The sequence below is a fragment of the Microcebus murinus genome, chromosome 2 (assembly GCF_040939455.1).
Source record: "Microcebus murinus isolate Inina chromosome 2, M.murinus_Inina_mat1.0, whole genome shotgun sequence".
Taxonomy (NCBI): Eukaryota; Metazoa; Chordata; class Mammalia; order Primates; family Cheirogaleidae; genus Microcebus; species Microcebus murinus.
In genome coordinates this window covers 74,011,937-74,273,435 of record NC_134105.1, presented here as the reverse complement: position 1 = coordinate 74,273,435, position 261,499 = coordinate 74,011,937, and the positions used below count along the sequence as shown (strand labels likewise).

The 261,499-nt window shown below is 38.1% G+C and overlaps 4 protein-coding genes and 1 pseudogene across 5 annotated transcripts; 3 read left to right on the top strand and 2 right to left on the bottom strand.

The window, feature by feature from the left end:
* Nucleotides 1-17,470: 17,470 nt before the first annotated feature.
* Nucleotides 17,471-30,388, top strand: GFI1 (growth factor independent 1 transcriptional repressor). The gene is made up of 7 exons (XM_012790911.3): nucleotides 17,471-17,549; nucleotides 19,955-20,169; nucleotides 20,474-20,656; nucleotides 22,401-22,888; nucleotides 23,009-23,146; nucleotides 24,222-24,387; nucleotides 27,092-30,388. The coding sequence occupies exons 2-7, from the start codon at nucleotides 20,055-20,057 to the stop codon at nucleotides 27,268-27,270; spliced, it is 1,269 nt and encodes a 422-aa protein (XP_012646365.1). The 5' UTR covers nucleotides 17,471-17,549; nucleotides 19,955-20,054; the 3' UTR covers nucleotides 27,271-30,388.
* Nucleotides 30,389-88,669: 58,281 nt separating this feature from the next.
* RPAP2 (RNA polymerase II associated protein 2) lies at nucleotides 88,670-172,257 on the bottom strand. Its single transcript, XM_075999838.1, has 13 exons — nucleotides 172,134-172,257; nucleotides 171,039-171,084; nucleotides 166,178-166,292; nucleotides 164,311-164,409; nucleotides 164,047-164,112; nucleotides 161,718-161,806; nucleotides 149,037-149,072; nucleotides 146,040-146,964; nucleotides 138,431-138,513; nucleotides 135,061-135,141; nucleotides 125,886-125,954; nucleotides 98,963-99,112; nucleotides 88,670-94,748 (listed from the first exon to the last, which is right to left on the bottom strand). Exons 1-12 carry the CDS (start codon nucleotides 172,204-172,206, stop codon nucleotides 98,971-98,973), a joined length of 1,824 nt encoding a protein of 607 aa, XP_075855953.1. The 5' UTR covers nucleotides 172,207-172,257; the 3' UTR covers nucleotides 88,670-94,748; nucleotides 98,963-98,970.
* On the top strand, nucleotides 172,226-216,945 carry GLMN (glomulin, FKBP associated protein). Its single transcript, XM_075999844.1, has 19 exons — nucleotides 172,226-172,363; nucleotides 173,242-173,317; nucleotides 173,720-173,845; nucleotides 177,207-177,326; nucleotides 178,494-178,602; nucleotides 179,974-180,217; nucleotides 181,801-181,903; nucleotides 190,765-190,952; nucleotides 193,131-193,184; nucleotides 196,098-196,128; nucleotides 196,233-196,322; nucleotides 197,037-197,078; nucleotides 197,191-197,264; nucleotides 198,810-198,894; nucleotides 199,727-199,836; nucleotides 200,570-200,633; nucleotides 215,438-215,561; nucleotides 216,336-216,418; nucleotides 216,521-216,945. Exons 2-19 carry the CDS (start codon nucleotides 173,279-173,281, stop codon nucleotides 216,635-216,637), a joined length of 1,803 nt encoding a protein of 600 aa, XP_075855959.1. The 5' UTR covers nucleotides 172,226-172,363; nucleotides 173,242-173,278; the 3' UTR covers nucleotides 216,638-216,945.
* Nucleotides 201,848-201,980, top strand: LOC142869639 (uncharacterized; annotated as a pseudogene).
* A 586-nt stretch (nucleotides 216,946-217,531) lies between the features above and the next one.
* On the bottom strand, nucleotides 217,532-242,684 carry C2H1orf146 (chromosome 2 C1orf146 homolog). Of its 2 annotated transcripts, XM_012790903.2 has the most exons (7): nucleotides 242,540-242,684; nucleotides 242,179-242,263; nucleotides 235,512-235,607; nucleotides 221,568-221,661; nucleotides 219,310-219,478; nucleotides 218,499-218,577; nucleotides 217,532-217,808 (listed from the first exon to the last, which is right to left on the bottom strand). In XM_012790903.2, the coding sequence occupies exons 3-7, from the start codon at nucleotides 235,578-235,580 to the stop codon at nucleotides 217,674-217,676; spliced, it is 546 nt and encodes a 181-aa protein (XP_012646357.1). In that variant the 5' UTR covers nucleotides 235,581-235,607; nucleotides 242,179-242,263; nucleotides 242,540-242,684; the 3' UTR covers nucleotides 217,532-217,673. The 2 variants fall into 2 exon arrangements, with proteins under 2 accessions (XP_012646357.1, XP_012646363.1); XM_012790909.2 differs by lacking the exon at nucleotides 242,179-242,263.
* Nucleotides 242,685-261,499: the final 18,815 nt, after the last annotated feature.

The following is a 261,499-nucleotide window of genomic DNA, read 5'->3' as shown; positions in this document are numbered from 1 at the left end:
TGCCACTGACTTGTACACTTAAAAATGGTTTAAATGGTTAAAAAAAAAAAAAAGGCATGTTAAGTACTTAGAGCCAACTTATAAGTTAAAGATAATTCAAATAAAGATATTTAGAAGGAAACAACCTGCAGAGTTTAAAAATTTACAGTGCCCATGAAATAAAAAAATATTGAAGCATAAAATTCTAGCACTAGACTGAGACTCAAGCGTTGTGTTGATTAATCCTGGACAAATCACAGAAGAACCTTGTGACCTCCTTGCCATGCCATGTGCACACCGGACTGGCCGCAGGGGCTTGCCCCTCCTGGGTTGGCCTCCTGCCAGATACCACAAGGGAAGCTCCCTACCGCCTTCAGGCCTCTGCTCAACTGTCACTCGCACAGGTCTTTTCCGATCCTTCTTTTCAAAAAGCCTCAGCCCAGCTTTACTTTTTCCCATAACACTGATTACTCTCTGACATCTTACACGGTTTGCATCTTCCTTCGTTTATCGTCTGTGTGCCACTAGAACGCCCGCTTTATGAAGGCAGAGACTCTCATCTGTATCCCCAGTACTCACAACGATGCCTCGGCTCCCAATACATGCACATGAACGAATAAGTTTCTTACTATTAAAATGGGATAAACAACATCCAAATGTCAGTGGAAAGCCCGGGATTCTAGGAGCAGCCTAGCTCCAGAGTCCTCTAATTACTGAATACTTCTCAGGCACTGACTAGGCACTGTTGAGGGAGCAAGATGAACCGGTCCGACTCCTGCCCTCAGTCCTAGGATGAGAGACGCAGGGCACAGACGCAACGCCGTGGGAATCCAGAGATTACATCCAGCTTGTGGGAGGGGCCTCTTTTGTGTCCCTTCCTCCCTCCCTGCCCGCAACCCTGCCACAACTCTTATGTACCATTCTCTTCTTTCCTGTGACCTACTCATATAGGTGCTGATGCCACCTGATCATGCCTATGGCTACACCTGTCCTGCACTCTGCCACCAAGAATGCCCAGAAATGAAGCATCTAAAACCAACCAGTGGGGCCTAGGGGGCGTTCAGGCCCAGAGAAACTTTTTAAATCCTCCTGAACTGATTCTCAAAAGATACTGCGACTGCATTCATGGTTAAGATCAGAACGCCGCTGTCTCCTCACCCCCTTGTTGCCCAGGGCTGTCCTCTTGTTCAGAGACTGCGCGAGGCCTTCTCTGGGGCCATCCTCAGTAACGGGAGGGCAGGGTCAAGTGGAAGGAAAGTAGTTGACTTTAAAGATACTGTTTCTCTGATTTTTTTTTTTGTTTAAAGGAAATGTGTATTGTACACATGAGAGACCCCAAGGCTAAGAGATGCGGTGGCAGTTGAGATGCACCTGGGAGCTCCTAACTGTTCCCTGCCTCTGCTTCAGCGGGAGGGACAGGCAGCCATTGCACACGCCTCCCCAGCAGGGCAGGGCAGGGCAGCCCTCAGCTCCCTGTGCCTCGGACCTCAGCTCCTCCACCCACCAAGGGGCTCTTCTCTCCGGCAGAGGCTCTCCTGGTCTGCGGTGTCACCTCTGCCCTCCCACCCCAGGACCAGACCCAGTGCCGTCCTTGATGCTTGCTGTACTTCTGCATCCCAGGCACAACTGTGTGGCTCTGCCTGACCTCTGCAAGCACGGATCTTCCTCGTGGGTAGAAAGATGACATCTTATTCTCTGTCAGCCTGCTTTGTCACTTCTGTTTTGTACGTCTCAAGGTCTAGCTTCTGTCCTTGTGTCTGTCACCGGCGTGTGCAAGATTAGACCAACCACGCTCCATTCACAAAGGGAGAGTTTTAAAACTTCTGGTGCGTGAGTGAATGTCCGCGTCTTTGGACGCGCCTCCCTACCACCAGATAAACTTAAGGTCGGGCTGCTCAGCCTAGAGGAGTCTCTAAGCCACGTCCCTCCCCCCGACCCCTCCGCCCCACTGAACTATTGCCAGAACTGCAGAAGCAAACTGCCAGGTGAGGTGGTGGAAAACCAAAGAGTGGGGAATCGTAAAGTTAAGCATACATTTATAAATACAAACAAAAATTCCATGCATTTCCCGCCAGTTAACTCTTAGTAGATTCAAAGGCCTGGTCCAGCTCTGCCCTTTCTGGCAAACTGCCTTCCGGTTGTGCTTTTTGGAGGGATGTTCCTGGCGGCCAGCTCCCAGGCCAGTGCTGGGATTTGAGTAATCACAGGCCCAAGCGGGGTGCGTGGGAAGGTGTGTTGTTTGGTTTGGCTCACAGCCGCCGACACTCTGGCTATTTTAAACAGATCCCACAACCTTTCATTTGCTTCACTAATTTCTCCAAAATAGAATTGTTTATTTGTGGGTCAAAATTAGAGGAGCCTCTTGTTCATCACCAAACTGCTCTTCAGTGAGACTGGAGACAGTGCATGTACTAGAGCACAGAAGGGCTTGGCACGTAGTAAGTGCTCGATAAATATTAGCTACTATTATTAGCTGAGTTCGTTAAAAAAGATATTGTGTCTCTGAATTCCCCAGAACCAGTACAGGCCATTCAGTAAATATTAATAGTTATTGATTTGAATGCTTCTCTGACTTGACTCCTCATCTGTACTCCAGTTCTATTTTTCCACTGTCCACATGGTCTTTCCATGGATTGTTTGAGCTGATGGAACACAGTCTCTGCTTCCTGATTTCTGCCAGTAGTGGCAATAATAATAGTAGTAGTTATTATTATTATGTTATAATAGCCTGCATTAGTCAGGATAGGCTAAATTTTGCTGTGGTAACAAATACTCTAACATCTCGGTGGCTTACAACATCATTTCTCACTCTTGCTACATGTCCATCAAAAGTTGGCTGCTACTCTGCTCTATATTGTCTTTACTCTAGGACCCAGGCTGATGGAGCTGCTTCTGTTTAGAACATTGAAGGGTGTTGTGAAGACGGATATATATCACTTCCAGGCACATATCTTTGGCTGCGGTAAGTCACATGACCAAGATGCCCCAGGGAGAGCTAGTGAGTATTAACTACTCTAACTCTGTTTTTGAAACAATGGCTTTATTGCAATATAATTCACACACCATGAAATTAAGCTTCCAGCCTAGGCAACATAGCAAGACTCCTATGTCTACAAAAAAATAAGAAAAACTAGCTGGGTGTTGTGGCACACACCTATAGTCCCAGCTACTCAGGAGGCTGAGGTGGGAGGATCCCTTGAGCCCAGGAGTTTGAGGCTGCAGTGAGATGTGATGATTCCACTAGCTGGAACAATAGAGTAAAACCCTGTCTCAAAAAAATAAAATAAAATAAAATTCAGCCTTTTAAAGTGTGCAATTGTGTAGATTTTTTTTTTTTTTTTTTTTGAGACAGAGTCTCACTTTGTTGCCCAGGCTAGAGTGCCATGGCATCAGCCTAGCTCACAGCAACCTCAATCTCCTGGGCTCAGATGATCCTTCTGCCTCAGCCTCCCAAGTAGCTGGAACTACAGTCATGTGCCACCATGCCTGGCTAATTTTTTTTATATATATTTTTAGCTGTCCAATTAACTTCTTTCTATTTTTAGTAGAGACAGGGTCTTGTTCTTGCTCAGGCTGGTCTCAAACTCCTGAGCTCAAACTATCCACCTGCCTCAGCCTCCCAGAGTGCTAGGATTATAGGCGTGAGCCACCACGCCTGGCCCATAGTTTTTAGTATAGCACAGAGTTGTGTAACCATCACCATTATCTAATTTCAAAGTATTTTCATCACCCCATAAAAGAAACCTCATCATACTCTTTAGCAGCCACTCTTGATTCCCTCCTTCCAGCCCCTGGCAATCACTAATGTACTTTCTGTTTCTATAGATTGCCCATTCTGGACATTTCATATAAATGGAATCATACAATCTGTGGCCTTTTGTGTGTGTTTCACTTGGCATAATGTTTTTGAGGCTCACCTATGTTGCAGGATGTATTAATGTTTCATTACTTTTTCCTTTTTTTATTTGCTGAATAATATTCCATTGTATGAGTATACCTCATTTTGTTTATCTATTCATCAGTTAATGAACATTTGGATTACCATTTCTTTGCTATTATAAATGATGCTGCTATGAATATTTATGTATGTATTTTTGTCTGGACATAGATTTTCATTTTTCTCGGGTATATACCTAGGAGCAGAATTGCTGGGTCATATGATAATTCTGTTTAACATTTTGAGAAATTGTCAAACTGTTTTGTCTGTAGTATTTCACAATCCCACTAGCTATGTATGATGAGGGTTCCAATTTCTCCACATCTTCAACACATTCTTTTTTGGTTTTTTCTTTTATTATTATTTAATTTTATTTTTAATTGACAAATAATAATTACATATGTTTATTATACATTGTGATGTTATGATACATGTTTATAATGCGGAATGATTAAATCAGTCTAAACACTTTTTATTGTCTGTCTTTTTTATTTTAACCAGTGGGTGTGAAGTATCTCATTGTGGTTTTGATCTGCATTTTCCTAATGACTAATGATGTTGAGCATCTCTTCATGTGCTTATTGACCCTTAGTATATCTTCTTTGGAAAAATATCTACTTAAATCTTTTGCCCATTTTAAAAATTGGGTTATTTATCATTTTTATTTAATTGTAAGAGTTATTTATATATTCTGCATACAAATCCCTTATCAGATATATGATTTGCAAATTTTGCAAATATTTTCTCCTATTCCTAAATAGTCTAAATAGTCTTTTTACTTTCTTAATGGTGTCCTTTGAAGCACAAGTTTTAATTTTGATGAAGTCATTTTATTTTTTCTTCGGTTATTTGTGTTTTCAGTGTCAAATCAAGAAAACATTGCCTAAATCAAGGTCACAGAGATTCACTCCTACATTTTCTCTAGGAATTTTATAGTGTTAGCACTTACATTTAGGTTGATGAACCATTGTGTATATGGTGAGAGATAGGAGTCAACTACTTTTTTTAAATAAATCTTTTATGTTGGAATAATTTCAGATTTACACAAAAGTTGCAAAGATAGTACAGAGATATGCCCTTCATCCAGCTTCTCCTAATGTCTAACATAACCATGGTACATTTGTCAAAACTAAGAAATTAATAATGGTATGACACTATTAACTAAACTGTGGACTTGTTTGATTCTATCAGCTTTTTCATTAATGTCCTTTTCTTTCTGTTCCAGGCTCTAATCTAGGATACCGCTTTGCATTTAGCTAAGTACTTTTTACATATTCTGAGTATTATTTAGTACTCAGAACAACATAATTATCTTCACTTTACAGATGAAGAAATTGAGGGACAGAGAGCTTAAGTAACTTGCCCAAGTTTACATAGTTGGTATGTGATGGAATTTTTCTCATCTTCATCATAAATTCCAAGTTCTAGGTCCAGTTCATTCAGTTTATCCCTCTTCTGAAATGTGATCAGGATGTATTAGGATATTTTCAGCTTCCAGTAACTGAAAACCCAAACCAACTCAAAAGTTATATAGTAAGAAGTAGAAAAGTATGGAAGATTTAAAATGGGTTATAACTTGGGGGGTTTACAAAACCATCAGGTTGTTTCTATCTCTCTGCTCTACTGATCTCTCCAACAATTACATGACTTATACAAACTTTTCTTGGTGTTACCCATCATTTTAATTTTATTTGTTTACTTTATTTTTCACACCCTCCACTAGTTCTCACTATAATTTTCCAAAGGCAAATCTGTCAGATAATCTTACTTTCGTCTTCCTGCTCCACTCTGTTTTTCCCCTCACCATCACCTCAGTCTTATGTTATATTCCTATTTCCTGAATCACAGGCCTTTTTTTAAATTTGCCCTAATATCTTAATTATAGTACATCTTTCAGTTACCTCCAGAGGAAGGTTCATGGGAGTTAAATGTTGTGAGATGTTGCAAGCCTGAAAACGCTTTTATTCTGCTGATTGATAGTTCAGGCAGCATAGCAGAGGCTGCCTGATGTCCTCCAGTACCGTTAGGGTTCTGAAATTTCACAATGATGTCCCATAATATAGGCACTGTTCTCATTCATTGTGTTGATCCCTCATTGACTCCTTTCCAATATGAAAACTTATGTCCTTTAGTTTTGGAAACATTAAAAAAAAATGTTTTTGAGACAGAGTCTCACTATGTTGCCCCAGCTGGAGTGCAGTGGCATCATCAGAGCTCACAGCAACCTCAAACTCCTGGGCTCAACCTCCTGCCTCAGCCTCCCAAGTAGCTGGGAATACAGGCACATTCCACAGCGCAGGCTAATTTTTCTATTTTTAGTCTCGGTCTTGCTCAAGCTAGTCTCAAACTTCTGAGCTCAAGTGATTGTCCCTCTTTGGCCTCCCAGAGTGCTAGGATTACAGGTGTACACCACTGCACCCAGCCCCAGGGACTGTTTTAAGTGCTTTTCCTTTACCATGGGGTGCATTTTACTATTCTCTCAGTTTAAATTTTTAAGATATGTTTGATATTTTCCACAAAAACAAAACAAGAGCAATAAAATCTCCCTTGCTGTGACCAGAGTCAAGCTATTAGATGTTGCAATGTGCACAGTCTCGAAGGCAAGACAACAGAGTGGCATCCCAGGTGTGAGTTGGCTCTCGGGAGGCTCAGTTTATCTAACTCTGCAAATGATCATCAATGGCCCATATTTTTGAAGCGCCCAAGCCAATTTTTAACTGGAGCTCAGTAACAGTCTCCCACTTAAAGCAACTCCTTAAAAAATGCAAATTCAATAAAGCATCTGGGGTGCTAGACATATTCTAGATCTTGACTTGGGTATATATCTAGAATAACCAAGGAATACTCCTATGTACTCTTACTGTATATATGAAAATTATGCCTTAGTAAAAGTTTACAAAACAGAATAAAGACTTTATTTCTAGAGCTGTTTAAGAACTGCTGTGAATTACAAGCTCTGATCCTTATATATAAGAGGTATTGCTGACATGTTCCCTCTACAGGCACAATCATGTCTGACAGACGCCAGAATAGCATTTGTCTCATCTTCAAAAAAGCCATTTATCCAATGTGCTTGATTACTGGAGCAGGCAGCATAGCCAGAATTAAGAGTATGGGCTCAGCCAGGTACAGTGGCTCACGCCTGCAATCCCAGCACTTTGGGAGGCTGAAGTGGGAGAATTGCTTCGGGCCAGGAGTGTGACACCAGCCTGGGCAATATAGCAAGACCCCATTTCTTAAAAAAAATTTAGCCAGGTGTGGTGGCATGCACCTATAGCCCCAGCTACTTGGGAGGCTGAGGTAGGAAGATTGTTTGAGCCCAGGAGTTCATGGTTCCAGTGAGCTATGATCACACCACGGCACTCTAGCCTGGGTGGCACAGTGAGACCCTGTCTCTAAAGAGAAAAAAAAAATATGGACTTGATTGTCAAATCTACTCAGGTTTGAATCCCATTAAGTGACCATGTTATCTCAGGTAAAGTTACTTCTCTAAGCCCCAGTTTCCTCATCTATAAAATGGGGATAATAACAATACTGCCTCCCTTATAGAATGGTTGTATTCAATGAGGTGATATATGAGAAGAACTTGGTACCATCTACCTCATAGTCAACAACCAATAAAAATGAGTTATTGGCTTGATTGACAAATTTCAAGCTTGGGTTTTTCAGGCTAATATACAAAATGAATAGGCAGACTTTAGATATGACTTGTCTATTTTACACCAACATTTTACTTTTTATTGCTTTGAACTCTCTCAGCCTTTGAGTCTGTTGGCAGGAATTGGTTATGGGACCAACTGCCCAAGTTTAACACAGACACACTCTGTCCTGCTGTTCCCTGTTATCAATGCTCATATTAAACCTTTAAGAAGCTGAGCAATAGACAACTCCTTTCTGTTGTAGAAAACAGAAAGGCAAGCACCATTCTATAAACATAAAAGATAATTCTTATTATCTCAAACCCAGAGCTCCTGATAAAACCCTTTTGGCTAATCATTATCAGAAATATTTGATATTTGCAAAATAAAATATATTTGATGTTTGCAAATTTACATTTGATAGGCATTTGATTGGTATTTTTTTACTCTTTTAACTGATTTATAAGTAACAATGTTATAAAAGTTACTTTGTTCAATTATCTCCCTGTACATCACAGATTCTTTATCCTGGAGAGTATGGCTGGAAATAGCACTACTCCAATGAATGACTTCTGAGGGTGCTTCATTAAGATTTTCTTTTGATGTTAACATCTTAAAATTTTTTAATGTTAAGATTATGTTGCTGTTACATCTATTTGGATTATTCAGAAGTTCATTCAACTTTTCTATAATAAAAATACAAAGTTGGAAAAATAGTTTGGTCCTGTTCTATGGACGTGATCTTTTAGGGTCTCATTTGTGGGCTCTGCAGACTCAAAACAATTTCCTGGGTAAAAGCTTATACTTGACTTTGGTTTTCTCTTGTAGGTGAGAAAGCCTTTTGTACAGCCAGCTGTCCTTAGGTACCTCAGCTTTCATAATAGGTCAAACTTTACCCTTGAATTGTCTATTAAAGCATATGGATCTGAGTCTAGACAACACAGAATAGCTGTATTCCAGGATTTAGCTGAGAGCACAATCTCATCCTGTCATCCAATATTTATTAAAAACTCAGTACGGAGAAGCAATTTTCAGGGAGGATTATTTGAAGCATACATCAGCTTATACACTTTTTCAGACAGTTTAGTCGAAAACATATCCATGGATTAAACCAGATCAGTAGACAGCTGGTACCTTGCTAGGCAGTCATAGTTTCCCAAAGTATAGTCTTTACCAAATTGCACTTTTATGTATGTCAACAAAGTCTGTTGAGTGTTATGAGGAATAGCAACTTTTGTTACATCTATTTTAAAGATGTATGAAAACACCGTTCATTTCTACCACAATAACCACTTTTTAGGATCCTATGAAATATGGATCCTAAAAATATGAAATATGAAATATAAGAAAAATAAGAAATATGTTTGATCTTGGTACCAAGAATAGTTAATAATCATAGTTAATCTCAACTTTGTGATGAGAGAGAGAGAGAGAGAGAAAGGAAGGAAGGGAGGGAGGGTGGGAGGGAGGAAGGGAAAGAGAAAAATAAGCCCATCTACCTTCTGATTTCCTCTTCAAATAATCCTAGCAAACACTGAGAAGTTTTGGTTAGAGAAACATCATGAAATATGCCAAAGTTGAATGCCTTTCTACAATCTAAACTGTTAAATGTTTCACAAACTAGAAGCAAAAATGTCTTTGTGCAAAAAGCAGATCACATTCTTCTGTGTCTCGTAGAATATTTTGATACTCCAAAATCCTAACCCCAGCCTCACATTTAGTGGGTCACAGATTGGCAGCAGGAACTGCAGTGTGCTGACTGGCCAAAAGAAAAGTCCTGTGTCCCAGGCCAGATGGCCACCTCAGAGGCCTGGGACAGGAGGGAAATATTCTTCATTCATTCTCTCCTTGATTCACCTTCCTCACTGCACTCACTTCCCATTGGGTGGAAGGAGAACAGAGGCGCCATACCCCCTCTGTGCCCCACATCTGGCATGGCGCATGACGTTCAACCACTGTTTGGTAAACACTTGTTGAATTCAGCCGAACGGTGCAATTGAGTACACAGACTCCATCCTCCCATAAGGATGTGCCAGCGTCGGGCCTTTCCCTCCTTCGGGCCTCAGTGGCTGCTTTTAGACCAGCCTCTACACTGTCACCCCTGGGTTAGCATCCTGAGCAGAGTCCATTCTGGTGCTGTCCCTGGTGTTTCCTTGTTGCCACCAAGACATTCTCTCTTCCACTCGTGAACACAGGGACTGGGAGGCACGCAAGCAAATCCCTGATTTGCACGGAAGCCCTGTTTATTCTCCAGTGGGTAAGGCTGGGGGTGTGTGTACATGTGTGTACGTGTGTGTGGTGTGTTGATGTGTTTCAATTAAAGCTCAACCGAAAACTCATGGTAACCCTACTGATAAATTGGTCCTTCCCTGGCAACAGGAACAGTTAAGAATATTTTAGGAAAGGCAGCGACCCTCTGGCACTTCCCTATCAGTCTTATATGGGCTGCTTGGTATGATGGGGACACAGACCTTGACAGTTGAAAGTAACCTCAGAAAGACCAGAACCCATGGCCTCCTGTGAGAGATAAGGCCCCTGAGCCCAGGGAGGGAGGCCAAGTCCCTCGGACCCAACTGGGGGTGTCAGAAACTCCTATTCTACTGCTTCCTGGCAAGTCTCCGGTACTGCCGCAGTGCACCCAGCTACTGCTCCCACACCTCGAGGCCCAGGCTCTGCAGCCAGGAGGCCGAGTTTGCATCTGGGCTCTGTCCTTCTCTGGAGGTGCCACCTGGGGAAGGTAAACCCCTCTGAGTCTATTCCCACAGCCTGTCCATTGGGATGGCTAGAGATGGTGTATAATAGGACCTCCAATAATGCCTCCAATAACTAAATTAACAAATGCCTACTCTATGCTTTACATTTATTAACTTGCTGAACCTGTACAAGAATCTGTGAGGTAGTTGCTGTCACTATAATCATGTTTACAGATGTAGAAACCAAGGTACAGAGAGGTTAAGGAACTTGTTTGAAGATGGTAAATGGCAGAGCCAGAATGTCCAGACCACAGAAACCTGGCTCAGGGTCCATGCGCTTCATTCTTATGCTCTGCTGCCTCTGGGCTACTGTGGTATTTATAATTTTTCTTGGCAGAGATAGAATTATTGCACTCATTCAGGAAAATCATTTCTCAGTATGTGTTCATGGACTTTAAAAGGTTCTTAGCTTTTGATCTAATAAGGGAATCACTTCTGTTTATGAATCCTAAAGAAAGAATCCTACATACAGAAAAACCCAAGTGCAGTTTAAAAAAAAAAACACCACAGCATCATTTATAGTAGAGGAAAAAGGGAAATACTGAAACTCTCCAATAACATAATAAATAAAATCACAGCCATCATCTAAATGGACAGTTATACAATATGATCATAGCATGTAAAATATACATCTAGATTCTTTTTTAAGACTGAAAAAAAATACTCCAAAATATTACTAGTGGCTGAACATAGGTAGTTCAAGATAGATATGGAGCGTGTTTTACTTTTTCTTTTATATTCTTTATAAATGTTCTATCATATAGCCATGCTGCTTTCAGATACTTTAATGCTTTTATTTTCTGGCCCTCTGATGAAGCGGCATGCCAGATAAGCCCACACTGCTGGGATGACGGGTTGAGGCCCTGCAGCAGGAGGGAAGGGGATATGTCCCCTCTCTTCCACTCCGTCCTCATCATCTCCCAAGCCCGTGACAGGTACATGGCTTTTGGCTCAAGGCTTTTCCACTCTGTACTGGATGTATTAATAGAATAAGCATTGTGGTTTGGAGGGGAAAAAAAATCAAAGATTTATAATCAACATATTTGGTGGGATTAAAAAAGCTGCTAGTGCTGGGCTCAGTGGCTCACACCTGTAATCTGAGCACTTTAGGATGCCAAGGCAGGAGGATCTCTTGAGGCCAGGAGTTCAGGACCAGCCTGGGCAATAGCAAGACACCTCCCACACATCTCCATGCCATCTCAGCAAAAAATAAAAAAATTAGCTGGGCATGGTGGCCCATGGTTGTAGTCACAGCTACTCGGGGAGGCAGAGGGAGGAGGATCATTTGAGCCCAGGAGTTTGAGGCTGCAGTGAGCTATGATGACACCACTGCACTGTAGCCCAGGCAACAGAGTGAGACCTTGTCTCAAAAAAAAAAAAAAAAAAAAAAAAAGCTGCTAGTTATCAGAGCCTGGGCTTCTTGGGCTTCTTGAACCACTGGTGTCCTTATCCATAAAACAAAAATGACCAGCATGCCTGCCTTGGAGAACTCCCAGTCTTCCCTTCTCTTCCTTGAGGCCCAGGACAGCGGCGGCAGAGCTGGAACACCCACTCGGGCTGCATCTGCTTGCCAACAGTTCAAGCTGTCCTTCTCTCTGGGGAGTGTCTCTTGGGGCAAATCCTGATGGCCTCCGCGTGGGCTGATCTTCCAAGCAGAGCCTGAGCCTGGTGCAGACAGTGGCAGTCTGAGGCTTCCAGAAACCTCAGCTCCCACCTGCTCTCCGGGTACGGGGTCAGACATTTCATCTAGGGCAGTTGTGCTTTGTAATTTTTAAAAGTTACAATATAGAGGTTGTTCTGTTTTAAAGTGAAATGTTTCATCTGGGGTAGGGTGAAATGATCGCCAAACATCCTGGAGGAAATGATGAAAAATTCAAAAGAAAAATAATTTTGCATTTTCTGTCTCATTTTCCATTCACCAAGTAAAATCTACTCCTTTTTCCCCCATACAATTTCATGCTGGTTATGTTTCTATGAAGAGTCATATCTTGCAGCCCACTCATAAGATGACACTTCATTCAGTCAATCTGTTCTTAGGAACAGTGTAAAAATACAAATATGGTGAGGTTAACTATTTTTTTATTTGAACTCTGAACACCAAAGCTGACAGCCCTCACTCTCTTCAGATGTTGAAATTCTTTATATAAAAGCTTAACTTAAATGTTTATACTAATAGATCATATTTTATAATGTGATGAGATTTAAATATATCAGGCCCAAAATGTTTATTAAAATAAAATAATGTTTTTCTTCATGACTGAAAGGTAAAGAATATTAACACAAGACTGAGTCTTACACGAGTCTTAATCTGTTTATCTCCAAACTTCTCCGTTACTTAATTTCCCAATTACCCACTTCCTACAAATGATGGTACCATTAAGTCATATTCTGACTTGCGGTATCATTTGAATTTTATTTTGCTAGCGTGCTACTTGTAACAGTACAAGGGAGACAATTATATTACCCAACATTTAAGTTAAGGCATCACACAATTGTCACTTTGAATTTATTTTCCTTGAATTCATACAGTTTAGAAAAAAATGTAATTCTTATTTCAATCTGGCTACATCCATCAAGACAGCAGATTCAAAGATAAAAATTAAGTTGTTTTTTAATACTGTGAGGACAAAACCATGACAATATGACAGGGTGTGGCCACTGTCTAAAAAGTACTTCTTGTACATGAAATAAAGACCAGTTCTATATCTGGTCTTAATCCAGGTCTAACTTTCCCATAGTTTATTTTTATAGTCTCTTAAATGTTTATTTAGTGATATGAATTCTTTTGGCTTATGCATTACATAAACATGCTATCCAAAACACTTGTTCTGATATGTAGCAAGGGCCATAAAAAAATTCATTGTTGGATACAAAAATTCCATCCCTAAAAACATATCCTAAAAAAATAATTTAAAATGTGGGGATAGCTATATCCAGAAAACTTTTTGTTGCATTACTTGAAATAGTAAAAAATGGAAACAAGCTAAGATGAAGGTGACTGAGTAAATTATAGTGATTGATAGAACATTTTTATAACAATTGAAAATAATGAAAGATTATATTTAAAAAGCAAGATGGTTGTCATGATTTTTATTTAAATAATTTTACTATAAAAACAGTTTATGTTCCATTCAAGAAAATATGAAAAATTAAGAGAATAGAAAGAAGAAATATAATTATAATATTGAGTGAGAAAGCATAATATACAGTTATATCTATGATATTACATTTTTTTAAAACTTTTAAAATTTTTGTTTAAATAATAGACTGGGTCTCACTATGTTGTCCAGGCTGGTCTTGAACTCCTGAACTCAAGCAATCCTCCTGCCTCAACCTCTCAAAGTGCTGGCATTGTAGGCATGGGCCACCACACCTGACCTTATTACAATTTTTTTTAAAGAACAAAGCAAGACTACTGGAAAGTTGTTTTACTGGGCTTTATTCTTTTCTTTCTTTATCAGATTGTATGTAATATAACTTACAATGAAAATATTTATTTTTCAAAACCTAAGACACCTTCACTTGCAGCATTCTTCCATTCTTGTCGCCCAGATGAACCTGTGAAGTGTGGAAATTAAAGGATTGCCCCACAAACCTTACAAGGTAGGTACTAGTATTCTGACTTTACAGGTAAGAAACAGAGGCTAGGAGAGTTTAGCTAATTTGCCCAAGGTCTGAAAGCTAGTACTGGCAGAGCAGAGATTGACAATCATGTCTGCCTGTCTTTAAAATGCCTGAGCTCTTCCTTCCTCCTCCAGATAGTATCACTGGGAGGATCAAACAATGCAAACACTACAGAAATGTGTGCTAGAAATGGGGACATTAGCCCTCTCTGGGGTTTCAGGATCACCCCTATTCCCACCTCCCCCAACAGAACTGAGATCATAACTGTGAAGCTTTGTGGAAAAAATAAACAAGAGACTGGCAATATTCTATTAAATTTTCTTTTTTAAAATGTCTCAAGTCTTTTGTTGTAGGGAAATTCTGATCTATGAGACACTGCTTGAAACAAATGGGCCAGGGGCCAGAGCTTGGAAATATTTGTGATATGAGAAGGTCATTTGTTAGTAACTACAAATACATTATTATTATTTAGAAGCAATTAAGAAATTACTGAAAATTTAGTAAATTTAAAAGTTTTTTTTTGTTTTTTTTTTTGAGACAGAGTCTCACTTGTTGCCCAGGCTAGAGTGAGTGCCGTGGCGTCAGCCTAGCTCACAGCAACCTCAAACTCCTGGGCTCAAGCAATCCTCCTGCCTCAGCCTCCCAAGTAGCTGGGACTACAGGCATGCGCCACCATGCCCGGCTAATTTTTTCTATATATATTAGTTGGCCAATTAATTTCTTTCTATTTATAGTAGAGACGAGGTCTCGCTCTTGCTCAGGCTGGTTTCGAACTCCTGACCTTGAGCAATCCGCCCGTCTCGGCCTCCCAGAGAGCTAGGATTACAGGCGTGAGCCACCACGCCCGGCAATTTAAAAGTTTTTTTAAAGCAAACTCCTGTTAATAGAAAATTATGCCCTAAATATACATTTTGTTTAACATTAGATCTATTTCAGCCCAAAGGAATCTATGGGGTTGGGGGGGTATTCCTTCTAGCTTTTAAAAATGCCCATGGGGTGTCTTATTCTCTTCCCCCTCAGTTTAGTAGTAAACAAGAGGTAGTTTGGAGTAGTGAGAAGAGGTTCTCATTACTTCTAGTCCTGGCTCTTCACTGCTGCTTGGCAAGGTTCTTAATGTCTCTGGGTTCCCCTCTTCTTACCTTTCTCCTATGCTCCCCAAAGTGTGGGAGTCACACTTCAATGCTATACACCTGACCTCACTAATCAGATATTTTAAGGTGTATTTATTTGAATTAGTAATACACCTACCTGGTTCAAAATGTAAAAGACATAAAGGGAGATGCAGTGCCATGTTTCTCCCACCTGTTCCTCTCTGCGTCTCCCTGTGCCAGTTTCCAGGTTTATTTTGCAAACTCAGAAATTTCTAGAGACTATGAAAGGCAAATGGAAAGCAGTATGACTAAATTAAATCTGAATGGAAGAGATTTATCCTATGGCAAGACTGCTCAAGGTGCTTATTTGCCACCTTTATAGGCTCTCCCAAGTTCTCCGAGACTTCAAACAACAACATTCAAGTAAACTACTAAATAGCCATGGCACCTTTTCAGGCAATTTGACTTTGAACTTGATAATGTGCAAAGGAAATGGTTCAGCCATTTCTCTAGAAGTTGGTTGATAAGAAATTTTATTTTTGTCCCATTTATCATTTTCTTTTAAAAATTTGCCTTTTTCTGATGTTGAGTAGGATAGAAAGGAATAAAGGAAAGATTTAGTTTTGGACTACTTCGAGATTTATATACCTTAGGCCAGGACAAAGCACACAAGAAATAAAATTTTAACAAAACGTCCTTAATTTCTCTTCAGCTAATCTAGTATTTGTAATCTTTCTAAGATTGCTTACATCTGCATTTATTTATACAGAGTGTGTTGAGCAAGAGAACAGTGGTGTAAGCAGCACATCCAGGCAGACAAGATGTGTGTCTAGCCTACATTACAGGTACAGGCCGTTGTTGAATGAAACGTCTAATTTATTAAAGCATCCTTGAAGCACTCCTGTGCCCATCAAATATTTTCCTTAAATGTTTAAATTTACAATGCGAAATAAAATTAATTTTAAAAACCACTTTCTAGGGAAAGGGCATTAAAGGATTTTTTTTTCACCCATGACAGCTTTGGAGTAATCTAAAATATGGTAGTTATTTTGCAAGAGCTGGGGAACACCACCCCCTTCTGCTCTTCTGACGCTGGAGGTTTATTGTGCAGGAAGTAGTGATCAAAATCCAACTCAATTCATTTGGAAAAGAAACGTGATTGCCAGGACGTGCACCACCGTCACGACAAAGCATAGGCTTTGCGTATACACAGCAGGCCACACGCACTGTGGCATACAATCTAGCACTGGAGGTTGCTGCCTTTGTTAATTTGTTTATGGACAAGGTTTTAAAGTTCTTTTTTTTCCCTAGTTCTATTAATCGAATTAAGTAACTAATGAATCCCATTCATTTATTCAGTCCTCAGACGTTTGTTAAGAGCCTACCGAGGACATAACGATCAAGGTCCAGTACCTACCCTCATGCAACATACAATCCGAGCGAAGGTTTACTTTTCAGTAGTCACCAGGTTGTGCTTGTATGGCGCTTTACTGCTCCCCCGGGACCGGGTGGCTGGGCCTGACCTGGGGCGGCGGCGCGCGGTCCCGCGGTCTCTGGCCTGCCGGGCAGGGCGGGCTCAGCCCAGCGGCCGGCGTCGCTGCCCCCGCGCTCCCTCCCGCGCCGCCTTCAACTGCGCAGCTCTGACCGCCGGAAATTAGCCGACGGCCGAGCGGACCCAGTGGAGAGCTGGCGAGCCCCGCCGGGCGGGTGCGCCCCCCGGTCCCGCCGGGCGCCCGAGGGACGCGCCGCCAGGGCCCTCTCCGCCGGGGGCTCGGCGCTCGCCCACCTCTTCCAAATTTAACCATTACCTAAATCCGAAGGGAAATGAGCAAACCTCTGGGATTGGGTGTCAAGGTATTTTCAGCCTCGTTGGGCGTATTTATCCCGAAGTGTTTCCACAACAAGCTATTTCGGGGCCGCGGGGCAGGTTTCGCTCTGCGGACGCCGCGGCCACTTGCCGGGCTCCAGGCGGGCGGCTCGCGGCGCGGCCCGGGGGCGGCGCGGCCCAGCAGGCGGCGGGGCTGGGCGCCGCGACGGGGCCCAGGGGCCTCCTCCGAGCCGGGCGCCCCGCCGCTCGCGCTCCCGTCAATCTGTGTCCCGAATCTGTGACTTCTTCTCGCCGCGGAAGTCTCCCAGGAGCCAAGAATAGTTCGCTTTATTTCGAGTCACTTATAGTGCCCGAGTGTCGGGACCTACGGGCTCCCGCATCCCCCGCCGTCCCGCAGGGAAAACGGGGAGGGCGGAGAGGGGCGCCCAGGACCCTGGCTGGAAGGCCAGGCCCCCGCCCGCCTCCTAACCTCCTGCTCGAAAGAGGGGCCCGCCGGGCCGCGGGGGGGGTGTTGGGGAGCAGGTCTAAGAGGCTACGCCAGCTACTCTGTAACGCTCAGGAAGTGAAGCTTGTGGTTTTGGGGGCTGAGCTCGGAAGAAGATTAAAAAAAGAGAGAGAGAGACACAGAGCGGTCTCTCCCGAAAGCAAGATTCCGTTTGAAAACTTTCGGAGCGCGGTGCCCGCGCCCTGACCCCGCAGGTAGGTCGGCCGCGCCAGTTCTGCACCCCCCGCCCTGGCGGGGGGCGGCCGCGGAGACCCGCCAGGCTCCGGCGCTGCGGGGGCGACCGGGGCGCACAGCCGGGCTCCCGCTTGCTGCCGGCCGCCGTGCGTGAGCCGGGAGAGCCCGGGTCGCCGGGCTAGGGCGCGACTCGCGCGGCAGGGCTGGAAATCTGGCGCAGGGGGGCGTGCCGGGCGGCCCGGTGGTTCAGCAGGAGAGCGGAATCCACCCGGGAAGGAAACACCTGGTGGGGAGCCGGCGGCAGCTGCGCTTGGGAGGCCGCCCCCGCAGCGCCTTCAGCTCCCGCCTTCCCGGGTCCAGATCACGAGGAGAGGCCCAGAGGGCCCGCGTGCGCTGAGGGGCTGCCCCGCCTCGAGGCCACCAGCTGCAACGCGGGGTTGCCTTCCCACGCACCGGGCCCTCAGCCCTAACACCCTCTGCCTCCTCCATCACCACCCGCAACCAGGAGAGCGGGCCTGGAGCGAGGGAGGCGTGGATCTGCGGCCCAGGGCGCAGGCCGCCCGGTCCGCCTGGGCTCTTGTGCGTGGTCCCTGCCCGCGCAGACCCAGCGCAGTTGCTGACAGCTACCCCCCTCCGCTCCCAGCCGACGCAGGTCTAAACCTCAGTGACACTCTTGGGATAGCTTCATCCGCTTTCCTTTTCTTCCCAGTGTCATGGTTTTTTTTTTTTTTTAAAGAATTGTTTTTAGCGTTTGTGGCGTCTAATTGTATTGCCAAGGAGTGCAGGAAGCTGCAGAACCCCCGGCCCTGGACGGCAGTCCAGCCAGAGGCGGGCGGCACCCTCTCCCCTAGGAGCATGCTGGCGTTGAGGTCGCGGGAAACGTCGCTGGGGCCCCACGACCACGTCCCAGCCGTCTTTTGTCCCAGGTCAGTCCCCACTCCTCTGGGGAAGGGGACACCACGAGGCTGCGGATCTGGAGGAGGCGGCGTGCAACCTCCACGGACTGAGTCCCGGAAGATTCGTTTTGAGCCAAGAGTGCCAGCGGACGGACTTAGATACTGTGCCCTGCTTCTGGCCCTGGGTGCCCAGCGGCTCCTACCCTGGCAGTCTAAACCGCGCGAAGGCCAAGGACTGGGGGTCTTGACCCGGCCCAGAGTTGCCAGCGCCCTTGTTTCTGAGCCAGCCGAGGCCAGTGAGAGCCGCTGAGTCCGAATAGGCTGCGGCGTGTGAGTGAACTCAGACAGCGTCGCCTTCACCCCCGAGGAAGGCAGATTCGTTTGCCCCAGACTTCTTTGGCCACTGGGTGCCGGCCCGGAGCGGAGCGGGCGGCGCAGCCCCTCCTCCCCGTCAGGCTCGGATTTCAACCCAGGATTAGGTGAACTGATTGGGGTTAATGAGAGCGACGCAGGACAGCTAGCTCCCCGGGGCTCGCGCCGAACCCCGGTTTCTGGCTCCTGCCAGTGCAGCCTGAGCGCCCTGCGTCTTGTGTGTCCTCTATACTGTCGGTGCACCGCGCACTCGCGACACTGCGCATTTCGCAGTCAGCTTGCGCGGGTCGGGTTCCACTTCCCTAGAACAAGATTTTTGGTGACAGAACGGAAAATGCCTTTTCCCGGGACCTGGTTTCCGAGGTTAGGTCTCTGTCGTCTGGGGTGTCTCGACGCGGCTCCGGCCGGTGCTCGCCACCCTCGCGGCTCCGGGGCCAACTGTTTCCCCACGTGGGGCACGAGTGAGGGGCGAGTGGGATCACCGGATGCGAATTTCTCCCAGGGCGGGGGTTGATCCTCAGCCACTCCCCTCACCTTCCTGTCCCTCTGCGCTCCCGCCTCCCTTCTCGGGCCTCCGCTGCCCGCGGTCCCTGCGCTGCGGTCCCCCCAGCCCCGCCCTTCAGTCCTGTCTAGTGCGCGCCGCCCTGACCCCTTTCTCTCCAGGCTGTAGCGGGCTCCTGAAGGTCTTGGCTCTTTGCCCCTTCCGGGTGCTCGACCACTGACGCACCCCGGCCCCTAAACTGATTCGCGCGTCCCCACCCTCCCTTCCCGGCCGTAAAGCAGAGCCCAGCAGGTCGAGTTGGGGTAACCGATCCGTTGGGGACTACCACTGTCCGGAGAGTCTGACTGCGGGAACTGGCTTTACTAGGGAAGGGGAGGGGCTGGGGGGCGTGGGCAGGGCAGAGGAAAGGGGCCTGAGCCAGGGGCCCAGGACAGTTTTTACCGCTGAGCTGTGGCAGCGGCGGCGGCGGCGGCGGCGGGCCCGCGCCACCTGTCAGAGTGCCACCTGGTGAGCGCGGCGCGGCGGGGCCAAGCCCCTCCTCCCGCGTCCCTTCTTTACTTCTCTCTGGCCCACGCTCTCCCTCCGCCTGGGTGCCCAGTCCCCAGCCCGGGAGGGTGCTGAGTCGCGTTTGCACCCGGTTTTCTTCCCCTCTCAGATCTCTGCCGGGCTGGGGCTGAGCAAGCAGTCGGAGTGACCGTGGGCTGACGGCTGCTCCAGGGACCCTTGGAGCGGAGTGGGCAGTGCGCCAAGCCACCATGCCGCGCTCATTCCTCGTCAAGAGCAAGAAGGCTCACAGCTACCACCAGCCGCGCTCCCCAGGACCAGACTATTCCCTCCGTTTGGAGAATGTACCGACGCCCAGCCGAGCAGGTGCGAGGCGCTCGCGGGCCAGGCGGGGCTACCCTCAGGGACTCTTACTCTGCACCCTGCCACACCATTCTCCGGGAACTGGGAGGGCGGCCCCAACGCCCCCTTTGCTGCCGTTTTGTGTTTCCTCTGTCCTGGTTCTTCCTGGGCTTGTCGCTTAGGCGCTACCGCCTCTCTGCGCCTGCCCTCGGATCCGGGAAGGTTCCCGGCCGGGTCTGGGAGGAGAGGGACGCTTGGGCTCCACGGTCTGGAACCGTCAGGCTCAGCAGGGCCCAGCCTGAACCCCTCTCCCGCCTCCTCTCCGCAGACAGCACTTCGAGTGCAGGCGGGGCTAAGGCGGAGGCCCGGGACCGCTTGTCCCCCGAGTCGCAGCTGACCGAGGGCCCCGACAGAGCCTCCGGGTCCCCAGACAGCTGCGAGGGCAGCGTCTGTGATCAGAGCTCGGAGTTTGAGGACTTCTGGAGGCCTCCGTCGCCCTCCGTGTCTCCAGGTAGGGGCCCGCTGGGAGCTCCCAGGGCGGGGACCGCAGGGCCCCGGCGGTGAGGAGGGACTCGGCATGACCGTGGGTGCAGAAACGTTAAATGGGTGGCGGAGAGTCTTTCCAGGAGCGGGGAGCTTGTTCGGGGGGGCAGGAGCCCAGTGGGGAGGCATCGGCTTCTCTGGGCCCCGACAACTTGCACGCCGGACCCATCGCCTTCATCCAAGGCGGCGAGACCCTGACTGCGGGTCCCTTACGCCCGTTTGCGCAGAGCTGGCCGCTGAGAGAAAACAAACCAGCGGGCTCGACTGGCAGCAATGTCGGCATTTCGTTTTCTGACCAGAGCCGATTGTTTAGAAAGTGCTAGCATCCCAGAATCTAGACCTCCAAGCCTCAACCAAACGGAGGCCGGGGCGTTCTGGGCCTGGCAGGGGTAGGCGCCAGGCGGAAGCGGTCCGCGACGAAAATCTCAGCCTGCTGCTTGCTCTTCGCAGGCGCGGATTGGGGGCCTGTTTCATTTTTCGTTTTGCCAGGTTCACGCAGCCTCAGGGGACTAGCCTTGGGTTTCATTCTAGAGAGCAAACCAGCTCCGGGCAAACAGAGTGCACGTTAGGGGGGCCCAGGAGGGGGCGGCGGGGGCGTCTCGGGTCGGGTCGTGGCCGGGGAACGAATGGAGACCAGATCGATTCGGCAAAGGGCCGGTTATGTCCACATTATATTTACTAGTTTTAAAAGACACCTCCACCACCACTACCCATTCCACACTCAGTGAGTTGACGTGGCTAAACCTAACGCTCCGGCGAGTGAGCCCGGGAGCCCGGGGCAGGAGGGTTCTTCCTGGCTGTGCGCCAAATGGCCGGCAAGGGCCGGGTGCCGCTGGAACGCCTCCGACTGAAACTCGGGGTATGGCCTCTCCATGAAGCGGCGAGCCTGGACTGGAGTGTGCGTGTGCGTGTGTGTGTCAGATTCGTTTGGTATCTAGTTTTAGCAAAATTCACATGGGTGGACGTGCAGCAGGCTAAGGATTCAGAAAACTTCCCCTTGCAGGTGGCGGCTAAACTTTATGAATAATTATAAAATTATTCTCTGAGAAATTGAGAAATTCTAGTTTTTCCCTCCATCAGACTATAACAGGAATGGGAATGGGGAATATTTGGTGCGCAGTTCAAGCCCGAAGCTCCTTTCCCACTGCCCCTTTGCTACCTGTTCTGGACACTTAACTTTGAGGAAACTTCCGTTTTTTCCAGATATATACGCTTCCAGTAGTCCGGGGCCGCATTTTATAGACTCTCTCCCTCCTTCCTCATTGATCCCGGAAAGAAAAAGGATTAGGAGCATGTAGGGGCTGGGAGCATGCCGGCGCTGGTGGCTGGACCTCCGCCCACGAGCGCTGACCCTGCCGAACGGCGGCGTCTTCTCCAGGATAGCTCAACTCTGAGCATTTAAGGACGCATCTGTCCCTAGGGGACCTCTAAGTGCCAGGGTTCAGCCAGAAAATACCCTCGTAACGCCCAGCGCTGCCGCTGTCCTCGCACAGATTTTACCTCTCTCCTCACTCGAGGTCATTTACGTTGTCTGTTGCCCTGTCGCCCCCAGCGCCGGCCGCGTTTTGCCCTGGGGCGTGCCCAGCAGCTAGCGCAGCCCCGCTCAAGTTCCGCGTGCCCGGGGTGGGCAAACACGCCGAGCCCGCAGGCGCCCGGGCGGCCTGCGCCCCGCCGTCGAAAGCCTGACCCGACGCCCTCTTGTGCCTCCACAGCCTCGGAGAAGTCGATGTGCCAGTCGCTGGACGAAGCCCAGCCCTTCCCCCTGCCTTTCAAGCCGTACTCGTGGAGCGGCCTGGCGGGTTCCGACCTGCGGCACCTGGTGCAGAGCTACCGGCCGTGCGCGGCCCTGGAGCGTGGTGCGGGCCTGGGCCTCTTCTGCGAGCGCGCCCCGGAGCCGGGCCACCCGGCCGCGCTGTACGGCCCAGAGCGGGCTGCGGGCGGCGCGGGGGCCGGGGCGCCGGGGAGCTGTCGCGCAGGGGGCGGCGGTGCCAGCAGCGCGGGCTTGGGGCTGTACGGCGACTTCGGGCCCGCGGCGGCCGGCCTGTACGAGCGGTCGACAGCAGCGGCGGGCGGCCTGTACTCAGAGCGTGGCCACGGGCTGCACCCGGACAAGGGCGCCGGCGTCAAGGTGGAGTCCGAACTGCTGTGCACCCGTCTGCTGCTGGGCGGCGGCTCCTACAAGTGCATCAAGTGCAGCAAGGTGAGGCTCTGGCACTCCGGGCCTCGCCGGCCACGCGCCCGCATCCCCTGCCCGCGCCCCTCCAGCCCCGCACCCCGCGCCCTCTCTCAGCGGCCTTCTCCCCGGCCCCACCCACCTCAGGTGTTCTCCACTCCGCACGGGCTCGAAGTGCACGTGCGCAGGTCCCACAGCGGCACCAGACCCTTTGCCTGCGAGATGTGCGGCAAGACCTTCGGGCACGCGGTGAGCCTGGAGCAGCACAAAGCCGTGCACTCGCAGGTAAGCGCGGGGCGCACGGCTCGCGCGGCCCTGATAGGTTTTTGCACTCTGGGATCTTCTCCGTGCAGCACCAGCAGCTCTCCGCCTGGCTGTTTCCTCCCAACTGCTTCCAGTCTTTCCCCCAACCCCTCCACACTGTCCCCTTGCTGTGGCGTAGATGTGTGGGGAATGTAGGTGGTGGCCGGCTCTTGGCTTGAGGGCAGCCTAGGGTTTGGTGTCTCATCATTGTGAACCTGGGAAGTATGATTTCACTCATTACTCTGAATTTGAGGAAGGTTTTGCACGGACTCGTGCTGCTGATGTATCAGATTTATTAGCTGCTTTTTTTCGTGGTTTCTTTTCACCAAATGGTTGTCACTTATTCTGCATCTACCCCCGCCCGACTGCAAGTGCAGGATCTCAGTTCATTTAGAGCACCCAGTGGCGTAACTACTCCGCTATTGTTTCGTTCATTCGTTTGTGAATATCTGTTGCCTAACTCCCAGGTGCCATGTACTTGAGAATCCTGTATCACACAAGGTCCTTGACAGGATGCCCGAGTGGAGATTACAGTTTAGCTGAGAGACAGAGGATAGATAAGCAAATAAACACCCTAATAACTAGAATAGGAGAATGCTTACTTACAAAGTTTTATTAAGTGAAAATTTTGTGAGTTTTACCTCTAGGTAAGAAAAAAGAATAAACATAATAATAATAAAAAGAACAAAGTCTTATCAACTAAAAAGAGTATCAGTCCATCTCCCCCAACACCCGCACTGGCTGGGGGAGGGAGCATCTCAAGTGACTGAGGTCTAAGCCTCTAGTTGAGGAGGGTGGAGAAGTGTGTGTACATGGGTGTCAAAAAAGCAGGGTGTGGATATGTTTTTGCCATGGGGTGTGGAGGGTTGTGGGTAAAAAGTGTTTTGGTAGAAAAAGTGTTGAAGGGTGGTGGGTGTCAAAGGATAAGGGTGGGGAGTGTGGAGGCTGGAAATAAATGGGGGAGGGAGGATGGTGGGGCAGGCTATATGGAAGGGGAGTCCTGGCTTTTGGGATTGTAGGTGACAGCAGTAGGAGTGCCACATCTTTCTCTCTGCAGGAACGGAGCTTTGACTGTAAGATCTGTGGCAAGAGCTTCAAGAGGTCATCCACACTGTCCACACACCTGCTCATCCACTCAGACACCCGGCCCTACCCCTGTCAGTACTGTGGCAAGAGGTTCCACCAGAAGTCAGACATGAAGAAACACACCTTCATCCACACGGGTGAGCTGAAGGCCCTTGGCTGGTAGGAAACATTCTGAAACCAATGTATTGCAACTCACCTTCTCTGTGATATTCTGGCCCTAACAAGTGGTGCATGAGGCCTTCCAAATGGAGCTAATCACTGCTGTGTGTTACAGAAAACAAAGAAGTGAGATTCTCTTAGGTTCATTTACAGACATGATGCTCCCCAGAGTGGCCTTGACTTGGGGTTGTGTCTGAAGACCACTCGGCAGGTCAGCTTGCAGGTTTTCTACCCCTGGGAAGAATATTTTCCTCTGCTTTAGCAGCTACTTCCACTGCTGCCTGCTCTGGGTGAAATATGAAGCGTCAGCGTCCTCTCCGTTGCTCTAAATGTTTACCTAGGGATTGAAGACTTTCTCTAGCACCCCCACCCAGCCTTTTAGGGGAGGGACTCCTGAGTGGCCTCTCTGGCTGCATTTTTAGGAGTCTAAAAAGCTTATTCCAATTTAGGAGGGAAAAACAATGGCAAATATTACTAAGCTGTCTGCTAAGCACTTTTAAAATGCATAATCTCATTTTGTGCTCACATCTTTGAGAGGTAGAGACTACTCCTTACCTTCATTTTAGAGATAGGGAAAGTGAGGCACAGAAAGGCTAGGTAACCTGCCCAGGGTCACGCTGCTAGCAAGTGAGAGGGCCAGAGCTCAAATTCAGGTCTGACTTAGCAAATGTCTATGTTCTTTTATTTTTTATTTTTATTTTTCTTTTTAATGTCTATGTTCTTGAACATGGTTTATCACATTCTACTTTCAGAGTCATGGAGGTTGGTAGATACAGAAAGCTGCTATTCACTTATTGCCTTTTTCAAAATATCAGCAAGTTTATGCCATAGTAATGATAACTCCTTACCTATAATGCTTTATAATTTTAAAGGGCTTTCACAGCTATCATTTCATTTGATCCTACTGCCACTCCTTAAAGTAGAAGGAACTTTGGGAATGATAGTGAATCATTGAATGAAAAAAGAAAATAAAAATAAAAATGATGAAGAATTTCTGTAATTTATTTAAAAAAAACATAAAGTAGAAGGAATTGTTCTTACTATCCTGAAACTCAGAGAGACTGAATGATTTGCCAAAAGTCAGAGTGAGTGAATTGTGGAGCCATAGAATGCTCTGGCTTCCAATCCTGGACTCTTTCCCTAACACTTTATGTGCAGATGGGGGTTTTAATGCCTGGAGCATTCTCTTTAGAAGTCAGTAAGACATTTACATGAGACCCAGAATTTCTGACAATTCCTCATAATATATTCCAAATACCCACCACTGATGTTTATAAATATGTTTAGGCAGTATAGATATTCTCATCAGAAAACCCAGAAAAATATCCTACTTTAATCTTTCCCCCTTCCATGAAATTTCCATGTAATTCTCCTTATAAGTAAGGGTATTCAAGGCATTTATCAAAATGTAATTAGGATCTTGACTGAATGAAACATTAAGCCATTATCAAAGACTTTAATTATATTAATAGAATTTGTTTCTTAGATTTGTTTGACCCTAAAGGGATAGGATAGATTTTGATGGGTGATACCTTATCAAGTAAATCTGAAGCCTAAAAGTAGAAAGAAGTACAAGAGGGACAGAGGGTTCCTCAAAAACAAATTTCATCTCTTTTGCATTTTTTCCAGGGCTCAGCCCTGACTATAATGCCATGCTGGGGCTATTTGGAAATTTATGCCGTTTACCCAAATGTTAAACAACATGTGAGATGGGGGAAGAGACAAAACCTCTGCATGTTCTGTCTGTTATTAATTTGTGGCGAAAAATTGGTGGTATATAAAGAATCCTGTGATTAACCTCATAAAAAGAAAGTAAAATCAAGACAGAAAAAGATCAGCTACCTCAAGAAATACTTTTTGTGGCCCAAATGTGAATTTTTAGAATAAGATTTTGAGAAATGTCCATGTTTCATATACATTCTGCTGTCCTTTAAGAAAGAGGCCAGGCATGGTAGCTCATGCCTGAAATCCTAGCACTTTGGAAGGCTGAGGCAGGAGGATCACTTGAGGACAGGAGTTTAAGACCAGCCTGGGCAATAGTGAGGCCTCATCTCTACAAAAATTTTAAAAATTACCCAGGAGGATTGCTTGAGCCCAAGAATTGGAGGCTGCAGTGAGCTAGGCTGACACCATGGCACCCTACACTAGGCAACAGAGTGAGACCCTGCCTCAAAAAAAAGGGGGGGGATAAAGATGACAGGTGCTCACTGGTCCATACAAATTAACACCCACTTGGAAATTCAGATTTGAAAACTTCCTCTGAATTAGAACAGTCACACAGTTTTAGGACAGCTCCTCCCCTCCCCCTCCTGTTGAACATCTGTTCTGGGTGCTCTCTGCTTCTAAAGTCAGAGGAGTCCTCCGGGGTGGATTCAGCTGGGGCGGGGGTGGGGGGGAACATGGCTTTTGCTCTGTTTCCGTTTAGCAGGAAACGGTTTGAGGCCTTTGGCTGGGAACCCCCTCTCAGAAAGTCTCCCTTTCACCTGGTGCACCCATGCCTTCCCAGGACTCGCATTGCAGGCTGGGAGTCAGTTCATGTTGGCAACACATCACCCTCCAAGTTGCTTGGAGGCCTTAGACTGCGGTGCAGCCAGCTGCTGCTGAGAGCATGTGGGTCACAGTGGGTCCCCTCTAGCTTTATCGTAGACTCACACTTCTCCCCTCCCCCGTCCATCCCCGCAGGTGAGAAGCCCCACAAGTGCCAGGTGTGTGGCAAGGCATTCAGCCAGAGCTCCAACCTCATCACCCACAGCCGCAAACACACAGGCTTCAAGCCCTTCGGCTGTGACCTCTGTGGGAAGGGCTTCCAGAGGAAGGTGGACCTCCGGAGGCACCGGGAGACGCAGCACGGGCTCAAGTGAGCACCTGGCTGGTTGCGAGCTGCAGCTACACAACACTACAGAGGGCGTCCTCCCCGCGTGCTGCCACCCCTTTCCAACTTCTCAGGCCCCCCAGGTCCAGTCTGCAGATCCCACCAGGGTGCTCCTTTGCCTTGCTTCCTGGAGCTGCCAGAGGGGATGAGGTAACTTTTCAAAGTTCAGCCCAGAGTGAGAACAAAAGACTTACTGGGCTTTGGACACAAACAAGCTCCTCCACACCTGAATATGCAAAGTCAAGTGGGAATCAGATTTTGAAGTCTTGGGCCCCACAGTCCTTCACATTCCCAACCCTGCTCCACCAACAGGAAGGTCCTTCGGGTTTCTTCCGTCCTCCTGGTCTACCCCAGACACTTGTGTGGAAGATGAGGAATCACCATTTACAACTGGGACACATGCTAATATTTTTATGTAGAAAGAAGAATGAGTGTTATTTTTATTTCTTTCCTTCTGGGGAGTCTGTCGACCCCTTTCTTTTGGGTACTGCCTATAAATCTTGGACGAATCATTTCTCCTCCTCGAAGACTGCTTCAGAAACTGATTTTGAGGAAGGAATTTAATACTTTTGAAATCACAAGATGCACTGTCAAGCCCGTCCCAAGAAGGAGCAGAAGAAAAGTGGACTTGGTGATGAGAGAGCATTAGAGGTCTGCCCTACAGGGGGCAAAAGCCCAGAGCGTTGCCTGTGGGTTGCCCAGGTACCAGGCACCATGCTAGGTACTGGGGAGCAGAGACTAAAGTCACAACCCCTGCTGGCTTGAACCTCCAACTGGCTATATCTGTTTTTTCCCTAATAGGGAGTTCAAGAAGACAACACAGAATCTTGAGCTTTCCCTTTGACTCTTTTGGATTTTATCAAATGTAAACACAAGGTAGCTGACCGGTGACTTCAAAGATTCATATGTATATTCAGTTTTTTATTGTTAAGCTGATATTTTTAAGATGTCTGAGCTAGCAGGCACGTGGGTGAAGGTTCTGTCTACAACTCGGACCCTCCATGTGAACCACAGAGGGAAACAAGTAATATTTTTACTTTGATAAGGTTTGTAAATGTTTGCATTATGTTTGTTAATACATATTTATTAGAGTGATGTTTTAAGTTAATAAAGTGTTCAGACTATTACAGATTGCTTTCATTTAGGCAATGAACTTGGGAGAGACCTTTGTTTTAGTCTGTGGGGGAAATCTGGCACTGAAGGAAGCCACAGTGGAGTATAGGAGTAAAGCAGTCAAGCCAACGTCCAGAACAGTAAAATCTGATTGCTCTGGTTTCCATATGCTTTCTTCTTTTCTTCCACATCTCAGAGACACTTCTTTCTTAACAGAAAAACTATTATAGAAGGGGTACAAAACTAAGCTCCTACCTTGTAAAGTCCCTGATGGTCCCACAGGTACATAAGCTCTTTCCTCTGGGTATTTCAAAGAGTGTTTTGTTTTGTTTTCTGTTTTTTAAACAGGCCAGAAGGCTCCCAGTTGAACAAAGAAATCACTGGCCTTAGGTCCAGAGATTTGAGTCTTAGTCACGGCCCTGTCACCAACACATTGTGTGACTTGGGCAAATCTTTTAACTTCCCTGATACCGGTTTCCTTGACCATAAAATGTGGATATGGTTCTGCCATCCCAGTCCAATCCTGACTACTTTGATTCTGTATAGAATGGAGAGGAGAAAACATACGAGACTGGTTAGCTTGGCTCACCTAAGGCAAGTCACAAATCTAAAGATGCATTAGGATCAGTAAAATGGAGATCTGGTTTATTTTTGACTCATCCCATCGGTGGGAATTTCTTGCATCCCTTAAAAGAATGAAACCAGAATGAGGTCATGGCCTGAATCTCTACCACCAGTGCTTTTAGCACATCACAGCCATTCAGGGTATGCTTGGCCCATGGTGACCACCAGCAGATTGGTGTTGGTGGTCACCATGCACCATTCAAATCAATTTCAGGCACAGTGATTGAGCACCCAGTGTGTGCCTGGCACACACTGTGTGCCAGGGCAGGGGGTGGGGTACAGCAGTGAGGACAATGTCCTATGGAGCTTTATTTATTTGGTCACTGCTGAATCTTCAGGTCCAGAACAGTGTCTGGCACACAATAGGCGATCAAGTATTTGCTGAGATGGCAAGTGAGTAATCAGAGAAAATAAACTCCTGCTTCATCCCATGGGCTGGCTCTGCTCTTTATAGCACAAAGGGAAGAGAAATTACTTGAGTGCCTAGGAAACAAATGGAACACACAGGGCTTTCTCTCTGGGTTGGTGGGAAAGGTGGGGCTTGGGAGCTGCCTTTTTCCAGCCTCTTCAAATCTCAGTCCTTGGCTGTCCTCACTTGATTTCCAACACCATGTCTTTCCATGTCAGTTTACTCTCATTCCAAATTTAAATTTGTTTTTTCTGTAATACAATTTAAGATTGTTTTTCAGAACTGATGGGTGATGAATAGTTACAGCATCCAGGAACCATTTCCTAGTGTCCTGGGAGACAAACCTCCCAAGGAATAAAGATGGCAAAATACCCTTCCCATAAAAGTCACCTTGTATACTGGTTGGTTATTCCAACTTCTTTGAAAAGTAACGAAGTTGCACTGAGGGGTAAGTAGAACTGATTGAAAGCTAGGTGTTTGTCCTATCCTGCACTTCCCTTACAACATTAGGAACATTTGGTCCATTTTCATTATCCTTGTTTGTGGTATAAATGAAGAGTTGTAATTCTGATGTTAACTGTATGTGGGTTTTTTTGGAAAAAATTCATCTTAATATTCCCAGTTCAGAATCAGAACAAATTACTGCGCCTGTTGCTGTGTGAAATTTGAAGATCACAAATATCTCTCTTAATGTTATTACTTGACTCCATTAAAAATAGATTGTGAATATTCCATGTCACATTATTCATGAGGCAGGTTCTATGCCTTTTGTCTGCTGGAGTAATAGTAGAAAGGGTAACAAGAGACACCAGAGCACACCTTTGTTTCTTTCACTAAATTTTTAATAACACCTCCAGCTAGCCAGTTGGTGAAGCTCAGCTCTTGCATAAAAGTGGAAAAGCACAGCTATCTCTGAGAGGACCAACTCTTTCAGCAGCTAATTTGAGTTTGCGTTCATCTACACCAGACATGATTAAATTACCTATCAAGTGTGCTGAGCTATCAGGATTCAGGCCACGTAAAAGGTGAATTTCATCTGATTGATTTGAGACACGAATGGAACAAATGAGTTTTAAAAGCCCCGCCTTAATTAAAGGGTTAGCAAAGTATCACTCTCTGGCGACTTCTTGACTGCCATTGCCCTTGAAAACTGGATGGCGATAGTGATTTGACCCAAGTCATTTTGTTGTGTGCCTGTTTGTTTAACCTGATCATTTAACAGAAGAAATGAACTCAGAGGAAGACCTAAAAAGACTTCACTATTTTTTACTACGCATTTCTAAAGCACTATGTTTAAATCTGTGCTGCTATATTATTTTTACAGTAAAAACTCTTCAGGAAGTATATAATACATTTATTTTAACAACTTTTTTCATTGTCAGATTTAAAAAATAAAAATATTCAAAGAAATTTCACCCCACACTCTTCTAGCTTAAAAGTATGTGTTATTTTTTTAGTGTTCCTTTCCGATCTTTATCCATGTGCGTCTATTTATATTTTATATATATATATTTTTTTGAGACAGAGTCTAGCTTTCTTGCCTAGGCTAGAGTGAGTGCCGTGGCGTCAGCCTAGCTCACAGCAACCTCAAACTCCTGGGCTCAAGCAATCCTCCTGCCTCAGCCTCCCAAGTAGCTGGGACTACAGGCACAAGCCACCATGCCCGGCTGATTTTTTTTAATATATATATATATATTAGTTGGCCAATTAATTTCTTTCTATTTTTATGGTAGAGACGGGGTCTCGCTCAGGCTGGTTTTGAACTCCTGACCTTGAGCAATCCACCCGCCTTGGCCTCCCAGAGTGCTAGGATTACAGGCGTGAGCCACCGCGCCCGGCCTTATATTTTATATTTTTTTACCCTGTAATCAGGGTATTTATAATTTATGTCTAGATGGCTCTTTCACTTATTTATTTATAATATGCACACATAAATATTTCACAATGAGAACTTAGACAATAGTTGCGATTAAATTTTATTGAAATCTTAGTATTTAATTTGGTGTTTTATCAATCATTAAGAAAAAATATTTTCTGGCCGGGCGTGGTGGCTCACGCCTGTAATCCTAGCTCTTTGGGAGGCCGAGGCGGGTGGATTGCTCGAGGTCAGGAGTTCGAAACCAGCCTGAGCAAGAGTGAGACCCCGTCTCTACTCTAAATACAAAGAAATTAATTGGCCAACTAATACATATAGAAAAAATTAGCCGGGCATGGTGGCACATGCCTGTCTTCCCAGCTATTCGGGAGGCTGAGGCAGGAGGATCGCTGGAGCCCAGGAATCTGAGGTTGCTGTGAGCTAGGCTGATGCCACGGCACTCACTCTAGCCTGGGCAACAAAGCAAGACTCTGTCTCAAAAAAAAATAAAAATAAAATAATAAGAAAAAATATTTTCTGAAGTTTAATGTTATTCACTTTTTAAATAAAACACTTTAGGCCGGGCGCGGTGGCTCACGCCTGTAATCCTAGCTCTCTGGGAGGCCGAGGCGGGCGGATTGCTCGAGGTCAGGAGTTCGAAACCAGCCTGAGCAAGAGCGAGACCCCGTCTCTACTATAAATAGAAAGAAACTAATTGGCCAACTAATATATATAGAAAAAAAATTAGCCGGGCATGGTGGCACATGCCTGTAGTCCCAGCTACTTGGGAGGCTGAGACAGAAGGATCGCTTGAGCCCAGGAGTTTGAGGTTGCTGTGAGCTAGGCTGACGCCACGGCACTCACTCTAGCCTGGACAACAAAGCGAGACTCTGTCTCAAAAAAAAAAAAAAAAAAAAAAAAAAAAATAAAACACTTTAAACATACTGGAAATTATAGAGAATAATATAGTAAACATCAATGTACCCACCATTCTGCCATATTTACTTCAGGTATTATTTTTGAAATAAAATGTTACAGATATGATTGAATGATTATCTTCTGGAATACATTCCTCCCTAAACTTGTCCCCTTTCCTTGTTCTTCAGAGGCATCCACTATACTAAATTTGGTATATGTCATTGCCATGAATATGTTTATGCCTTTAATTTATATATATTCCCATAAACAATATATAATACTGTTTAGTGTGCTTTACCCTTTATGTAAACAGTATTATAGTTTATGTATACTTCTGCACCTTCCTCTTTTTTTGCTCAACACTTTGTTTTTGAGATTTATCCATGTTGATACATGCAGTTTAGATCATTTATTTTAACTGCTGCATATAGAATTCTGCTGGATGAATGCTCGGTGATTTATTTATCTGTTCTGCTGTTAGGACAGTTTTGGTCATTTCCAATTTTCCATATTATAAACAATTCTGAAGTGAGCAACCTTTTACATATCTCCTTGTGAAAGAGATTTTTTAGGGTATATTCCTGGGAATGAAAATGCTGGATATTACCAAACTGCTCTCCAAAATGGTTGTTCCAATTTAGTCTCCTCAATAGTGTGGGAGAATTCCTGTTACTACTCATCTTACCAACACTTGGTATTGTCAAACTTTAAAATGTTTATCAATCAGATGAATGTGAAATGTCATAGTAATTTGCATTTCCTGGTTCGTAGTGGGGCCAAGTATCTTTTCATAAGTTTATTAGCCTGACAGATTTCATTTCCTATGAAATGCCTGGTCATGTACTTTGTCCATTTTTCCATTGGGTTGCTTGCTTTTTATCAATTTGTTCTTTAAAGATATTCTAAACACTCACTATTTTGTTAGTTCAATGTGTTGCACATACATCCCAGTCTATAATTTGTCTTCTTTGCACTTTGAAGAGATTTACTTTTTGTGTTAATGTAGTCAAATGTATTGATCTTTTCCTTTATGGCTTATGCTTTTTATATCTTAATTAAGAACTCATTCTCTAACTGGTGGTTATTAGATCATTCTCTATATGTTCTTTTTTTTTTTTTTTTGAGACAAGGTCTTATTCTGTTGCCCAGGCTGGAGTGCAGTGGCATCATCATAGCTCACTGCAATCTCAAACTCCTGAGCTCTAGAGATCCTCATGCCTCAGCCTCCGAGTAGCTGGGACTACAGGTGTATGCCACTATGCTTGACTAATTTTTCATTTTTTTTTTTAGAGATGGGGTCTCATTATGTTGCTCAGGCTGGTCTTGAACTCTTGGCCTCAAGGATCCTCCCACCTGGGCCTCCCAAAGTGCCAGGATTACAGGTGTGAGCCACTGTATCTGGTCCCTATATGTTCTTCTACAAGTGTTTAAAATCTTGCTTGTAACATTAGCTTTTTAATCCATTTGTATGAAATAAGATCTAATTTAAATTTTTTCTCCCACCATTGGTAATGGATAACCAGTTACCCCAGCATTATACATTGCTATTTCCATCCCTTTTCCTCTGATTGTAATGATACCTCTATCATATGTCAAGTTTCTAGTTCTGTACGGTTCTATTTCTGGGCTTGCTGATCATTTCCACTAGTCATTTTGTCTATCTCTAAGCCAAAGCCATAGCGTGTTAAATAATTTAAGTTATAATAAACTCAATATTATAGCTAGCAGGGAAGGTTTCCCTGTGACCTATTTCATTCTCTTCAGGAATATCTTGGCTACCCTTGGCTCTTCATTCTATCATGTGAAAAACTGTTAGAATTTTGTTTTGTATTACATTTATTTTTATTTTTTTATTTTTATTTTAGTGTATTATGGGGGTACAAGTGTTAAGGTTACATATATTGCCCATGCTCCCCTCCCCCCATTGTATTACATTTATTATTTAATTTGGAGAGAATTGAAGTCATTTTGACATTGATTCTTCCCACCCATAAATATGGCATGTTGATAATTTATTTAAGTCTTCTTTTCTGTCTTCCAATAACATTTTGTCATTTTCTGCATAGTTTTATTTATTTATTTTTTGTTCATTGTTCTCATGGTTCTTTTATTTATTTTTATTTATTTAGAGACAGAGTTTCACTTTGTTGCCCAGGCTAGAGTGAGTGCCATGGCGTCAGCCTAGCTCACAGCAACCTCAAACTCCTGGGCTCAAGCGATCCTACTGCCTCAGCCTCCTGAATAGTTGGGACTACAGGCATGTGCTACCATGCCCGGCTAATTTTTTCTATATATATTAGTTGGCCAATTAATTTCTTTCTATTTATAGTAGAGACAGGGTCTTGCTCTTGCTCAGGCTGGTTTCAAACTCCTGACCTTGAGCAATCCGCCCACCTCGTCCTCCCAGAGTGCTAGGATTACAGGCGAGAGCCATCGGGCCGGCCTCTTTTTTTAAACTACATTTTCTAATTGCTGCTGGTGATAGGAACAAAATTAATTTTTTTTGGTATGTTGATCTTATATCCTGCCACTTTGCTGAGCTTTCTTTTTAGTTTGTTGCATATTACTTTAGATTTTCTCTGTAAGATAAGTGTAAGATATTCAAGTGATTATAGCTTTGTTTGATCCTTTCCAGTTTATTCTTCTTGCCATACCACACTGGCCAGGGGATAGATTGACTAGGGGCTGAATAATAGGCATCTTTGTCTTATTCCTAATTTCCAGGGAAATGTTTTAATTTTTCACAACTTAGTGTGATGTTTTTGGTAGTTTTTTGGTAGATAAGTTTATAAATAATCATGTTAAGAATTTCTATTTGGTAAGAGTTTCTTTTTGTGTACATGTATGTTTTTAACCAATAGGTATTTAATTTTATTGTATGATTTTTCTACATCTATTGAGAGAATCATAGATTTTTTTAATCTTTCATCCTCTAATTTGTCAATGTGGCAAATTACAGTTACAAATTTTCTAATGCTAAATTATTCTTGCATCATTGAGGGGAACAAACTCCAGTGTGGGGGGAACAAACTCTAACTTAGTCATTAAAAAACCTACGTTGCTGATTTGGTTTGCTGACCTTTACTTAGGATTTTTGCATTTATGCTTATTAGTGAAATTGGCTTATAGTTTTTCTTTCTTGTACCGTCCAAGGTTTAACTTGTCTCAAAATCAATAGGGCAGCAATTCCTCTTTTTTGTGTTCTGGGTCAGTTTGTGAAAGACCTGGCACTTTTCATTCTTTGAGTGTTTGATAGAACTCATCTGGGCTTTCTTACTGATGAGAGACAGCAAAAGGGAGGGTACATTTGAGGATAGGTTTAGTTATGTTTTGGGTTTTTTCTTAAATCAGCACTGAAATAGATTATATATTTCAGGAAATGTTCTGTTCAAATATTCAAATTAATTGCCACAAACATTTCATAGTATTCTCTGATTTTTTAAAATCTCTATTCTATCTATAATTATGTTCAATTTTTCATTCTAATATTGTTTATTTGTGCTTTTATCTTTTTTCATAATATTGCCAAAGTTCCCTATTTTATTAGTTTTGGCAACATATTTTCATTGTCATTCATTTCTGCATCTTATCTAACAAAATTTATGTATTATTTAGAATGCATTTAAAATTTATAAATGTGTTTTCAGTAGTTTTTTATTAGTGATTTATAATTTAATTACATTTTGATCAGCAAACATGACCCACATGATATTAATTCTCTGATATTTGTAGAGATTTTTTGTGGCTTATCTATGGTCAATTTTTATATGTAATATGTGCTTGAAAAGAATGCATATTTTCTAATTGCTGAGTATAAATTCTACTTATGTCCATTAGATTAAGCTTATAATTATATTCAAATTTTCTATATCCTAAATAATTTTTGTCTGCTTAATGAATCACTGACAGAGATATGTTCAAAATCTCCCATGGTGACTATTAAGTTATAAATTTCTTCTTTGAATTCTATCAGCTCTTTTATTTTTGCCTATTTTGTTATTTAGATACATACAGTTTTGAACTTTTAGGTATTTCTGGTGAATTTTTACTTTTTATTCCTTCTTCATTCAATTGTACTCATTGTTTTTACTGATACTTTTTATGTTAAAGTTTATTTTATCTAATGATAATATAGTTATATCAACTATCTTTTAATTGGTTTTTACATAGCATTTTTTATACCCTTTTATTTGAAATTTTTTTGTGTTCTTATTCTTTAGGTATGTGTCTTTGTAAATAATATCAATTGAATATTGTTTACCTTTAAAAGCCAGTCAGATATCAATAATTTCCAATTGTAACTTCCTTTTTTTTTTTTACTTGTACTTTAATGGATGCAAAGAAACTTTAATTTCTGATACTGTTTGTGTGTATACCTGATCTTTTGATCTCTAAGCAAACTTCATCTAATAGGAATCTTTTTTCTGTTCTCTTATTTCTAATAAACTTTTAATAAAAAAATTACACACACACACACATATTTGAGACAGAAAAGTACTCAGTTACTCTGTCCAAAAGAACAAGATACTACTTTACCCTGCCCATTCATTTTATGGTATTCAAGGAAGGATACTAACTTGCAAAGTTTTTTTAAGCTTGAATTTGTTGTAATTGGAGAAGAGAAGCAAAAGCAGGAAGTTAGATTTGCTTCTTATGCTAGTTTTACAAACTTCATTGAGAATTTTAAAATTTTTGGTAAATTAGGAAGTCTAGTTTCAATTCTGTCTTTTAACATGAATTAGACATTTTCCTAGGTTGCCCTTTCTGAGAAGTAGAACTGATTGGCATGCCTCTGTAAGACTTGCTGCAATAGCATTTCTTCATTTGTTCTTAGGTAAGAAAGTTCTGAGTGGATGTCTCTTAATGAATTTTTGGGAGAGTCCATCCCAAAAATCCTTCCAAAAAGAACCATCCTTTCATTAACTTTTAGTAGACTTGTCTGTATTTCACCTCTTGGACATACCTTACCAGAGATTTCACACAAATTTGACTTCCTCTTTCCTTGTACTGAAACCACTGTTCATGGGACTCTAATAAACAAGAGTAACAAGTTCTTAACTCTGCTAAGGGAGTCCCACCACAGTGTAGTATTTTTGCACGCCATCTTTATGACTTATCTTTGTGTGGTTATTGGTTACATCATGTGGTTAGGCACTATATAAAATAAAAAATTTTAAATAAAGGTAGAATCAGAGGACCTTTAAAACTTTTAATGCAAAGTTTCTCTGATTCTTAAGACCTTCCTTTTCTTTTAAGTTTACAATCTAAACTGATGTGACAACAACAGAAGCATGTTTAAGATGTGTCTAATTAGGTTCTTTCACTCAGAAGAGAGTTAATATCAGTAAGCTATGGAAAAATAAATACAGATTATTTCACTCTGCCAACTGTCCAAGAGTGGAAGCTATGTTGAATAGCTATTCCATCTGTTAATCTGTCTCTCCATCTGTGGTTCAGAGAGGAATGAGCAGCTCTGGTCAGTAGATGCTTATAAATTTATATCAATGAATTGTGCATCTATGTATATACCATATATTGATCATTTGAATTTTTAAAAATCATACTATAGTAAAGTCATACAATACTAAGACTTTGCTTGATTTTTACTTAATGATTCACAATTCATTCTGTCTCAAGCCTCAGGTCATCATCAGGTAGATGGAGGCACGGGTCACGTCAGAATCCTCTGGGCGACAGACTGCTGGGCACTTTTGCTCTTATCAGGCATGTGAAAGGGTAGGCAGTGGACTGGGAGACACTTTGGAGTCCAAATGCTAGCACCAAAGTTTTAATTGACTTTAGGGTACCCACGAAAGTATCCTTTATGCTTCACTAAGGATCCCCTGGGGTCTACATGGAGGTTTATTTCCAACTGGTGAGTTGATCTAAGACTGGGAGGTTCCAGGCATGGGAAGTGGATCTGAAGTTTCCTAGGGAATCTTCTGTCTATTAGCTTGGAGAAGCAGAATTGTTTAGTTAAAAACAGCATTGATTTTGGGAGTCAAGAGATCTGGCTCATAGTCTCTGTATTAGTCAGGGTTCTCCAGGGAAATTATAAAGAATTGGCTCATGTGATTATGGAGGCTGAAAGATCCCAACATCCACAGTTAGCAGGCTAGAGACCCAGTGGTATAGTTCCTGTCCAAGAGCAAGAGAAGACTGATGTTCCAGATCAAGCAGAGTGAGGCAGGCAAAGTTCCTTCTTACTCAGCCTTTTTGTTTTATTCAGTTCTCCAATTGATTGGGTGAGGCCCACCTACATCAGGGAGGACACTCTACTTTACTCAGTCTACTGATTCAAATGTCAATCTTATCCAGAAACACCCTCATAGACATATCAAGAATAATGTTTGACCAACTGTCTGGGCACCCCGTGACTCAGTCAAGTTGACACCAACAAAATGAACCATCATGGTCTCTAAATTGCCAGTATATGTATCAGAGTGAAGAACAATAGTTGCTGTAACAAATAACTCCAAAATCTCAGTGGCTTACACAGTAACATTTATTTCTCATACGTATCACAGTGATTTGGGTGTGTTCAGGTTGCTGCCTGAACTGTCTTTTAACATGAAATAGACATTTTCCTAGGTTGCCCTTTCTGAGAAGTAGAACTAATTGGCATGCCTCTGTAAGACTTGCTGCAATAGCTTTTCTTCAATTCACAGTTGATTGAGAGATCTCAACCTCTTCTGCCTAAATGCAGATAATCCAGTAGAGAGCTCCACAAAATGTTCCTAGGGATTTTGTGGAGCTCTCTACTGGATTGCATTTAGCTGAATGAAGACAGAGAGTGTATAGAGGATCATATGGGACCTTTGTAAAGCCAGGCTGTGCAATGTATAGATCACTTCTGGTCACATTCCATTGATCAGACCCCAACACGAGATCCCAACCCAGCTGCAAAGGAGGCTGGGAAATGTAATCTTCCTTTGTGCCAAGAAAGAGAAAATGGGACTGGGGAGTGTCTAGACAGTCTTGGCCAGAGTCCTAACTAGCTTTTTAAAACTTGGGCTTATCCCCTCTCTGAGCACGTTTCCTTCTTTGTAAAGTGAGGAGGATGGATCAGATGCTCTCTGAGGGACTTTCCAGCTCTGACCATCTAAGTCCTATGATTCTATCAAAACCCTAACTAGGCCCTGGAAACACCCAGCTTGGAGATAGTCTCTTCCAGCCCAAGAGGGAAGAACAATAATCAGAATCCCCCTGAGGACTTTGTAGGCTACACATACCCCCTCTGGGAAGTTCGTTTATTTCCTAACCTTCCCAAGAATGCAGATGTCCTGACCACCTCCCTGCCCAGCACATAGCCTTATCCTGGGTCACAGTGCCAGCCCCTCTTCCTGAGAGTGTGTGTGTGAATACTAATGTGGCCATGACACTTCCCCCTTACTTCCTCTCCTCCTGATTCTCATGCTGTGAAAAGCAATGACTCCTCGGGCTCCTCTTCTAAAATGTTAGAGTACTATCTACATTCTGGCCCCAGATTAGCCTGGGAGAAGAAAAGGTTAGCTTGTGTCAGAGTGATTTGTTCACAAGTTTTCTTCTTCTCTGCATTTTCTGATGATTTTTAATTAATTTATTTTTTTCTAGTTTATTATTTCACTCCCTATTAGCCAGAGATCATATCTGTCTTATTGACTACTGTATCCCCAGGGCCTACAACAGGGTGGCAGAAAGTAAATATTTTTCAATGAATAAATATTACTTAAACTTTTTTCAGTTTCATCTAAGTTCAAGGCAATAGTATTTTTGGAGGGGAGGAAGTATGTTAGAAGTACATACATGGCCAGGCACAGTAGCTCATACCTGTAATCCTAGCACTTTGGGAAGACAAGAAGGGAGAATCACTTGAGGCCAGGAGTTTGAGACCAGCCTGGGCAACATAGCAAGATCCCATCTCTACAAAAAATAGAAAAATTAGCTAGGCATGGTGGCATGTGCCTATAGTCCCAGTGTCTTGGGAGGTTGAGGCAGAAGGATCCCTTGAGCCCAGAAGTCTGAGGTTGCAGTAAGCTATGATGATGCCACTGCACTCTAGCCCAGGCAACATAGTGAGACCCCATTTCAAAAAAAAAAAAAAAAGAAAGAAAAGAAAAGACACGTGTACATATATTTACCTACTCGGTAATGTTTTTGTTTTTGTTTTTTTTTTTTTTGAGACAGAGTCTCGCTTGTTGACCAGGCTAGAGTGAGTGCCGTGGCGTCAGGCTAGCTCACAGCAACCTCAAACTCCTGGGCTCAAGCAATCCTTCTGCCTCAGCCTCCCGAGTAGCTGGGACTACAGGCATGCGCCACCATGCCCGGCTAATTTTATATATATATATTAGTTGGCCAATTAATTTCTTTCTATTTATAGTAGAGACGGGGTCTTGCTCTTGCTCAGGGTGGTTTCGAACTCCCGACCTTGAGCAATCCGCCCGCCTCAGCCTCCCAGAGTGATAGGATTACAGGCGTGAGCCACCGCGCCCGGCCTCGGTAATGTTTTTATCTTATCTAAGGCTACCCTGCTGACACTAGCCATTTCAGAATAATGAGCAAGAGGCCAATATCAGACTATCCTTAATGGTTTATCCTAAGCTAGGGGTCCCAGAAAGGTTAAAACAGTGTGCAATCATTGTTTCTCTGTTGTCAGCATCCAGTTGGGTTGCACTTTCTCTCCATTATCATAATAGAAATGTGCCACATTGTACTTACATGGGACAGTGGTCAGTTTCAGAGTATGAACAGGCATTTCTGGCAAGAGAGTGCAGCTGCCTCTTTTTAGTCCCATGGAGTATAGGAATAAGATTTATCCCTAATGTGTGTATCAAATAAAGAAAATTTGGATGTCCTGAAACTTATCTTGTTCCTGAGAAAAGGGTATAATTGATCTTTCCTTAGCTTATGCTTTTAATTTCATTGTGATTCTTGCCCCTTTGAAAAGTCTGGTTTGCTTTGCTTACCACCCTGCCTTAAAAATTAAACTGAATTTGTAAGATCAATCTGCAGCAAAAAACCCCCCAAAACCCACCCATATCATATATGTCAAGAGTCTGGTGCAAAATAGGCACTTAATAAATGGCACCACCATAATTATTATTTTTATCATTATTAATATATTCTAATGTGACTAACTACTACCACTTATTAAGACTTTACTTTGGCTGGGCATGGTGGGTCACGCCTGTAATCTTAGCACTCTGGGAGGCCAAGGCGGGCGGATTGCTTGAGGTCAGGAATTCAAAACCAGCCTGAGCGAGACCCTGTCTCTACTAAAAATAGAAATTAATTGACCAACTAAAATATATATATACAAAAAATTAGCCGGGCATGGTGGCACATGCCTGTAGTCCCAGCTACTCAGGAGGCTGAGGCAGTAGGATTGCTTGAACCCAGGAGATTGAGGTTACTGTGAGCTAGGCTGATGCCACAGCACTCACTCTAGGCTTGGACTCTGTCTCAAAAAAACCCAAAAAACAAAAACAAACAAACAAACAAACAAAGACTTTACTTTGTGGTAAGAAATGTGCTAAATACTCTGTATGCATTTTCTTATTCAATCCTAACAACATTCCTATGAAACACTGTATCTATCAATATTATCACCATTTTATAGGTGAGTAAACTAAAGCACAGAAAGGTTAAATATTCTCCAAGGTCACTTAGTCACAATGTGACACAGCTGGGATTTGACCCCAGGCAGCCTGGCTCTCAAGGCTGATTTCAGATTATTTGTACACTTCTTTGGGGTCAGCTCATGTGACTGGTTGATTTTCTCAATTAGATCATAACACATTTTTATTCTGGAAACCCCTATAATCTTATTATTAAATCACATACATTAAATTAAGAGCAAACCGTTCCAGTATATTTTTTCTCTAAAACAATTCACAAGGATATTTAAGAAATTAGCCACTCATTGCTAATGGCAGCAATTTATAGACCGCCCCCCTCAGCCCAGGACTATTGCATTGCCTGGTGCCCTTTGATGCCATTGCCCAAGTCGTTTCTATCCGCCTGATGGAGACCAGCCTTCTCTGTGTCCCTGAATAAGCACAGTTATACAAGACCCTTGATCTAGCAATCTACTGATGTCCACAGGCAAAGCTGTAACTCTTTGTTACTCTTTGTTCATTAACTTACTGACTCTAAAATTAGAAATGCAAATTTGTTTTCTAGCAGCATTTGGGAGGTGGGATGTGTAATCTGATTACAGACAGAGCTCCTTGCAGATATTGATTATTCTCATTTTTATTGCTGTGGAACTTGCTGAACACCTATTTCCAGATTCTCTTAAAAATTTTTATTATGTATATGTAATAAAATTGTACATTGTGAGGTTACTAATAAAAATGAACCAGCACATTCGCAGCCTGAGGTTAAAAAGCTAGAATTTTATCGATACAATTGACTCTACCTATATACTACTGCCCTGGCCCATTCCCCTCAGACTCACTTTTTATTACTTCTTTTATTTCTATACTTTTTTGAGTAAGACTGGACAGATCTGAAATGTGTTGTTGACTTAAAAAAAAATCAGTTCTAGTTCTCTCCACAAACTTTAAAATAATAAGCATAATCTCCATGGCAGGCACCCTCCTCCCCAAACCCTTGCTTCCCGTACACTTAAATATAGGCTACAATTATTACTTCTCTATTTAGACTATTGTGGTTTCAGTTTGCATTGTGTCCTTGTGGGTTGTTTATTTTATTTTATTTTTTTTTTTCTGTTTTGGTTGCCATTATAAATATCTCTTTTATTCCCCCATGTGGTCACTTTTTTAAATATCTTGTTTAGCTCTTCCTAAATGGAGTGTGGTTGGATTCCAATATTGGCCAACCTCAGGGATATTCTGATACTTTTGTTCTCTTCCAGTTATAGAAAACATGTAGTGATGATTTAGGCTCTGCGAATTGTGGGAGAGGGGAAAAGAACATACGTTTCTTAAACACCTATTATGTGTCAAGTGTTTTGCCAATATTTCCCAACTCAACATTTCTGTTAGGTAATCATCATTATGTCTGTATGATAGAGGAGAAAACTGAAACTCAGAGAGGTACCAAGTGGTGGAGCCAACATTTGAATTCAGGTGTGATGGGTGGAAAGATAGTTCAGCCTAATGAAAGTCCAGCAGTCTCATTGTTATTGATAGATATCTGGTTCTCCTGTTCTTCTCCTTATCCCCAAGGCCCTGTCTCTGGTGGAAATGGTAATGCCTACACTATTCACTTCAAAGGGGCATTGTGGGACTTGGTGAGGTCACACTTGAAATTTCAGAGGACAGGTAGTATAGTCATCAACGACATTATTTATGTTATTTTCTGATGGTCAGGCAGTCATTAGACATTCAGTTCTGTGTCATTGCTGTTTGTGGAGGCCAGCAAACCTGAATACCTCATCAGAGAGTTCCACGGTATAGCCAGCAAGGAAACAACTTTAAATACAGAATAATGGTCATAACTTTGGAGCATTTCACGAACGAAATCGCTTGTGTATACTAAGCGGTACTCATTGATGCCATTCCTGACTCTATTTCTTTGGTCAAAGGATCTAAATATCTAAAACTGATTATTCTTCTCCAGCTTTTCTCTTTGCCCCTGCTGTTAGGTTGGTTTCCTTCAGCAACCTGCTGATGAGAAACCGTGTGTGTGTGTTAGCATTCTGAGGGGGGTTTGGAGATTTACTCCCACTAAGTAGATAAACTTCCTCCTTCTTAACGGTTTTCTAGACTCCAATCCTAACCATTGCCTTCTTTCCAAATTCTCCGCGGAAGGTTGCCCAGGAAGCAAAAGTAGTTATAAACCACAGAGGTTGGTTCTTACCAACTGTTAGATTCAACCTGTAGAAAACTGGACAAAGCACAGCCAGCCCTTCTAGGAGTCCAGAGCAACTCCAAAGTGAAGAAAGCGAACTCAATTTGTGTTGTGTAAACTATACCCAGAACAGTCTCAGGAAGTATCACAGCTTCCTGATTGCAAACTTAGATAAAGTCTAAGGCCACAGCTGCTAAGGACAAAAGCCACCAACCTCCCAAAAGGAAGAAAATTACATCTAAAGACTGCAGTTGAAAGTCCCCTTAGATATATCAGGGTCTAAAAGAGAATTCAGAGGAAGGAATTGGTTTTGCATCTCAAGCAAATGAAGATCACCTGAAACTTTGGAACTACTAGGGAATGAGGGAGATCTAGGAACTCTGACTACAATGCTATGAAGTCAGTTTGTGTACTATCATTTTATTATAGAGCATTTCCAATCTGATGAAGAAGTGTTTCATGGATGTGGGGTGTGCTGGTGGGAACTCATATGTTGGGAAAGACCTGTAAAATCTTTTCTCTGTGTAACCTGTTTTCAATGCCTCCTTTAAAATATAAAAGCCACTATATACTGTTAATATTAAGTTTTTTAAAATGCTCTATGGCTTGGAAAGGAGATCAGGATTGATTGCAAATAGCAAAATTCAGATTCCTTTACTGAGTAGTTGTGTGACTTTGGACAATTTAATCCTAGTTGCTTTATCTGTCAAATGGGAAGAATAATTTCTACTTGGAAATTTCTATTTAGGATTATTATGAGAATTGGAGATAATACCTGCAAAATGCCAGGTCCAGAGGAGGCAATCAATGTATAATAGTTATTATCCTATTATTCTTAATTAATGCCTTTGAAAGGTAACTGGGCTGGGAACTTCCATTTCTGGCAATATTGTGGATTAGATACCTTGAATAACTCTCTAGATTGAAGTAATTAAAATTCTGGGTAAAATATTTTTACATAATTGTAAATATATCACTGATCTATCACCAAGTAAGGGCTTTGTTGATTTCAGAAACAGTAATGGAAGTAGGAAATCTTGTAGGAAAATAGGTGCCAAACCTGCTGTTACACTGAGGCCTTTTTCAAATTCTGGAGAGTCCTTCCTTCTTTGAGGCTGCATGAAGCAGAAGATGAAGTCAGGAGTTAAAGCCATGGGCTGATCACGGTAGATAATCTATTAAGAAACATACTCCATTATGGCCTCAGTGTAAGGGTAAATAAGAAATCACACTACATAGAAGTAGATAAGGAAGAAATACTTATTTCCACCTTGGGCGCTGGTAGAGGGGATGGAAATCTTTCCTAAAAATTTATGAGCCAAGTTGACCCTCATGTGTGTTTTCTATGAGAATTTACTTTTAATCTAACTATAGTCTCAGGTTGATAGTACCCTGGGAAACTGATAAAAACAAATACAAATTTCTCTGGAAGAATTTAACTTTAATGAAGACTTCAAAGAATTCCTACAGGTTGAGTTCCAAGGACAATAGGCAGCTTATATTTTTAAAAATCACAAAATATGACACAAAAACAAGGCACTATAGCCAGGCATTGTGCCTATAGTCCCAGCTACTCAAGGCTGGGGCAGGAGGATCCTTGAGCCCAGGTGTTTGAGGTCACAGTGAGCTATGATCATGCCACTACACTCCATCCTGGGCAACAGAGTGAACTCTTTCTCAAAAAAATGAAAAAAACATAAAGAAGACACCATGAGTGAGAACCATCAGAAACAAATTTCAACAAGCATAGACCCATAAATATGTCATATGTTGGAAAATAGATATGAACTATGAACTAATAGATATAGAACTATATGTCTAATAAGTTTAAAGAAATAAAACAAATGCTTGAAAATATAAGTGGAGAATAATGACAATAAAGAATGACAAAGCATATTTGAAAGCAAATATAACTTCTGGAAAGAAAAATAGAATAAACCTAGCCAGAGCAATCAGGTGAGAGAAAGAAATAAGAAAGGGCACCCAAATTGAAAAAGAGGAAGTCAAACTATCTCTGTTTGCTGACAATATGGTCTTATACCTAAAAAACCCTAAGGACTTCTCCGAAAGACTCCTAGATTTGATAAATGAATTCAGCAACATCTCAGGCTATAAAATCAATGTATAAAAATGAATAGTATTTCTATACACTTAGAAATACTTAGATATAAATTTAACTAAGGAGGTGAAGGTTCTCTACAAGGAGAACTACAAACATTGATGAAAGAAATCATAAATGACACAAACAAATGGGAAAATATCCCATGCTCATGGGTTAGAAGAATCAATATTGTTAAAATGCCCACACTGCCCAAAGCAATCTACAGGTTCAATGCAATTCCTGTCAAAATGCCAATGCCATTTTTCACAGCATTAGAAAAAACAATTCTAAAATCCATATGAAACCAAAGAAGAGCCCAAATAGACAACTCTAAGGAAAAGGAATAAAACCAGAGGCATCATATTACCTGACTTCAAATTATACTGAAAGGCTATAGTAACCAAAATAGCATGATACTGGCATAAAAGTAGACACACAGATCAGTGGAACAGAATAGAGAACCCAGAAACAAAACCATATACCTACAACCAACTGATCTTTGACACAGCAGACAAAAACATACACTGGGAAAAGAACGTACAATCCAATGAATGGTACCGAGAAAATTGGATGGCTATATGCAGAAGAATAAAACTGGATCCCTATCTCTCACTATATGTAAAAATTATTAATAACTCAAGATGGATTAGACTTAAATGTAAGACCTGAAACAATAAAAATGCTAGAAGAAAACCTAAGAAAAACTCTTCTGGACATTGGCCTAGGCAAAGAATTCATGACTAAGACCCCAAAAGCAAATGCAATAAAAACAAAAGTATACAAATGGGACTTAATGAAACTAAAAAGCTTCTGCACAGTAAATGAAATAATCAAAAGAATAAGTAGACAACCTACAGAAAAAGAAAAAATATTCACAAACCATGTATCTGACAAAGGACTAATATCCAGAATCTGTAAGGAACTCAAATAACTCAGCAAGAAAAAAACCAAACAACCCCATTAAAAAGTGGGCAAATGACATGAACAGGCATTTTGCCAAAGAAGATATACAAATGGCCAAAAAACATGAAAAAAATGCTCAACAACATCACTAATCATCAGGGAAATGCAAATTAAAGCCACAATGAGATACTATCTTACTCTAATTAGAATGGCCATTATTAAAAAGTCAACAAATGATATATGTTGGCACAGATGCAATGAAAAGGCAACACTTACATACTGTTGGTGGGAATGTAAATTAGTACAACCTCTATGGAGATCAGTATGGAGATTTCTTAAATTGGATCTATCATTTTATCCCACAATCCCACTACTGGGTATATACCCAGAGGAAAACAAATCATTATATCAAAAAGATAGCTTCATGTATTCCAAGCACAACTGGAAAAAATAAAACAAACAAACAAAAGATAGCTGTTCTCATATGTTTATTGCAGCACAATTCACAATCACAAAGTTAAGGAATCAACCTAAGAGCCCATAAACTGATGAGTGGATTAAGAAGATGTGACACACACACACACACACCATGGAGTACTAATCAGCCATAAGAAAGAATGAAATAATGTCTTTCGCAGCAACTTGGATGGAACTGGAGGCCATTAGCCTAAGTGGAGTAATTCAGGAACAGAAAAATAAATGCTGCATATTCCCACTTATAAGTGGGAGCTACACTATGGACTATGTAAGGGCATGCAGAACAGTATAATGGACATCAGAAGCTCACAAGGGGGAAGCCTGGGAGAGAGTGAGGGAGGAACAATTACCTATGGGGTATAATAGACACTATATTTGGGTGATAGGTACACCAAATACTACCATATTTTGGCAAGGATGTAGAAAACTGAAACTCTTCATTCACTGCTCGTGGGAATGTAAAATGGTACAACCATTTGGAAAACCTTTTGGCAGTGTCTTAAAACATAGTTAAATATATACCTACCATATAATTTAACCATTTTATTACTAAGTATTTACCCAAGTTAAAAATGAAAGCACATGTCCATAAAAAGATATACATGTCTAAAAAGCAAAGGAAACAATGAACAGTGTAAAGAGACAACCTGTTGAATAGGAGAAAATATTTGTAAATTATTCATCCCAAAAGTAATAATATGCAGAATATATAAGGAATTCAAACAATTTAACAGTAAAAAAATCAAATAATCCCATTAAAAAGTGGGCAAAGGATCTGAATGGACATTTCTCAAAAGAAGACATACAAATGACCAATGGGCATATAAAAAAATGCTCAACATTACTCATCATAAGGGAAATGCAAATCAAAACCATAATGAGATATTATCTCACCCCACTCAAAAAGGCTATTATCAAAAAGACAAAAAAAAAATGTTGGCAAGGATGTGGAGAAAAGAGAACTCTTACATGCTGTTGATGGGAATGTAAATTAATACAGCCATTATGGAAAACATTATGGATCCAGCAAGTCCACTACTGGACAGTTATCCAAAAAAAAGGTAATAAGTATATCAAAGAGACACCTGCACTCTCATGTTTATTTCAGCCCTACTGTCCCCAATAACCAAGCTATAGAATCAACCTAAGTGTCCATCAATGTATAAATGATTAAAGAAATATAATATTCATAATATTTTATGGATGGAATAATATTCAGCCATAAAAAGAATGAAATCCTGTCATTTGCAGCAACATGGATGGACCTGGAGGTTATTATGTTAAAGTGAAATTAGCCAGGCCAGAAAGACAAATATCTATGTTCTCACTTATATGTGGGAACTAAAAAAGTGGATCTCTGGCTGGGCTGGGCAAGGTGGCTCACACTTTGGGAGGCTAAAGTGGAAGGATCACTTGAGGCCAGGAGTTCCAGACAAGCCTGGAGAACATAATGAGATGCTGTCTCTACAAAAAAAAAAAAAAAAAAATTAGCCAGGTGTGGTGGTGCACACCTGTAGGTCTAGCTACTCGGGAAGCTGATGTGGGAGGATCACTTGAGCCCAGCAGCTCCAACTTGTGCGACAGTGCAAGACCTTGTCTCAAAACAAAACAAAAAAAGTGGATCTCCTGGAGGTAGAGAGTAGTATGATAGTTACCAGAGGCTAGGAAGGTAGGGAGGGAGAAATAAAAAGAGGTTGGTTAATGGGTACAAACATACAGCTAGGTAGAAAGAAAAAGTTCTAATGGTCAATAGCATAATAAGGTGACTATAGTTAACAATACTTTATTGTGTATTTCAAAATAGCTAGGAGAGAAGATTTGAAATGTTCCCAACACAAAGAAATGATAAATGTTTTGGGTGGTGGATATCCTAAATACCTGCTTTGAACATCACACATTGTATGAATGTGTCAAAATGTCACATCTACCCCATAAATATGGACAGTTATTATCTATCAATAAAAGATTTAAAAAGGTTCATAGCACTTTATTTGTAATAGCCAAGAACTGGAAATGCCCAAGTGACAAGATAAACTGTGGTATATCTATACAATGGAGTACTACACAGCAATAAAAATAAACTATTGATAGACACAACATGGATGCACTTTAAAATAAGTTTGTTAAGTGAAAAAAAGCCAAACCAAAAAAAAAAAAAAGAGTTGTATAATTTTGTACATACATATAAAATTCTAGAAAATACAAACTAATCTATATTGACAGAAGGCAAATCAATGATTGCTTCGTGGGTGATGACAGTGGGGAAGGACCAAAAAAAGCATTACAAAGGTGCATGTGGAAACTTTTGGTGGTGAAGATTTGTTCATTATCTTGGTTATGGTTTCACAAGTATATTCCCATGTCAAAATTTATCAAAATGTATAATTTAAATATATGCAGTTATTTTATGTTGATTATTCCTCAATAAAGCTGTTTTAAAAAATCTCAATGCATTAAAAAGAAACTATACATAGCTGAAGAAAGAATTAAGAAAACTGGATCTGAAGGTATTATTCACATTTATTAGAGGGAGATAAAAGGAGGGAGTTGTTACAAAGAGATTAAGGCTACAGTGTGAAAAGCTGACAGAGTGGGCACATGTAGTCCCAGCTACTTGGGAGGCTGAGGTGGGAGGATCACTTGAGCCCAGGAGTGGGAGGCCAGCCCGGGCAACATAGCAAAACACCATTGCAAAACAAAGAAACAAAGAAACAAACAAGCCTGACATGAACAGTGAGCAAAGATATTGGTAAAGACGAGGGTATATCTCAGCAAACATTTATATGAAACAAAAAACTGAAATAATGTCCAATTTTTGGAGAGAAAATAGGCTAGAATTATTAAAAAATACTGGGTTTATGGCCGGGCGCTGTGGCTCACGCCTGTAATCCTAGCTCTTGGGAGGCCGAGGCGGGCGGATTGCTCAAGGTCAGGAGTTCAAAACCAGCCTGAGCAAGAGCGAGACCCCGTCTCTACTATAAATAGAAAGAAATTAATTGGCCAACTGATATATATATATATATATATAAAAATTAGCCGGGCATGGTGGCGCATGCCTGTAGTCCCAGCTACCCGGGAGGCTGAGGCAGAAGGATCACTCGAGCCCAGGAGTTTGAGGTTGCTGTGAGCTAGGCTGACGCCACGGCACTCACTCTAGCCTGGGCAACAAAGCGAGACTCTGTCTCAAAAAAAAAAAAAAAAAAAAAAAAAAAAATACTGGGTTTATACTGAAATTAAAATTTTCCAAGGTTCTTGATTATTTGGAAGTAAAGATATTAACTTCAGAATTTATGTTAAGACAGCATGCTAGTATACCTCCTGAAATAATAACCGATACGTATACTTTCCAAACAATTTGAGGGAAATGGAATTAGCAAAAGGAAAAGAAGCTGGGTGTGGTGGCTCATGCCTATAATCCTAGCACTCTGGGAGGCTGAGGTGGGAGGATCACTCAAGGTCAGGAGTTGGAAATCAGCCTGAGCAAGAGCAAGACCCCATCTTTACTAAAAATAGAAAGAAATTAATTGGTCAACTAAAAATATATAGAAAAAATTAGCCAGGCATGGTGGTGCATGCCTGTAGTCCCAGCTACTTGGGACGCTGAGGCAGGAGGATCACTTGAGCCCAGGAGTTTGAGGTTGTTGTGAGCTAGGCTGATGCCACAGCACTCTAGCCCGGCAACAGAGTGAGACTCTGTCTCAAAAAAAAAAAAAAAAAGGAAAAGAATTCAAGAGAAGGCAAAGCAATAAAGAAGAAAAAAAAAGAGTCTAGAACACTTTGACCAGTGCCTGGCATGTTATAATAATAATTATTATTATTATCATTATACTAAAGAATAATATATTATGTGTATAATAATCTATTATTATTATTATTGTTATTTTTGACACAGGGTCTCACTCTGTTCCCTGGGCTAGAGTGCAGTGGCATCATCATAGTTCACTGCAACCTCAAACTCCTGGGCTTAAGGGATCCTCCTGCCTCTGCCTCCCCAGTAGCTGGGACTACAGGCATGAACCACCATGCCTGGCTATTTTTCTATTTTTAGTAGAGATGGGAGTCTTGCTCAGGCTGGTCTCCAACTCCTAACCTCAAGTGATGCTACAGCCTCAGCCTCCCAGAGTGCTAGGATTACAGGTGTGAGCCACCATGGCTGGCCTAATAATCTATTATTATTACTGTTATTTCTATTTTGATAAATCTCTCTCTGTAACATTCAAGACAGGGACCCTTTAACAGGCAAGTCCTACTAGTTCTGGTAGATCCTTGATGTTAACAAGTTGATAATACTAATTTAAAGGCAGTAATCTGGAGGAATTAAAAACCTCTATTACTTATAAAGTGTATAATCTAAGGCTTCACACTTTGGTCTCAGTTTCCTTATCTATAAAAGAAGGGGATTGGAGAAGTTCAAATTGGATAGTTTTGTATTTTAAAATCCTCATTAACCAAAAGAAAGAAGAAATCTGACTCAGGCCAGAAAAAGGGTGGAGCTGTGTGTGTTCAGAAATGGTTTATTTGGGTGAGTGGCCATCATAACACTACAAATATAAGTTCGCCAAGTAGGAAGCAGTGGCTCTTCTCACTCATGCCAGAACCTGACAAGTTTGGAGGCTACCTGAGCACAGACAAACTAAACCCCGCTTCAGGGGAGCTTTGGAAAGGCATCCTTCCCAGCTAGGATGGAAGGAATTCCAGAGGTTTTCAGAGGAGCCTGCAGGCCCAGAGCTCTGCATGGAAGCACTGTGGTTGAGCTGCTAGAAGCATGTGAGGCTATCAGATACACTCTCCTTTCTCCTAATTACACAAAGACTTATCACATGCACGCGTCCTAGCTGAAAGTCTTCTTGAATGTTGAACTTCCGGAATCCCCATACCAGTCATCTTTCTAGTTCACATAAGTGATAGCACACATTGTGATATGATAATGTCCTCCAGATCTATGTGCTGCAGAGGGGACTTGGGCATGGAAGATAACTGGCTCAATTTCCAAAGATAACCTGGTCTGTGTGATGGCTGCTGATGGAGGAGGGCAGAGAGCTGGGGCTTATCCAAGCCTCTAGGGAAGTTCCCTTGAATTTGGGTGTGGTGTGAGTCCTTCCGCTGTTCTCAAGTACAATATATCTAATCTGCCTTGACACTACTCTGCTGACTGGCTGCTTTATCACTGAGAAATCCACTGAACCTCCTCGGTCACAGCTTTTGAAGATGGGGTCTGCCCTGGCTGAAAGCAATGTCATAAACAAAAAGATATAATACACAAAATGTGCACAAGAACATTGTTTAAACAATGTTTAAACAGTGAAATATTGGTAAGAACCCATCAACAGAGGCATGGGCACATCTATATTGCATAATGCTAGGAATTTGACATGTATCAAAGCAAATTGCTATGTGGTATATAAGGTATAATCTTATTCTGGTACAAATAAATGACAACAATAATAATGTTGGTATACATAGGGAAAAAATTGGAAGCACATGTATCAAATGCACCAAAAATGTTAACAATGACCATTTGGGGATGGGGTGAAGTGGAATAGAATTTGGGGAGATGTTGCTATATATATTATATATCTCTGCAATGTTTGAATTTTTGTTTTGTTTTTATTTTTTAGAGACAGAGGTCTCACTATGTTGCCCAGGTTGGCCTTGAACTCTGGGCTCAAGCATTCCTCCCACCTGAACCTCCTGAGTAGGTGGGACTACAGGTGTGTGCTATCATGTCCAGCTAAATTTTATTTTATTTTTTTTATTTTTTTTCTCATATAGACCTTGGAGAATGATCCAGCTAAATTTTATATAACTTCATATTACTTTTGGATCAGAAGGAAGGGAGGAAATAAAGAAGGAAGGAAAGGCAGTGTGAGAAACATTTCTCCATCCTTGGCTTTCTGGTCCTGATGCTGCACCCTCTCACTAGCCAAGGTGAGGATTTGGTGCTGATTTGCATTCATGGTCAAATGCTTTTTCTTCAGACACAGAGACATTTTCTTTCCAGAGCTCAAGTCTTACTCCACAGTGTGCAATAGCAGCTTACTGCATTAATTCATTTGCAATGGCTCTGTTTCCAACTGGACATGTTGTACCTGTAGGCATTTATATATTAAAATACTTGAGGTAATTCGGTATAGTATTTGAGCACTGAATTTGAAATTTATTTCTATACCATTTTCAGTTAAATTGATGAAGGAGTCATAACAGTTTTGAAATTTTAGAGTTTCCTTTTTTTTTTCTTTTCCAGACAGGGTCTTGCCCTGTTGGTGGCTGGAGTGCAATGACGTGACCATAGCTCACTGCAGCCTCAAACTCCTGGGCTCAATCAGTTCTCCCACCTCAGCCTCCTGAGTGGCTGGGACTATAGGTGTGCACCACTACGCCCAGCTCAGTTAACATTCAATATCTATTTATTACCTGCTGTTATTTACTTAAAATGACTTCTTTTATTTGGCACTGGGGAGGATACAAAGATGACTGGATCCCGAAGGTATATAAATACTCCATATATGGCTCTGTGCTCAAAAGAGGGGTCAGGTACTAGGCTATGCAGTTCCTCAGCTGAATAAATGACTTCCTACCAAGGAAATCAAGGAAATTTCATGGGGGAGTTGGCAGTATATTTGAGTCCTTTAAGAAGTGAAGGATTTGGTTATCTAGAGAAGAGGGAGAAAGGGCATTCTAAATAAAGGCAGGAAGTTGGATGTGGGAATGTGCGGGGCATGTGGAGGGACCCAGGTATACTTGGGCTGGAGTATGTGGTACATGAAGGGAAGACACAGGAAAGAAGGCAGAGGAGCAGATGCCAAGAATGTTCCAGTTATAAAGGCCAGTGAATCATTTAACCTAACGCCCTCCTTTTACAGGTGAAGGCGGACAGGGCTTAGGAATATAAGCCTGACCACCTCAATGGGATCTCTTAGAGAGTCTGGCATTTTAAAATCCAAGCCTCCTCTCCAGGTATCACAGGGGCTCTTGCTGTGGAGTTGTGGGGCACACTTCTTCATTGGTGGAGACAGGAAAGGCTGGCATACCAGACTGCTGGGAGGAAGAGGGGGAGGAGGCAGCACTGGGGGTAGTGGGCTTTAGTGCCTGGTTGGTCAGTGATGGGGTGGAAGAAGACTTCCAGCTCTCCTGGATCCCACATTTGAGCTTCCAGTTAGGCTGGGACAGACCAGGGAGTGGCTAGAATGCCAGGCTAGTTATGTGCTTGTCATGGCACAGAGGGAAGCCATGGAAAGTTTTGAGGAGGAAGTGAGTGGCAAAGGTGAGGCAGGAGCTAAGGTAATTTCAAGGTTTCTAGGCTAAGTGATTGGGAAACTGGAAATTATATTTCAGTACCTCTAATTTCATAGGACATGGCTGTGTTAACACACAGAATCAAGTCTAGAAAAATAATGATTCGTTCAATTTAAAACAATTGTTTTCAAAGGAACTATTTGGAATGTAATCTCTTAAACAAAAGTCATGTCTTTAGACTCAGATTAAGAGTTTTAAAAAGTCCTTTAGGATTGGAGAAAATAGATACATTCTGTAATAGGTATCAGTCAGGTGCTCAATGTCTCCTCTGAGTCTTTGTTTTTGCCTTTAGGAAATGAAGGTTCTTATCACTTGAGTCCACGCCCCCCATATACCTTGTATTCTCTTTACATTTGAAAGGAAAGAAATCTAGAATTGACTCCTTTTTTTGAATTCCTTACTAGACGCTTTTGGTAGTTGCATTTGTTTTATTTTTAGTTTTACTCTCCTGATAAGCAGCATGTCCCAGCACTGCATCGACAGTAACAGGGATCAGCGAAAAAGGTTACCTTTGGCTACGGACACAAAGCATCTCAATCAGCAGCATGAGTCCCATTGCCCTCACCTGTAGAGCTGTACGTCAGAGACTCGTCAATCACCTGGGCTCTCACCGGGGCGGCAAAGAGCTGAGAGAGTCAGACTATCTGGTTTCCAATGCCACCTGTGCCACCCTTGAGTTGCGAGATCTTGGGCACGTCATGCTGCATCTCTGACATCTCTGAAGCTGATTCTCAACTGTAAAATAGAGCGAATGATAACTCACCCTGTGTTTGTGCTGGTTTTGAGAATTGCTAGACCAATGTGCCTACTGAGGCGACCACAATGCTAGGCGTGCGTAGTAGGCATCTTGGTCAACATTGAGCTGTATGAATGGGCTCGCCCACACTTCAGGGGCAAACGGCTCTTTCTGAGGGGTGGTGTTGGTTCCCAAGTAATGAGCACCCTTATTTCAGACGAACTTTACAATTAAAGATTACATAACAAAACCCCTTCACAGTTTACTTCTCCAGGGTCAATTGTTTTGAGAGCATCACAGAAAGCTTTTAAGGAAGATATATATTTCCACATCTCTGATTTATGTAAAACTATCCGCCCCAAACCAAAACAGAGCCTTTCTCTCTCGGGTCTGGCCTGCTTCCCAGCTGTTCACATTCCCTCCGGGATTGTTAGAAGCACCACGGGCTTGGCAGGAGCGGGAGTAAAGTAAATAGCTCCGCCAGGCGGGGGCCCCACCCACCATTTTATTTTACTAAATCACTCCTTTAGCTAATAGTTCAGGGATAGACACGCGACGCATCTGGCTCCAACCAAATATTTTCAGTCGCTCGGATCCCAAGGTAAATATTTGCCAGTTCGATTGCAGTGACATTGGTAGCGTGAAACAGGGTGCCATTTATCAGCCTTCAATCAGGACCGGCGCAGCTGCTCGAGGCGCGGCCCCGCCCCTGTCCCGTGAGCCCCCGCGCGGGCCCCGCCCCCCGCTCTCGCCCTTCCGGTCTCTGGCTAGCTGGGCCTGAGCTTTTTTGAGGCGGGTCTAGGCGAGTCTTTGGAAAGAGAGGTTGCGGTTTGCTAGATTACTTACTTTGCTGAGTTGCCTTTGCTCACTACCACAACTTGTTGAAAGGGTGTTGGTTGTGGCCATCTGGAGGTGTCATGACATACCAGGGAAGGGTTAGGATGCCTACAAGGACACATGGTGACAGGTGTGATTTGAGGGGTAAGGCCAGGGAGATGCCTCCCAAGACCTTTGTCCATCACTTTAATTGCTGTCTTAGGAGACTTAACATTGGCCCCAGACTTTGAGCTGCAGTAAACAGTGCTCTGGGCTTTGTGTCCTATAGAGTCATTGCAGTTTAGTGGGAGTGAATATATCGGCCTTTTCCTGAAGGAGGCACTTCTTAGGAAGGGGGATGGGGACATAGGAAAATGGGGGGTAGGTGGAGAGTATACTAAAAGCAAACTTCCTTCCTCATTCTGTGGCAGAGTCTCTTCACCTTTCTGGGGTCCTTTTGAGACTTGGACCAAAACTAAGGAGCATTTACCCAGGAAAAGATGGGTGAACATAATGTTAATATTTGCCTATAATCAGAGTAGCCCATCTACAGACTCCCATGGGCATGGGGGTGGGGCATGAACCCCAGGTTAGGAAATCTTTGAGGTACATCATACCCTGGTTACCTGAGCTTGAGGACCCAGAATTCCTTGTCTTGCCTAGGTATAGGACTAGGGAGAGGAGAGTGAGCCACTTGCCTTGGAAACAACTCCAGAAGTACAGAAATCAAGGTAAGTAATATGTTAATGTAATACGTTAAGCAATCAAATCAGCAAACTATATAGTCTGTGGTCTGTTGCCTTTTTTTTATGAACAAAATTTTTTTGAAACCAGGGCCAGCTCTAGGATGAGATGGATGAGGCAGGATTGGGGAGGCAGCCAAGGGCAGGGTTAGATTCTGTCTTTATTTAAAATTTTAGTATTTTGTATTTTGTCCATCATGGATTTAAACAATTTTTTATTTCAAACAATTAAGGAAGTACAAGTGTTCTTTGTTACAAGGATATCTTGTATAATGCTTAAGTCAGGGCTTTTGGTGTGCCCATCACCCAAATAGAGTTCATTGTACCCAGTCGGTAAGTTTTTATCCTACACACTCACACTCCTGCCCTCCCATCGTGGATTTTTAATTTTTTGTTTTTTTGTAGTGACAGTCTATGTTGTCTAGGCTGGTCTCGAACTCCTGGGCTCAAATGATCCTCCCCTCGGCCTCCCAAAAGGCTGGTATTACAGGTAAGAGTCACCACAACTGCCTGAATTTAAAAAAATGTTTTAAACAGTACATTTCAGGTCGAACATCCCTAATGGGAAAATTCAAAATCCAAATGATCCAAAATCTGGAGCTTTTTGAGTGCTGACATGACCCCACAAGTAGAAAATTCCGTGCCTGGTATTATGTGATAGGTCACAATCAGAAGGCAAGTACTCAACACAATATATTCAGTGTCCCCAAAGGAACGATGGTGATGCCAAACTACTACAGATTGTCTGCATGGTGGCTGAGATAGTCATAGATTTGCTTTCTGATGGTTCAATGTATATAAACTTTGTTTCATGCACTAAATTATTTAAAATATTCTATAAAACTACCTTCAGTCTATGTGTGTAAGGTATACATGAAACATAAATTAATTTTGTGTTTAAATTTGGATTCCATCCCCAAGATATCTCATTATATATATGCAAATATTCCAAAATCCAAAACAATCCTGTGTTCAAAACACTTCTGGTCCCAAGCATTTCAGATAAGGGATATTCAACCTATAAAATATTTGTTTTGAATACTGCGGGGTTTTTTTTGACACTCCTCCCTTAAATTTTGCACTTGACACAAGTGCCTCATTTCCCTCACCCTTGTCCCAGCCCAGCTTGTGTCCAGGCTGCTATTCAAAAAATCAAATGTAACTGATCACTTGCTGTGTGCTTAGCCTTGAGCCCCAAACTTCCAGATAGCAAGAGTAGTGGGAAAAATTCTGATCTGTTAAGAGGCAGAAGGTCTAGTACTGGCTCTACCACTTCCTTGCTAGATGACCTTGGCCAAGGTTATTTGCCCCTTCTGAGTCTCTACCCTTACCTGCAGAATGAGAGGGTAAGACTGGGTACTTTTGAGTTTTGACAACCTATGATTCTGTGACTTTGAAATCTAAGTCATTGTTTTCTAGAGAACAGAGCCCTCAATGAGCACCCAATTCCACATCCCCACCCTCTAGGATTCCCTTGATTTTTCTCCTTGATGGAGGGGCTTTGCATACTACAACCCTTCATTTGTCTCCATCAACTATCTTCTGAAGTTGAGTACTGATTGTTAGAATCAAAGATTTGGGGAACTGATGGGAATAAAGTACATAGAGATGATTTTAATATAAGGAAAATGAGGCACAGGCAGGTGAAGTCACTTGGCCAAGGGGCACAGTGATTTAGAACTAAAACCCCAATCCTGACTCCCATCCAGTATTCTTTCCACCTCATCATGATGAGATATGATGTTTGCCTTCCAACTCCCCTCCTTCCTTCCTTCCCTCCCTCCTAGAAGTACTCTGAATTTTATCTCATGATGGTCTAATTTTGTTTTTTTGCTAGTTCCTTTGTTATGATACTGTTCCTCCCAAAATTCTGGAATTTACCTGGTCCTGAGGGATTGGGAGCCAGATTTCTTGATCAATGTTTTATCCTCAAGGTCTTCCCTCTTCCAGTTTCATCTTGGGTGACTTAACTTTTATGGAGATTTTTTTAAAAAACTGCTATAAGGTATATACTCTTAGAAAGCTAATTTCTTCCTTCTTTCTTTTGAAAGGTATTTTTAAACATGGAGAGAATGTAACAACCCAATGAAGTAGGTGCTGTTATTATTCCTATTTTACTGATGAAACTGAGGGACAAAATTTTAAGTAAGTTGCCCAAGGTTTCCCAGTTAAGTATCAGAACCAGGATTCAAATCCAGGCATCCTGACTCCAGCGTCTGTGCTTTTAATTAGCACACGGTGTGGCCTCTCTTGTAGGCCATTTGGCCCCAGCTTGAACAATTCCAGTGATGGGAAACTCACTCTTTCAAGAGATTCTTGATTCTGTTATTGAGCGACTTTGTCAATTGTCCAAAATGGCTTACTGTTGTCTAAAAGAGAGAGATACAAAGGAGAGTGAAAACCACAAGGAATAAAATCCCTCAATCTGCCCTGGCCCCACCAAACATTCCTGACTCACTTCCGGTTTTGTGGGCTTCCTAAAAAGAAACAAAGTTCCCTTTTTCAGTTTTGTGTCTTTTAAAAGTAAAGTTCTTACTCTATGAGTTTATACCTTGTTCCAGGAAGGATTTAAGGTGGCATACACGGATTATAAAATATAGTTAAGTAGCATAGATTTTAAGTGTATGATGTGGTCCAGCAATTTCATATTTAGATATTTGTCTTTCAGAAATAGGTGCTTACAAGTATAAATATTCAAGGATTTTTATTGTATCATTTTTGTAATTGTACAGTATATGGTAGGCAATTTTTATGTCCATCTGGCCAGGTGCAGTGACTCATGCCTGTAATCCCAATACTTTGTGAGGCCAAGTTGGGAAGATTGCTTGAGGCCAGAAGTTCTAGACCAGCCTGGGCAACATAGCAAGACCTCGTCTCTACAAAAAATTAAAAACTTAGCTGAGTTTGGTGGTATGAGCCTGTAGTCCTAGCTACTTGGGAGGCTGAGGTGTGAAGATTGCTTAAGCCTTGGAGTTTGAGGTTGCTGTGAGCTGTGATTGTGCCATATTATGCCATTGATCGTGTCCTGCACAGGTGACAGGGTAAGACCCTGTGAATAAGAACATGGTTAAAAAATAGTAAAAAATGGAATATCTTCACTTTGAAATACTCTGTAACTGTTAAAACAGCTCTTTATGCACTAATGTGGAAAGGTCCATAACTGTAGTGTGGAATTTAAAAAGTAATTTTTGTAACTATATTTGTAAAAGGAATATTTTTATATGGTATGCATTGAAAAAAGGTTTGGAAGCATATGTTCCAAACTATGAACAATGGTTACCCCTGGAGGTGGAAGTAGTGATAGAAAAGAGTGAGAAAAGAACTTCAATCAGGCAAGATCAGTTCCTTACATTTTAGGTTCAAAGGGCAAGGGTCTTTTGGGCACCAAGGTTTTTGTGTCTGATACATCCTGGATGTTCAACTAATGTTTGTTGAATTGATTAAGAGAGACTGGATCATGTCTTCAGTATGTATTGTGTAATTTAAAGTTTATTGCTGGCATAGTAAACAATCATCTTAAAAGCAATGATTCTAATTCAGTCTTCCCCAAAAAAGTATCAAAATTGCTTCCTCTGCTATTCAGACTACTTTCACTGTTTCAGTGCATAAGATTAATTCTCTGTATTTGCTCTGAAGAAAATCATTATTGGTATTTTAATGACATATTTCCATTGTCATCCCAGTGGCAGTACAGCAGTTTAAAAAATATATACACTTTTTTTCTCATTTCAGAAGTTTATTGAAGAAAATGTAGAAAATAAGAAAAAATGTAAAGAAGAAAATAATGCTACCTGCAACCCCACACCCAAAGATAACCACTATGAAGTTTTAAATGTACTTCTTTCCTGTCTTTTTTCTTTCTGCAGCATTATTTTAGTAGTTTTTTTTATTGTGATAAAATACAGACAATATAAAATTTACCATTTTAGTCATTTGAAGCATACAATTCAGTGGCATTAAGTACGTTCACATTGTGGTGCAACCATCATGACTATCCATCTCCAGAACATTTTCGTTATCTCAGACTGAAACTCTGTGTCCATTAAACAATAACTGTCCATATGTCATAGTGTCATGTTAGTAAAGAAAAAAAAATAACACTCCATTCCCTCCATCAGCCCCTGGTAACCACTATTCTACTTTCTATCTCTATGAATTTGACTTCATGTCTCTAGGTACTTCATATAAGTGGAATCAAACAATATTTGTCCTTTTGTGTTTTGCTTATTTCATTTATGTTTTCAGGGTTCATCTGTGTCGTAGCATGTATCAGAATTTCCTACCTTTTTAAGGCTGAATAATATTCCATTGTATGTATATGCAACATTTTGTTTATTCATTCATCTATTGATAGACATTTGGGTTATTTCCATCTTTTGACTATTGTGAATAATACTGCTATGAACATAGGTTTAGAAATATCTGTTTGAGTCCCTAATTTGAATTATTTTGGAAATACCCAGAGTGGAATTACTGGATCATGTACTAATTTAATGTTAATATTTGAAGGACCACCATACTTTTTCTGTACCAACTTCACCATTTTACATTCCTACCAGTAGTGCACAAGGGTTCCAGTTTCTGCACATCCTCACCAACACTTCTTATTTTCCATTTTTTTTTATAATCACCATGCTAATGGGTATGAAGTGGTATCTCATTGTAGTTTTGATTTGCATTTCCCTAGTGATTAGTGATGTTGAGCATCTTTTCATGTGCATATTAATTCTTTGTATATCTTTTTTGGAGAAATAACTATTCAAGTCCTTTGTTCATTTTTTAATTGGGTTGTTCAGTTTTTTTGTTGTTGAGTTCTTTATATATTCTAGACATTAATCCCTTATCAGATACATGATTTGCAAGTATTTTTTCCCATGCTGTGGGTTGACTTTTCTCTCTTAATAGTGTCCTTTGATACACAGAAGTGTTTAATTTTGATGCAGTCTATTTTTTCTTTGTTGTCTGTGTTTTTTATGTCATAGCTAAGAATTTATAGCCAAATCCAATTTCATGAAGCCTTTCTCCTGTGTTTTCTTTTAAGAGTTTTATAGTTTTAGGTCTCACATTTAGGTCTTTGATACATTTTGTGTTAATGTTTATATATGGCATAAGGTAAGAGTCCAACTTCATTCTTTTGGATGTGTTTATCCAGTTTTCCTGGCACCATTTGTTGAAAAGACTTGCCTTTTCTTTTGTGCAGAACTTTTTTTTTTAATTATTTTTTCTTTAAAATTCTTTTTTCTCATTTATATTTTCTATGTGCAGCACTTTTTTGATGCCAGACTTGTTCTGGCTGGAGCCGAGGCTACTTTTTTGGGCTGTCCTCACTCCCACTTATGTGTGCTCAAGGAATTGTAAAGATATTTGTGAACACAAGGAAGACATAAACTCAAATCTTTCCAACCTCAGGTGATGAAAGAAAAAAACAAAAAGTCAAATCTATTGTAGAAGCATGGTGGCCATGTAGAGCATAGTGAAAGTGATTATTGAAATAATGACTATAGAGAGGTTTAGCCAAGGTTACTGGAACCTTGGCTAAATCAGTTTCATTTGTTGCAAAATGGGGGTAATGATTAGACCTATGTCGTTTTGTCAAACAGCATAAATGCTGGTATTTTATTATGGCTAAGTCATTGTAGTTAATGCTGATGGGAGTGCCAAGTACTATGTGTTAAATGCTTTATAGATGTTATCTCATTTAATACAGAAAACAATTTTATGAGCTAGATACTATTGTTTTCGTAATTTTACCACCTCTGAGCTACTTCTATCATCTGTAAAATGAGGAAAATTTTATCTACCTTGCAGAATGGTTGTGAAGATTAAATATAGGTAGTGAACATAAAGGGCTTAGCAAAGAACATGTACATATTAGGTGCTTAACAGCTCCTTTTCTTCAGTCCAGGAAATGATTCCCATCAGCACAAACTGCATTAAAAGGGGGTTCTATTTGGTTGCTAACAATCCCGAATTTCCTGATAATTCCCATTCAAAGTGAATTATAATAGTTATATTGCTTAGATTGGAAAAATCTGATACCATTTATTTATGGGACTAGAATCTCTTGTAATCACTTACCTGTAAGGCCAGTGCAAGGTAACTTTACCATCAAGTACTAGGAAGACTTCTATAGTCATTCGTCTAGAAGTGAACAAGCACTAGCAGCCCTGGAGACAGCCGAATATGTATTGTGGTCTAACATGTTAGTAATATTTTAATACTTCTTCATTTGGCTGATAAATGCCATTTCCTTAAACTCTTTATCATTTTACTACATTTGTTCACCTCCCCTATTTTTTAAAATAATAATTATAGTAAAGATATACAACTGCTGGAACCAAACTAGAAGAGGCAAGCAGTGCTTAAATTAGTTAATATAGTAGTATACTTCTTGGTGGTTGTAGTTATTCCGGGTCACACTTTATGGATTTTATTTGGACATTCATTGGATGGATCTAGGCCACACAGTTCTTCTTTACCTGCAGCTAATAAATTAACTGGCAGTGGGATCAAGTCCTGTTCCATGTTGGCAGCTGGGCCCTCCCTTAGAGCCTTTCTGCAGTCCCTTCTTTTATTGCTAATTGACTTCCTAATTCCCCATGGCAGCTGTTGTAAATCTTTTCCACCCTCCTTCATCCCCTTAATCTTCTCTCTGCTCGCAACATACCCCGTGGCAGGTGATTGTGCATCCATAATCAGTTCTCTTTCGCACTGCTTTTGGGTCCTCTGCCATCCTCACCTCATCGCCCTGGAGCCCTTGTCCCCATGTTCCCTCTTCCGTCTCCAGGCCACACTCCTTCAGTTACTTCCTGTCATATAGCCTCAGTCTCTCCTCTTCTCTTCCCTTCACCCATAAAAATAAGCTAAAATCTTCCTTAACCTACAGAAGCCCCAACCATATTTCCCTTGAAGTGAATTCCTTCTTTCATTTCTGTCAAGCTCTTAATTTTATTATTACAAAAGTAATATATATTTGTAGTAAAAACAATTGGAAAGTACAAATAATCAAACATATTTCAAAAATCTGTGATCAAATTTTTAGAGGTAACCACCAATGTTAACATTTTGGTTTATATCCTTCCAGTCTTCTTTCTATGCATATATAATCATTTATTTCAACATTGAGAGCATTCTGGATGTTATATTTTATAACCTGACACTTTCCTTGTGTCAGTCAGTCTTTTACTACAACATTATTTTTTAATCACTGCATTAAACTTTCCACTGAATGGATGCATTATAATTTATTTAGCCATTTTAAACCATAACCACAAGGTTATTTCCAATTATTTGCTCTAATTAATAACATACCAGTACAACCATTGTAATACATCTTTGTATCTATTCCTGTTTATTTCTTTAATACAAATTTCTGAAGGGAAATTACTGAGTGCATATTTTAAGTATTTGGAACATATGTTTTTGCAAAGTGTAAATATTTTGAAAAAGTAGTCTACTATCATCAGTTCAACTTTTAATTCACTAAATTCCAAGCAATCTGGGCCCTTCCACCATCACTGGAGCTGTTCTCTTAGAGGTCAAGGCCAATTTCAATTACTAATTACTAGTCTTCTCTGGCCTTATCCTCCCTAATCTCTTTGTAGCAACTGCCATTTTCTATCTTTTCCTTTTAAAAATGTTTTTTAATTCTATTTTACTTGGGTCTTTCCATCTCTGTGGTAACACATTTTCAGGCTCTTTCTCCTAATCTTTTCCTCTCTACATTTTATCCAGATCTTCAACTGTTGAGTTCATATCAGTGTCACATAAATCTCAGCGTAAATCTTAGCATGGCCTGATTTGGGGGTCTACCTGCCTCTCCAGCCTCATATCTTACCACTCTTTCCTGACTGCTTCCTCCTTATTCCTCCATGTGCTTTACACTCCAGTCAGTCTGAACTACTTCCCTTGCCTTGAGTTTTTTATGCTTTTGCTCATGTGGTGCTCTGTGCTTGGAAATCCCCCTTTCCCTTCTACATGTGATAAAACTTATATCCTTCAAGATTCACCTCTTTTGGTATGCTTCATGATAACCCCCCCCCCCACTCTTACGTTATTTCACCCCTTCGGGTGGCTGAGTGGGTTGACTTTCCTCTATGTTCTCATGTTTATGCTTTTCTCCTTGTGTTGTGTTATCACTGTCTTCTCATCTAGGAGCTCCTGTGGCCTCCTGAAGACAAGAATTGTGTCTTTCAGCATTATGTCCTCAGAAATTAGGATGGTGCTTGGCAGCCAGTAGAGACTTGTAGTGAACATCTTCCATCCTTTGGTTAAATCATATCCTGATCTTCTTCTGGGGAACTGTCCACACTGCCATACTCTTGAGCCATAGGTTTGGGTGGAACTGACCGAGTCCCACCTCCAGGGATAGGTCCCTACTGGTTATATTGCCCAGTCACAGTAAGTGAGAAGAAAACATTTTTTGGAAAGAAAGGTTTCCTTTCTGTTCTGTGGCAGCAATTAAAAGAGATATGTTTCTTTTCCCTTATATGATGTCATATAAAGATTTGAAGTCTAGAATTGTTTATCCATTTTGCTAGCATGAGGGGGTACATTGGAGCTGCTTTAGGGCTGTGTGTGGAAGACGAAGCTGTTACCCCAAAAGACAGGCACAGAATGAACCAGCATATACATGTATGTATGTATGTGTTATTTCATATAACAATCACATGTGTTGTGTTTCTTATGTGCCAGGCACTGTTCTAAGTGCTTTATAAATATTAACTCATTTAATCACAATCTTATGAAGTAGGCACTATTATTTTCCCGATTTTATGGTAGAGAAAAGCTATACACAGTAAAGTTAGGTAACTTGCTTGAGGTCACGCAGCTCATAAGTGGGGATTTGAAGCTGGGCTTAACCACCAGTCTTATTCTGTCATTGCTCAGTGGCAACAAAGGTCTTAAAAGGCAGGGCTTTCTCTGAAGTCAGATATCTATTCAGTGTGATAACCTTTCATCATTGTCTTTGAAATCTAAGTGTCTGTAGGTTCTGCATCTGGATGCAGAGTTAGGGAACCCCTCAGACCTTGTGCTTTCTTGCCTGTGGCTAATAAACACATAGCCTGTGATCACTGAGCAAGCTTTTTTATCAGAAAGCCATATTTTTAAATGCTCCTTGCTCAGAAAAAGCTAGGCAAGAGTCTAACCCTCATGTGGTTTATTGGGTCCTGGAATATGAGGGTTGGAAGGGGGGACCCTTAAAGATGATCCCTTCTGACCCTGTTAGTTACTAATGGGAAAACTGAGGCAAATAGAGGAACTGTGGCTCGCTTGGGTCAAAGAGAATTTGGGATGCACAGGACTGGTGCCTTTCTGAGGATGCCCAGGTGTGGTATGCTTGCTGTACCAGTGGTTTTCAGCCCCTTCCATTTGAGACTTTCCAGAACTCAGAATGTACAAGGGCAGGCTGAGAGGTAAGGTGGTGATAAGGTTTGGGTCCTACGGCATTGGGGCTAGAAGGAAAGAGGCAAAGGTCAGCTCAGACAGAGCCATGAGCAGGATGGAGGCTCTAGTGCCTGCCCTTCCTTCCTAGGATCATTCTGAATGAAACTTCCCAGGAAACCTAGAAGTCTCAATGGCATGTCAAGATCATTTTGAGTCCTCATCTTCCTTGACGTCTCAGGAGTATTTGACACTAGTATCCATTTCCTCCTCTAAACCATTTTTCCTCCAAGGCACTATAACCTCTTGGTTTTCTTCCTACTCCTCTGGCTGTTCTTCCTCTGTCACCTTCATGGGCTCTTCTTCTACTTAATTTTAAAGGCTGGTGTCCAGACTCTCTCTTTTTCTCCTTTGCCATATTCTTCTGTGTGATACCATACATCCGCATGGTTTAATGATTTACTTGCTGGTATTTCACAAAATTTACATCTCCTACTTGTCTGTTTCCAAATATCAGACCCATATGTTTAAGTTACCAGCTGGGCAGCTCCACTTGAATATCCCGTGGGCACCTCAGCTCCCACATGGGCAAAATTGCTCTCATTGTTCTCTACCTCTTCTACCTTCCTAACCCAGATCTGTTTTCCCTCATGGTCTCTGTCTCAGAAAAAGTACCACTGCCTGGGCACAGTGGCATGCACCTATAATCCCAACTACTTGAGAGGCTGAGGTGGAAGGATCCCTTGAGCCCAGGAGTTCGAGACCAGCTTAGGCAATATAGTGAGACCCTGTCTAAAAACAAAACAAAACAACAAAAACAAAGTACCACCACTCACATAGCATACAATCTTGAAACTCTTTTCCTTCTCCCCACCCTCATAGCTACTTCTCTGCTTTAAGACTCCTTCATTATCTGCAGTAGCCTTATAACTGGTCTCTCTGCTTTAGACTTACCCCACTCCAACTTGTTCTACACATTGTAGCCAAAATTAACTTTTCATTTTCAAAAATATATATTTTTTTATTTCGGCATATTATGGGGGTACAGATTTTAAGGTTTCAATAAATGCCCATTTCCCTCCCTCCCCCCAAAAGTCTGAGTCTCCATCATGACCATCCCCCAGATGGTGCACATCTCACTCATTATGTATGTATATACCCGCCCCCATCCCCCCTCCCACCTGCCCAATACCCTATTACTGTAGTACCTATGTGTCCACTTAGGTACTACTCAGTTAATACCAGTTTGCTGGAGAATATATCTGGTGCTTGTTTTTCCATTCTTGGGATACTTCACTTAGTAGTATGGGTTCCAGCTCTATTAATTACAAAATTGACACTTATAACAATTTCAAACAACATGCTAGGGTATAAAGTGGAAAATGAAAGATTCCCTGTCCCGTTTCCAACATCAGCATAATGAACAGTTTGATGTATTTTCCATCAGTCTCTTTTCTATACTTATCTAAACAAATGTTAATTGGGCATCTACTATAGGCTATTTGCCACATTATTTTCTAGCAATGCAGAACTTTCTGTGTTTCTTTGTTCATGTCAGGCTCTAGGTCCCCTCCTTGATTTGCTCATGCTTTCCCCTTTGCTATTCCTTCCTCCAGCCAGTATCTGTGCATCCTTTAAGACTCATCTCTTCTGTTTCAATCAGCTGAGGCAGGAAAAAACAACAACATTGATCTCATGTGTTGACTCCTCCCTGAGGCTCCCAGACCCAGTGGGTAGGTAGGTCCTCCTTTGTCAGTAGCACTGCATTACCATGCTGTGGTATTGTGAGCTCTCTTGTACTGGTGTTTCTCCCTAAGGTGGAGCTTCATGAGGAAGAAACTTATGCTCCTTGGTATTTCTTAGAGTTAGTGTAAGACCTAGGATGGAGTGCTCAATTCACATGATTGAATGATTGGTGGCTTTTATTACTGTCCAAGTCTCCTGAAGTGCAAGTACCTTGGGTTGGGAGGAAGTTTTCCAACGGACAGGACTATGAGCTTTCTGACAGTCAGTAAGAATAGGAAACAGGATGGGTGTGAAGAACAAGAGGAGGATCAAAGAGTAAGGAAAGGAGCTTAATGGTATCAAAGGAGGAAAGGAGTTAACATTTAAGAAGGATGTTTATAATTGGCATTTTGCATATACTATCTTATTTAATCCTCTTAACATTGCCATCCCCATTTTACTGGTGAGAAAATTGAGGATCAGGGTGTAAAGTACCTTGCCCAAGGTTACATAGTGAATAGCAGAGCCAAGGCTCAAACCCAGTTCTGTGTGAGTTCTAAATCCAAGCTCTTTTGCACATTGGTGATCAGGTAGGTATGGTATAATCAGTACCTGCCATTTCCCTTATACCGGTTAGGGGCACCTGGAAGAGGTCTGTGTCCAGCAGCTTCTGAACAGACACCTAAAGGCCTTTAGCCTCTGGAGAGATAGTGACAGGTCTGACATCCAGGTCTTTAAATACTGTGAGCCTTTTCACTTCCAAATACCCTGAAAGGGCTGCTAAGGCCCTAGAATTTATGTTAGAGTTAGTCTCCTTGGCTCTGGAGAAGGGCAACAAAGGCCACTTTTGAGACGTCTCACCCAGCCCAGCTTTCTCCTAATCTCCCTCAGGCAGCTGTGGCCCTCTGGGGTCTCCATCTAGTTTCTTCCCAGCTCAGATCAGCCCTGCTTGCTGTGTGATTTTAGGACCTGTCAGCCAGAGCACACCTATGGGGCAGAGTCATCTCTGCAGGCCCATCTATGCTTTGGGTGCTTCTTGGCAGTTGTGAGCACCTTGGGATTGAGGAGGACACTGCAGAACGGGGTAGAATGCGAAGGGCTGTGGCAGTATGGTGCTATGTACAGGGGGAGGCGGGTTCACAGGGAATGCTAAGCTAGTCCTTCAGTCCACAAATGTTTACTGACACCACCTAGGTATTGTTTAGTCCTTGAGGGCAGGGATGATAGCTCTGAGAGGGGTACTGATAATAATAATAATAGCTACTTTTTATCCAGACTGTCTGTATGTTGGAGGCCATATATATGCTCTGTCATGTAATTCTCCAATAACTCTAAAAAAGAGCTGTTAATAGCTGTGTTTTTTTTTTTTTTTCTTTTTTTTAAAGTGGTATCTGCATGGATAAATAGCTGTGTTTTATGGATTATAAAATTAGACAATAAAAAACTGAAGCACAGAGAGGTTGCCCAAAACCACTGAGGGACAGAGTTGGGATTTGAATCCAATCCCAGGTCTGTTTATTGCAAGCCTATGCTAAACTGCCTGGAAGATATAAATTCCATCCCATCATCAAAGAGCTCACAAACCTTGTCTGTTCTCTACCCACCCATTCAGCATTATCTCTTGTCACTCGGTGCTCCAGGCATACTGAAATACTAGCAGTTCTTGCATGCGTTATGTTATCTCTTACTTCCAAGCTCTGCACATGTGTTCCTTCTGCCTGGAATGCCTTCTACCCTCCCCACCCCCCTTTTCCTGTTAACTCCTTTTATTCCTTCAGGTCTCAGCTTGCCTGTGACCTGGCTTTCCAGTCCAGAGGACTTCACACTTCTGCTGAGTAGGGGGCATTTGCTTATTAGCTCCCCACTTCTGTTTTCCTTTTTCTCTTATAGGCAGTTCTTGGACTCCCATTTGGGAAATTCATTCCTCCCCCATAGTTAGCCTCCTAGTATAACTGACTCCTCTTCCCCAGCTCAAGGGATGGGTCTGATTGTTTAAGCCAATCAACATATCCCATTCTGTTTGCCACTGTGATCAGTTCAGGGATGGGGGCATACTCAGAACTAATGAAACAAGGACAAAGTAAAGATTTTGAGAGTTACCAGGAGAGTTGCATTCTTTTCTGTGAGACTGAATGAAGGAGGATGTAGGCATATGGCCTGGCTATGGGCAACCTAGAATTTAATAGAAATGTAATTTAAGGGGTGACAGTCTGATGGTAGGGGACTTAGCGGCTATTTCATTACAAGTAGGATATCTGGGTCCCCATATTTACTCTTTGTTTACTCTCAACTTTTTTAGAACCTTGGGCAAGGAAGAAGTGTGTTATTTCTTCATGGAGGACTTTTTGGAGTCTCAACATAATCTTTGCAGACACACACATATGCACAAGGTTTTGGGGTCATGTTAATATAATCTTTGGATTGTATTTACCTACTTTTTAATAAATAATGAACTTTTTGTTATCTGTATTATGAATATTTTTCCAGATATTTTATTTCTCCATGGCCTTTGTTTACAGTACAAAAGTTGTAAACATTTATATAGTCAAATATGTCTTTCATCTCTTTTAGAGCCTCAGAGTTTCTAGTTGTTTTTAGAAAGTTTCTAGTCCTCTATCCTCAGTTTGTATGTATAGTTTCCAAAACTTTGTTGCAGTATTTTTTTACTGTTTTACTCTTTACTTTTTGTTGTTCATTTGGGATTTATTTTTGTACAAGATTAGAGTCCATTTTTAATTTCTTCAATATGGATAACCAGTTGTGCCAGCATCATTTATTAAATGGTCTATTCTCATACAACATGGTGACTATGTTAATAAAAATTTATTATCTTCTTGAAAATTGCTAAAAGAATAGGTGTTAAGTGTTCTCATCACACAAAAAATGATAGTATATGAGGTAATGGATATGTTAATTAGCTTGATTTAGCCATTCCACAATGTATATACACATATCAAAACATAATATTGTATACCATAAAAGATGTCCATTTTCTTTCCTACCAAATTGGACTTGGAGAGATATATCATGGTAACTTTTTATAACTACTGCTATTGACTATGGATTTTCTATTTTGTTTTAAGGATTTTCTATTTTGTTTTTCTATTTCTCCCTTTTAAAGTTATTACTATTATTTTTGAGGGTTTTATGCTGTTGCCTGGGTTAAAGTGCAGTGGCATCATCATAGCTCACTACACCCTTAAATTCCTGGGTTCAAGCGATCCAGTTTTACTGATCTAGTTCTGTATTTCTGTTTGACTTTATAATATGTTCTGGTAAGGCACAACCCCTTTACTGTTCTTTTTATAATTTTCTTAGCAATTTTCAGTCATTCCTCACATGAATTTTTTAAATTTTCAAATAGACCACTTTGTACTGGATTCACATGAATTTTTATAAAATTCAATAAAAAACATTGTTGGCATTATCTTTTGCCACTCTGTGCTCCAGGCATACTGAAATACTAGCAATTCTTGCATGTGTTATGTTATCTCTAATTGTTGTAATTGGAACTAAATATATATATATTTAGGAAACCGACATTTTAAAGTTAGTAGATCTTCTCCAAGAACAGAGCATAGGTTTCTATTATGTAGATATTATATATTCTGATATATTTTCTTCATTTAAGTGCTATCTTTTTTATTAAATAGATCTCCAAGTGTGTTATAATTTTGGTTGCTTAAATGTAATACTTCCCCATTTCCTTTGCTAGTGCTTGCTGATAGATTAGGGAAAATTTATCAATTCTTAAATGTTTATCTTGTATCCAGCCACCTAACTAAAGACTGTAAGGTCACTTGGTGAGACTGGGGAAGGAGTGGCAGTTGACTTTGTTGGAGTCTGTGGGGCACAGGGATGGCTTGGCCTGGAGTTTGAGTGGGTAAGGAAAGGAAGCAGACCAAGGACAAGCAGAAGAATTGATTGTGTACATAGGGCACTGTGTTAGTAGGAGTAAGTTCCCCTGAGCAGCTGTGAGTAATTGAGACCAACTAACAGTGGATAAAACAGAATGACATTTATTTCTCTCTCATGTAAAAGAAAATCTATTGTAAGCAATCCAGGTTCTACAGTTCTCAGGGACTCAGACTGCTTCTAGCTTTCTGTTCTTTCATCCTTTAGGTATGGCCCTTGTCTTCATGGTTAAGATGAACTATAGCCATCACATCCATGTTCCATACAGAAATATGGAGAAAGGAGAAGAAACAAAGGATATATATCTAAGGTATTATCTGGTATATCTTTTTTTTTTTTTTTTTAAAGAGACAGGGTCTCATTCTGTTGCCCAGGCTGGAGTGCAGTGGCACCATCATAGCTCACGGTAACCTCAAACTCCTGGGCTCGAGCAATCCTCCTGCCTTGACCTCCCCCAAAGCACTGGAATTACAGGTGTGAGCCACCATGCCTGGCCCTAAGTGTATCCTAAAGAAATTTCCTAGAAGCTGCCACACAATAATTTTACTCACATCCTACGGCCAGAACTGAGTTGTGTTGCCACGTCTTGCTCTGAAGGATGCTGGGAAATATTTTTATTCTAGATTAGATTCTAAAAATTATTAAGATTTTTATTGAAAATCAAGATTCTAATATGGTGAGAATAGATATATTAGGATTGACAGCTGGCAGCCTCTGGCAGCCACACATTTGTGGGGAGGTGGCCACATGTGGTTTTCTTCTGTGGTTCTTAGCTGCCAGTGCAGAAGGAATAGGCAAATGGTACATGGTGCGGGGGGGCTGCAGGATTAAGGGGCAGCAGAAGAATATGGATGCCAGCCATGGAGGGTGTGGGTGAGAGAATAGTTTAAACTGGGTTGGAAAGGAGAGAATGCTATTTGGGGGATGATGGACTAGGAGGAAGAGGACAGATCAAGGGACTAGTGATCTCAAAGGGACTGAAAACCAGATGACAGCTAGAGGGCTGGGAGGCTATGTCAAAGAATGGGGTATTTGGCAGTGACAAGGTCAACAGTGTAGCTGATGGATGTGGAAGGGAGACCAAGGTCACTCAGTGTAAGGAAGGTAAGGTATGGCATGGGACAATCCTCTCCCTGCACATTGGATTCCAGGAAAATGGCAGTAGTGAAGGGACAGAGGAATACAGGGAAGGTGGTGTAGCCAGATGGTATGAACCCCAAGGCAGAAACATGGGGGAGGAGAGTAATGGTCTAGAGGGGCACAGGAATGTGAGGACACTGACCCCATCTTCTGGCCTCATCTGCTGACTCATGTAGATACAAAGGTGTGGGAGAATAAAAAGCCATCACTGAAGACAGCTGCAGGAGACGCCTGTGATCAGAGGATGACCAGGTCTCAGGGAGGGCCAAGACAAGGAGAGAGCCTCTTGTGAAAAGGGGAGAGAAGAAGAGGATTGATTTGCCATGGAATGAAGATCCACTTGGCACCAAGGGAAGCTTTGCAGGGAAGAGGAGCAGCTGGCATTTGGGAGAGGAGACAGAGAACAGTGTGGGGATGAGAACGTGAGAAAGAACAAATGAGAAGGCTTATATTTGGGATGGTGACTAAAGACCACAAAATGTAACATCTGGCTATGAGGGGTCCACACAGATCTGTGGGGTCAGGTTGCCTTGGGGAAGATCTAAGCTGTGGCCCTGGAGCAAATCACAGGTTGGGGTAGGGCTGCTGCCTTGTGGGACAACTCAGGGATAGGCCCTTGGTGGTCAGACGCCACACCAGGAATTTTCAAAGGCCTAAATGTGGAGCAGTCACAGGCCACAAAAGATCCTTTCTTCCTTCAAAGCCTTCATTGCCTTGTTCCTAAGGATGAAGTCTGAACCTAAAACAACTGTCACTCATTCTGTCAGCTGCTAGAGACAACCCCAGCTTCTCGACAATGCCAAGAATCATGCTCTTCTAACATCCATTTTGATTTAAAATCTTTTGTGTTTGAGATGGACTTTTCTCTGTTGACAATGGGCCGGGTTTGGCCTACTCATTAGGTGTGGAACTCCTGGCTTGTGGTAAAACCTGATTGGAAAACAATATAAACATATTTCCTGGTAAGTGTATAAATATATATAGATGTTGGTTGTTCCCCTCCCTACCACCAGCACACACCAAAGAAGCAGCAATTTGAAGCAATTCAGACATGCTCAGCATCTGGTCCTCATAAAAGGTCTCGGGTGAGTCATGATTCTGCACCAGCAGAGAGGGCTTGTCTTGCTTGTGGAAAGAATTGTATTTACCTCCCATTGTACCTGTGACCCTTTCTATTGCTTTATGATGATAAGTCTGATTTGTGTGCAAAGAGACTGGTAATACAAGAATTTGGGGGGAGGAGGAGAAGAGGAGGAAGACCCAGACAGCTACATATTCAAGGAAAAATCAGCAGTTTTGAGGAACCAGCTAAAAAGCAGAGTAAAGAGCCTTGGTTTATAAGTTAGGAGATGGCACCCTTCTAGCTATAGGCCACTCAATCTGTTGACATCTCTGTTTGCTCATGTGACAAGTGGAACCAATAATGACTGCCCTATCCAGTTGAGAGGAAAGGAGAGATTGTTTGAGATCACTGTTGGATGCCACTTGTGGAGTGAGCTCCTTACATATGCCATCTTATGTAATGCCCAAGACAACCCTCTGAAGAAAGTGCCATTAAATAACTATTTACCTGAATGAACTGAGACTTGAGAAGCTACAGCCTGTCAGTACTCAAACCCTTATCTATTTGGCTTCAAATCCTGTATTTCCCCTCATATCTTATGCCGAACAAGGATGTCAAAGGATACATTATAATCTCACCCTGGGAAGGGGAAAGGCACAAGGTGGCTTCCCTGTTCTAAGGCGGTGAGTCCCTGTGTCCTTGGCCCCCACAGAAGGCCCAGCCAAGCCTAGTTATGTTTCCTTAGAACCCTGCCTTCTGTGGTGGGAGCAGAGGTTGTTAATCTGATAAACGGCTTCCTGCTAAGATGGGAGGGGGAGCTAACGTGTTGCTGTATTGCCCTCCTGAATGGCAGGTGGAAAATGCCAGTGGCTTTACCCAAAGAAGTACTCTAGGACTATGATCTGAAAGGATGAGGGCTTTGGGGTCAGTTAGGCCTGAGTGGGAGTCTTGGCTCTGTTTCTTGCTAGTAGTGTGACCTTAACTTGTCTGACCTTTCAGTTTCATCACCAGTAAAGTGTGGGTAACAATCATCACCTTAAAGGGTGGATGTGTTGTAAATATTAAATGAGGTAACGTGGGAAATGTGCCTAGCACTGTTATACACAACTGAGTAAAAAGTAGCTGTTGTTTTCATGGAGGAGGTGGGCAGACCTCCAGTGAAGCTATTTGGTCATTTTTGTGTCCCAAACTCCATATCCACATCATGGTGAATTCATTTAAGTAAATTCACTTTAAACACTCACTGTGTAAGCTTCCAGGAACAAGCAGGTATGAGACACTCTGTGTGTCTTTGCCCTTGTAGAGCTCACAGCTGAGCTGGCACCATGTGGCAGGGATGTATCTGTTACAGTCACAGAGTGGACAGGGCTTAGGAATATAAGCCTGACCACCTCAATGGGATCTCTTAGAGAGTCTGGCATTTTAAAATCCAAGCCTCCTCTCCAGGTATCACAGGGGCTCTTGCTGTGGAGTTGTGGGGCACACTCCTTCGTTGGTGGAGACAGGAAAGGCTGGCATACCAGACTGCTGGGAGGAAGAGGGGGAGGAGGCAGCAGTGGCCTGGGGGTAGGTGGTTGAACAGGCAGCCCTGGAGGTACTTCCCATTTGGTGCTGGCAAAAACCCACCACCTTTGGCAGAGACAAGACTGATGGTTCCAGCTCAGAGTTTATGGGATAATATACTTGTTATCTGAGGCATTTATAGAGTATTAGGTGTTGCCATATCTGCCAGGGATGGTAAATGTGGCAAGGACCTGTTCCAGCTCCCGGCCCACTGACACACCAGTCATCTTGACATTGGGAAGGTCGGTGAGCACTCTGGACCTCTCCTGGGAGGCAATAAGTTGAGTGCCTGAGTCCAGGCATAGAATTTGGAGAAAGAGCTCAATGCCAGTCAGCTTGGTAGGAAGCCCAAGGTACAGCTGTCCAGGGGATTAAGTAAAAGGTAGATACAATGTTCACCTTCCTAGGCTTTCCAGATCTTCTATGCTCTAGCCCCTCCTCATCTCACCCTACCCCACTATCCTGCTTGTTCCCCAACAGCCGATACTCACATCAAGCTAGCAGGCAGGTTCCTCAAGAGCCCTTAGACACATGGAAGCTCATTCCTTGATTTTGTTCAAGATCAGATCCCTACTGTTTCACTTTTCCTTAGCCATAGTTAGGCTCACCTCTCAAGGCTAGCTGTCATTCTGCCTCCCCTAGAAAGTCTTCCTTAAGTTCTATAGCACATGGTGACCTTTCTCCTCTTGGATCTCCCCATTTTAGTAACTGTTCATTAATAACCTCATTCATTAATTCATTCAGTACATGGCAAGTCTTACCTGTTCGATATGTAAAACGCTCTCCAAATCTATCCAGTTCTCTCCATCAGCACTGTTTCTACCCTAAGTTACTTCTTGCTTGGATTATTATTTATTTATTTTTAAATTTAAGAATATTATGGGTTACAAATGTTTTGGTTACATGATTTCATTTGTACTGCTTAAACATGAAACCATAGGAATTCTAGAAGAAAATGTTGGAAAAACTTTCTAGATGTCAGCCTAGGCAAAGAATTTATGAAGAAAACCCTGATAACAATCACAGCAACAACAAAACTAAATAAATGGGGCTTGATTAAATTAAAAAGCTTCTGCACAGCCAAGAAAACAATCATAGAGTGAATAATCTACAGAATGGGAGAAAATATTTGCATGTTGTGCAGCCGATAAAGGATTAAGTATCACCAGTATCTACAAAGAACTCAAGCAAACCCGCAAGAAAAAATCAATCCCATTAAAAAGTAGGCAAAAGACATGAACAGAAGTCTTTCAAACGAGGATAGACTAATGGGTAATAAACATGAAAAAATGTTCAATGTCACTAATCATCAGGGAAATGCAAATGAAAACCACAATGAGAAATCACCTAAGCCCAGTGAGAATGACTTTTATCAAAAAGTTGCTTGGGGCCAGGCACAGTGGCTCATGCCTGTAATCCTAACACTCTGGGAGGCCAATGCGGGCGGATTGCTCAAGGTTAGGAGTTCTAAACCAGCCTGAGCAAGAGTGAGACCCGGTCTCTACTATAAATAGAAAGAAATTAATTGGCCGACTAATATATATAGAAAAAATTAGCCGGGCATGGTGGCGCATTCCTGTAGTCCCAGCTACTCAGGAGGCTGAGGCAGCAGGATTGCCTGAGCCCAGGAGTTTGAAGTTGCTGTGAGCTAGGCTGACGTCACCACACTCACTCTAGCCTGGGCAACAAAGTGAGACTCTGTCTCAGAAAAAAAAAAGTTGCTTGGATTATTAAATACCTTTGTAACTAGTTTCTCTGCTTTCACCCTGCATCTTTCCAACCCCTCAATACTCCATGCATCCTCTAGTGATCTTTTATAAAGGTAAATTAACTCCTTAATTTACCTGACGCATGATGACTGCTTGAGTCTAGGAGAGTTTGAGGTTACAGTGAGCTATGATGGTGCCACTGCACTCTAGCCTGGGTGACACAGTGAGACTCTGTCTCAAAAAAGAAAAAAAAGAGACAAGAAACAATGGTGAAAATTTTTCTGAATTTGATGAAAATGCTAAAAGATCCAAGTAGCTTAATGAACTCCATGCAAGATAAACCTACATACACCCAAACTCACACCAAAACACGCAAATTGCTGAAAAACAATTTGAGAAAAATCTTAAAAGGAGGCAGAGAGAAAAAAGACACAGTATGTAAAGATAAACAAAGATAAGAATTACTGTGGACTTGTCATCTAAAGTTATGTAAGCCGGGAGGCAATGGAATGGCATATTTAAAGTGCCAAAAAAAATTTGGAAACAAGTGAAAATATCCTTCAAAAGTGAAGACAAAATAAAAAGCTTTTCATACAAACAAACAATGGAAGGACTTGTTGTCAGTAGACTTGCACTATGACAAATAATGAAAGAAGTTATTCATACAGAAAAAGTATCAGATGGGAACATGGTTCTACAAAAAGGAATGAAGAGTGCTTTAAATGTCATATATGTGGGTAAATATAAGACTTTTCCCCTTAATTTTATAATTTATTTAAAATAGAGGTGACTAAGATGGTGGACGAGAAACACCGACAGAAAGAGTGTCTCTGAAGAAAAGACAGATTCTAGCAGAAATTAGAAAAAAGAAGCAAGAAGGCAAGAATACAGCAGACGAGGGCCAGAAAGAGGGGTACCTGAGACCCCGGGAGACTCAACAGGAGGCTTCGGAGCAGAACTGGAAGCTGAGACCGCCGGAGCAGCCCGGAGACCAGCGGGAAGGGTAGGTGGATAAATCACTTTTCCCCTCCCCTGCATTTGGGACTGCTGGTGGGCTCCCCAGTGGGTGGAGAGACCTGTGGACACCAGCCCAGAGATGGCTGCCGCCAGCTAGCGGTGAGCCTGTAGTGGACGCAGCACCAGACTCCCAAATCCCTCGGGGCACCTCCGTGTGCACAGACCCGAGCCGCTTGGCAGTCACCATATTGCCTCCTCCTCCCCTCTGCCAACCCTACCCGCGGCTGCCCAGAGAGACAATACAGCCACCAGCCGGAGGCACCTCCAGGAAACGGGATCTTCGCTTTTGGGACCCTACAGCTGACTAAGGGGAACTCAGACTGTGAGCTCCCTACCCGCCAGCCCTCCCAGGTGCTACTGGCACGGTGTTCCCAGGAGAACGGTGCCGACTCAGAGGATGAGAGACACAGACAAAGCTTGGACTCCCTGTGGGTGAATTGGGACTGGAACTCCTCTCCCTGGTGGGGATACAGTTTGAACTCTGGGACCCAGAGGTCGGACCTGCAGACCAGATCCCATGCACCGAGGTCTAGCATTGCTGGGGCACAGAAGGGATATTTGTGAACAGCCTGCTGAGGTGTGTGTGCCTCCAGGGACAAATCAGTGTCATAGAGGGCAACCCTCCCACCAAAGGGAGGCTGTGCGCACAGCCCAGGTGGCGTCCCTGCTAACGGGATTGGTGGTGCCTGAGGGCAGGCTTACCCAACCCAGCTCCGCCCAGAACAAGAGCTGATAACAGGACACAAAATCAACAGCATAGCCTGTTCCTCCAAGCAAACGCCACCTACTGACAGGGACAGCATCCTGCACAGCCTTTTCACGGCACCCACTGACTCATTATACAGGGAGTGGTCAAATCTCACCCACAGACACCACCTAACGGCTCAGAAACTAAACAAGGTGTGTGAATACCCAAACAAAAACCTAAAGGAAAGAAACAACAACTGATCGACATGGGTAGATGCCCAGCAATGAGATTGCTGGATCAAATGGTAGATTCACTTGTATCACTTTAAGGTATCTCCATATTGCTTTCCACAGAGGTTGAACTAATTTGCAGTCCCACCAGCAGTGTAGGAGTATAGAATTTTTTTATTTCCATCTTGATTTCTTCATTTATGAAGTAATCATTTAGTAGGAGGTTGTTTAATTTCCACGTTTTTGTGTAGGAATGTGTGTTTCTGTTAGGGTTGATTTCTACTATTATTCCACTGAGATCTGAGAAGGTACATGGTATGATTTCTATTTTTTTAAATTTCTTGAGATTTACTTTGTGTCCTAGGATATGGTCAATCTTAGAGAATGTCCCGTGAGCTGATGAGAAGAACATATATTCAGTGGATTGTGGGTAGAATGTCCTGTAGATGTCAGTCAGACCCAGTTGTTCCAGGGTTTTGTTTAAGTCCATTATTTCTTTATTAATTTTCTGTTTGGAGGATCTGTCTTGTGCTGTCAGTAGGGTGTTGAAATCTCCGGTGATTATGGAGTTGCTATTAATCCTTTTGCTTAGATCCAGTAAGGTTTGCTTTATGAAACTGGGTGCACCTAAGTTGGGTGCATATATATTTAAAATTGTTATCTCTTCTTGTTGAAGTGTGCCCTTCACCATTATATAATGACCCTCTTTGTCTTTCACTACTTTTGTTGGTTTAAAAACTAAATCGTCTGAAATTAGAACTGCCACGCCAGCCTTCTTTTGGCTTCCACTTGCCTGGAATACTGATCTCCACCCTTTTACTTTTAGTCTATATGCATCCTTGCAGGTTAGATGTGTTTCCTGAAGACAGCATAGACTTGGCCTGTATTTTCTTATCCATTCAGCCAGCCTATGTCTCTTGAGTGGAGAGTTTAAGCCATTCACATTTATTGAGAGAACTGATAGGTAAGGTAGATTACTGTTCATTCTGTTGGGTTGGATGTTGTTGCTTTGATTTCTCTCTTGAGCCATTGTATTATCTGGCCTTTAATCTTTGGGTTTTGGTTGTTTTTATATTCGTGAGCTTTTATTATGGTGTTCTGCGCATAACACTGGTTTGAGTACTTCTTGTAGGGCTGGTCTTGTCTTGGTGAATTCTCTGAGACTTTACTTGTCTGAGAATGTCTTTATTTCTCCTTCATATATGAAGCTTAGTTTTGCAGGGAAGAAGATTCTAGGCTGGGCATTGTTTTGTTTCAGAAGAGTGAGAATGGGGCCCCAGTCTCTCCTTGCTTGTAAAGTCTCATTAGAGAAGGCTGGTGTTATTTGAATTGGCTTTCCCTTGTATGTCACTTGCTTCTTTTGTCTTACAGCTCTTAGAAGGGCCTCTTTAGTTGATACTTTGGTCAGTCTGATGACTGCATGTCGTGATGTCTTCCTGTTTGCATTGAATCTCCCAGGGGTCCTCTGAGCTTCTTGAACTTGTATATCGAGATTTTGAGCAAGGCCTGGGAAATTTTCCTCTATTATATCTTCAAATAGCTTGTCCAACCCTTGGGTGTTGTCCTCTTCCCCTTCCGGTAACCCTATGACCCTCACATTAGGTTTCTTCACATAATCCCACATCTCTTGTAGGCTTTGCTCTTTTCTCTTGTTTCTCTGCTCTCTCTCTGTGATGGCTTTATTTAGTTGGAGGGTGTTATCTTCAAGCTCTGAGATTCTTTCTTCTGTTTGATCTACCCTGTTCTTGAGACTTTCCACTGTATTTTGTAGTTCCCTGAATTGATTCTTCATTTCCAGGAGTTCGGTTAAACTTTTCTTCATTGTGTCCATTTCTTTTTCCAGACCCTGGAGGCTTTTTGTGGTTTCTTTGTGTTGGTTATTGAGTTGTTGTTGCAGCTCGGTGAGTGTTCTTATGATCCACAGATGAAATTCCTCTTCTGTCATTTTGGTTGCCTGATTTGGGTTGGTGTCCGTTTCTATGGGGCTGGGGCTCCTCTTTGGGGGTGTGTTTTCCGTTTGGTTCTTCATATTTCCTGAGTTCTTTCACTGATTTCTTCCCATGTCGATCAGTTGTTGTTTCTTTCCTTTAGGTTTTTGTTTGGATATTCACACGCCTTTAGTTTCTGAGCCGTTAGGTGGTGTCTGTGGGTGAGATTCGACCACTCCCTGTATAATGAGTCAGTGGGTGCTGTGATAAGGCTGTGCAGGATGCCGTCCCTGTCAGTAGGTGGTGCTTGCTTGGAGGAACAGGCTATGCTATTGATTTTGTGTCCTGTTATCAGCTCTTGTTCTGGGCGGAGCTGGGTTGGGTAAGCCTGCCCTCAGGCACCACCAATCCCGTTAGCAGGGATCAAAGTTCTGTTCTCTGCTTCCAGGAAAAGCTGCCAGGGCAGGGCTGGAATGGTCCCACTCAGCCAGAAAGTCTGCTTGTGGGGGTGGGGCTGTCTGAGACCCGCAGTCTGGATCGGGCCTCACTTCTTTCCACCCTCCCCAACTCCGCAGCTACTCCTGGGCCTCTGCCAGCAGGCCAGACCACACGCCACCAGGCCTCCCCGGATTGTGATGCCTGCGGGGAGGTTCCCTGGGCAGAAACACTGCCTAGGCTGGGCGCCCGGCCTCCCTTTGGTGGGAGGGTTGTCCTCTAGGATGCTGATCTGCCCCTGGAGGCACACACACCTCCGCAGGCTGTTCACAAATATCCCTTCTGTGCCCCAGGCAATGCTAGACCTCCGTGCACGGGATCTAGTCTGCAGGTCTGACCTCTGGGTCCCAGAGTTCAAACTGTATCCCCACCAGGGAGAGGAGTTCCGGTCCCAATTCACCCACAGGGAGTCCAAGCTGTGTCTGTGTCTCTCATCCTCTGAGTCGGCACCGTTCTCCTGGGAACACCGTGCCAGTAGCACCTGGGAGGGCTGGCGGGTAGGGAGCTCACAGTCTGAGTTCCCCTTAGTCAGCTGTAGGGTCCCAAAAGGGAAGGTCCCGTTTCCTGGAGGTGCCTCCAGCTGGTGGCTGTATTGTCTCTCTGGGCAGCTGCAGGTAGGGTCAGCAGAAGGGAGGAGGCCATATGGCGCCTGCCACGCGGCTCGGGTCTGTGCACACGGAGGTGCCCCGAGGGATTTGGGAGTCTGGTGCTGCGTCCACTACAGGCTCACCGCTAGCTGGCGGCGGCCATCTCTGGGCTGGTGTCTGCAGGTCTCTCCACCTGCTGGGGAGCCCACCAGCAGTCCCAAATGCAGGGGAGGGGAAAGGTGATTTATCCACCTACCCTTCCCGCTGGTCTCCGGGCTGCTCCGGCGGTCTCAGCTTCCAGTTCTGCTCCGAAGCCTCCTCCTGTTGAGTCTCCCGGGGTCTCAGGTACCCCTCCTTCCGGCCCTCGTCTGCTGTATTCTTGCCTTCTTGCTTCTTTTTTCTAATTTCTGCTAGAATCTGTCTTTTCTGCAGAGACACTCTTTCTGGCAGTGTTTCTCGTCTGCCATCTTGATCCTTCTCCCAAGAGGGTTTTGATCAAAAGCGTATTTTGAGCTACCTTTCTCTTCAAAGATCACTAGGCTTTTTTGTTGCTTAGTAGGATGAGCCATAGACAAGCAATTTGAGAATAGGGCTCTACCAATTGCTCTGCTAAAACTGGCTGATCTTATATAAGGTAAATTTCTCTGGATCTTAGTTTGTGCTTTTTTAAAGTGAGGGATTTAGACAATATCAGTGATTTTCAAACTTTTTCCTGTAGCATGACTCTTTGTACAAAGGAAAGCTTACCTGGATGCCCAATATGGAGAAAAGAGGTTAGAGCCTATCTAGTTGACTTTGAAGGTGGACTCTTTCTCCCCACACGGCCATAGTGAATGTGACCATCTAAAATCCTGTGGTTCCTGCTACTGCAAAGATGACTAATGTATAAATGGGACAATGTGAGAAAGAAAAGGAGGTAGAGATGTGGGAGTGGGCAAGGTAACAGATCATAGGCTATGTTTTTCCATGTCAAGAATGATAACAGAAGATATTAGTAAATTGTTTCTCTGAAAAGTCTTATAAATTATAACATGATATTAAGTTATATGTGTGCCAACTTCAAAATAATACAGTACCTGAAGTAGACACTATCCTGGCTGTAGGATCCTGAGTAGGTAGGGGTCAGAGGGGGATCCAGAGGACTGGCTTTTGCTGCTCATCTAAATAATAAAAGCTTTCACTGCTGCAACACTTCATTTTATTTGTATTAACATCTTATTTTTGTCACAGACCCCATAGGGTTGGTTGGGTCTAGGGCCACCCAGAAAAGAACCAGCTTCCACTTTAATTATGCAAACTAGAGCTGGGTGACTGAGAACTTGCTTTTGGTTTGCAAGACATAGGGAGTTTTGCAAGCCCTAAGGGAGTACAGAATTTCCTGAAGATGTTACAAGGTGGTTGGCTTTCTTCTGAAGTCATGCAATATTCTCCTTCACTTTGGTTATGAATGCAGAGGTGCCCTTAGGAAGCAAAATGAAAACTAGCACCTTGGAGTGGGCTTTTCTTCATGGGCCCAGAGGTGAGGCCATCTCATTTAGAGGGAAGGGCTTGTGCTGCTGCTTTCATTTAAAGGTATTTTGATCCAATTCCACCTTCTAACTCCTTCATTGGTAATCAGTTTTCTAAAACAGTATTTTTGGTGAGGGAAGGACAGGCAAAGGCTTGAAAATTTAGAGAGGTGGATGGCTGAGATGATTTTACAAAAGTTCATATTTTGCTAGTTTAATTTGGAAAAGGACAGAGGAATTATCAAAGAAAATGAACTTTACTGGGGAACAACATATTTCATCAGGGCATTTCTTCATCAGGAATCACACAGACCTCAGACTCAGGCCTCTTTAGGTACATTTTATATGAAAGTCAACCCTGTTCCCGACCCCACCCTACAGAGTCCTACAGAGGTGGGCTTCTAGACTTACTCTTTTTCTACCAGGGCTTTTTTTTTTTTTTTTTTTTTTTTTTTTGAGAAAGAGTTTAACTTTGTTGCAGTGGCTAGAGTGCAGTGGTGTCAGCCTAGCTCATAGTAACCTCAAATCCCTGGGCTCAAGCGACCTTCCTGCTTCAGCCTCCCAAGTAGCTGAGACAAGTGCCATCATGCTTGGTTAATTTTTATATTATTAGTAGAGACGGTGGCTCAGCCTTGCTCAGGCTGGTCTTGAACTCCTGAGCTCAAGCAATCCTCCTGCCTCAGCCTCCCCGAGTGCTATGATTATAGGTATGAGCCACCATGCCCTGGTCATAAAAGCTATTTAGAATTCAAGGAGCAAAAAGAGTTTTCATAAGACATTTCTTCCCATTCTTTGGAACTTGGGAATTCACAAGAAAACCTGGGGTTTTGCTTTATTGAAGGCTACACTTTATTTCAGTGATGAAGAATGCCACATAGGAACCAGGGAATGAAGTTCTGGAGAGGAGAGGTGTTCAGGTTTTGAGTCAGCAGGTCACATGACCGAATCAGATTGTGTCAGACACCCAAGGCCTTGGGAACCAGCTGCTCAAATCTTTTCAAGGTTCAGAGCTTAGCAAATGGCAATATCAATGTTTAGAGGGATTGCACAATACCTTGGAGAGTTAGTTTAGGTGAGCTCAGTGTGTATCAAGGTTCTGGAGAAAGTATGGGAGAAGTTAGGAAGAGAATGAATATGAAAAGGGAGAAAAATAAAGAAAATTAATTTCATAAGTTATTCATTTGTAGAGTTTGGTATACTTTTCTTCCTATTTGCTTGAAAATACATTACTGCCAAGGGTTCTACTCTTTTTAGCTGGCTATGAACCCCAGTTAGAACTATCTTCTTACTCATGTTTGCTGCTTTTATGATTTTTCCAATTTCAGACTTCTGTGTCTTAAAAAGAACACACCCCGGTATCTTTCCTGCATCTGGATCTTTCGTCATGAGTGGGCCCCTGCCTTAGCTGCAGCTCTCTCTTTCTACCCCCATCTCATATGCTTGATCCATCTTTCTAGGCCGTCACAAGTCCCCTTCCATTTCTGACCACCATAGCATACCCTATGCCTTTTAGGGGGTGTGACCATATAGTTCATTACCATACTACTTTTGGAAGTAAAAGGGGGTATTTTCTTTTTTTAGAGACAGTGTTGTCATCCAGGTTGGAGTATAGTCGTGTAATCATAGCTCACCATAACCTCAAACTCCTGGGCTCAAGTAGTCCTCCTGCCTCAGTCTCCTGAGTACTGGAGACTACAGGCATGTGCCTGGCTCATTTTTTTACTTTTGTGGAGATGGAGTCGCCTTGTGTTGCCCAGGCTGATCTTGGACTCCTGGCCTCAAGTAATCCTCCTGTCTTAGCCTCCCAAATTGCTGGGATTACACGTGTAAGACATCGTGCCAGACCAGGGGATGCTTTTAATTAAGAATAATGCTGGTTTACAGAGCATTGTATCCCCAAACCACTGAATACATATTTTTCTCATCAGCTCATGGGACATTCTCTAAGATTAACTATATCCTAGGCCACAAAGCATGTCTCTAGAAATTTTAAAAAACAGAAATTATACTGTGCATCTTCTCAGACCACAGTGGAATAAAATTTGAAATCAACTCTAACAGAAACTCTCATCTCTACACAAAGTTATGGAAACTAAACAACCTTCTACTGAACGATTATTGCGTTAAGGAGGAAATTAAAATAGAAATCAAAAGATTCTTTGAAATAAATGATAAAGGAGATACAGTTACCAAAATCTGTGGGACACAGCTAACGCAGTCAGAGAGGAAAATTTATGTCCATAAATGCCTACATCCAAAAAGACAGAAAGATCACAAATCAACAATCTAATGAATCATCTCAAAGAACTGGAAAAGGATGAGCAAACCAACCCCAAACCCAGCAGAAGAAAATAAGAAAGATCAGAGCAGAACTAAATGAAATTGATAACAAAAAAAATATATGGAAGATTAATAAAACAAAAAGTTGGTTCTTTGAAAAAAATAAAATTGACATACCTCTTGCTAGATTAACAAGAAGCAGAAAAGAAAGAACTCTAATAAGCTCCATCAGGAGAAATTACAGCTGACGTCACCAAAATACAAAATATCATCTATGAATACCATAAAAAACTGCACATAAACCTGAAAATGTGGAGGAAATGGACAAATTCTTAGAAACACACAGCCTCCATAAGCTCAATCAGGAAGAAACAGAATTCCTGAACAGACCAATATCAAGTACTGAAATTGAAGCAGCAAAAAAACCTTCCTAAAAAGAGAAGGCCCAGACCAGATGGTTTCACACCCAAATTTTACCAGACCTACAAAAAAGAACTGGTGCCTACCCTGCAGAAATTATTCCTCAACACAGAGAAGAAAGGAACCTCCCCAACACATTTTATGAAGCCAACATTGCTCTGATACCAAAACCAGGAAAGGATGCAACAAAAAAGAAAACTATAGACCAGTATCCCTTATGAATATAGATGCAAAATTCTCAACAAAATCCTAGCAAACTAAATTCAGGTGATTATTAAAAAAAAAAAAAATCCATCACGACCAAGTGGGCTTCATCCTAGAGATGCAGGGATGGTTCAACATATGCAAATCTATAAATATAATTCACCACATACATAGAAGCAAAACAAAGACCATATGATCCTCTTGATAGATGCAGAAAAAGCATTTCACAAAATTCAGCACCCTTTTATGATAAGAATGCTTAACAAAATAGGCATAGATGGGACTTACCTAAAAATGATAAAAGCCATATATGACAAACCCACAGCCAACATCATACTGAATGAGGAAAAATTGAAAGCATACCCAGTTAGAACTGGAACCAGATAAGGTTGATATCTAACACCACTTCTATTCAACAAGTGCTGGAAGTCCTAGCCAGAGCAATCAGACAAGAGAAGGAAGTCAAAGGCATACAACTGGGGGCAGAAGAGGTCAAACTATCATTCTTTGCTGATGATATGATAGTATATTTAGAAAACCCCAAAGATTCTGCCATGAGACTACTGGAATTGATAAACAAATGCAGCAAAGTCTCAGGTTACAAAATCAATGTACAGAAATCAGTAGCATTCCTATATACACCAACAACAGTTAGACTGAGAACCAAATCAAAGACTCAATACCCATCACAATAGCAACAAAGAAAATAAAATACTTAGGAATATATTTAAGAAAGTAAAAGATCTCTATAGGGAGAACTATGAAACACTGAGGAAGGAAATAACAGGGAACGTAAACAGGTGGAAAATCATACCATGCTCATGGGTTGGCAGAATCAACATTGTTAAAATGTCTATACTACCCAAAGTGTTCTACAGATTCAATGGAATCCCTATTAAAATACCAACATCATTTTTCACAGATCTAAAAAGCATAATTCTATGCTTTGTATGGAACTAGAGAAGACCCCGTATAGTAAAAGCAATCTTAAGCAAAAAGAACAAATTGGGAGGCATCAGTTTACCAGACTTCAAGCTATACTACAAGCCACAGAAACTAAAACAGCATGGTACTGGCACAAGAACAGAGACACAGACCAATGGACAGAACTGAGAATCCAGATATAAAACCATCCTTATAAAGCCATCTAATCTTTGACAAAAGCAGACAAAAACGTACACTGGGGAAAAGAATCCTCATTCAATAAGTGGTGCTGGGAAAACTGGATAGCCACATGTAGAAGACTGAAACTGGATCCATACCTTTCCTCTAACAAAAATCAACTCATGGTGGATAACAGACTTAAACTTAAGGCGTGAAACTCTAATAAGAATTCTACAAGACAATGTTGGAAAAACTCTTACAGACATTTGCCTAGGCAAAGAATTTACGAAGAAGACCTCAAAGGCGGTCACAGTAACAACAAAAATAAATAAATGGGACCTGAAGGAAATTAATAAATAAAATAAATAAACGGGACCTGAGCAAACAGACAACCTACAGAATGGGAGAAAATATTCACATGTTACACATCTGATAAAGGACTGATAAACAGAATCTATATAGAACTCAGGAAAATGAACAAGGAAAAAATTGAACACCTCTATCAAAAAGGTAGGCAAAGGACATGAACAGAAACTTTTCAAAAGAAGATAGACTGATGGCCAACAAACATATAAAAACATGCTCAACTTCTCTAATCATCAGAGAAATGCAAATAAAAACCACAATAAGATTCACTTAACTCCAGTGAGAATGGCCTTTATCAAAAAGTCCCAAAACAACAACTGTTGGCATGGATGTGGAGAGATAGGAACACTCATACATACACTGCTGGTGGGACTGCAAACTAGTACAACCTCTGTGGAAAGTAATATGAATATACTTCAAAGAGCTACAAGGAGAACTACCATTTGATCCAGCAATCCAATTACTGGGCATGTATCCAAAGGGGAAAAAAAAGACATTCTATTAAAAAGACATCTGCACTTGAATGTTTATAGCAGCACAATTCACAATTGCAAAGATGTGGAAACAACCCAAGTTACCCATCAATACATAAGTGGTCTAATAAAATATATGTACTCAGCCACAAAACAATGGTGATCTAGCACCTCTTGTATTATCCTGGATAGAGCTGGAGCCCAGTCTACTAAGTGAAGTATCACAAGAATGGAAAAACAAGCACCACATGGACTCACCATCAAATTGGTATTAACTGATCAACACTTATGTGCACATATAGTAGTAACATTCATTGGCTGTCAGGCAGGTGGGAGTGGGGAGGGGGCATGGGTGTATTCACACCTAATGGGTGCACACCGTCTGGGGGATGGCTACACTTGAAGCTCTGACTTGGGTGGGGAAAGGGCAATATATATAACTTAAACCTTTGTACCCCCATAATATGCTGAAAAAAAAAAAAAAACAGAAAAAGCAAAAAAAAAAAAAAAAAGATAGTGGGATAACAGGTATTAACTAGGACTTTCCCACGCAAACCAGAATATGTGTCCCTTTTCAGAGCATTTATCCTAGTTGTGACCCCTTCCTGTAGGCAGGCTGAAAACCTGAGGGCAGTAACTGTCTTTATTATCTTTGCATCCCCCTTGTCTAGCCAGTAGGTTATTTTAACTTTTTAATTTCAAATAATTTTAGATTCACAGAAAGTTACGAAGATAGTAAGGAGTTCCTGTATACCCTTCACCCAATTTCTCTCATTAATATTTTTCATTTTTATGGTACATTTGTCAGAACTAAGAAACAGTGTTAGTTTAACACTAACCAGACTTTTTTGATTTCATCAGTTTTTCTGTTCTGATCCAGAGTAGGGTACCACGCTGCATTTAATTTGCATGTTTCCCTGGTCTGTGACAATTTTTCAGCCTTTCCTTGTTTTTCATGACCTTGAGTCTTGAGGAGTACTGGGTAAGTACCCTGTAGAAATGTCCCCCAAACTGGTTTTCTCACAGTTAAACTGAGGATATAGGTTTTTGAGAAGAATACCACAGAGGTCAAGTGCCCTTCCCATCACACCTATTGGGGAGTACATGATGTACAGATGATGGTGATGTTACCTTCATCACATGGTGAAAGTAGTGTTTTTCCTTTCCCTACTCTGTTCTTTGGAAGCAAGTCACTAAATTTACCCACACTCAAAGAGTAGAATAAGCCCCACCTCCTTTCTTTCTTTCTTTCTTTCTTTTCTAACAACCGTATATCTCTTTGTTGTTAAAGAGCAAATAGCTTAAGAAAAATAGCTTAAGACTACTCAATGGTTGTTTCTACCCATTCAGTGGCCTGAGCAGTGGGACCTGCCAAATAGATACAGAGTACACCTGCAGACCAGTCTGCAACCTTGCGTTGAGTAGCAGTCAACTTAGGAGCTAGAGCAGTCCACTCATCCTGAAATTCCCTTGGGTCACAAGCAGTCTGCTTTTCCTTTTCAGTCTCTTCAGGATCTCCATAGAAGTAGAGATCAGGAATGAATTCCATTGAGTGCTCACTGCAGACTGCACAGAACTTCCTGGGCCAGCATCCACATCAGATCTACTGAATGAGCTCCCTTGTTACTGCATGGAAGATAATGTCCCCACAGCACAGGGAAGGATCTGTTACACAAAGAGGTGGTAAGCATGTTAACATAATTCCTCTGAGAGGCTGATGATCAACCCTGGCATCAGTAACCTTCAGAAGATGCAGCTTCCAGAAAACTGCCTGGATCTGGTAAGTGACAGATCCAGGAGTGAAGTGTCCAGCAATAGTAGTGGCTTGGACTTCATAGGAGTGGCAGCAAATTTCAGCATAGCCTGCTGGCCAGTATTTCTGGAGGACATGCCACTGACATCAGCTGGGTTATCAATGGCAGTGATGGTATGAGCCACTAGCAGAAGTTTCTCCCAGGTCCTCTGCAGATTGTGTATAATAGACACCATCTGTGATGGTGTATAATAGACACCATCACTTTTCCTTTTTGTAGTTGTACTATTCCATTTGGAAGTCAAAGTTGGTGGCAACAGATTTTCTGTTTCAGTCCTCCCAAGCTAACATAAACTTGGCAAGGGTGTATGGAAGACAGATGCAGCATCCTCAAAAGCAGCTGGTCCTGGTGGCAGTGGTACATCTGGGCATTGGTCCATTTAGATTCCTAGTTTTTATAGTGAACTGCTGGCTCCTTACCTGAGGCCCCTAGACCTGCAGGATATGGTAGATGACTGAAGAGGTACCTTTGGACACAGGGAAAAAGTGGGGGTACAGCAGCTTCTCTCCCTCCTTACTCATTCATGATAGGTGTCACTAGTAGGTCAGAGAGAAGGGCCCTATCATCATGTATGATTCTGAAGTTTTATTAATTTATACACACAATTTATAATTTATACACACAAAATTCACCTGTTTTAAGTACACAAAGCAATTATTTTTAAAGTTTACAAAGTTATGCAAAAATCACAATTTAGTTTTAGAACATTTTCATCACCCCAGAGAGATCCCTTGTGCCTATCTGCACATAATCCCCATTTTCAGACCAGATCCATGCAACCACTAATATCTGCTTTAGAGATCTGCCTTTTCTGGACATTTCATATAAGGAAATCATACCATATATAGGCTACTGCATCAGACTTCTTTCACTTAGAATAATATTTTTGAGTTTCATCCACGTTGTAGCATGTTTCAGTATTCCATTGTATGGATATATCATTTAAAAAATTCCATTTATCAATTGATAGTCATTTGGATTGTTTCTACTTTTTGACTAATATGAATAATACTACCATGAACATTTGCCTACAAGTCTTTGTGTGAACATGTTTTCATTTGTCTTTGGATGGACTAGGTGGATCATATGGGTAAACTTATGGGTAACTTTCTAAGAAACTGCCAAATGGTTTTCCAAAGTGGCTGCACGTTCCCACCTGCCATGTTATTATTATATTAGGGCTCCAGTTTCTTCACATCCTAATCAACACTTATCTTTGTCTGTCTTGGGGGTTTGAAGTGGTACCTAATTTTGGTTTTAATGTGTGCATTTTCCTATATCTTTTTTGTATATCTTCTTTACTGAAATGTCTATTGAAATCTTTTGCCCATTTTTAAATAGTTTGTCTTACTTTCAAAAGAGTTTTAACAATCAGTTACATATTCTGGATATAAGTTCTTTGTCAGATGGTGTATATGATTTGAAAATACTTTCTCCTGGTCTGTGGTTTGACATTAATTTGTTTTTCTTTTTTTTGAAACAGAGTCTCACTTTGTTGCCTGGACTAGAGTGCAGTGGCGTCAGGCTAGCTCACAGCAACCTCAAACTCCTGGGCTCAAGCAATCCTGCTGCCTCAGCCTCCCGAGTTGCTGGAACCACAGGCATGTGCCAGCATGCCAGGTTAAATACACACACACAGACACACACACACAGACACACACACACACTCACACTCTTACTTCGAGTTGTCCAGCTAATTTCTTTCTATTTTTTTAGTAGAGATGGGGTCTCGCTCTTGCTCAGGCTGGTCTCGAACTTCTGAGCTCAAATGATCTGCTCGCCTTGGCCTCCCAGAGTTCTAGGATTACAGGCGTGAGCCACCACGCCTGGCCTGTCATTTAATTTCTTAATGGTGCTTTTTTTTTTTTTTTTTTTTTGAGACAGAGTCTCCCTTTCTTGCCTAGGCTAGAGTGAGTGCCGTGGCATCAGCCTAGCTCACAGCAACCTCAAACTCCTGGGCTCAAGCGATCCTCCTGCCTCAGCCTCCCGCGTAGCTGGGACTACAGGCACAAGCCACCATGCCCGGCTGATTTTTATATTATATATATTAGTTGGCCAATTAATTTCTTTCTATTTTTATGGTAGAGACGGGGTCTCGCTCAGGCTGGTTTTGAACTCCTGACCTTGAGCAATCCGCCCGCCTCGGCCTCCCAGAGTGCTAGGATTACAGGCGTGAGCCACCGCGCCCGGCCAATGGTGCTTTTTTGAAGTGGAAAAGTTTTATATTTTGATGAAGTCCAATTTATTAATATTTTCTTTTATGGACTGTGCTTTTGGTGTTTTATTTAAGAATTCTTTTCCTAAATCAAAGCCATCTAGGTTTTCTCCAGTTTTTTTCTGAAAGTTTTATAGTTTTAGCTCAACATTTAGGTCTCTGATTCATTTTGAGTTTATTTTTGCATATGGTGGGAGATAAGGGTCTAAATTAATCATTTTTGCATCTGATATCCAAATGTCCTAGCACTATTTATTGGAAAAAAACATCTTTTCTCCAAAGAATTGTCTTGGCACCTTTGTCAAAAGAGATTATTCCTGGACCCTCATTTCTGTTCCATTGACATATGCCTATCTTTATATCAACACTACACTGTCTTGATTATTGTAACTTTGTAATAAGATTTGAATCAGGAAATGTACTTCATTTTCAGAATTGTTTTGGCTATTTTGAATCTTTGCATTTTTACATAAGTTTTAGGAACAGCTTGCCTATTTTTCAAAAAAGCTTGATTTTGATTTTGACAGGGATTGCATTGTAGATCAATTTGGGGAGAACTACTATCTTAAGAATATTAGATCTTTCAATTCATGAACATGAAATGTCTCTACATTTATTTATATCTTCTTTAATCTCTCTGAATGTTTTATAGTTTTCATTATATAAGTCTTGTATTTCTTTTGTTAAATTTATTCCTAAGTATTTAATTCTTTTTGGTGCTATTATGAGTTAAATTATTTTAATTTCATTTTTGAATTTTTCATTGCTAGTATGCAAGAACATAATTGATTTTTGTATATTGATTATTGTAGCCTGTGACCTTGCTGATCTTGGTTAGTTTCTAGTACACTATGATTTTTTTGTTGTGGTGAGACCCTCCGCTTCAGTCATACGAGGTAAAAAAATTGAAGTCCAGAAAGTTTAGGTGACTTGCCCACAGAGCTAATTATTTGCATAGCCAAGAAGAAAAATCATATCCCTACCTCCTTGCCCGCTGAGCTCCCCATTCCACCAGGCTGCTTTCTGGCCCCTTTCCATGCTTGGGCTTTAGCAGTTGCCATTTCTTCCAGTATCCAAGAGTACAGATCTGACTTTATCTCTTTTCTTAGCCTTCCAGTAAAGCTCTCCACATTGTCTGAGGACCCCCTTCAAGTGCTCTAGAGGCCTTGCTAATTTGCCTGCTTGATACACATTTTGAAAAGCAATCTAAATTCTAGAAATTGTCTCTCCTAAAAACAAATGACAGATTCTATTTTTAAAAATTCCTTGAGTCCAGAAGGTTCTGGGAATCTCCTGTTTTGGATTTGTGAGGTTAATCATGTTGCTCAGGACCATTTTATAGCATAGTCAGCTTCTTTAAAAGAATGATGACTAGACTTCCAAAGAGCTTCATCTTAGATTGCATTTATTGACCTAATTGTTTGCTGTCCTTTAGAATCTAGAGTTTAGATTGAGAAGCCAAAATGGTAATTTTCTCAACATTTTGGTCAACTGATATGATGGCTGGAGTCATCCAGGAAAATTAGAGATCATTATATTTTCTTGACTAGTCATCCAAGTTTCAACCTAATACTTCAACTTTCATTTTCAAATAAAAATACTATGTCTGGTAGCTAGGAATGCAAGGACTCGGTTATCCTTGTTGAAGTAATGGTTCTTCTCTATCTGCGAAAGTCATCCTCTGTAGTTACGGACTGAGAGACTGGGACATGGAGTGTTGAAACCTAAGGAGGTAAAGGTCTTTCTTGGAATAAAGCTAGTTATCAGTCACCACCAGATCATCATGGTGGCTAGAATTCTAGAAATGGTGAACCAGAAGTTCATTTTCTAGTCTTGTCTTCATGGAATGCATCTGTGAAACAAAAAAGGATAGTTTGAATAAAACATCTAAAATGTTTTACCAGCTGTTGTAGACATTGTGTTGTCTTTCTAATACACATTTCATTTCTTCCTCATTATGTACCAGTAGTGGTTTAGGTAGAATAGGCCCAGCTTCATTATTCAACTTGAGGGATATACCTTGACTGATCTTGGTCAGTTGAAAAATCCTTTCTGTCTCCCTCATTCCTTGCCAGAATGATTGGGTTAGCTCATAGCATTCTGTGGCCAAGTAAATTGGTTCAGGGGTGTCCTTAGTGTGAAGTTCAAAACTATCACCAGAGGATAGTGTGGTATGCTATATATAAAACTGGGGGACCAGGCACAGGGGCTTACATCTGTAATCCTAGCACTTTGGGAAGTTGAGGCAGTAGGATCACTTGAGGCTAGGAGTTCAAGACAGCCCGAGCAACATGGTGAGACCTCATATCTACTAAAACTAAAAAAAAAAAAAAATTAGGTGGCTCACGCCTGTAATCCTAGCACTCTGGGAGGCCGAGGTGGGTGGATTGCTCAAGGTCAGGAGTTTGAAACCAGCCTGAGCAAGAGCGAGACCCTGTCTCTACTAGAAATAGAAAGAAATTAATTGGCCAACTAATATATAGAGAAAAAATTAGCCGGGCATGGTGGCGCATGCCTGTAGTCCCAGCTACTCGGGAGGCTGAGGCAGCAGGATTGCTCGAGCCCAGGAGTTTGAGGTTGCTGTGAGCTAGGCTGACGCCATGGCACTCATTCTAGCCTGGGTAACAAAGTGAGACTCTGCCTCAAAAAAAAAAAAATAAAAAATAAAAAAATAAAATTAGCTTGGCACAGTGGTGCACGCCTATAGTCCCAGCTACTCAGGAGGCTGGGGTGGGAGGATTGGTTGAGTCCAGGAATTTGAGGTTGCAGTGAGGTATGATGACACCACTGTACTCTAGCCTGCATGACAGAAGACCCTGTCTCAAACAAACAAAAAACCTCAGCCCCCCTGCCCCCTGGACCTATTGAACAATTTTGTGTCTGGTAGACAGCTTCTAAGATGGCCCTCAATGGTTGCTGCCTCTTAGTATTCATGGCCTTATACAACTTTCTCATCGTGAATGTGGGCTGGACTTAGTAATTAGTTTCTAACTAACAAAATATAGCAAAAATGATGGGACATCACTTCTGAGATTAGTTACAAAGAGACTGTGGCTTCCATCATGGGTATCATCTCTCACTTGTGAGGGAAGCTACATGCCATGAGCACTATAGAGTTGCTCATGTAGCAAAGAATTAGAGGAGGTCTCTAGATAACAGTCAGTGAGAAGAAACTGAGGCCCTGAGTTCAACAGCCTGAGAGGAACTAAATCCTGCCAATAATCACATGAGTGAGCTTGAAAGGAGATCTTCTTCCAGTTGGGCCTTCAGGTGACATCATAGTCCTGGCACATAGCTTAACTGCAACCTCATGAGTGACCCTGAGTCAGAGGCCCCCAGTTCAGCTGTGTCCAGATTCCTGACTCACAGAAACTGTGAGATAAAAAAAGTGTTTGTTCTTTTAAGCCACTGTTTTGGAATAACTTGTTAGTAGCAAAAGATAACTAATATGCCACTATCATAACAAAAGTTAGTTGGAGCTGGATTTTTCCTGTTACTTGAAACTGAAAGCATATTCACCTATACTAACTAGTAACCTTGAAATGGTTACTAGACATTAAAATCTTTAGACTTAAATGAATTTACCACGGTTTACCAAAATCATGCAAACAGAAAAAAGTCTACCTACTCACAACCATCTTTATTTTTCATATGGACAATTATGTAGTAAGGCTGCATTTATTCATAATCTCTTATAATACTGACCAAGGTTTACCTTTGATTACTTAAGCAAATGAACAATATAAATAAACAATTATCACAGGGCAATTGTTAAGTCCACTTAAAACATCTATTGTTGAAAGTCCTTAAAATCACTTTAACATCATCTGTTTACATACAAGTTTAAAATATGCTAATTAAAATAATTTTGTAATTTTTATTTACTTATTTTAATTTTACTTTTTTTAGAGACAGGGTCTCTCTATGTTGCCTAGACTAGACTTGAACTCCTACCTCAGCCTCCTGAGTAGTGGAGATTACAGGATACACTACTATGCCTGGCTTAAAAATGATTTTTAATTGATATCTAAGCAGGTCTAGAAGAAATTCTGGCTAGGCACTGTTTGCTCTTGGTTTGTCTGAAAAAGAAACCTTTTAGCCGGGCGCGGTGGCTCACGCCTGTAATCCTAGCACTCTGGGAGGCTGAGGCGGGCGGATTGCTCAAGGTCAGGAGTTCGAAACCAGCCTGAGCAAGAGCGAGACCCCGTCTCTAGAATAAATAGAAAGAAATTAATTGGCCAACTAATATATATATAAAATTAGCCGGGCATGGTGGCACATGCCTGTAGTCCCAGCTACTTGGGAGGCTGAGGCAGCAGGATTGCTTGAGCCCAGGAGTTTGAGGTTGCTGTGAGCTAGGCTGACGCCATGGCACTCACTCTAGCCTGGGCAACAAGCGAGACTCTGTCTCAAAAAAAAAAAAAAAAAAAAAAAAGAAACCTTTTAACTATAAGGTGTCATGAGCTAAGGGGTATGATTAATTTAAGTCTCTGGACCTAACATTAAATGAAACAAAAAACTTCTTTCTCACCATATTTGCTAAGGGCCTTTGAATGTTATGCTTATTCAGGCCAGCCTGAGCTCACCCCCTAAGTAAAAGCCTTTGCTTTACAGAGTCCTTAGGGTAGCAGGATCACTTGAAAAGACCACTGGGGATAAACTGGAAGACAGTTACAGTGCTAATTCCTTACATTCTATTTTCTAGCAGGTCTAATAAAGGGATGCTGTTCTTTCTTATCTGGTAAAATAACTCTCTCAATTATCCTTCCTGTATATTTAAAGATTTGCTTAAAGATTGTTTTATAAAAATTCAAATAATGAAAATAAATATTACATGATAGATATCAAGTATGCTTCTGTGAAGGAGGTGGGATTGGAAGCAGAGGTGAAGGGGAATTTTCCTTTTTTATTATATATACAATTCTGTATTGCTTATTTTATAACACATTTATATTGTGTTTATCATTTAAAAGGTAAAGTTAAGGGGAAAAAAAAAAGAAAATGCACCTGAGAGGATCTCGTTTGTGGTTAAGGATGTATTTCCTCAATTATAACATTAAATCAATACCTATCTGAGAGGCCGGGCGCTGTGGCTCACGCCTGTAATCCTAGCTCTTGGGAGGCCGAGGCGGGCGGATTGCTCAAGGTCAGGAGTTCAAAACCAGCCTGAGCAAGAGCGAGACCCCGTCTCTACTATAAATAGAAAGAAATTAATTGGCCAACTGATATATATATAAAAAAATTAGCCGGGCATGGTGGCGCATGCCTGTAGTCCCAGCTACTCGGGAGGCTGAGGCAGAAGGATCACTCAAGCCCAGGAGATTGAGGTTGCTGTGAGCTAGGCTGACGCCACGGCACTCACTCTAGCCTGGACAACAAAGTGAGACTCTGTCTCAAAAAAAAAAAAAAAAAAAAAATACCTATCTGAGCACTTGGGACTGTGTGAAATGAGGATTAAGGTAGGAAGAGATGGAGAGTTATGATTAAGGCAGGACTAGGGAGGGAATACTCTGATGGGCAGTTCTGAAAGAGGCAAGGACTTGGGATAAGAGGAGAGGGCTATGTATCTGGGAGCAGGGTTAGGATTCAACAAAGCCAGACTCTATTAATAAATTCACTTGCTTGTCTGCCCATAAGATGACTAAGGTATTGGCTGGGTACAGGGTTATTTCATTGAAGGGACAGTAGGATGAGGATGTTCACAATAGATCACTGCAGGAGCTGGAATGAAGTAAATTACTACTTCCTTTGAAGAAACGTATCACATGGGACATGTAGGATGGCCAGGCTTGAGTTTGACACTGATAATGGGGAGTTTCCTGGAGTGCAAGAATCAGAGATGTTATAGCCTACAAAGGAGGAATAGCAACAAGGATGGGGTGCAAAGTAAGAGTAGCAGGAAGTGACTGAAGCAGCTGAGAACTAAGGGATAGATATCATGTCTTTCCTTAGCAAGCGGAGGGCACCCTGAGGTCTGTGTTTGGTTTTTAAAATTTCCAATATGAAAAAAAGAATCCACACAGGCAACAGATGATGAAAAAACTATAGTAAAACAATCCAACTTACCACTCTGGTTAACAGCTGGTTCTAAATACAATAGTTAAACTTTCAAGGTCTTCATTCGTTAAATGTAATTCTTCAAGCAGGGTGGCTATAAACTGTGTAAACATCACGTTTTCCTGAGAATGCTTCTGAATGCCAAGAGTCGGGGTCAATCTGAAAAAACGAAAAATACTAAATGCATATGCATGAAATGATAAGGGCTAAGGGACTCCCATCTTCACAATGGCATAGAGAATTTTATGTGGATAATAAAGTCTCTGATTTAACAAAACTCCCAGAGAGAGGTTTTACTAACAAAGGCAGAAGAGAAGTCTCAGAAAAAGATCAAAAGATCAAATATTGTTAAGTATGAAAAGAAGCCTAAAAACCTGAATCTATAACATGTTCTTCATCATGCTAGCAAAAAATACTAAAATTCTGCTCAGAAAATGAACTTCTTTCAGTGGGGAAAGGGAGGTTGTGGAGAGGAGCTTAGAGTTGAGAATGACTTTAAAAACATAATCTATATTGGATATTTGGATTATACTACCTGAAAAAAATAATACATAATAAATAAGATTACCTTTTGGATGAAACCTTAATATTTTTATTTTTTAAAACACTAAATAAAGAAATAAATAACATCTCACAAGGCACTTAATACCAACTTCATAAGGAACAATATGTCTTTTTCTCTAACCATTTCTGGTAAATATGCCTAAAGATTAATTGCATATAATGGATTATTAAAAAATAAATTTCACTGAATTGTGATAAGCATGATTTTTAAAAAGTGAGCAATATCTAATTTAATTACAAAGATTAAAGACTTTTATGTTTCATAAATATTTCTCTCTCTAGAGAGTATGCTTCCCAGAGTCTTTGCAAGTTATATTCCTGGAAAGCTTTTTGGGAGAAAATTCCTTTTTCTCCAAAGAGTTTTACACTTCCTACAGAGCTCTTTCAGATGCTTACTTAATCTTAGTTATTGCCACTGGGCATATCAGATATAAATTAATAAAGCTCAAGAAATAAGAGCAGATCAGCTCTACAGTATTTAGCGTGGAACTTGAGTAGAGGACAGACTACCAAGTTCTCAGACTTCATGAGCTTTGCAGGTACTCCCCAAAGGTAGTTTATACTGGAACAGGACTACCCAAGTTTTCCAATGCAAAGTCCAAACTGGGTACCTAGGTAAACCTAGACAGTTGTGGCCACATTTTCCTGAGGAATCTTCCTGCAGAGAAAGTGGAACCCAGAACTCTGGCTTTTCTCATACTTAGGTGATGTTAGCATTTAAAATATAACTTGCTGCTTTCCCACAATAAGGACAGAAATAGCAGGGATGGGATAACATTGGCTAAAATAAAACCAAGAAGTCCAAAGCAGGCAGATCAAATATGTCATCTCCATAGAAACCTAGCTTTTATGTGTATTTAAAATGGTGTATGTGTATGTGTCTGTGTGTGTGTGTGTATATATATATACATATATGAATGACATATCCAAATCAATTTCTCTGACTTTCAAGGAGACAAGTATTTGGTTCATATATGGAAATACAGTTTTCACAATTACTTCTCAAAGTGCCATTAGTACTTAACCCCAATTTCCAAACTTAACCCTAAAATTAAAATTAGAAATAAATGGTGACTCCCAGATTTCTCAACCTGTGTGCCCACTTGAAAGCAGAAAATGTGAAGAATTATTATAAAGAAAGAGCTTATAAGAGAATTCCTCTATCACCTGCCCTAGTCACAAAATATTTTAGGAATAGTAATAGTTCTCTAGCAAATTTATAGGGTTAAAATGATCCTATAAATTAATAACTTCATTATGTGTTCAAATTTATCTAAAATTTTTGTTTATAAAGGAAAAACTAGGGTTAATGAGAAACTTTAGCTAGAAGAAAATAAGAAGGAAAGCAACTGTGTAATCCCACTCTGTGTTCGTGAGTCCATGGCAAGTACTGCTCATCGGAGCTTTTTTTGAGACAGAGTCTCACTCTGTTACCCGGGCTAGAGTGCCGTAGTGTCAGCCTACCTCACAGCAACCTCAAACTCCTGGGCTCAAGTGATCTTCCTGCCTCAGCCTCCCAAGTAGCTGGGACTACAGGCATGCACCACCATGCCCAGCTAATTTTTTCTATGTATATTTTTAATTGGCTAATTAATTTCTTTCTATTTTTAGGAGAGACAGGGTCTCGCTCTTGCTCAGGCTGGTCTCAAACTCCTGAGCTCAAACGATCCACCTTCCTCAGCCTCCCAGAGTGCTAGGATTATAGACGTGAGCCACCGCGCCAGGCCTAGCATTCTTTTCTTAATGAGCTTGTACCTGCTTTGAGAATTCTCAAAACAGGACTGTGAATACCACTTTAACTGTTCAGAGCTGGCTCCTGAGATGAAACCTATTCACTCCCCAGTCTAATCCCAAGCCCTAGGGAAACTATGTATACAACACAATTCTAATACTAGCTCTGCCAGGAATGCTTGCATGATTCTGGGCAAATTGAACTTTAAAACCTTAGCATCTATCTATAAAATGGGGCTAATAATACCTAAGTGCCATAATAGATTATTACAAAATTCAAATGGGATAGCTCTTTTTGTCAGTAACATTGACTAACACTGACCGTGTGCTACCAATGAGTACTTATACTATGTATTTGTTCTAAGCATGAATTATCTTCTTTAATTATACAGTGATTCATCCTAAGGGATATAAGTATCATCTCCATTTTATGGACAAGGAAATAAAGGCGCAAAAATATAAGTATTTTCCCCAGGGTCACAAAGATAGTAAATATCAGGTCAGGGCTTTGAAACTAGACAATTTATCTCAAAAGCCCAATCTCTTAGCCAATATGCTAGTTTTCATTCTTTGCAAGCTGTAGAGCACTCTATAAATTTACTCACTACTTGCCTAACTGATGTGCACTGTGCCCTCAATGAATGTGCAGAAGGAACAGAATGATTTAAATTTGTTTTAGAGAACTAGAGGACCATATGTAAAAATGGCAAGTAGTTGCCAGGCAGAAGTACTGATAGAAAAAAATCACACAAACTCTGGTATCTGGTGGAGACAGGAATATCAACTTGGGGCCCAGAGATTTCTGCAAGTCATTAAGCAGATAGATAGCAATCCTCAGGCATCTGGAGCCAGGATTTCCTGACTATTCTTAATATTTGACACTTAACATAAGTGTTGTTACATAATTATACTCTTGGAAAGTTAGCCGACGAGATTTCCTTTAACCTTATTTATTCCCTATGATTTCCCTTTTAATCTTTAACTGAAAAGACTTTTTTCTCAAACACAAGTCCCTAACAGAACATATATGATTATAGAACTATATAATATAGTTATCCCTCAGTATCCATGGAGGACTGGTTCCAGGATCGCCCATGGATATACCAAAATCTGCAGATGGCTCAAGATCTCTCATATAAAATGGCATAGTATTTGCATATAACCTATGTACATCCTCCCATATACTTTAACTCATTTCTACATTACTTATAATGTAAGTGCTATGTAAATAGTTGTTATACTGTATTATTTAGGGAATAATGACAAGAAAAAAGTCTACCCATGTTCAGTAGAGGCACAATTTTTTTTCCCTAAATATTTTCAATCCATGGTTGGTTGAATCCATGGATACAAATGGCTCTCTGTATTAACTTTCTAAGAGTTGTAAGTTGACTTAAGTTCTTTTTGGAATAAGGTAAGGTATAAATGAGTAAATACTGTAATGGTTCCTGTGCATCTCTAAGGATTAATAATCCACTGAATTACTTTTAGAGAGTCACATAAAAATTGTGTTTTGTCTTCAAAATTATCCTCTCTAGAAACCAGGCCCATGAATACAAAAAATGAAGAATGGTTTTGACAAGTTATAAAGTCATAATCAATATTATTTGAAAAAAGATGCCAAATCCTGAAAATCTGGTTTATAGTATAATTTTATGAATGATTCAAGAAAATTATGATTTGCTTCTATTTCCAAAATAAAGTTGAATAAGGACTATATATAATCTTTATGTTTTCCAGATTCCTTGGCCCATCTACTTTAACATGTTTTATTAATTTAATGGCAATTGACTACCTGCCCACTCTTCCAGCCTGGCTGCTTACTGGGTATTTTCTGAATTTCCACGTTATCTTTGTAACAAGAGGCTCTGTGCTTGCATAGATGAATCAGAGAAAAGATCCTCACACCTTATCAGACTGCTATGGTTTTGGTCAACTATAAGAGCTGGTTGTAGCTATTGCCAAAGATGCTACTAACAAACTGCTGGGATTCTTTTTAGTGCACATGCTGCCCTGATGACAGGTGTCATCAGGCCAACTGGAGTTTGAGACTGATGTAGAGGTCCAAGCATTGAGCTTGGAGATAGGTTTCTATCCAGAGTGTGCTTTTGTTAGCAATGACCATGGAAGAAGGCTTTGTGAACCACAGAGCACTGAGCAACACAGTCCATACATGTGCTTAATACCAGGCCCAATGAAAAATGAACAAAGAGGTATTACTGGAACTGTTCTTTTTAGGGTCAATAACGGTGTAATCGCCACATCTGAGAGCCTCTTCTGTGTTCTCTTCCTAGTTGACTCTGCAGTATGTGATGTCTCTAATCACATCCTCCCTTCCTAGGATTCTTCTCCTTTTGGCTTCTGTGGCATTCTTAAGTCACGGTTCTCCTCCTACTTCTGATTCTTTACAATCTCTCTTGTTGCCTTCTCAATGTACTAGAGTAAGTCTATGGACAAACTATAGTCCAAGGGTCAAACCTAGCTTGCCACTTACTTTTGTAAATAAAGTTTTATTGGAATATAGGCATATCAGTTTATTTACGTATCCTATTGGTTGCTCTCATACTACAACAGCAGAGTTGAGAAGTCATGACTGTAGGGTTGGCAAAAACAATATTTATGATCTGGCCCTTTACAAATAGCTTGCCAACCCCGATAAATGGTGTAATTATGCATCAATTTTAATTTAAAATGGATAATTCAGTCACTGATACAATGCCTTATATACTACAGCTCTGATGATTAGAGAAATTACAACAGGAAATAAGAAATCCCAAGAAACCATTTGGCTCTAAGATATTCAGAGTCTGGTCTATGAAAGGTCTCCTGTGTACTGGAGCACTTCAGGATAAAAGATGCTTAGAAACCAAAAATATTATCTCCTAGAATCTTCTACTTGGAGAGAGTACTTTCCCTGACTCACTCCACTCAAACCATATTAGTCAACCTTGCCTCAACTGCACGGAGGTTAAGTTTGTTCCCATCTCAGGGACTTGGGGATATTCTTCCTCCAGATCTCTGCGTGGTAGGCCCCTTCATGTTATTCAGTTTTGTCAGTTACCTCTCCCATCTGAATCCATTCTCACGTTCACCCTCTCTACACCTCCTTACTTCACTTTATATTTCTCCATCATCCTTACTAATTATCTAACAGTATTACTATCTAATTCTATTATTTGTTTGCTTGTCCATCTCCTATCCAAAAGAATGTGAATGTCATAAGAACTAGTTTAAGAGGCCACTTTAGGTAAATCAAAGTGGAGTCCACTGTTTTAGGAATCTATACTCCCTTTCAGTCTCCTATTAAGAATTAAATGATCTAAGAAGACGCCCAAGACCCTTTCTTTTTATTTTTTGAGATAGTCTCACTCTGTTGCCCAGGCTACAGTGCTGTGGCCATCAGCCTAGCTCACAGTAACCTCAAACTCTTGGGCTCAAGCAATCCTGCCTCAGCCTCCTGAGTAGCTAGGACTACAGGCATGCACCACCACGTCTAGCTAATTTTTTCTATTTTTAGTAGAGATGGGGTCTCACTCCTTCTCAGGCTGGTCTCAAACTCCTGACCTGAAGGGATCCTCTTGCCTTGGCCTCCCAGAGTGCTAGGATTATAGGCATGAGCCACTGCACTCAGCCAAGACTCTTTCTTAATGTAGTGATTTGGTCTCTTTTCACAAGACTACTAATAAACTACCTCCACGAACTCAAAAGACAGAGATTCTTTACCTCTATGTATAGCATGCTGCAATGGTTAATAAACCTTACATTTTAGACATCATTCCTTATATATAATCTAAATGTCTCTTGCATAATTTTATTTTATCCTTCATAGAACTTTTTTTTTTTTTGGTGGGGGACAAGCTCTTAAAGTTATTCCTTCATATTCTTGAAACTGTTTCACAGTTAATTCTAAGTCCTTCTGATCTTTCCTAATAGATGCCATCTGACTACTCTGTATTTAGATTGGCATTCTTTCCTATATCCCCTTCTAGCTTTTCATTTTCCTAAGATGTAGTGTCCCAGAATATTGCCCAAATTCATTACTTGAAAATAAAAAACACATATCCCACCCCACAGAAACATCATAAAATTTCTCACTTCTAAGTTATCTTTGAAGTACAATTGTACAATCTTATCAAACACCTACCCCTCCTCTTTTATTTTTTTTGTTAAACTGACTTCCCAGGAGCCTCTTCCTCTTAATCCTTTATCTGTGTTCTGTTAATTATGATATGCTAATTACTTATTTCTTTTCATTAAAGAACCTCTATCCCATTATACACTGAAAGGGACTCAAGCCTCTATTCCAATCCTGAAACTTCTAATAGTGAACATCAAAGAAAACCATAATTAACTGGGCCCAAAGAACTTCTTATACCTAAATAGTTAGTGAATATGACTGGCAGTAAGTAAAAACAAAATGTTTGAATTTATTTCCCTAAAGTGCTAACTGTGAATAAAAACCTCTAAAGGTGATAGTAAAAGGATGGCTTAGCACATTCTATATGCTGGAGAATATAATTTGAAAAAAACTATGGAATAGGCCGGGCGCTGTGGCTCATGCCTGTAATCCTAGCTCTTGGGAGGCCGAGGCGGGCGGATTGCTCAAGGTCAGGAGTTCAAAACCAGCCTGAGCAAGAGCGAGACCCCGTCTCTACTATAAATAGAAAGAAATTAATTGGCCAACTGATATATATATAAAAAATTAGCCGGGCATGGTGGCGCATGCCTGTAGTCCCAGCTACCCGGGAGGCTGAGGCAGAAGGATCACTCGAGCCCAGGAGTTTGAGGTTGCTGTGAGCTAGGCTGACGCCACGGCACTCACTCTAGCCTGGGCAACAAAGGGAGACTCTGTCTCAAAAAAAAAAAAAAAAAAACAAAAACAAAACAAAACAAAAAAAAACTATGGAATAAAAACTTGCAATGTATAAATCACAAACTAAAGGAAACTTCTCATGAAAACTCAAACCTCAATTCTGAAAAGACAGGCAGCCTTCTATAACTGGTTCTTTACCATATGGTAAATGGCCTGACTACAAAAGCAAAACACAAAGTGTCAAACTGCATCTTATTGATAAGACCTTTATTTAGATGACTGCTGCACATATGCTACACATCAAAAGAAGAGAATGCAAGTCAGGTTAGGACAAGTACCCTTCATTTGTTATTACTGAGCTGTCAAACAACATCTGGTTAACAGGAATTATTATATATAGTAGTAAGAAAGGTTTCAAAGTTTGGGCATGACAACTGAAATGAGAGAAACTTTAAAAGTTGGCATTTTTGGCCGGGCGCTGTGGCTCACGCCTGTAATCCTAGCTCTTGGGAGGCCGGGGCGGGCGGATTGCTCAAGGTCAGGAGTTCAAAACCAGCCTGAGCAAGAGCGAGACCCCGTCTCTACTATAAATAGAAAGAAATTAATTGGCCAACTGATATATATACAAAAAATTAGCCGGGCATGGTGGCGCATGCCTGTAGTCCCAGCTACTCGGGAGGCTGAGGCAGAAGGATCACTCGAGCCCAGGAGTTTGAGGTTGCTGTGAGCTAGGCTGACGCCACGGCACTCACTCTAGCCTGGACAACAAAGCGAGACTCTGTCTCAAAAAAAAAAAAAAAAAAAAAAAGTTGGCATTTTTAATAAACCTTTATATCCAAGGATTTAGAGCTATACAAAGTCTTGATTAAGTCTCTGAAGTTACCTATAATTGTTTAAGTCACTGGTTTGTATCCTATCAACAGAGAAAGCTATATAAAGAGTTAAAGTTGTAGTTTATTGAGCAAATGGAGCCCAAATAATGGAACTCTATGTTATCCATCTCCTGTAGCATAAGAAAAGTCAGCAATGAACTTGTATTCTAAATGGCCTTCCCCATTCTGGCCCCTATTGCTTTGCTCACTGCACTCATATTGAACTACTGGGAACTCCATACTGTAGTTTTTGGAATACCATAAATCATGGCACAGTCTGAATTATCCTTTCTGGAGTAATTCTGGGTGACATATGAGTGAAGATCACTTCAGGTACCTGCCTAAAATAATATAGCACAGATATCCCTAAACTTGACCCTCCAAACTGAGCAGAAGCAATAACTCTCTCTTAGAGGGAGTTTCCTAAGTGTTCATAATTGATATCCAAGTTTGCAGACTCAAACTGGTAGGCTGTTGTAAAATGACACTGAACAACACTCCTCATACTCAATCTTATGGGAAGAGTGAGCTGTGAGAATGTATATGTGAATAAATGTCACCAGAAAGCATGCTTCTCTATGGTTTGGGGTTAGAGGACAGGACAGGAAGTGAAAAGCCACACACTTTTCTGTACCTATCAGATTTGAGAAATTACTGGGTTCATATAGAGTTCTGCTGCAGTAGGGAAACCTGTTCTGCTGATTACCATGCATAAAAGGTGATGAAGATGCAAAAGACTGCTAAAAGATAACACTGGACTTAAAATAATTTTTTTTTTTTTTTTAACATTCACTCTCTCATCCTCCAGAAATTAAGGCTGGGAAGGAAAAGAGGCATATTTCTGTTAAACAGAAATACCTTCAATGTTTACAAACACAAGCACTGTGCTTATTACTTTACCAATTAAAACAGATATTATAATACCTGACACTTTAGGGGATTGGAATCACGATCAAAAGCCTTCTGGGATATATGAGGCACTTCTGTTAATAATGGCTTAGTAAGTGAAAAATCTAAAAGATGAGGTTTAACTGCATAGTCTTATTTTATGAAGCCATACTACTTAATTTCCTCAAGTGTGATTTAGTTTTGACCTATCCAACTAGTTTCCTTTGACAACTGAAGTAAGGGATTTATCCAGGGTCATACTGGATAAGAAGAGTGCTAAAAATGGATACCTTTATTACAAAGGTATCTTGCTTATCTATTAAGTCACACTGCTCCTTTCTTCCTGCATGGCAGTAACAATTGTCACCTTACCCATATTTTGTCTTCTTCTTAAAAAAATAAGTTGGTGTTTCCCTTCTCTACAAGTGCTAAATGATAAATGATTAAACCAGAATACTTCTGTCTGCAAAACCATACACTCAAAACTGAAACAAAGAAGGGCTGTGACCAGTAACACTGAGGGTCAAAATGTCATCTATTTTCAGGCATTTGAGGGCTGCTCACGTAAACCTCAGACATTTTGCAAAATGCCTCTTTCAGATATTGAAAAAAAAATTATGGCATATACTTTAAAAGGAGTTTTAGCTACGCATGGTAGCTCACACCTATAATCCCAGCACTTTGGGAGACTGAGGTGGGATTATCACTTGAGGCCAGGAGTTCAAGGCTAGCCTGGGGAACATATCGAGACCCAGTCTCTACTAAAAATTTAAAAATTAGCCAGGTATGGTGATGTGCACCTTTACTCCTAGCTGCTCAGGAGGCTGAAGCAGGAGGATTGCTTTGCTGAGCCTAGGAGTTCAAGGCTGCAGGGAGCTATAAATGCACCATTACACTCCAGCCTGGGTGACAGAATGGGACTCTCTTAAAGAAATAAAAAGGAATTTTATCTGTATATTCAGAGCTCCTTAGCATATAAATAATTATAATTTCATATTTAACATTAACTCTTTCTCCACCTTGCTTATAACTTATTGAGGAGAAAGAAGATGATTCAACTGTCAGTGAGTCTCTGAAAACATCTGTCTAATCTATGGCCCCTGGTTTCCTCTCCCAAAGTAATACACAGTCTCAGGGAAAGAATCTGTCACTCAGTCGAAGAGCTTTTCCTTTTCCATAAAATAACATGGACTGGGCCACATGCAGAGTTAACTACTTCATGGTACTTTCCTAAGCTGCTCCTGTTGATGTTTTTAAGTAAACACGGCTTTAGAACTGACAGGGAAACAAATGCCAAGAGGTCAGAGCTGAGTTTAAAATTTAAAACTTTAAAATCGGTGATTGGCGACTTTCTAAAATGGAGCAAATGAGTCTATTTTTCTTGAAGAATGCCAGTTCTTTCCCAGTTGTTCCCCTGGAGGAAGGATCTCAATCACTGAGTCAAACATAAGTACAGTGATTTCCAAGTTTGTAAAAAAATTTTTTTAGGAGACTAACTTGTTGGTCTTCAACCTTTCTGTGAAGTTTCAGCAAGTGTTAACTCCTAGGTGAGGTTCAAGTGATTTTCTTAAGGTCATGTAAGTCAGTAAATGATGAGCAAATAACCCCAGAAGTCCTCCCACCAGTCTACACTTCTAACCACTAGACCACACAAATTCACATGTCTGATTCATTTTAGAACTGAATACATCTCATGATTTTTAAAGGCCTACTTGTATGTGCTCTTCAAATAATTTTTGAAATCTATCATTACAAAATAAAACATGCTAATGAAAACTGACAATTCTACCCCTTCTAATTCATTCTTTCTCTGTGATAGTTAAGAAGGACCTTCTAAAACCATTAACAGAGATTTTAGAAGAAAGCTAAGTACCTCTAACCAAGAAAATCCTGGTAGACATAGCTAAGTTAACTGTTTTATTTTAAAAATGTTATTTTATTTATGCATTTTTAATAGACAAAGTCTTGCTCTTGTCACCCAGGCTGGAACTCCTGGGCTCAAGTGATTCTCCTGCCTAAGCCTCCTGAGGAGCTAGGACTACAGACATACCCTACCATACCTGGCTTTTTTTTTTTTTTAACTTATTTTTTGTAGAGATGGGGGTTGTTATATGTTGCCCAAGCTGGGCTCGAACTCCTGGCTTCAAGCAATTCTCCCACCTTGGCCTCCCGAAGCACTGGGATTCAGAGTTAAGCCTTATTACAGCTAGCTGGAAAAAGAATGGACTAGTACTTGAACAGACACATGGCAAGGAGACCTGTCTGGGAATTGCAGCAGTGAAGGCCAGTAATGAAGGCTTGGAGTGGGTTAGTAGAGGGGGAATGGAGAATAACAACTGTATAAAAGAAGTTACAAACGCAGAACTAAAAGGACTTAGCAATTGGTTAGATATGGGTGGATAAAGGACCAGAGAAGCACCATTACGGGCAATCAGAAAGATGCAAATGCCACCAAAAAAACCAGGGGACATTTGAAAGGCAAGATGAGCTCAATCTCAAATTTGAGAGTTTGACATCCCTGAGGGATATCCAAATGGAGTTGCCCAGCAAAAAATAAAAATTTTGGTCTGCAATCTAGGAGAGATGTCAGAGCTAAAGATATAACTTGGTGGGGGGCAGTGAGGGACACAAAAAATATTTGGGATTGATCAATTTTCTTCCTAAGGTAACTCTATTATCCTTTACTAATTATATTTGTCCTGATTTTTTGAAGTAATTTCTCAACCAGTTTTGAATCCTTGTCTGTCTTAGCTTTTCTACCCTGAAGGTCAATACCACTACAAATCCATGATCTCTAAGCCTCATCTGGACACTTGTCAATTTTCTTTCCCCCTTTTCTGGATCCTTTCAATGATTATTCTGTAACTATTACTCTTGACCACCACAGGGGTTAGGGATACTGACCCCCTGTACAGTTGAAAATCCACATATAACTTAAAAAAAAATAAAAAATTTCTTTTAGAGACAAGGTCTGGCTGTGTTGCCCAGGCTGGTCTTGAACTGGCCTTAAGTGATCTTCCCACCTCAGCCTCCCGAGCAGGTGGGACTATAGATGATAGCCACCATGCCCGGCTCCACATATAACCTTTGACTCCCCTAAACTTAACTAATAGCCTACTGTTGACTGGATGCCTTACAGGTAACGTAACCAGTCAATTAACACACATTTTGAATATTATATGTATTATTTACTGCATTCTAACAAATTAAGCTAGAGAAATGAAAATGTTATTCAGAAAATCATAAGATAAAATATATTTACTATTCATTAAGTGGAACTGAATCATCATAAAGGTCATCTTCATCATCGTCACATTGAATAAACTGAGGAGGAGGAGGAAGGGAAGATGGTCTTGCTATCTCAGGGGTGGCAGATACAGAAGAAAATCTGCATATAAGTGGACCTGTGCAGTTCAAACCTATGTTCTAGGATCAACTGTATGTTCACTTTTTATATAACCACAACCTCTTTACTCTTAGAACACAATCCCATATTCTACTTCATTGAAAAATAAAGTTGTCAGGCATGGTTTAAAAATTTCTCCCTTCTTATAAATGTATCTGTAGCCACATTGTTCTTCACTTGTTTTCTTCCTGTCTCAGAAGATGTAGTGTAATTCTCTACTGGTGGAGCTATTCCATCTGCTTGTGCCCACAATCCTATTTCCTTGTGCCTCCCGAGACCCCGTTCCCTCATATATATGTATCTCCCACCTTGCCCTTAGCCTCAGTTTATTTTTCTTTATTGGGTCCTTCCCCATGCTTAAATCTATTTTCATTCAAAACAAATTATTACTGCTGAATCTCTCTCCTACCCTTATCATCAACTTTCTTGAAAGAGACTGTCTATATTCACTGACTCCACTTCCTTAACTTGGGATATAGGCATTCATATACTCCTTCAAATTATAAAAAAGGTTTTTATTTTCCTTTTTTCCCCCAAATGTGCATTTTTTTTTGGGGGGAAGAGTATATAACTTTATTCCTGTTTTCAGTGAATAACCATGTATCTCAATGTATAACCTTAACTGCAGAGAATTAGTCACATTTAATTTTTAGGTCTGGAAATTTGATTTTGGAGCATGTAAAAGTTGTGTAAGTCTTAGTGTTTTAGATGAGCAACATTTTTCTCTGCACTGAATCCACAGGAATACTAGTTATAAATCGGCAGTTGCTTTATTCTCTTGAAACATTTTTGCAATGCAGCTGACTTGTCACTCACTTCAATTAAAAACCTCTGGGTGATAAAAACATTATAATGTGGGTCCTGAAAACTCAACTGGAAAGAAAATCAGTAAATAAATGAAACTGTAATAGTCCAGGAGATTCAGTTACTATAATGTGATTTTACCACCACAGTAATTGCAGGTTTTCACCAAGCAGTTTGGAGCAGTTTTCCAAGTGCTTCTGTGGCACTGGAATTTTCAATATTAAGCCTGTGTATTTTGATAGGCTCTCCTGTCTTTTAAGGCAGAATAAATATACTGGAGCTGTACTATAATGACAAATAGCAAACTCCCAAACTCAGTCAAAATAGATGGGACAATAGTGAGAATCAGAAAATTCCAAGCTTTGTTTTACCCTTGGCTTTTGTAATCTGCTTTAAAACTCTTTAAAGAGTTTAAACAAGGAAGCATTTAAAAAATGGAAGCATTTAAACAATATTTAAACAAGGAGTAAAATGGAAGCATTTGAATTTTGCCTCCAAGAACCATATGACTTTACTGTTAACCAGAATTATCACAATGAGAAAAGTAAAGTCGAAGGCAGGAAGATTATTTAAAAGGTGTCAAGTCTCTGTAATACATAATCTAAACAGGGGTTTAAAGACAGTAGAGAAAAAAAAAATACTAGGTGATCAGGATCTTAAATTTAACAAGCATTCTTAATAAACCTGGGAATAATGAATTATTTCTCCTTATAACTTTTATTCAAGTTTGTAATACTATTTAATAAAATACATTCAGTAAAACTAGTTAAAGGAAGAGTTTGCCTCTTGAGTAAAAAATTTCCATTAGAATCCATTAATATTTGATAAATGCTTCCAATTCAGTGAACAAATGTCAACATGTAAAACATTTACAGAATTCTCCAGAATTGTGTCTGTGATGCATCAGATAAACAACTAAAAGATTTAGTTCCATATCTACCTACTTGGTAATTAACTACTCTACAACCAATTCTTCTATTTCATCAGTCCACACAAGATAAAACAGTAAGCCCATGGAAGATAAGAAAAAGCAATATTTGGAATAAAGTTTTGATTCAAAGAAAGATTTTTAAAACACTAATTTTATAACTGATGAATTAAAAGATACTCATATTTACATCTAACTTTGAGTTTTTTAATTTTGTTAAAAGATTTTATAAAAATCTTATTTGAGAAATAGCAATGCTAGATTTGGCTAAAAGTAGCAATCCTTTTTTTCTTTTCTTTTTTATCTTTTAGGCCTGGTCTGATGAAGGAAGCAATCCTTGTAAGGCTAAACAGTCACATTTTTATCAGACTATACCCATCCTGGAAAATATGAATCATTATACAGACCCTGTAATGAAAGTCTTTCCTTTCATTCATAACAGTAAGCAACTATTTTTGTTTTTTCACATGTAATGCAATTTTACCAGTGCTACCAAATCTATGCTAAAGTCCACAATATCAGTAATAATTTATCCAAGCTTTTCTCATCCATCCATTCATTCGACTTATTCAACAAATACTCACTGAGTGCTTACTAAGTGGTAGACTGAGTGCTTGGCACTAGGGAGACAAAAGGAATAGACAGTGTTTTGATGCATGGAGATTATGGTTTGGTAAGAAAACTGTTTCAAATTCACCTCACTACAGACATCTTTCTGGGTTAGCACTGTTTACACATTGTCCAAATACAACATTTGGATGAATGGAAAGTCTCATATTCTCAGATAGAAACGTGTATGTGTATATTTATATATTGTGTGTATATACTCAACATATTATATATTATTCAGTTAATTTATATATTAATTTATACTATATTTTAAATTTGTAATTTAAAAATTATATATTTTTTTGGTGAACTACATGTTTAGGCTTCTAAAAATGATCTGTGAGTAATGGAAGATGAGAAGGCAGGGAAAGTAAAAATCATGAATATGAGGGGAAAAAAGTCATCAGAATTAAACATAGTGGCTGTATAAGTCAAGCTTAGAAATGCTGCCCTAAATTATTTCTCATAGGGGAGATCACTGATCTGTGGAGGAAGAATAAATCAGAGCCAGTAATGAAACTAATAACATAGTGATAAATATAACAGTAATAAAAATTAATAATATTAATATTTTAGAAGTAGAAACATACAAAGTTTGGTTCATTCACTTTTGAAATTAAGAAAAGAAGGCAAGCTGGGCACAGTGGCTCATGCCTATAGTCCCAGCTAAGATGAGAGGATCACCTGAGCCCAGGGGTTTGAGCCTGCAGCAAGATATGCTGTGCTACTTCATTCCAGCCTGGGCGACCTTGTCTCTAAAAAAATAAATAAATAATGTTACCAGATAACACTGACATTCAAGGCAAGGAGACAGAAACACATAAAGGAAACAGTGGGAAAGAAAGGTGAGTGAAAGAGGTTAGGGAAGAACATGTTAAGAGGCAAATATGCCTTGATGACATTCCTAGTCTCTTCATGGGCCATATGCTATCAGTTACTCTTTCATTCTTCCAGCCTTGCCTGTTTAATGTCTCCTTCTCCTCTGCTACCAACATGTTCAAGCTTCTACTATCCTGAGAAGAAGTCTTATGATGATTTACCATATCATATTGGATTATAATCCCCCTCCTTTCCTCTTCTGCCTACCATATGGAAAGAGTGGTCAACATCTACTACGTCTAGTATCCCACAGTTGTGTACTATAGCAGCCTTTCAACATGGTCTCCACTCCCATTATTCTATGGAAACTGCTTTCTTGAAGGTCACCCACAACCGCTTACTTACCAGAACCACAGCCTTTTTTTAGTCCTTATTCTTGTTCAGCAGAGAACAACTGCTTCACCTTCAGAAAGCTAGTTACCACCTCCTTCGGGAACCTTAAACCCACTTTGGATTTCTTGACAGTGTTCTGGTTGTGTACATACCTTTCTGAGGCACATTGTACAGTGGGAAGGGCATGTTTTTTGAAGTCAGATAGGTCTGAGTTTGAATCCCAGCTGTGTCCTTGGACAAAGTGCGTGTCTTTTCAGAGCCTATTTCTTCCTCTGGTAAATGAACACAACTGACCTCACTGAATTATGGGAATCAAATGAAATGTATGTAAAGAGTCTAGCATGGTGTTTGCACATGGTTGGTGTTCAAAAAAATGTCTGTTTCTCCTCCTTCCCCATTTTCCACTTTCTCTGTATTCTTCAGGCATCCTTGGCCTAGATGCAAGTACTCTACAAGGTTCTATCTCACTTTGACTCTGCATTTAACATCCCCTACCATCTCACTTTTCAACTGGATAATCTGCCTGAAACTTAAACTGAATAGAAATAGTTTCAGTGCTTGCAGGATAGGTATAAAATCAAATGTATCACCTTCTTCAACTAGTCCTTCCTATTCATTTCCCTAAAGGCAACAGTATTAATATGCAGTCACCTGATCTTAATATCTTGAAATTATGTTTGATTTCCCCCTCAATATTTCTAAAACCTATAGATTCTACAGCTGTAATGTTTCTCATCATTTGTCTCTCCCTTTTTTTTGTTTACTGTAATCATTTTAGTTCATTGCCTCATTGCTCTTTGTTTAACGAGGCTGATACTAGTAGAGGCTTTGAGAAAATCAATTCCATAAGTGGTAGGGGCAAGATCCAGAATTTAAGGGACTAATGAAAAGCACTGGAATCACTGAGAACAGGTGAGTGCTTCAAAAAGTTTGGTAGGTAAGATGACAGTCTGAGGTCAAGGACAAAGGACAAGCATATTTGTTTTTTCTGTTTTGATTTTTAAACTTTACTTTTATTTATTTTTTATTTTACTTTAGAGACAGGGCCTCACTCTATTCCCCATGCTGGGGTGCAGTGGCACAATCATAATTTACGGTAACCTCGAACTCCCAAGCTTAAGTGATCCCTACCCCCGACCTTGGCCTCCCAAAGCACTGGGATTACAGGCATGAGGCACCATGCCTGGCCTAAACTTTAAAGATGAATAAGCATTTGTAGGCAGGAGGGAAGGAATCAACAAAGCAAGAAGTGAAAGTATGCTAACTAATGTCATTTATTTATTCACTCATTCACTGCTATGTATTTATTGTCAATTTATGATGTTCTAGGCACAATGCTAATTGCTAGGTATATAATGGTGAGTAAAATCAGACAAAACCAGCACCTAAAGATCTTTAAGTCCAGTGAGGGAGGCAAACATTAATCAAGTAATCATATAATCAAATATAAAATTAAAAACAGGATAAGTATTATATTAGGAAAGAGAAGTATTAAATATATAGTGAGGGCCTATTTACAGAGCTATTTAATCTAGTTAGGGAAATTAGGGAAGGTTTCTTGAGGAGGAAATACTTCCTCAAGTTCTGAAAGATGAAAGGAAATAAACCAAGGTAAGAGAAGAGGGAAGAGCATTTGAGGCCTGTGTCGTATGATAGCAGAAAGTATGATGAGAAAAGTATGAAAGAGGGTCAAAGTAGCAGGAATGGGGTAGGGTAGTGCAAGATGGGGCTGGAGAAGAAAGAAGGGGCTCAACCATGCAGGGCTGTGTAGGCCACAAAAAGAAGTTTTTCTTTCAGAGCAATTAGAAGCCTTTGAAAGGGGGGCCGAAGGTGCAAGACAGGATCAGATTTGACTCCAGATCTCTGCAAGATTCACCTTCTTAAAACAAATGTTTCGTGTTGGTATTTTGCTCAAAACTTAAATGACTTTCACTGCCCACTGAATTAAGTTTACCTGCCTTTAGAAGATCCATCTCTACAACAGATCCAACCTCTTTCTAGTTATCCTGTACTCCTGACTACATCTTTTTTTGCTTTACATTTTAGAGGTACTTCCTAGAATACTCTCATCTATTTGTTTCTATTTCTCAAACTCCCTTCTGTCTTTTGAACATAATCACCTTTTTATGATTCTCCTGATTGAGATCTTTTAATTCTTTGAACCCCAATAATAGTTCTTCTTTTTTGGCAATTAGCACATTCAACTTTTTTTTGTAATTACTTGTACACATATTGATCTCCTTTCCTTAATCTCCAGTAGGCTGTCAAATCTTTGAGGGCAAGAAATTTGTTTAATCTTTGTATTCCCTATAGGCTTTAGGACATAGTCTTACCCATAGCACTACTCATAAATATTTGTTGGATATTTTTGAGACCAATTTCTAAGTATTTGAAAAATTTTCCATTACTGTGTACATGGCTGCTTCTACACTGATTTATAGTTCTGATGCTACAGGAAAGTGTGAGTCTAATCTTTTCTGGTCTACATGGGCTCTGCTTATGCTAGTTTTCATGGCATGCTATTAAAGACAAAAAAAGTCCAAACAAATTTTTTTGTTGTTGTTGGCACTAATTCTTTAGAAGGAAAATCAGGGCTACAGGTAATGTGCCTATCAGTCCTTTAGCTGACAATTAGAGGCTACTACCTCAGGGACGAAACTCAAATTACCTTAGAGCACCTAGTTCAAAGAAGCTGTATTAATGAACATCTGGGATCTTTTCATTAATGAGGAAAAAAAAGTAGAGAGTAAAAAAGGAAAATTTATTCTAGAGCTATTTCTAAAAAATTCCTTAAATGTGATCTGAACAAGAATCAGAAACTCACATAAAATAACTTTCTAAACTTCACTATTCATTGATAAGACTTATTCCCAGAATAAAATGTGAAGAATAAACTGGAAGAGGAAAAAGGCCCTTACTTGTAGTGAGAATTCTCTAAGCAAAATGGAGATTTAAAACATTTTAACATAAAAAAAATCAACTTACACATTTTGTTTTGCTCTTCACCACCTTTAGTATAATACTGAAGTACTAAACTACTCCATTGTTTTCTTTTGCATTTAGGAAAAGTTCCTTATCTTTGATATGAAGAGCAATACAGGTTGAGTATCCCTTATCTGAAATGCTTGGGAAGGGAAGTATTTCAGATTTTGAATTTTTTCAGATTTTGGAATATTTACATTATATAATGTCAACTAACATCTGTAGTAGAAAGAATAATGGGTGTTCCTTTCATTTACTTAAATGAGCACTCTGTAATCTTTCCACAGAAAGAATGACCAGCCATATCATTCAATGTATTCTTTGCCAAGCTTAATGACTAAGATACCTAACAAAGTATAACACTTGGGTTGTGTCACCATGGATCTATATTTATTTGCAAAATTAAGTTGTTTTCTATGCTAAATATATTTATTATCTCTTTCTGTAGGCTTTGATACACTGCATTAAAGCACTTTCTTACTTTTGACACCTCATAGTTGAATTCCCACTGCCAAATTGATTTAACCTGGATTTAGTCCAATCCTTCATACTGCCTACAGAATAATAATACCCAATAAGTTCAAGTAACTTGTGCAACGCTACAATGCTAGTTAGGGACAAAAATAGGATATAATGCATAATGAGACTGAGTTAGGGGTTTCCAGAGACTCTTGGATAGGAAAAGGTGGTATCTGGGGTAAGAGAATTATATTTAATAAAAACATAATGTTAAATAAAAATTACATGAATTAAAATTGTATTTAATGTTATCTTAGGCACAAAGTTAAAGTTCTAAAATTTAAAAAACCAAGAGGCATGTGAGGCTATTAAGTACTATTAAGAACCTCTAAGAGAAACAAAGAAAGTAGACAAGAAGCATATATTATGAAGAGTATGTCATTATGAACTTTCCATTTCAGAACTATTATCTAGAAAACTGAGATAAAAACTTTGATTATAAAAGACTATGATAGCCAAATAAAATAAAATGTTTTTCTTATAACAGATGGTTTATGTCCTGACAATGTTTACATTTAATGCTTTAGGATTACCTATTAATAAGGAAGCAGGGATACTTTCCATTGATATTTCTAATTCTAAAGAAACAAGTTCTTTGTAACTTACTTTGTAGTGAGCGATTACACATAGGTTTGTTTAAAGGGCTGGGTTGTAGTGACTTTAAAGCTTTATATCTAAATCCTGTTTGTGACAGATCTACAGACCAGCTTTGTAGATGACTGTTGGAAAAGCTCTTCTTCATCATTGTTGCTATGTAACAATTCTCACAGAATAGTGGCTCCAGTTTTTTTTCCTAATGCTCTAAGATTAAAATGAAATCAACCATGGATGTCCATATGCAATGACTCACACTCTTACAGTGCAGAACCCTGAGGCTGAGAGTAACAGTACCCTTGAGCATGCTTCCCAGCTCTCAGGGAGCTCAGTCAGGCTGTGAAGATGGCACTGGTAGACCTGGGGCCTGGCTCTTGAAATTGAGGCTGTAATTGGTAAGGGCCAACTGCTGCAAACTGTTGTCATTACTACCATTGTTGCTGCTTGGGGAGCACATTTTTTTGCTTAGGATCTTTGGTGACTTTCAGTATAGATTATGGCCCAAGGTTGGGGACTCTCAGCTACTTATGAATTTGAAAAAGACTAAAAGTACAAAAACTGCCAAAGATATAGGGAAATCTGAGGGGGGAAAAATCACTGTAGAAAGTAGGTTTTAATTAAAAATCTAAACAAATATTATTATTTCTCTGGGAAGTATCTGGATTCCCACATAGCTCTGCTGGCCAAGGATAAAGTTATTTCAATTAAAAAAATACATTTTTTAAATATAAATTCTCAGTAATAAGTATGGGGGTGTATAGAAATACCCTAATTACTGTTTAATATAATTATTGTTTAATCCTCAATAAATAAATACTTAAACTTCACAATGACAAAGCTGATGGGATAGTAACATTATAAGATAAATACAGATTAAACAAATACGGATTTCTACAAACAAAAAAACTAAAGAATCAAAAAGAATTTTATGGATATTGAGGAATCCAAAAGAAATACCACTAGGTACTGTTCAGACATTTAATTTATATGATCTCAAATTCAACACTATGACCATTTTTTTTTTTTTTTTTGCTCATAGGTACTTATTTTACGTATTGGTAGAAATTCCTAGGACATAAGAAATTGATTTCACAAGTCCATGAAGTTCTAAAATCAATTAGAATAAGTATAGTTAAGTTTTAGAGAAACTGCATATATAAGCTCCTACTGTATGAGAGGCAAGACAGGATGACTTTTAAGGTTCAATTTTTGGAACTTTCATACATTGCTAATAGAATTGTAAAAGGATGCAGCTGTCAGGGAAAACACTTTGGCAATTTCTCAAAAGGTTAAACATAGACTTACTTTGTTGCTGTTGATGTGGGGGGAAAAACAAAAAACTAAAAAAAACCCAAACAAACAAACCCCCAGAGAGTTACCATATGACCTAGCAATCCCACTCCTAGGAGAGTTACCCAAGAGAACTAAAAACATGTTCTATACATGTTTGTTTATAGCACTGTTATACAGAATAGCCAAAAAATGGAAATAACCCAAATGTCCATCAACTAATGCATAAACATCTGTGGTATAGCCACGCAATGGAATATTATATGGCCATAAAAAGGAATGAAGTACTGTTACACACTATAACACGGATGAACATTGAAAACATGTTAACTGAAAGAAGGCAGACACATAAGGCCACATATTACATTATTCCATTTATATGAAATGTTCAGAGTAGATAAATCCACAGAGACAGAGAATAGATTAGTGGTTGCCAGAGGATGGGAGAAGAAGAAATTGGGACCTATTATAATAAATATGAGGTTTCTTTTTGGGGTGATAGCAATGTCCTGGAATTAGATAGTGGTAATGCTTGTACAACCTAGTGAATATATTAAAAACCAGTGATTGTACACTTTAAAATGGTGAATTTCATGCTATATGAATTTTATCTTAATTAAAAACTTCAATTAAATATAAAAATTCCAGAGTTATAAGAAAATATAGAAAATAATTTCAATGATATTCTAATATGGTCTCAACTACCCAGAACTAAATTTGGAATCTTAAAAGAAAGGCTTGGGAATACTTCTGAGAACAAATTCATTTCTAAGGGACCATCTCTTTGTTTTTCATGGTGTGCTCACAAATTTTTCTGAAGAAATTAATGATGCGCAGGCTTTAAAAAAACAGCCTACTGAGGCAAAAAGCCGTAGTCACATCTTTCCATTCATGCCTGGTAGCCCTAGGGAAGTGACTCTCCAGAGTATCTATCCGAATGATGGTTACCTAAAGTGGCTGCCCATGTCCAGTGATGGCTTTTGTTTAGTGATCATGGTCAAGTTGAGCTTGTTTAAATACCATTTCCCAGGGCTTACATGCTACTCCCTGAACAACAGGAATACTCAAAGCTTTTAGAGGGCATAAACTATTGCATGGTCTCTGCCTAGGAAGCGGGCCACAGTTCACTGGAAACAGCCAGTTCAAATAAATAAAATGAAAGCAGACATTTTTGGAGATGGTCTTGAAAGCTTTCCATTAGAGAACATCAAGGGCATAGAACTAGGAATAGCATGTATCCATGGTAGACTTCTATAAGTCTCTACCCTATATCCTTTCTAAGTAACACAAAGTATTCATCTCCTTCACTGAATAACCAGATAATTCCCACAGAAGACAATACATATGTCTTTCCCTTACCACCTACTAAGAGACATTTGACTCCTACACAATTAACCACAGACCACCAGAATACAAAATGGCCTATTTATGATGGTTCCATGTTAAACTCGGATTAAAAAGGTACATTTTAAGTACAAGCACTCTTAATGAAACTGGATCCCCATTTCTGGCACATAGGCTGCACAGAAAGGAACTCAGGCCAGTTAAGAGGCTTCTCAATAGCCTTCTAAATGGTTTCTCTTTGGCTGCTAGTTTGTTCTGGACCTTTCCTCAGATTTTTCTGCTTTGGTTCAGCATCAGCACAGTCCCCTCTTGTGTTATAGACTCAAGTACAATGACAGAAGTCAAAGAAGGCTTGGGAAGATTAAGAGCAAAAGGAAGACAGAAAGAAGAAGTGGGACAGAGCTGAGGGAGGTGTCCTATGGCTAGAAAATCTTCCCAAAATACCAGTCAATATCTTCTTAAAGAAACTATTCTGAATACTGTGACCATGAAGATATAAAGTGATTCTTCATGTTCTGGTTTTCTATATTGTGGGTAAGATGGGAATTATGAAGAATATAAAAATGAATTTATGATGCACTATGATAATGTATCATAAAATATGCTTTAATGTAATTTGTTATTGTGCTTTCTAATTTGGTACATAAACACTTCAAAATAAATCAATACATGAACAAGCTTTACAAAGTAGAGTATATAGGTAGTAAAGTATTTACAGAAGACTATATATATTTCTACACATTTTTATTAACGTCATGCATCAAAGATTGTGAAGAGCCTAACAACTTATTAGGGCATATTTATTTGGGAAAATCAGATTCAACTTTGTATTATTTCAACATATAGTACCTTTTCTGGGAATAAAACCTGATGTAAGAGTAAAATCTAATAAAGTTCAACTGAGATGCAAAATTATAACCAAATGCTTAGGCAATAAGTCTCAGCAATTATTAGGTTACTTTAGTTCATTTCTCATCAGTTCTTTAAAAAGAATTGGTCAATCAGTAATCATTATTATAGATGTTCTACATATAAGGAGTTCTAGAGAATCTTTAAAATATTTATTCAATAAAAATGAGAGGACTAACGGGATATTAATTTCTGCATTGTTAAACAAATGTATACTGTTTAAGCTCTGCTTTAAAAGGTCTTTTCATATGCTGTTGGCAACCAGTTAGGGTCTGAATACATAATACAAATATCAATAAATTTTGCAGTCACAATAGCAATTCAAGTCCCATGGAATCAGCAAGAAACCTAAATCTAGTGGGAATGTGTCATGGTGTATTTTCATATGTAGATGCATTTCATTGAGTGTGCAGTACAAACCCTGTTCAATCAAATTTTTTTCTCTGATTATATGACTATAAAATTCCCATCAGTACACAGTGATAAATTACATGTTGTGGTCCAAATTTTTTTAATGTTAATATATCTATGAAAGTACAATGGAAGTCACCAGAAGATGATTTGCTACCCAAACACCTTATTTTAAAAGAATAAGGATATGAAAATTCAAGACTTAGACTTATTTCTATTGTTCTGAACTATCACATTTTATTCAGATATTGATTTTTCCCCCTTTAACAAGAGATAAACTTCAGCCAGTACAGCAACATATTAATACAATTATATATATAGGTGTGTGTATGTATCCTTTCCAAGTGGTTCACACGAGGAATTTTGAAAAAAGCTTTCATGCATTAAACAAATGGTAGTAATAAATTTTTGCAATGTTCATATACAAAGAATAGCACTATTGTTATAATATACTGAACACATTATCTTCTTATAGTCATCTTCAGTGACTACTTCTGAACTGCCATTCAGAATCTTTTTCCTTACTGTAAAGACTTGTATGAAGTTTGTTTTATTAAACATGAATTCCAGAAATGCCTATAAGTTATGACTTTAAAAATTCCATTGGAAATTTGAGAGATGTGAAGGTTTTTCTAAATCATAGGATAATTATTGAAAAAAGATACTCCCATGTATGCCTAAATTCAATCTAAATTCAGCCAGTGAAGATATAGAATGTGCAAATGCAGAATGAGAAGGATCTGTAAGGAGGGCCTATGGCAAGTTAGAGAGAATTATGAAAAAATAAGATTTTAAACAACTAGGAAGTGCCATTTGACTTGGTGTCTATAGTGACCAAAGATATTAAAAGAAACTAAACGGGCCCTATCTGGAAAGGATTTCAGTTGTCCAGAGATCAAAAGAACCAAAGACTAGGAGAAAGAAGGCTAGATTTAGCTCTAGGAGTTAGAGCACAAAGAAAGAGAAGAATGCAAGACAAATTACAAAAGGAAATAGTGTTTACTGCTATAACTTCAAGATTGATTATACAATGTGAAACATACAATATACCTAAGATGTGTGCAAATTATTCCTTGAATTTAATTAAGTTGCTATTTTTATGCGTCACTGTCCCTTGAAATAAGAGGTTCCCTACATTACATCCAAAGTTAGGAAAGTCAAATAGTGCTTAAAAGGACAAGCAAAGCTTTCAATATTTTGTGTCACATGGGTGCCTCTATTAAAATCAAACACTACAGGTTTATTTTTGTATGGAATAATCATATGAAATTTTAGTGGTAGCCTTTATTATTTAATTTAACCTTTTTTTTGTGGTTCCTTGCTATACATCTTAGATAAGGCATGACATCAGTTTAATACAAAAAAAAGCAGGATTTAACATGTCCTCAGTAAGCAGCTGCTCATGAAGATAATACTTCCAGTCATTGGCTTAGAAAGCAAGATTCTGAGATTACTGGGCCAAGGCCTCTGACTCGTCAACCAAAAAAATTACTTCCCCTTTAGTATAATAAATTGCCGAAGTACAAGTCAAACAGCTGTCTACGAGGGTTTATTAGCAGGTCTGTGATATGGTGGGTGAGCAGAGATACTAACATTTTCTTTGCCAGTGACCAAAATATTTACAAATTTCATAAAATGGAAAGAACTTTCTAAAAAATTAATAAGATCTGTTTTACAAATTACCAATTCAGCTGGAACACTGAATAGTAGAAATGACAAAAGATTTGTTCTTATGGTTGATAAAAAATTTATATCAGGGCATTCAAGTAAAGTTATTTTCTGTGTTATGATTTAATGAATCATGTGAGTTGTATCTGGTTGGGTGACACAGATGCTCGCTCACTGAAGCCTACTCTAATGCTTCTCAGCACAGCTTTCTTTGGGACAGTGAAGCCAGAATAACATGTCAGACTGAAGTAATATCAAAGAAAGAGAAAGCAGGGTGGAAGATGCTATGAGGTTGGCTCCTAACACTTTTTGACCTGTGAGTTGTCTGGTAAGTTTTCAATGTCCTATGGGCTTCAATGACCTAACAAGTGCCAAGCAGCAACAGTAATGCAGTAATGAATGGTCCTCAAAAGAAGACTTTTGCAATTCAAGCTGAAAAACACTACACTTATTAAATGGTTTAACCCCTATTGAAAAACAGCCTTAGAAACCACTAGTGGTTTCTTAAAAAGTGAATGAGTATTAAATGTTTCACATATGCTTGTATAGTAAGCATCTACTATAGTTCCTTTAAATCTGTTAGATTTTAAAATGTATATTAATTTGAAAATTAAACTTTTCAGATTGATAAAGTATGTTGAAGACAAAACAGCATAACATATGTAAAAATAACAAATATAAAATAATGAAGCCCATTCAATGTTAACAAAGTGGACTATTAAAAATGAAACTAAGCCGGGCGTGGTGGCTCACGCCTGTAATCCTAGCACTCTGGGAGGCTGAGGCGGGCGGATTGCTCGAGGTCAGGAGTTCGAAACCAGCCTGAGCAAGAGCGAGACCCCGTCTCTACTATAAATAGAAAGAAATTAATTGGCCAACTAATATATATATAAAAAAAATTAGCCGGGCATGGTGGCGCATGCCTGTAATCCCAGCTACTCGGGAGGCTGAGGCAGGAGGATTGCTTGAGCCCAGGAGTTTGAGGTTGCTGTGAGCTAGGCTGACGCCATGGCACTCACTCTAGCCTGGGAAACAAAGCGAGACTCTGTCTCAAAAAAAAAAAAAAAAAAAAAAAAATGAAACTAAAAGACGTATTCTGTATGCATCCAACATGAGGATGTTCTCTTTCAAAAGAAGGTAACAGTGTTTGTGAAGAACAGGTCCTCAGAAGAAAAGATAGTAAAAAATATAAAGAGAATGATTAGTTTATCAAAATATGGCATGTCACTTTACATAAAAATTATTTTATCATGAAGGAAAATAAAGCATAAAATAGAGGTATGATATTTTACATGGCAATTTACAAAATCAGTGAAATAACTTTGTCTTTCCCAAATCAAAATTCTTCATATTTAGTATTTAGAGTTAAAATCTGAGAGAGTACTTACAATGACAGCAACACCATAGCAATTAAAGTCCACTCTGCAGGTTTGTGTATAATATTTCTATTTGTTAATCTGAAAGATAGTAAGATAAAATTTACCCAAGGATTGTTATATTTAAATAAATCTTCTATTTCTAGATAAAATCAAATTTATAATATTATGTGTCAAAGAAACACTTTTTAAATATTTGTTATATTTGACAGGAAAGAGTCAGTAGTATAATAATGTGGTTTGGGATATTCAGTATCTTATAATTACCATCTCAAAAAGGAAGTGTTCCAGCCCCACTTTTTTTTTTTTTTTTTTTTTTTTTTTTGAGACAGAGTCTCACTTTGTTGCCCAGGCTAGAGTGAGTGCCGTGGCGTCAGCCTAGCTCACAGCAACCTCAAACTCCTGGGCTCAAGCAATCCTCCTGTCTCAGCCTCCCGAGTAGCTGGGACTACAGGCATGCGCCACCATGCCCGGCTAATTTTTTGTATATATATTTTTAGTTGGTCAATTAATTTATTTCTATTTTTTTAGTAGAGACGGGGTCTCGCTCAGGCTGGTTTTGAACTCCTGACCTTGAGCAATCCGCCCGCCTCGGCCTCCCAAAGTGCTAGGATTACAAGCGTGAGCCACCACGCCCGGCCCCAGCCCCACTTTTATTATAATATTACTACTAGACAAGATGAGAATATAGGAACAATGTGGGAAATTAAATTGTATGGTTTATTAAAACACACACACACCTAGAGGATGTTACACCCCCCCGCCAACATACTCTATGCTTTCCCCTAATCAAACCCTTTATTAAAGCTAACAAGATAAGCAATATCTTTTTTTTTGAGGGGGGACCCGGGGCCTTACTAGGTTGCCCAGCCTGTGCTGGAGTGGCTATTCACAGGTACAGTCATAGCATGCTACTGCCTCTAACTCCTGGGCTCAAATGATCCTCCTGCCTCAGTCTCCTGAGTAGCTGGGACTACAGGCACATGCTACTATGCCTGGTTTAACATATGCAATTTCTGATTTTAATTTTACTTCATCTTTTGCACCTTTCTGTGCTAGGCTGGCAGCAGGCAATTAAGGGATGTTATAATCCATAATTTATACAAATGAGAGTTGGCTTAAAATTATAAGACTGGGTCTTTATTAAAGAAAACTTACGTTTTAAAAAATCGGGGTAAATTATATCACTGAGACATTGAAGGCAACAAAATACTCTGTAGTCATCTTAGTTTCTCAGAAAACATTTAGATCACTCTAAATTAAAAAATGATACAAATCAATAAGAAAATATCACCCATTAAATAAATCACAAAGGATATGAGCCAGCAATTTATTGAGGAAGAAAGTTGAAATGGCCAATAAACTTTGAAAAGGAGCTCAATCTCACTAGTAATCTGGGAAATTAATATAAAAGCATCATCATCAGACTGGCCAAAATAAAAGACTGACAATACCAAGGATTGGTATTGTCCAATCTCAAGGATTAGTGAGGACAGGAAGAAATAGTACCTTTAACACACTGTTGTTGTGAGCAACTGAACAACAATTTGGCAATATCTAATAATGCTGAAAATGCATATGAATCACCCAGCTTTTCTACTTCTAGATATAGAGCCCCAAAAAACTCTCTCACTGGCCAGCTGCAGAGACTCATGCCTGTAATCCTAGCACTCTGGGAGCCTGAGGCAGGAGGATCACTTGAGATCAGGAGTTCAAGACCAGCCTGAGCAAGAGCAAGACCCTACCTCTACTAAAAAATAGAAAAATTAGCCGGGTGCTGGGTACACACCAGTAGTCCCACCTACTCGGGAGGATGAGGCAGGATAATCACTTGAGCTCAGGAGTTTGAGGTTGCTGTGAGCTAGGCCGATACCATGGCACCCTAGCGTGGGCAACAGAGACTCAAAAAACAAACAAAAATAACGTCTCTTACTTATGTATGAGGAAATGTGTATGGAGACTATTAATGCAACACTGCTTATAATGGGAAAAATAAGTTGTGGCATATTTATAAAATACTAAATAGCTAATATACTAATAGTTAAAATGAATTAAATTTACATATTTTGCTCATAATTTTGAATGAAAGAAAGTGAGCATGGTATTTTATATAAATCAAGAACAGACAATATTAAATACTATTTATGTGTGTGTATATATATCATATATATGCAGTAAAAATATAAAAACAAAGACTGGAAAGATATAGATTGAAAGGAGAATAGATTGAGAATGGGCGTAACGGGGACTTCATGTCTTCTTCCTCATTTGCACAGGCTATTCCAGCTATCTGAAAGTATCTTACCCCAGATAAGTTTCCTTCTCTCATCTCTGTAAGAAGGCCTATTTGGGCCACCCCATTAAAAAGTGCAACTTGCCCTCTTCCTCCCAGCCCAATACTCCTGATCCCCTTTATATGGTTTTCTTTTCTTTTTCTCTACCATTTATTATCTTCTAACATAATTACTGTTTATTACTTATTTTCTCTTGTCTAAGAGCAGGAATCTTTGTGTTCTTCACCTATTTATTCCAGGTGCCCAGAACAAGTATCTGGCGGTTAGCAGGTATTCAATTAATATATTTTGAATGAATTAATTAACCTATTTATTTAAAAATGTACATCTGAATCAAATTTTAGAAAATATTAAAATCAATTAATTCTGAGTGGAAGGTATATTTTGTTACATTAATCTGAATTTCCCACATTGTTTAAAATGTTTTTCAAAATTAAAAAAAGCCTAATCTGATAGATAATACCCATACCCAGATCTGTTCTTAGTAGTGTTTAACCTTGGACATGTTATTTGATGGCTGTAAAACTTTTTTTTGAATTTGGCAAAATTAAGGACAAAATACTACCTACCTTATAAGGTTCTTGTGAGGATTAAATGTACAACAGACATCTATATTGCCAAATCCAACTACATTTTTCAGTTATTATAATCAATCAGCAGCATTTGACACAGTTACTCCCTTCTCTAGGGAACATTATCTTTACCTAGTTTTCCCTTGCTTGGTACTCCCTACCCCCAAACTGGCACTCTCTTTCTCAGACCTTTTAATATTGGAGTGTCCCAGGGCCTCTGCTCTTGGGTCTCTTTTCTTCTCCATCAATGTTTTTTTCCTTGGTGATTTTATCCAATCTCATAACTTTAAATATTAGATAACTATGTGCTGACAACTCTCAAATTTATTATCTCTAGCCTAGATTTCTTCCTTGAATTTTCAGACATCTATATTTAGTGGAATCTCAAAACTTAATACAGCCAAAATTGAGTTCTTCAACTTCCTCCCAAAACCAGGTCCTTCTGGAGATATCCTCATCTCAGTAAATGGCTTACCCTATCCTTCCAGAATCCAGTTGCTCAGGCCAAAAATCTTGTGGTTAAACTTGACTGTTTTTATGTCTCATGTTCAACTTGTCATCAAATCCTAATGGTTCTACTTTCAAAACAGAATCTCATCACTTATTATTCTCTACTGCTTTCTCTTTGGTCCACATACTATTTCTTGCCTAGATTACCAAAATAACCTCCTTATTGGTCTCCCTTGCCTCTGACTACCTGTCATAATTCTCAACCCAGAAGACAAAGTGAGGCTATAAAAAATGTATGTTATATCATCTTAATCTTCTGTTCAGAACCTACCAATTGCTCTTCATCTCACTCACTAAAAGCCAAAGAATTACCATGGCTATAAGGCTTATACCATCTATACCATACCCAACCTGTCTACCCCATATTTCTCTGCTCATATCTCTTTCTACTCTTGCTTCTGCTCATTTCTCCTGCCTCACCAACCACCTGAATATTCTGTGAATACACCAGGCCTGTTCCTGCTTTAGATTTAGAGCCTTTGCACCTGCTGTTCCCTCTGTCTGATATATTTTCACATTTAAAATTGCAACTTTCTCGTTCCTTAGTACCATCTCGTCTCCCTGCTTCTGGTGAGAAATGAAGAATGGACTGGGAAGGGGAAAAAGGCATATATCAACACATAATAATAACATATATAGTATGCTTTTAAAAATTTTAAACCAAAGGAGCTCAAAGGAAGATAAGTGATGGGGCTTGGTGGCTCATGCCTGTAATCACAGAGCTTTGGGAGGCCAAGACAGGAGGATTACTTGAGGTCAGGAGTTTGAAACCAGCCTGACCAAAATAGTAATTTCCAGCACAGATGCTAAATGAATATACTTAGTATTGTCTGAGTGATAACTTGAGTGATAATTCAAAAATGAAAACAGTAATACTTGATAGTATTACATTTTAAAAGCACATTTTTGAAACATAATATGAAATTCATACACATTTAGAAAAATACCTTGATTAATCACTGATGAAATTTAAAATGGACTTTTGTGTAAAATACAATTTTAGGCCAGAGGAGTTAGGCAAGAGAAAAAATAAAGGGCATCCAAATTGGAGAGGAAGAAGTTAAATTAACCTTGTTTGCATATATATGATCCTATATAGTGAAAACCCTAAAGACTCCACCAAAAAACTATTAGAACTGATAAACAAATTCAGTAAAGACACATAAAAAATCACCATACAAAAATCAGTAGCATTTATATACGTCAACAGCAAATAATCTGAAAAAGAAATCAAGAAAGTCGTCTCATTTAAAAAGCCACAAAAAATGTAAAAAATCTAGAAATCAATCTGATCAAAGAAAGGAAAGATCTGTACAAGGAAACCTATAAAACTCAGATGAAAGAAATGGAAGAGGACACACAAAAAAAGGGAAAGATATTCCATGCTCATGGATTGGACAAATTAGTATCATTAAAATGACAATACTACCCAAAGCAATTTTCAGATTCAATGCGAAATACCAATGGCATTCTTAACAGAAATAAAAGAAATATCCTAAAATGTGTATGGAACCATAAAAGACTCCAAATAGCCGAAGCAATCCTGAGCAAAAAGAACAAAGTTGAAAGCATCACAACATCTGACTTCAAAATTTATTACAAAGCTATAGTAACCAAAACAGCATGGTATTAGTATAAAAACAGACACATAGACCAATGAAACAGAACAGAGAACCCACACATAAATCCATGAATTTATAACCAACTCATCTTTGACAAGGGCACCAAGAACATACACTGGAGAGAGGATAGTCTTTTTAATAAATAGTGCTAGGAAAACTGGATAACTACATACAGAAAAATGAAACTAGACCCCTATCTCTTACCATACACAAAAATCAAATTAAAATGGATTAAAAACTAAAATCTAAGACCAGAAACTATAAAACTATGAGAAGAAAACATTTGGGAAATGGTCTAGGACATTGGTCTGGGCAAAAGACTTTTTGTGTAAGATGTTAAAAGCACAGGCAACAAAAGTAAAAATAGACAACTGGGATTACATCAAGCTAAAAAGCTTGTGCATGGCAAAGGAAACAATCAACAAAGAGACAACCCACAGAACGAGAGAAAATATTTGCAAACTATCTATCTGACAAGGTGTTATAACCAGAATATAAAAGGAGCTCCAACAATTCAACAACAACAAAAAAACCCAAATAATTTGATTATAAAATGGGCAAAAGATCTGAACAGACATTTCCCAAAAGAAGATATATAAATGGCCAATAGGTATATAAATAATGCTCAACATCAGTAATCATCAGAGAAATGCAAATCAAAACCATAATGTGGCATCATGTCACACAGTTGAAATGGCTTATATCAAAAAACAGGCAAAACAGATGCTGCTAAAGATGTGAAGTGGGAACCTGTCAGGTCTTTGCACCTGCTGTTCCCTCTGTCTGATATATTTTCACATTTAAAATTGCAACTTTCTCATTCCTTAGTACCATCTCGTCTCCCTGCTTCTAGTGAGAAATGGAGAATGGACTGGGAAGGGGAAAAAGGCATATATCAACACATAATAACAACATATATAGTATGAGAGCTGAGAGCAAACCTAACAGAACCCTAGTACACTGTTGGTGGGAATGTAAACAAATATAGCTGCTATGGACAACAGTATGGAGGTTCCTCAAAAAGCTAAAAATATAACTACCATATGATCCAGCAATTTCATTACTAGGTGTATATCCAAAAGAAAGGAAATTAGGTATTGAAAAGATAGCTGTACTCTCACTTTTATTGCAGCACTATTCACAATAGTCAAAATATGGAATCGACCTAAGTGCCCATCAACGGATGAATGGATAAAGAAAATGTGGTATATATATATGCAATAGAATATCATTCACCCATAAATAAGAATGAAATCCTGTCATTTCCAGCAACATGGATGAACCTGAAGGCCATTATATTAAGTGAAATAAGCCAGGCACAGAAAGACAATGCATGTTCTCACTAACCTGGGGAAGTTAAAAAAGTGGATCTTATGAAGATAGTGAGTAGATTGGCCAGGAAGGGGAGGGGGATTGGGAGATGAAGTATGTGTATGTGAGGGGGCAGGAGGTGGGAAAGAATGGTAAAATGGTAAATTATAGATTTTAAATGGTAAATTATATATTTTTTAACTCAATAAAAAGTAAAAATAAATTTTAATCTAAATCTGATTTAGAAAGATACCTTGATTCAACACTGATGACAGCGAATCATTATCAAGCAGCTTCTGATGGAACCAACTTTACACTATGACAGGTAAATCAATGTAACATTCTACTAAATTTTTTTTAAACAGACTTGTGATGCACTTCAGTAGAAGGGACAGCATTATTCACTGGGGAAAGATTCTACAAAGAGCTGAAAAAGCTGCTTTAATTTAGGTCCTAAAATAGGCTCTAATGTGTGGCAACACATTAGAATTACCTAGGGGGCTTTAAAAAAAAAACTAATGTCTGAGCCCAATTTTAGCCAAATGAAACTCAATCTCTAGGGGTGGAGCCAGGCATCTGTAGTTGTTAAAAGCTCCCCAGGTAATTCTGATGCACAGCTGGCATGAGAATCATTGTTCTACAAGTTTCTATTATTGATTACCATTTCAAAGAGAAGGATATGGTTACTTACGTCACTCTTTCCCAGTAATAGTACTGACTGAAAAGATTTCTCAACACTCTAGTCATGGTCATCAACATGGTATTTTTTCCAGAGGCTTCACCTGGAAGCCCTAACTTATAATTAGTTGCAGAACTGCTGAAGTTGTCCTGTTGTAATCTTAAGACTGCAAATCAGTTATCTTACCAGAGGTCATTTTGTATTCTAAGTAACTGACATTTATCTAAAAGACAGTAAAGCCAATTTAAGTAATTTTTTTTATCAAAGCTATAGACTTTGACCTGCAAGTACTAAAAAGTAAAGGTTTTCAAAAATAACTTAATTAACACCAAGGTTTTTGGAACAGAAATTTATAACATCCCCTACCAAATAATGCATGTAATTTTTTGGCTTATTTTCCCTAAATTTTTTATTAAATTTCAAACGTGTAAAAGTAGAGAGCAAATAAACTCCTATGTACTCATCACAACTTTGACAATTATGAACTCCTGATCAATTATATTTCATCTACACAGCCCCATATTCAGCACTACCCCAACCTAAATAATTTTGAAGTAAATCTCAGATATCATATAATCTCATTTCATCTAGTCTTTGTTTTAATTTAATGTAAATAACGCAGAAAGTAGCTGGAAGAGACTTAGAGTCACATAATGGGAATGACAGAAAAAGGTGATAAAATAGTATTTTATAAATATAAGAGGAAGAGGACATTTGAATGTCTCCTCATATCTGTAGTGTTAGCTACCTCTTATAGGACTGAAGATCAATGTGATTCTTGTCTTGGCTAGCTTAGGTGTTGCAATGAGGCTTAATTTCATAGGTAACAGAACCCTTTTAAGTGGAGCTTTTATTTGATGTGATAAGTGAAATGACCTTTATTCTTTTTTCTTACATCTTTGATACTAATGAGTACTGAAACAACCCATGGTAGATTTAAAGAATAAATAAAACCTTTTAATAACAATCCCATTAGGCCCATTGGATCTTTAAAGTTCTCCTGATAGAAATGTCTAGGTCTATTATTTTTTTTCTAGAGAGACTACTGGTTCTTGATTTGCTGTACTCTTCAAAGTACATCAAATATACTACCAGATGGTCCTTTGATATGTATCTGAGGAAACTAGACAAATGTTTGGACTGCTGGCATCAGTAAGGCTGCCATTTCAGAGAATGGGAGATACAATTTAAATGTCCCAGTTTTAATGTTATTTCTTCAGGGAGGGTGTCCTTGATGATACAATTCTTCGCCACCTGACAAGGTTAACTCCCTATTGTAAGTCTCCATAACTATCCTTTTGTAAAATGTATTACACTTGTAACTATTTCCTTCCAGCTTTGAGGTATAATTGACAGCTAAAAATTATATACATTTAAGTTGTATAATGTGATGATTTGATATACATACACACTGTGACATGATTACTACAATCAAGCTAATTAACATATCCATCACCTTATATAATTTACCTTTTTTTGTGTGTGTGTGTATGTGGTAAGAACACTTAAGACCTATTCTCTTAGCAAATTCCAAGTATACAATGGTATACATGTAACTATTTAATAACTGTTATCCACAGTAGCTGGTAAAATGCTCAAGGGAGAGATTGAATCCCAGTATCTTTGTAGGGCCTGGCACTAAGCAGGAACTTCATAAATATTTGTGGAGTAAACGAGTAAACTCATTTGCCTATGAAAAAGTTGTTAAGTTATAGGAAAAGAGTAGTACAGAAAGGCAATGTGGCATGGGGGGCTAGAAGGGAAACACTGGCCTGAGAATTAACAGGCCTGGCTTTAACTACTAAGTATCATAAGGGCAAATCACAGTCTAGCTTCATCTAATGAAACAGGTGAGATACGATTCCATGTTTCTTTATTTTTACCCCAAAGCTATATTTAATGTAATTAAGTTGGCTTATTTTGTAAGTAAGTTGCCCAAATTGATGTTTTATTGACAGAACATTTTTAAAGGAGCTATGCCATATCTAAACGTTTTTAAAGATGGTAAGTTCAGAGTACTGCATTCAGTAGAAGATAGAAGTAATGTTGTTTAGTGGAGGAAAAAATAGAGCACTGTATTTAGATTTAAGACACTGAAGGTAAGTCACTTACTTTCTTGGAGCCTTAGTCAATCTATGGGTTCAACAAGGCAATCAATAAGTCAAAATAACTGAGAAGGAAAATAATATTACCACTAACCTGAAAGTTTGGACAAGACTTTTAAGTTGTGTATGAATATCTCCCAATGTAATCTGAAGAGGACCCCAAAGTCCAGGCAATCTGAAATTAAAAAGTACATTTATTAAAAAATAATTTAATTACATATAAATACTTTTTTGGGTTATGCCTATGTCCGGATTTTCCATAGGTTATAATGGCACTTAGGTGGAAACAGTCATGCTTTTAAACAGTTAAGCTAGGTTTTGACTGGGGAGAAGTCATATCCCACAATCCACTTTGTAGTCTATGTTACTGAGTGTGAAGCTCTAAAATGCAAAATCATTTTGGCTGCTATCTATATTCTTGTCCCTACTTTTTCTTACCTATTTATTTTCAAATATAAGACCAAGAGGCAAAGAACACAAGGCCAGAGGAACTGCCCCCAAAATGATCCAATCTGAGAATGTGATATATTTCTCCTTAGTAAATCCTCATGGTGGGTGTGAAAAATTGTTATAACATTCTTAGGGAGCAATTTGACAATATATATTAACAGTTTAAATGAGGATATTCTTTGACCCAATAGTTTTTGTATGAAAAAAAAATTTACCCTAAGGAAATAATCAGATAAACATAAAAAAATGCTTGTTGAAATACTTTTAGTAGTGAAAAATCAGAAACAAGTATATATCTGTATGTAATTGGTTAAATATGATTACCCTTTTAGTAGATTAAACCATTAAAATAATGTGAATCTATTTTAATGTGGAAAGATATTCATAAATGTTAAGTGAAAAATGCATACATAATATTGTTCTGTTTTTATAAAAACATATAATACTATTGTATATGATACATACTACATAGCAAACATATTTCATTCCTTCTAGGTTTATCCTATAACAAAGAGAACTAAAGGGAACGGATACACACACACACACATTATATATATGTCAGGGATAAAGATCAAAATATTAATAGTAGTTATTGTTGAGTGGTAGGATAATAGGTGATTTTCACTTCCTTCTTATTTTTAACTGCCTAATCTTCTGCAATAAGCATGTGCTACTTTTTTTTTTTTTTTAAAGATTATGGAAGTTTCAAACATGTTCCAAAATAGAATAGTAATAACCCCATATATCCATTTCCAGATTCAACTTTCCAATATTTTGCTACATTTGTTTCATTTTTCCTTCCTTCCTTTTTTTGCAGTAATATTTTGAAGTAAACCCCTGGTCCCCTATTTCCATCTGTATCTCTAAATACAAAGGCACTTCCTTATATAACAATTCTCATACCTAACAAAAGGAACAATTCCTTAGTGTCATCTAATATCCAGTGCATATTTAATTTCTTCTGATTATCTGGGGAAAAAAGTCTTTTTACAATTGGTTTGCTCAAATCAGAAACCAAAAAAGGTCTTACTTTCATAATGGAAAAAAAAACCATCAGCTTTCATAAACAAACAAAAAGAGTCCCCATGCCACCATATTAGTTTTGTTTTCACTGTTCTTTGTGCTTCTTTTTCTTTTAGAGACAGAGTCTCACTCACTCTGTTATCCAGGCTGGAGTGCAGTGGCATAATCATAGCTCACTATAACCTTGAACTCCTGGGCTCAAGTGATACTTCTGCTTCAGCCAAGTAGCTAGGACTACAGGTACATGCCACCACATCTGGCTAATTTTTAAATTTTTTTTTGTAGAGATAGAAGTCTGGCTCTGTTGCCCAGGTTGGTCTTGAACTCCTGGGTTCAAGTGATCCTCCTGCCTTGGCCTTCCAAAGGATTGGGATTATAGGCATAAACCACCATGACTCGCCTGTGCTTCCTTTTAAGTTATTCCACTCTTTCTCAAATTTAGTTCTTGTGCTAGTAAGAATAATTTAGTCTTCTAGCAGGGCTCCTTTTGGTATCTTTTGTTTCAGCTCAAACCCAGAAGGAGCAGAATTGCTTCAATGACATGTCTATATGGCCTTAAATTTAAACTGTATACTCTCATAGCTAAAAAGCCTAGAAAACTATTTCCACATAAATCCCTATCTACTGAATACATACCAATAGAGATATTCCATCTCAACTCTCAAACCTTATGTAGCTAAAGTCAAGGTTGGTATCTTCTTGTCCTATGAATCAGATAGGTGACAATTCATTCTGTTTTCTAAACTAATTTAATAGAAACAAATGTACAAGTATGAAGGTCAAATAAAAGGCAAAACTAACAGATTATACATGAAGAACCTAACATACAGCAGGCATTTAATAAATATTAATTTAAACATTTAAAATGTGAAAATTAAAGTAGTTCTTCCTCTTCATTTTTTAATCCAATCAAGATACAAAGCCAACCAAAGTGGATTTCAAATGTGGCTTAAAAACTACTGGTTGAGCATCCCTAACCTAAAAATCCAAAATCTGAAATGCTACAACGAACATTTCCTTTCAACATCATGTCAGTGCTCAAAAAGTTTCAGATTCTGGAGTTCAAATTTTGGATTTTTATATTAGGAATGCTTAACTGGTAAGTAAAATGCAACTATTCCAAAATCCGAAAAAAAAGTCTAAAATCCAATCTGGCCCCAAGCATTTTAGATAAGAGATACTCAACCTGTATTTTAAAGTGAAAATAATATCTTCCATTATATCAAGTAACATTTTATACCTAAGCTGCTCAAGATATAGCTTTCAGAAAATGTTTTTATTTTCAAACTGCTACAAAATAAAACTTCTCTGTATTTATAACACCTTAAGCGATGACTGACAGAACCTTTGCATGTTTTTTGCTAAAAAAAGAAAATGCAGGTTGAAGAGTCCAAGACAGCCCTCATACTTCTGGAAAAAATACTTTCAAGCTCTTTTCAAAAGAAAAACCAAGATAGCACTTTTTAAATGTCATGTATGACTAGGCTAATTAGAAGAACAATAATTTCCACCATGGGAAGTTTAAAGCTAAAGTGCAAAGTTGGGCTGAACAAAAACTCAAGCTGCTAAGTGAGAAATGGTTCTATGAATATGTATGCCAAGTAAACAGACTTAAAACTTTTTAACGCCTTGTTCACATGTGAAACTGATGTGACACATTTACCACAAATCAGTATTTAAATGGGTCTAGCTTTGATAGTTTTCCAGTGACTTCACTGAATTATTAAGAAGGAGTGAGGTAGTTTGGTTTGCTATGCGCAGAATCTCAACCTTCCTCTTTATAATGTCTCTGTGTTTTCTATACAAAACTCAGTACTTCCTGGATAGAATATCTTAAAAATAAAAATTTTCAAGTGAAGAAATCCAATTAAACTTTTCACATTATTTTTCAAAATGTTCAAAATTCAAGGATAACACTTATAAATTATGAACTCATAAACACAAGTTAACTTAAACATATTACAAAACTGAAATGGCAGTTACATACTTACACTTTACTCAATTTTTCAAGTACGATGCGTTTTCTAATTTGGTTCTGGGAACTTGAATCTATCAGTGGAAAGGTGGGATCATGCTGAATGACAATTTAAACAAAGCAAAAGAGAATCATAAATTTACATACTTTCTTTCATAAGTGGAACAATAAACATTAAAACATAAAAGTTTATACTTGTGGTACAGTAGGAAAAGAACTAGACATAAGAATTAAAAGATTTAAATCTGAGTATCAGCTATTAGGCTTATGTGAACTTGCTTGAGTCATCAGCTCTCTGAACAGTTTTCTCATCTGTATAACAGGGATATTAATACCTCCTTTACTAAATGACCAAATGTATACAAAAGATTTTGTAAACTGCTAAATGCTATAAAAATGTAGAAGATTAAAAGATTAAAATTAGCAAATATTATGAAGGAACTTTGCTTCCAGAAATGGTAGATAATTCAAACTAACCTTTTCTCTGAAAACTGAAAAAAGCTGGGGAAAAAAACCACATTTGTTTGAAGGCATAAGAGAGCTAACAGGGCCATGAAGAACTACTGGCCGAGATCCTGAAAAAGGTAATTCCAGATAGGGCACTAATTCCAGAAGAGGCAATTTAGATACCGAGGATTTGAGCAGAGTTTTTCTAATAAAAGATAAGAGTTTAGGGCATGCCAAGAAGGGAGGAGGGGTATGGGCAACCCTTCCCAAGCTTGAGATAAGAACTTGGAAAGACCATATTCTAGGAGTAAGGAAGAATAGGAAGCAGTCTGGCTCTACAGGGACCGAACCTTACCTTCAAATCATCTTAATCTGTCATTGTATTAAGGTGAGATGGGATAGTTACAAATAATGTCAGAAACAAACATAAATCCATTCTAGAGGAAGATGATACTATCCTGGGTCTCTAGTTATCTTGGCAATACTTAATATTCAATGTTTGGCATGTAATAAAACAATAATAAAACAAGGCAATGTCATCAAAATCTGAAATATGAGCCTATAGAAATCAACTCCCAGGGAATCCAGATAATGAGGTATCAGCATTATTTAAAATAACTGTTTAATATATTCAAGGAAAAATGACAAGGTTGAAAATTTTGGCGAAACTGGAAACTCTATAAGAAACAAGTGAAAATCCTAGAACTGAAATATATAGTATTTAAATGTAACAACTCATTCGTAGACTTAGTAGTATAGTAGAAATAACTGAAGAAAGAATACTGAATAGGAAAATATTCAGAATGAAGCAGTCACCCCTCCAACACATAATTTAAAGCACAAAAAGAGTTTAGGAGACCTAGAAGATACAGTAAAATAGAGTGCCAGGTAAAGAGGAGAGGGAAATATGGGACAGTAGCAGTATCTGAAGAGATAACTGAGAATATTCCAAAACTGACAAAAAATATTCAAGTCATAGATTCAAGTATTACAACAGCAAAAAGAATAAATACAAACATTGTAATACCTAGGCAAGGTGTTATAAAGCTGATAAACAAAGAAATGGTAAACAAAGAAAAAAAAACCTTAAAAGTGGCTAGAGGGCTGGGCGTGGTGGCTCACGCCTGTAATCCTAGCACTTTGGGAAGCCGAGGCGGGCGGATTGCTCAAGGTCAGGAGTTCGAAACCAGCCTGAGCGAGACCCTGTCTCTACCAAAAATAGAAATAAATTAATTGACCAACTAAAAATATATATACAAAAAATTAGCCGGGCATGGTAGCGCATGCCTGTAGTCCCAGGTACTCGGGAGGCTGAGGCAGTAGGATCGCTGAGCCCCGGAGATTGAGTTTGCTGTGAGCCAGGCTAATGCCACGGCACTCACTCTAGCCTGGGCAACAAAGTGAGACTCTGTCTCAAAAAAAAAATAAATAAATAAAAGTGGCTAGAGGAAGAAAACACAATACTTTCAAAGGAATAGCAGTAAGAGAAATAAATGGAAGCCAGAAGACAATAGAATGGTATTTTCAATGTGCTAAAAGAAAATAACTGGAAGTATTTTCTGACAAACAAGAACTGAGAAAATTCATCCGCAAATCGGCACTAAGAGAAATAAAGGATATTTTTTAGGCACAGGGCAAATGATCCTAGATGGAAGAATGGAGATAGAGGAAGGAAAGAAAAACAATGAAAGAGTAATTAAATTGATAAATCTAGCTGAGTATTGGCTATATATAATCTTGTAGGATTTTAACTGTAGAGAGAATAAAAATATCCAATAACAATAGCACATAAGAGTGGATAAATGGAGTTTAAGATTCTAAGGTACTAAATGACCAGGAAGCAATAAAAATAGGAGCATATATTAGATTTTAATAGGACAAGGATTCAGGTTTTAACCTTTAGGGTGACCATCTAATGATCAGTAAAAAAGTACATAAAAACATGCTAATAGAGGTTAAAAAATGGAATGATACTCAATGCAAAAGAAAGAAAAAGGAACATACAACATGAGGGACATAGAGAAAGTAGAGTCAGATGGTAGATTTAAAACCAAATACTGTGTACCAATTATGACATTAAATGTAAATGGATTAAATTCTCCACATAAAGGTAAAAAGATAAAAAAGTTCTTGAAAACACTAAGATAAGAATGTTAGTGTCAGCAAAGTAGACTATCAAGAAAAAAATCAATAGAAAGGTTACTCCATAATGATATGAGTTTCAGTTTACCAGGAAGACACATTTTACATTTGTACCCAACAACGCAGTCTCAAATTATTAAAACTCCCAGAACTGAAAGGAGAAATAATCCGTAATTATGGTGAGAGATTTTAACCCGTGTCTCAGTGACAGATGGAATGAGCAGACCAAAAGCAAAAGAAATAAGAAACCAAATGAAACACCAATAGTATTTCTCAAATGTTAATGTGCATACATATCTTCTGGGGATCTTGTTAAAAAGTAGGTTCTCATTCAGTAGATCTGGGGCGGGTCTGTATTATTCTATCTTTGTGTGTTTCTGAAAATTTCTATAAGAAAAACTTAAAAAAACTTGACTACAAAGAAAATCATAGGGAAAGATACATTCTAAACATTTAAAGAAATAACATTAATTTTACACAAATTATTCCAGAAAAAGAGGGAACATTTCCCAAGTTATTTTAATAAGTGATCACAACCAAAACCTAATAAGGACATTACAAGAAAGGAAAATTATAGGTGGTGCCAGATATCTTCATTTTGATCTACTTTATACATATCCTTTTCCACCCTTCTTTGTACTTCAGAAGGCTGATCTGTATGAGTTGCATCAGTGGGCTTTCCTGCTCTCTTGATCTGGGTTTTGCTAATGGAAAACAAGAAATTGGACTGTGGAGTAGAGACAAGTGGGAGGAATTATTCCCCCTACATTCCTACTTGATCCACTATACGCAGCACTTCTTGTTACAAAGACCTTGGGGTCCACTCCTGCCTTTTTCCTTCAGGTCTAGGAGTGGTGAGGGCTCCCAAACCACTACTGTATTATTCCTTTGGTTTCCTTGCTCTGATCACACTTTCACACTTTGGATAAGTCTCTTTATTAAACTTTCCTCAGATTACTTTATTTGTACCATCTGTTTTATGATGGGACCATGACCAATTCATAGGCCAATCTTACTCATTCTGAAAATCATGTGCAAAAATTCTAAGGCAAATGTTACAAGACCAAATCCAGTATTATATAAAAAGGCTATCATAGCTCAATAAACTTAAGCTTATTACAAGAATGCAAGTTTGGTTTAATATTAAAAATAAATGTTCTGATAAAAATATATATCACACATGAAAAATACTTAACAAAAATTTAATATCCATTGATGACAATAACTAATAGTGAATTAGAAATAGAAGGAAACTTCTCTAATCAGATAAAAGGGATATGCAAAAACTCTACAATAGACATCATACTTAATGGTAAAGTATTTAAAGCTTTTCTTCTGAGAGAATGACACAAGGAAGCTCATTGTCCTGAAGATCCAAACCAGTGGAATAAGGCAAGGAAAAAAAATACTGGGAGTAAGAATTGGAATGTAAAAAAACAAAACTGTCATTCACATAAGATGTGACCATACATATAGATAATCCAAAAGCATCTACAGATAAATTATTAGAGTTAATAATTTAATTATAAATTATTGGGATTCATAATTTAAGTTTGGCAAGGTTATGCTATAAAGTCAACATACAAAAAAATTGACTTTCTATATAAAAGCCAGTTAGAAAACTTTTTTAAGTAATAGCACTTATAATAGCTTATAAAGACCAAATATCCTGGAATAAATACAATAAAACACGTCTAAGGTCTCTACAAAGAAAACTATGAAACATTACTGAGCAATATTAAAACTGATTTAAATAAATGTTAGGAAATATTGTGTTCATAGGGTGAAGACTATAATGTAAAGATGTCAAGTCTCCCCACACTGATCTATATACAAATGAAATATAATCCCAGAAAAAAATCCTAGCCTTTTCCCTCTTTTCCTTTTGAGCTTGATAAACTGATTCTAAAATTTATAAGGGAAAAAGAAGTGAGGAATGGCTAGGGGAATCTTCAGGAATTAAAAAGAGATATCTATTCTACCAGGTATCAAAACTCTACAGTCACGTGTCATTTAATGATAGGGATATGTTCTAAAAAATGTATTAGGTGATTTTGTCACTGCACAAACAACACAGTGTGTACTTACATAAACCTAGATGGTATAGCCTGCTACACACCTAGGCTCTATGGTATAGCCTATTTCTCCTTGGCTACAAATCGGAACAGCATGTAATCTTACTGAATACTGTAGGCAACTGTAACACAGTGGTAGATATTTGTATATCTAAATATATCTATGCATAGAAAAGGTACAGTAAAAATATGTATTATAATCTTATGGGACCACTGTTGTATATGTGGTACATCCTTGACTGAAATGCTGTTAATGCGGTGCATGATTGTATAAAGCTACTATAAATAGATAGCATGGTATTGGCCCAGAGACAGACAACCCACACATTTATAAACATCTGATTTATGACAAGGCTTATATCATAGAGCAGTGGTAAAAAGGAAAATCTTTTCAATACATGGTGCTGGGTAAGTTGGATATCCATATGGGAAAACAATGAAATCTGGCCCATAATTCTCATAACCAAAAATCAATCTTAAATGAATGATATATCTAAATGTGAAAGGAAAAACAACAAAGTTTCTAGAAGATAAAGTAAACTAGACTCAAGACACCATTAATGAGATTGAAAGGGCAAGTCTCAGAGTAGATAATATTTGCAAAATATGTAACTGAAAAAGGGCTTGGATCCTGAAGAATTCCTACAAATGAGTAAGAAAAAACTCCCAGATATTCCAATATATAAATGGAAAAAAGATTTGAATAGGTACTACTTAAAAAAGACTGTCAAGGCCGGGCGCGGTGGCTCACGCCTGTAATCCTAGCACTCTGGGAGGCCGAGGCGGGCGGATTGCTCAAGGTCAGGAGTTCAAAACCAGCCTGAGCGAGACCCCGCCTCTACCATAAAAATAGAAAGAAATTAATTGGCCAACTAATATATGTAATATAAAAATCAGCCGGGCATGGTGGCTCGTGCCTGTAGTCCCAGCTACTCAGGAGGCTGAGGCAGGAGGATTGCTTCAGCCCAGGAGTTTGAGGTTGCTGTGAGCTAGGCTGACGCCATGGCACTCACTCTGGCCTAGGCAAGAAAGCGAGACTCTGTCTCAAAAAAAAAAAAAAAAAAGACTGTCAAATGGTCAATAAGCAAATGAAACAGTGCTCAATTCATTAATCATCGGAGAAATGTATTATAACTATAAAGCAATATTACCAGAATGGCTAAAACTAATAATATCAAGTACTAGGGAGGGTGTGGAGAGGATAGGGAGTCAAGGAAACTCTTATACTGTAGTAGTGGAACTATAAACTGGTACAACCATTTTGGAAAACTAGCATTATTCAGTATAGTTGCATACATGAATACACTAGCAATTCCAGTCCTAGATACTTTTCAGAAATGCATGCACTTTACCAGAGAGACATATAAAAGAAAGTTCATAATAGCATTGTTCCTAATAGTTTCCAAACTGGAAACAGCCTAACTGCCCACTAACATAAATTGTGGTATACTCAACACAATGGAAAACTATGTAGCAATGAATGAACTACAGCTATGTTAAACACAAATGACTCAAAAATACTGCATGAAATAAATTAAGACAGCAAAGAATATATACTGTTCAAAAATGGACAAAACTAATCTATGCTAATATAATGGTTATTAATTTTGGAAAGAGGTAATGATTAGGAGGGGACATGTATATAAGGCTTCTAGTTTACATTTAATGATCTATTTCCTGGCTTGGGTAGTGATTGCATGAGTGTGTTCACATGTGAATATTCAATGAACTGTACACTATTTGTGTTATATTTCAATGAAATAGTTTTAAAATGTTACGCAGCATTTTTGGAAAAACAAATGTATAAAAAGTCATAAATTTCAGGGATTTTATCTTTTTAGGCTTATAAACACAAAAATGATAAACTAAGTGATGTATTGTGGTAGGTTTATGCAGCTCAGTGACAGAGATCAATGCTGCTTCCAGCCTAATATAAGTTTTAGATGGTGTGTCATAATATATTTGAAGTGATTTCAAGTATGGTACTGGACCAGGCAATATTCTATAGAAATATAGGAAATTTCTAAATTTTTACTATATTTCTACTTCTACCCTATTTCTAAATCTCCAATGTGTTTTTAAAATTTACAGAGAAATCTTTAGTATCAAAGTTTTGTGGTGACAACAAGGTTATTACCCACTCCTCTTCATGTCAAATGACTTCATTTCCCATACAGTACATATCAATCAAAAATGGGTAGCAGAAATACTATTATAAAAGCTCCTCCCTAAATCTCAGTGGCACATTTCCAGTCTCTACATGTAAGTACTATTTACTGAGTCCCAATTATACTGCAACAAATGCTTTACATTCATTATCTTTAAAACTCCTAACAATTGAATAAGAGAAGCTATTAATAGTTCCATTTACAGATGAGCAAACAGACTCAAGAAAGTAACTTTTCACATAGCTAGTAAATGACAGAGCAGATACTTAATGGTCTATCTGAATGTGTTTTCCATTTTCTTTATTATTTCCCAACAAGTCTCCTTTACTATATTATTTTCATATATAATATTTTAAATGGACATGCCTGCTAAATACTATCCATGTATTTTACTATGCACCTATTAAGTCAACTCTCCTGTATGTAGTCTCATTAAAAAACACACAAACATCGCATGTAGAAATCTGAAAGAATATGTATGAACAAAGAAAAAACAAGCCTCTTCAGAGAGTCCACTTATTATATGAAGTTGGGTTTTAAAGAAAACTTAATATTACTTTAGGCTATTTTTACATTAGAAATAAATATTACACATTTATGAAAATTTACCAGGAGCAAACCTCAACTTCTTTGTAAAATAGTGGAGATGGCACTGTAAACCAAAAGGTAGAATGACTAATCATTAAATCGAAAATGTAACAATACTCTCTTCAGTATTCTTCCTCCTCCAAGCTTTGCTATAGTGAGTTTTTACAAATGTTAGCAGTCAGAAAAACTCATCATTAAGACATACCTCTTCTGAGTCTTGTGATTTGGTTTCTTCATTTAAAACGTATCGTCCTCTATAAAACTCCCTGATCCTTAGATTTAATTTTTCAGTTTCTTTTTTCAGGTTCTCATAACTTGGCAATGCTTTAATGGCTGTATCTGAGCCCCTAAAAGGTAAAGACTCATCTAAGCTGTTCTGAGGTTCCCTCCAGGCAGGGGAATGACTATCTGGATCAGAGTTTATGTCATCTTCATCAAGTTCTTCTTTAATCAGAGAAGCTGAAGAGGGTTTCAGACATACAGAAGCATAATTCTGGCCATACAAAAACCTCAAAGTTTCTTCTGTCTTCCACTCAATCAAAGTCTCCTTCAAAACTTTAAGTAAGTTTGTCTTTGCAATTTCAGGACACACCTGTGTTGAACTAGAGACTGACCTAGAAACTTGGTTTGATTTGGCAAATTTTCTCTTAAAATGCTCAGCACTTTTCTTACTTATGCCTACTAGAGTTATTTCTGACCTATTGTATTTATTTTCAGAATTTTTGGAAGCCTTTAATCTCTCAGGCAAAGTACTGTTTGAAGAAATCTGAGTATTTACTTTCTGTAAAGGAAGTTCATCTGCAGCTGCTTTCTCCTGACTATCTAATCTGCAATTGCCTAACCGCTCAGTGACATCTACTACTATCTGTTCTTTGTGTTTGGAGTTAACTTTTTGACAAGCTTTCTTTTTCATTATGCTTTTTGTGTGCAGCTGTGGCCTAATACTTGTTGAATTTGGTCTGTTTCCTGGTAGAATGGAGGAAACAAAGTCTTGCTCATTATCACTGCTACTATCACTAGGAGTGCTAGAAGAACTAGATTCACACTGCCTTTCAAAATGGCTAGAATTGTCAATATCTGATGTTTTAATGGCTTTACTGCATAACTGTACTTCTTCTCCAGAATGGCCACTGTAGAACAAAAGATAAACAAAATAACTAAATAACAAATAAAAAAAATAACAGGAAAGTAAAGTGTTCCATAGTATTTATATTTTGTAACTTTCAAGGTATAAATTTTTAATCCCTAGGCAATAGGTTCTGATATATAAATTTCAGAAGACTCCTGTAATTTCTCTATATTTATTTGTTACAGTTTTCTTTCCATTTCTTCCCTTGTCTTCTCTCCCTAGTTATTTTTAAATTGTTAAAAGAGTACAGCAAAAAGAATACTTGATAATTCTACCCTACTGACATATTTTGGTTTTTGCCTGTTTCTGTGATTGTTTATATAACCTTTAAAAAAAAAAAAAAGAGTTCTGCTTTTGAAACTTCATTACTGGCCTCTCAAAAAAATATATAACAGGAACTTTGTATAGGTTTGAAAGATAATATGAGATGGGTAAACAGTTTTCTTTTTCTTTTTTTTTGTGATAGGGTCTCAGTCTGCTGCCTGAAGTAGAGTACAGTGGCTCGATCACAGCTCACTGCAATCTCAAACTCCTGGGCTCAAATGATCCTTATGCCTCAGCTTCCTGAGTAGTTGGGACAACAGGTGTGCACCACCACAACAGACACAACAATTTTTAAAAAAATTTTTTGTTATTTTTTTACACAGACAAGGTCTTACTATGTTGCCTAGGCTAACATGAACTCCTCCTGGCCTCAAGTAATCCTCCCACCTCAGTGTCCCAAAGTGCTAGGATTACAGGTGTGAGCAACTGCACCCAGCCAGGTAAACATTTTCTTATTCAAACTGATTGTCATACAGAAAATTCTTACAATATATTTTTTTGAGAGGCCAGTAATGAAGTTTTTCAAAAGCAGAACTTTTTAAAAAAAAAGGTTATATAAACAATCAGAGCAAGAGAACAGGTAAAAACCAGAATGAAAAACATAAGATAGTCATAGCAGAAAATAAAGTTGGCAAATCAACATTTTTCAATGAAAGATATTTAAATTTGGAAATCCAGTGTTAGAATAGAATGCTAACGATAAAAAACAAAAGTTGTCCCTTTGATTATTTTCTTCAATTTTCAGATTAGGTTTAAGTAAGATCAAGAATTATGAAAGAGTGAAGACAGAGTAGCTTTGCCAGTACAAACGTAAAGAAGGATAGGTGGGCAGTTGCTCTCAAGCAAACATATATATCAGAACTTTAATAAAAGATCTGGCTGGGAATTTTGGGTCAAGAAACATTCTAGGGTGAAATGTAAAATATAAAAATAAGGGGGAAAAATTTGAAAGCAAGGTAGTGGATGGGAATAGAGGAAACATGATAAGTCTGTTCAGAATTAAATACCACTTTTTAGTTAGAATCTAGCCTTTATAACCATTGAATGGTCTCTTGGATCAGAAGGAATGTGAATAGACATAATTTTTAAAATTTTAGAATGTAACTTTCATATATTTCATACTTTCTTTTGGAATTTTAAGGCAATTATATTTTTTCTATAGTAGTTTAAAGCTATAAATTAAAGATATACATCAATAAATAAATATCTCTTACTTATGCTCAATTCCATGTGTCTAAGGCAATGACTAGTAACCAGGAACATTTATTCTGAAAGTTAAAGGATGTGTTTTGAGAGATGGCCATGGTTGGGCAAGCAATGCCATGAGGAGAATTTAGGAGGAAAAGAAATCACAATTTGAATGCTTCAGACACTCTTTCAAACAATTAACTGATGTTTTGAAATCCTGTAAAACTATAAAAACCTTTCAACAAATGTAATTGGCACGATCTAGCTGACAAACAAAGCACAGCATCTGAGATGGAGGCTATGTTTGTATCATATTTCAACAGGTTCAATTAGACTTCCTCAGTAGGAACAGCTGTACAATAAATCATACAGATCAAACATGTCGTCTTACCATCACAAAAGAAAAAGCTGAACAGGTCAAATATTTCTCTGTTTGGGCTAGAATGGGACACTTATATAATGCATGAGCACAGGAAGTCCAAGAGCTTGTATCACCTGGTTCTCTCCTAACATTTCTATTAACATGAATATTTAGAAAGTGTGATACTGATTCAACTGTACCTTTGTCCTTCCTTTAGCAGCTGAAATTCAGGATGCCTGTAACAAAAACAGAAATAGAAAATTGACGGCACCTGACATGTCAAACACTTTCAAGTGTTTATTAAAACTACATAAAATAGAAAATATAATTAAAAGGGAATAGTTCACATAAAGATTTTTTCTTTAAGAAGTAAAATTAAAGAACAAAGTAATGTGAAACTCATCAACAAGAAATCTGGATTATTCTCTTATCCAAAATTTACTCATATTTCAGGACTAAGTTCTAATTCTACCAGCCCAATAAAGTTTTCCTTGGCTAACCTGGACTTTAGTAAATCCCTTCTCTAAATTCCAAAGTCATTAATTGCATAGTCTGTACAAGTAATATAATTTAATGATGTATTCCTTTATGGCCTACTACTAGAACTATTACCTGAATGTTTTAATCTTCATGTTTAAGTCTGGTTTCTCAACTAGACCACAAGCTCCTTGAAGGCAGAGATTATAACTAGCTTGTATTTCTCTTTATATGACCAATAAGACTTTTTGCCTTAATTTCTTTTTTTTTGAGACAGAGTCTCACTCAATTGCCCAGGCTAGAGTGCTGTGGCATCAGCCTAGCTCACAGCAACCTCAAACTCCTAGGCTCAAGCAATCCTTCCGCCTCAGCTTCCTGAGTAGCTGGGACTACAGGCATGCACCACCATGCCTGGCTAATTTTTTCTTTCTATTTTTAGTTGTCCGGCTAATTTCTTTCTATTTTTAGTAGAGACAGGGTCTTGCTCTTACTCAGGCTGGTCTCGAACTCCTGAACTCAAATGATCCACCCACCTCGGACTCCCAGAGTACCAGAATTACAGGTGTGAGCCACTGCACCCAGCCTTTTGCCTTAATTTCTGAGAAAGCAGTTATACTGTAGCATGGATGTGAACTATGTAGATCAAGTGATTTAACTCCAGGAACAATTTTGGTGTGCAATATCAGAAGTCACATTTGGCCGTCATGGATTAAAAAGTGGGAGGAAAAAGCTCTTACAAACCCAAGTATAAAGAGGGACAAACATAATTGCAAACGAATCCATAGGATGGGAAAACTCTGTAAGATATTTCTGAAGTGACTCAGCAAAAGCACCTTCTAAAGACTACAAAACAGATTAAACAAAAAAGAAATAAAAGGAACTAGGTGCACAGTAAAGAGAGCTAAGGTGCTGAACATAAATCCCATTCAAAGGCCAAAATGGGACAGCATTGAAAGCCAAGATATTGCAAAAATAATAAAATAGTCAAGCTAAATGAAAAGTCCAATAAAAAAGTCAAGCTAAATGGACAGATGTAACCAGAACTCATTTGAGTTATGACATTTAAAGGTTGCAAGTCAAAAATGTCAGTGTCACAAGTAGTTTTCTATACAATTAAACATCACAGAATCAACTATGTAACTATTGCCCAGGTAATACATTAATCTTTTGTTCAGTCCCCAGCATAGGAGACACTGCAGGGAATAGGCTCTCATGCTAACCCTCTCCTTAGTTATGGGAGACACCACTAACTGATCAAGGCATTCTTTCTCAGTACCACATATCAGACGCTCACAGGATGAAACCAATATTTCCATCCCTACTCTAGAGATTTCCTTACAGTTCAGAAATTCAATAATAATAATAATAAATTTAGAGAGAAAAAACAAAATAAGTCAACAGGCAGACAGTTGCCTGAAAGTAGAGATTTAGTTTTTCTTCTTCCTCTGTCCCTTAGCCAGTCTAGGTAGAGCCTTTCCCAAGCATTCCTATTATCCTATTTACCCTACTGCTTCCCACTCACTAAAATTCTAGTCACAGAAACTACTTTGGTTTGGTGTTGCTCAAAGAAGACAAATGATACTACTTGGATGGTAACTAGACTTGACTATTCCAGGGAATATTTATAACTCCCATTGAGGGCTTTCTTGGCCTAAATAATGTGGTAATGTTTATAATAGAGTGTTTTTTTTTTTTTTTTTTTTTGAGACAGAGTCTCGCTTTGTTGCCCAGGCTAGAGTGAGTGCTGTGGCGTCAGCCTAGCTCACAGCAACCTCAAACTCCTGGCTCAAGCAATCCTCCTGCCTCAGCCTCCCAAGTAGCTGGGACTACAGGCATTCGCCACCATGCCCGGCTAATTTTTTGTATATATTAGTTGGCCAATTAATTTCTTTCTATTTATAGTAGAGACAGGGTCTCGCTCTTGCTCAGGTTGGTTTCGAACTCCTGACCTTGAGCAATCCGCCCGCCTCGGCCTCCCAGAGAGCTAGGATTACAGGCGTGAGCCACCGCGCCAGGCCTATAATAGAGTGTTTTATTGCCTGTTGACTACTACTTCCTATTTCTACTTGTAATTCTCACTCTTCCTCCTATCCCACATCCTTGCCCAAGTATTCCTGGCTAAAATCATCAAGATTCAGCACCTGTCTGGCATTTGGTCCTACGTTAGGGTCTGAGTATCACCGTAGGGAAGAAAATACGCATGGATACAGTAATTTTCAATTTGATTCTTACGCCCAATGGCTAACTAACAAATGCAGAATATATTCCATCATTTAACAAATTCCTCCAAAAATCAAACTTTGAACTATAATATGTATGGATTGTTGGGAATGTTAAGTAATACAAAGAACAGATTCCCTTTTCTTAAGGACCATATAATTTCATAGGAGAAAAATGCATGTTCTAAGAGCTTTACAAATATTAATCCTCATAACAATGATACAGCTACTACTGTCATCCCATGTTATAGATAAGAAAATTGAGTACAGAGAGAATAATTTGCTCAAAATCACACAGCTAGTAAGTGGTGAAGCCAGAATCACACCCAGACAGTATGGCTCCTAATAATTACAATGTTGATCAAAGAATTCAAGAGAGTATGTGTTAAATACCATGGGAGATATAAGAGATACTACAGGAAATCAGAGAAGAAAGAAAAACTTCTTGCTGAGCCAATCAAGAAAAGTTTCAGAGAGGAATTATTTCAGCTAGACTTATAAAGATTGATAATGTTTGTATTCCAAGACATTTGAGAATAATCCCACGGACCCCATACTGGGATGTTACTCCACAAACCTCTCCCTTTTCCCTTTTTTAAAGCATCTAATCATGGTTAAACCTACTCTATCCCTTTAAAATAAAAAAACAAAAACTTGTCCTTCAATTACACAGCTCTTCCCTATTTCATTGTAAGCCCTCTTTAGAGAAGTCTGTACTCAACATTTTCAATTCCATAGCTCCTATTCAGTTAACTCTCTGCCTCCTGGAATCTATACCGATTACTCCCCTGACATGGCTTTTGCTAAGATCACCAATTACCATACAACTGCTAAATCTAATGGATATTTTTCAGTTTTGTTTTTTTTTTTTATAAAATAGAGGGAAAAGAATTAGTATGAAAGAATATATTGAAGGAGGAAGAATAGGACTAAATTATAAAGCAAGGCCCTGGAGAGATAACAGAACAGTAACATAGAGGGTATTATATTAGCAATGAGGAGGCAGAGAAGTCAGAGTGCATATGTAGAAAATAATGTTGAAGGAGATTCTGTTGGATGCCCTCAATTGTTTCAGTAAAGTAGGTTTAATTATCTACTATGTGTTGGGGGTCAGATTCAAGGTTTAAGGGGAGCAGAAAAGATCTGAATGTATCAGATAGTAAATAAAAACCAACAAAAAAAAAGTGAGCACACAGCAGAGAACAGGGCCAAAGGAATACAAAGAATGCAGGCTTGGGTTTAAATCCCAAATCTATATACCTAACCAAGTGTCATTGCTATGGGTAATATAGTACTTCCCCAGGGATGCCGTGAGGACTGAATTAAACGAGACAGCTTTGTGCCAGTGGTCTTATTTGAGAGCTTTCCCTGATAAAGTTCAGCAACCTAGGCATGAAAAGAAAGTATGACTGGAGCTTGGGAAGGTGCACATGGCAAAAGATTAAGGGGAAAGAATCTAGGATTGTTTGAGAGGACACTGTAATTGCGGATGTAGCACACAAGAAAACAAATGTAATAAGGCTCTGCCAACTCAGAAGAATAGAGCTAGGATAAAGACAGGAGGTCTAAATGAGGTGACAAAGCAGACTTGGGAGTGATAGCTGTAGATGAGATACAGATAGTGGTCAGAGATGGGAAGCTCTTATTTCAAGATCTTGGAGGCAGAATAGTTCCAAATAAGAATGAAGTCCAAGTGTGGCTGAATCAAAGGGTAATCAAAATGTAAACATTATTGTAAATTAGGAATACAATTTAAGACAGTTTTATGGGATATCCCCATCTACACAACTTGATCTTTTTTGAGAATTAAAGAAAATTCCATCTCTAAAGAAGGCAAGAGGACAATTAGCATATAGTAAGTGCTTACTATATGCTAGGTAGGTCTTTTTTTAATTGTGGTAAAATAACATAAAAATATATGTTTTTAGGTGTATAGTACAGTAGTATTAAGTACGTTTATACTGTGGAACTATCATCACCATCTCTCTTCAGCACTTTTCATCTTCCCAAACTGTGTGCTAGGTCGTTTTATACATTATTTCATTTAATACACAGTTTACAACTTTATTATTATAAATGAGGAAAGAAAGTTTTGAGAGGTTAAGTGACTTCTTAAGATCACACAGCTAACAAGAAATCTAGGATTTGAACTTGGGCCTGATTTCAAAGTCCAAGCTCTTTCCATGTTATGCTGCCTCTAATTAATGTTAAAATAAAGACCTCCCAAAAGTTGTAAGGACACCCCCTTTGCTTAATTCCTCTCATACAAACCCAATGTACTTTAAAAATTATTTTTCTCTCTTTTAATTTTTCTGAGAACTATACTCAACACTGTTTCTAGACATTAACTGTTTTATGAGTCACCTTAAATATCCTGATTCATAATCTATAAAATGAAGAAGAGTACCTGACACTAAAACAAACTAGATTTGAGTTTACTGAGGTATTAAGTGAAAGGTTCGATATAAAACTTCAGTTTGTTTTTGCTATGTGCTATTTCAGAAAGAATGAGCATCAAGGTACATTGCTCTTTCTTTTCTATCCTTTCTTAGATGAAATTCAAATTCTTTGTTAAAAGTGCCATTTCTGTTTGAGCTAAGTATGTTCTATACCTTTCTTCACAACTTATGTTGCCCTAGAGATAGTTCTTAGAAGCTCAATTTAAAAAACAAAAATAAGTAACCATCCTAAAAATATCTTTAAGGTGATTCTTCATAAATATTTTCACTGTATTTTCACTAAGGCATAAATTAGATAATTTTAATTTTAGCAAGGTACATCTAAAACTAGAAATAACGTATGCTCCAAATCTTGTAGATGTACATATATGTGTGGTATATATGTCACTTAGAATGTATATATTATAAATAAAACAACAGAACAACAGGCTACGATTATTCCCCTCTGTGGTGGAAATTTTTCAAATATATTTTGAGACATGTTAAAACCTGTTTCAGAAACCTTTTATTCTGTATACCAAGCAACAGAAGTGGTTGTTCAGGAAGAGGTTATAATTGTTCTGCAGAGGTTTTTGGCTTCCGCACCTCTGAGATTCTACTATGTTTATTGCCAAGAAGCAATGTGTGAAAATCCCCTACTCTGGGCCACATGATGGCGCTTTTAGCTCAGTCAGCATTAACCATTCACCCCGATATCATCTTTAAAATCATAATTTGATTTTCAATATTTGTCCTTCCCTCTTAGATTTGATTTTAGGCTACAATACAAAAAACTTCCCTCCTTCAAAGACTTGTCAGAGCCTACATTTAACCAAACAGGATTTATACATACAACTATACGATTATCTAAATGAGCACAATGTGTCAGAGTAGCAAAACTATATGTGGTCTGTTTCTGGTCACCAAGTGGGTGAAAAATTTCTAACTTACAACATGAGAAGTATCATACTGCGTCATGACCCAGACCATTCTAGGTCAGTGTTTTGTCTCTAAAAGGGTGTCAGGAGACATTTTGTGAGAAGCACTGCTACTCTCCATATTAAGGGTACACTCCAGATATTTTTTTCTTACCTTAAAAATGAAGCACTAGAAAACCTTCAAGGTCCTTTCTGACTCCAAACCTTGATAAAAGTATGGAGCTAGAATTCAAGAGTTTGTCTAAATCTTTCTTAAATCTATCTGTACCCCCAAGGTAGTGAGCTTACTATGGTATAAGTAATATCCTATAAATTTTAAGGGATAGTAGGTTTTAGTATTTTAGAATCTGGTAAATAAATTTATACAGGCATACCTCATTGTATTATGCTTTGCTTTATTGCACTTTTCAGATACTGTAATTTTTTACAAATTGAAGGTTTGTGGCAACTGTGTTGAGCAAGTTTACTGGTGCCATTTTTCCAAAAAAAAAATGTGCTTACTTTGTATTTTCTGTGTCACATTTTGGTAACTTATAATATTTCAAACTTTTTCATTATTATATCTGTTATGGTAATCTGTGATTGGTGATCTTTGATGTTCTGCTGGAATTGTTTTGGATGCCATGAACCAAGCCTAAATAAGATGGCAAATAATCAATATATGTCGTGTGTTCTGACTGCCCCACTGACTGGCTGTTAGCCCATCTCTCCCGCTTTCCTTGGGCCTTATTTCCTGAGAGACAATAATATTGACATTAGGCCAGTTAATAACTCTACAATGGACTCTAAGTGTTTAAATGAAAGAAAAGTCACACATCTCTCACTTTAAATTAAAAGCTAGAAATAATTAAGCTTAATGAGGAAGACATGTCTAAAGAGATAGCCGAAAGTTAGGCCTTTTGCACAACAAAACAATTAGCCAAGATGTGAATACAAAGGAAAAGTTCTTGAAGGAAATTAAAAATGCTACTTCTGTGAACATAAGAATGATAAGAAAGTAACAGACTATTACTGATAAGTAAAACAACCTATTACTGATATAGAGAAAGTTTTTTAGTGAACTTCTGGATGAAAGTTCAAACCAGCCACAATATTTCCTAAAGCCAAAGACTAATCCAGAGCAAGGCCTCAACTCTCTTCAATTCTACAAAGGCTGACAGAGGTGAGGAAGCTGCAGAAGAAAACTTTGAAGCGAGCAGAGGTTAGTTCCTGACGTTTAGGGAAAGAAACCATCTCCATAATGTGAAAGTGCAAGCTGAAGCTGCAAGAGCTGATGTCTTATAGAAGCTATAGCAAGTTATCCAGAAGATCTAGCTAAGATCACCAATGAAGGTGGCTACACTAAATAACAGATTTTTAATGTGGAAAAAAAGTCTTATGTTGGAAGAAGATGCCATCTAAGGCTTTCATAGCTAGAGAGAAGCAAATGCCTGGCTTCGAAACTTCAAAGGACAGGCTGACCCTCTTGTTAGTGGCTAGTGCAGTTCGTGACTTGAAGCCAGAGCTCATTTACCATTCTGAAAATCCTAGAGCCCTTAGGAGTTATGCTAAATCTACTCTGCCTGTGCTCTCTAAATGGAACAACAAAGCCTGGATGACAGCACATCTGTTTACAGCATGGTTTATTAAATATTTTAAGCCCACTGTTGAGACCTATTGCTCAGAAAACAAGATTCCTTTCAAAATATTACTGCTCATTGACAATGTACCTAGTCACCCAAGAGCTCTGATGGAAATATACAAGGAAATTTATGTTGTTTATTAACATTAATGCCTGCTAACACAGCATCCATTCTACAACCCATGAATCAAGGAGTCATTTCGATTTTCAAGTCTTATTATTTAAGACATACATTTTGTTAGACCATAGTTGCCGTAGTGATTCCTCTGATGGATTTGGGCAAAGTAAACTGAAATCCTTCTGGAAAAGATTTACCCACGATTCTAGATGCCATTAAGAAATTTGTGATTCATGAGAAGAGGTCATAATGTCAACATTAACAGGAGTTTCGAAGAAGTTGATTCCCAACCTCATGAATGACTTTGAGAGGTTCAAGATATCAGTGGAAGAAGTCACTGCAGATATGGTGGAATATCAAGACAATTAGAAATAGAAGTGGAACTTGAAAATGTGACTGGATTGCTGCAATTGCATGATAAAACTTGAATGGATAAGGACTTGCTTCTTATGAATGAATGAAGAAAGTGGTTTCTTGAGATGCAGTCTATTCCTGGTGAAGATGCTGTGAACATTGTTGAAATGACAACAAAGAATTTAGAATATTCCATAAACTTAGTTCATAAAGCAGTGGGAGGGTGTAAGAGGACTGATTCCAATTCTGAAAGAAGGTCTATCGTGGATAACATGCTATCAAACAGCATTTGATACAGATAAATCTTTCATGAAAGGAAGAGTCAATCAATACAGCAAATTTCATTGCTGTCTTATTTCAAGAAATTGCCACAGCCAACCTGACCTTCAGCAACCACCACTCCCATCAACACTGAGGGAAGACCCTCCACCAGCAAAAAGATTACAACTCACTGAAGGCTCAGATTATTGTCAGCATTTTTTAACAACAAAATAATTTTAAGGTATGTACATCATTTTTTTAGATGTGATGCTACTACACACTTAATGGACCATAGTATAGTGTAAACATAACTTTTATATGCATTGGAAAACTAAAAAATTCATGTGACTTGCTTTGTTGCAATAACTTCATTGCAGTGGTCTGGAACCAAACCTGCAATATCTCCAAAATATGCCTGTACTAGCTTTCATAATAATGTAATAAAGACTAAATTGAGTCAAATTCAATATTCTCTTTCCAAATACTACATAAGATCATGGTATCAAAGATGTCAAAACCTCCCTGGTGGTCTAGTGGTTAGGATTCGGCGCTCTCTCTCAAAGATGTCAAGTTCAGATTATTCAGGACATAACTCTAAAACATCCCAGGCTGTTCTTTAAGATTTAAACACTTTGATCCAGTCCTTTATCAGCCTTCATCTTTACAGACTAAAGAGTTCAAATTATTAAAGTCAGTAACTCTATTCTAAATTCTTTAATGAGGCAAAGTTTCCTATAAGGTAGTGTTTCTTTAGTCTTATGACGATAGTTTTAATTTTCACCATTTTTATAAAAAGGCATTTCCTTATCTGAAAACTTTCACTATGGTAGCAGTGACTAATGACACAATTGACTTAGAAGTGTAAAACATTAGAACTAAAGGGAACTAAGAAGGTTACATGCAATTTTCTCCTTTTACAAATGACGAAGCTGAGACCTAGTGCTGAGAAGCGACTTTCCTATAGTAAAACAACTAAAAACCTGAGCTAGAGCCCAACAAAACCATGCTCTTCAAACTGTAGTCAGGACTAATCAATTATATGGGAGGGTGCCAGCATTTTAGAAAAGCAACAGAGTAGAAAATATCAAAGGCATTTCATACAATGAGGATAAATATTGTTTCATAAAACTTTTTTATCAGTTACATACATACACTGGATCATAATGTAAAAATACATTTATTATAATGATCAAAAAGTTTAGAAGTCATTGCAATAAGATATCTAATTCTTTGACTGGATTTTTAAAATTTATTCTTATTTTAAAATTATTAAAATTACTATTATGATGTAATTTATTATTATGACTTACTATAAGCTAATAAAAATATATCTGCATTAAATACTAAATGCTGCCAATTTAAACCCATTTTTAGCCAGGCACAGTGACACACGCCTATAGTCCCAGCTACTTGAGAGGCTGAGGCACGTGGACTGCTTAAGCCCAGGAGTCTGAGGTTGCAGTAAGCTATGAGGACACCACTGCTCTCTAGCTCAGGCAATAGATAAAGATCCTGTCCCCCAAAAAATAATAAAAAAAAAAAAGATCAGTTTTGAATGTTGTACCCCATACCATAAGTGAACAGACTTTCTTTAAAATATCACATTTCTGTAGAGCTTAAATGTGTGATAGGTAGACAAGCTTTTTAAAATACCAAATTCTAGAATTCTGACCCTTAGCACACACTTGGAAAAAAAAAATCAATCTCTGTGAAAAAACAGCGACCTCTAGTGGATTAGGTAACACTGGCATAATCCCTGCCCCTAAGAATTTAGAAATTAAAGTAACACTGATTCATCCAGATATAAAAGATACTGGTATGATTATAAACTTACAAGCATTCTATATATATAGATATATATATGTATATATATATCTATATATATATTTAAGGGCTCTAGTTACGCTATACAATGGGACAAATGTATATTTATAGATTACTCACTAGTTTCTTCTAATCAAGTGGAATATAATGAATAGAATCTTAGTCTCATTTAGAATCTATCTATCACTAGCTTTAGAAATTTACTTAATCTTTCTGAACTTCTTTAATGAAGGGGTTGAATTAAATCTAAGGACCCTTTTAGCTCTTTAATTATGATTCTTTCTTCTTTTTCTTTTTTTTTTTTTTTTTTTGAGACAGAGTCTCGCTTTGTTGCCAGGCTAGAGTGAGTGCCGTGGCATCAGTGTAGCTCACAGCAACCTCAAACTCCTGGGCTCAAGCGATCCTCCTGCCTCAGCCTCCCTAGTAGCTGGGACTACAGGCATGCACCACCATGCCCGACTAATTTTTTCTATGTATATTAGTTGGCCAATTAATTTCTTTTTTATTTATAGTAGAGACGAGGTCTTGCTCTTGCTCAGGCTGGTTTCGAACTCCTGACCTTGAGCAATCCGCCCGCCTCGGCCTCCCAGAGTGCTAGGATTACAGGCGTGAGCCACCACGCCCGGCCTGATTCTTTCTTCTTTATTTCATTGTGTAAATCAATACCAGATTTAGTTCTGCTCAAAAAATGTGAGATGGCTCCTCAGTTCTTGAGTATGTACAAAACTTAGCCTGGTCCCTTGTTACTTGCCTATCGTTTTCCCCACCATATACCCTTTTATTTCAAGTGGGCCAATGTTTAATACCTCAACCCATTCCCATGAATTTATTTTTTCACTTTTGCTTACAGTTTCTCATTATGTAATGTCCTAGCCTTGCTAATTTACATTACAGGTTCCCATTAAAGTCTATACGAAATTGTTTCACTCATGTATTTGTTCTGCCATCCCAATGATTGTTAAACTCACACACGCACGTGCGTGTGTGTATACATACACGTAGCCTGCCAGATACTAAACACATATACTGCACACTCTGAATGTAAATTAAATTAAGTTGATTAGTTTAGATTAGAGAAAGAAAGGCCATTTTCATCTTTCTTTTTTAGTGAAATAAGTAATGGTACAAAGATAAGGTAAAATTTCAAGAACCACAAAAAATGACAGGGCTTCAAGCTCTGGGAAAAAGTAGGCATTCTGAATATAGGATGGTTAAGATTTTATGAAAAGGTTAGAGGGAAGAACTCTAACCTTAAAATTAGCTAAAGGAAGGACCAATAACAATGTTTAAAGAAAACAGACATGGCAGGAAAGGTGGATTAATAAATGGTTTTGAAGCAGTTGAAGTAGATATGAGAATGGCACAGAGTGTTAAATTTAAGAAGTAAGAATCTTTGGAAGCAAAGTTAAGTATAACCTAGGAAACACTGGTGGTAGTGGGGATTGAACATGTTGCTGACAGAGGGCAAAGGAGGCAATGGGCAACTCTGTTGAAAGAAATATTTAAAAGGAGGAAAAGAGAGTGATAAGTAAAAGGGTGCTGTTAGCTTTGACAATGCCACAATCTTTTATCTTCTAAGCAAGAAAGCTGCCAGGCTGGTAGTGAAATGATGAACAATTTAGTCATTATGTTTAATTCAATTAACAAAGGTCATAGGGTAGTATGTTTTACATATGCTAAACCACACAGGATTGGCAGGCAGAGGTGTCTGCCATCAAAGGTACTGTCATCAGTACGACTGATGTTAGTTGAATTAAGGGTGGTGTCATATCACCTTTGTATCAGATAAGACTTTAGGGTTTATTTTGGTTTTTTTTTTTGAGGCAAAGATCTTTATTTAATCTGCATCTCATTGTGTTTAACTCATTATGTTTATTTAGCATACATCCTTTCCTATAAATATCACTGCCTTGTGTTATAATATTCTCTTTTAAACACAAATTATTTATTACCTCATTAAGCCTTTGGAATTTCTAGACAATGTTTAATTACCTCAACAATTTTTGTCACCTTTGTTATATTATTATGCCACTTCACCCTCAAAAAATGTTTTCGATTTTAGCATATAGTAATGTTGCAAGTGTTTAAGTATTTCCCAAGAGGCAAAACCCTAGGAATGCCTACAAACCTTTTTTGCAAAAAAAAAAAAAAAAAAAGACTTTTTAATTGGCTTTAAATTTATAAAATATTATACTGATTTTAATAAAGATCAAATGAATTAGTAACCTGAACTTTTTAACCTTAGTAGATAGTTTCCTCACAGCTAAGTGAGTTTACTAGAATCCCAAGACCCAGTATCCTCTGAAAACATTTAACATTCTTACTCCAGGATTATTATATTATCAGGATTCATAGACATTAATGGCATAGTAGAAAACCAAAGTTAAAGTTCTGGTTTTGTGATTAAAGCTAAAACAGCAAATAAATAACATTTGTATGTATGAATTTTCTGACTTTAAATGTAAAATCCTTAACAGCTATGCTTAAAATATAACCATTTCTCCACAATTAAAATGTATAAAATGACAACATTCTACAGAAAACTAGACCTACTCTCAGCCTATCTCAAAAAGCAGAAAGAAATTATTAGAATATCCGAACAAATGTATATACATAAATGATTTAAATTACCTCTCTTCATCTCGAACCCACACTGGAGTTTTTGGAATTTGTGCTTCAAAAAACTTAGATGCTTGATAACAAAAATTGCTGCAAAAAGACTGAAAAGAACATTTTAAAACTAGTTTATTTTTTTCTTATTGTGAAATAACCTATATACAAAAGAGTACATAAATGTATAGTTCAAACCATAGAAAACCTACTAATCTACTCAAGGTAAGAAATCAGGTATAGTACCTTTGAAGGCCTCTATGTGCCCCTTCCCAACTGCACCGCCCTCCACTTCCCTCAGAGGTAACCTCTACCATGTATTTGGTATTAATCATTCCCTGGCTTTTCTTTAAGCCTTATAAAACATATTATCCAATTCAGCTTATTTTTTAAGCTTTATCTAAATGGAATAACATTTTTATATATTCTCGTCTTCTTTTGTTCAAAATTGTTTTTTAAGATTCATTCATGTTGTAGCTTATTTGTTTTGTATATTACATTCCATTGTGTTACTATATTACACTTTACTGATTATTGACAATTGAGTTTCTAATTTTTTTATTACAGAAATGTTACTATGAACATTTCTTTTACAATTTTTTAAAAATTGTGGTAAAATATACATAAAAGTTATCCTCTTAACCATTTTCAAGTATATAGTTCAGTGGCATTAATTACTTTCACATTGTTGTGCAACCATCACCGCTATTCATCTTTATAACTCTTTTCAACTTATAAAACAATACCATAGAACAATAACTCCTCATTCCCACCTCCCTTAGTGATCATTCTATTTTCTGTCTCTATAAATTTGACTACTTTAGGTATCTCATATAAGTGGAATCACACAATATTTGTCCACTTGTGCTGGCATATTTCACTTAACACAATGTCTTCAAGGTTCACCCATCTTGTACATGTGTCAGAATTTTCATTTTTTAAGGCTAAATAATATTCCATTGTATATTATGTGTGTATATAGCACATTTTGTTTATACAGCTATAAGCATTCTTATACATATATAATGGTGCACATGGGTAAGAATTTCTTTAGGGTATATACCAAGAAATAGATATATTTGGTCATATAGAATGTGCAAAATTGACTTTATGAGATAAATGCCAGTTTCTCAAAAAGGTGGTAACATTTTTTTATCCCCACCAGCAGTATAAAGAGTTCCTAATGCTGTCAGAATTTTATAATTTCGCTATTTGGGGACTGTGAAAATGTGACTCAATTGTGTTTTTATTTGCTACTTACCTGATTACATTATTTTTTCATATGTTCATTAGCCATTCAAATTCCTTGTGTAAAATTTTTCTGTGTTTTTCTTATAGATTATATATTCTAGATATGAATTGTGGTCAGTTACATGTGGGGAATAAAACTTCTTATGATTTGTGACTTATCTTTTCACTTTTTTAGAAACTTCTGATGAACAAAAGTTTTACATTTTAATGTAGGAATATTTATCAGTTTTTCCTCTGTAGGCTATAATTTTCTATCTTATTTAAGGAAGTCTCTCTACCCCAAGTTTATATGCTCCCATATTATCTTCAAAAAAGTTTATCTTTTACATTTAGGTCTTTAAACTACCTAAAATTGAGATAGGGGTCAATATTCATTTTTTTCCATCTGGATAAATAATTGTGCCAGTACAATTTATTGAAAATTCCATCCTTTCTCCACTTATCTACGATACTCCCATTGTCATGTATCAAGTGTCCACATATGTGGTGAGTCTGTTACTGGCTCTCTATTCTGTTCCATGATTTACTTGCCTAGATTTGTGCCAATATGCATTTTTAGTTTTTCAATGTTCAAGTCTTATCTAAAGCTTAAGTGAAGAACTTTTTAATATGGTGACTGAAATATTTACCAAAAACTCCCAAACTTTTAACATGGCTATTTTCTTTCTAATAGGTAAGATTTTTTTTTTTTGAGATAGAGTCTCGCTTTGTTGCCCAAGCTAGAGTGAGTGCCGCGGCGTCAGCCTAGCTCACAGCAACCTCAATCTCCTGGGCTCAAGCAATCCTGGTGCCTCAGCCTCCCGAGTAGCTGGGACCACACGCATGCGCCACCATGCCTGGCTAATTTTTTCTATGTATATTAGTTGGCCAATTAATTTCTTTCTATTTATAGTAGAGACGGGGTCTCGCTCTTGCTCAGGCTGGTTTTGAACTCCTGACCTCGAGCAATCCGCCTGCCTCGGCCTCCCAGAGTGCTAGGATTACAGGCTTGAGCCACAGCGCTCGGCCTAACAGGTAAGATTTTAAACAGTTATTCTTAGAATCCTATGTAGTATCATTAAAAATTTACTATCACATTGAAAATAGCTCTTAAACTTACCTTTCTTTCAGTAATATCATAGACTTTATTGGTTTTGGTAGAAATTTTATATTTCTGTTTTGGTATCTAAAGAAAAGAAAGTACAGTTTACTAAAGAATCCAAGTAATAAATATGAACTTTATGAGATTAAGTCATTTACATCATACCTTTGGCCAACCCACATTAGTTAATAATGACCTCAGGTTTCATTCTTTATCTTACTACAAAGTATTTTGCTAAATACCTATATATATAAAAATATATTTTTTAAAGTAGTTACTTACAATTCCCAGCCTCTTCTGACATAAAGGATAACCACAGAGTTTGACAATAGAACGTTCGTCCACGACATCTCTGTAGTGAGCAGGTGAGATGAACTTCGCCTATAATGAAATAAGAGGAGTATTTCCTCCCAGATTAATGGAAAAGTTCATTTATCAGCTCTCTAATCCTCATCTCTCTCATCTGAAAACATAGGGTTAACAATATTACCTACTGCATAAGTTTGAAGTCAGAATTGGAGGACAAAAAAAAAGGAAAAGCACTTAAAGAAGGGCTCAACATATAGTAAGCATTCAAAAAACATTAGTTATTACTAAAAACAAGAAATTCTGCCACAGGGGACTATGCATCTTTGTAGATTATATAGTTTATGAAATAATTCTAAGACAGGAGGAGAAGTGTTACTATTGCTATACCAAAGCTAACTGATAATATCTTTTATTTTTAAAAAAGTATTATTGAAAAAATGAAACCACATAAAGTAATATAACTTTACCTATTTTTAAAAGCACAATCTTAAAAAACAAAGTATTTCTAAGGTGTCATTGTGACTGCTAAACAAATATTGGGCAAAATCTTCTGACTTCTGAAAAAACGGTACAGAATGAGTACAGGTGAGGAGATGGTTATAAGGTAACACCAAATATTTTCCTTTGACATCTTCATGTTCAAATAATCTCAATTCTTGTTTTATAACTTTGTGATCTTTTTGAACAATTGTTTTCTGTCTTCATTAGACTGAAATACTTTTTATTGAGAGTGATATAAGTTTTTTGTTTCAAATGAAGCATACATGTATTTGGTTTGTTTCTGTGTTCTTTGGTATCATCATAAATGTAGATTCTAATGTAGTTACCTATATCATTTTAAATACTGTCATGTTCATATTCCTGTTCAGAAAAATCTCTGAACCACATTAAGAATTATTTTTACAATAGAAGTTCTGAGTCATAATTTTTTCTCCTAAGGATTATAAGGATATAAAAGAAATTTCCATTCAAAATTTTAATGCAATAAAGCTGTTTAAAAATACAAAAAAATTTAATACACAGTATATTCTCTTGTTTTATGTTAAATCATAAATGATCTATATTTCAGGTTGGGTTTTTTTTTTTTTTTTTGAGACAGAGTCTCGTTCTGTTGCTGGGGCTAGAGTGCCATGGCGTCAGCCTAGCTCACAGCAACCTCAAACTCCTGAGCTCAAGCAATCCTCCTGCCTAGGCCTGGCCTCCCAGAGTACAAGGATTACAGGTGTATTTCAGGTTTTTAAAATGTCAAAATTAATGGAATTAACACTAACAAAAACAATAATCTTCTGTTAAATAGTATAACATAGAATATAGAAAACTGACATTGTGATCACTAGTGCAAACTGAGGAAAATCAAATGATGTTAGTAGACTGGTTAAAAGAGCTACAACTAAGGGGTCAAATATACTTATTTTTCTTTTTCCTTTTTATTTTTGACTGATAATAATTACATGTATTTGTGGGGTATGTGACATTTTGATGCATGCATATATTGTGGAATGAACAAATCAGGCTAATTAACATATCCATTACTTCAACATACTTCAGTTCTCTGTGGTGAGAACATTTAAAGTCCACTCTTGTAATAATTCTGAAATATACATTATTATTAACTATAATCACCTTGCTATGTACTAATATTTTTTCATTAGTGCATTTTAAGGTCATTATACAAGGGATGCATGATAGTTGATTATTTTTAAATGCTCAAGTTATATAGCATTTTGCCTGCATCTAATGACTGAGAACAGATTCAAAGATTTTAATAATGCAAATAAATTTCATGTTATATAGATTAAAAGATGTTATACTACAAAACTAGTAATTTGTCAACACATACACACTCCATTAGGAAGTCTTCTGTAATATTCTCTTCTAAAAGCTGTTCAACAGTATGTAGAGCTTTTCTCTCAAACTCAATCTTCTTTCTCACAGCTGCTTCTAGTTCTGCTTTCCTAAAATTTGAACAAGATAATCTAATTATAAGCATTATCATGGCAAATACTCCATATTTTAAAATAAAACATAAATTTAAGCCACTATTTTGCCACTTACATTAAATTTATATTTTTTAATGCTGTTACTTTTGATCCAATACTTTTCAAAATGGAAACACTGCTATTTGTTGCACTATATACATAGAAATCTGTCATAACGATTATTGCTGGGGCTCAGAGCACAAGGAAGCACTTAGAGATTCCCATAGAAAAGAAAATGAAGTGGAATTTTTTGGCCAGTTACAGTTTATACTCTATCATACCCAGGTATACATAAAAAGGGAGGCTTTTCTTTTGATAAGGAGCCAGAAAACAGTATAGATTCAAGAAAAAAAGGTGACTTTGGCTGTTCTTTTAAGTAAAAATTTGTGTCAAGTCCCAAAAGTTAACTGATGGCCTAGTTTGACAGTACAGAGTCACATTTGTAAAGAAGTGTTTAATTTTGTTGTGAATTCTTGTTAAATAACTAAATTGATATGATTGTGTGGTTTAAGAAAATAAAAATCTTCCTAGGATGGCCTATCCTTGTCATCAGTGGGACTCTTGTCAGCCTTTGCTGGCCCCTACATATAAAAGCAGAGGCCATCTGATCAAACATAGGACAGTGATTTCATAATCACTGTTGTAAAAACAGTTAATCAGATAAAACAGTTCTGTTGTTTTATTTATAATATACACATTCTAAGTGACATATATACCACACATATATGTACATACATCCACAAGATTTGGGGCATAAGTTATTTCTAGTTTTAGATTTACTTTGCTAAAATTAAAATTAATAATCTAATTTATGCCTTAGTGAAAATACAATGAAAATATTTATGAAGAATCACCTTAAAGATATTTTTAGGATGGTTACTTATTTTTGTTTTTTTAAACTGAGCTTTCAGGAACTATCTTCAGGGCAATATAAATTGTGAAGAAAGGCATAGAATATACTTAGCTCAAACAGAAATGGCACTTTTAACAAAGAATTTGAATTTCATCTAAGAAAGGATAGAAAAGAAAGCAATGTACCTTGATGCTCATTCTTTCTGAAATAGCACATAGCAAAAACGAACCGAAGTTTTACATTTTTTTTTACTTTTTTTTTTTTTTTACCTTTTTTTTTTACCTTTTACCTAATACCTCAGTAAACTCAAATCTAGTTTGTTTTAGTGTCAGGTACTCTTCTTCATTTTATAGATTATGAATCAGGATATTTAAGGTGACTCATAAAACAGTTAATGTCTAGAAACAGTGTTAAGTATAGTTCTCAGAAAAATTAAAAGAGAGAAAAATAATTTTTAAAGTACATTGGGTTCGTATGAGACGAATTAAGCAAAGGTGGTATCCTTACAACTTTTGGGGGTCTTTATTTTAATATTAATTAGAGGCAGCATGACATGGAAAGAGCTTGGACTTTGAAATCAGGACAGTGATTCTCAATCCCAGTTGCACATTAGGATCACCTGAGATTAAAAAAAAAAAAAAGTTCTATGCCTAGGTCCCATTACAGGCTAATTAAGTGGGAATGACTGAGGACATGGCCTAAGAAAATACATTGGTATTTCCAAGATAATCTTACTGTTCAATGGGGTTGAGAATCACTGACATAGGACTAAATATCAACTCTCTTGGTGATTTATTTGCTTTTTTCCTGCACTGGTTTTCACTTGCTTACCAGAATTACCTGTGCTGGCCTCCTGGACCTTAACCCAGCTCTCATATTTGGACTTAGAATGTGCTAACCTTTTCTTCCTATTTACATCCAAAACTTTAGATTCTAATTCCTTGTCTGGAGCAGTATGTTTTACAAAAACTGATATGGAGGACTGACAAAGTTTTGCCAAAAATTAATTTTGCCGTTTAGGGCAAACAATGAATTTTGCAAGTAACACCTATTCACACAGGCCATTTTATATCAAAGAAGTATAAAAGATATGAACACAGATTAAATGGCAGTTTTTTACATTTAATACACTTAGCTTCATGAAAAACTCATTTTTCTCAGGTTGCTGCCTACCAGTAAAAGCTATGATCAGTACATAACCTGCATTAAGCAATTGCTGACTGAAGACGACATCAACTGCCTCAACCTGCAGTAACAGCCAGTCTCATTTTAATTGATAAATATAGACAGCTGCATTCCATGGACAGCACTGTCTCATTGCTGTCCTCTGTCCCAAATCACGATAGGCAATGTGGTACACAAAAGCAGTTCTCAAACTTTTTGGTCTCAGGATTCCTTTAAACTCTTAAAATGAGAGATTGTACTTATGTGGATTATATCTGTCAATATTTATCATATTAGGATTAAAACTGAGAAAGTTTTAAAGCATTTATTAATTCACTTAATAATTAACCAAATATATGTTAGTAACATTTTTAAATGAAAAAATTAGTGAGAAGAGTGGAATTGTTTTATATTCTTGCAAATCTCTTCAATGTCTGTGTGTGTGTGTGTTTTTTTTTTAAGAGACAGGGTCTCACTCTGTCACCCAAGCTGGAGTGTGGTGGCACAATCATAGCTCACTCTAATCTTGACCTTCTGGGCTCAAACAATCCTCCCATCTCAGCCTCCTGAGAAGCTGGAACTACAGGTGCACACCACCACACCTGGCTCATTTTTCTTTATTTTTGGTAGAGACAGGTTCTCCCTATGTTGCCCAGGCCGTCTCAAACTCCTGGGCTCAAACAATGCACCTCAGCCACCCACAGTGTTAGAATTACAGGTGTGAGCCACTATGTCTGGCTGTCTTAAAAGTATTCAGCTGGATTAAATATATAAATATTTTTCAGTTAGAATAAATTTATAGAGGGTGAGTCATTACCTCACTAGTATTACCCCCATGGACTTTTTTGTTTGTTTATTTGAAATTGGGTCCTGTTATGTTGCCCAGGATGGCCTTGAACTCCTGGGTTCAAGTAACCCTTCCATCTCAGCCTCCCCAGTGGCTGAGACTATAGACGGGTGCATGCCTGGCTCTCCATGGATATTTTTTTTTTCTTTTTATCAGGAAGAATCACATAGGTCCCTATGGCTTTTTAATTATTTCACCATCCTGGGTGATCTGCTCAAAATCAATTTCAGCTTATCTACATTCCTCAAATTGTAGGAAATGTAATCTCTACAGGTTTGTGGTCAGATGCATGTTGAGGAGAGTTGCAAATTACCATCATAATCAATATTAACTAAATCTTATTCTTGCAATATTTCCAAAAGCCAAGTCAGTATAATCATGCTGCTCCACAGGGAAATATTCTCTAAAATATATCTCAGATCCATTCAGTTTCTCCATTCCTAAATGATCACCATTTCTAATGTTTTAAAATTTAAATCTCATCAGTCCATTACTTAAAGTTTTCCTATTCGCACTTAAAAAAATCTAAATTTCTCACCAGGGCCTACTAGGTACTATATGAACAGAATTCTGCCCCCTCTCTAACCTTTTCTTCCTTTGCTTAGAATGCTGCACACTATCCTAGGCATCTCTCCTTTTTTTGAACTGGCCAAGCTTTTTCTTGTCTCAGGGTCTTTACACATACTGTCACTTCTGGCCGGAGGTCTTTCCTCACTACTCTTTGCTTAATACCTACTTAGCCTTCAGGTCTTTCCTTATTACTTCTACCATAGCCAATCTCCCTGCCACCTCTGAAACTAAACTGGACTTCTGTTATTAGTTCCTCCTAACATCATAGTCTTTTCCTCTATAGCACACTTAACACAATTTGTAATTACATATTTATTTGTATTAATTATTATTTCTCTGTTATACTAGGTAAGAACTGTGTCAATTCTGTTCAACACCATATCCCCAGAGCATAACACAGGCCTAGAATATTTTATACTTGGTAAATAATTTTTAAAAGAATGAGTAAATTATGACCAAAGCCAATAAAAGATGAGTCTTGACAAAATGAAAAATCACAGCTATATATTTTTTAATCCCTTTCATAGACTACTCCTATTCTAGAAAACTATTTTGACATGAGATAATATCTTGTTGCTAAGGCTGGAGTGCAGTGGCACCATTACAGCTCACTGCAACCTTGAACACCTAGGCTCAAGCAATCCTCCCACCTCCACCTCCCCAGTAGCTGGGATTACAGGTGTGTGCTATCACACCTGGCTAATTTTTTAATGTTTTTTAGAGATGGAGTCTCACTATGTTGCCCAGGCTAATTCTGAACTCCTAGCCCTGAGCAAATCCACCTACAAGTCTCCCAAAGTCCTGGGATTACAGGCGTCATCCAGCTTGCCTGGCTCAGGACAGCTTCTTGATAAAAATCTAGATTTGATGTAACAAAGAACAGAAAAAGTTTCCTGGAGTAATAAAGAGAAACTTGGACAATGAGTCTCCGGCATTGTCCAGGGAGATGATAAAAGACAATAAAAGGAGAAGCAATAAAAGGAGAATATACCCAAAGAGGTTGAAAAGGAATACCTGGTTATTTCAGAAATGTTTGTTCCCACAGACACCTTTCTAGCCATACTCATAACCTCCACTAGCAGTTAGTCTAAGACTGTCTAGTTTGGTTTTCTTAAAGCCTGGAGTAGAAGGATGTAACAGTCTACATGAGAATTTATAGTAGTGCTTCCCAGATCTTCCCTTTTCTTCTCATAATTTTTCTCTACAAAAGTAACCATGATTGTTTTAAAATTGGTTCAAATAATATGAGATAGAGACATGAATGCAACTGTCCAAGTAGTTCTCATACCTTTTAGAAGCATCTTCTTGTTTCAAAGCACTTGCCTGTTTAGTACCTACAATTAAAAAAATATATATATAAGTCATGTGCCACATAATCACATTTTGTAAGCCATGGACTGCATATAGAAGGTGGTCCTGTAAAATTACAATACTATAGTTTTACTGTACCTTTTCTATGCTTAGATACACAAATAGCATTATGTTCCAACTGCCTACAGTATTCAGTGAGTAACATGCTGTACAAGTTTCTAGCCTAGGAGCAACAGGGTCTGCCATATAGCCTAAGTGTGTAGCTACATCATGTAGGTTTGTGTAAGTGCATACTGTGATACTCACACAACAATGAAATCACCTAACGAAGCATTTCTCAGAAGCATCCCCCTGGTTAGGCCATTTATGAGCATAGAAGATCAAGTCTACACAAACATACTAGGTACAGCATAGATTCCTGCCCAAATAACAAACTATACACCATCTTTTCATTTCTACACATTTATTTCCAATCCTGTATGTAAATTAAAAAGAAATAGTAAGGAAATTAAATTTGTTTCTGTTAATTGATTACGCTAAATTTTCTTGGTTAAAATGTATCTCTTTGGGGATTGAATTTTCTCAAGTTATCACAGTTGCTTAGTTAATTAAGCACTCCTGTAAATCTGAGACCTGGGTACTTTTAGGAGAAATCTCTCTCGATTCCCCAAATGTTCGCTCCCGAGGGAAGAGGGAAATCCCACGCCCCAGAAAAACCGCACCAAAACAGTCTGGGAGAAGGACCGGTCCTAGGTTCAACACCAAGTGCACACAGCCTGCTGACCCTACACTGGTCCCTTGCCTAGCCTGGGGTCACAGCCCTGGGCACATGGCACCTCCTCTGCCGTTTCTCTCAGAGGGTGGGGAAAATCTTATAGCGTTTGTGTTAAAGGGACAGGGTCGAACCGAGTAGTTCTTCCCCAGAAGGTGCGAGGGCGACGGTGGGAAGCGCTTTCTTGGCCTTCTCTACTCAAGAGGTCCCCTCCTGCGGGGCAGCTTCTTGGGCGCGCCCTGCGCGCCTTGGTCTGGGCCCAGTTTTCAGGGTCCCAGCGTGGAAAAAGCCCTTTCCTACCTGCGGCGTTTCGGGAGGAGCGGTGAGCCCCGGCCTTGCGGCCGACGGAACGCGACGCGGCCCAGTCAGCCATGGGGACCAGCCGGGAGACGCGCCGACACCAGCCCCGGCGTTTCCCCTGGAAGCCCCGCCTCCCCGCGCGTGACGCGGGGCGGGACGGGGGCGGGGCCAGGAGGGCGGCCTGCGCGGCCGGAGGTGGTGGCGGCTGAGAAGGGCTCCCGGTCTGGCTGGTAAGCGGGCTCCCGGAGAGGTCTGGGGCGGCGGGGCGCGGTTGGCCGGGAGCCGTGGAGGACTCGGTGCCACGGGCCGACAGGGCCCCGCCAAGTGGTGGGGCCCAGACGCCCACGAATAGGAATCGGGAGAAATGGCTTCCTCTGGATGCCATCCGCACGCGCGCTGGGGTGTTACCTTACTTCGAACGCGCTGCCTTGAGGACCCGGCTGACTCGTGCACCTACTGGGGGCTTGGGGCCGAGCCTTCCCGCTGGGAATAAAGCTGGTCTGCGGGTGCGGATTGGTGTCCTCCTCCGGAGGGCCGCGGATTGCCTTGTCTCCGTGTGATACAGTCATTGATTTGATTGATTACTTTGGGGACTGCACCGCCTAGAGAGAAATAGGTTGGAGGGCATCTGAACCTTCACCTTTGGATGACCTAGTTTTGTGTTGCAACCTAATTTTTGTCAAGTGGGACATTAAAAAATAAAAAATCCCCTAATGATTAGAATTTTGATTTCAAGTCCACGTTTTAGAACATTTTTTCAGGAAAGAAATACTTTGTCTTCTTAAAGCTCTTTAGTTCCTATTTGTCTCACCCCTTGGGAGTGTTCTAGATTGCCAACCCCTCATCCCTCCCGCTGCACTCCCCAACCCACTTTTAAGGTATTTTCCAAAACTCTGCTCCTAGAAAACTTAAAAGGTGAAATGAGAGGAGAAATACAATAGGGGCTTTTTTAAAAAGAAAACTTTTTTAGGTTGACATACATTCAGTAATAACATTTCAACTTCAAAACTATGCTTTCTTTATTGTGTTTACTGATAATCTTATCAGAATGCAACATAATTTATGAATGATTAAATGTAATACCCCAGTTAACAGTGTTATATATTAGTACGTTTCAGCATCAAAACTAGGAAGAACAACTAGGAATGGCTGTGGAGGAACTTCAATCCATAATAAAAAGATGTGTAAGTAATTTTCTTTTTGTTTTTGTAAAATCAAATACGTTTCAAAATACAGGACAGGCACAGATTATTTTTAATTACATTTGTGGTCACTCAGATTCTTTTTTAATCCCTCTTTTCTTGATTTGTAAATAGCATGAGGGCAGTAAGGCAGATTGGATTATTTATCCAGGTGACATACTTGTCTAACCTTTTTAATTTTAATACTGATCTTTTTCATAGATTTCTTTGGTACTTTGGATTTCAGTATCATTCATTAAAGTATTTATTAGGGTAATCTTAATTTTCATACCTGTATGTATGTGTAATTTATCTAGAATTTAAACAGATTTCCTTTTTTCAGAGAGATAAATCAAGAAGTTATGTATTTTTATTTGTATACATGTTTGTTTTGCTTTTTTCCAGCAAATCCTAGGAGAGCAAGACTTTAAAGAAGAAGATTTTGGCCTATTTCAGTTAGCTGGTCAAAAATGCATAGAAGAAGGGCACATAGACCAGCTATTAGAAATTATTCAAAATGAGAAGAATAAGGTAAGTACTTTTTTAGTCTTGGGAAGAAAACAATCACATAATGCTATTATACATCAATTCATTTATCAAACATTTAAGAATCAACTTAAATTTTCACAGTAGGAAACTTGTGGAAAACAAAAAAGGAATTAGGAATATTGAAGGTGCTTATATTCTGGTGGAAGATAAAAACATGTAAACAACTAACAATAAGGCAGAATAAATGAAAGAACTGCTGTAGTTGAAGTAAAGGTCTTTAGAAGAAACAGGAAACTTCTGGTTTAGGGGACCAAAAACTGACATTTGAGTCATTAATTTACCTTGTGAAATATAAGTATTAATATCAGGCAGGCTAGATAATCATTTTTGGTGATTAGACAGTTCTCCTTCTGCAGCCAAATGTGTATGGAAAACCAAATTTTAAGTACAGTATTTTTTGTGCATAAAATCAGAATGGGGGAGAGCTGGATGTTCTTACTAGTCATTATAATCCACTTATAATAGTCTGAATATAATCATTCTCCACAATGGGAAAGGATCTTGTTTGTGGATCAGGAACATCTTCCTGGGAAACAGTGTTGCCAGATTTTGTCCTTGGATTCCCCTTCTTAGGAGTATAAAGAAGACCATTTTCTTTCTAGGATCATGCTCTTTTTTCATTTATAGTGCTACTTATTTATGTTGAAATTTTCTCTGTTGTTATCACAATGTAGTTATGCTGGCCTCTTTTTTTATCCACGGCACTTTGATTGCATTTGAGAGATTCCTAAAACTTTCTAATCGTACATTGTTATAGAATCCCTTAATAGTTCAAGTGGCTTATCCCTTTTTATTTTTTATTGGAAAAATTAAGATATTTAATTTTGGTTTTGATATGTGTTTTTCATAATTTTGTAGCCCATACTACAGTAAATTTCATGATTTTTTTGAACTCTTCTTGATTTTTTCCAATTGGATTCTCAGAGGATAACCTTTGAGAATACTTATCTTTTAGGTAATAATTATAGAATTAATAACAACTCATACTTTTTGGGTATTTACTGTATGCCAAATGCTGTATTAAGTGCTTTACATCTATTATTTAGGCTTGCTAGAATCCCATAAGATAGGTACTACTGTTAAATTCATTTTATAGATAAGGAAACAATCACTGAAAGGTTAAACGACTTGCCACAAAGTAACTTGGCTTTTATATGACATCCAGGATTCAGAGCTGTGTAGCCTGGTTTTGGAGCTCTTAACCATCTGCTCTACCTTTGGTTAGCATTTGTAGCATTGGCAAGGAGGTTTTAGGGTGGAATGGAGGGGACTGATTCATTGTGTGAGTGAGAGAGGGTGAAGTATCAAAGATGACTGGGTTTCTAGCCTCTGAAAGGATAATAGATGATATCCTGAACAGAAAAAGGCAACCTAAGTAGAGGAGAAAGTTTCCTGAAGAAAGACAAGTGAATTGTCTATTAGAAATTTTGAGTTTAAGATGCCGTAAGCAATTGGGAAGTAAGGTTTTTAGCTCCATGGAGATGTAGGAAATGAAGATGTAGATTTGTGCATGACTATTAAAGATTAGGTAATTGAAGCATTGAGGGGGAGAAAAAGAATTTGCTTGAGTTCACATAAAAAGGGGAGAAGAGAAGAGGCCCAGGATCCACTCTTGAGGAATGTAAGGAACAGATAGAGAGGAACATGTTTGCCAAGGAGATGAGGGTCAGCACTGTTATCAGTGAGGCAGAGGGAGAAGGGAAGAATGTCCAAATTGTTGGCATTGCATACCTGAATATTTTATTTTTAGCATGCTTCTAAATAGCTTATGGGATAGATTTAAGCATAATGAGGTTTAGTCTTAATAGCTTGGGAATTACCTTTATAATGTGTGGTTGATTAAGTACAAAGGTTCAGATATTGATAAGACAATGTTTAAAACTGACTACAATTTAATTTTCTTGCCAGGTGACACTATCAAGATTGATTAAGATTTATTATTCTGCTTTGTGAGAGAATAGACCACATTCATATAACTTTTATTATAGTATATTGTTATAATTGTTCTATTTTCTTATTAATCTTTTAATTTATAAATTAAACTTTATCATAGATATGTGTGTATTTAAAAAAGCATAGTGTAAATAGTGTGCCTTACTATTTGTGGTTTCAGGCACTCGCTGGACGTCTTGGAATGTATCCCCTACAGACAGGAGGGACTGCATCTGTAGAGTACATTGTATTCTACCTTTATTATCTTATAAGACTAGGGTCAGGATGGGGTATTAAATATGTCATTTTGTCTTCTTCGTAGATCTGCTTTTTTTTTTTTTTTTTTTTTTTTTTGAGACAGAGTCTCACTTTGTTGCCCGGGCTAGAGTGAGTGCCGTGGCGTCAGCCTAGCTCACAGCAACCTCAAACTCCTGGGCTCGAGTGATCCTTCTGCCTCAGCCTCCCGGGTAGCTGGGACTACAGGCATGTGCCACCATGCCCGGCTAATTTTTTATATATATATCAGTTGGCCAATTAATTTCTTTCTATTTATAGTAGAGACGGGGTCTCGCTCAGGCTGGTTTTGAACTCCTGACCTTGAGCAATCCGCCCGCCTCGGCCTCCCAAGAGCTAGGATTACAGGCGTGAGCCACAGCGCCCGGCCTAGATCTGCTTTTTTAAGAATGAGCCTAGATTGTAAACTCCAAGAGCATAGAGGACTTATCTGATGTGTTCCTTGCTTTATTTCTAGCACCTAGAATATTATGTAGCATATGCTTGGTAAATACCGATGATTTGAAGTACAAAGCCAGAGGAGTATATTGTTGATAATTTCAAACATCTGTGGTTTTAATAATGAATGTGAATTACTAATTATAAAGATAAACTTTTACTTGTGTGATAAGCATTCTGAAATATCTTTGAAAATAGAAGCAACTTGTATTAGGGGAGAAAATTAATGAAGTTGCATCTGTTCTTTTTATATAAATTACAATGGTTATAATATATTTAGAGAGTCTCCAAGGAACTTTAAAAGTGCACAAGCATTGGCTAGATTTCTTTAGGAATCAGGGGAGCAGAATTCTTTGTAGAAGTTAAGTACTTGCTAATATTAAACAAATTAGCTCTCTTGTTGGAAATAGAGGAAATATTTAAATTGTGGGAAAGATCACCAGACCTGATAAAGAGGAAACACCCTTTGTCTTTCATCAATGACTGTATTAAAAACTATTTTAAAATGTTGATATCTGTTAGCAGCCAGCCCTAAAAAGTCCCTGTGAAATGTCATTGGCCTCATTTACCTCATCTTTTCTATTTCAGAGAAAATTCTAAGCCCCTCCAAGTTAGGAAAGCACACTGTGGGAGTCCTATAGGTGGCAGTGTTTGCTTTACTCTGAAAATGTTTTTCTAGGTCATCATCAAGAATATGGGCTGGAATCTTGTTGGTCCTGTTGTTCGATGTCTTTTAAGGAATGATAAAGATGATGATGAGAGAAAAGTTTATTTTGTGATGCTTGATTTATTGGTACAGGTAAGTTAACAAATCTAGGTTTTCTTTGGCATAACAAATAGCAGTATTTTATAAGTCCCTTTAATGTTTGTTGTTTGGTAAGAAAGCTTTAGTTTATAAAATACAGGCAGAAGGGAGCTCTTTGGAGAAAAGACCCAATCTTATTGATTAGATGGGCAATTCCATTTTGGCATTTCCCAAATTTTCTGGATATAAGAATTATCTAACCTCATATCAGACCCAGTGATTCAGAATCTACAGGGAGAGACCTGGGAAGTTGTATTTTTAGCAAGTAGCCTTATTGTATAGATGTGGAATTCAAGATTTAGAGAGGTAGGTCAAAGCCATACTTATATTTTGGCAACATTGGAAGTAGAGTAAAAATCTCATTGCTCTTTACTGTATGGTATATTCCCTAAAAGAAAATGAAAAACCTAGAATACAAGTGATCACAATGGAATTGGGAACAGGGAATAGAACACTGATCTGTTGTGGCTGACCACCTTAGAAAGAGACCCTTGGTAAAAGGTTATTAGAGTTAAAAGTCAATAGATGATGGCTAAGAAAAATTCTGTGTAAAAGGACTTTATAAGAAACTACTTGGATCAGTGCAAATATATACAAATATATACTTTCTTACATAGAGACCTCCAACTACATATGAATTATTGACTATGAGGTCTTTTGCAGGCAAGTTAGTTGATAAAATATGGCCAGTCAGAAAGCAATGCAAAGTTTTATTTGTTCAGGAAGTATAAGAGACTCTGGACTAGTCTAAATACCCTTACAGTGTGAGTTTGAAAGGTCCCACCTGCTAGAAGCCCTCAGAATCTATTAAGACAGCCTTCAAAGTAGACAGGTGATGCTCAAAGGAAACTTGAGGTTTGGTGATCGGGCATCTCCTTTTCCATGCTTCTGTAATTTTTCCTTTAGCCAAGAATTTAAGTCTCTAAAATGTAGTTGCCCATTTAAAGACCCTTTGACTTCTTGCTACTATTTAGTTTTACAGTGATTTGACCATCACAGAATCTGTGTTTGTCTAATGCATTTTTTTAACAATTATATGAGGCTTTTGCTGTTAAGCAAAAATAATTACATTTTTTCAGTATATGCCTTCTTAAAAATAGTAATCATTTGGCTTTAAATACAACTTGTATTAAACAGGTTCAATTGTGAATATTTTTATAGTTATGTAATCCAAAGGAATTATTGTTGGGTTTGCTTGAACTGATTGAAGAGCCCTCTGGAAAACAGATCTCCCAAATTTTCCTTATTTTACTTCAGCCATTACAAACAGGTAATGAACATTTTGATATCAAAGTATTTCTTCTTTTATCTATGTGTACCTTAATGTTTACCTTCAAATGTTAACCCTATACCAGAGTAACATTTACAGCTAATGTGTGAGTACTCTGCTTAAACTAATAACAACAATGCCAATTTGAATACTACTGCTCATAGAAAGATGATAGTACCTGGCACAGAGTGGGTACCCAATAAATATTCTGTCGAATGTCATACTATTTTTCATGTTTATTGTAACCTATAGCTTTTTGCCTAACCTTCCTATCTTCAGCTTATATCTACAGTTTTCCCTCTGTGGTTTCTGTAGTACTCAGAGTGGTAGTCCTGTATCTTGGTTAAGAGGAGTATTAGGGCATTGCTCAGCCTCTGCATTGGGAGGTTGGGTTATGCTTAGCAAAGGTACTACCAAAGAATGAAACTATGAGGTGTGAAATGACAGGGCTCCATAACTGAAGTATTGGCAATAATACTGGAAAACAAGTATAATAACAGTATTGGTAAGTGATGGGTCTTGGCAGCCATGGAAGACAGTATTTATCCCTGGGAAGAGGCTATTTTTCATTTTAGGAAATACTAATATCTTGGAGTCTGATAGAGGGGCCCAGAATCAGAAATTAGAGTAAATTTGTTTTGTTTTGTTTTTGAGACAGGGTCACTCTGCTGCCCAGGCTAGAGTGCTGCAGCATCATCATACCTCCCTACAACTTCAAATTCCTGGGCTCAAGTGGTTCTCCTGCCTCAGCCTCCTTAAAAGCTGGGATTATAGGCATGTACCACCATGCCTGGATAATTTTTTAAAATTTCTTGTACAGACCAAGTTTCACTTTGTTGTTTAGGCTGGTTTCAAACCTCTGGTCTCAGACAGTCCTCCTGCCTTGGCCTCCCAACGTACTAGGATTATAGGTGTGACTCACTGTGCCCAGCGAAATTTATTTTAAATATGAATGCCCACCAGCTTTGTGCCACTTGTTAATATTCAGTCTTCTAGGGGAAAAAAAACTAATAATACTACCTACCTCCCATTTGTACAGTGCTTTATAGTTTACAAGACACTCATATTTTATGCTTATAATAACCAAAAAAATATGGAAAGAATGTGTTTCTGTCTTAAGTATGTAGCCTGTTATAAACATACCTAAACGAGATTTTATGGCATCTGTTGTAAGATACCCTATTATTTTATACATATCTAAGAAGGAAAAAAACATCACAATTAAGCTATGATATGTAGTCCTGATTTCAGAGTTGTTAAAATGGGGTGGGAGGGGAAGTGCCTTATAATTCTACATTTACTGAACTTCTTGTCCCATGTTTAGCATACTTGATTAGGCTACCACAAGTAACAGCTTGATCTTTGTTGTAGTGATTCAGAAACTTCACAACAAGGCATATTCAGTTGGACTAGCATTGTCTACTCTTTGGAGTCAGCTATCTCTTCTTCCTGTTCCATATTCAAAAGAACAAATACAAACAGATGACTATGGGCTTTGTCAATGTTGCAAGGCCTTAATAGAGTTCACCAAACCTTTTGTGGAAGAAGTCATTGATGACAAAGAAAACTTACTGGAAGATGAAAATGAAAAGCTAAAAGATGAATTACTGAAATTGTAAGTGTATTTTTAAGAACATCTTACAGTAGACTTAAATAATTGATAGTTTGGTTATTTTATGCTTGCTTGCCATGTAAATATAAGTCTAGTTTCATAGTTTGAATTTTAGAAAAGTATGGGGTTCTGCTGATACAGGCATATTTAATTGAGGTATTGATATTTTAAAAAATTGTAAAATCTAAAATTCATTCATTTAATTTGCTTTATATTCTGCTATATATTGCCTTTATTCATCATAGTAAGTAAATAATGAAGGTGGGGGAAATAAGTACATGTAACTCAAAGAATCTGCTTTTTCTGTGTGGAAAATATGTTTTTACTTACCCTTTGAAAGTAGCAGCAGGACCACCAGACAGTTGAACATCCAGCTTGACCACAAAAGCAGTAGCAGAGTACCCACCCAATAGCATTCACTCCAGGAATGCTATAGACTAAGCATGCATTGTTCAATATGGCTGTCAAGCACTTGGCATATGTCTAATCTACATTCACATGTGTTATAAGTATAAAATACCCCTTGGAGTTTGAAGAATTGTAATTAAAAAAAAATAGTAAAATACCTGAATAAGTTTTATATGGATAACATGTTGAAATGATAATATTTAAGATATATTGGTTAAGATAAATTACTAAAATTAATTTTTCCTGTTTCTTACTACTTTTTCACTTGACTACTAAAATATTATATATGGGGCTTTATGGGATAATACTGGATTACATTATTGAATTACATGGACCAATAATTTTTTAATTGTGGATATTAAAGCTATTGTTAATCTTTAATTTTATTAGGTTAGAACATTTAAAATTTTTTTACCATTAATAAAACCTGTTTCATAAAAGAAAAGATATTTTAACTAAAGAAATAGGAAAGGCTTAATTATAGAATAAAGTTTGGTTTCCTAAGTAAATACAGCATTATGAAAATAATTACTATATTGTCCCACTTCTTTTTCTTGAACTAATGGAAACTATATCATGGACTAGCACTGGTCCTCAGACAAACATTCAGAATCCAGTGGAATGTTCCAGACATAGAAGTGATTCTTACTATGTTGAGTCTAGCAAGGTGTTCTCATGTTTTCCTCATTACTAGTACGAAGATGTTATATAACCAGTTTTATAGGCCATTGAATGATTGGTACTTGTCTTAGTCTAATTGTGCTGATATAATAATACCTGACTGAGGTGAGTGATTTATAATGAACAGAAATTCACTGGTTCACAGCTCTGGAGGCTGGGAAATACAAGATCAAGGTGCTGACATCTGGCAAGGGCCTTCTTGCTGCGGAAGGTGGAAAAACAAAGAGAAAAAAAGGGGCTGAATTTGCCCTTTAATAATGTCATTAATCCCACACACGAAGGCAGAGCTCTCCTGACCTAATCACCTCTGAAAGGTTCCACCTCTTAATACTGTTACAGTGGCACTTAAATTTCAACTTGCATTTTGGAGGTGACAGACATTCAAATAACATAGCAGTGCTTATGTTATTTTTCAAGTAAAATTAAGCTAGATATGAACTAGGCATTTTATGCTTGGGAAGTGTTGATTTCATAATTACTTACTTCCTATGCCTTAGTTGTTTCAAAAGCTTGAAATGCCCTTTGCTGATGGCACAATTCCTTGAACAATGTGAAGAAGCTGGAAATGATCCTTTAAGATATTTTGCATCTGAAATAATAGTAAGTATAGCTAATTTAATCTGCTATAACTCTATAATCTAAAATGTTATCCTTCTATATTCTCATGTATAGCACATTGGCGTGTAAATTGATACATTTATTTAAAAAGCAGTATGTATTTTTTGTAGAACACAGATAAGCAAAAAAGATAGAAAATAAAACATCCAAAGACAAATACTTTAACATCTTCCAGACTTTTTTCTGCATATGTACTCATAAATAAGAAAATGTATGCATATGTAAATTTTCCAGAGATTATATATGTACTCTTTTTAGTCTATTTTCTTCTCTTTAACAGTATATTACGAATGTTTTTCCATTGGCTTAATGTTATTCCATGGTATGGATGTGACATAATGTATTTAACCTGTGCCATATAGTTCAACATTTAGATTGTTTCCAATTTTTCATTATTATAAAACAACTCCAACTTTTCTTTTCTAACTGTTAAATCTGCTCTATTACAAATATCCTTGTAACTAAATCTTTACATTCTTCTTTAATCATTTCCTTAAAGTTCCTAGAAGTGGAATTTCTGTGCCCAGAAAATCCTCATTTTTAAGTCCCATGATAAACAATTTAAAAATAGCTCCATAAATAAGTAAAATTTATTTTAAAAACATTTGGTTTTATGCATAAAGAGTATTTTAAAATGTGCTGGGATTCTGTATTAGGGAAATATTCTGAAATATTAAAAATGTACTTGACGTTGATGCTCATTAATTTTAAAAAAGAGCAGTCAGTGTGACTGGGTGGTTTTCTTCAGTCCTGTTCAGCTGCACAAGTGCAGGTGCAGTATAGGAGGAAAGTTAGGTTTAATTAGGTTGGGTTTTTTTTTTTTTTTTTGGTTTTGTTTTTGAGACAGAGTCTTTCTTCGTTGCCCTGGGTAGAGTGCAGTGGTGTCATTGTAGCTCACTGCAACCTCCAATTCGTTGGCTCAAGTGATCCTTCTACCTCAGCCTCCCGAGTAGCTAGGAATACAGGCTCATGCCACTGTGCCTAGCTAATTTTTTCTATTTTTGGTAGAGATGGAGTCTTGCTCTTGCTCAGGCTGGTAGGTTGGGGTTTTGAGAACTGGATAAGTTAGTTCTACAAAGCAAGAGAGGGGCAAAGGATTCAGCATGTATGCAAGGGAGTGACTTTAATGATAGACGTGGAATTTAAGCTGGGTAAGGAGGAAAGTTAGGACATACTAAATGTGAGAGATTGTGAAAAGATGATAAGATAACTAGGTTGTAGATCTTGTTGTGTATGACACATTGTTAAGAGTTAGGTTACTAGGAGGAGCAAGGTAAAAAAAACAAAAAAAACATAGGAAGGGAAGTGAGATAACAGGGTGCTTGAAATTAGTATTATGGAAAGGTTACAGTTACTTTTAATAATGTCTGGTGTATGACCAAGGGAGTGAGTATTCTAAAGGAGAGGGTAGAGGCCAAGAACATTGGACTAGAGAAAATGAAGTACCTGAGATTTCAGGGTATTAAAATATCTTTGTACATTTAAATCAAACAGAATTATGATGTTGGAAAGCCAGTTAATGGAATGACCTTAGAGTCTAATGATCACAACAAAGGGGTAGAAGTGGTAAAATCACAAAATGAGTTTCAAACCAAGGGATTTTAGAGAGGAAGGGAGAGAATGGTCTAGAAGCAGCAAGGAGAAGAACAGGTATTATACTTCCAGGCTCAGTGATACAATGGGTATGGATGAAAAAAATAGCATCCCTTTGAGAAGGTTACAAAGAAAACATTTGTTTTCAGAGGAAAACCAAATTTCATTTAGAGCCAAAGAGGTAAGAGACCATTTAGAGAAGAATGGATTTTGCTGACAACTCTTGAATTCCAAGAGCCCATGATTGAAGGGTTTCTGAAATTTGAGGAGGGGAAAGGGGTCAGAAGAGGGGCTCCAGAACTTCATGGGAACTAAATTCTGAGGAGGAGAGGTGACTTGGTGACTGATACCAATAGGGATTCATTATTTAATGAGGTTAATCCTGATAGTCAAGATAGTGAAGAGGCTGTGAGAGGAAGAGGAAAGAGAGGTGAAGGATATTCCCAGGAGTACACAAAAATCTCCTCTGTGTTGCCAATGCTAGAGTATGGTGTCATCTCTTGGATATAATATAAATACTACCATATGTGGTATGTGTACTCTATTTTGAGAAGATGGCTAGAAATGCTGGAAACTGTTAAAGAATTTCTGATATAGGAAAAATCAAACTCAGTTTCTCCTGCTATACTTTCACAACAAGCTTCTGACACCAGATGTGTGGGGGTTTTCCCCTGCAAATCAGTTCTGCAGCAGACAACAGGTAGGTGTCCTCTAATTCAATTCCAACACCGTCTACCTGGAGATAGCATCAGATCCCACAGGTTGAGGGCTCAGTCCAAGACTGCCCCCGACTTTCAATGCCATTCATAAGCCCCAGTTGTTCTTGTACCCATTCTCTGACTGACTGGGTTTGATTAATTTGCTAGAGTGGCCCAAAGAACTCAGGAAAACACATTTAATGATTTATTATAAAGGATATTTCAAAGGATATAGATGAAGAGATATATGGGGGAAGGAGTTCAGAGCTTCCATGCCCTCCCTGAGCCTGCTGCCCTCCAGGAACCTCCACAACATTTTGGATTATTATTATTTTTTTTAAACAGAGACAGGCTCTCACTCTGTCAACCAGTCTAGAGTACAGTGGCATAATCATAGCTTACTACAGCCTCGAATGCCTGGGCTCAAGAAATTCTGCCTCAGCCTCCCAAGTAGCTAGGTGTACACCACGATGCCCAGCTAATTTGTAAATCTTTTTGTAGAGATGAGATCTACTATGCCCAGACTGGTCTTAAATTCCTGGCCTCAAGTGATCGTCTTGTCTCATTCTCCCAAAGTGCTGGGATTACAGGTGTGTGCCACTATGCCCAGCCCCTTTTGGATTTTTATAGATTTTTATTTTTACTTCATTATAGAGGCATGATTGATTATATCATCGACCATTGGTGATCAACTTAACCTTGAGCATCTCTCCCTTTCCCGGAGGTTGAGGGGTGGGACTGAAAGTTTCAACCCTCATCTGATCACATGGTTTACTCCCCTGCAGCCAGCCCCCATTGTGAGGCTGTCCAGGAGACCTAGCCATCAATCAGCTCAACAACATACAGAAAGATACTTATTGTTTTGGAGATTACAAGGATTTTAGGAGGGTATGCCAGGAAATGAGGACAAGGAGCAAATATATTTCATAGTATCACAGATGTTAAACCTGGGAGTGATATAATCAAACTGTATTTTGGATTTATCACTTTAAAGGAAGATGAATTTAACTGGAATAAAATTGGGAGTACGGAGACTGGTTAAGTGTCCCTTACAGTTAAGTGAGAAATGCTGGTAACCTGACTATGGATATAGTCATAAAGATGAAGACAGGGCAGATTTGAGAACTCTATAGTAGGTAAAACAGGCAAAATTTGGTCATTGATTGGGTTTAGAATAAAACATGGATAAGTATTTTTTTTCCCTTCTTGGGTAACTGGGCAGAGGAAGATGGCAATAATTGAGATAGAGTAACAGAGCAAGGAGCATGGAGTCTGTACTTTTAAAAAATGTATTATGAACATATAAAAACATTCAGAAAAGTAGAAAGAATAATATAACACACTCCCATGTACCCATCACCCACCTTCAATAATTATTGACATTTTGCCACTCTTCTTTCATCTATCCTCCTCCTTTTCTTGCTCTAGTAAGAAGCAAATCCTAGACATATTTCATCCATAGGTCTTTAAGTATGCTTCCTAATGATAAGGACTTTAAAAAAAATAATCACAATGCTATTATGGCACTTAAGAATATTAACAATAATTTCTTAATATATATCTAAAAACCAAGTTTCTAAGTGAAGTTTTTGAGTCAGAATAGATGAGATCACCTAAAAAGGTAGATCAGTGTGAGAAGAGTATAGGGCTCAGGACTGAACCCTAGAGAGTGTTAGTACTTAAGCCCACCAAAGAGACCAAGAATGAAAAGTCAAAGAGATGGTGGAAATATCACAGAAACTGGTGTAGTAGAGTTACAGGAAGAAAAAAGTGACCAGTACCACTAAATGTAACAAAAAGAGCCATGAGCTAAGAGTTGTAAAACAGCCAATGGATTTAGGAAGAAAGATGGTATTGATAATCTCAGCAAGAACAGTTTACATGTAGTGTTGGAGACAAAAATCAGAGTGGAGCGTGGTGGCCACACCTGTAGTCCTACTTACTTAGGAAGTTGAGGCAGGAGGATAACGTGAGCTCAGGAGTTTGAGGTTGCAGTGAGCTGTGATTGTGCCACTGCACTTCACCCTGGGCAATAAGGCAAGACTTAAAAAAAAAAAAATCAGAGTGGAGTGGGTGAAAGAATGAATGAAAAATGAGAAAAAGAAGATGACTAGCATAAGCTATTCTTTACAAGAGTTTGGATGAGAGGAGGAGAGGTGATAACTAGAAGTCATGGGCTAAGGGTAGGAAGGTAATGGGGGAGATGGGGAGACTTGAGCATATCTACAGGTCAATGGAGTGTAAACCATTAGAGGGGAAAAGACAAGTATTTATGGGATAACCAAAATAATGTGGCTTAAGAACAGATGGCTGGACATAGGATCAAGGATGTGAAAGGACTTCTGGAGAGGAAGGGGTAAAAATGGGTATTGAGGTAAGAATGCATGTCAAAAAAATTGTAGCAGGAATGGGATATTATAATTGAGGGGAATCAAATCCATTGGCCTCAGATTTCTGGGTGAAGGAGAGATGATCTCTTAATAAAGAGATAGAGGTCAGGGGTGATGGCTTACGCCTATAATCCCAGCACTTTGGAAGCTTGAGGGAGGGGGATAACTTGAGTGTAGGAGTTTGAGACCAGCCTGGGCAACATAGTGAGACTCCATCTCTACAAAAAATATTTTTAAAAAATTAGCCAGGCATGTTGGCATATGACTACTTAGGAAGCTGAAGCAGGAGGATCGCTTGAGACTCAGAGTTTGAGGCTGCAGTGAGCTATGATCATGCCATTGGACTCCAGCCTGGGTGACAGAGTGGCATCCTATCTCTTAAAAAAAAAGAATGAGAAGGTAGAAATGGGGATTAAGTAAGGGGCCTAAGGAAACTGGTAAAGGTTTGGAACACTGAGAGGAAAGGAGAGGGTGATAAAACACCATGAAAGCATTAGTCAGTAGTGCTGAGCACTCAACTGTGGTAGGAGACTACAACCGTGGTGATAAAAGTCTGTATTTTTGAGTGATTTTCTCCAGCCGTACTCAACTGCCTGGATGTAGAAGTGGAGAAGGTAGACTGTAGTTATTTTTCCAAGGCTGGCATTTTACTGGGTAGATGCAGCTAAGGGAAATATAGGGTGCAGGTAATTCAAATGATCAATAATATATGATCCAGGTGGGCTAGGGAAAGAAAGGAGGTTAGGAGGGGACAGTTAGGTAGGTTAAAATGAAGGGATCATAGGACTAGAGAAGTCAGACACAGAAAAGCAGATTGGTAGGAGAGAGAGGATGAAAGATTTATTCAGAAAATGGGATATTGGAGTTTAAGGTATCTATCATAGAATGGCACCAAATGTTGACAGATTCAGTAGATTAGGTGCTGAAATGGATTAGAAGTAAAGATCCCTGAGGCTGGCCTGTTATAGGAGTTAGTTGCATGAACAGTCAACTTTCCCAGGATCATAGCAGGAGTTGAGCAGAGAAAAAGATTGAGCAGGTGCCACAGTCTTCAGTGAATGTGGGGAAATGACCTGAAGGTCAGCAGATGACAGAGAAAAGAACATTATGACATTGTCCTGAAAGGAAAATATGCCTTTGCTGAAGAGTACAGAAAGAACCAAGATAATGCTAAGCCTCTACCCATACCACCTGAACTCACTGCTGCCTTCCTAGCCCTGTGGTATATAAGGTGTGAGAGAATGAGCAGCTCCCACCAGAAATCGGAGAGGTTGAAAAAGCCTCTGGGCAGAGCAAGCATCCTGTGAAGAGGCTGAGGGTATTGGAGAGTAGAAGGAGCATTACAAGTAGAAAGAACCAGCGGTGAGGAAGCACAAAGCAGCCTGGAAGTAGAGTTGAGATCAGGTAGGAGCTGTAGTGAGGAGATGCATTCCGTTCTGTGCTGGAGAAGGACTGGAAGTGTGGTGCGGTTGGAATTGACAGGCCTCAGCCATCCCACTGTGGCACGAGTTGTTTTGGTATAGAACTGAAAGGATAGAGGCTGCCATAAATTTCGAGAAATTACATAGTGGCAGGTATGGCCTGGGTCTGAGCAGGACTGCTAGATGGTGTGTGGCCAGCGAAGGCCCTGATTTGGGCACAGGTTGGATCCCCGACATCCAGAGCAGCACTGTAGAATCTGGTTACATGTGATGTTTTAAAAGGCTACCGTTTATTTTTACTCTGAGAAAAACACATGTAACATTGGCTGAATGAAGAAATGGAAGTTCCTGATTAAAAGGACATTTGGAATCTGAATGCAGTAAACTTTTTGTCTTGTAGCTATAACAAGAATGTGTGCTTTGAAAGTCAAGTACAGCAGTATATATTTAGCATCTGGTAGCGGAATAGCAGTCTCTTGTGACTGAGAATGACTTTCCATGGTTCTTTTTTGTGCTCTGAAATGACTAATAGAACCATCTGGGATCAGCAGATTTTAATCCCCTGAAGGCTGGAAAAGTCTTATCTGGCCTTACAATTCCCCACAATGTCAGGCCTATTGCCTAGCATGTAAGTGTTTTTTGAATAAAATAGCGAATATGTGGAAAGTCCTTATTCTGCTTTGGCTATTTTTGTCATTCATTTCCTTTTAACTTGTTTGGTAGTTTGTTGTGACCTTAACTTATACTTTTTTGTGGAGCCACTCAGTAAATATTTGGCACAGATATTATACATTTTCTAGAGAAGGAAATTGAGGCTTAGAGAAGTTAGGTAACTCATCCAGTGTCACACAGCTAGTAAGTAGTAGACCCAAAACTCAAAATTAGTTCCAATGGATTCTGAAGGTCAACTTCTTTCTAGTACACTAGAATTAGAAGCAGTATAAGAGGCCTCGGGGTGACCCTGTGTTTCGAGCATAAAGCTTTATGTAGCACTATGGTCTTATCTATTGATGCAAGGATGCTTCTTCTCTTATGACATCAGAGCCCATATGACCTGAGATATCAGCTGTTTCCTCAGACCCTGCTGCCACTGACCAGCCCAGTCTGTACCTAGGCAGGCAGTGGTCCGTGGAGCATTTGTTCCTAGAGTATTCTTCATCTGAGTAGTAGGTTTACTCTCATTTCATGATTCTGTGTGTTTCACATTTTTAGATTGCTCTCAAATATCTCTGAAGCACTTTTAAAAAATACTGTAGCAAAATATGCATGACATAAAACTTAGCATTTTAATCATTTTTAAGTGTACAGTTCCATGGCATTGAGTATGTTTATGTTGTTGTACAACCATCACCACCGTCCATCTCCAGAGCCTTTTCATCTTCCCACCTGAAACTCTTTACCCATTGCACACTAACTTCCCATTCTCTCTCCCCCCCCTCGAATACCCTGGCAACCACCATTCTACTTCCTGTCTCTATTTCTGAAGCACTTAAAAAAATTTTTTTTAATGTAGAATTATTTTATTTTATTCACTTTAGAGCCCTCCATCTAGCAGTCAGGTCATTTGACTGTCAAACTCATTTGTGTATGTGTGCTTTTAATTACAATTCTGCATTGATTTAGAAACCATTTGATACATAAATGCCCATGGTAATGTATGATTTTGGTTTTTGGCTCTGTATTAGTTTTCTATTGCTGTGTAAAAAATTCTCACAAACTTAGCAGTGTAAAACAACACACGTTTGTTATGTCACAGTTTCTATGGATCAGGAGTCCAGCCACAGCTTAGCTGGGTCCTCTGCTCAAGGCCTCATCTGGTTACAAGTCAGTTTTTAATTGGACCCACAGTCTTTTTCTTTTTCTTCTTTTTCTTTTTCTTTTTTTAAAAAAACAGACAATATCTTGCTCTTTTGCCCAGGCAATGGCACAATCATAGTTCCCTGTAGCTTTGAACTCCTGGGTTCAAGTGATCAATCCTCCTGCCTCAGCCTCTCAAGGATCTGGGAGTATAGTTATGTACCACCATGCCTGACTATTTTTTAAATTTTTTGTAGAGATGGGGTCTTACTATGTTGCCTAGGCTGGTCTCTAACTCCTGGGCTCAAGCGATCCTCCTCCCTGGGCTTTCCAAAGTGCTGGGATTATAGACATGAGCCTTTTTTTTTGGGGGGGGGGGGTCCTGCAGTCTTACCAGAAACTTACCTAGGGAAAGATCCACTTCCAGGTGTCCTCAGGTTGTTGGCAGAATTCATCTCCTTGAAGCTGTAGGATTAACTGAAGTCCCCATTTTCTCGCTGTCAGCCAGGGGCCACTTTCAGCTTCTAGAGGCTGCCTATAATCCCTTGACATGTAGTCCTGTCCATAGGCCCTTTCATAACATGACAGCTTAGTTCTTTAAAGCCAGCAAAGGAGAGTTTTTGACTCTCCTGGAAGGCCTGGACCCCCTTTAATAAATCTTCTCTCTTACTAAATTAGGCCAACCCAGGATAGTTTCCTTTCTAAATAACTCAAAATTAACTAATTGGGACATTAATTACATCTGTAAAAATCCCTTCACTCTTGTCATATAACCTAATCTAATCACAGGAGTGACATCTTGCCATATTCTATTGCTTAAAAGCAAGTCTCACAGATCCCACCCACACTAAAGGGGAGTGAATATACTCCCCTTGGTGTGAATATGGGGTTGGGGGCACCTTAGATTCTGTCTGCTATAGCTTTGTGTTTTACTTACTTCACAGGGTTTTTTATCAGCAATTGGACACCCTTTCTCCAAAATGATTTTTAATCATGGAAGGAAAAAGAGGACTTGGGATTACCTTGAATTTGAGGAAGAAGAAGACAAACAATTAGCAGACTCTATGGCTTCTCTGGCATATCTAGTATTTGTACAGGGCATCAGTATCGATCAGCTTCCAATGGTCTTAAGGTAAGAGTTAGGGTTCCATTTATTCATATATTCTAAAAGGAGTATCATTAAACTCTCACTTATCCAATGTCCAATATATACATGTTAACATGCTAATACATTTAAAGCAAAGTCTATTTTTATTCTAAGTGAAACTGGCTACAATCTGTTAAGGCCACTGGTAGTCAAGTCATGAAAAGGGGTGGGTATTGAAATAAACGTGAGGGAATGGTGCGGACAAGAGGCAGAAAGTGTTAAACTTTCTGGACTGCAAACCACCCTGGACTGCAAAGGAGGGAACTGACTAGGTATCCAAAGATACCATCATCTTTTCACTGGATTACTGCTGTAATCCTGAGTGAATATTTATATAACCATTCTTACTCCCTTTTAATCTAATGCATTCTTTTTTTTTTTTGTTTTTTTTTTGTTTTTTTGTTTTTTTTTTGTTTTTTTTTTTTTTGTTTTTTTTTTTTTTTTTTTGAGACAGAGTCTCACTTTGTTGCCCAGGCTAGAGTGAGTGCCATGGCGTCACCCTGGCTCACAGCAACCTCAAACTCTGGGGCTCAGCGATCCTACTGCCTCAGCCTCCCGAGTAGCTGGGACTACAGGCATGCACCACCAGGCCCAGCTAATTTTTTTTTTTTTGTATATATATTTTTAGTTGGTCAATTAATTTATTTCTATTTTTGGTAGAGACGGGGTCTCGCTCAGGCTGGTTTCGAACTCCTGACCTTGAGCAATCCGCCCGCCTCGGCCTCCCAAAGTGCTAGGATTACAGGCGTGAGCCACCACGCCCGGCCAATCTAATGCATTCTTAACACACTAGAAAGGAAAGCCTTAAAAGAAGTCCTTTACTGAAAACCTTTTAGTGGCTTTTTTTTTTTTAATATACAAGGTCTCACCTCTGTCACCCAGGCTGGAGTGCAGTGGCATGGCCATAGTTCACTTCAGTGGCTTCTTATTACTCTAAGAATAAAGTTTAAATGCTTTCACATGACTCGTGAGACAAACTTATGCATGATCCGGTCCCTCCTTGATTGACCTGATTCATGTCCTCCCACCCTTCCTCTTGTTTACTATGCTCCAAAAACACAGACCTTTTTTTGTTTTTTTTGTTTAAGTATGTCTTGAACTTTCCTGCTATAGGGCCTTTAGAACTACCTTTATTCTTAATTGTCATTTTCTGAAGAAAGCCTTCATTCACCACCTAATTTAATTTGCATCATCCCATTATAATTATCTTGACCTTCTTTTCCTGCAAAGTTTATCAAAATTATTTTTTAAATAAATACATAATTTTATAATGTAATGCATTCTGGATTTTAGGGTCTTTAATAATAAGGATTATGTATTTGTCTTACAGGCATTGGGTGTATTTCTTTGTGTGAGTTTGTATATTTACATATGAATATACCTAGGGGTATGTTTGTATATAAATATTGTAATGGATACCATTTGCATGTTCATCATGTATGAAACATTATGCTAATAGCTTTATATGTGTCATATAATCTTTATAATAACCCTATGAAACAGAGCATTATCTCATTTTACAGATGAAAATAACAGGCTTGCATAAGATACTGCTGAAGGGGTGGAATTCAGTCAGTCATATCTGACCCCAGAGCCTGTACTCTTAACCATCACATTCTGCCACCAAAATAACTTATTGTGCGTTAGTTTGCTAGGGCTCCTGTAACAAAGTACTACAAACTGGATGGTTAAAATAACATAAATATATTATCTAATAGTTCTGGCTGCTGGAGTTCTGAGATCAAGGTGTCTCAGAGGGTTGATTTCTTCTGAGGGCTGTGAAGGACAATCTTCCATGCTTCTCTTCTGGATTCTGGTGATTTGCTCCCAATCTTTGGTGTTCTTTGGCTGTAGATACATTACCCTGTTCTCTGCCTTCACATTCATATGGTGTTCTTGCTGTATACATTCCTCTGTGTCTAAACTTTCCTTTTTTTATAAGGACACTAGGCTTACTGGATTAAAGCCCACTCTAAAGACCTCACTTTAAATTGATTACCTCTGTAAAAACCCATATCTCCAAATAAGGTCATATTCTGGGGTACTGGAGGCTAGGACTCTAACATACCTTTTTGGAAGAGACACAGTTCAATCTGTAACAGTATGGGGGCAGTGTGTGTGTATATATATTTTATATATATATTTGTTTTGTTTCTATTTTAGCCCCTTGTACCTTTTGCAGTTTAATATGGGGCATATTGAAGTCTTCTTGCAAAGGTAAGATCATTTGATCATTTAGATGGTATCTCAGAATCAAAAAGTAGTGTTAAAATAGTCCTTGTCAAGATCAAGGGAGACTACCTTCTCTTTGACACACCCTAATTAATTAATTGGTTATTTTATACAACAGTGAAGCAAATACTCATGAGAGAGACAGAAATAAGTCAGAGGTTTTATAGCAAAGTTTATTTTAAACCCAAGATAATATTAACATTTTGTCTTATAAGGAGTTTTCCAGTCATCTATTTCTGAGGTTTCTTCCCTTATTTCAAAAGCTGGTAAATTAAAACACCTCTACCCTACTTCATTCTCCTCCTACTGCATTCTTCTCCATCTGTGGAGGGGCAGTCAGTCAGAGAAGTTCACCCATATTTTTCCTTCATGGACACAATCTGTGAACTGCATCAAAAGGAAGGTGGTATCTTGACAACCCCACTCTTTATAACTTAGACTGTTGACAGTGCTATCACTCAATTATAGCTTTTCTTATTTGAGATGCTAAGAAGCAGGACTTTGTCTTTTTTTTTTTTTTTTTTTTTTTTGAGACAGAGTCTCGCTTTGTTGTCCAGGCTAGAGTGAGTGCCGTGGCGTCAGCCTAGCTCACAGCAACCTCAAACTCCTGGGCTAGAGTGATCCTTCTGCCTCAGCCTCCCGAGTAGCTGGGACTACAGGCATGCGCCACTATGCCCGGCTAATTTTATATATATATATCAGTTGGCCAATTAATTTCTTTCTATTTATAGTAGAGACGGGGTCTCGCTCTTGCTCAGGCTGGTTTTGAACTCCTGACCTTGAGCAATCCGCCCGCCTCGGCCTCCTAAGAGCTAGGATTACAGGCGTGAGCCACAGCACCCGGCCTTTTTTTTTTTTTTTTTTTTGAGACATAGTCTTGCTCTGTCACCCTGGGTAGAGTGCAGTGGTGTCATAGCTCACTGCAACATCCAACTCCTGGGTTCAAGTGATCTTCCTACCTCAGCTTCCCAAGCAACTGGGACAACAGACACGTGCCATGACGCCCGGCTGATTTGGCTAATTTTTCATTTTTAGTAGAGATGAGGTCTGTCTCTTGTTCAGGCTGGTCTTGAACTCCTGAGCTCAAGCAATCCTCCCGCCTTGGCCTCCCAGAGTGCTAGGATTATAGGCGTGAGCCACCACACTGGCCAGGACTTTCTCTTTTTTTAAAAAAAAGGCCTGGTGCGGTGGTACAAGCCTGTAGTTCCAACTATTCAGGAGGCTGAAGCAGGAGGATTGCTTGAGCCCAAGAGTTCTGGGCTATAATGCACTATGTTGATCAGGTGTCTGCACTGTTTGGCATCAGTATGGTGACCTCCCAGGAGTGGAGGACCACCAGGTTGCCTAAAGTGGGGTTAGTCAGCCCAGGTTGGAAACAGCAGGTCTAAACTCCAGTGCTGATCAGTAGTGGGATTGCACCTGTGAATTGCCACTGCACTCCAGCTCGGGCAACATAGCGAGACCCCGTCTCTATTAAAACACACACTCTCTCTCACACACACACACATTTTAAAAAGAAATTACAAAGTAACAGGTATGCATAATTTCTCCAGACAGAAATTTAAGCGTTTTGTAAAACTCTATATCTTTTTTCTTTCCTGATAACATGTTTAAATCATCCTTTGAGATTAGTCAGGACCTTGCAGTACTATCCTCTAGGAACACTGGTGACAGTTTATCAATCCCATCTCTTCCCAGGTGATGGAAGATTTGTAATATGGCAAAGGTTCAAAGCCTCGGCCTACAAGGCAGGAATTTCCAAGGGTTTCCTGCCATAAGTAGTTATTAACTCTGTATTAACTTTGCTGTATTATGTAGGTCTTAATGATGTTTGATTCATTCTACCTAGTTTCTATTATTCATACAGTGAAAATACATATTATTTTGAATCTAAGTTCTGTATTCCTGAGATTTCCAAACTGTTTGGTCATTGAGCCCAGAATAAAACATTTTTAACTTCTTGCATGGTTAAAGTAATTTCCTAGAACCCAAGATATTTTTTTGCCAATGATCTTAAATATTTAGTTAATAATGATTATAAACCTTTTTTTATTTTTTTAAATTTATTTTATTTTTTATTATTATTTACAAATGTTTAGGTTATATGTTTTGCCTTTCCCTCCCCCCCACCCTGGAGTCAGAGCTTCAAGCTATAAACCTTTTTTTAAAAAGTATTATCACAAGTGGAAAGCATGGAATTCTTTTTTTTTTTTTGAGACAGAGTCTCATTTATTGCCTGGGCTAGAGTGCCGTGGCGTCAGCTTAGCTCATAGCAACCTCAAACTCCTGGGCTCAAGTGATCCTCCTGCCTCAGCCTCCCAGGTAGCTGGGACTACAGGCAGGTACCACCGTGCCCGGATAATTTTTTTGTTTTCTATTTTTAGTTGTTTTGGCTAATTTCTTTCTACTTATAGTAGAGACGGGGTCTTGCTCTTTCTCAGGCTGGTCTCCAATTCCTGAGCTCAAGCAATCCTCCCACTTTGGCCTCCCAAAGTGCTAGGATTACAGGCGTGAGCCACCGCACCTGGCCTGGAATTCTTTTTTGAATAAAAAGAATTGAAAAGATTTTAGAGAATAATCAACTAGAATACACACACACATACACACACACACATATATAGAGTTATATCAGGTGTAATAGATCTGAAGATCTATTGATACCAGGAAATAAGCCCTGAGTAGGGTAGTACTGGTCAGATTTAGATGTCAGTAACCATATCAAAAGATCAGATCAAAGATAGATTAAGGATTTTGACTAAATTTTTCTACAGAATTTCTCTTTAATGATATATATTTTAAAAGTCTTTAAATTTCTATTTTTGATTTATTTTTCCTAAGATGAAGAGTCATTCTAAAATAGTTTATAAAATCATGATAAATTTTAATATTCTCTTCTAGAACAGAAGAATCTGTTTTCCCCAAAGGATTGGTAAGAATTTATTTGCTCCCATTATAATTTAAATATATAGTTATGTCAACAAATACAGCTGTTGACTTCACCATATATGTATCTGCATATATTTTACTCTGTAGGATCTGCTGGAGAATGGTTTATTGAGAATAGAAGACAACAGTCTACTTTACCAGTACTTAGAAATCAAGAGTTTTCTTACTGTACCTCAGGTAAATAAACTATGTATTCTGATATTAAAAATAGTCCCTTGCTTATTCTGAACTTAAATAAGGTAAGGGTCTGATTCTTCTCTCACTTCTGACTCCTCTCCCACTTTTCTTCTCTACATCTCTTGAAAACTCTAGTGTTGTCCTGTAGAATTTTCTGTGCTGATAGATGTCTTTGTTATCTGTGCTGTACAGTAGAAAAGCCAGTAGCTGAATCAAACACTTGAAATGTAGCTAATGTGACTAAGGAACTAAATTTTAAATCTAATTTAAATTAATTTAAACTTAAATGGCTATTAGTGGCTACCATAGTTGATAGCATAGCATCTAGTGGAAACTTTCATAATCCCTATACTTTGTTTCTGTAGGGATCTTGGAAAATGAACTTCTTTTACTTTTCTTATAACTTAAGTTCTCAGGACTCCATCTAAGACGTGCACTGACTCATTACTAGAAAGACTAATATACATGTTGATTTTTCCCTCCTATGATTTGTTTATTTTGCCTGGTACTCTTAGTTATGATGTCCAAGTAGGTCCTTAGATGTCAGTGTAGAAACTGTTTTTTCTAATATTTAATGGAAAAACAAGACTTTTGTTAGTAAATCTCCTATCCTCATTTGTCTGAATTTTTAGTATTCACTATTGATAATATAGTTGTTTGTTTGCAGTCAATATTGTTATTTACATCTGAATTTTAAACTTTTTTTATTTTCAGGGCTTAGTCAAAGTAATGACACTTTGCCCCATTGAGACATTGGTACGTAAATATTTGGGAACAAAATAATAATGAGTTATAGTGAGAAAGTTTGATAAATAATTTAATCTTGATTCATTTTATGTAACTATATTTATTATTTATTCCATTTCAGAGGAAAAAGAGTTTAGCTATGCTTCAGCTATATATTAACAAGTTGGATTCACAGGGCAAATATACGTTATTTAGGTATGTATCAAGTGGGGTTAATTGCTAAGTGTGTTGTTGATTAAAAGCCAACTTAGGGGGGTAATTATTCTAGGGTATAGTATGTCAGTATGTTTTACATGTAATCCAACTCCAGTTGGAAGCCATATTAAATTCTCTTATCTGTGATGGCTAGAGAGGTGTTAGTCAAATATTTTGGATACATATTTATGTATATATGTATTAATGAATAATAGTATATATTTCAATTCAGTTAATTGAAATACTCTAAACTTAAAATAGACTTACAAAAGATTAAACTGAGATTGATAATGCTGCTGCTAGAACTTCACATATGTCAATAAAATCTCCATTACAGTTGAAATTAATGCCTGTGAAGTTATAACTTTAGCAGGCTATTCACTATAACTTAATAGTAGAGCTTACTAATAGTGCTTTTTGAGATAGAAAAGATTCTAGCAACTCTCTAAGTTAAACACTGGCAAACCTTCTGTAAAGGGCCAAATTGTAAATGTAGGCTTTTATGGACCTTATGGTGTCTTTTGCAACCACTCAGCTTTGTATTAGAGGTGAGTATGTTCCAATAAAACTTTATTGATAAAATCAGGCAGTAGGCTAGATGTGGCCTGTAAACCTTAGTTTGCTGACCCTCGTCCTAGGTAATAAAAATGAGACTTGGGCAGTCTTAAAGTGCTAAAAAGTATTCTTTGGGATTGGCCAGTAGTAGCACTATTGTTCCTATCTTTTCTTCATTTCTATTGATAGAGTAAGAGCAGGTTTATGAGATCTGAATTTTTAGGTCTTACACCAACTTTCCTGTTCTGTTCCGCCTATATTTCTACCAAGAAATCCCTCCCTTTTTTTTTTCTTTCTTTTTGAGACAGATTGTTACTCTGTTGCCCTCGGTAGAGTGTAGTGGCATCTACCATAGTACACTGCAGCCTCAAACTCCTGGGCTCAAGCGATCCTCCTGCCTCAGCTTCCCGAGTAGCTGGGACTGCAGAGCCACTGTGTGTGGCTAATTTTTCTATTTTTAGTAGAAACAGGGTCTCGCTGTTTCTGGGGCTAGTCTCAAACTCCTGAGCTCAAGCCATCCTGCCTTGGCATTCCAGAATGCTAGAATTACAGTTGTGAGCCACTGCACCTGGCCCCCCTTTTTTCTTAAGCTAGTTATTGAGTTTCCTTTATTTGCAATTAAGCTAGTCTAACCAGCACTAGTCTCTTGTTGTAGGAAATAATTTTGGGAGTTGTTAGGCTATTATACTAGTGTCTTTTCTTGCCATGTTGAATTATTGCAACTATATGCATAAAAAGATTCAAATTTGGTTTAATAAAAATTTCTTATTGGAAAGATTAATTATGAATAGAATTTACCAGGCAGTGAGAGCAATAACTATTACAGATGACTTTGTATTTGGCTGATCACCTTGGTAATTATCTTCACTGTGGATTTTGTGTTCCTAGAAATAACACATAGCCAATTTGAATTTGTAAAACTTTCATCACCATGTAATTATAATGCAGTCCAGGATAATTTCATATACCCATTGCAATTTTACTTTCAAGGTGCTTATTGAATACAAGTAATCACTCAGGTGTGGAGGCCTTTATTATTCAAAATATCAAAAATCAAATTGACATATCATTAAAGGTAAGAGCATAGCCATTATATCAATTATCAATATATTTTATTTGGTAGGGTGTATATATTCATATGTAGAATACATTAATGTGGTTTTTGCCCCATAGTCTTTTTCTTTCTCTAGTATTAAGGTATATATTGTTTGTCTATTTCTAATACTTTCTGTGAAAACCCTGAATTTGGAAATTTTGTTAACTACAAATTTATATTAATTCTTTGAGCTTATAATATGACTTCATTTTGTTTTGCTATATGCTTCTGAAAAGTTAATGGAAACTTAAGTCTTACCTGTTTGTGAATATCAGTAATTCCATATAGAAAACAGAGCATGTACCAGTGTTCTCCAGTTGGCAAGATTTGTTCCAGGTGCCTGGAAATTGAATGAAAGTATGGAAATTAAAGTTAAAATATATATATATATATTTTATTACTATTTTTGGGACAGGGTCTGGTCTCACTCTTTTGCCTGGGTTAGAGGTGCAGTGGCATCATCATAGCTCATTACAACCTCAAATTCCTGGGCTCAAGCAATTCTTCTGCCTCAGCCTCCTAAGTAGCTGGGACTACAGGCATGTGCCATCACACCTGGCTAATTTTTTAATTTTTTTTGGTAGAGACAAGGTCTCACTATGTTGTTCAGGTTGGTCTTGGACTCCTGGCTGCAAGCAATCCTCCTACATCAGCCTCCCCAAATGCTGGGATTACAGGCGTGAGCTGCCACGCCTGGCCTAAAAAATATATTTTAAATGTGTGATAGTTTGTAGCATCAAGGTATTAGGGAAAACATAATTTATCAAGCTATTATTTCAAGCCCTTTTCTAATTTTCCTTTTGGTTTTCAGAGAACACATAACAACAAATGGTTTACAGGACCACAGCTGATTTCCCTTCTAGATTTGGTACTCTTTCTCCCAGAGGGTGCTGAAACAGATTTATTGCAAAACTCAGATAGGTGAGATGACTGTTACTAAGGTTCAAATAGTAAATTCAGAATAAAATGTGAAGCTTCTGCTTAGACAACCTAACCGAATAAAATGTATTTTCTTGTGATTTTATGATCAGTGGTTAATTCATTAAATTTCATAAAGACTTTCATATTTAAGTGTTTCAATAATATGTAGAAACATAACCAAAAACTCTTCTTTGCAGATGAATGCCCACCATTATGATTTTATACCTTTGATGTACCCAGCATTTGATAGAGATTTGCCACTACAGCATTTGTGACCAAAAAATAAGAATCTGTGTCTATAACTTATAAAAGGCTTATTACATGGTTGAGTTTTGTTGTTTTATTTAGTTTTCTAGGTGATCATTTTTTTATATAGAACATGTAATTTCCCTTTTAATACACTGGAATAAATGATGTTGAGAAATGGTTGTAAGCATTTACAAAAAGAATTTTAAGATTCAGAAAACAACAAATGATGCTTCTCAAATATTAAAGATAAAGCTTTCTTGAGAAAATAAGGAAAGTAATTTTCATATTTCTATTTTGTAAACTTAAGTGGAAAACAAGAGTAATAAGTTATTACTAGTCCAAAAGACATATCAATGGGAATAGTTTCAAATAGTGACAAATGTAATTATAACAATATAGCCAAGGTGATTTATTCATTGAAATTGCTGTTGATTATATAAAACTATACTGTAAGTAACAAATTATATATATTTTTAATTAACAGGATTATGGCTTCATTAAATTTATTGAGGTATTTGGTTATCAAAGACAATGAAAATGACAATCAAGTAAGTGAATTATTTGAAAAAAGAGATTGTGAGTATAATCAAAAGCATAAGGAATGTTTCAGATTTTCTTGATCAGTACCTACTTAAGCCAGAATTTACCATCTTACCCAGCTATAAGGGATGGGGAAAGTGCCAGCAATTATTCTGAAACCCGAAAGTTAATTTCTAGGAGCATTCACTACCTCACATCCAGCTTTCCTTTCCCTTTCTATTTCCTGTTTTACCTCTCCTCCCTTGAGGAAAACATTGCTAAGCCCTCTTGAGTAGATAAGTTGCAGGTCCAAAGTAAACTTATCTTGTGGCGATCAACATATATTTGAGTGTCTTGTTTGGTTTCCTCTACCTGTAGTTACTGATTTAAGTCTAAGATATATAAAATAAAATCATCTGATATTTTAATATCACCTCATCAGACATGACAAATTGAAGCATTTTCAGCACTAAAACTGAATTTAACAGCACCTTTTTAGATAATGTGTAGGAAGTTGGATTTTTTTTCTCTTAATAGCACATCATTAGAAGTATTCAATAAATAGAAAACTATTTGAGGGAGATTTGTCATACAGTAAAATTATATTGGCTTCTTCTAACTACCCTGTTCTATTAATTGCTTTCCCTGTATGCGTCACCTCTGTTAACTGTAACTACCTGAATCATGTGTTGTTAGTCTGCTTTTTTTTTTTTTAGAAAATAGTAAAAGGAATGAAAATAAATTGATTTTTATGTAAAGATGCCAAAGAGATTTTTTTTAATTAAGTAAATCATGATGTGAGAGGAAAAGTTTATAGGAAAGGTTGTGGTTTCTTTCTCTCTTGACAGATCTAGTAGATCCAGTAATTTGACCTCCAGTTCATCCCTCTTCAGCTGGAAATAGTTATTTTCTATTATTGACTAGTGCTTACTCTGTACCAGATTCTATCTTTTTTTCAACACTTTATTATAAAAATTTTCAAATATACAACAAAGTTGAAAGAATTTTACAATGATCACTGATTTACCCACCACCTAGATTCTACCATCTTACTATATTTGCCTCGTTATGTATCCTTCTCCACCCTCTGTCCATCAATCAATCTATCTTGTTTTTTTGATGCATTTCAAAGTAAAATGCAGACATCCGCATACTTTCTGCTAAATATTTCAGCATGTAACTGTAGAGTTACATGTATTAAATAGTATTAAACAGTTAAATATTTGTCTATAGTTTTTCTTTGATCACTTCTTGGCCTTTTGGCTAAGATCAAGTGTAGTTTTTCTTTGAGGTAAAATTTACATAAAATGAAATGTATAAATTGTACATTCACTGGATTTTAACAAATTCATAGATCTATGTTATCCAGACTTGTTCAAATATAGAACATTACCATCATTACAAGTAATACCTACATGCTCCTTCCCAGTTAATTCTGACCTTATTGTTCCACCTTCCCCACCTCTGCCAGGGGCAACCACTGTTCTGGCCAAGGACTATATATCATTTGTTTTTCACAATGCTATAAGAAAAGTACTCTTTATTTTCCCTTTTCATAGATAATGTAGGCACAAAAAGGATCATTAAGTTGCACAAGGGCACACATCTATTAAATAGTAAGTAGTAAAGATATGACCCCACATTTATTAGGTATGGAGCACAGGGTAATACAGAGGCAGCAGATTGGTCTCTGCTTAGAGAAGGAAGATTTGAGAACAGTTGAACGTTGTGCAATGTCTCTTATGATATCCACAGATAATGCCTTTTGTTTACCATGCACATTATATGGTGAAGAAAGGGACACAACCAGCTTATAGGACTGCCCTCTTATTTAATATTTTAAAAAAATTTTTCTTAAGGATAAAAGATTCTAAATTATTGCTATGTGATTACCATAAGAATTACCATACCAGGGAAATTAGCAAATAAACCAGTCTAAGATTACAACCTGATATTTTTGAGGCAGCTTAAGAGCCTGTCCATCCTGAGTGCAGTTATAATAGATAATGTATATAAACAATATGCAAATTTATCTGCTCTGATTAATTACAAAATGATAGCTTTTGAGTGTTTAGAAGTTTAGGTTAAAGGAAAAACAGATACTCTGGTGATGCTGAATTGTGGGGCATTTTATTCAAAAGGACTCCTACCAGTGCCTGTTTTTGACCAGTGAAGTGTGCTAAGTGAGTAAATAGATTAAAAGCTGAAACACAGTCAGAAAGGTGAACAGGAAAATTAAATAAGAACAGAACCATTCAAATACAAAGACAACAAAGTGATTCATAATTGAATAATCATTTTTTTCTCCTGCTACTTTGGGTTACTATCAACTCACTTATTCTTTTCATAAGCCACTCCCTCCTCACCCTACTATTTCATACATCTTTATCTTCCTGCATTTGTTTCAGGCACCTTCTCCCATGCTTCAGTTTCACATAACTTTTCTTGAATGTGAATAGTATCAACTATGCCTCTATCTCTATTGGCAAAACCAACTTAGTTTTTGTACCTAATGTTCTCTATTTGGCAGGTTACCTTTAAATAATTATTAGTTGTTTTGAATTACAATAATTTATTCTTATACATAGCCCAGAATCATGTTATCCTTACCTTCTATCTTGTGTACTCCTATCATTTCCCATCCACTTGCCTACCCATTGTTTTCCCTAAATAATTTGTAATTGTAATATGTAGAATGAAAGCAGGGTCAAGGGAAACGAGATTGCAAAGGCCACAGGTGAGTATCAGGAATTTTACATATCTTGCGCATATATATATATATATATATATACACACACATACATACATATAATTCCATATAATCCATATTTTGGGTCTTCATCCGTTTCTTTCTCTAAGATTAAAACGTATCCTTTGTGTGATATTTGCAGAGCCAAATGACTTTTAGGTGATAGAAGTTCCTTAATACTATAAGCGGTAGAAAATCTGCAATCTTACTTTATAAATAAGATCACTTACACCAGTTAGGAGAAAAGGGAAGGCTGAGTCTTGTTCATGTCCATTGCTATAGTTGACTGTTTCCTTTGCAAGGCCCCTGTGTCCTCTGGCAGTGAATTTCATTATGTAGAACTGCCCACTCTTCCTTTTGTGAGATAAGCTGCAGTGAATTTTGAAATATGTAGTTTTAAGCCTTAGAATAGAAAAGATTTCAGAACTGTTTACATCAATGAGTCTACTTGGTTATAAAATTAAAAGCAGACATTGTGAACATTTCAAATTTTAATCAGTATAACTATTTTTTTAAAAAAATCTTAATTTCTTTTTCTAGACATTGGAGATGAAAAAAATCTTAAAATGATTATCTTTGTAGTGTTTTTTTGTGTTTTAAAGATCTGGTAACCTTAACGTAAGAAAGAGAAAATATTCTTATTTCCACAGCTTTTCACTCCTACATGCTTCTAAAAATATTATAGTTTATTATATGAAAGCTTTGTAGAATTATGCTTAACACAATGTATAACAAAATTTTTTTAGCCCACTTTTGGCATGTGTTTTTATTACCTAAAGTTTTATGATTATGGGTTGTGTATTAAATTATCGCCATTGAGAACAACTAAGATTTTATTTTATTTTATTTTAATTTCGGCATATTATGGGGGTACAGATTTTAAGGTTTCAATAAATGCCCATTTTCCCCCTCCCCCCACAAGTCTGAGTCTCTAGCATGACCATCCCTCAGATGGTGCACATCTCACTCATTATATATGCATATACCGGCCCCCTTTCCCCCTCCCTCCTGCCCAATACCCTATTACTGTAGTACCTATGTGACCACTTAGGTGCTGTTCAGTTAATACCAATTTGCTGGTGAGTATATGTGGTGCTTGTTTTTCCATTCTTGGGAAACTTCACTTAATAGTATGGGTTCCAGCTCTAACCAGGAAAATATAAGATGTGCTATGTCACCATTGTTTCTTAGAGCTGAATAGTACTCCATGGTATACATATACCACATTTTCTTAATCCATTCTTGGATTGATGGGCACTTGGGCTGTTTCCACAGCCTTGCAATCATGAATTGTGCTGCTATAAACATTCGAGTGCAGGTGTCTTTTTTGTAGAGTGTCATTGGATCTTTTGGGTAGATGCCCAGCAATGGGATTGCTGGATCAAATGGTAGATTCACTTGTTTCGCTTTAAGGTATCTCCATATTGCCTTCCACAGAGGTTGAACTAGTTTACAGTCCCACCAGCAGTGTAGGAGAGTGTTCCTCTCTCTCCACATCCACGCCAGCATTTATTGTTTGGAGACTTTTTGACAAAGGCCATTCTCACTGGAGTTAAGTGATATCTCATTGTAGTTTTGATTTGCATTTCCCTGATGATTAGAGATGTTGAGCATTTTTTCATATGTTTGTTGGCCATTCTTCTGTCTTCTTTAGAAAAGTTTCTGTTCAAGTCCTTTGCCCACTTTTTAATAGGGTTATTTGATTTTTTTCTTGCTGATTTTCGTGAGTTCTAAGTATATTCTAGTTATCAGCCCCTTATCGGATGCCTAGGATGCAAAAGTTTTCTTCCATTCTGTAGGTTGTCTGTTTACTTTCATGACTATTTCTTTGGCTGTGCAGAAGCTTTTTAGTTTGATCATGTTCCATTTATTTATTTTTGTTGCTGCTGTGATTGCCTTTGGGGACTTCTTCATAAACTCTTTGCCTAGGCCGATGTCTAGGAGAGTGTTTCCAACTTTTTCCTCTAGAATTCTAATAGTTTCATAGTTTAAGTCTGTTATCCGGCGTGAGTTGATTTTTGTGAGAGGTGAAAGGTGTGGGTCCTGTTTTAGCCTTCTACAGGTGACTATCCAGTTTTCCCAGCACCATTTATTGAAAAGTGATTCTTTTCCCCAGTGTATGTTTTTGTCTGCTTTGTCAAAGATGAGATGGCTATATGAGGATGGTTTTGTATCAGGATTCTCACATCTGTTCCACTGGTCCATATTCCTATTTTTGTGCCAATACCAGATTGATTTAATTACTACAACTTTGTAGTATAGTTTGATATCTGGCATATTAATGCCTCCCATTTTGTTTTTGTTGCCTAGAATTGCTCTTGATATTTGGGGTCTTCTTTGGTTCCATACGAAGCGTAAAATTATTTTTTCTATATCTGTGAAGAATGCTGATGGGATTTTAATAGGTATTGCATTGAATCTGTAGATCAGTTTGGGTAGTATAGACATTTTGATGATGTTGAGTCTGCAGATCCAGGAGCATGGTATGGATTTCCATCTGTTTACATCCTCTGCTATTTCCTTCCTCAGTGTTTCATAGATTTTTGTAGTATTCATAAATTATATCTTATATCTCTTTGGGATCAGTTGTGATATCTCCTTTTTTGTTCCTGATGGAGCTTATTAGAGATTTCTCTTTTCTGCTTTTCGTTAGCTTAGCCAATGGTGTGTCAATTTTGTTTATTTTTTCAAAGAACCAACTTTTTGTTTTATTAATCTCCTGAATAGCTTCCCTGTTTTCAATTTTGTTTAGTTCTGATTTGTTCTTGTTGATTTCACTTCTTCTGCTGGGTTTAGGGTTGGTCTGTTCTTCTTTTTCCAGCTCTTTGAGTTGTTTCGTTAGATTGTCTATTTGTGATCTTTTTGTCTTTTGGTTATAGGCATTTATGGAGATAAACTTTCCCCTCAGAACTGCTTTAGCTGTGTCCCAGAGGAGTTGATAACTTGTCTCTCCATTGTCGTTTTCTTCATAGAATTTTTTTATTTCCATCTTGATTTCTTCATTTATGAAGTAATCATTTAGTAGGAGGTTGTTTAATTTCCACGTTTTTGTGTAGAAATGTGAGTTTCTGTTAGGGTTGATTTCTACTTTTATTCTACTGTGATCTGAGAAGGTACATGGTATGATTTCTATTGTTTTAAATTTCTTGAGGTTTACTTTGTGTCCTAGGATATGGTCAATCGTAAAGAATGTTCCGTGAGCTGATGAGAAGAACATATATTCAGTGGATTTTGGGTAGAATGTCCTGTAGATGTCAGTCAGACCCAATTGTTCCAGGGTTTTGTTTAAGTCCGTTATTTCTTTATTAATTTTCTGTTTGGAAGATCTGTCTTGTGCCGTCAGTGGGGTGTTGAAATCTCCGGTGATTATGGAGTTGCTATTAATCCATTTGCTTAGATCCAGTAAGGTTTGTTTTATGAAACTGGGTGCACCTAAGTTGGGTGCATATATATTTAAAATTGTTATCTCTTCTTGTTGAACTGTGCCCTTCACCATTATGTAATGACCCTCTTTGTCTTTCACTACTTTTGTTGGTTTAAAAACTAAATCATGTGAAATTAGAACTGCCACGCCAGCCTCCTTTTGGCTTCCACTTGCCTGGAATACTGATCTCCACCCTTTTACTTTTAGTCTGTATGCATCCTTGCAGGTTAGATGTGTTTCCTGAAGACAGCATACACTTGGCCTGTATTTTCTTATCCATTCAGCCAGCCTATGTCTCTTGAGTGGAGAGTTTAAGCCATTCACATTTATTGAGAGAACTGATAGGTAAGGTAGATTACTGTTCGTTCTGTTGGGTTGGATGTTGTTGCTTTGATTTCTCTCTTGAGCCATTGTATTATCTGGCCTTTAATCTTTGGGTTTTGGTTGTTTTTATATTCGTGAGTTTTTATTATGGTGTTCTGTGCGTAACACTGTTTTGAGTACTTCTTGTAGGGCTAGTCTTGTCTTGGTGAATTCTCTGAGACTCTGCTTGTCTGAGAATGTCTTAATTTCTCCTTCATATATGAAGCTTAGTTTTGCAGGGAAGAAGATTCTAGGCTGGGCATTGTTTTGTTTCAGAAGAGTGAGAATGGGGCCCCAGTCTCTCCTTGCTTGTAAAGTCTCATTAGAGAAGTCTGGCATTATTCGAATTGGCTTTCCTGTCACTTGCTTCTTTTGTCTTACAGCTCTTAGAAGGGCCTCTTTAGTTGATATTTTAGTCAGTCTGATAACTGCATGTCGTGACGTCTTCCTGTTTGCATTGAATCTCCCAGGGGTCCTCTGAGCTTCTTGAACTTGTATATCGAGATTTTGAGCAAGGCCTGGGAAATTTTCCTCTATTATATCTTCAGATAGCTTATCCAACCCTTGAGTGTTGTGTTCTTCCCCTTCTGGTAACCCTATGACCCTCACATTAGGTTTCTTCACATAATCCCACATCTCTTGTAGGCTTTGCTCTTTTCTCTTGTTTCTCTGCTCTATCTCTGTGACTGTTTTATTTAGTTGGAGGATGTTATCTTCATTCTCTGAGATTCTTTCTTCTGTTTGATCTACCCTGTTCTTGAGACTTTCCACTGTATTTTGTAGTTCCCTGAATTGATTTCATTTCCAGGAGTTCGGTTAAACTTTTCATTGTGTCTATTTCTTTAGTGAACTTTTCTTCTAGGTCCTGGAGGCTTTTTGTGGTTTCTTTGTGTTCGTTATTGAGTTGTTTTTGCAGCTCGGTGAGTGTTCTTATGGTCCACGTACGGAATTCCTCTTCTGTCATTTTGGTTGCCTGATTTTGGTTGGTGTCCGTTTCTAGGGGGCTGGTGCTCCTCTTTGGGGGTGTGTTTTCCATTTGGTTCTTCATATTTCCGGAGTTCCTTCGCTGATTTCTTCCCATGTCGATCAGTTGTTGTTTCTTTCCTTTAGGTTTTGGTTTGGGTATTCACACACCTTGTTTAGTTTCTGAGCCGTTAGGTGGTGTCTGTGGGTGAGATTCGACCACTCCCTGTATAATGAGTCAGTGGGTGCTGTGAAAAGGCTTTGCAGGATGCCGTCCCTGTCAGTAGGTGGTGCTTGCTTGGAGGAACAGGCTATGCTGTTGATTTTGTGTCCTGTTATCAGCTCTTGTTCTGGGTGGAGCTGGGTTGGGTAAGCCTGCCCTCAGGCACTACCAGTGCCGATAGCAGGGGTCAAAGTTCTGTTCTCTTCTTCCAGGAAAAGCTTTCAGGGCGGGGCTGGAATGGTCCTGCTCAGCCAGAAAGTCTGCGTGTGCGGGTGGGGGGGGCTGTCTGAGACCTGCAGTCTGGAGCAGGCCTCGCTTCTTTCCACCCTCCCCAAGTCCGCAGCTACTCCTCGGCCTCTGCCAGCAGGCCAGACCACACGCCGCCAGGCCTCCCCGGACTGTGATGCCGGCGGGGCGGTTCCCTGCACAGGAACGCCACCTGGGCTGGGCGTTCGGCCTGCTTTTGGGAGGAGGGTTGCCCCCTAGGATGCTGATCTGCCCCTGAAAGCACACACACCTCAGTAGGCTTTTCAAGTATATCCCTTCTGTGCCCCGGGCAATGCTAGACCTCGGTGCACGGGATCTGGTCTGCAGGTCCGACCTCTGGGTCCCAGAGGTCAAACTGTATCTCCACCAGGGAGAGGAGTTCCAGTCCCAATTCACCCACAGGGAGCCCAAGCTGGGTCTATGTCTCTCAGCCTCTGAGTCTGCACCGTTCTCCTGAGAACACCGTGCCAGCAGCACCTGGGAGGGCTGGCGGGTAGGGAGCTCCCAGTCTGAGTTCCTCTTAGTCAGCTGTAGGGTCCCAAAAGGGAAGGTCCTGTTCCCTGGAGGTGCCTCCGGCTGGTGGTTGTATTGTCTCTCTGGGCAGCCGCGGGTAGGGTTGGCGGAGGGGTGGAGGAGGCAATATGGCGTCTGTCGCGCGGCTTGGGTCTGTGCACATGGAGGTGCCCCGAGGGAGTTGAGAGCCTGGTGCTGCCTCCGCTACAGGCTCACCGCTAGCTGGCGGCGGCCGTCTCTGGGCTGGTGTCCGCAGGTCTCTCCACCCGCTGGGGAGCCCACCAGCAGTCCCAAATGCAGGAGAGGGGAAACCGCAAATTCACCTACCCTTGCCGCTGGTCTCCGGGCTGCTCCGGTGGTCTCAGCTTCCAGTTCTCCTCCGCAGCCTCCTTCCGTGGAGTCTCCCTGGGTCTCAGGTACCCCTCCTTCCGGCCCTCGTCTGCTGTATGCTTGTCTTCTTGCTTCTTTTTTCTAATTTCTGCTAGAATCTGTCTTTTCTGCGGAGACACTCTGTCTGGCGGTGTTTCTCGTCCGCCATCTTGATCCACCCTAAGATTTTAATATTTAAAGATCTTCTAGATTTGCACTGTCAAGTACAGTAGACAGTAGCCACATGATGTGACTATTTAAATTTAAATTGATTCAAGTTTTTTGAAAATTAAAAATTAAGTTCCTCAGTGGCATTGGACAGTGCTATTGCAGATGATTGTTTCTCAACATATGGGTCTAATCAAAATCACCTAAGTATTTGGTTTTTTTAAATAAATGCAAATTACTGGGTTTAACCCCAATCTACTCAATCAAAACCTCTGAGTAAGGCATAGAAATCTACATTTTTAGCTAACATGTGAAGTTTGAGAACCTCTATATATTATGAATTATGGTTAACACACTGCCACACTAGAAAAAAAAATCTTCCTTGGGGCCACAGTGTTTTATTATGAAAATAGAATAAAAACTTTGAAAACAAAACAGCCCTAATTTAATGAAAAATGAAATTTATTGACTTCTATTCATTTAATCCACGTTTTTACAATTAATTACTATTAATTGTAACAAGAACATCAACAAGTAAGATTTTCAGAAACCAACTGCAGGGTTTTGCCTAAGTTTTGCTTCATGAGGCCCTGGGCTCAAAACTAGCATGAGTTAAATACAATTCACATGGCAATTAATGTGTTAAAGTTTATTTTATGAGGTATTATATGCTTATGATACAGGATAACAATGTTTAACTATTTAGAACTGAAGAATGAAATGCTATATATTAAAACTTGTGGGATGCAGCTATATTGGTACTTGGAAAATTGGAAAATTTCCAACTTCCAATGTTTATATTAGAAGACTGAAAATAATTGAATAAATTTCTGGCAAGGTTGATTTTAAAAATGCATGAAGACACACTATGTTGATTTAAAAGGGAATATAAGTACAAATACAGAAAAACTGTAAATTAATGTGAAAACATACCAGTAAAATTGAAAACTTTAATGAAATGGAATTTCTTAGACAATATAACTTAACAACTTAACTGCCAGTCTACTAAAAGAAAACCCAGAGTCAGATAATTTTACCACACTTTCAAGAAACAGATAAATCTTACACAAAATGTTCCAAAGACTAGAAAAAGAACAGTTGTAACTAACACTTTGAGTCTGTTTAGTCAAATATGACCTTAATACCAAAACAGACAAGAACAATATGCAGGAGGAAAGTCGTAAGCTAATTTCACTTATAAATGTAGATACTAACATTACTATGCTAAATCCATAAAAAAATTTTTAAGCCATAAGATCAAGTTGGGTTTATTCCAGTAATGGAAGTTTATCATAATTCAGAGATTAGAAGGAACACTTTATTATGTCAGTAGCTACAGAGAAAAAGCATTTGATACATTCAACACATAATCATGAGAAAAATTCACAGCAAACTAGAAAATGTAATTTACTATTTACAATTGCAACAAAAACATAAAATAACTATCAATATGTAATTCCATCTAATCTATATTTTGGTTCCTCATCTATTTCTTTCACTAAGATTAAAACATATCCCCTCTTATAGATAAGTTTTTTTTTTTCCTTCTCTGGCTTTTTTCAGGATGTTTTCTTTATCATAATTTTCTACAGTTTGAGTATAATGCTTAGTTTATTGTTGGCATTTATCCTGCTTGGTGTTCTCTGAGCTTCCTGATCTGTAGTTTGTTGTCTGATATTAAGTTGGGGAAATTCTCAGTCATTTATTGCTTCAGACATTTCTTCTGTTCCTTCCTTTCTTCTCTGCTGATGTTCCCATTATGGGTATGTTACATCTATTGTAGTTGTCCCACAGTCCTTGGATATTCTGTTGTGTGTTTTTTTTTTTTTTCTTTTTTCCCAGTGCATGTTGTTCTCTTTGCTTTTCAGTTTTGGAGGTTTCTGTTCATATATCCTCAAGTTCAGAGATTTTTTTTCCTTAGCTGTGTCCAGTCTACTAATGAACCCATCAAAGGCATTCTTCATTTCTGTTGCAGTGTTTATGATCTCTAGAATTTATTTTTGGCTCTTTCTTAGGATTTACATCTCTCTGCTTACATTGCTCATCGGTTCTTGCATGCTGTCTACTTTATCTATTATAGCCCTTAGCCTATTAATCATAGTTGTTTTAAAATTATGATCAGGGATTCCAACATCCCTGCTACATCTGGTTCTGATGCTTGCTCTGTGTCTTCAAATTGTAGTTTTTGCCTTTTAGTATGCTTTGCAATTTTTTCCTGAAAGCTAGATAGATGTACTTGGTAGAAGGAACTCATGTAAATTGGCCTTTAGTAATGTGGTGGTAACGTGTGGGGAGGAAAATCAATTTTATAGTCCTGTGATAAGGTCTTCTAGTGAGCCTGTGCCTCTGGACCGTAAACTTTACAAGTGCTTCTTAGTTTTTGACTTCTCACCCTTAGGTGTGGAACAGGATGGCTACTACAGCTGGCTAGGATTGGGTGTTTCTCTTCCTCTAGGTCAGTTAGGCTCTGACAACACCCCACCAGGTTAGGCTTTGGTTAATTAGTTTTTGCTAATGTAGATCTTGTTAAGAACAGAGTGCTCCGGCATATATCAAATGGTTCCTTTTCCCTCCCCCTGCCAGAAGCACAAGGGATTTTTCTCTTTGTCAAAGCTCATAGAACTCCATAGCTAAAAGAGTGTATTTTATTGTATGTAAATTATACCATAATATAAATGACCTTCAAAAATAACAAATAAAAAGAAAAGGACTAGGCTCAATACTGCAGTAGACTGGAATTACCTCACAAACAGGTAAGTACACTCCATTCATTAAATAAAAATTTGTCTTAGTGTTTTTTTAATTGTTTATTCTTTTTTTTTCTATGTTATATTTAAATATTAGCAAAAGTCTACCTGTTATATATAAGAAGGATTTTTTTGGAAACCTGTTTCAACTATATAAATAAATGTTTGTCAAATTATGATATAAAACATATTTCTTATGGTGATTCTTGGTAAAATAATTTGCAAAACTACCCTAGAAAAACTTTCACCCCATGTGATATAGGAAAACATACAGCAATTTCAGTGCAGCATTGTTTTGGAATACTAAAAAATTACTATTAAATAACATGATAAATTATATAGTATAATGGAATGTCTATATGCCAATTAAAATGAAAGAATTAGAGCTACAATATAAATAACTCTCAAAAACGTAAGATTGACAAAGAAAAAGGTAGCTGAAGCAAGATGTATACAGCATAATACCATTTATGTTTGTAAACATGAAAAATTATATTACTTAAGTGATATATACATTAGGAATCCTAAAGTTTTAAATAACTACCTCTTGAATATAAGGGACTTCAACCATATCTAGTATTTTTTAAAGTAAATAAAAATGTTGACAAAGGTAGGTATGAGTAAATAGGTGTTTTCTCTATACTCTTCTTTATGTTTGAATGTGTTTTAATCTGTAGAGGGTCATCAGTAACCTAGCTAGTCCTGAAAGTCATCAGGAGTAGTGGGTTCTACCTATAAGCTTTGAGGTAAAGGCAAAGGAGAAGGTAAAAAAAAGTGGGGGGGGGGGAGGTTGGGTAGAGAAAAGATAAGACTAGATGGAGAGAGGTAAAGATTGGAGAACAGTAGGTGCATGTTATAGAGTAATATGCTTATACTGTGCAACTACACTGGTTGAAGAAGTTCCTGCTGTACTACTGTATAACTCATACTTCCCATCAGATTAGGAAAACTATTTAAATTTTTAAAATGATACAACTAAAACAGGTTCATTCTTTAAATATCAGGATGAATAAGCAAAAAGAAAAATAGTGATCAAAATCTCATCCATTGGTGATATTATTAATATATCCCCTTCTGTGCTCCATGCTAACACATCTGTACATTTCTTTCTTTTTTTAAAAGATAAGGTGAACTCTGTCACCTAGGCTGGGGTGCAGTGGCCTGATCATAACTCACTGTAACTTCAAATTCCTATGCCCAAGCCATCCTTCTGCCTCAGGCTGGGGTGCAGTGGCCTGATCATAACTCACTGTAACTTCAAATTCCTAGGCCCAAGCCATCCTTCTGCCTCAGCCTCCTGAGTAGCTGGGACTACAGGTGCATACCACCACACCTGGCTGGCTATTTATTTATTTAATAGAGACAGGGTCTCACTATAATTGCCCAGGCTGGTCTAGAACTCCTGGCCTCAAGCAATCCTCGTGCCTCGGCCTCCCAAAATGTTGGGATTACAGGTGTGAGCCGCCATGCCTGGCTTTTTTTTTTTTATTTTTTTTTACAGAAAATGAGATCATACATTTTGTAACCTTTTTCCCTTTCACCAGTACATACGGAAGAACAATATTTTAATGGCAGTGTAGTTTTCCATTACATGAACCATAGTTTACTTATGAATCTCGTAATGTGATATTTTATTAATTCCAATTTTTCACTAAACATTTTTTAAAACATCTGCAATAGAATCATTACAACATGATTATTTCCCCCAAATAAGTTCATAGATGCTGAGTGAAAGGATATGCATATTTTTGAGGTTTTAGATCCTCTCTAGAATTCTACTTTTCCTATCAGTATAGGAGAAATGAGAAAGGACAGATTGAAATGAAAAGGATTGTGTAACAGTCATTAATGTTATCAATTATTCAAAATAGGTATGTGTAGATTTTATTTGGAGGACTATACATAAAATCTTGTATACTACTTAGAGCAAAATAAGTTCATTACAAAGTAGGTTTTTAAATGGTCCATTTCATTGTTCTAGTTAAGGATAATAAGGTTCCTAAGTTTTCCTTTTTTAAAATTTTTTTTATTTTACATATTATGGGGGTACAAGTGTTAAGGTTACATATATTGCTCATGCCCCCCCTTGAGTAAGAGCTTCAAGTGTGTCCATCCCCCAAACATTGCACATCTTACTCGTTGTATTTGTATATACCCATCCCCTCCTCCCCCCTCCCTGACACCCGATAAATGTTATTCCTATATGTCCACTTAGGTGTTGATCTGTTAATACCAATTTGCTGTTGAGTACATATGGTGCATGTTTTTTCATTCTTGAGATACTTTACTTAGTAGAATGGGTTCCAGCTCTATCCAGGAATATACAAGAGGTGCTATATCACCATTGTTTCTTAAAGCTTAGTACTCCATGGTTACCTAAGAAATTTTCCTTCATAAAGAGTACCTGGAAACTTAATACCAATGGACCAGCCTTCCTCCTTCCCTCCTTCATAAAGAGTATCTGAAAGCTTAATACCAATGGACCTTCCTCCCTCCCTCCCACTCTCCCTAAATAAAAACCTTTAAGAAATATGACAAAATAACCCTAAGCAGATAAAATCTCCCTCTACATAGGTCACCAAGGAAGTCCAAATTAGCTTTGTGTTAGAAAAGTTTCCATCAATAGGGAAGGGAAAGAATCCTATAGAACTAGATGTGTGGCCAGGATATCAATTGAAAGGTCAAGGGTTGAAAGTATATAAAAGATAAAGTCACTGATGGGGATGGTGTATAGGGGAGGAAAAATGTCTCAGACTGTTTGCATTATCCTCAAGTAAATTTCCATGGATAAAACTTGCAAGTTACAGACCTCAAAACCAGGAGCTATCCAAATAGTATAATAATGAGCACAGTGCCCTGAGTACATTTTTGTTTTGATTGGTATTCACATAACTAGATGTAGTAATACATGTATTACTAAACAATAAACTCATGAAAAGCAAGGGCCATGTTTCATTTGTTTTTCTAGCTTATAACGCATGTTTAGTAATAGTAGGTAATCAATAAATGTTAAACCAAATAATTCTTTCACTAATTCTTCTGAACAGACTGGATTATGGACAGAACTCGGAAAGATTGAAAATAATTTCTTAAAGCCTCTCCATACAGGACTTAATATGTCAAAAGCACATTATGAAGCAGAAATTAAGAATAGCCAAGAAAATACCCAAGGTTGGTAATGTGCAATTTTGTTTTCAGTTAGGTCTAATAGTCAAATTTTGGAACTGAGATACTTATATTCAAGTCAAAGAACATATTTTATCTTGTACTTATTTAATTTATACTAAACAAGGGACCATGACATCTATGTCACATTATTTATAATTAAAATGCTTCTTAGCAAATCTATAAGCCAGTTAACACTGAAATTGGGTTAATGAAGATTTAAACCAAACAAGCATATTCTGTTTTAAAGCCTCAAGTTCTGATTAAGAATCTGATTGTATTACAGGTATTTCTATTTGGGTGCCATTCCTTTGGTATTGCTGGGTCCACCCTCCATCTCACCCCTGAGTAAATCTGTTAAAATTATGAAAAATAATCTTAGATCCAGAATTACTTTGTTTCAAGCCAGCAAATCTACTATAATAATCTCGTTATCTTTTTCATATATCTGTGGTGACATTACTAGAAATTTTGTCTTTTTTAATGTTATGGCTATAATTCTTATTATATACTGAAGGAAAAAGTTTCATGTATCCTGTACATGCCAAAATAATACTGTTCATCTAAAGAAGCATTAATTCACATGTGGAACTTTGACATTTAATTTTATCTGCTTATAGTTTAAGTATACTCTGAGTTGTTAAACAATGGACTCAATAATTTACATGAATAACAGACATTTTATAAGTTAGCAAATGAAGTATCTTATAAATTTATAATTGAAATCTGAGAGTTTTAACGGCTAAGTGTGACACATGATTTTTTTTCCTTCTCTTACAGAAGTCCAGAAGACTAAAGACCTTTGTTCTATAACTGTAGGTGGAGAAGATCTCCCTAATATGCCTCCTGAAATGCAGCTTAAGGTGATCTGAAATTTTCCTAAGCTATCTCCAGCTGAAGTCTTTTCTATTTTTTTTTGTTGTTAAAGACAGTATTAATAACACTAATTTTTTTTGGCATTGCAGGTCCTACATTCAGCTCTTTTCACATTTGATTTGATTGAAAGTGTTCTGGCTCGAGTAGAAGAACTCATTGAAATAAAAACAAAGTCTACCTCTGAAGAAAACATAGGGATAAAGTGAAAATTCTACTTCCTAAATCAAAACTAATACTGTATTTCCATTAAAAACTGATAGTGTATTTCCACACATCTAGTTCTATAGGATTCTTTCCCTTCCCTATTGATGGAAACTTTTCTAACACAAAGCTAATTTGGACTTCCTTGGTGACCTATGTAGAGGGAGATTTTATCTGCTTAGGGTTATTTTGTCATATTTCTTAAAGGTTTTTATTTAGGGAGGGAGGGAGGAAGGTCCATTATTTAGTACCTCTATAAAAATTTTCTGTAAAAACTTGCTGTTAGAAAAATAAATGTAGCTATTCTCATTTATTAATTTTTATAATGATGTGTTATGGAATAGGAGCATTCTTTGGTTTTAAAAAGTTATCTACATGGTAAATAATGCCTATACACATATCTCCTAAATACTACTTTTGAAAATCGAGTATAAACTAAGAATTTTATAATTTCATAAAATATACTTGTCTTTATTCATTCATACAGTTGTAATGAGTTTATAAAAATACTTACACACGTTCTGCTCCAGTGAGATGCTATGTGACATTTTAGAACTTCTAGCGTCAAGTTGGAGTCTGCAACACTACGAAAGTGTAGAAAGGAGTTTTGACTTCAAGCCAGTTGACTGCTTCTCTTTGCTTCCCTCTCTTTCCTGCCTCAGGAGGAATCTTAGGGAGCAGAGTCCTATCACCAGCAGAAGTTACAATGTGAAAGCATCTGCAAAGATTAATTTTAGAAATACTGTTTTCCACTCTTATGGAAAACCTAAAGATCTAAATAGAAACTTCTGTATTTTTATTTCCTACTAAACATTTGTCCATCCAACTCATTAAGAAACTGCATCTGAGTTTTATATGTACCAGTTCTTTTCTAAATATTAAAGAAATCACTCAACTGCTAAAATAAAATCACTTTTAATTGTATACATATTATTTTAAATTAATATAAACATCTTTAAAGTAAATATATATTTGAACATTATAATTTAACAGGTCTAATTATTTTAACATTCTTCAAAAAGAACATTTATAATTGATACTCTAATTTGGGTTAAATGAATCAGTACTCAGTTTTATCTTGTGAAGTGTTTTCCAAACAGGACTTTGCTCAATGATGTAAGCTTTAGCTGTTATCATTCTGTAGCAGATGCTATCTATGTATGGTTTGGAGGTAGTCTGGAAGAAGATATAAACATGCAGCATTATTTACAGAAATAAGGTATGTTTACAGAGTCACATCAAAAAATACCTAACTTTCATTCAACCAAACATCTCTTGAACACCTATGCACTAAGTACTATGTATGAATTATTAGAGTAATAAGAAAACACTTGATCTCTATCTTCAAGGAATTTCAAATGTGCAAATCAAAAGGCATACTCTAAGAATTATTTTAATGGGGATATGTTCCAAGTATGAGCATAAGAACCACCTAATTCTGCCTAGCGGGGTTGAGGGTGTCTGGGCATACTCTACAGAGGACAAGCATGAAAAGAAAGTGGACAACTGGTGGACAGGATTCTGTAAAATGGTATGTTTGTACTCTGATAGTTTATGACGGCAATGTGACTAATATTTATAATTTGAAGGAAGACATCAGTTATCAATAGGGTCAGCCAAATGCTCTTGTGGCCCCAAAAGAGTCATAAATTTTAGTGGCAACTGGAAATAAATTGAAAAGACTTGTGAGGCTGAGTTCAGGCTTAGGAAAGAAGAGTTGCATGCTGAAATAGCAACTTCTCTGAGAGGAAATGAAGTACAGTATTTGCCAATCCTGCTCAAAAGTGGCGATTTGAAGTCAAAAAACCTTAAAATGTATGAATATGTATGTATGTATGTATGTGTCATTTTCCACAGATGACTCACCTTAGCTATAGTACACATAAGATTAATAGCATTTACTGCATTGTGTACTGGAAGTATTCGTAAGTTACTACCCAGGAATCTGAAAAACAATTCATAAGTTATATAGATCATGTAACTTACACTTGTTCTTTTTTTTTTTTTTTTTTTTTTTGAGACAGAGTCTCACTCTGTTGCCCATGCTAGCTCACAGAAACCTCAAATTCCTGGGCTCAAGCAATCCTTCTGCCTCAGCCTCCCAACTAGCTGGGACTACAGGCATGCACCACCATCCCCAGCTAATTTTTTAAAATATATGTATATTCTGGTTGTCCAGCAAATTTCTTTCTATTTTTTTAGTAAAGACAGGGTCTCGTTCTTGCTCAGGTTGGTCTGGAACTCCTGAGCTCAAAGGATCTTCCTGCCTCGGCCTCCCAGAGTGCTAGGATTACAGGTGTGAGCCACCATGCCCAGCCTGACATTTGTTCTCTTAAATAGTCAGAAGAGACAAGCCTCTACTGTTTGTTATTTATTTAAGTATGCATGCCCTACTTCATTCCACAGAAAATCTGAGGTGGCTTTATAGTCAGCACTTAACTAACAAGTTTCCTTTTGATTTGGTTTTGCAGGAGAGGCCCATAAATCAGAATGAACTCTGAAACCTATCACCTCAATTCATAGCACAGCTATTTGACCTGTGTTTCATTAAATATCAATATGACATGTTAATATCAAGTTTATCTTCTAGCAAAATAAAATTCACCTGCCTAAAAGAAATAAGAACTAAAGTAAACACAATATAAGAAAAAAAGTCCATAGTGCTATTCTTCCATACCTTTGCTGAATCCTGAACATCAGTTTCCATTCTTCAGGCCCATGGAGGGCAGCAGACAGAACCAAAAAACTATTTCGGTGAAGGTTAATAAACTTCTCAATTTTGGCTAGGAATAATTCTTCAGCTGACATAAAGCATTCTTCAGCATCCATCAATAAAAATGCTACTCCTAGGAAAGGTGAATGTAATATAAAACATCACTTTGTCATATAGATCAAATTTTGTTGTAAACTCAACAAAAATAGCTATAAATGTAACAAATGTCCAGACCATAAACTCATAAGGAGTAGAAATTACTATAACAGAATTCTTAACACAACAAAATGGTTTTGGGTAGTTCTTTGAAGTGCTCTGTATAAAAATGGCTTGGTCTATTCAAAGGGAAAAACTTTTTGGTAAATACTTTTTTCTTCAGACTAAGGCACTGCCCACATGAGTAATGGCTAGTTTTTAAAAGATAAATTATATTTTAGAAGTTATCTTCTCATGTTTTTTAACTGTTTACTGGTTTATTACAAAGGATATTACAAAAGATACAGATGCAGAGATGCACAGAGGTACTAGGAATGTAGGAAGGGACAGTTTCAGTGCCCTGCTACTCTCCAGGCACCTCCATGTGTTAGCTACCTGGAAGCACCTATGGTTTTTAAGAGCTGGAAATCAACTAAAGAAAGGTAGTCTTAAGCAAGCCTTCACCTATTTCTTGGAAAAACCTTTCTACCAAGATGTAAAGACTTATATAAATTAATACACTCAGTGAGCAGATATCTGGGACCTCTGAAACAGTGCCAGGACTATAAGAATGGTCCTGAAGGGAAACTTGATTTAATTATAGCTCTTCAAAAGATGTGAGAAAGACTTAATCTGAGGAAAGTGACTATGTGATTATATACTGAGTGGACTTGGGCTATATATATAACCTCTCTGAGCATCAGTTTCCTTATCTGTAACATAGGAATAATAGTTCTTTGTTAAGTTTGTCAGAAGGTTTGAATAAGATAATGAGTATAAAGTGGCCAAGGCACATAGTAGTATTCACCCAAAATAATTTATTTCTCCATAGAGGGCTCTCTATTCAATAGAAGAATGAATTTAAGGCTGGACTACTTTCAACCTAGAGGTCTATTCTAGGAGCTATTCAAAGCACTTGCTTTCCAAAACTTCTGCTAGAGTAGAGGTCTATTTGCAGCCATCCTGGTAAAATCCTTTACCTCCACCTCTTTTATCATGTCTGTCATTTCTCAAGCACAGGTGGGGCTGCTCCCTTCCTATTTACCCAGCCTTCTCTTATCCTAATCTAATTTCTTTTTTTTTTTTTTTGAGACAGAGTCTCGCTTTGTTGCCCAGGCTAGAGTGAGTGCCATGGCGTCAGCCTAGCTCACAGCAACCTCAGACTCCTGGGCTCAAGCAATCCTTCTGTCTCAGCCTCCCGAGTAGCTGGGACTACAGGCATGCACCACCATGCCCAGCTAACTTTTTCTATATATATATTAGTTGTCCAATTAATTTCTTTCTATTTATAATAGAGACGGGGTCTCGCTCTTGATCAGGCTGGTTTCGAACTCCTGACCTTAAGCGATCCACCCGCCTCGGCCTCCCAGAGAGCTAGTATTACAGGCGTGAGCCACTGTGCCTGGCCCCCTAATTTCTTACTATACTTTTTCCATGACTCACAGTTGTACAGTTTCATAATTTCAGGAACATTTATTTGTCCTATGTTTTTTTAATTTGTTAATATTTATTTATATTCACCAAAGTCTCATACAAAATCATGAAAAACATCTTCCTATTTTTTTTTTTTTTTGGTATATGAATTTTGAGTTTTCTTATGTTATTTAGGAACAGAAATTTAGGACAGTATTTTAAAACTGTAAGAACCAGAGAAAATGCAAACTTCTTTTTCTGCATTGTGATGTTGGTCTCTGTTAATACAGATAATATTTTAACATAAGTATTGATTGTTTGGAAAGTAGCTTTTTCTATTTTTATTTATCTCAGTTCAAAAGCAAGTAGTTTTTTCCATCCTCTACCAGACTCTACTTATTCAGTTCTATTATAACAACTGTAACCTAAAAAAGGAATATATTTTGTAGTTGGATATATGCACTGCTTTTGCAGCAGTAACAAAGTTTTACACATTTACCTCTCACAAAAGATAACACCATAAACTTATACATAATTACCATTAAATTACTGAAATTTATACCCATATATTTTATAAGAAACTTCAATCAAGGCAGTTAGCAAATATACCATACCAGAAAGAGAAAATATAATTGAGCCATTTTCCACTGAATCTGAATACCGAACTTTGTGGCTTTGATTTTCTAGGGCAGTTGCAACTTCATAACTCTTTAAAAAAAAATTCAGAAATACAAACTTTAGACAGACAGGCTTACAATAATTTTTTATTAAAACTAATGAAAAATTAAAAGACGTTTAATTGCTTATTTTATAACTACACCACTTAAAGATTTGATCATCAAGAGAGAAACTAAATATTCTCTCTATTAAGGAAAATACTTTTAGAAAATTTTTAAAAAGAACAAAAATATTTATTTTTACTACAACATTTGTAAGTTTTGAAATGGGTTGTATACTATAGTTATATTATTTAGGGACAGAAATTAAGGACAGTATTTTAAAACTATAAGAACCAGAGAAAATGCAAACTTCTTTTTTTATTTTGTTTAAGAGACAGAGGCCGGCCAGGCGCGGTGGCTCACGCCTGTAATCCTAGCACTCTGGGAGGCCAAGGCGGGCGGATTGCTCATGGTCAGGAGTTCGAAACCAGCCTGAGCAAGAGTGAGACCCCGTCTCTACTATAAATAGAAAGAAAATTAATTGGCCAACTAATATATATAGAAAAAAAATTAGCCGGGCATAGTGGTGCATGCCTGTAGTCCCAGCTACTTGGGAGGCTGAGGCAGCAGGATTGCTTGAACCCAGGAGTTTGAGGTTGCTGTGAGCCAGGCTGACGCCACGGCACTCACTCTAGCCTGGGCAACAAAGTGAGACTCTGTCTCCAAAAAAAAAAAAAAAAAAAAGAGACAGAGGCCTTGCTATGTTGCCCTGGCTGGCCTTGAACTACTGAGCTCAAGTGATCCTCCCACCTCAGTCTCCAAAGTAGCTGGGACTACAGGCACAAGCCACCATTCCTGGCTGCAAACTTCTTTTCACAAAAACAACTTGGAGATGAATTCTGACACACGTTCATGTATAACTATGGGAAATGGGTGGTTGTGTGTTTCTAAAATGGTGTACAGAACCACAAAGTGCCAAACATATAGAACACCACACAGGAGACAACCAATTCCCCAATTCATCAGTTTATATTACACTGACTTTAGTATACTTTTAAAATGTTTTAAGTAAGCCAGAAAACATGTGTGAAGACAGCAATAGGACTTTTGATTTCAACACTAACCATTTCAAAAATCATGTCATTTCCTATTCTACCCAAAAAATAAGATCATATTACCTAAGATATTAAAATCTAAGTGGTTAATAGTGTTTCCTGATACGTTAACACTGAAGCTTGTTAGTCTCCAGATAGATGAAAGTCCCTTAAGTAGATTTATTTCACATTTTGTTTCAGAACATATATATTTTAAGAACATAAGTTGAAATTATCTATAAAATATACTACTTTTTTTCCTTCCTAAAGAGAGTATTTTGAGCCACTCAGACAGACCCTGACCTAGAGTTCAACAATGGCTCTTTTCTTTTGCTGTTTTAAAATTTTACATTGCTTCCAGCAATGGCAGATTCAGTAATTTAGGCCAACCCTCCTGCTGAAGGCAACTAGAAAAGCTGGACAATCTTTTAAAATCCACTTGAATGCATCATGAAGCTAGTGGGATAGTAAAAAAAAAAAATTACAAGGTTAAGATCTATACAGAAATTCAAAGATATGAGCCAGCATTTAGGCCAGTATTTCCCTGAGGGCATCTGATAGTTCAGGAAGAAGCTGAAGAGAGGCCGAATAGAGCTTTTGACAAAAGTAGAATGGCTCTTATAGGAACTGTAGCCCAGCTTCAAACTATTTCAATCCCTGAAATTATATTAAGATGATATTGAATTACTAGTGCTTCCAAGAGCCTTACAGAAGCACTCCCTAGAGCAACATTTTTCAATCAGGTCATCTCATCTGAATTACAGAACAAAGAAAATGATCTGAGTATTTTCTCAATTCTCTCATAACTAGCACCATTCTAGATGTACATGAGATAATTTAGCATATAAAATAGATGCCTTAAGAGTTGGGTTGCTAAATTTAGCAAATGAAAATACAGAACACTCAGATAAATGTGAATGACAGATTAATGTTGTAATTTTTAATATTAAGTATGTCCCACATAATATTTGGGACATAATTATAGTAAATTCATTGTTTACCTGAAATTCAAATTTTAACTGAGTATCCTATATTTTATCTGGCAACCGTACTTAGGGGACTAGGTGTTTAATTTTCTTACAGAATTAAAGCTTTTCTAAAGAAATATACTATTCTAGGTTTCAAATTATTTCTACAATTTTTAAATACAAATTCCAATACACAATCAAAAATAATCACAGCGTAAGAGCAAGATACCATTTATACAAAAAATAGAAAAAATTGGCCAGGCATCATGGCACACACCTGTAGTCCCAGCTACTTGGGAGGCTGAGGCAGAACTGCTTGAGCCCAGGAGTTTGAGGTTGCAGTGAGCTATGATGATGCCACTGCAGTCTAGCCTGGGTGATAGAGCAAGACCTTGTTTTAAAAAAAATCAGACATAAAAAGAGACAAGATTACATGAAACAGAATCATCAGAAACAACAGACAATAGAAACAGACTCATAAGGATCCAAGTAGTGAAACTATCAAATACATACCTTACAACAGCCATGTTTACTATGATCAAGGGAATGAAAGATAAGATTGACAATTTTGGCAAAGACCAGAAAATATGTTAAAAATGTAAAAGATGTGAAAGAGTCAAGAAAGCTTCCTAAAATTTGAGTCAAATCTTTAAAATGGAAAGCAGTGTATCAAGCAGACAAGTGAAGGAAGAAGACAAATGTAAGAAGAGCATGGACAGAATAACATAAGCAAAAGCATTCAGACCTGAAAGTATGGTTCCTATATAGTGAGTGCATAAGGTATACATCAGTCAATCTGGGAACAGTGTTAGGAATAACTGCTGGAAGATCATGAGGACCCATGTATGTCATGCTAATGAATTTTAATCATATCCTATCTGGGGGAACCAACTAAAAGAATGATAATAGCCAGGTGCTGTGTGGTATGTGCCTGTAATCCTAGCTACTATGGAGGCTGAGGTGGAAGGATCACTTGAGCACAGGAGTTTAGGACCAGCCTGGGCAACATAGCAAGACTTTGTTTCAATAAAAAATAAAATAAGCAAATAAAAGAATGATAATAAAATAATAGAATGATAATAAAAAAAATGAAGATAAAGTTAGAAAGTATTGAATAGAGAAAAAATAAGTTCAAATTGATTGATCAAAATAACCAAGAAAATAAAACTAGAATTTTTCAAAATATGTTTCATGGCACATTAGTCCCATAAGATATTAAAAGATGTTCCTTACTCCAATTAGACTGGGAAATGCTGAATACTATTTGTCTCCTTTGGGGGTTTTATAATGCATCTGAGAATATTAAAGGCTCTGAAGAATAGTGCAGTAAAAAAAAAATTGTTTGGCTCTGTTTACACCAGCATTCCAAATAAAATCCATACAATACTCCTTCCTGCATATGAAAAATCTATTAATATTTTTTAAAACTAGTATTATATCTAATAAATCTACTCATAAGAAAGAAAATATAAAAGCAGAATTTTAAAAAGGCACTTAATAACTGGTACAGAGTTTATTAGAAAATTAAAAGAATGCCAATATGAAAAATTTCACCACAGAAATGGCAATTTCATAAAGTTAAACTTAATAAATTTAAAAGCCTCTATGAAATGGGTAATATTTGTAAAAATATAATTTACGAAAATAGACTCACAACAAAGTACAAAAACTAAGGAAGCAAAAATCATAGAAACCACTATATTCTACGTTTCTTAAAAAATTATCAAAACAGATAATTTAATAGAAAAGCTCCTTTACACCTTAAAGTACAAATAATTTTCAAACTATATAAACTTCACTTGCACAAAACGAATAAAGAAAAAAATTATATAAAAGAAAACCAGTCTACTCTCTATAAAAACAGCATAAGAGAACACCACAGACTGATCGTTAGTAAAAATGATGTAAAAATAAAATATTAGCAAACCAAATTTCAAAAAAATTTTAAGAATCTACAATGACTGTAAGATCCTGGGCTATAAGGACAATAGACACCTTCCAGCTTCTGTTTACTGCTTGTTTGCTAACTGCAAGGCATTATGAGTATATTATGGGATGCAGAGGAAAAAGACAAAGAGAGCAGAAACCTGAGTCTCTCAGCTAGGACCCGGAACAGGTTAGGGCCTATCAGGGGCAGGCTGAAGTGAAAATCACTGTGGGGGTGGATGCATGACCAGTGTGTAAACAACTAAGTTACAAAAGGGGACTAACACACAAAGGAGGGTCCTTGCCTGCGAGAGTGGCCACTGCGTTGGTGCTCTGGGGCTTGGGCCCTGGCTAGCCAGAAAATAAACCTCCTCTTGTGTGATTGCATCCTCAATGTCTCTGCTTTTCTGTCCGGTGGGGCTGTGGAAGGTCGGTCCCTAACATGATCAACTCATTTAATGAAGCAATACAAGGATTAGTAATTTAGGTTCTTCTTAAACTGCAGAAAACAAAGTTGAGGAAAATATCTTGAAAGAGGGAGCTAGAAGGGGGAAAAAAAAACCTTGCCTATAAGAGAAGCAAAGACGAGAATTGTATCAACTACTCTTCAGAAACCATGCAAGCAAGAACAAAGTGGAGTGAAATATTTAAATTGTTGAGAAGAAAAACAACCAAACTACAATTCTATATCCCAAGAAGTTATCCTTCTAAAATGAAAGAGAAATAAAAATTTTTTCAGACAAAAACTGAGGAAAACTGTTGCTAAGTATACCTGCCTTGCAAGAAATTTTCAAAGATATTCTCTATAGAAAATGAAAATAATATACATCAGAAACTTGGATCTATATAAAGAAAGGAAGAACAATCAAGAAGGAATAAGTGAAGGTAGAATAAAAAATTCTTGTTTTTTTCATTCTTAACAGATAACAGTTTGTTCAAAAAATAACAGCAATAATGTATTCAATTATGTATGTTGTTTAAATATATCTCTTGTGTGTGTGTATGTGCATGTATCGGCACTCTGTATTCATGGATTCTACATCTGTGGATTCAACCAACTACAGATCAAAAGTATTTGAAAAAAGAACAATAAAATAAAGAATATAAGAATAAAAACAATACAAATAAAAAACAATATAACAACTATTTACATTATATGAGGTATCATAAGTAGTGTAGAGAAGATTTAAAGTATATGGGAAGATTGAGTAGGTTATGCAAATACTATGCCATTTTATACAAAGGACTTGAACATCCATAGATTTTGGTATCCAAAGAGGGTCCTGGAACCAATCCCTCACAGATACCAAGAAGCAAGTGTGTGCCTACACACACACACAATTGGATTATCCCTTATCCAAAATGTTTGAGACAAGAAGTATTTCAGATTTCAGGGATTTTTGGGAACATTGGAATATTTGCATTATATTTACTGATTGAACATCCCAAATCCGAAAATCTCCAACAAGAATTTCCTTTGAGAGTCATGTTGGCACTCAAAAAGTTATGGATTCTGGGGCATTTTGGATTTGAATTTTGGATGCTGAACCTATATACACTTATTAATATATATGCTTATATATAAGTGAAATGAATGACAGCACTAATACAAAGGACAGGAGGTAGGAATTATAATTATTTTGTTGTTATAACATACGCTACCTGTGAAGCAATATAGTGTTATTTGCAAGTGGATTTGAATTAGTTGTAAATGTATACTGCAAACTCTAGGGCAACCACTAGAAAAAGTTAAAATAAAAAAAAAGGTATAACTGACATGCTAAGAAAGGAGAGAAAAATGGAATCATATAAAATGTTCAATTAAAATCACAAAAGGCAGAAAAAGAGAAGGCAAAAATAGGAACAAAGAACAAGGCCAACAAATTGGAAATCATAATAAATATAGTAGTTATTAATCCAACTAGATCAGTAACCACTTTGAACATCAATGGTCTAAATGCAACCATTAAAATACAGAGATTGTCAGAGTGGATCAAACAAAACCCACCGATATGTTGTCTACAAGAAACTCACTTTAACTATAAAGGTACATTTAGATTAAAAGTAAATGGATGGAGAAAAGGATACCATGCTAACACTAATCAAAGAAAGCAGAAGTTGTTATAATATTCATTTCAGGCAGCAGACTTCAAAGCAAGAAAAGTTATCACAGATAAAGAAAGTCATTACATGATAAAGGGGTCAATTTTCTAAGAAGACATAACAATCCTTAATGTGTATGTGCCTAACAAAGAGCATAAACTATGTAAGTATTAATAGAACTGCAAGAAGGAACAGTTGAATCCACTGTCATAGTTGGAGACTTCAACATCAATCTATCAGAAATTGACAAATCCAGCAGGCAGAAAATCAGTAAAGACATAATTGCATTTAACAACACCATCAATCAACAACAGATGTAACAAATCTCTATAAACTATTTCAACAACAGCAGAATACACATTGTTCTCAAGCTCACATTGTGGGATACAAGCTAACCGCTACCTTGGCTTCTGTACCTTAGCTTTTGTAATTCGCTTGCTTGCTTGCCACTTAGCCTGACTGAAGCCATGACAGGCTTTTAACAAAGTAAAAGGAAAAAAAAAAAAAAGAGAATAAACAAGACCCCAGAGAAGAAACTGGTAAGGCACTACCTGATAAGATAGTGCAAAGTCCCTGGGACCTAGCCAACCAATCAATAAATCAATACACGGCCAGCATGATCAATACGTGAACAGTTTGAGTAAAATGTATGGGTGCTGGGTGGGCTCCAGATATCATTTGTAACCAGTAATCTGAGTTGCACAACAACTAAAAGTATAAAACCTGTGCTAAAACCTTGCCAAAGGTCCTTGTCTAAAGAGACCACTGAGTTGGTGCTCTGGGACCTGGACCCTAGCTTGAGCTAGCTTAAATAAACCTCCATTTGTTGCTTATGTTGGTGTGAGCTTGTTACTCTGACATTCTGTTCTGAGATACAGAATTCTTGGACACAACAACATGGAACATTCACCAAGATAGACCATATTCTGGGCCATAAAATATACCTCAAAAAATTTAAAAGAATAGAAATTATACAATATCTGCTCTCAGACCACAGTGGAATTAAACTAGAAATCAATGAACAGGCAGATAACTGGAAAATCCCAAAATACATGGAGATTAAACAAAAACTTCTAAATAACACACAGGTCAAAGAAAAAAATTTCAAGATAAATTTAAAAAATATTTTGAACTAAATGAAAATAAAAATACAACTTGTTAAATTTGTGGGGTACAGTGAAAGCAGTGCTTAGGGGCAAATTTATAGCACTGAATAAAGCAATAAAGACCTCAAAGCAATCATCTACATTTACATCTTAGGTAACTAAAAAAAGAAGAGCAAATTAAATTCAAAGTAAGCACAAGAAAAGAAACAATAAATATTAGACCAGAACTTGAAATTGAAAATAAGAAATCAATAGAGAAAATCAATAAAACCAAAAGTTGATTCTTTGAAAAGATTAATGAAAGCAATAAGCCTCCAGCCACGCTAAGAAAAAAAGAGAAAGGACATGAATTACTAATACCAGAAATAAAAGAGGGGACATCACTACACACCTCATGGACATTAAAAAAAAAAAAAGGAATGCTATGAAATAACTACACCCACAAATTTGATAACCTAAATGAAATGTACCAATTCCTCAAAAGGCACAATCTTCCAAAACTCATACAAGAAAAAACAGACAATCTGAACAGGCTTATAACTATTAAGGAAATTAAATCAATTATAACAGAAAGCACCAGGTCCAGATAGGTTCACTGGTGAATTCTACCAAACATTTAAGGAAGAAATAATAGCAATTCTCTACAATCTCTTTCAAAGTACAGAAGCAGAGGAATACTTTCTAACTTATTCTATGAGGCCAGCATTACCCTAATACCAAAATCAAACAGACATTACGAGAAAAGAAAACTATAAACCAATATTTCTCATAAATATAGATACAAAAATCCTCAACAAAACATGAGCAAATCAAATCTGACAATGTATAAAAAGAATTATACACCACAAGCAAGTAGGATCTATCCCAAGTATACAGGCTGGTTTAACATTTGAAAACAAATTAATGTAATCCACCATATCAACAGGGTAAGAAATAAAAATCAAGTAATTGTATCAATAGATGAAGAAAAGGCATATGATAAAATCCAACATTCACTCATGGTTAAAAAAAAAAAAACTTAAGGAAATGGCCAGCATTATGGGGGGGAAGGGATTACCTCTATCCCTTTTTAGGGAGAGGCAAAGATATACATTGTAACCAAAATGTCTGAAAAAAAAAATCTGTAATCGGGAAGTAGGCAGGTGGAAGGGGGAAGGAGGAGAAGGGTATGTATTTACACGGTGGGTGTGGTGCACACCACCTGGAGGCTGGACACGCTAGAAGCTCTGGCATAGCGGAGTTGGGGAGGAGGGGCAGGGGAAAGATATGTAACCCTAACAATATCTGTACCCCCATAATATGAGGCAATAAAAAAAATTTTTTAAAATTAAAAAATAAATAAACCTCTCAGAAAACCAGGAATAAAGGGGAACTTCGTCACCTTGATAAAGAATATCTACAAAAACCTACAGTTAACATATACTTAATGGTGACAAGCCTGAAGCTCTCCCACTAAGATCAGAAGCAAGACAAGAATGTCCTTTATCACCACTCTTTTCAACATTATACTAGAAGTCCTAGCTAATGCAATAAGACAAGGAAAGGAAATAAAAGGTATTCACATTGGGAAGGAAGAAATAAAACTGTCTTTGTTAGTAGGTGACATGATCATCTATGTAGAAAATGTAAAAGAATTGACAAAAACATTTCTAGAACTAATAAGCAATTATAGCAATACTGCAGGATACAAGAATCAATTATTTTCCTACTAATATATATCACAATGAAAAAATGGAATTTTAAATTTAAAATACCAAACTATTTGTTAGTACCCCCCAAAATAAAATACTTTAGAGATAAATCTAACAAAATACATATAATATCTATATGAGGAAAACTACAAAATTTCCATGTTCATGGATGGGAAGGCTCAATATTGTCAAGATGTCAGTTTTTCCAAATTTGATTTACAGATTCAGTGTAATCCCATCAAAATCCCAGAAAGCTATTTTGTGGATATTGACAAACTCTGATTTTCAAGTTTATTTGAAGAGGCAAGGCCCAGAACAGCCAACACAACATTGGAGAAGAACAAGGTCAGAGGACTGACATTAGCCAACGTCAACATCTACTATAAAGCTACAGTAATCAAGACTGTGGTATTTGTGAAAGAGTAGATAAATGGATCAATGAAAAAGAAGAGGGAGCTAAGAAACAGAACCCCATATAGTCAACTGATCTTTGACAAAGGAGCAAAGGCAATACAATGGAACAAAGATAGTTCTTTTAAACAAAGAGTGATGAAACAACTGGATATCCACAAAAAGAATGAATCTAGACACAGGCCTTACACCCAGCTCAAAAATTAACCAAAAATGGACCGCAGACCTAAAGATAAAATGCAAAACTATAAAATTCCTAGAAGATAACACAGGAAAAAACCTAGATAACCTTAGTTATGGTGATGATTTGTTTTGTCATTTTTTAAGAGACAGGGTCTTGTTCTGTCGCCCAGGCTGGAATCCAGTGGCCCGATCAAGATTCACTGTAACCTTGAACTCATGGACTGAAATGATCCTCAAATGATAAATGCCTAAGGTGATGGATACCCCAATTACCCTGATTTGATTAACTCACACTGTATGCCTGTATCAAAACATTACATGTACCCTATAAAAATATACAAATACTTTGTACCCATGATAATTAAAAATAAAAAACATTTTAATTACAGGGAAAAAAAGTATAATAAAATAAACAATAACAATAAAACCCTGAGAGGATAAGTTTAACAGGAGTAAAGAGAGAATTACTGCTATGGAAGATGGAATTGATGAAATCACCTAGATTGCAGCCCAAAGACATGGAAAAGAAGAAGAGAGGGCAAAAATGCATGGAGGATATTATGAGAAGATCTAATACACATCTAATAGGAGTTCAGAGGGAAAGGAAGGAGAGAATAGGACAGACGCAATATTAAAGGAGATGATGGATAAGAACCTTATAAATGACACCAATTCACAGATTCATGAAGACTCAAAAGATAAAAAGAAATCTATACCTTTAAACTATAGAATGCCAAAATCTGAAAAGCAGCCAGAGAGAAGACAGGTAATCTTCTAGAGAGTACAATTAAACTGACTGCTGTCTTATTAACAGCAACAATGGCATCCAGAATCCAGTAAAATGAGATCTTCAATATGCTGAGAGAAAACAGCTATAAATCCAGTGAGAAGTATCTTTTAATTTAGAGCCACTAGAACTCTTACATATTACTGATGGTAGTACAAAACTATAATCTGTACATTTATTCTAATTTTAGTTGCATGGTTAAATGGTGTTCACTTTTAGTGAACTTTACAAAACATTTTGGCAATTTCTTATAAAGATATACATACAATTACCATATGACCCAGCAGTACCATTCCTAGGTGTTTACAAGAGAAATGAAAACATATGTCTACACAGAGACTTATATATCAGTGGTCATAACAGCTTAATTTATAATAGACCAAAACTGGAAACAACCCAAATACCCATCCACTGGTGAATGGATAAATAAATTAATTAATAAATCAGGATATACTCATATAATGGACTAGTACTTAATAAAATGGAACAAATTATTGTTTCATGTAACAACATGGATGAATCACAAAAGCATTATGCTCAGTGAAAGACGCCAGGCACAAAAGATTACAAATTGTATAATTCTATTTATGTGAAGTTCTAGAACAGGCAAAATTAATCTATAGTGATAATCAGCTCAATGGTTGCCTGAGATAGAGAGGTGGGAAAGGACTAACTACAAAAATCTATTAAGGAACTTTCTACCTTCTCAATAGGAAGAAAATAGGTGGTCAAAAAAGAAATAAATATGTAATTCTAAATTTAAATTAAAATAAATTAAAAATAAAATAAAATAAGAAGGAACTTTCTAGGGTAATGAAACTGTTCTATATTTTGATTGGGGTAATAGTTATACAGATATACACATTTGTCCAACTCACCAAAATGTGTGTTTAAAATGTATACATTTCTAATAGGATCAAGATAGTCAACTAGACTCAAGTAGTATATGCCTCCTCCACCTCCATGAAGAGGAACCAGAATAGTAAGCAGATTCTCACATTTCAAGCATATCATCTAGGAGAGAACACTAGGTTTCACCAGGGAAGTGATGGGAAGGACCAAAAATAAGCAAGGAGAGGGTTCAGGGCAACTTACACGGCAGGGCAAGGCCTGGCTAGCAGCTGAGAGAAGAAGCTCCTGGATGTGAGGAAACAATAAGAAAGAAGCGCCTGGGGCTCCACTCTGTGAGATAAGCTTTTACAATCTTGGCTACAAGGGAACCCTCCAACCCACACAGGTCTTAAGCCTAACCATAGGGAGCTGCTTGGAGACAGCACAGAAACATTGCTCAAGAAAGGAAATCCACATAGAAGCTGACCCTAGAGCAGCCTGAGCCATGTACTACTCTGTGAGCCTAGATACCACATAACTGTGGACATGCCTGCTGCTACTACATGGCCCCAAGGTAGAGATAAAGAAGCTCAGGTGATCCTATGCACCCCTGGGAAGAAGAAGAGCAAAGAAAGTAGCAAAGACATGAGTAAATCTAAACAGACATTAACTTTAAAAAATAGTATTTTGTGTAGTTAAAAAATAGAATTAAAATATATAACAATAAGATATAATACAGAAAGGGTATTTGTAATTATAGTGTTCTAAGTTTCTTTTGCTGTTTACATGGAGGCTAAAGATGATTGTTTATTTTGGTTTTTGTGGAGTTGAGTATACAGTTATCTCTTGGTATATGCAGGGGAATTAGTTCTAATACCCTCACATGTACCCAAATCCTTGCATACTCAAGTCCTGCAGTCATTCTGCAGAACCTGCACGCATATAGGAAAAGTTGGCTCTCCATGTTCATGAGTTTCGCATCCTGTGAATTCCATATTTTTTATAGGCTTTGGATGAAGAAAAATACTCCACTTCTAAGTGCAGTTCAAATCTGTGTTGAGAGTCAACTGTAGGCCAGGCGCAGTAGCTCACGCCTATAATCCTAGCACTCTGGGAGCCTGAGGTGGGAGGATCGCTTCAGCTTAGGTGTTCGAGGCCAGCCTGAGCAAGAGCAAGACCCCGTCTTTACTGAAAATAGAAAGAAATTAGCCGGACAACTAAAAATATATAGAAAAAATTAACTGGGCATGATGGCGCATGCCTGCAGTCCTAGCTACTAGGGAGGCTGAGGCGGGAGGATCGCTTGAGCCCAGGAGTTGGATGCTGCTGTGAGCTAGGCTGACGCCACGGCACTCACTCTAGCCTGGGCAACAAAGTGAGACTCTGTCTCAAAAAAAACAAAAAAAAACAAAGAGTCAACTGTATATGTTAATATTTCTAGGATAACTACTATAAAAGGTAGAAATAGAACATATAACTTCCAAAGCTCGTAGAGAAAAAAATGAGAAAAAATAACCAATCAATACAAAAAGAGTAAATAAAGTAGAAAAAAAGAAATAGAAAAGGTGGAACAAACATAAAGCACAAAGCAAGACAGGTAAATATAATAAATAAATGAACTAGAAGTAGTTGCTTTTGGCAAATTAGCATGGGTTGCAGACTCCCTCCCTCAAAAGCAGTCTGGAAAAGCTATAGAAACAAGAGAGAAACATGAATTCCAAAAAACTAACAAAAAGCAGCATGAAAAATTCCAGTAAGATTTAAGGCTGTATTATATGGGCATGTGTTATGGAGCTAGATGGCTAAAGCCAACAGTGTGAAGTGCAGCTTGAAGCAGTAGGGAGAGGATAGGATAGATAAATAAAATCTTATTTTAAGTCTTATTCTTGCCTCTCTCCTTCTTACCATGAAACAATCATTTCTTGTCCCTAATTCCAGATATCAGTTGGTATCCATAAGATAAATATCAGGGCAATGGAGAAGTCCTATGGGCTGAGGAGTTAAAAACAGTTGTGGGCTGTCCAACTGCCCTCAAGCATTCAACTTCCCTCTCTGAAATGTGGAGAGACCAGCCTTCTTCCAATGCTGCCAGTGTTAAGCAGATCAGTTTCTGGTTGTTTATCTCTCAAAAAACCGTAAGTTATAGATATACATACACACACATACATATATACACATGTATATACATATGCTTTACTATTTCTGGAATCTCTTAATATCTCTATTTGAGCAAGCTTAGATAGAAAAAAGAACTTTAGAAAATTTCCAACCTTCAAAGATTTAGGGAAGTAGGATATTGAAAATGGATGCAAAAGTTTATAATTTGTTTATTTATTTAATTTTTTCTTTTTAAAGAGACAGGGTCTCATTCTGTTGCCCAGGCTACAGTGCAGTGGTATGATCACAGCTCATTGCAACCTCAAAGTCCTGGGCTCAAGTGATTCTTTTGCCTCAGCTTCCCATAAGTAGCTAGGATTACAGGCATATGCCACTATGCCCGGCTAATTTTAAATTTTTTGTAGATACAGGTCTCACTATGTTGCCCAGGCTGGTCTAAAACTCCTGGCCTCAAATGATCCTCTTGCCTCAGCCTCCCAAAATTCTGGGATTACAGGTGTGAGCCACCATACCAGATCTATAATTTATCTTTAAAATACATTTATTAATAGTTTATGTACTTCTGCTCCCCACAACTAATTGTGGATAATTAAGCCAAAGGATCTTTTAAAATATTGTTGTATATGAAAACTGCTTTTAATTTTTTAATTAAAGATTATTAATGGCCCAATATCTCTTTACCTTAAGAGATGAGCTAATAATAATGGTGGTTGTCCATTTTCTTTTTTCTTTTCCACCACTTTCAGCCATCTGTCTGTCTCTGGGTCAACTCAACTTCTAATGGTGCCAAAATCCGAGAAATTAAGAGCAAAAGAACACACAGAAATGTTTGATGAGTAACTAAGTTAAAGATAGAAATGGAGATATTTTAAAGAATATTTGAACATAAAAATTTAACAATGGAAAAAGCATCTGTCTTGTTATATATTCAACTTCAATATTATGTTTCCTATTAATAATTATTAAATGCAATTGTTCCTACTTCAGAGCACTTACTTAAAGAGGACTTGTATCAAGAACTGTGAAAGATCTGAGGTTTTATCCTACTTGCAAACTAAGAAGTTAAGCCTGCCAGAGTTTCATGGATACAGCTAGAAGATACCAGACTTAGAGACAAATGACAATTTTTTACCCACAGCAATAGCAGTATAGCCAGGGCATCATCATTTTCTTGTACAAGTTCCCCAAGCCCAATTCCTACAGAGAGATGGGACAAAGGCCAGGTGGCATCTGCACTCACAGTGGGTTGTAGTACAGAAAATAAATCCAGAGCTTAGGAAACTTCAACCGTTTATAAGCAAACCTGCCTTCTATTCTAGAGGGAAATGTGATACCTCGCAGAGGTATGTGCTACACAAACAGCCTTGAAAAGGCAGTCTAGGGTGGGACCTGAATATCTGCATGTCTAACAAGTACACAGGTGATGCTTATGATGCTGGTCTGGGGACCACAATTTAAGAACTACTACATTAAGGCTATTCTGGGGAACAACAACAAAGGATTACATGATAGCAACTAGGTATACAGTAAAAGAAACTGCATGATAAAATTTCAAGAAGTTTAGTGTGCTACAGTTTACAATATATGTACCTCAGGTGGGAGGGAGAAAAATAAAAATTAATTACTATAAACTTAGTAGCATAAAACCGAATCTCACTGTGCTCTACATCTGGTACTTTTCTGATTACATGGAGACTGAAAACCTTTAAGCTGTATTTCCACTTCTGTGAATGCTTCTGTCTTTTGCTCATTTTTCTACTATAACTTAATTCTTTTTCTTATTCATTGATTTCTTTATATATTGTAGATATCAATTCTTTATCAACTAAGCGTGTTTTCTCCCAGTTTGTGACTTGTCTTTTCCCCTTGTTTAGGGTAATTCTTGATACACAAAAATTATCATTTCTGGAGTAAATTTACCAATCTTTTAATTTATGGGTAATACTTTTTGTTTCTTATTTAAGAAATCCTTCCCTACTCCAAAGTCATAGATATTCTCTTTAATTGTCTTCTAAATTTTTAGTTTGGCCTTTCACATTTAAGTCTTTAATCATCTGGATTTTTTAACAGAATATGAATTATGAATCCAATTTCATTTAAAAAAAATATGGCTACCTAGTTGTGCCAACATTATTTATTCAGTAGTCACTCCTTCCACTGGTCATTTGCAATGCCACCCCAGGCCCCATATTGTTTCCATATATGCATAGGTCTACTTTTCGGTTCTCTATTCTATTCCATTGTTCAGTTTGACCATTTCTGAGCCAATGACATACTGTTTTTAATTACCATCATTTTATAAGGAGTCTTGGTATCTACATGGGAAGTCCCTCTACCTTATTATTCTTTTTTAGTAGTGCTATATCCATTCTTAGGTCTTTATTCTTCCCTAGAAATTTTAGAATCATCATGTCAGTTGCTTTTAAAAATAAGTTATTAGGAGAATTCTTAAATATATGTGTTAAAAAATGAATTTTGATTCATACTTCACACCATATACAAAATTTAACTCAAAATAAATTATGGACCTACATGTAAAACATAAAACTATAAATCTTCTAGAAGAAAACAGGACAAGTAATTGTGGCCTTGGGTTAGGCAAAGAATTTTTAGTATGACACCAATAATACCATAAAAGAAAAAAATTGATACATTCGACTTCATCAAAATAAAAACTTAAAAAGACACTCTTAAGAGAATAAAAAGACAAGCCACAGACTGGAAGAAAGTATCTGCAAATCATATATCTTATAAACGCCTTGTATTCAGAATATATATTTTTAAAGATTCTCAAGACTCAATAATAAGAAAAAAAGCAACCCAACTTAAAAATTGGCAAAAGATTTGAACAGATATTTCACCAAAAAAGATCTATAAATGGCAAATAGGGACATGAAAAGATATTCAACATCATTAATCATTGGGGAAACTCAGGAGTCTGAAAGTGCAGTGACCTGTGATCATTATGCCACTGCACTATAGCAACAGAACGGAGCAAGACTCTAAAACAAACAAACGAACAAACAAAAAACAACAAGAGAAAAGAGAAAGGACAGGAGAAAATTTTTGGAGATGATGGGTATACTCACTATATTGATTGTGGTAATGGTTTCACAGATATCTACATGTGTCAAACATCACATCACACAGTATAATTTATTGCATGTCAATTATACCTAAATAGAGCTACACACACACAGACAAACACACATACACACACATACTAGCCTGACTCTCTTAAAGGTTTTTAAATAGCTCCAAAATGTTGAATAATGATGAGTATGTCATTCTAAAATTATTAACAGCAAATTCTGTTGTGTCAGAAAAGTACAAGTATTCAATACAGGGCTACTTAAAATATTTCCAATGGTAGGGTTCTATAATAATATCTGCAGCAATTCTGGCTACTCCAATACCAGTTGCTCACTCTTGCTGCTATGGAAACCAAAATTAATGCTGGGCGGCTGAAGTCAAACAAAGCAAGCAAAACTAATCCTTTGTTATGCGAAGTGAAAAATAACGTTTTGAAACACTTTGATGTCCACTGAAAATGTCCCAGATATTACCACATCCCAATTATTTTCCAAAGGAAATATATCTTCAACTTTAATTTTTAAAATTTTTTTTTATTTTGAGACAGAGTCTCACTTTGTTGCCCACACTAGAGTGAGTGCCGTGGCATCAGTGTAGCTCACAGCAACCTCAAACTCCTGGGTTCAAGTGATCCTTCTGTCTCAGCCTCCCGAGTAGCTGGGACAACAGGCATGTGCCATCATGCCCGGCTAATTTTTTGTATATATATTTTTAGTTGGTCAATTAATTTCTTTCTATTTTTAGTAGAGACGAGGTCTCGCTCAGGCTGGTTTCGAACTCCTAACCTCGAGCAATCTGCCCAGCTCGGCCTCCCAGAGTGCTAGGATTACAGGCGTTAGCCACCATGCGCAGCCTATCTTCAACTTTTAGATAAAATAAACTGCACTGTGTATAATGCTAGAAAAGTACTATCTTTGCTCTTATAGCCTCTTCTTTCAGTGGTAAACAGTGTGAAACCAAAGAGTTCTGATAATTAAAATGGGGATCTCCTACATTTTTGTAAGAAGTAGCTATTTTTCATTTTCTCAAAGCACAGAAATCACCAAGGTTAGGATATATTAATAAGTTTCTATGTACATGGAGGGAAGCAGAACATAGCACCAAGATGACTTCTTAAAGAAAGAAGGAAAATTGCTGCTAAATATGCTTTTTTGGATTGGGAATTGAGGCAAACTCAAGAGAGCAGAATGTTTACCTGGCTTGAAGATCTACCTAGTATGGCTTTGGGAGCTACAGACACTGGGAATTCTCAAATATTAGATCAAAACCTAAAGTAATTGGGATCAAAAGTATTAGATTTTAAAAAGGCTAAAATGTGCAGTATTTAAGGTTATTTTTAAAAAGACCCTAGTCAGCTTCAGAACAGCGTAACACAATGGTTAAAAGCACAGACTTTGGGGTTGGAATGCCTAGATTCAAATTACAGTTCTGTTACTTACTAGTTATGCACTTGGGGAAGTCACGTAAGCTCTCCAAACCTCAGCTGGCTCATTTGTAAAGTACAGATCATACTCTCTTTCACAGCACTTTTCTGAGGATTAAATCAGATCATAAAGTAGCAACGTAACATATTGGTTAAGACTGTGACCTCTGGAGCCAGGGTGCCTAATTTAAATCCTTGGCTCTGCCACCTACTAGTTGCAAATGATCTGACCTTGGGCAAATCACTCAATTTCTCCATGCCTCAGTTTCCTCATCTGTAAAATGGAAATAATAATACTTCTTATACCTATACCATAGCACTATTAAGAAGATTCAAGTATTAATATACATAAAGCACTTAAAACAGTGGGGCATATAGTAAGCAAAGTGGTAGTCATTATTAAAATGAGGTTTTGTAAATGGCCTCAATAAATGTTAATTATAATACTATTAAACAATAGATACAATACACACATGATTTTTATTTCCAGTGTAGCTTTTTTTATTAGTATTATTATTTTTAAATGTTATTTTTCTTTGGGTGCTCAAAGTAGTAAAAGGAAGAGTGACCCCTTGTTTCATAACAGGATTACATGTCTATTACTCTTCCTCCTCTTAGAATTTTCAAATCCTGTAGTTATTTTTTGTAGTTTAGATTGTGCCTCAACATTTCCACAAAGCCTTCCCTGATGATATTCCAAGTTTTGGTCTCCTTCCATACTAGTCACATAGTAGATATTTAATAAACATTCTGTTATTTGAATTAATTGGGTAACTAAGGGATCCACATCCCAGGCTTTTCCTTTCAGCACAGGGAGTTTGGGGAGACAAGATGGGAGAAAGGAAACTGAAATGATTCAAACTTAGTTATAATATTAAGGGCTGTTCAGAGTGGAGGCATTACTATCACAATATAAAAGTTCATTTAGAAATGGAATGAAAATGTGTGCATATTATATATTATGAAAGTTGATTATACAAATTGGGTCTTTCTTGTCATACACAACTAAATCAGAGTCAAGGAGCCAACAGGGAGAAAAAAAACACTAGAGGCACATGATACCTGCTCCAAGAACGAAATATTTCACAAGACCAGTTGTTGAAACTGCCTCTTGTAACCTGACACCAGTTTTATCTAATAGCTACTGAAACAACCTACTGCGACTCTTGACTAGTTTTACCCACCACAGTCACTCAGCAATCAGAGCTTGCTGGCTCCCCAAAACTTTACCAGTGTCAATAAAATCTTCAAAACAATATGTAACATTCTCCTTTTTATAACCTACAACCTTCTCTTATGTTCATATGGAAGACCAGTTTGTATGTATGGCTTAAATTACAATCTTGCTTCCCAAATAAAATGTTAAATATAGATATTCATCTCTACACTTTTATTCTGACTTAGACAATATATTTAAATGTGTGTGTATTTATGTATATACAGGTGTATATGTATACACACACACACGCATATATATTTATATGTACAATGTGAGTAATGCTCAAAAGACCAAGACATCGACCACTAAACTTCAGCTTTGGGTAGTTTTTGAATTAGTGTGAAAAGAAAAAAAATAATTATGATCTAATTTTACAGTGTAAGAAATTCAGGCTTAGAGAATGGTGCTAAAGGTCAGATACTCCTACAGAATAAAAGCAAATGGGTTCAAACCTAGGTCTATTCCTTTTTCTTCCCCCTTCTTTAATTAGTTCTATCTTCATTTTCTCTTGCCCTGGACTATTGTAATTCCCTCCCACCTGGTCTCCTTGACTCCTTTCAAATCTATTCTACAAACTCCTCTCATATAATCTTCCTAAAACTTGGCTTCATAAGTAGGTCACTGTTCTGTTCAGAAAACTTCAATGGCTTCCTAACCTTATTAAATCAAATCCAAATTCTTCAGCCCAGCATTGAGTTTTGCCTCTCCAAAATCTAGTCCCAAGCTTCCTTTACAAAATTATTTACCACTACCAAGGCCAACTTCTATAGAGTATCACAGGGCCCAGAGCTTAAAAGGCCTCTACACTTGTGTAATGCTCTGCTACTGCTATGTTGAAATTAATTTTTAAACAAGTGGCCCTATATTTTCCTTTTACACTGGGCCCTGTATGTAGCCAGTCCTATTACACCTTATTTAATACTTTGTAAGATCAAAACTACAATGTTTCCTAGATCCCAAACATAACCTATACTTTTTTCACCTCAATTATCATATTATGTACTTCATCTGAAACAACCATCCTGATCTGACTACCAAAATTCTACCTACCTTTTAAACGCTCACTTTACATAACACTTCAAAAAGTTAGGTATATACAAATTAAGACCATAAAGAGATACCATTTTATACCTACTACCCTCTTTCTTAACTAGGGTTCTGGGATATTAAGCTCTAATGCCCTAAGGCAAACTCAGCAAACTTTTTCTGAAAAGGGCCAGAGAATAACAATTTTGTGCACTAATAAGTGAGAAGAGAACGGGGGTTAGTAACACCTATGCTATGCTGTTAACACTAGCACTGAATCGGAAAAGCAGGGCCCGGGCAGCAAAGCTTCTTCAATATCTCAGGGGAAAAGCTCTAGACTAGCAGCGGAGCTGGGGACTCTCCCGCTGCAGAGCTACGCGACTCTGGGCAAATCACTTCACCTCTGGTTGTCCAGCTTCCTCAACTGAAAATAAAAGGCTTGGACCCAACGGCCTCTTAAGGATTAGCCAGTTCCAAGGTCCTAGTGTTCTGGGTTTAGTTGTTAGTTCTGTTGTTTTCCCCAACCCTATAGAGTGTTTTCAAATTTAAGTAAGATTAACACTGCACCATAATCTCCAGTACGTCACCTTCCCGCGCTCGGTCTCCTCACTTGTCAACAATGGATCTTCACGACCTCTTCCATTTTTTTACTTTTTGGGTGAGGAACAAAGCCTAAAGTAAATAAAACATAAATTCGCAGAGTGGATCACAGGGCAGCAGTTCCACGATCCTACCTGAAAAACCTGAGGAAACTCCTTTCCGCGCGGGACTCTCAAGGGAAAAAAAGGTGGGAAGGATCCTCCCTCACCCTACCAAATCCCTGAGGTCAGGCTTTAATCTTGGCAAGTCTAAGTAAAAAAACATCTTGTCAGAAGAATAAAGAAAGAAAAACGTGACGAAACAGGAGACAGGTCTTTCCCGGCATCATTCTCAAGGCAACAAACACACCTGATCGCAGGTCCTCAGAGCCAGCGCAGCTGCTCCCAAACTTCCAGAACGTTCCACAAGCTTGAGCACCGCTGGGGGCGGGGCAGAGAGGCCCAGCAGCCTCTGGGGGCACAGCAGCTGAAGCGCCCTCTGGGGCACTGGCCTTCTGCGCAGCCGCAGATCCTGCTAACCCTTGCCCTGCATTTCCGGTGCTTTAGCAGGAACCCAAAAAGGTTAAGAAAAAAACGAGACTTTTCTCATGTTAGAGTCAGTTGTTCGGAATTGACCTTCACAGTTTCCTAAAATTTAGGCTCAATGCTTGTACTACTATTATTAACAACATAAAATCAAAGTGGCCTCCAGTTTATCCAAATTATGAAAAAGACAGATTTTCATTAGTGGCTATAAATGCAACATATAGGAGCCTGTGTGTTTGCTTTTTAAGACTCTGTTGTTTTCAGATCTAATTAAATCTCAGTAACTTATCAAGCACTGGTGTTCACAACGGTAAAAATTTAAAGAAAAGACCACCACTTGCCTAGAGCCTAATAGGATACAAAACTATTTATGTGTGCCTCACTTTGTAAAATATATATTCCTGGAGGAAAATTCAGGAAAAATCCTTTGGAGAGCATTTGTAATGTGGATTAATTTTTCCCTGAGGTAAACATTTTGTAAGTTTGCCATTTCATATAACTGATTTTATTAAAATTAGGCACACTCTTTTGCTACCCCTTGTTGGACAGTTTGTTAAGGCAGGACAGGACAGATCAGAAAAGTCAAGAACCACCTCCAGCCATGCCTTCTCGGTTTTGCAACTCCAGGGATTAACCCTGATGTGGGCAGGGGAGGTTTGGTGTTGCCAGAGGACTCCCTCTGAAAAGTCCTCACATCTAAGAACCGGCTAACGGGATAGGGGTAAGGAGACATCCAGAGTTAAGTGCAGGGCAAGAGTAGTTGAGGCAGGCCTGAGAGGAGATTAGCTACTTCTCCCCATGGAGCCAGGTCCCTAAGATAGGGATCGCCACAGAAGATAAGGAAATTGATAGGCAACAGAGAGAAATAAAAGAATACACAGAGACTAGGGTATACTTTATAATTTTATTATATAGATAGATAGATAGATAGATAGATAGATAGATAGATAGATCGATCCTATAAAACACAGCGGGAGGTTCCTAGGGGACTGGCAGATCCCCACAACAGCCAGCAAAATGGTTAGATTCATACAGGTTTTTATAATCACAGACATCAATTACCAGTTGTCAGGGTAACATATTTGCATATTAGGGAATACAGTTGCTAGAGGATACAGGTAGTGGGTTAGGGTCAAAAGTCCTCTCAAGGGGGCTTCTAATCTATCTAGGTGAACAAACAGGTACAAAGTCTTTTAGGGGCTAACTTCTAAAGAGGTAATAGTTGTCAATTAACAAAGGTATAACAAAAGAGGTATAGTGACTCAATATATCTTTGATTAATTATGGTGAACTTAAAGGTAGATAGACAGGGGAGAACAGGAAGCCCATCTTTAATAAAAACAGGTTGTTTACAACCCCCCGGGTGCTTCTCTGGGCAAAGTGCACTTATTGTCTCTGGCTCCCATCCTGTGGGCCATGTTTGTCTTGTCTTATCTTTCAAGACACAGGGAAGCTCACAGATTTTGAGATACTGGGAAGCCTTCCTGGAAAACATCCCCACCAGAGATTTGAGAGCTCTCCCATGATAGCAGCCTCTAATAAGTGAACCATTGAGTCCACACATTCCTTCAGGGCAAAACCCTGCAAAGTCCTGTTTCTGTCTTTAATATAGTAATATTGGGTTATATAATAGAATAATGATCTTATGAGCAACATTTCATTAATTCCTCAATCATATTTCCCCAACAGTTAAGTAGCAGAGGTTTTCAACAAGCAAAGTTTAAGACAGGGTTTCCTCTCCACCTGTAACACAAGTAGGAGACTAAACTGAGTTGAGAGCAGAGACTCCAGTTCTGGGAGTGAAACTGGTAAGTGCAAAGTGGTGTCCATTCTGGAAAGGGGACTGAAGTCCTGGGCAACACACCAGAATTAAGGGAGAGGAAAGCTAATTTTTTTGAGAACTTACTTTGTACCAGGTACTATGCCAGGTAGTCTACATACATGATTTTATTAATCTTCTACATAAATGCTATAAGGTCTATGCTTTTCTCATTTTAAAGATGAGGAAACCAGGGATCAGAGAGATTAAGTTACTTGGCTGGAATAATATAGCTTGTGAGAAAAGAGGTGAGATTCAAACCTAAGTTTATCAGATGTCTAGGCCACATCCCTACCCAGATAGCTCCTCCTCTACACATGTACCCATTTATAAGATCTGGGACACGCCATTTAGGTCACTGGAGTGGCAAAAATGACTCAACAGAAAGCCACAGACTATAGAGATATCATGTTTCCCCGAAAATAAGACAAGGTCTTATATTTATTTTTCCTCAAGAAGACACCCTGGGGCTTATTTTCAGGGGATGTGTTATTTTTTTTTTTATTTTTATTTTTATTTTTTATTTTTCTTTGCCATCTCACTTTGCATTAATATTTTTTTTAAGTATGGTATAACAAACTACATTTATTCAAATATAGTTAAGTCATCTTCTTCTGGAACATCATCGTAACTCTCCAAACCCTGAATTCCATCCTGAATTTCTTGCGACTCTGTTTCCTTTAGTACCATTGGCCCTAATCTCTCATGTCGAGCAATAGAGCTCTCATGGGGCAGATGAGAAGGGCTGCTCATCTTCTTTACCCCTCCCTGACTAAATGCATGGGTTGTGCAGATATGCTGCATCGCCACACCCATCACTAGGTCGTATTTTTGGGGTAGAGCTTATATTGCACAAATGCTTAGAAATTTTGCTAGGGCTTATTTTATGGGTAGGTCTTATTTGGGGGAAACACGGTACTACTCTCTCTCCCACTTGCTTCCTCTGTTTCAGCTACACTGGCCCACCTCCCTGCTTCTCATACCTGCCAGGCATGGATCTGCTCAGGGCTTTTGCAACAGCTTTTCTGTTTGACGTGCTCTATCCCCAGATACCTTTATAACTCACTATCTCTCCTCCTTCAAATCTTAGCTCAACTATCACCTTTCCAATAAAGCCCATCCTCACTTTCTCATTCCAAATTGAAACCACTCCTGATCCTTCTTAGCCTGCTTTGTTTTTTTCATAGCATTTGTCATGTTTTAACATACTATATAATTTATGTATTTATTATGTTTATGGCCTTTTCTCTTATCATTAGAATGTAAAGTCTTCAAGAGCAGGGATTTTTGTATGTTTGGTTCACTGATTAATCTTCAGCACCTAGAACAGTGTCTGGTACCTGCTAAGCACTAATAAATATAGACAAAGGTTGAAGTATCATTTATCCTCACATAAAAAGCCCCTTCTGGTTTATGTCTTAGTGATAATATATCAGACTTCATTGAATATTATTAGCCATAAGATACACAGTACCAATGGAGACTTCTATTTTTATTAAAATTCTTAGCCTTATTACTTTTAGGCTTGAACTAATTTGTTTCACACTTTGGTCTTCTGGGTCCAGGCTAATTAGTTTGTCTGAGAGGTATTTGCTACAAATAAATGTTTAACAGCTAACTCTACTAACAAGTTTTCATTCAGGAGCTTATGTATTACTACCATTTCATTTGTTACTAGAACAAACAAGGCTGTTTGAGTTGATGCCTACATTATTCAGGTTCAAATGTATTGAAATTGAATACACAAATATATTTGGCAACTCTATAACAGCTCAACTCCCTGATTCACTACTCCCTAGAATTCCTACACAGGAATATATTCAATTTACATTCCTGCTTAGAGTTAGAACATTCCTAATTCAGCAGCTGCGAGAAAGTTATAATGAAAAATTAATTTCATAAATTATTGATTCTTGGATAGAAAATGTATACTTCAACTTGAAAGCATAGAATCAATAAAAGATGTATATTTCATAAACCTTGCAGTGCCATATTTCCACATTAGCTGCAGGATGACAGGCTGTTATGAGCCTGTATAAAGAATAGCTTAATGTTTTTTTGTGAGATGCCTCTATTTCATGAGTAGCAGCAAACTCTTTAATTTACTTAGCTTGAATGCTTTGATAGATCTATGATAATGAATGAACACCAATATTTTCCCTTGTAGTCAATTGCAAACATTGAACAATCATTTTCTTTTGAGGCTCCACTACATGTTCTTTTTGTTTTCTGCTTCATCCTCGATGTTTTTGACCTTGATGTTGTAACCTAGCCAAAGGAAACACACATACACACAAAGACTAAGGGAATTGTAGAGGAAATCTCATGTAAGAAAAGTAGCTGTTTTCAAATCTAGCCTTTCACCAGTTTTTTTGATATGGAAAACTGACAAAATACTATATTCTTGACCTGACTATGTATATAAATTCTTACTTTTAAATGGCTGGATTTAAACAATTTATTATTTTGAAAACAATGGTCCCAGTTTAACTAAATCATAAGTTGTTTTTAAAATAGCTAGGGTTTTTTTTTGTTTTGTTTTTGTTTTTGCTTCAAAGCTTTTTTATTTCCAAATAGGTTTAAATATGTATGTATATGGCTTAGATAACCAAAGCAAAACATATTTAGTTTTCTACTTAGGTACTAAGAAAGATTGCTTGTACTCTCCCACTTTCCCACTTCACTGGTCCTGTTCACTCCCTGACTAAATCTCTCCTGGTTCTTAGCTGACTCTTACCATAATCCCTTATGCTTTAGCTACTATTGGTATAATGTGATTACTAAGTATAGCTGATTCAATGATGAATTCCTCAAAGTTCAGACATTTTGACAGATTCTTGTTTTTGAAAGAGGAACTGCCTTCAGTCCTCAGTCATACTGTAAAAACAACTGAAGTGAAAACTCAGTACACCAACAAGCAACTAAGTCTGAAAACAAAAATTACTAAGTTTAAAGTATATTGAGCTAGATACAGAAAGTCCTACCTAGGTTTCTCTTCAAAGCTAGTCAGGTTTTATCATGTGAATCAGACACTGAAAAAGGATAAAGGTACATGATATCTACCTATTTGCCCCTGTCTCAGATGAAGGGTCTATACCAGCTAGAAACTTTCTAGTTATCACTTTACCTGGTAGGCACTGCTTTATAAGGCAGCCAGAATTGTATTAATCATCTCGTTTTCTTTTCTCTACCTCCTTTATCCCTCTCCTGATATTTTACATCCATAGAGAGAAGAACTCCAAGAAAACAGCTGGGCAGGATTTGGGAGTAGACTACATGTTAAGCAATGTAGTCCCAATATATAGTACATAGGAACAGAGAGGATGAACCTAAGAACAGTGCAAGCTGGAAATTGTAGTTTTTTTAATGTGTTCCATCATTTCAGAGTCATAGTTGATCAGACAATGGGGTAGGAAAGGCCACTAGAGCAAAATTGCCATAGTTGAATGACTACTAGACAGGAAATTGAAATGAGAACTGGCATTCATACAACATGGATAGGGAAGCAGAACCAAGAGAAATACACATGTTCTATCTGTTGAAAAATACTTAGTCTGATGACACTTACTTATGGAAAGGTAAGTAAAAAAACAAAAAAAGCCAACATGGAGCCTGTGAAAAAATATTAATACCTCAAATTATGGGAAAGGAAATAGCCACATAAAGACTCAAAGGAAAAACATAAAAATATCTCCTGCAGGATCCAACCTCCTGTAGAATCCAACCAAAACCAAAACAGAAAAAAAAAACACAAAAAACAAAAAAACCCCCCCAAACTTCAAGAGACTACTTGCATCCATATATGTTTTACAAACGTGCCTCTATACAGTATAAGAAGAGAGATTGGTTGAAATGGAAAGTCAATAGAATGTTATGAATGAAATAAGGAAGGAATGGAACAGTACAAAAATGCAACCATCTTAGCAATAAAGACACACTTTATTCTGGGGGAATATTTGAATCAGTAATGAGAATTATTTGAGACACTCTAGAAGGAAAAGAGAAAGGTCAGAGAAAGGTAGTAGAGATAAAGTTAGGAAAAGAGAAAAATGATAATTGGTACTCATGAAAAAGAGACCAAAACGACTGGAAGAAAATCAAATATATGAAAGGAAGAATACTTTCCTGATGAACAAAAAAGCCCATAGATGCAGAAAGAAAGGAATCATCATGCTTTTACCAAAATAAATGACAAAGACCTACATGTACATACAGCCTGACAATGTTTTTAAATTACAAGACTACAAAACATGACCTGTAAACATCCATGAAGGAAATAGAAGGTGTTACATAGAAATTAAAAAAAAAAATCATGTTAGCCTTGGACTTCTTTGCTGCCACACTAAATTACAGATAATTATTCAAAGTTATTTTGTGCCAACTGAGAGATAGGAAGAACTGGTAGTGAGGACTGAAATGAGTTAAATGAGGGAAAAACCCTAAAGAATTACAAATATGGTTACAAACCTAAATACAAATATACTGCACTCCTTTGTGTACCTCTTCATATCCCTTTTACCTCGCATCCCCCTGGCCTAAGCACTTGCTCTGCTTCCCATCCATAAGCAGCCCTATTAAAGGTTCATGCCATTCCTTCAATAATAAGTCCTACCTGTTTCAATTGCTATTTTGTCTCCTAACATCACCATCTGGCTCAGCCTTTCCAGGTGGCTGTCAAATCATTGGCCTTTGGCATGAGCTCCATCATATATGCTATAGTGGGAGTTCTAGTGGCCCGATGGGATCCATGGAGGTCTTGGATTTTCCAGTAGGTGTTGGGAGAGGGTGGTATGTTACATTCTGGAAATGTGGGAAAGTTAACTTCTGTGGGCCAAACTTGAAGCAGTGAGAATAAGGAGATAGAGAAGAGTAAGCAGATAAATCGTTCACCCTTTCTCCTTTTAATAGACTGTTCCCAGATTCAGATTCCCTTGGCTTCTCCAGAGATGTCCTGTGTGGCCTAGCAAATAGATATTTTGTAGTGAAGATGAGAGCAACTTGGTAACTTACCATTTTGTATTTGCTTCCCTCCTTCCCTGTTTTACTTTATTTCTTCCCTCACTGTTGCTTACCTGGGATTGAACCCTCTAATAAAGCATTAGTTCTACAAGGTTAGCCTTAGGCTCTGTTTTCTGCGGAACCAGCCTAAAATAAAAGTCAAAGTCACTCCTAAAAGAAAACACACATACAAGCAAAAATGGAAACACTACATACCAAAACTTAAAGAACGTAGCAAAAGCAGTTCTAAGAGGGAAGTTATAGCAATACATACATCAAAAAAATAAAAATAAAAAATCTCAAACAACCTAACATTATACCTCAGAGAACTAGAAAAAGAACAAACTAAGCCCAAAGTTAGTAGAAGGAAGGAAATAATAAAGATCAGAGAAGAAATAAATGTAACAGAGACCAGAAAAACAATTGAGAAGTCTAACAAAACTAAAAATTGTTTTTTAAAAATACAAACAAAATTGTATTGAGAATACAGCCTTTAGCTAAACTAATAAAGACTCAATAAAATTAGAAATGAAACAGGAAACATTACAACTGATACAACAGAAATACAAAGAGTCATAAAAGACTAAAAATTATACATCAACAAATTGGATAACCTTAAAGGAATGGATACATTCCCAGACACATACAACCTACCAAGGCTGAATCATGAAGAAATAGAAAATCTGAACAGACATAATGAGCAAAGAGATTGAGTCAGTAATAAAAAGTCTCCCATCAAAGGAACTGATGGCTTCATGGCTGCATTTTACCAAACATTTAAAGAGCTAATACCAATCCTTCTCAAACTCTTCCAAAAAAATTTTATGCCAAAACCAGACAAGGATACTACAAGAAAAGAAAATTACTGGCCAATATCACTGGTGAACATAGAGATGCAAGGTTCTCAACAAAATACTAGGAAACTGACTTCAACAGCCTATTAAAAGAATCATATACTATGACAAAGTAGGATTTATCTCTCAGAAGAAAGAATGGTTCAACATATGCAAATCCATTAACGTGATACACACCATTAACAGAATAAAAGACAAAAATCACATGATCATTGTGACAGTTGCAACAAGAAAAAAATGTAACAAAAGAAAAAAATCACATGATCATCTTAATAGATGTAGACAAAGCATGTGACAAATTTAACATACTTTCCTGATTAAAATTTTTTAACAAACTAGGAATAAAAGAAAATTATCTCAACATAATAGTGGCCATATATCATAAATTCACAGATAATATCATACTCAAAGGTGAAAAACTAAAAGCTTTTCCTTTAAATCAAGATCAGGAACAAGACCAGGACACTTACTCTTGCCACTTCTATTAATATTTAATGTAGTACTGGAAGTCCTAGCCAGAGCAATTAGGCAAGAAAATGAAATAAAAGGCATCTGAATTGGAAAGGAAGAAGTTTAATTGTTTCTGTTTGCAGATGACATGATCTTCTATATATTAGGTCATTAAATATGAAATGTCCAGTTTCGAATGAAGAGTGTAGTTTATTATATCTCAGACAAGAAGCAGTACAATTAATCAAAGTATGTGCCTAAACTATCAACACGGTTTTTGCCATCTTAATGGTAACTTGTTTATGCCAGCAGCAAACAATTCTGGAGAGCATGTGGCAATGAAATCAAGAAAGGTGTTTTCCACAGCTTGTTGAGAATTGAATATTTTTCATTGCAAGAAGTGGCCCAAAGTCTGGAAGAAGTGGTAGTTGGTTGATGCAAGATCTGGTGAATACAGTGGATAACAGAGTTTCAAAGTCCAGCTTCTGTAGTTTGAGTAGCATTGTTTGTGTGACATGTAGTTGAGCATTGTCTTGCAAGAGGATAGGCCTGTGTCTATTGACCAGTCTTGGCTGCTTCATTGCAAGCATCCTCATCATTTCATCCAATCAGTTGCAGTAGACATCCTCTGTAATGGATTGACCAGATTTCATGAAGCTGTAGTGGATGATACCAGCGCTGGACCACCAAACAGACATTGTTAGCTCTTTTTGATGAATCTTTGGTTTTGGACTGTGTTTCAGCACTTCATCTTTATCCAACCATTGTGCTGAATGCTTCCTATTGTCAAAAATAATCCATTTTTCATCACATGTAACAATATAGTATAGAAATGGTTCTCCTTTATGTTGTGGCAGCAAAGAAAGGCAAGCTTTGAGATAATTTCTTTTCTGATGCTTGTTTAATTCATGAGGAACCCATCTATTCAGCTTCTTTACCTTGCTGATTTGTTTCAAATGTTCTAATATTGTTGGAATAGTAACATCAACCCCTGCTGCTAATTCATTCATAGGTTGAGATGGATTCACTTCCACTATAGCTTTCAGCTAATCATTATCCACCTTGGTCTCAGGTCACCCACATGGCTAATTTTCAAGATTAAAATCACCACAGTGGAACTTCTCAAACCATTGACATAGTATGTGTTCATTAGCACACATCCTTCCCAAACACTTCATTGGTATTTCGAGCTGTCTGTGCTGCATTGGTTCCACAATGGAACTCATATTTGAAAATAACTTGAATTTTTTACTTATCCATGGTTTCACAAAAAGTGCTCTAAAAATTTTTTGAAACATAATTACAAGCCAAAACATGCATTTGAAAGACTGAAGATAAAAATAAAAATAAATAAATAAAAATAAAACAATAAGTATCAGAGTGAAATATCAGAGCTGTGAAACTTAGCACTTAAGGAAATCGGACATTTCATACTTAATAACCTAATAGAAAACCTTAAATGCTCCACCAAAAAACTGTTAGAAATAATAAATGAATTCAGTAAAGTTATAAGAACAAAACAACATACAGAAGTCAGTGGAGTTTCAAACTATCCAAACTATCAAAAAACAAACTATCCAAAAAAGAAACTATCCAAAAAAGAAATCAAGAAAACATACTATTTACAATAGTATTAAAAAAATACTTAGGAATGAATTTAACCACAGAGGTAAAAGATATATACACTGAAAACTATAAAACACTGGTGAAAGAAATTGAAGACACAAATCAATGGAAAGATAGTCTGTGTTTATGGATTGGAAGAATTAATGTTGTTCAAATGTCCATACTACTCAAAGCAATCAATAGATTCAATATCATTTTATGCAAATCAGAATGGCTATTATTAAAAAGACAAAAAGAAAACAATGTTGGCAAGGAGGTGGAGAAAAAGGAATTCATAGACTGTTTTGAGGGATGTAAATTAGGACAACCTCTATGGAAAACAGTATGGAGATTTCTCAAAGAACTAAAAATAGAATTATTAATAGCATATGATCCAGCAATCTCACAACTTGGTATCTACCCAAAGGAAAAGAAATCATTGTACCAAAAAGATACCTGGGCCAGATGCTCACACTTGTAATTCTAGCATTTCAGGAGGCTGAAGTGGGAGGATCACTTGAGCCCATGAGTTTGAGACTAGCCTGAGCAAGAAAGAGCAAGACCCCATCTCTACAAAAAACAGAAAAATTAGCCAGGCATGGTGGCACATGCCTGTAGTCCCAGCTACTTGGGAGGCTGAGGCAGGAGGATTGCGTGAGCCCAAGAGTTTGAGGTTACAGTGATGACACCGCTGCACTCTAGCCTGAGCAACAGAGCAAGACTCCTGTATCAAAAAAAAAAGAAAGAAAGAAAGAAAGAAACACACCTGCACTTATTATCACAGGACTATTCACAATATCAAAGATATGGAATCAACCTAAATGTTCATCATTGGAGAACTGGATAAAGAAAATGTGGTATGTTGCACAATGGAATACTATTCAGCCATAAAAAGAATGAAATCATGTCGTTTGCTGCAACATGGACAGAACTGGAGGCCATTATCTTAATTGAAACCACTCAGACACAGAAACAAAAATACTACATGTTCTCATTTATAAGTGGAAGCTAAACAATGTGTACACATAGAAGCAGAGTGTGAAATGATGAACAATGGATACTCAGATGGGTGTGGGAGGGAGGTGCTTGCTTGGTGGGTACAATGCGTGTTGCTTCAGTGATGTATGCACTGAAGGCCCTGACCTCACCACAAAGTGATACAGCAAAATTGCACTTTCATCCTATGACTATATACAAGAAGGAACTCACTTTCTCCGCTCAAAAATGAATATAAATCTTTGTCATATTTCTTATAAATATTATTTCTAATTTTCTGTCCTACTTTTCTCTTATTACAAAGATTTTAGTATATAAATCACCCAAAGAAACTATAAATACCATACCTTTTCACTTATGGTAAACAGTCAATCAAAATTAATAAAGATATAATAATACTGGTGATAAAAATAAAGGGAACTGAAATATGAAAATGAGATTATTTTCATAAACAAATGACACATCACTCCCACAGATGACTCAGGTAATCAGTCACATATTTCCAAAAAAAGTACTTGGGAAAACTCAATTTTTTCCCTAAGAATTCTTACATATGTAATGTTTTTCTTCGTTGTAGTATTACTAACTTTAGCTTCTCTTGATTGAATTGTCATTTCCAAGATGCCAAGTCAACATTATGTTCAAATAAATTTTTAGATGATCAGTAATTTTTTAAGAAAAAATTATGGGAGAATGAACTAAATAATGATCTTATGATTTCTGTTTTGCTTTTAGGGAAATTAAAAAACTAAAAAGCAACAGATAAGGGTGTTAAATTTCTGATGGCAGTAATAGCTACACAATACTGAGGTACTGCAAATAAATCTGTGTGTTAATTTAAATTGACTTGGGCATTTGTGCCACATATGACAGCACAAAGTGTTTTCATTTCCTCCCTAGTAATTTTTAGATTTTCTTTTCTCATTGACTATGAAAAGCACAATCATCCCACATACAGTTCTTGGATTGAGTTTTAATTTGCATAGAATTTTAGCTTGATTTTGAAAATTAGAAGTGAAATTGAATTCCAAGTAACTTACCTGACTTGACCAATAATTTAAACTTGCATAGTATAATAATACTTGGAATTGTTTTTCTACTTTATTTCAATCGGTAGTTGAGTCTGTGATTAGGTCCAATAATTTTTTAATGTCAGCAAAGCACCCAAACTGCTTGCATCTGTGACTCCTAAGTAATAAAAATGGCCTAGAGTCTATTAATTTATGTACTTATTATATCCCCACTTATCAAATTTATTATTGCTTATTGAATATTTTCAAAAAAGATTTCTTTTATGGTTCTTTTTCTAGCACTTCTTTAATCATGGGTCATTAAACATTTTTTCATTGTTTTTCATGTAATGCTGCATGCATTACGATTTTTGTTAAAAAGCAAAAATTTCCAAATTTATTTTTTGCTTTTTCATTCTGTTTATATTTTTGGCATATGTTAGCTCCAAATTTTAAATAGCCAAATTTCAATCCTTTATGATTTCATAATTTCTTTTTTTATGTGTTTTCTTAATTCAAAATTTATATTAAAATACCACACGTTTTTAGTATTCTATTGATTTCCTTGTTTCAAGTTAAATTATGGCATAATTTTTCTTATCATTTTTCTTATTTGACCTATTAATATGGTTATACTATATGAATTTTCTCATTAAATCACCTGCATTTATTAAATAAATTGCCATATATTGTTTTAATATATTGCTAGATCTTTTAGGAATTTTATATTATCATAAATGATATTATTCTATAAATTTCTCATTTGTGGTATCTTTCTCAGATTTTGGTAATCACATTATGATAGTTTCTTAAATTGTGTCTGCCAGATTTTCTTCTTTCTCCATATTCTAAAATGACTTAAACATTGATACCATTTAGCACTTTTGGAGGGGTAGGTCTTGCATACTTTCTCAGTTCCTTCCAGTATTAATAATCCGCATAGATTTTTCTCTTTTTGACTCTATTTTGGTTTTATATTTCCCTGGAAGTCATCCATTTCATCCAGGTTTTCAACTGTATTTGTATGTAATTGTGCAAATTACTACTGTATTTTGTCAATTTCTGTTATTTCCTAATATTGTGTACTTTATGCTTTTCTCTCTATGAAGCTAGTGTGTAAGTTGTTTTATTTTTAAGAATAAGCTTTTAGATTTATTAGTTCTATTTTTGTTCTGATTTCTAATTAAGTTTCACTATTGTCTGTAATAATTTCTTCTACTTGATTTTGATTCAATTTGATGCTATTGTCTAATTTCTTGAATTTAAGTGTTCCCTGTAATTTACTCCAAATCAGAAAATTATAGGAAGATATTTTATTTACTTTCTTAAAAGTTGTTAAAAGAAAAACTTTGGACAATTTAAATTTAGTAGAGTTTATTTGAGCAAAGAATGATTCATGAATTGGTCAGTACTCAGAACCAGAAAAGGTTTAGAGAGCTCTGCTCTGTAACTTGGGCAGTGGGTATTTACAGATAGAAATGGAAAGTAAAGCACAGTTGGCCCTCTGAATCTGTGGGTTCTGCATCCACAGATTCAACCAACCATGGATCAAAAATGTTTTAAAAAAACTAAACCAATAAAAAAACAATAAAAATAACTATATATGCAGTATTTACATTGTATTAGGCATCATAAGTAATCTAGAGATGATTTAAAGTATAAGGAGGTTGTGCGCAGATTATATGCAAATACTGTACCATTTTATATAAGGAATTTGAGCATTTACGTATTTTGTTATTCATGGGAGATACTGAGGTAGGACTGCACAGAAATAGCTTGATTGCTTATAGCTCCCAGTTTGCCTTACTTGGACATGGTCTGATCAGCTGGCAGCCTGTGACTGGCTGAAGCTCAGATGCTTATGATTGGCTGAGACTCAGCTGTTTGTTGTACTCCTTAGTTAGGTTTTGTTTGTTATGTACTAGGTTATGCTGCAGTTCCTTATATAGGAACTCAAAGTATGGAGACAGCCTCAGGCAAATGGCCTCCTGCTTATTTAATTTCAAAAAGTAGAATATGCATATTTTTGAGAGCTGCATGGATCTAAGTAAAAGGACAATTTTGTAAGGTTGTAAGATGTATTAGGGTGACAATCATGTTGCACGTTGAGAAATAATTCTTGACACAAAGATTAGGGTAGAAAGAAGTAAAAAGTTTATTTTACTCTCTCTGGGTGGGAAGAGAGAGAAAGGAAAAAGAAGGGAAAGAGAGATAGAGAAAGAGACAAGGGAAAGAGAGACAGAGAAAGAGAGAAGAGAAAGACAGAGAGGTAGAGGGCACGCACAAATAATGAAAGGGGGAAGTTCTGGCTCCCAGCATGAGGGGCTCAGAGTTTTTATGGAGAAAAGGGGTAAATAAACAGTTAATGTTGCAAGTTGATAACAGGAAACAGCTGAGAAGCAGCTGTGTCTGGTTTTTCCTTTTTTTTTTTTTTTTCTTTTTTTTCCTCTTGTCTGTGAGGCTGGCTTGTTGGGGTCCTTGGAAAATGGTCCAGCAAGAGCTGGAGCTGGGGAGTTCACACCCCTGCTGTCCACTTGATGCTCTTCAAGGCTGTGAAAACAAACTCTTAGAGATAACAAGTTAAGCCCCAGGTGGTTGACCAAACAACAAAGCAATTGTGTTGTGAGTTTTCTCTTCAAAGCAGCAATTATGTGCTGTGAGCTTGTTCCTCTTACTTTCTGTTAGTTTATTTTTCTCCATTAGATAGTTTATTAGCCAGGTCATCCTATCATTAGACATTTTCTTTCCTAAGCCTGCAATTGTTAAGTACAGGTATATTTCAATTTTAATTTTTAAAAAAGTAAGCTTTCTTACCTAGCTAAAATTGAGCATGAAATCAAAAGAAAAGAGGTAAACTCAGTACACTGTATAAAAGCCCTTACAGGGAAAAATGTTGTGTCTTCATATAAAAAGATTTTTTTTCTAACATGTTCCTGATGAGGCAATTCAATGTTTAATTGATTGGGATAATGTTATAAAAATAGAGAATCACAGAATTAAAATTCTCAAATTAAAATTCTTATGCTAATATTGGCCAAGTTTGGAAGTAATTAAGAAACCACTGTATTAGGCCAGGTATGGTGTTTCACACCTGTAATCCTAGCACTCTGGGAGGCTGAGGCAGGAGGATTGCTTGAGCTTAGGAGTTCCAGACCAGCATGAGCAAGAGTGAGACCCACCTCTACTGTTATAAAAATAGAAAAAATTAGCTGGGTGCAGTGGTGGGGCCTTGTATTTCCAGCTACTTGAGGGTGCAGTGGTGGGGCCTTGTATTTCCAGCTACTTGAGAAGCCGAGGCAGGAGGATTGCTGGAGCCCAGGAGTTTGAGGTTGCAGTGAGCTATGATGATGCCACTACACTCTAGCCCATGTGACAGAGACGGTCTCAAAAAAAAAAAAAGAAAAAAGAAAAGAAAAAAAAGAAACCATTGGGTGAGAGGTAAATCACAAACACTAAAAGTAACTTGTGTGATAGTAACATGAGAGAAATGGACACCTCTCCTATCTAGCTAGGCCAGATTCAAAGCAGTCTTGGTATGAGAATTTACAATATAAAGGGCATATAGATATCACTGAAGAAAAACATGTAGATAATTCCAACTCCAGAATAGTTCCTGCAAAAGATTATTAAACTGACCCAAACAAAGTCCCCACCCCCTCATACTCCTGCCCCGACCTCCTGAAAACTGGCAGGGAGAAGAAGTGGGTGATGAGAAGATCATGATTCATTGTGTTTCTGAATTGTGCAAGACATTATATTGTGTACCTTGGTTGGTGTCAATTGCATCTCAAATGTGACATATTCAAATTCAAAATTATTTTTTTTCCAACCAGGAACCATCAGCCTTCTATTCACCTGTTAGAATTTGAGTGATTTTAATTAAACAGTCATATAATGTGTTTGCCTTTGATTTTTAAATCCTTAAGATGTTTGTCTAAATAGCTTGTTCACAGAGCTTGGCATGACCTACAGGGTTTATCACGTTTTGTCTCATCTGTACTTTTCCAGCTTTATCTTCATCCTGTCCCACATGCACTTGGTGCTTTAGTTTTATTCAACACCTGAAGTTCCTTGAAATGCCCTGTATCAGTGAATACTCTTTGTACTTGATCCTACCTCCTCCTGCCTCTTTCTTGATGATCCTTGATCCTAGGATCATGCCTAACTCTGTATTTTCAAAGTGCCACAATCACTTTTATCTTAAAAACAATAGTATCTTCGAACTACCACTGTCTCCTTTTCAGTCAAGCTCCTTGAAAGAATGTTTTACTTCTTTACTTCCTGTTCATCTTTCAACCTACTGCAGTTTCTGCCCCTACTGCTGATCTTTAAAAACCACCAATTGACAAAAACCACAAATACAATCCTAATTTCCAAATCAAATGGACTAGTCTAGGTGTGCACCTTAATTAACATCTCAAACAGCATTTGAAACTGTTAAACACTACTACCTACTTAAAAAGAAACCTATGTATTTTTCTGTGCCTTGTAAAAAACATGAAGAATATAGGTGAATTAAAGAATAAAAATATGCCGGGCGCGGTGGCTCACGCCTGTAATCCTAGCTCTCTGGGAGGCCGAGGCGGGCGGATTGCTCGAGGTCAGGAGTTTGAAACCAGCCTGAGCAAGAGCGAGACCCCGTCTCTACTATAAATAGAAAGAAATTAATTGGCCAACTAATATATATAGAAAAATGAGCCAGGCATGGTGGTGCATGCCTGTAGTCCCAGCTACTTGGGAGGCTGAGGCAGAAGGATTGCTTGAGCCCAGGAGTTTGAGGTTGCTGTGAGCTAGGCTAACGCCACGGCACTCACTCTAGCCTAGGCAACAAAGCGAGACTCTGTCTCAAAAAAAAAAAAAAAAAGAATAAAAATAAAATAGGGTATGTTGGTACATGTCTATAGTCCCAGCTACTCAGAGGCAGAGGCAGGAGGATCACTTGAGCCCAGGAATTTGAGACTGTAGTGTGCAATGATTGTGTCTGTGAATAACCACTGCACTCCAGCCTCGGTAACATAGCAAGACTGTCTCTTAAAACAAAACACAAACTATACCCCCATCACTTAAACATAACCAACATTAACATTTTTACAATTTTCTTTCAAGTGAGCTATAGATTCAATGCAATCCCTATGAAAATTCCAATGACATTTTTCACGGAAATAGAAAGAAAATTTCATATGGAACCAGAAGATACCCTGAATAGACAAAGCAATCTTGAGCAAAAAGAAAAAAGCTAGAGGAATCACACTACCTGATGATACTAGCAAAAAACAGACGTAAGGACCAATAGAACAAAATAGAAAGTACAGAAATAAAGCCAAACATTTATGGTCAACTAATCTTTGACGAAGGTACCAAGAATGCACAATGGAGAAAGGACAGTGTCTTCATTAAATGGTGCTGGGAAAACTGGATATCCACATGCAGTGAATGAAATTAGACTCAATCTCATTGCATTTATGAAAATCAACTCAAAATGGATTAAAGACTTAAATGTAAGACTTAAACCATAAAACTCCTAGAAGAAAACACAGAAAAAAGTTTCTTGACATTGGTCTGGGCAATGATTTTTTTGGTTATGACCCTATAAGCACAGGCAACAAAAGCAAAAATAGACAAATGAGATTACATCAAACAAAAAAGATTCTGCACAGCAAAGAAAACAATCAACACAGCAAAGAGACAACATATGAAATGGGAGAAAAATATATGCAAGACATACATCTGATAAGGGGTTAATATTCCAAATATGTAAGGAATACAAATAACTCAATAGCAAGAAAATAAATAACTTGATTAAAAAATGGCAAATGTCCTGAATAGACATTTCTCAAAAGAAGACATAAAAATGGCCAACATGTACATGAAAAGGTGTTCAACATCACTAATCATCAAGGAAAAGCAAATCAAAACCACAATGAGCTATCATTTCACATCTTTTAAAATGGCTGTTATCAAAGACAAAGGCCAGGTATGGTGGCTCACACCTGTAATCCTAGCACTCTGGGAGGCTGAGGCAGGAAGATCACTTGAGCTCAGGAGTTCGAGACCAGCCTGAGCAAGAGTGAGACCTTGTCTCTACTAAAAAATACAAAAATTAGCTGGGTGTCGGGGTGCATGCCTGTAGTCCCAGCTACTCCGGAGGCTGACACAGGAGAATCTCCTGAGCCCAGGAGTTGGAGATTGCAGTGAGCTACAATGACATCACTTCACTCTACCCAGGGTAGTGCAGAGAGACTCTGTCTCAAAAAAAAAAAAAAAAAAAAAAAAGAAAAGAAAAGAAAAGAAAAAGAAAAAAGAAAAGAAAAAAGCCAAATTTTGCAACAACGTGGTGAAAAAACTTGTATACCATTGGTGAGAATGTAAATTGGTGCAGCCATTATGGAAAACAGTATGGAAGTTCCTCAAAAAATTAAAAATAGAACTACCATACTAGCATATCCACTTATAGGTATAAATCCAAAGGTAATAAAATCAGTTATCTCAAAGAGTTTTCCGCATTCCCACATTCATTGCATCATTATTCACAATAGCCAAGATATGGAATCAATCAGTGTCCAGTGACAGATGAATGGATAAAGAAAATGTGATACACACACACACACACACACAATGGAATGTTAATCAGCCTTAAAAAAGAAGGAAATCCTACAATTTGTGACAACATGGGTAAATCTGAAGGACATTAGGATAAATGAAATAAGCTAGGCATAAGAAGACAAACACTGCATGATCTCGCTTATATAAGGAATCTACAAAAGTAGACCCCACAGAAGCAGGGAATAGAATGGTGGTTCCCAGGAACTGGGGAACTGGGGAGATGTTGCCCAAAGTGTACAAAGTTTCAGTTATGCAGGATGAATTAAGTTCTGGAGATCTAATGCACAGAATGACTATAGTTTATAATACTGTACTGTATACTTGAAATTTGCTAAGAAAGTAGATCTTAAATGTTTTGCCACACACAAAAAAAGAAAATCAGGACACTATATAAAAATATAATCTGTTTTTTTCTGTCATAAGCATATTCTCTTGTCGTTAAACAGATT

Excerpts from the sequence above, each read along its gene's own strand:
- GFI1 (XM_012790911.3), top strand. The coding sequence starts at position 20,055 with ATGCCGCGCTCATTCCTCGTCAAGAGCAAGAAGGCTCACAGCTACCAC. Across the intron at positions 20,657-22,400 it reads GTCGCCCTCCGTGTCTCCAG|CCTCGGAGAAGTCGATGTGC; the intron begins GTAGGGGCCCGC and ends GTGCCTCCACAG. Across the intron at positions 24,388-27,091 it reads ACACACCTTCATCCACACGG|GTGAGAAGCCCCACAAGTGC; the intron begins GTGAGCTGAAGG and ends CCATCCCCGCAG.
- RPAP2 (XM_075999838.1), bottom strand. The coding sequence starts at position 172,206 with ATGGCTGACTGGGCCGCGTCGCGTTCCGTCGGCCGCAAGGCCGGGGCT. Across the intron at positions 161,807-164,046 it reads ATGATATTACTGAAAGAAAG|TCTTTTTGCAGCAATTTTTG; the intron begins GTAAGTTTAAGA and ends TGTTCTTTTCAG. Across the intron at positions 146,965-149,036 it reads CTGCTAAAGGAAGGACAAAG|TGGCCATTCTGGAGAAGAAG; the intron begins GTACAGTTGAAT and ends TTTGTTCTACAG.
- GLMN (XM_075999844.1), top strand. The coding sequence starts at position 173,279 with ATGGCTGTGGAGGAACTTCAATCCATAATAAAAAGATGT. Across the intron at positions 180,218-181,800 it reads AAAGATGAATTACTGAAATT|TTGTTTCAAAAGCTTGAAAT; the intron begins GTAAGTGTATTT and ends CCTATGCCTTAG. Across the intron at positions 216,419-216,520 it reads CTCCTGAAATGCAGCTTAAG|GTCCTACATTCAGCTCTTTT; the intron begins GTGATCTGAAAT and ends TTGGCATTGCAG.
- C2H1orf146 (XM_012790903.2), bottom strand. The coding sequence starts at position 235,580 with ATGGCTGAAAGTGGTGGAAAAGAAAAAAGAAAATGGACAACCACCATT. Across the intron at positions 218,578-219,309 it reads ATGTTCAGGATTCAGCAAAG|ATTCCTGGGTAGTAACTTAC; the intron begins GTATGGAAGAAT and ends ATTGTTTTTCAG. Across the intron at positions 217,809-218,498 it reads TTATGTGTACTATAGCTAAG|ACTACCTCCAAACCATACAT; the intron begins GTGAGTCATCTG and ends ATCTTCTTCCAG.